Raw genomic sequence first — 283458 nt, 5'->3', positions numbered from 1 at the left:
GTAGCTTGTCGAGGGCCTTCGGTTCGGTCTGTGTAAGGCTGGGCTCGGCTTGACTTGTTTATTATAAAGGTCAAGCTTAAACTTTTTAAAAAATCTTTTTAGATAAAAAGGTCAAACTCAAACCATAAATAAAACTTGTTAAGCTTGACAAGCTTAATTAATAATAATAATAATAATAATAACTTTATTTTATCAAATCTTATCTTATCCAGATTTTATTCTATCTAGATTTTATTTTATTCAGATTTTATTCTATCTAGATTTTATTTCGTCCAGATTTTATTTCATCTTATCTTATTTTATCCAGATTTTATTTTATTTCATTTATGGGCTTTGACTTAAAATAGATTTGTAAGCTTTGGGGCTGAGGATCTATATAACAGCACCAAGGTTTTAGTTTAGAGAGTTTTTTTTTTTCGGAGAGAAGAATAATTCTAGGATTTTAGAATTTCAATTTTTATTACTGTTCATGCACACTATTCACGTAGAATAAAATTCATTTTCTGGAAATCATCTCTAATCCATACATTTTTTAATACTATGCTCTTTTTATTTTCTTTTGATATACTTTGTGCTTTAACGACTTGAATTCAATATGATTTTGTTTATCAATTATTTTTGGATTTGTACATTACTTATACAAAATTTTATAAGTTTTTTTTTAGTTTGTATTTCACTAGGTTTTAAAATAATTAATTAATCAAAGACGTTTTTAAGAAAGCTTTTAAATAGGCTCGTGGGCCAAGCCAGACTTTTATATAAGCCGAGTTAAGCCTAAAAACAGGTAATGAGTCAAGCTCAAACCTCTTACGTATTTAACTCATCCAACTGAGGTCAAACTCAAGTCTAATAAAACTTGACTTGACTTGGCTCATTTCCATCCTACGTAATTTATTTTGATGCAAGATGACTTCAAACATATTCTCCCATTCTTCACCGAAGGTAAAAAAACATAGGGTAAGCTTAAGGATACTACAAGTTCAACGATAAAAATAAATTGCAGTTTAAAACAGGTAATTATGATCCCGATACAAAAGAAATTAGAGAAAATTGGATATTTAGCATAGGAAATGGCTGGCGCTAATGATAGTGAAGCAATGACCAGACTTCTAAATGGCTTCCTGATCAAATACTCTATCGAATACACTTTATACTTTAACGGCTATTTTTCCCATCTCTTTTACCGGAGGCACATTTGACAGCTATTGGGAATTTGAGAAAAGAGAACAAGATAAATAATATAAAAAAAATCAATTGCAAAACAAATAATCACCATTCAGTTGTCTAGGTTAAAAAGATAGTAAGCACTTTCGTCACTTACAAAATAGAAAAAATAGAAAGATTAAGTTTTTTATTTATAGACAAACGCAACTGTTAACATTTATTTTAACATATTGATATAGATCTTTTTGTATTAAGGAGACTTTTGATTTTCTTTAATTGTCGGGTATGTCCCGTTTATTATTATATCATTTTGGGTTTAATATAATTTACATTTTTCAAAAAAAAAAATAGAAAAATACCCTACAAAAACTACATGTAATTGCTGTTAGCTCCTTTTCATTTTTAGGCTTCGTGCAGATTAACAGCATTAAGTCTGGTATGATTCGAATAACATGACTTCTTTTTTTTTTAATAAATGTGGCTATAGCCCAAAGAAGAAACTACAGAGGAATAAGGGGTATTACTTAACATACAACATTATTAATAGTGATCAGAAATAAGTCTAGAGAGTCTAGACTCCCAGGGCATCAAAATGCTTCAAAAGATCTGGAGGCTTCTGATAAAAAAACCACTTCGTCTTCCATATGACAAGCTCTGTTATTCACGAAAAATATGGATGAAGCTAACTTGGCAGCCAGTTGAAATGCATTTCCTGATTGCATTGATAATCAAATATCATGACTTAACTACCAACTACCATGAACTTTTACAGAGTAGCAACAATAGGCCTTGAATAAATCATGATTCCTACTAATCATGTTTATTTATTGAAAATCTTTAGATAAGTTGCATACGAATCAAAAGTTATATAATATTTTTACTCATAACTTTAATTATTTATAATTTAATAAAAATAACATGATATTTTTACTATAATAAATTTTTACTATGATAAATCAAAAATTAAACTTGGAAAAGTTAGATCTCACCTCCTCCACCACATTTATTGCAAACTAAGTTTCTAAAGTGAAAATTTCTCCCCAATCAAACACCCTCACTTATCTTCTAGCTATTTCCCCAATGCAGGCCATTAGCCTTTATTCAATCAGCATTTGAAATGCCTTCTTCGAGAGCCACATTTACATCTTCGCAAATAACTTGGTGCATACATCAACATTTGTTCAATCAACTTTGGACATCTTCTTTGAGTCCTCCTAAATTTTCCCCTAACAACTTTATAACAGCATAATTTTTTATATATTATCATTTGATAATTCAATATATATATCAAGTGATTAAGAAAAAAAGTAACTAAAAATTAAAAAGTTTAAAATTAATGAATGCATTAGATGAAAATTAAATTCTATTAACTTTTTTATGTATTGTATATTTAAAGTTTGTCCAGTAAAAAATAATAATTAAAGTTGGGCTCATTAAAGTAATTGCAATCAATTATAATGTACTATCATAAAAGTTTTTTTTTTTTATCTATTAGCATATGTAGTTTTTATAGGTGATGTCTTTTGAACGGAGAATATAAAGAGATCGAAATGCTATTCGATACTCTAGTATTTTTTTTTTCAACACTCGTTATGTAACCATTTTGTTTGGTAAGTCTCACCTATAGTTAATGATTCTATAACCAGGAGAGAACGTTAAAAAAAGTGTTGGTAACATTTTTTTTATAATATGATAAAACAAAATCTCTTATTAGGAGTTTTTTTTATGCACAAGTTCTAAACTTAAAACCTTAAGAAAATCAATGTCCGTTCATTATAAAAGTTTTGTTAGGGTATTCATTATAAAAGTTGAATCATTAATTCCTCTAAAAAAATTGAAACATAAGAAGACAGTCACTTTTCTTTTTTTATAATTTGCAATAATTCTATTTTTACTACAGTATTAATTTGTAATAATTCTTGATGATCCATCAAGACCTGTCATACGTACATTTCATAGTTTGCCATTATTAATATTAAAATACCACCATAGGTTAATCAATTCATAACAGAATCCCTCACACATGCATCAAATTGAAACAAACTCAAATCCCTAACGCGCATAATCCACCATAAACGGAACCCGCTTCCTTCTCTCTTTCCCTCGTTGTGTGCGTGTTAATTTGTTTTTCCCATTAACCACGTTTTAGGAGAACTTCTGAACAAATATTCTACCATTTGGATCAAAACTCCAATTTTGATGCCTTTTCACAGCTCATATTCATCAAAAAGAAGAAATTTGGAAAGTTAACCCATCTAATTAACCCTTCATAATCTCAATTTTCTCCCATAAAAAAAATTAAACCCATTATAGGTTAACAATGGACGATGATAAAGAAGAAACATTGATCTGGGTCTCAGCACATAACATTTGATCACATTCCACACACAGTTTTTGTGCTGAGAAGACAGAAATTAAATGCCTGTGGCGCCTGATCCGAGTTCCGGGCGCATCTTCATATGGATCACTGCGTGTTTCTTGTTCACCTGCGTCCTCGCTGGAGGAGGGTGCCTCGTGGAATACATGATTCTTCCCGCGTCAGAAGTTCCACCTTGGATTCCCCTTCTAGGGTTCACACTGGTTAGTCTACCCTGGGTTTTTTGGCTTCTCACTTTCTTGTACCGGATTCTCTCGCGGTGTTGTGGATGTAGATTTGGTTTTGGTGTTGCAAGAGAGGGATCAAGAGGCGGTAACAGTGATGGTGCAAGTGCACCCGGGGAAGCAAATAATAATAACAATAATAATGGTATGAATAGGACGTTATCTGCTGCTTCACATGAGAGTCAATTGCCATTGGCAAAGTCAATGGCCTAGCTAGCCCTTGATCAAATTGGTAATTGTCTTTACAATTCGGTCATACGATCTAGGGTTTGACCCCAATAAAAAAACATTCAAACAAGTTGGAATTTGACTCTACTTTTGGTGGGTTTGTTCTTTCAATTCAATTCATAATTTGCTCTTGCAATCACCACTTCTTTTCATATGATATGATTGGTATTGCACTGTGTGGTACATATACAGTTATACATCATCTACTAGAAGCAATATCCCAAGTCCTCACCAATCTTCATGGATACCCTCATTAGGTACAACAACAATGAATTTGAAGATAGATGTGTTATGTTATCATTGAATTGAAACTTCTCTCTAGTTTCTAGTTTTATTAGTTTTTTTCTTAAAAAAATATCTTTACAGATGAATTAAATTCGACTTTTCAAGTTTCATTGGCCTCGGATTTTTCTAGTTTTTTCATTCCCTTTTAAGATTTGCCAACAGGTTAAGCAGATGCGTATTTCCTTTAGTTGTACGATTCAACATCTTGCTGAATTTGTTTAATGTTTAATCATTAATGAGATTTACCATGGGCATGCGTGTGTGTATATATATATATATATATATCTGTGTGTGTACGTGAATGCAGGCAGACAACGTTTTACAAACCCGATTACATATGTGCGAAATAAATGGATTTGCGGTTACCTTCATGACTGTTTCTTGATGAGTTCATTACTATTCATAAATAGAGGCATGCATGTGTAATGTGTTTTTTTTTTGTGCACTTGATCTTGAATCAGCAGAGAAGAAAAAACGGCTTAAACGAAATACAGGAAATAAATATTGATTAGCTATAGTTGCAAGGCCACAAATTTTATATATATAAATTAATAATGTAACTTATAGCAGTAAAAAAAATAATGTAACTTATAAATTGAATGTAACACGTGCAAGATGATTTCCCTCTCCCAGCAAAATTGAAAATAACAGCTTGAGGTAAACAAGGAGAAAAGAAGTCGTTGGACAAATGAAGAATAAGAAAAATAAATAAACAAACACAAAGTTTAGTAATTCGTAAAGTTCAACCTAGCTACAATAGGTATTGTATGATTAAAGCTTAATTTCGGCAGACAAAAGGATGAGGAAAAGAAACAATCATAATTAATAAAGATTACAAGGATTAATTAGTTACATAACATTGCATGTTATAATCCTAATACGAAACCAATTGCTATTTGAATTTCGGTACACGGTAAAAGTTGTGGGTCACTAAAAAAGTATAATTTTGTTTTGTCAATATTATTTTCAGTTTTCTAAACACTCTCTAAGTGCATATGCTAACACTGGATGACTCATATATCAGTGTGGGACAAAGAATCCAAAAGAATGAATCTTGTAGAAGATGAGGAACCCTTCCTAGGAATCTTCACCTCCAGACCTTTCACCACAACATCCTACACTCAGCGCATGATGAGAAGAAACCTTCCAAGCAATCTCGCAGTCAACTCTCCTTTTTCTTCTGCTTAGATTTGTAACCTTTACCTCCTTCGGATCTATGATCACGTTTTGGCTTCTTTTTCTTCTTTCCTCCAAAACAAAGACACCCCATTTTAACGTCTTCATCACTTCTGCAGCCTGCTTCTCAATCGTAGTCCTAGCTCTCTAAATGGTATAATTTCTTTCTTTTTTTGGGTATCTTTTTTCAGAAATTTGTTATCAAGTAAAGACTTAATTTTAGAGACTTAGTTATTAAACTGGTTATCGTATATAATTAATATTATTTGATTAAGAAAAATTTATTCATACACTAAAATTCAAAATAACAATTGAAGTATTAAAGTTGATAACATAAATCTATAAATAATAATTAAATAATACAATTATATAAGTTTTGAATTTGTTTTGGAGTATTTTTTTATACGAAACTAATTTTAAAAATCAGCCTGGATCGTTGGGTTTACCCAGATCAATCGGGTTTGATCGGATTATCCTGAGTCAAATGCATGATTAGTCCAATAACTAAATCAACCTAATCATATCATTAGGTCTTGGTTGGTTAGTATGATCGGTCGGATCGAATTGAATTTTTAAACTATGTTTTATAGCGTTAAAAAAGATAATAAATTTAAATCTTTTTAAAATTAGAGATTTAATTTAAAAGAATTTTATATCTTTTTATTTAAATTTTTTTTTGAGAATAAGAATTTTTTTTATTAACAACATTTATTATTATAAGTGATAATGATTTATGTGTTTAATAAATAATTTAAAATTAAAATATGGAATTAATTATGCACTCACATTTGACATTGGAGGAAAACTTGAAATTACCTACAATTTCATACCAATAATATGCTAAAAAATAATGATGTATTGATTATTTGGATTGGGGGATTTCCATTCCAAAAATCCTAATCACGTGAGAGTCACGTGCCTCGCAAGCGGGAAAATCTCACCGCGTAACAACTCCCAACAAAAAGTGGCGGGAACTCATTACGCTGCCACTCCACACACTTTCCACTCTCACTCCGCCTTTCTCTCCCTCCCAATTCCAATGAGCAACAACGCCTCCCGGAAGCGCGCGGCGCCGCCGTCGCAACCTCCACCGGCGAAGCAAGCCGTAATGACTCAGGAAGAAGAGTTCATGGACGAAGACGTGTTCTTAAACGAAACCCTCGTTTCCGAGGACGAAGAATCCCTCATTCTCCGCGACATCGAGCAGCGCCAGGCCCTCGCCAACCGCCTCTCCAAGTGGACCCGTCCTCCTCTCTCCGCCGACTACGTCGCCGGAACTCGTAGCGTCCGTGAGTGTTTTCCGTTAATTATTTCCCTTTTTCTTTGGTTCTAGGGTTTTGTTTTTCCGTCTTATTAGTGGAGTTTGATTGATTTGTGTTCTGTTTTTGGCTTTTAGTTTATCAGCAGCTGGAGATTGATTACGTGATTGGAGAGAGTCACAGGGAGTTGCTGCCGAACTCATCTGGACCTGCCGCCATTATCAGAATATTTGGAGTTACTAAGGAAGGTTTGATCGTGTTTCTGTTTTCTTCCATACTGCAAAATTTGGCTGCATAGACAATTGCAGATAAGCATTGCTGGTTTGTCTGCTTATAATCTTGCATGGCGTTGTAGGGAAGGAAGTAAAAAAGAATGCTTGCTTGAGGATGTAACGATTGACCGATTTAGAAATTAGAAACAAAACACTAGTAGTTGATGATACATTTGAGCGTTTCTGTTGTTGGGTTTCTATCAGTAAACCAGTCAGTTTGCTTTTAATTGGAGGAATGGATTAAACCTTTTGTTTTTTTTACTTGATCCACTTATCAACAAATTTGCCCCAAAAGTCTTATTAAAAGCATAATCAATAGATATAAATAAAAAATAATGTATGAAGTTTCATATATTAGTAGAAAACTAATAATCTATAAATATGTGAATTGTAGGCAATATATGATGCACGACTAACTACACAATTTCAGTCTGGGTTTCATAATTGAAAACTGAACCAAACTATATTTACGTAAAGGAAACCAAACTTATTTGTGTTTGTTTGGCCTTTTGATTGCCAAATTAAGATTTATCAACCTACACATATAGTTTGTTTGAGTCCAGATATGAAGTGACCAATGCTTCAGAAAGGGGCAAATTGATGCTCTGACAAACTTGTGCTGAATATATCTGGTATAGCTGAAATCAAACCCAACATCATGCTTGGATTTTACTTTCTTGAATACTCAGTTGCCTTCTTACATAATTCATGTTATGATTTTCCAATTACATTACATGTATGAATTTAAGTGCTCAGAAATAATCTGTTTTAATAGAACCAATCAAGTGTTTATTTGAAAAAGGTGGTGTAAAAATTATATATGATTATCATTGTACTTATGATTATGGTTCTCAAGTCAACCATGCAGTGCCTTACAGGAATTATATAATAAACATATTTTGTTTGTTTGTCAGGACACAGTGTTTGTTGCAATGTTCATGGGTTTGAACCATATTTCTACATTTGTTGCCCTCCTGGAATGGGTCCAGATGATATCTCCCATTTTCATCAAACTCTTGAGGTATCTAGTTTAGTATCTGAAAATACTTTCCTTTTTCCAGTTTTTAGTTTAGAAAAGGGAACAGGCTTCATTTTTTTATAACTTATGAACTGCTTTAATTTAGTATCTTTTGTGTCCTGTGATGCTTCAGGGAAGGATGAGAGAAGCCAATAGAAACAGTAATGTGGGAAAATTCATTCGCCGTATTGAAATGGTGCAGAGAAGGAGTATTATGTACTATCAGCAATCCAATTCCCAACCCTTTCTCAAAGTTGTAGTTGCACTCCCAACAATGGTTGCCAGCTGCCGTGGTAAACTTAGATATTTTCAGTAGACATTCTATTTTCCAGTATATTAATCTTCTTATCAAAACTCAGAGAAGTCCAGAATTACTTGAGTGATGTTTAAGCTACGTTCTTGGTTCTCATTGGCTGTACTTTTGATATTGTCATAGTATGGCCATGGCATACACTTTAGGTTGGTTAAGTGTTAAATTTTAGTGTCATGCATCTTGACACTAGTATGTTTGCATTTTTTGTTTTTACAGTTGTCTTTCTCTACAGCAATTACCTCATGCATCAACATTTCTTGCTAATATTTCAAAACTTGGCAGGTATTCTGGATAGGGGTATTCAACTTGATGGTTTAGGAATGAAGAGCTTCTTGACTTATGAAAGCAATGTACTTTTTGCCCTTCGCTTCATGATTGATTGCAACATAGTTGGTGGAAATTGGATTGAAATTCCAGCTGGAAAATATAAGAAAACAGTGAAAAGCTTGTCTTACTGCCAGTTAGAGTTTGATTGCTTGTATCCTCTTTCATGTGATAATATCTGTATAAATGGGCTGTGGGAATACCAAAATCTTTAGATTTTTCTGTTCTCCCCTTAACAGTGTTATAGGTATTCCGAATTGGTTAGTCATGCTCCAGAAGGGGAATATTCAAAGATGGCTCCATTTCGCATATTGAGTTTTGACATTGAGTGTGCTGGTCGTAAAGGTCATTTTCCTGAGCCTACCCAAGATCCTGTAATCCAGGTCCGTTGTTCTCTCTTTTCACACCTGCAAATTCAAGCACAAGTTTGGTTTTTTTTAACTGAAAATTCTCATTTCTTACAGATTGCTAATTTGGTTACTTTACAAGGAGAAGACCAGCCATTTATTCGTAATGTGATGACCCTTAAATCATGTTCTCCTATCGTTGGTGTTGATGTGATGTCATTTGAAACAGAAAGAGAAGTCCTGCTAGCTTGGAGGGTATTTCAATTGTGTGTTTAACCATGTTTATACTTAATAAGCATAATAATTTCAAGAAAACCCCCAAATTTGATTCGCCAGTCCCCCTAAATAAACTATTTTTTTATATGCTTGTTAAGTATCTGACATCTTGTATGCTTTGTCACATAGTATGATGTTTTGTAGTTCTTACAACTTGGTTAATGTTATTATATCATTTGTTTCTTACACCTGAATATCATGAGTCAATTTGATAATGTAACTGTTGAATGAATTATAATCCTTTCTCTATTATGCTTATAGTTTGATGGACGTGATTTTTTTATTGCAGGATTTAATTCGTGAAGTGGACCCGGATATTATTATTGGATACAACATCTGCAAATTTGACTTGCCATATCTTATTGAGGTGTTGACTTGACTTTGAGATTAAAACACTTAGAGTTGATAGCTGTAAGGTTTTGTTATTAAAATAAGGTTGTGTGCAAGTTGTTGTGGTTACTGTTCTAATATAGTTTAATTTCTTGTTGTCTTGTTTTCAGAGAGCTGCGAACCTGAAGATAGCAGAATTTCCAATTCTGGGTCGTATCAGGAACAGTAGAGTTCGAGTAAAGGATACAACTTTCTCATCAAGGTAAAGAGATACAGTCTTCTGTTGTGTACATGTTTTCTCTCATTATTTTTTTAGTAGTTGTATTCTGGTCGGTAGGTAGGTTGTGTATAGTTTCATCAATTTTAATGAAAATAGAAACTTGGTTTCTAAAGTAAATCCTGCACTCTATATCCTTAGCATTTTCTGAGTTTCGGAATTACTTTGTGTATGCTTTTATTTTCTGACTTTTCAATCATTTGACTATCTACCTTATCGATACTTGATGGTTTGGTAGGCAGTACGGGACCAGGGAAAGTAAAGAAGTTACAGTAGAAGGGAGAGTTCAGTTTGATTTACTCCAGGTTCTGTCAATATTGTTTTGCTTTAACTACCTTGTGCTTGGGCACACCGAGTTTATTGCTTAATAGGTTTATTTGTTTTGTTCTCATTTACAGGTTATGCAAAGAGACTACAAATTAAGTTCTTATTCACTGAATTCTGTGTCATCACACTTCCTTTCTGAGCAGGTAAAGTCATTCTTTTGGCATCATTTCAAGCAATTTTTTCCCCCTTTATTTTGTGTGCCTTGGCACAATGTTAAGGATATTGCCTTGTGACTTGGAGGTGATGTGTTCAAATCCTGTAAAGCTTCTCTGCTTGGGGTATAAGATTGTGTACATCTACCCTCCTTAGATCCCATTATGTGGGAGCCTTGTACATTGGGTCACCCTTTTATCTTTTTTTTTATTCCTTTATTTTCTCTTTCAAATACATCTGGGAAGTGGGAACTGTTAATGGGACTTAAATCATGGTTGGAAAGTACAAGTAACATCTTTATATTTATATACAAATATAAGATATTTATCTATTTATAATCATAGCTGTAGTTGCAGATTTACATGAATAAACTCATGATTTGATGTAAGCATTGGTCATGTTAGTTGGATTGTACAAGAGTCTACTATATTGGGAAAAACTCAAGTTCCACATTGGCTAGAGATAGTGCCAAGACAAAGTATATAAATGGAGGACAACCTTGAGCCTTATGAGCTAACTTTTGGGGTTGAGTTTGACCCAAACCCACATTCTAAGATGATATCAGAGTTTATCCTAGATCCATTAACGAACCACCCACCATATTATCCACGCACCAAACCTAAAAGTGTTAGGCGTGAGGGGGTGTATTGGAAAAAATCCAAGTCCCACATAGGCTAAAGATAATGCCAAGATAGAGTATATAAGTGAGGGACAACCTTTCCCCTATAAGATAACTTTTGGGGTTGAGTTAGGCGCAAATCCAAATTCTAATAGATTGCAATGGAGTTGTAATTTGATAGATATACATTTCAATTGGTCATTTTATTTGCTGTCTGTATGTTCCTATGTGTGTCTATGCACTTCTCCATTTGTGACCTATTTATATGCCTACCATTTTCTAAACAGCTTCTTTTGCTGGAATCTCGTCTTTGTTCTTGAAAGTTTTAGTGCATGTCAATTTATTGGCTTAGTCACTGCATGTTTGTATGTTACAGAAAGAGGATGTTCATCATTCAATTATATCCGATCTTCAGAATGGAAACGCAGAAACTAGGAGGCGCCTTGCTGTGTATTGTTTGAAGGTTTGTATTCTGGTTCTTTTATCTAGGGATGCTCTTTGTTGCTACCTTTCATCTAAATGATTATTGTCCAGTCTTTTTATGAAGTTCTCATTGGCCGGTAAACTTTATGGAGATGAACTAGTGGTTATAACTAGTTTGGAAGTCTCGATTGATGATGAAAATCATGATGTGATTGATAAGCACAACATTTTTGGTATGCATTGTATTTTTATGAAATGGCTCTGTTTCATCTATTTTTATGAAATGGAAGCAAGATAATTTTTAACTTCATTTTATTGACCATTTCTGCTACCTTTTTATGAGGCCTTAGTTTTTCAAGATCACCTAACAATTTGACAAGATTTGCTCAAATATATTTTTCTCAATGCTAATACCCAATAGGTTCAATAATTTTTTAACCTAAAATACTTAATAATGCATTTAGATTGAAAAAGTTGTAATGCTTGTTCTTTTACCTATTAAAGTGCTGTGTGTCAGATATTGTGAATCCATTATGGGTATATTACATGTGAAAAAAAACTAAGTGAAATAAATTGACCATTCAAAATTCATACTTTGCTTGTGTTAATGCAGGATGCATATCTCCCTCAGCGGCTTTTGGATAAATTGATGTTCATTTACAATTATGTGGAGATGGCTCGAGTAACAGGTGTCCCAATTTCTTTTCTACTTTCCAGAGGCCAAAGCATTAAAGTAAGCATTGAAGTTCCTTTTTCTTATCAATCATTAGAAAATAGAAATGCATAAAATGATTGATCATTGAATTTGTAGCAGTAATTGCTTGTTTTCTTCCTTTCCAGGTACTTTCTCAACTTCTTAGGAAGGCAAGACAGAGGAATCTGGTCATTCCTAATGCCAAACAGGCTGGGTCTGAACAAGGAACATTTGAAGGTGCCACTGTAAGTTCATTCTTTTCTTTTTCATATTCATTATTTTAAATGATTAATTGGCATTGATTCATAGATTCTTTCCACTTTCAATGTATGTACATGCATGTTTGCATGTGTATGGATCTTCCAATATGAAATGAAATATATTGCATTAGCTACCCAGTCATACAACTATTCTATGCCTTGTATTTTTTGAGAGTTTTATTTATATTTCATCCTCAAATTAGATTACATATTGAATTGACTCATGATGAAGGGAATTAGAAATTGAAAGGTTCTTTACTCCAAGCTTGCTTTGCATTAATGTTCTTAAATTCAAGAGCCTATGTAAACTTGTGGAGGGTTGTAAACTCATAAGACTACCTAACATTGAAATAATATTAAGAATACCTAATCACATATCCAAACAAAATAGATTACCATAATATCAAATCTATGAAACTAGAAATAGACAAATCACTACAATCCAATTATCCAAGAGGATCAAATGAACAAGGGCTTGAATCTTGTCACAGAACAAATGGGAATGCAAAGGTCGAATGGGCTTATCACTCTTAGAAGAAGTGACAGAGTTGGATAAAGGTGGAAAAAGATCACTGTAAGGATATTTAAGCTCATTGAAGATAACATCTTTGGAAACATATAATTTGCCATTAGGAGAGAGACACTTGTAACCTTTGTGAGAAGTGGAATAACCAAGGAACAAGCACTCATGTGACCTGAAATCAACAAGGTGAATCATGCGTGTCTCATGCGTGAGCAGTAGTGCCTCTACTTCTCCAATCAGAAGTGGTTCAAACTTACTTTCAATCACTGAGATCACTGGACTGTACTCCTCTGGAAGGCCTTCAAGAATCGCGTCAAGGTGTTCATGCGGAAGAATAGGATCTCCACACGATCCAAGCTCGACTATACATTTGGTGCGCAAAAGAAACTCACATTGTTTTCTGCTCAAGCATTGTAGTTCTGAGTTTGTTCGAAGTATTCTAGCTTTCGCACGTGTTTGCTTTTGAAAATACTCATGGATCTGCTCCCAAAGCTGATATGAATGAACGCATTCAATAATTTGAGATAGGATTGAAACTGAAAGAGTCAATTGAAGCCACGAAAAGAGAATTTGATCTTGTTGTTCCCAATCAGTGTATGCTGGATTTTCATTTCCAGCTTCACAATCTGTCTCTATGAGAAAGCACATCGGGATCTGAGGACTTGCCACGAAATGCTGAAGTTTATGAGCCTTCATGACAGGTTCTACCTGTTGCCTTCATAGCAGGAAGTTAGAATCGTCTAACTTCTGAGAAATCTGATGAAAACAAGGAAGTAGCGGATGCGAAATTCAGATTTGTCGCCATGGATTGACCTCAAGCTCTGATACCATCATAGAGTTTGAGAGAGAGAAAAAGAAGAAGATGAAATATATTATTATTGATTCAAAATGAAAAGGTCAGTTACAAAACTGATTCTGTTTCCTTATTTATAGAGAAAACAAATATTGTTACACAAAACCTGACTAAGGCAGTTAACTAACCAAAGTTAGTTATTGCTCTAACAGAAATAATAGCTTCTAACAGAAAAATAGAAATAACAAAATCACAGCTGTCCTAACTGAATCATAACTGTTCTAACTGCTGCCCTAATTGAATCACAAAGTAAAACTTACTTAATACACTAATAGAGTTGAGTTGGCGTGATTTCTCAACCTGAAGTTGCAAACTTGTCAGACTTTACGAGTCAACTTCAAGTTTATCGACCATGCTTTGTATAATTTTCTCTTCTATATTCATGAAACAATATCTTTCGTATTTTTTGGTTAGATAGAAATGTGGATTCCGTATTTACACTTTACAGTTGGAACAAAGAACGACAATTGTGCCACCTAGTATTGCCTTTTTGATTTAGGGAAAGTAGGAAAAAAATAACTCTATCCTACTAATGACAAATATACAGTGAGATTTATTCTATTCACAAGAAAATGATTTTATTTCTTGATTGAAAAATAAAATGAACAAGGAGAAAGATCTCCTCCAAGGGTATCCCCTTAACAAGGGTTTCCCATTACTACTACATCAGAGATAAAGCTCAGTTCTCAATTGATACAAAACAGAATGTCACCATGATTGAGCTAAATCCCCTGTCCTTCCAGTCTCTCTAGCTAACTATTGAATTTTCTAACCATTGATACGTTTTTTACTCTGACTAGTAACTATTGATGTTTGGGAATCTCTAACAGCATGTTAGGCCTGAAATCAAGCTCAATCTTAAATGCCCTCTTGTTCTTCAGTTAATAAATGAAAAATTGAAAGAATTCTCAAATTTCAAGTATCTTTATGTATGGAGATCTACATAATATTATTGGAGTTAATGTTCTACACCTTTTCCTGTATTTGCCTTTTGGACGTTTCACTTGTCAAGCTGTGTTGCCTTTTGATGCATGCATTTTGAACTTTACAACTTGCAGGTATTGGAGGCAAGGGCTGGATTTTATGAAAAACCAATTGCTACTTTAGATTTTGCATCCTTGTATCCATCTATTATGATGGCCTATAATTTATGTTATTGCACTCTGGTAAATATTTCTTTTTTTTTTTAGTTTTTCCTTAAGCTTCTGAGTTTTGTTGTTTCTTTAAAAAAAATTATGAGTACTACTTTATTCATCAGTTTAGTTCAATTCGTATGGGGGTAACAATTGGTACTTTTTTTTTTTTTTGTTTTACTGTTCTTTAAGGTGACCCCTGAAGATGCTCGCAAGCTCAACATCCCTCCAGAGTCTGTGAACAGAACTCCATCGGGTGAAACATTTGTTAAATCAAATTTGCAGAAGGTATATTGCTTGCGCTTACTATTTCACTTTTTCCTTTAGGGCTCTATGCTAATTTCATTTTAGAGTTTAATGCTTATATGAAGTTGAGGCACTGATGTAACGAGAATAAATTTAGGGAATACTTCCTGAAATACTTGAAGAGCTATTAACAGCCCGTAAAAGGGCAAAAGCAGACTTAAAGGTATCCTTTCTGTACTTGTTGTGAAAATTGACTTTGGATTTGGATTATTGAACTGTCAGCTGTAGTGTTTGATTAATTAAAAATTCACTAACTGAGTTCTATATGTTATCTCTTCCTGTACATGATTTCTCTCCATATTTCTACTTCAGGAGGCAAAGGATCCCCTGGAGAAGGCAGTGCTAGATGGTAGACAGCTGGCCCTGAAGGTAAGCTGTGCATGCTATTGTTTTATGTCTTTTTTCCTTGTCCTTTCTCTTTTGATAGTTGTTCAGTTCTCTCCACTGCAAAGTGCGTACTGATAACTGCTAATTCTTGGTAACATTTTCGATTCCTATTTTCTTTTGGTCAGATTAGTGCAAATTCTGTTTATGGGTTTACAGGGGCCACCATTGGTCAGTTACCATGTTTAGAGATATCATCGAGTGTAACAAGCTATGGTATTGCTTTCATCTCTAAGTTTGTGTTGCCGTGTATTTCTAAAATTATCCCTTGTTGAATTGAAATAACATCTCCATTGAGTTCTTATTATTATGTGGATTGGATGCCTTGTTAAGGTCGACAAATGATTGAGCACACGAAAAAACTTGTGGAAGATAAATTTACGACACTTAATGGCTATGAACACAATGCCGAGGTATAATATTTAGAATTTTTCTTGTTTTGATGCTTGTCATGCTCTGAGGTTTCATTGGTTAGACAGTGAAGCTATCTTAGGTGTTTTTATTGGTCCTTATTACAGCATTTTGGCCTGGGGAATTTAACATTGAACCAACAATATAAAACTTTCTATCCTTGCCAATAAATTTTACACTTACTGTTATGCATCTGTTTTCCTAAATCTAATGTTGTCATATCTTATTTTCATGCTTTACTACCATAATCAATTAGCCAGATGACTTACAAAGTAATCTCATACTAGGTAATATATGGAGACACAGATTCAGTCATGGTACAATTTGGTGTTTCTGCTGTAGAAGAGGCTATGAACTTGGGGAGAGAAGCTGCTGAACATATTAGTGGAACTTTCACAAAAGTAACAATTCATTTTGTGTTTTATTTTTTTTCTTTAGTCTTTGTAAGTTTGAGACTTTTGTAAATAGCCTGTGTAAGTGATGAAATCCTGAACTTGAAACTGTTTTTATTTTCTCCAAACAATGAAGTAATGATTGATTCTTAAATCACTTTATTTTTTATTTAACACAAGAATTCAGTAAAGATGCCCCCTCCCCCGGGCTTGCAAAACAACATATTCTCAATTTGATTATTACAATCATTCCCCTATTTCTTCAAATATGGGACAACAATTTACATAGTTTTTCAAATAGTTCAGATTCAGCAATTATGCTATTATTTATGACATTCATTATTCATATACACATTAATTACAACTTTACAAAATTTGCTAGCTAGTTTAGTGGTAGTGTACAAAGAGATGAGGAGTAACACTGTAGTGGTCTTTGTACTTCAGGAACTTGCATCAATGTGTAACGTTATATGTTGATGCATTTATGGTCTTGGTCTGCATATTTTTCAAGTTTCTGCTTCAGCATCTCTAAACTTAATTCTATCAACCAATTAACAAAATATCAGAAAAGAAATCCTCAACTTAAATTTTCTAGAGACTTCATTCTTGTTTAAGTGTGTTTGAAGTCAACTAATTATTTTAATTTTTTACTTTGATTTGTCCTTACGTATTTGTTGTCATTTTGATTGTGAAGCCCATCAAACTAGAATTTGAGAAGGTTTACTATCCATATCTCCTGATTAGCAAGAAGAGATATGCTGGTTTGTTTTGGACAAAACCAGACAACTTTGACAAAATGGACACTAAAGGTAAACATTACTCTTTACCTTCTTGTTGCTTTGTTGAAGTGCCTCTTAAACTAAATATGCATTGAGCAGGTATTGAAACAGTTCGAAGAGACAATTGTTTATTGGTCAAAAACCTGGTGAACGATTGCCTTCACAAAATATTGATTGACAGGGACATTCCTGGGGCAGTCCAGTATGTCAAGAATGCAATTTCAGATCTTCTCATGAATCGTATGGACTTATCACTTCTGGTTATTACAAAGGTGGGAAGTCTATTGAATCTACAGACCACCTAATGGCCTTTATAGCTATTTGCTTTTTGTGGAGAATTCAGATATTTGATGCAAGTGCACTACCAAAATAATTCCTTTGAACTTGGCACTAACATGCTTGCTTTAGTAGGGTTTAACGAAGACAGGAGATGATTACGAAGTAAAGGCAGCTCATGTTGAACTTGCTGAAAGGATGCGCAAGGTTGGTTAGATAATCAAATGCATTGGTGGTTTTGTTTTCACCCATTTTAGTTTTTGGAAAAATGAGATTTTTTTGGCAAAGGAAAACAAGTCAGTTATAGTATATGATCTATATGTGCCAAAGCATGCAACCAAATATTAGAAAAAACCATGAATTATTTTTAATCTAGACGCTGGCATTCTATATTGTCTTTGCTCAGGTCCTGTAAGTTGATGTTTCTAATGTCTGGGAAGTTATTTATGGAACTATACAGTATTGTTACTGCTCTTAAGATTTATATTTATTGTTTTAGGCTTATTGAGCTTGTCATGTCTCAGTTCTTTGGGCCATAAATGTATTTTATTTGATTTTGTAATTGACAGCGAGATGCTGCCACTGCTCCAAATGTTGGAGACAGAGTACCATATGTTATTATTAAAGCTGCAAAAGGTGCAAAGGTAATACATGTCCCCCTCTTTTTTTGAAGTTTTTTAAACATTTGTTTAGATTTTCTCTAGACTAACGTGTAAGAAATCAGGCATATGAGAGATCAGAGGATCCTATCTATGTGCTAGAGAACAACATACCCATAGATCCTCATTACTATCTTGAGAATCAAATTAGCAAGGTTGGTTTATTAGTTTATTAGATGTTTTGAATTTCTCCAATGTTTTCTGCTATTTATTAGCTTCATTCATGTGCAGCCAATTCTGAGAATTTTTGAGCCAATTCTGAAGAATGCTAGCAAAGAGCTTCTCCATGGAAGTCATACAAGATCTATTTCTATTTCTACACCGTCAAACAGTGGCATATTGAGATTTGCTAAGAAACAGCTTACCTGCATTGGTTGTAAAGCTTTACTTGGGTATCATTTTTTTTTTCTCTTTTCATAGTGTTGTCTTGAGGCTCTAAGATTTTCCTGGTTGATTTTACTTTTATGTATTCCCTTTTTTGGTGTTTGCTTCATTATATTTTTGTAAATAAAAGATACACAGGAATTACAAAGCGCTAACAATTTATGCATTTGCTAACTTTTTCAATAGCTGGGTTTGCGTATTTGAGAGATTTTCTATTGACTTGAAATGTATAAGAAACATAGTGCAGCACTATATTATGGAATTATTATGAACCTTTCAAATTACCTACTTTAAGAATAAATGTGCTTTATGGAAGTGAACGTAAGACCCCAACAAAAAATAGCATGAATGTAATAGGGGTGAAACTCCTTCAGAGATTATGTTAATGAATATATGAGAACTTTTGGGCATCTCAGTGACATAGTTGGTTTAATTGAATTTCATATCCTCTGTAAATTTCTCTCCCTACTTTTCAATAATGTTTCTGTAGATACTACCTGTGAGATAGCATTTTGCACTGGAGGTGCCATTGATCTGTGTGCTATTATGAGACCTTGAAATCTTGGTGTGAGTTTCCTGGAGTATTTTATTATGGTTTTATCTTGAGCCTTAACAGGAAAACAAGATTCAACTTATATCTCCACTAGTAATGTACCTGATAATACTCAGGCCTTTTTTCTAAGACATTATTTGTATGTATTATGATACACAAGTATATCTCAGTTATACAAAGGCCTAATAATACTATTTTTGTTGCTTTTGGTTCAGCAAGGGTTATCACACTCTCTGTTCACATTGCAAAGGAAGGGAGGCTGAGCTGTACTGTAAAACAGTATCTCAAGGTAGGCATCTCTTGAGCTCTCTGTTCAATTTCCAATCGTTTTGTTGTACTGGATGGTTCCAGATGTTTTTTTATTGGATAAAACAAGTGGTGGTGTGACTGCAGTGTCTGAGCTGGAGATGCTTTTTGGGAGGTTGTGGACACAGTGTCAGGAGTGCCAAGGTTCACTTCATCAGGATGTTCTCTGCACCAGGTATGTTCATTCAGTTAAATATTATATCATTGAGGGATTGCTTGGGGGGCTAGAGTTCTCAGATTTTTGGTTTTAAGAGGCACAATATTTCAGTATTAAATTAATTAATCACATCCTGGAGTTACGGTGGTTTTACCCCCTTCTCCCTGGGTTTGTTTACTGTCCTGGCATAACATGCATCAACTTGGTTTCTTCTTACTCATGTCTTCCCATCTGCTTTTGTAGATTTCGTACAAGAACTTGTAATTTAGTTGTGGTTTCTCATTGTTAGTTCATTATCACTGATTTATCATGTACTATGGTGTTGCAGTCGGGATTGTCCAATTTTCTATCGACGAAAAAAGGCACAGAAAGATATGGGTGAAGCAAAGTTGCAATTGGACAGATGGAACTTCTAAGTTTTGCCAAGGTCTTTTTTTTCCCTCAATTTTCTTCCCCCTTTAGTCTTTTGCCTTCATAATTTTTTTTTCAGTCTTTTTTGTCTTCATAATGATTTAGTCAATGAATGACATGTAGGAATGTCACCCATTAATATATCCAATAATTGCAATACAAACAGCTGGAACATTTATCTTTTCGTCTCAGGAAGTTATAAAATATTTTATAAAATAAATAAAAAATTGAGGATTTATGAATTTTTAGTAAATCATAACTGGATATCTTGGTATCATTTTCTGTTAAGATTCTACACTTTTGGGTATTTACATCCACATGCACATGCATGTGCTCTACCTTGCATAATGTTCAGTTTTCAGAACTTTTATTTCAAATTTGCCCCAAATAAATCATATTTGAGTATTATGCCCTATCAATTTTCAACCATTACCATCAATCACCCCGATAGTTTCAAGTAATGCTTTTATAGAGAGTAAGAATGCTTCAGTAAAAATTGTTATTGTTGTTTTGTGTGAAAAAACGTTAGACATCAATCATTTTGGAAAGGAGGGAATATTATTTTTTTTAAAGAAAAGGAGGAAGTATTAGTGAACCCTGATATATATATACCATTCCTAGTTTGTTTATTGGGGTTGATATAAATAAATAAAAGTTACAATTGTAGGTATCATTAAATTTGCCAATTTTGGGAACTGAAGGAAAACCTCTGGTGATGATATCCTCCTACGACAAGCTCTTGTGACTATTTCTATTTCTGGAAGGAAATGCATGTAGCGAAGAGCCTAATTTCTTGCACGGTTTAGTTCAACATATGATTTTGCGAAATTTGGTTAATGTGCAGAATTTGACCTTGCGGATCTCTTCGAAACCAATGGACACAAATACAATCTGGTGTTTGCCACAATCCTGACATTTGTAATGTGAGTAAAAGCCCACAATTTGTTTACTGAAAGATTTGTGTGGAATCCTCAAATGATAGTTTTTAAGTTATCGGATGACATCAACCTGGTTCCAAGCAGTAACTGCTGAATTATTTTGATATTTAAAAAATTATCATTCGAGGATTTAGTCAGTTGATGCAAAGCAGTCTTTTGATATGGAAATGAGGGTATACTGTAACGTAAGGATATGTCAACGGGATGAGTTATAGATGTGAGGCGGTGTCTGTTACAAAAGGATATCCTAGTAATTGACGCGTGTTCTGATATTTTGGTGCATGATTAAATCAACAGTTTCACTCAGACAAGTCAGATTGCTAATAATTTAAAGATTTTAATTTTATAAATCATAAAAAAAATATTTCTAAACAAAGCTTGTTGATTGCTATAAACGTCCTTTTTGCTTCTACAAGCAAAATCAAACAGGCATTATTGGGTATTAAAAGAAAAAACAGGCATTATTGGTTTAGTTATCGGCAGTGTGAAAGGTATAGTGTATGAAAGGAATCTTTTTGACTCTTGGGTGATACAATGATCAACGAGGCTAGCAAGATTGAATTTCCACATGAAAAGGCTATAGCATACGGCATACCACTTTCATGAAATTGAATGAGGGTAAACTGGTTACATTTTTTTATCTTTCTTTTTTATTGTCAAAACAAATAAGCAAATATATAAAAAAGAAAATTCTCGTGTTGGTCATCTAAAATTACATATATCATTGTCCTCTATTAATCTAGTTTGTCAAATTAATTCTTCAAATGTTCTCTTCATCACCATTTTAGTTCTATTATCAAATTAGTCTCAATTTATTTTTGTCATCAAATCTGCCATCAAATTAATTTATTAATATATAGAGATATTATTCTATCGTATTGTTTTTTAATCCAGCTCTCCTTTTCTCTAAAAAAAGGAACCCAGCTCTCCTTTCAATATTTATCTCACCTAACAGGGTTACACACTTTCTTAAGTAAACTCACCTTTCGAAAAGCAAGAATTTTCAAAGTTTAGTTTGGATGAGTTTTCAAATAGGTATATTATGTTTTTGAAAAAAATAATGCGATTACTACTCCAAGAAGTTTTAGAAAGGCAATAGTGGCACATGTATTTGAACATGACCAACAAAAAATTCTCCATGACAAACGTAGCAAAGATTATACGTACGAGTCATTTGTCAAAAAAGAACACGACAGAGAAATAGATAAACCATGTAACCAGGTCACCCATCGAGTGGTTATAAGGTCACAACAAATGGAAGACAAGCTCAAACTTGATGTGAAAGGTACGATATAAAGAGGGGAGAAGGGATCTTGAATCTTACATTTCAGCGACTTTTAAACTCGGCTAAGTAACCATAACATATTGCAGTATTATAATGCTTTAATTATTCATTTAGTTTATATAAAAAAATTATTCATTTTAGTCTCAATCATACTATTTTTTAATCCCTTATTGTTTCTACACATCATTTTTTTTATCTCTTTTTTCTATGATCTAAACTCATACGAACTAAAAAAAATTATAAATAAAGACTAAAAGAGATTATTTTTAAATATAGGAACTAAAAAATGAATTTTATAGGAGACAAATATGTAATTAAACCAATTACAATTTATTGATCTGGTAAGTCTGTTTGTTTTTTTTTTTTTTTACACAAGCCTGTTTGGTTAAAACTAACATATTTTAGAAAATTTTAAAAAAATCTTATACTAAACCCTCTCTAAAAATGCTACTAGAATGTCAAAAAAATACTACTAGAAAATTGTTTGGTAATGTTAATTTATTACTATTGAAAGTTATCATATCACTTTAAAAAAAGAATTATATACTTATAAATATAATTTTTTTTACATATTTATCTAGTTATAACTCAGAATGTAAAATTATTTTACGATGTTAGTATATAAATATTAAATTCAAAGAATAATGTGACTTTTATAAACCTGAAATAATTTAATTATTTTTATTTAATTGATCATACATTTATCTTGGTAATCTAACTTTTTAAGATAATTACGATAAAAATTATTAAATCTAACATAGATAGGAATTTGTAACTGAATGATATTATAATTATTTTTAAGCTTTGAACAAATAGTGTATTTTCTCTTAATTTTAATCATTGATGATAAAATCTAATAGTAATTTTGTTATTTTCATTCTTACTAAATACGTCCTCTAACTCAAAATATATTTATAGTTTAAAAGTAGTTTTATTATTTAAATAAGATTAATTCATTTAGATACACTTCTAAAATTATATTGCAAAATCCATTTCACTCAACACAAGGCGTTCGGTGGTAGCTAACAACTCCAGCTAGTATTTGGTTGCAGTCTCAGTCATCATAAGATTCGCTCGTTCTTGTGTTTGTCTTGCCCTCTTTCCTTAACAAAGAAAAAACCAAACAAGATTAAAATTCATCCAAATCAGATCCCTTCCTTTGATTCTTGTGCTGTTCTCTGTCATTCGATTATGTTCTTTTCACCCTTCATTCCAATCTTGGGATTCTTAGCTCACTTCTTTTGCTTCATGTTTACAAATGCATGGCTTTCCTTAATCACCAAGTCACCACCATATTTATATTTCTTCGTGCTCGAAACGAGGATCTAAGTGTTCATCTCTCAACATGGCCATCACAGATTTTGTGTCCAAAAGGATGACATACACCTTGTTCTTGAACACTTGTTTCCTCCTTGTGATTTTTTCCTTCATGATTGTTCATTTCCACACCCCTGAAGTTGTGGTTGTGACCAAAATCTCTGCCTTTGATAACATCAAAGAGCAAGAGTGTGAGAGCTTAGACAGCTTAGGTGACTACAAAGCCAAGTGCTTGTACCTGAAATCCAATGACCCTTGTGCCTCTCAGGGCTATATTGATTATCTCTACCTTTTCTATTGCAAATTTGGGAAATTCCCTTCATTGGGTTACACCCTTTTGTTTCTTTGGCTCCTAGTTCTGTTTTATTTGTTGGCTAATACAACTTCTGAATACTTTTGTCCCTCCCTCGAAAGCCTTTCCAAGTTACTAAGGTTGTCTCCTACAATTGCTGGAGTCACCCTACTCTCTCTGGGCAATGGTGCCCCTGACGTTTTCTCTAGCCTTGTCTCCTTCCAAGAAACCGGGACACGCGACATCGGCTTCAACACGGTTCTCGGGGGTGTTTCCTTTGTGTCCTGTGTTGTGGTGGGGAGTGTGAGCATTGCAATACGTCAAAGTGGGGTTCAAGTTGCCAAGTCTGCGTTTATGAGAGATGCTTATTTTCTCCTTTTTGTTCTTCTGGCCTTGTTTGGTATTTTGATATATGGTAAGATCAATTTTCTTGGAGCAATTGGTTTTACTTTGATATATGTTGTGTATGTAGTTATTGTTTATGTCTCTTCTACCCGATGGAAGGAAGGTGATGGTGGTGATGATGAAAATGGTGATATTGGTATTTCACATTGTGAAGATGATTTGAATTTGAGTTTGAGTGTGCCTCTTCTTAATGATGTGAAGAAAGGACCAGTTGTATGTGTTGAAAATGGTGTTCAAGAATATGATTTTAATATCGAGAAAGATTACTGTTGTATGAGATATTCAATGTGTCGAGTGTCACTTCATGTTCTGGAAATGCCCCTTTACTTGCCAAGGAGATTGACAATTCCTGTTGTGTGCGAAGAGAGATGGTCAAAGGTGTATGCAGTTTCTTCAGTTACACTAGCTCCACTTCTCTTGTCTTTCCTGTGGTGGAGTCCTTACATTGTAAACAGTTTCTTCAGCAAGAACGTAATTGTTTATGGAATTGGAATCTTGTTTGGAACTATACTTGGTGTGATTGCATTTTTCACAACCAAAATGTCAGGGCCACCAAATAAGTGCTTATTTCCTTGGCTTGCAGGAGGGTTTGTAATGAGTGTGACATGGAGCTACATCATAGCTCAAGAGTTGGTAGGGTTGCTTGTTTCAATTGGCTACATATGCGGAATAAGTCCTTCAATGCTAGGGCTAACAGTTCTGGCTTGGGGGAACTCAATTGGGGATTTGATGACAAATTTAACAATGGCTTTAAATGGTGGACAAGATGGTGCTCAAGTAGCAATGTCAGGTTGCTATGCTGGTCCTATCTTCAATACCCTTATTGGTTTGGGCTTGTCTCTTGTAACTTGTACATGGTCAGAGTACCCTCAAGCTGTTGTGATCCCTAGAGACCCATATCTCTGGGAGACAATGGTGTTTTTGGTGGCTGGATTAGTTTGGGCACTTGTGGTGTTGATAAAAAGAGATATGAAGCTTGACGGACTCTTGGGAGGAGGACTTTTATCTGTTTACTTCCTTTCTCTGTTTATAAGGTTGATTCAGACAAAAGGGTCTCTCCAATAGTCCAATTTTTATGATTTGTTAGGCTGTGATTCTTAGTATTTTGAATATGACATGAGCCATGAAATTATGATCAGATTCATGTACCTATTAGCAAATGACATTATTTCTGTGGAACTAGATATGAAACTATTAGAGTACCCTCAAGCTGTTGTGATCCCTAGAGACCCATATCTCTGGGAGACAATGGTGTTTTTGGTGGCTGGATTAGTTTGGGCACTTGTGGTGTTGATAAAAAGAGATATGAAGCTTGACGGACTCTTGGGAGGAGGACTTTTATCTGTTTACTTCCTTTCTCTGTTTATAAGGTTGATTCAGACAAAAGGGTCTCTCCAATAGTCCAATTTTTATGATTTGTTAGGCTGTGATTCTTAGTATTTTGAATATGACATGAGCCATGAAATTATGATCAGATTCATGTACCTATTAGCAAATGACATTATTTCTGTGGAACTAGATATGAAACTATTATAGATAGGCAAAAATTTGCTACTTGTGTAATCCTCGTGTTCTTTTTGTACCTAGCTTTATTTGGATAATTGTCTTTCCTGTACTTACACTTCATTGAATGACAATTGAAATACAGTACTATCTTGAATTTGTTTAAATAGGTCTTCTGATCCATCCCATGCCTTGTATAATGTAGGATATAAGTTCAATGTTGTTTAGTTCAACTCATATGGATTGTATTTATAAAATCCCTCTACCAGAAGAGCATAATAGTGTTTTTTTGACTTCAAGACAATTGCATTTAAACTAGAGTAGTTTTGGATGAATTAATCAACCACTATACCACTGCCCATGTTTAATTAAGGATTAATACTTAGATACCTACCAAGCACCGTATGGAAGTTTCAAAGGGGTATCTAGCATCCACCGATACTACTGTGATATTTTTACAATCGTATTGTGATGCAATTGATATTGATAAATGATAAGATTTGTCTCCAAGTGTTTTGGTGAATTGAAGAGCGTGGCTGTTTTGTTGGGGAAGTCTTTGTTTTCTACTCAATCTTCTTTCTTTTCCCACAAAGTCACTGGTCTTAAAGATTACGTGATGAAATTGGCTAAGATAATAAATATCAATGGACAAAATCTGATGCCGACAACCGAAATAATGGAAGCAAAATGGCTCTGAAAAACTAAAGGCAGAAGTTGTAGATCAGAACCGTATGTGAAAGTTTATAGGATATAACATACTACCCCAATTTTGGGTAAAACCAGAATGTAGTCCTTTTTGTGTCAACTTCATTTGCTGATTTTTTTTTTAAAAAAAGTGTAAGTAAAACATTCTTTAAGAGGAGAAATTATTGTTGGGAGAAGGGAGAAGACAGTCCACTTTGGAGCACCAATGGATTGATCCGAGGTGATTAAAAATTTTATTGGCTAATAGGGATACTTTGTTGCAATCATATATATATATATATATATATATATATATATATATATAAAGCTTTCTTTAACACATCATTTAAATATTTTTTTTAATATTAGATGAAATTTATTAGAAATTATAAAATTATAAATGAAATTTATTAAATAAAAAGATCCAAAATTTTGTAAGTTATAATAAATTTTAATCAATAATCAAAATATATTTAAAAGAATACGTTAATGACGGTGTTGCTAGTATTTTTTATTTTTTTTATTATAATTAATATCTTCAAAATGATTAAAAATATTTTTAAAAATTAACAACTAAATCTATTAATATCAATCACACTATTTTAACATAAGGTAAATTTTAATTTTTACAATAAAGGGAACAATAAATATATTTAAAAATTATTAATTATGAACATACGAAAATCAAGTGCATCTTAACACAATATTCACAATAACAAAAAATGAACACTCGTTTAAATATTTTTAATCTTTTAAAATTTATATATTTTATATGAATATTTCATCATTATTATTAATTAGAGAAAGAACAAATCATAATAAATTTCAATAAATTTAATATTTTTGAAGACAACATATATTTAATTAAAAATATAATTTATTATCTTTCTCAATTTTAATATATAATTATATTTAATATACTACTAAATATTTTTAAAAATAAATTTTTATTTTGTACATATATTTAAAAAAAATATTAAATACAAATATAAAAAATTATAACGCATGAGTTTAAAATCTGGTATATTATCAGAAACTTTGTCGAAGGTCATGTGTAGCTTAGATTAATATTTTTTAGTAGACAAGCTAGAGTTTCTTTAATACACATGGATACCATTTTTGAATTATAATTTTAACCAATAAGATACGTTGTTAAATGTTATCTTTATTTAGCAAGAAGACAGATGGTTGGGCAGTGTAAAGTGTATGATTTCAATCTCGAGGTCAAAGTTTTGCCAAAAAAACAAACTCAAGGTAAAAGTAGTATTTCAAAATCTCTGAAATTTAACTTAAACCTTTTTTATTTCAAAAGAAAACATAAACCTTTTTTCCATACATTTAATGAGCATTGACAGCATGGTTAAAGAATTTTACACCCAAAATCTCTATACATTTCTGTCAAAAAAAAAAACTTAAAATGGTAAGAAATGGTATAACGGTTATCATGTTCAATCCACATAATCAATGGCGGCAATCCATCAGATAAGCTTCCTCACCCAAGTGTACAGTCTCGGGGGAGTTGTAATTTGCTGCCGGCACATAGAGCAGGAAGATAATGTCGAGCCACACTCCTTGCAAGTCTACATCATTATAATAAAGGCCAAATGAATATTCGACATTTCACATGCAGATTTTTTTTATCATCAAAAGTATATAGACGGATTTGCATTTGTTTCTCTTTGATTAGGAATTTTATTTCCACATAAAAATAGAATGTTTTTTTTAAACCATTTTTGGTTTATTTGTAATAACAAATTCATTAGATAGTTTTTTCAATACTCTAGTAACGGATCATGATCTAAATAGTTTTGAACATATTAGATTAAACAATCCATCCAACTAACATTTTTAAGAAAAAGTAAAAGGAGAAGGGAGGGAAGAGAGATTATGGTTTCCAATCCATTCAACTAACATTTTTAACAAAACTAACAAATTAACATTTACCTGATAAAAAAAATATCCAAATAGCTTTTCGAAAACTAGTCTTTTGACATAAAGCAATAACACGTTTGATTTATATAATCTTACCCCTATCTAGCAGATTTTTTTTCTTAGTTCTGTTCTTGACTATAAGAAACTGGGATGTGAAAACTGTAACCTAAATTCCCTTCAATGTCTGTTATTCACACAAACAGAGCTTATAAACTCTAGTCTAGACCACATTGACATTGGCGTTAAACAATAATAGGTTCATTTAGAAGACTTACTGTATGACCACATCCAGAAGCCATGTCCTTCGGGTTGGTTAGGCAAATGGGGCATACCTTGAAAAAGGACAAGACATTAATCTGATAAGCTTAGTGATCTCAACATGAATCTATGGCGATACAAAGCTAAGAGGAGGAGCAAGGAAACATACTGGTTCGACAGCAGCTGGAGCTGTCGGTTCCGCTGATTCCAAATTTGTCATGTGTGGAATTGCCATGCGTGCATTATCATGATCTATTGCTTCATTAGGTGGAGGGAAAGGCCTTTTATGTTGATGAAGAACTGATTCTCTACTGCATAAGACGGATTTGAGAGTCAGCGATTCATGAATATAATATAGAATTATCATACCTTTAGCTCATGGCTTACTCGTTAAGTTGTATATTTTGGGCTGCCCGGTACTGAAATGGAATTTCCATAAGGGCAGCAGCTGAAAAATTTCCAGTGTTGATACTCATTTTGAACACCCTATACTCATTTTTTAAGACCTTTAGAAATTTAAATAAAGTTTTAACATTCTTATTACTTTCAAACTTTTTAGAATAAGAATTATAATTCATACAACAATTTCACAGAATTACAGAATACTTGGCTCAAATATTTTTCAGTTCTTAGACCCTTCAATTTCACATTGAAGAATTAAAAAATGGTAGAATATTGCCTTAGGTTGTTCGGGTATGTTTGGAGAAGACTTGTAGAAATCCCAATTAGAAGAGTAAATTAAAATGGAAGATAGCCAAATTGCTAGGTGTAGAGGGAGATTGAAAAACAACTATACAAAACAATTAAAAATGATTTAAAAGTTAATGATTTGTCTATAAACACAGTTTACTATAATATTCTTACATTTTTTGGTCTATGTAACCAATTCCACCTAGTGGTAAAAGGTTTTGGTGGTTGCAATCCACATCTAGGAATTGAAATCTACACAACCTAAAAAATAAAAGATGTGTCTCTCCTACTATTTTATTTATGTGAATTGCACTTTAGAGAATGTTCGGACGGAATTTTTAAAATGTCATATAAGTGAAAAAGGTTTATCTCAATCGTAGCCCAATGTCCTCCTTACTCCATGTTAGACATTGGGTAAACCTTGTTGGCACTTTGGTAGTCATTTGACACTTAGGCCTTAATAATTTCAAGACATTATATCACAGATTGTTTGTCTCAACCAAGAGAACAGCTTCATAAAACATTTCTCTCTCTAATATGCAATTTATTACAGACCTCTGATATTGGTTTCAGAATTAGATGAAGTACTATCAAGTTTGTCAATATCACGCCAAACTCCAATCCTTCTTATCTCCAACTATCAAAGGTAAAAGTTACCTTAAAGCAGACAATATTGACTTTTCAAGTGCTATCAAGTACCTGAAAGTTGTCAAATAAGCGCTCAGAAATGTTATCATCAAAGTGCTTCATCTCATCCCATGGTCCATCTCCAACGCCAACCAAAATAATTGAGAGAGGATAGTGACTGATAATCATAATGGCTCCACATTTAAGACAGATACATAAACAACAAAAGGTTACAAGAATATCACCCAAAAAAGGGTTACAAGAGAAATTGCTCTACCTTGCAGCAGCGATAGAACTAATTGTTGCTTGTGCTTGTGGACTAAGTTTTCCACGTGGTACATCTGGATTTCTGGTTACCTAAAAAAACAAAAAGACAGTTTAGAAAAATAAGATTAGTTGAGAAATTGAACTACTCCCCTTGTATTTATAGATATTGTAACACAACTGAAGAGTTGGACTAAAAGCTAAAATAAGCCAACCCACACCAAGATGGGTAGGAAGAGATCTCCAGCTAAAGATTTTGTAATTTCTCTCCAGCCAAATGCACCACACTCAAACTGGAAAAGCACAACTCCAAACCACCTTATTGTCCTTAGAGTCCTTTTTTCACCCTAACCACAATACTGGACAGAAATGAAAACTAACAAATAAGGTGCAGAGTCAAGATTATCCAGACAGTACAAACTACTTACTTCATGACTCAAGTTACTTCACAATTCAAGATTTTTTTTTTCCTTTTTATAATATCTCGAGCATATAGCAGATATGTCGGGAGAAAGGGCACAACAAGGCCTATGCAAGGTAACGAGTCATTACTGTTATAATCTTATTATGTACCACCATCCAAGCAAAAATCATAACCTTAGAAGGAGCTTTGGCTAATCTGATAAAAAAAAAGTTCTCAAAGTTTACAGAGAAGACTTGAAATAAGAAATTGGAAAGTCTATACAGGAAATAAATCCTGAAGCATCTGCTATCAAAGAGCTCTTCAGTTTATGTTTTCCAAAAATGAATAATGGAATTAGCATGGCATCAAACAGGTCTAGAACTAGTAGCTTATCCTCAATCATTGTTCTTAACAAGGATTAGGTCCCAATTAATGAACCCTAGGTTCAAAGGAAAGTAAAATTTTAAACTTATGATATGCTTAGTCATATGCAATAAATCATAATGCAATTCCCCTCCCTCTCTCTCTCTTGTAAACTAAAATATATCACAGATACTTGTAATAAAAATGTAAAATCTTGCCAGCGAGGAACAAAATGTTGTAAAACAAACCTGACAGTTTTATGTATGGACCAATCTCTCTGTAGCGTGCAAGTACTTCCTCAAAACCATGACAAAATCTATTATCTCAATAAAAACTGAACACATTCTGGTCATGTATAGAAGCTACAAAAGTAAATTAACTGAAATCAGCAGAAGAGAAAACACAGAACATTTGTCTAAAGTCAGAAACAGATGCTCACCATCACCAAATCCAAAACATGGTATTAGATTGTCTTCATCAAAGGAAGACAGAGTATGGCCAATGATGGAGATTGCTTGCTCATATGGATTAGGAATGTTTCCAATATGATGAAGGCTTTTTCGATGGAATGAGTGCTTGCCTACAATTACCAAGGTGAGATTCAATATTCATTTATATATATCCATGTACAATATTAATTTCATATTCAAATGAAATAACCTGTCCACTCATTGCTTTTGGTGAAGTCGATACCAAGTATTCAATTTGAAGATTCCAGACCAGCTTCTCTCATAGAAGAAACAACCTGAAATATATCTTATATAAGCCTGATGCTTCTACAAATAGTTATGTCTAACATGAACATTAGGCAGAAACAGTCAATCCAGTTCGCAATAGTGATTACCCCTATACCACTAAGGTTACTATTGTCTATCCTCTCTAAACCACTAAGCAAAAGTAGCAGTGAAAACCTGATCCAATGAGCCGAAATTATCAGCTATATATGTTGATGGCGAGTGTTTGCTGAACTCCCAGGATGAGTAGAGGGTTGATAATAGCTAGTATTTGATGAAGTCCCAGCATAAGAAGATGGTTCATGATAGGTATTATTCTCTGAATTCTCAGCATAAGGAGACGGTTGATGATAGCTATTATTATAAGAAGGGGGATGTTGGTAAAAATTATCTTGAGACTCATACATTGACTCCGAATTTCCCATAATCACAGGCCTGCCTCCATCAAAAGCAAGATAAGTAAATAAATTAATAGACAATAGCGGTAAAAGGATAAAGTTAAAATGAATTAAAACGAAAACCACAGTACCAGAAGTGAAAACAGTTCATTGTCAATAATAAAATATCACAGAAAAACAAATATCGCTAGCTTGTACTCTGGTGGCATTTTCAGTAACTTATGCCAACAATTTAACATGTTCATTATGTTTTTTCAAAATCAAATTTATCAGAACTTCCTTCTAATGATTCCCAAAGCAGAGCCAAACTCTGGTTAAATCAAGAAACATTCGAGCAGACACAGCAGTCACATACAGAACAAATTGCCAGATAAATCATCAGTAATGAGACCAACACCGCTATAAACACTTTTGTGCATCCACTTGCAATACCAAAACATTCGATAACTGAAATCGAAACGCAAAGTTACACAGCTCTTCTCTCTAATCAAGCATACATAGCTAGTCCATCATTCACACGTCAACAAGTATAACACAAGCAATCGCTGTTTCGCGTCCTAAGATCGAAGCCAAAATCACGATGACTTTCAATGAAGAAAAGGAAAAACGATAGGATCGTGAACTATGGAATCAAATTGACAACATCAATGATCCCAAACTCAAAATGACACCGTAATGCCGGAAGAATCCGATTCACGTGTATTATTATTATTAGCAGAGAAAGAGAGAAGTGATAATCAGTGTTAATCAAAGTTCGCCTTGTGGATGTCGATTTGCTTTGTTGCAGAGTTTGCGTTCGACGTTTAGGTGTTTGAGATTGGGTGATGGCGGTGGCCATATTGATTGATTAGTATTATAAAATTTAAGTGAAAACTACTACTAGTTCCCTCCTTTCACATGTTCCCTTTTCTAAAATAGTTGTTCTCATTCACGTGGTGCATGGTCAGCATGAAACGTGCGTGTGATGTTTCGCACTAAACTAGTCATCTTTTTAATATAATGATTTTTCCTTGTTATTTATTTTGACATGGAATAAAAGCCTTTACTGTATAACTATCATTTTTTTTCAACCAATTCAATATGTTATCACATGCCTATTAATATGCTCTCTATACCTCTCTTGTGCATTTGATCTTCATGTCTATGATCCATGGATTTGTAACAAGAGTACGTTGGCATTTGACCTTTCCAGAAGCGTCAATCTTACGAGAAATTATCCAATTAGATCACAAACAAACCCTTTTTATTTCTGTCGGGAAAGTTCACTTCGATTGGCTCAAGGGGATAGATCATTCGGGTTTCTGGATGGGCGACTTACATATTCTTCCTTTAAAAATGTAATTAATTAGAGGCTTGACACTTTTAGCAGGCAATGTTAGCTTCCAGTATATTTTAAGCATTGTCTACTTAAGTGTTTGGTGTGGAATTTCATTCTCCTTAATAAAAAGTGTCTCAATGGATTGATAGAAGAATATACTTATAAATATTTTTTGTCGACTCTTAAATGATATGAAATTTTGTAGTTACCGAAATAAGTTTTCAATCAAGACTAAAGGATAAGAGTGATATAAGTTCTTTGTTCCGCCAATATTTTTACCTCAAATCATATTTCTAGGCACTTTATCACTTTTTACAATGTTATTACAAAACTTTCTTTAAAGAGAAATAAAATCTTTATGTATGCATTGCGTGGTCCGATGTATTTGATACATGACACAAGGGATTATTGAGAGAAGTGAAGTGTGTAACTAAGGATCAAAATTATTTTGGTAACATGTCATAAATAATTAAAAGAAATGAATTCTCTCGCGTATGCAAGGGATCAACGGGAAGCTAGCTAGTGTGGAGAAAATATAATTCAATTATTCACCAAGTACAATTATTTTGGTATTCTAAAAAGGTTGCTGTGATTAGTTTTGTTTTAGAGATAGGAATACCGGATTGTTTATTTCATGCTACAATTGTTATTAGGGGAAGCAAGATTAAAGCTTTATTCAGAGATGATGATGGTGGTCAACTATGGTGGTCTATCCCTTCCAAAATCTGTTGTTGACATTATTTAGAGCCCCCAACTGATTCTGAAATTGGTGCAGTTGTGCAAAGCATCGGGCCTATAATAAAGGCCAGCTCTTGGCCCATATGGTCTCTTACTAGTTTTCTTTTTTTCTTTTGGTTAAATTATTAATTTGATCTCTTTATTTAATTAATTAATTTAATTTAATCTTTTTACTATTAAAAAATTAATTTAGTCTCTTAATTTTTAATTTTTGTTTAATTGCGATAAACATTAACTACTTGTGCATGTGTCACAATAAAAAGTGACACGTAATTATTACATAGGATAACTCTATTAAAAATTTAAATGACGCTAAAAAAAAGACAATATTGCATTTTTTTATAAAATTAAAGAAATAAATTGATTTTTTTAATAAATAAAGGACCAACTTTTTCTTAACTTAAAACATTTAAAAGTATAATTTCACAAAATAATCATATTTGATATAAATATTAATTGTACAAACTAAGGAAAAATGGAACTTTCTAATTTATTTTGTTTGTACTAATTGCATTAAAATATTATTTTTTTTGTGGTTTTTAAGTTGATCAAAGTAATTTATAAGCTACTAAAGTGCTTTACACACTCTTAATCCCTCCCACCCCACCTTGTGCCCATTTTCATGGTGCATGGTCTGCTGACCATAAAACTAATTTCATTTTTTTAATTATTAGGTGGTAAAAATAACTTTAAAATGATTAATTATAAAAAAAAAATTGGAGTGGGTTTGGGCCAAACTAATTTTACCACACCCACCGATATACACTTCTTAGTCACGAGAAAAATTCAGACTTTTCTCATGTATTAATTATAGTAATTATTTTGCATAAAAATGCTAATTAACTAGCTAAGAAATCAAGTTTTGTTAAATAATTATAAATTTCTACATTATTGAATTCTTTACTCTTAAATAAAATGTTTCTAATTAAAATAGAATCATTATAAATTTTCAAAATATTTTAATCCATAAAACTGTCTTGCTTTCTATGGTGTCCTGAGGGGATTTACGTCTTTTCATAGAGACTGGTTCAATTAACTTCCAATACTATTATTAATTATTTTACTAAAAATGCTGATTAAATTAGCTAATAAATCAAGTTTTTTTTCTAAATAATTGAAAATTTTAATATTTTAAAATTTTCATCTCAAATAAAATATTTCTAATTAAAATAGGCTTACTAAAAAATTTAAAAATATTTTTAGCCTTAAATTTCTCTAATTGGCTCTATGTAGTGTCTCTGGGGCACTTTTGTCATTTCATATCTCAATGAATTCTCAATTTTTTTAAAAAAATTACTATCAGTTATTCTAAGTATATTAATTTATGACTTAAAAAGAATTTTTAAACCTCTATAGCTATTTTTATTATTTATCTTATTACCCGATTTTTAAAAAAATAAATAAGTCATTTTATCATTTCCCGAACCCCGATCTGGACAAATCATTAAAAATCAAAATAGGGTAGTACGTACTATGATACTAGTACGAACATAACCGTGGGGATAAAAAAAAATTGAAATTCCCATCTAATTCACTAAAATAAAATATAGAATAAATGAAAAAAATAATTCAAATAAGCAAAATAGAGATGCATGTTATAGAAACTTATCAGAGTCCAACAAAAAATATAGATAGTACAAACTTATTAAAGGAAATATCAGATGCATGTTATAGAAACTTATGAAAGGAAATATCATTATATAATGAAACGACAATGCAAATCAAACCTTAACCTGTAGCCTGTAGGAATTACAAACTGTCAACAGAAATAAAATAATATGTACAAGGCCAATAACAGGATGCCGAGTGAAATGATCAACATAATTTAATAAACAAAATAATACCTACCAACATGACATGATGGTTAGATATAACCTTATTTCTTAAATATGTATTGGAAGAGATGGATCAATCTCTTAAATAAATTTTAATATATAAAAAATTAATCATTAAAAAAATAAACTAAAATAAAAAATTAAAATAAAATATATAAATGTGAATCTTATATTACTTTACTGTTTATTTATCTCATTTTTAATTCTCTTTTTCTATAAACGAATACACCCTAAAAGAAAATCTATAACATCTTAAACTGACCGCCACTACTACCCAACTAATATCTTAGAGTCTAGCTCAATTGGTATACCCAAATAATATTCGAGAAGTCAATAATGAAGAATCCAATATGTATTCCGTGCTTCTCCAATTCATTTATCATTGAATTATTGAACTATTAAGCCAATTCGTTTATAGGTTTAATCATATTAATCTAATTTTAAAAACATTAGAAAAATATTATTTTAATTCATTCCACCCTCTCTTTCATTTCATTTTACTCTATCCGGATCCGAATCATCTGGAACTAATAACTTGGTAATTCAATTTTATTTTATTATTTGTCCAAGATGGTTCAAAGTTGACAAATATTTAACAAATGCAATGGTCGATTTATTATAGAAGAGATGGACATTAAACTTAAATCAAGCATACGAGATATTAAGGGTATGCTTAATTTATGCTTTTGAATTTTAAAAAGTATGTTTTAATTAGAGAATATATAAATGATGAAAGAAGATGGGATAACATAAGAACATGATTGATAAAAAAATAAAAGTAAAAAACTAAAATCACTAAAAAAAATTTTGATTATTTTATTTTAAAATTGAATAAAGATATTTTTTGAAAATAGTTTCAAGCATAAGTCTTATTAAATATTTTTAATTTTTTTTTCAAAAATAGGCAATACATAAACTCTACTACAATTGTGATTTCCTGTGTGGGACAGTATATATATTGTACAACTAACTAAATTAAAGTAGACCTGTCACTGATGCAGGACAAAGGAGAGGAGGAACAATACGTCATCATCACCATAATAATTCAAACAGTGAAGAATCACACGAAACACGCACGGCCGAGAAGATAACAACCCCAAAGGGATCAGAGCTAAATATCACGATTATCATTTTTGGCAAATGCTTAGACTTTGGTTAATCAACTAAAAATATTTTTTTTTGTTAAAATATGTAAAATTATGATATTTATAACTTTATTTTATGTTTTTTTTATGATTTTTATAATAAATATTTTTAATTTTAATTTTTAACTAATATTCTAAAAACACCAATTAACAAAATAGTATTCATCTTTTTTCATGGAAATCATTCACAATAAATGACATATTTTGTATACACGAACGCAAGCATTAATCACACAACCTCTAAGGGGTCAGGTTCACGTGATTAACACATGTTAAACCATTGGGCTTATGCTCCATTTGTAGGGGGTTGGAGGTTAGAAAACGACCTTCAAACCCAATCTTCAAATGCTATGCACAAATATGACATGCTGAAGGGATGTAAAGTTGTTCAAACCACGTGAACGTATGCTGCATTGGTTCAATTTTGACAAGTATAGTGTTTACTATTGCCACACAGGTCCACATGAGCACCCCCGCGTGGATTTTTTTTTGGGTGCATACTTCACAACAAGTGATTGATTTTATTAGTTTCACTTAAGCTTTAAATTATTGATTAAAAGATATTAGTATTATTCATTATAAGAAAGGACAGAACTTACCATGGTTCAACTACATGTGCTGGTAATTGTATTGCTCTTCAATCGGAATTAGAATTTAATTCACTTCGTCTATTTGCAAAATCTTTTAATGCAAATCTTCATTTTCAAGATTATTGAAATAAAATTCTAATTCTAATTGATGAACAATATATAAAACTGTAGTATCTAACTTTTTTTCCAATTTCCTTCAAAAAAAAATTCCAATAAGAAAAGTCTAACCTCGATCTACAGAGAGCAACATTATGAAACCCTAAACAGTGGACAAATGACTGTTTTAATTCTTATTAGCCTCATCTTATGATGTTGCTGTCCAATAGCTACAGGTAATCAGGTGCTGCGGCCAGGGTTGTCTCCGCAAAGAGCAACAGCAATTCATTACGCATATCTTGAATTGTGCACATAAAATATGATATGACACTTGTATATGATCAGTCAAGAAACTGTTTTTTTTTTTTCGGAATTATTAAGAAGGTTTGTGACTTTTGAAAAACAGTGCGCAGAAATGGTATCTGTCGCAAGAAGCTCCAAAGTATACAATGACATGGAGGATATATATGGAGACGGCTCGCACGAACTGAAAAGCAAATGACACGTATATATCCTTTCATGAATACGAACACCTTAGTCTTTAAATAAGTTCTTTTTAAAAATAAAAAATAATAATTTTTTTAGCAAGAATTACTATTGATATTTAGGACCGTTTTTAAGAGTTATTACCATTTTTATTGAGTTGTCTCATTTTCATTTAGAAATTACAATATCTTTCATACAATCTTATTTAAGTAGGATAAGTATTACTCTCATAACAAAATCCACCTTAGACTATTTAATGGAATTGGATATTTAAATCTTGATCTTGAGACCACCTAAAATAATTCTGTTTTAGTTGATTCAAATGTTTGGTGACAATCACACATCTTATAAGTATTTACTAATTTTAACTAATGATTAATCTTCGTTAACAAATCTAATTTTTCTTTCTTTTCAATTATATTTTTTCATTTATAAACCTCAAATCTTGTGGCCTTGCTTTAGGAGACATTGAGCTTAGTATCACTAGGTGACTCTGACCAACAAATTATTTATTCACATGTCTTTGATATTATATATTTTTAACATTGAAATTATTTTTTTATTTTTGAATATATTTCTTAATTTTAATTTCAAAATTAATCTTATTATATAACTAACCCATTTTTTCTCAACTATTGCAAACTACTCTTCATTTATCTTTATCTTTACCATTTTGTCTTTATTTCTAAATTAAAAAATAATAATTATATAAGAAAAATAATAATTAAAAAAATTTGTACCAAGATACAAATTGCTTATTGTAAATTCAAAATATAATTTTATATGTTTAATAATATTTATTTATTACCATTTTTAATTATAATATAATTTATATATTGAAAATTATTTATATATTATAAATTTTAGTTAAATAAAGATACATATTCTTACGTATAATATTAATGTAGCTCCATGTAGAACTTGTAGGCTTTGAATCTTCTTCATCAATGGAGTCCTTTACTTCTTGAAGATCAATGACAGCGGAATGGAGAAGGAGGAAAGGTGATTGGAGACATCACTCCAAGGAGAGGATGAGTCAAGAACAAACTCACCACCATAGGAAGTCATGAATAAGAGCTTGAAGGTAGAAGAAGATGAATAGAGGGAGAGAGGGGGACAAAATTTTGAGAGAGAAGAGGAAGAATGAGGTCTGAACTTTGAAGTCTAATTTCTCAAATGATCAAAGTTTCAAAATGTACACACAAGGTCTCTATTTATAACCTAAGTATCACACAAAATTGGAGAAAAATTTGAATTTCTATTCAAATTTCACTTGAATTTGAATTTGAATTTATGGAGTCAAATTTGGAGCCAAAATTTCAGTAATTATGGTAAGTGGATTTCAGTCATGAAATATGTAAAACATGAAGAACATGCACAAAATGTGACTATATGATGTGACAATGGAATGTAACAACCAAATGCTCACCTCCCCCTAAGGTTGGTTTGGAATTTAATTGGATTGGGCTTCTCCCAATTCAATTAAATTTCTCTCCCAACATACACATCAAATACTACACTTAATGCATGCAAAATTATAAAACTACCCCTAATATAAAAACTAGTCTAGGTGACCTAAAATACAAGAGCTGAAAAATTCTACATTATTAGGGTATCCTAAACTTGTGGGTACCCTTCCTACACTACAGGGTCCTAAATACAAGACCCAAAAAATAATGAAACTCTAATCTAATATGTACAAGGATAAGTGAGTTCATACTTAATCCATGACCCAAAATTTATCCTAAGACTCATGAGAACCCTATGACCTTCTCCTACATGCTTGACCCAATCTTCCTAGAGTCTTCTAGCCATGACTCTGGTGATGGGTTCCCTCCTTAGAAGGATTGCATCAACTACATATATTAAAACATTAGTTACTATAAAAGCATTTTTAAACCACTAGCTCAATTAATTATAAAAACATTGAATAACTTGTAACTAAGTGAGAAAATTTTGTGAAGTGTGAATTTCTTTTGTTTACACTTCTTGTAGGGGGATTTTTATTTATTCTAAAATAAATTAAGATCTTTAATATTTTTTTTAGGAATCAAATTGAGTTATTAGAAAGTTTACAACAACTTGCATACATTGTTGAATCAATTGAACTAAACCTTTGGTAGATCTTCAATATTATATTACTTATTAAAATTTAATTAAAATATTTTTAAGATTAATACGATATTTTTTTCAATTCATCTTCATAAAAAGTTTTAAATTTTTAAAATTCAAATAAAAGTGAAATATTAATTAAATTTAATTTTTTTTTTGAAGAATACCTTTTTTATTTTATGAAAAGAAACTTTAAAGTTTATAGTTATTTAGGATTTTGTTTTGGAGTGGGTCATTTGGGAATCTTTTTATCATTATTATTATTATTATGTAATTTTTTTCATGGATATTATTTTGTCATTTAGGAATCGCAAAACATGTTAATTTGTTAAGCATTTTAAAACAAAAACTATTCTGGATTAAAAACATGTGTTAAGTTTTTATAATTATGTATTTATAAATAATAAAAATATATTTGATATTTTTTACAAATTAAAAATAATATTTTTAAATATATCACATGCACTTATTTTAAAAAAAATTAAACAAACAACCTCCTCATTTAAAGAAGAATAATTGCTCACTTTAGAAAAATGCAAGACAATTAAGTGCATGTTGGAGGTGTTTGTTTGCAAAATCTTAATTCTAAATAAAATTAATTTTATAAAACTGATTTTGAAGTAAAGTTATTTATGTTTGAATATTTTTATTTTAAAAAAAGTAGTATAATTTTTTTTATCTAACGATGAAAAGTATCTAATATTATTAATGGATAATTAATTCTTAAACATGAGGTTAAGAATGTAAGATCATGTTTGTTTATCAGTTTAAATTGTTGTAGCACAAATTTCAAAATAATTTTAACGCATAAGTAAAAGTATCATTCTTTTTACAAAAGTAGGTTGGTGGGGCAAGAGAACAATAATCCAACATATAAGCTTATTTATGAACTTATACCTAAAACGTATTTTTAGATGATCCAATATAAATCCAAACACGTAATAAAATTACATCCAAATTCAAGCCTCGTTTGTTTCTATGTTACAACGACACATATTTGAAAGCAAGCAATTAATTTTCAATTCAGGTAAAACGGAAACAAAACGTGTTTCTTTTCTTTCGGAGAAGAGCATTAGAGATTACGTGTGAGAAGAATTTTAAATTAGTTTGTAATTTTTTGTTAGTTGAAGGAATTGTTTGATGATATTGATAGTATTTACTGTTTAGTAAATAAATTTAATTTAGCAATTAGTTTGAAGAGTTTTGTGAGAAGCTATTTTAAGTAGCTTTAAAATATTTTAAAATGAATTTTTTAATTTTATTTTATTCTCTTTTTACCTTTAAAATATTTTAATTTTTTTACATAAGGTAAGGTTTTAGTGTTCTTTTTTATTTCTCTACTTTCGGTACATAAAATATTTATTCCTCTCTTTGTTAAATTAATGTGAAATGCTAGATGAAAGATTTATTTTATCTTATTTTTGCTATTGTTTTTGGATAATTTTTCTATTATATTATTTATTTTATTGGTTTAGCATTATATACTTCAAGATTTTGATAATTGATAATGAATTAGTATGGCAATACTAATACTAATAGAATATATATATATATATATATATATATATATATATATATATATATATATATATATATATATATATATACTTGATAAACTTCTTTATAAGTACTTATAAGCGAAGAAAATAAGAAAAAAAAATATTTAGTTAAAATCTACTTATTCATAAACTAAAAATTATCTTTTTGGAGAAACTAATATAAAATATCTTCTACAAATTAACTCATTCATAAGTGTTATGCATACATTATCTGTGTATTGAAATTATATAGCAATTATCTTATTTTTTTTCTCTTTTATTGCTTATTTTGTGTTAAAACAATAGGAACTTAGTTTCTCCAAGGTTTTTATCTAGAAGATGCTAAAGTTAATGATTTTTGTTGTATTTTGTGTTGAGTTGTAGTAGAGATATGGAAGAAGAGTGATGAACTAAAGTGTCGAGTTCAACACGACCTCCTCGCTCAGTGAGTCAGAACCGCTCAGCTCAAGTAAACCGCTTAGCACAAGAAACCACATGAGAAAACAACTATCATGAGCAAGCACGCTAAGCATACATTTTGTGCTTAGTGCGTGGACACTTGATCCAATTGTACATGCACGCTCAGCGCAAGTGTCGCACCAAACACACACGAGTTCTGATTGACCAATCAATTGGTGAAGCATATAAAAAGAAAGGAAACATTTATTTCCTTAAGCATGAAGAAAACCACGAAGCAAGAAAATAATAGAGGAATAGAGGAAGCAAAAAGAAGCCATTGTTGAAGGAATTAGTTCCAGAGCTCTAGCCGATCCATTTCAATCCATTTCTCTTCCATTTTCTTCTCTTTCATCTCACTTTTATGTTTGTAACTCTCTCATGATAATTAGAGGCTAAAATCACTCGTTGTTTAAGCTCTGCAAACTAAACTCTCTTTGATGTAATGATTTTAAACTATCTTTTAATATAATGTTGTTATTATTATTCATCCATGTGCTTATTCATATACTTGTGGTTTGATCATCCATCTTTATGTACTGTTTTAGGATATAAATATTGGAAAATGTTTGTATGCTACGAATTTGGAAAGAATATCTAAAGCGAGTTATATCTAGGGATAAAGTGATCTTCTTTAGTGTGTTTCATCCATCTCTGCTCTTAATGCAAATCAATTAGTTATCAATCGTCAAGGGATTGTGAGCAATATTAAATGATTTAGATTCTTTCACTTAAGGAATTTTTGTTAGAATAAACTAGTAGATGCGGGTAATAATCATAAGATTACATTAAGAGCAGTTCTTGCAAGTAGAGCCTCCAATACGTTTCTTAACTCATCACAACACCATCTCACAACTTCAAGCATTTGTTTTCTTAACCTTTATGTTTCTTGCTTTGTAGTTAATTCCTTTTAGATTATACGTGTAGTTAATCAATAAACAAAATTTGATACTTGATCTTAACATTTTATATTACTTGTATAACTTTGATATGTTTACCAAGTAATCAACAATATATAAATTAATTTTAGTTTATAAGAAAGTTTTTTTTTGTATAAAAATAATTTAAATTTTCATTCAATAATATGCAGATTTTTAAAAAAGTATGCAATGATATTATCATGCTAACCAACACAATACAAGTATGACGCTTATTTAAGTGTATATGATGTTGTATATATTTTTAGTATAGTTCCAATTTGGTTGAAAATAATTTAAGATATAATTTAAAATTAATAGTAAAAACGTAAAATGCACAATGTGGAAAAATTAAATAATTAAAACAAAATATACTTATATAATTGATCTTTAAACAAAAAAAATCACAAGAGCTCAAAATTAATTAAAAGAACTAATATATATACCAAAAATATATTTTTATTCATAAAATAAAATTAAAATTTATATAAAAATATTAAATAGATCAATTTTGAGCGTTTTACATCTATCAACTATTTCAACTAATAATTTTATCCAATACTTATAGTTTAATAATTTAACAAGAGTACAGATTCAACTAATAACTTTCCATCAGCTACTAACTTTCAAAGATAATTTATTTACTGAGTTCCAAGCTGCTGATTTGGTAAGGGATGGATACCCTTGTATCCTTTGTCCTCTTTCTTAATGAAATATATTTCTTTTTTGCGGATAAAAAAATTTATATTAAGTGGTTTAAAATATTTTTTCACAATTTATTTATTTTCGGTTGAATAAAACATATGCATAACGAGTAGATGCTACTCATCACCATAAAATATGTCGAATAACAATTCATACTAAAGTGTAAAATTTATTTTATTTATCAATGAGATATACACTAGAGAAACCATTACTTTAAAAATAAATATTAAATGTCTTTTGTATTTTTATAAAAGGATTATGTTTTAAAATTAAAAATCATTTTAATTTTCTCAACCAATGTTGATCAACGCACTTTTATCAAAGGTAAAAAAAACTAATTAACTAATATAGAGTTTGTGACAACTTTAAACTGTGGTACAAATATGTACGTAATAACTAATATGTTGCTGAACAACATTGATGTTTTTTTTAGGAGAAACAACATTGATGTTAGAATAACTAAGGGTGTGTATGATTTTATTTTTTAAAATTGAAAATCATTCTAATTTTCTTAAACAATGTGGATCGACACACTTTATTAAAGGTAAAAAAAATACTAAACAACTACTATAAAGTTGAGACAGCTTTAAACTGAGGTATAAATATGTAATAACTAATAAGTTGCTGAACAACATTGATGTTATAGAATAACTAACTTTAAAAACTACACCTGACAAACAAGCTTTCTTGTTTTTAAAAACAAGAAATAAACATACCCTAAAAATAAGGTTTGTTTAAAAGTAGCAATATTGTAAAATTTTAATTTATAAATATAAATTTTACAAATTTATTCAGTTAAGAAGTTAGGATGTTTTTTAATTAACCCAATTTGAAAATATTTTAGCTTATCATTTTTTATTTTAAAAAAAGATGTTTTATTGTATAGCTAGGAGTAGCTTTTAGTTGTAAAAACTTGTCACACCTTTAGCTCCCAAATCATTTCATGGATCTCCTTTTTTCATCCTAAACCTAGTTGCTCCACCCATCTCTCTGAGACTAACCTTTTCGGCAAATTTGCCGACAAATTGTCGTATATTCTGCCAAATAACACCTAACATGTCATCATTTAAAGCTTCGAATCAATATTATTACTTGGACTGACAATGAAGTTGGAGTCATTGAAAGTGCACTACAGACAAGGAGCCTCATTCAGTTCTCACAATTTGGTCCAAAAATTACGAAAATTGCTTGTTAATTAGTATGAATTTCAGTGATGCGAAAACTTTCCATAAAGTTTGATTTTTGTCAAATTAATTTCCTATTCCTATATGTCTAATAGTATGTAAACGCGTGAATTAGTACGCAATGGTTTCGTTGCAAAACCATTTCGTACTCGTACGTATTTTTATTTTTTTTTGTTCAGCGCCTAACAAACATGACTGATTATATGCGTTCCATGTTCAGTAGTCCATGAGCACTATAAACAACGGTTAATCTATATATGATTTTATCGCTACTAAATATTTTGATTAATTACCTACGATGGAGAGCTTCTATTTTGGAAGAGCTGATGCATGTCCCTTTTCAATTCAGTTCTTCGAGTAGAATAATGACGATCCATGTGCAAGACCCTTTTCCAGATAGTATCTGAAAGTCATAAAGATGTAAATGTAACTTGTTGTAGGAACACCTCATCAACATTAATTGTTCACACGTACACTTTCCACTTTTTTCAATGAAGGTTCCTCTTACTACTTATAATACGCATACACCCCATATGATCCTTTTGCAAATCAAACCCTAGCTAGCCCTTTGATAATGAAACAACTAGCTAGCACCATAAGACCTTACGGACCAATAATGCACGGGGGAGACACCATGGGAGGTTGTCGGTGGATCAGTAATGAATCAAGGTTCAGTTGCATCAATTTTGGGGGAGAAAAAAAATTGTAAAATGAATAACTATATATGGTGCTTCGAATGAGAGAGAGAGAGAAATGGAGAAGCGTGTGCTTTCATTACAATTTTCATGTTATCATGTTTGGTCAGAGTTTAATATATACTTCTTCCTTCCGGACTGAAATATGAATTAACAAAAAAAAATCAATATATGTTAAACTAAAATATTATCAAATTTTAATTAATTCTCTTTTATTCAATAATAATATTTTTAAAATATCCTTCATTTAATTAGATTTTTATTTTCAATAATCTTTTCATTTTTTATCAGATGTAATTAATGTAGACGATACTTTAAGAAATGGGTTAACTTTTTTTTATTAAGATTATCAAACTTAAATGATGTTATCTAATTTTTTTGAGTGGTGTAATTCATTTTTTCCCTTATATTTCAGTGTAAGAAGTATATCCCTGAAAGTGTAAGATAATTATCTTTCAATCAAATTTAAGCAATGACTCGTGTATAGTATTTTGTTTGCAAATTCATTTTAAATTAATTAACTAAAAACCTAAAAAAAATTGTTACCTCCTCTTTCTTGTTTTTTTTTTTTTTGGAATACTTGTGTTTTTGTTTGTTATTTTTTAGAGGAAAAATAGGATGAAAGAAGGTTATTTAGAAGAAAAAAAAATAGAAGTTTGACGCGTTTTGAGAATCTTAAGAATCTTTTAAGTTTGGTAGGAGGATTTTCTTTTCAAGTTTTTCAGAAATCTTGGGTTTGAAATCTTAAATTCTTACGTTTGATATGTGTATTTTAAAAATCATTTTTAGAAATCAAACATTTTCATGAATCATTTTTCAATTGAGTTAATTTCCATTGAGTTTTCCACAAAACATTTTCATGGGAGAGAGTGGGAATCATCTAACTTTCTCAAGTTAAAAAAAAGAGTTTGTGGCTATAAATGTAATTAAAGTTTTCTGTTACGGTCCTAAGCTAAGAAGAAGAGGAGCAGAGATAAAGCTGGAGATAAGTCTTTTTCTGATATCCTTTATTTCCCTTTTCTTATTACATTTATAGTCTTTCAAGCTAACAGAATCCTAACGGAATCGTAACTAACTAGGTGCTAATACAGATTCGGGAATTCTAGAAAGTTCTTCAAGGCTATCGTGAGTCAGTAGCTGAATTCGTGAAGCTGCAAGTGCTGCAGGTGTCTATACAAAGTCCTGCAGGTATGCTGGTTTCTTGCGTTCTCTCTTGGGCCTGTGTTGGTCTGCTGTGATGCTAACAACACCGCCGTCGTTGAAAACAACCTTGTCCTCAAGTTTGGGAAGAGTACGCAGCTCGTCCCAAAGTTCCCAAGAGGCATCCTCCGGAGGAAGACCCTCCCATTGCACCAAGACGTGTTTGACTGGCGGTGTGACCGAGGAATCTAGCTTCCAATCCAGAATTGCGAAGGGAAGAACGACAGGGTGATTATCGTTGGAATTCACTGGCAGGGAAGCTGGTGAGGCTGGAAGAGGGTCGTGATGACTCTTTAAAAGGGATACGTGAAAGACAGGGTGGATGCGGGAAGATTCCGACAAGAGGAGTTTATAAGCCACGGGTCCAATACACTCCAGTATTTGGAATGGGCCGTAAAACCGTTTGGCGAGCTTCGAATACGTAGGAGCAATTGACGTTTGACGATAGGGACGAAGACGGACATACACCCAGTCGCCTATTGTGAAGGAAACGTCGCGGCGGTGCTTATCCGCGGTGAGCTTCATACGCTCCTGCGCGCGGTGCAGGCGACGCGTTAGCTGATCGTGAATTCGGATGCGGGTGGAAAGCAATGAGTCAACTGCGTCGTTCGAAGATTGACCGCGAAGGTAGTCAGCTATCTTTGGTGGAGGCTTGCCGTAGACCGCCTCAAATGGAGTCATGCCGATAGCCGAATGCAGGGATGTGTTATACGACCACTCGGCGAGAGAAAGGAAACGGTACCAGTTGGAGGGCTGTGTATGTACGTACGCGCGGAGGTACTGTTCAAGAGAGCGGTTGAGCACCTCCGTCTGCCCGTCGGTCTGCGGGTGGTAGGCGGTGCTCATTCGGAGCTTGGTGCCGCTTAAACGGAAGAGCTCACGCCAGAATTTGCTAACGAAAATGGGATCTCTGTCCGATACTAGACTGCGCGGAAATCCGTGATGCTTGCACACCATGTCTAAGAATAGAGTTGCCACCTTGTAAGCGGAGTGAGGGGTGGGCAGAGCTCCGAAGTGGGACGCCTTCGAAAATCGATCAACCACAACGAGAATTGTTGTGTACCCTTGAGAAGATGGGAGCCCTGTAACGAAGTCTAATGACAAATCTTCCCATACGTGGGTGGGGATAGGGAGAGGTTGGAGGAGGCCGGCGCTTTTCTTTGTTTCGTACTTCGTCTGCTGGCACGTGGCGCACTGGGCGACATAGCGGCGGACGTCGATCTTAATTCTAGGCCAGTCGAAGTTCTGACGGAGACGGTGGAGAGTCTTGGCGACGCCCGGGTGGCCGGCGAGAGGGGAAGAGTGAAATTCTTCCAATAAGGAATCTGTGAATGGTGTCTCAAAGGGGATCCAAATTCGACCCTGCCGGAGAAGAAGCTCCTGGTGAGTTGTAAGTTCGGGATGCTCCGTAGGGTGCTCGCGAACGTCCCGAAGGAGCTGCTCATACTGTGGGTCCTGCAACAGAGCATGGCGGAGCTTCTGGAGGAAGAGACAGTGGGGCATAGTCAGGGTAAGGTATGTGGCCTCCGTCGGAACGATACGGGAGAGTGCGTCGGCGACCACGTTTGCTGGGCCGGGTTTGTATTTGATAGAATAATCAAAGCCCAAAAGTTTTGACAAGTATGTTTGTTGCTCAGGCGTTTGTATCGTCTGGGACATAAGATCTTTCAAGCTTTTGTGGTCCGTAAGAATAATGAAGGAGTTACCCAATAAGTAGTGGCGCCATTTACGCACTGCGGAGGTGATGGCGTGCAATTCTCGCACATAAGCAGAGGCGCGCTGTAACCTGGGGCAGAGAACTTTGCTATAATACGCAATTGGGTGAGATTCCTGCAGAAGCACTGCACCCATCGCCGTGCCGGAGGCGTCGGTTTCGAGCGTAAAAGGGAGGAGGAAGTTGGGGTTGGCGAGCACTGGAGTCTGAGTCATGGCCTGTTGCAATTGATGAAAGGCATGCTGGGTTTCGGGGGACCAGATGAAGCTGTCCTTTCTTAAGAGGGAATTAAGGAGTGCTGCAATGGCGGCGTATCCCTTGACGAACTTACGATAGAACCCCGTCAAACCCAGAAATCCGCGGAGGGTTGTGGGACATGTTGGCTGAGGCCACTCGAGCATTGCAGCGACCTTATCGGGGTCTGGTGCCACACCCTGCGAGGAAATGATATGGCCCAGGTAACTGAGTTGGCGTTGGGCAAAGGAACATTTGGAATGTTTCAATAAGAACTCTCGATCAGCAAGAGTGGATAGAACGGATTCTAAGTGTGACACGTGGGACTGCAGGTCCGGACTGTAGACTAAGATATCGTCGAAGAAGACGACGACGAATCGGTGAAGAAATGGTTGAAGCGCGTCGTTCATGGCGGCCTGGAACGTTGAGGGTGCATTGCACAATCCAAAGGGCATTACGAGGAATTCGTAATGACCCTGGTGAGTTCGAAAGGCGGTTTTATGCGTATCTTCTTCAGCCATTCTTATCTGATGGAACCCTTGGCGTAAATCTAACTTTGAAAACCACGAAGCTTGGCCCAGATCATCTAGCAGTTCGTCTATGGTAGGCATAGGGAACCTGTCTTTCACTGTGACCGCGTTTAATGCCCGATAATCAACACAGCATCTCCATGACCCGTCTTTTTTCTTTACAAGCAAGATGGGGGAAGAAAATGGGCTATGGTTGGGTTGGATTACTCCGGTGGTGAGCATAGACGCGATTTGTTTCTCAATTTCAGATTTTTGGAAATGGGGATAACGGTAGGGGCGGACGTTAATGGGTGCGGTGTTAGGCAAGAGGTGGATGTGATGTTGGATATTGCGGGAAGGTGGTAGTGAGGAAGGTTCGGCGAAAATGGCTGAGTATCGGTGGAGAACGGCGGCAATTGGGGTTGGGGTGGAGTCGGTGGTGAGGCACGTAGAGGAAGGGGGTGTGTTTAACGGGGACGCTGTGATGTGGAAGAGAGCAGAAAGGCTCTAAGTCTGGGCAAGTCTCTTGAGTTGGTGGGCTGAGGCAGGAGATAGTGAAGGGGGTGCATCTGCCCGAAGGGTAATATTGCGGCCCAAATGGGAAAAAGTCATGGTGAGCTGTTGATAATCTGTGGTGATTGGGCCTAGCAATTTAAGCCACTGGACGCCCAATACTAAATCCGCACCGCATAAGGGTAAATGGAATAAATCGAGGGTGAAGGTATGGTCCTGGATCGATAGTGGTACCTGGAGAGACTGTGTATCACATTCAAGAGTATTCCCGTCTCCCACCATAACCCTAAGGGTAGGGGTTGGGGTAGCAGAAAGGGCTAGGAAACGTGCCAACCGGGATTGAATGAAATTATGAGTAGAGCCACCATCTACCAAGATGACTACTGGGTGGCGGCGCACCGTACCGAGGAGACGGAACGTTTGAGGGGCCGGGGTACCCTCCATCGCGTTCAAGCTGATGTGTGGAGTAATAGGGAGATCCGGTCCGGAAGGAGGTGGGTCGTTGTTAGGGTGAGTGTCTGCGGATGAGTCCGGTTCGTCGTCTGCAATGAAGAGGTGCAAACGGGGTTTGCAGCGGTGGCCGTGGGACCACTTTTCTTCACAGTGGTAGCAGAGTCCCTGTTCGCGGCGGACCGCGAGTTCCTCGGAGGTGAGGCGTTTTATGGGGACGCGAGTGGAAGGAGGAGGTTGATTGGTCGTGGGTTTAGGGGAGAAGGAAGTGGAAGAGGTGCGCTGGCCCCGGCGTCGGTCGAGCAGTTTATCTTCCTGGAGACGCGCGAGTTCCGTCGCGTGGGGAAGAGACATGGGTCGGAGGGCTTGGACCTCCCGGCGAAGCTCCGGGATGAGGCCTGAGACAAAACAACTCAACAGGCATGACGGAGGAAGGCCCAATGTGCGATTTGCCAAACGCTCGAAGTCCGTGAGGTACTCGCTGACGCTACCGGTTTGCTGAAGCTTGAACAAAGCTCCCTGCGGGTCGTCGTAAAAGGACGGGGCGAAACGGGATTCTAAGGCTTGTAACATAGCCGGCCAGGACGGGAAGAATCCGTTTCTGCACATCCATTGGTACCACGACAGCGCGGGTCCTTCCATATAGAAGGAGGCGACCGTGAGCCTTTCGTGATCAGGTATGCCCTGATAATAAAAAAAATTGCGATATTTTGAAGATCCACCCGAGGGGATCGTGGCCGTCAAAGCGTGGTACCTCCAATTTCATATGGTGGCGGTGGGGAGCAGGGGACGCATGGAGTGGTGTTGGCGGAGGAGGTGGCGGAGAGTTGACGGTAAAGGAGGCAAATCTGTCAAATAGAGCTTCGATTTTGGCGGTAAGAGAAGCATGGATTGTATCGATTTTGGTGTTCAAGGTGGAATTGTCCTGGGAGAGGGATTTGACTGCCTCTTCCAGCTTGTCGGTGGTGACCTGATGAGTGTGGTGCTCCGGCATGGCGGAGGGGAACGAGGCAGGTCGGACCAGTTGTTACGGTCCTAAGCTAAGAAGAAGAGGAGCAGAGATAAAGCTGGAGATAAGTCTTTTTCTGATATCCTTTATTTCCCTTTTCTTATTACATTTATAGTCTTTCAAGCTAACAGAATCCTAACGGAATCGTAACTAACTAGGTGCTAATACAGATTCGGGAATTCTAGAAAGTTCTTCAAGGCTATCGTGAGTCAGTAGCTGAATTCGTGAAGCTGCAAGTGCTGCAGGTGTCTATACAAAGTCCTGCAGGTATGCTGGTTTCTTGCGTTCTCTCTTGGGCCTGTGTTGGTCTGCTGTGATGCTAACATTTTCTATATTACTCTTATTAGATCATTTAATTCTGTAAACATTTAATTTTTTGGTAAAAATATCACATTAATATTTAATTCCTAAAAATTTTATGACTTAGGAGAAAAATGATTATAAATTTTTTTCTTGTATCAAACGTCCTAGAGTACACATTTTATGCATTGAGAATATATATGAAAAGATTTTATTATCCTATCATCTAATATTCTAATTAGATTGTATTTTGTATGATAAATTTATTAATTTTATAACTAACTCAACAGCTATATAAATGATAATTTCTAATTGCTTGATAATGTAAAAAAATTTACACTAATAATACATCCTTATTAAATTCACTTTTTAATGTTAACCAATGAAATTAAAACTTTCATTCTGATTTATTATTTGTTTTATTTTTCATGCCATACAAATATTTATTTTTACTCTTGTAATATAAATTAAAATACACAACTTGTAAGACTCTCACTTTCTCATTTAATCATTGTCAATATTTTTTTTCTTCTCTTATTTAAATATGCATTTGATACACTACTCTCACAATTAGTTTAAAAAAATCTCTTTAGACAACATAAAACTATACCTTTTTTAATATTTATTTATATATTTGTTCTTCTTAATTGCCTATCTCTTTTAATTTATCATATTTCATTTCTTTTTCTTTTAATGGTTTCTAGAAGCAATTTAACAGTTAAAAAATAATTTTATAGTACAATTTAAATTATTTATTGTAAATAAAAATATAATATATATTTAAAGAAACTTATTATTATAAATTTTAATTATAATATAGTTTGTATATTTCAAAATATTTATGTATTATAAATTTTAATTATAGAAATATAAACATATATTCTCTATAATGTGTATTTATATGAAAATTAAAATACTAGTTTTCTAAAAAAATTAAAATGAAAAGTTATCCCTCGTTCATGTTAAAAAGTAGTAATATAAGAAGAAGAAAAACGGAGATAATATATTTTATCCCATGACCAAACATAAACTATATTCCCTCACTCATGTCTCGAATAAAAAACATTGGGTTGATTTTAAATATAGACGAATCTCAATTTATTTTATTTTATTTAATTGACCTTATTTAATATAGACCATTTATAAAACACCTTTATTTAATATCAGTTTTATTTTTAATGATTCTTTTTTATTTTTATATTACGTTCCAATGAATAATAGTTTAGGAAAATAATTTACTACCCCATCCTTAAATATAAGACACTTTTAATTAATTTATACTCTTTCAAAAAGTTGATTAATTTGTTTATTAACATTAAATTTACTAGTAATTTATATTATTTTTTTAAAATTATCCTTAAAATTATTAGGACTCGTCATCTCTCTCTTTCTACTTAATTACTACCTTTTCCATAATTAATTAATTAATGTGTGTTAATGTTCTTCTCCAATCCTTATAAGAAAGTGGAAGCATTTATCTTTTTAATTTATATAATTTGTTGTAAAATAATTAAGGGTATTTTGGTCAAAAGATAATTTAAAAATAATCTTAAAAAAAGACAAACAAATTTGAAAAAAAAAATCTTATATTTAAAGATAGTTGTAATGTTTTTAATTGGAATTTATACAATTGAATGATGCCAACTAACTTTCTTATTTAGTTAGCTTGATTTTTTTTGGTGGGTCTCAGCACATAAATGTTTTTAATTTATTGAGTTAAAGACTAATTTTATTTGCGATACGTGACTATTGTTAACTTAAATAAATCTTTTGCATATGATAAAAATCAAACACGAATTTTCCTATTAAATAAATAATTTTTCTCATGTAAACTTAACATAACTTTACAATACTACGTCAATCTTATATCTAAGACCAAAGAAAACATATATTAATGATTTGAAAAATAATATTTACATTTTTATATCTATACTTTTTTTTTTGTATTGAAGAGAGCATTAAAGTCCCGAGAAAACCAGATCACACCGGAACAAATATGTAGGATGAAACTCCCACCATATCATGCAACAAAGTAAACTAATATTTAATTATTTATAAGATAAGCTAGTGTAGGTTGATAACATACTTTTCAATATTTACGGACATGCTCAATCAACTTTTCGTCATACTTTATTTATTTCTTTATTAAACTCCAGTAGTTAAGATCTTTTTTTTCTTATAGATCGAAAGGTTAACAAAAAAAATTACATACTTTACATTTTTTATGATTGAAATAGAATTTAAATATTTAAGTTTATATGTTACTTACTTTAGTTAGTGAGTGTAATAATTTGTCTTTTTTTAAAAAAAAAAATCCTTTATCCTAAATAAATAAAAAATTGAGTCAAAGCAACTCGTCCAAGTTTAATAAAATGAGCCGTGAGTTAGGTTTGACTCAAAAACCCATACTTACATAATAATTTGTCATAGGAGAAGAGTATAAAATATACATAAACTTTTATCTCATTATAAACTACCCTCATAATTTTAAATTCATAAATAATCATGCAAGCGTTCTTTTTCTCTCTTTATATATATATATAATATTTCATTTTAAAATATTTAGATTCATAACTGCATTCCAATAAATGTCAGTACCATCGATTCAATTTTGATTTCCATTTATATACATAGGAATGTTTAAAATAAAAAGAGTTATGACCTAGAGGATTAATTAACCTATTTTGAGTTATTTATCTTAATTGGTCTTTACAATAATACGATAACCAATTCATATATATTTTGTTTTAATAATATAATTTTAAGTAACTCTTAAATTATTTTTTTAAAATAATCTAAAAATAATAAGAAAATAGTTTTTTTTACTCATAACCAATCTAATATAACATGTAAATTGCTTCCAATAATAAAAAATAAAACAATGATATATAAAAATAAACAACTCATTAAACAATAAACATGAAAAATATTCTTATGAGTCTTGATTTATTAATTAAAAAAAGGCCCATGTGACAGGACAGACTCTAGTCTAGCATCAAAGTAGTTAGCAGTTCAATCCGGATAAATCGCTGCAACCACAATTAGTCATAAAGACCCAACTAGAAAAAAAACAATGAGAAACCAAAACAAAACAGAGTATGCTCCGCTGCACGGTGAAATTGGTACCTCTGTCTTGCAATTTCTGATGAGAAAGAAGACAGGACCGAAGCAATTAACGGGCGTCCACTCGTCTCAGTTGTTGGCTCATTTCTAAACATTCATAATGTCACCAAAAACAAAAATATTCTAAACATTCATTTGGAAAGTTTGAGTTAAGTTATGTGAGTTAATTAAGATCAAAGTATGTCTTAAAGTTCAACCAATGCTTATTAAAATACTTCGAGGTTGTTCACCAACAAAGTTTCCAAATTAATTACGAATTCCAACTTATGTCATGATAGAATATGAGTTCCATTCATATAAAATAGACCAACCTTTGTAGGCAATATAGTAAATCTTATGTATACACATGTAAAAATTAATTACACCATATATATCATTCACGGAAGACTATTATATTCAAGCTAGTAGGATTATTATAAACAGTAAAAATTTTCTCCACATATTTAATACAACTACATACTAAGACTTAAACATAAAATTATTGATTAAGTTTGAATAATTTGACGTCAATTAATCCACGCACTTGATGATACACATTTTGTTTTATGAATTAACAATACAAGTACGTGTAGTGAAAGTATTTTTTAACCTACTATTTAATCATAGATTATTATAGATAACAAATTTATTAACATTTATAATAAATATTTTAAAATTTATAAAAACAATTAATTGATTGTATAAAAGTATTTTAAAAAATTTAAATTATTGTTTAATTTAAAAAGAAAATAATGGTCACAATTTTAATAATTTTTTTTATCATTCTGTTGTCTTTAAAAATGTTAATTCAATGACCTCGTAATTAATTCATTTTTTCAAAAGAACATATTATTTTAAGAAATAAATTTATAATAAAGAGTTTGTTAAAAAAATAGGATTTACTATTTTTTGTCATAATTTTTTTGGATTTTTTTTTGCGCCTAATCTAAATTTTGACTTATTAAAGTCTTTTAACTTTTTATTAGATATCTCTTTTAATCCTTATTATCAGATAATAACAGATAATGAAATAACATGTTATCAACTTAGTGAATAGTGATTTATCACATCATTAAATAATATGATGAGATAGTTATGTATAATTTTGTACCTTTAACCTTTCTATCAACTAGTTTAATATCATTAATTATTTTGAATAAATAAGAAATAAATACATAGTTTATAACAATTATATGTGATTACCCATTAGACTTATTAATATTAATAACAGTGACAAATTATTAAACCAACATTATTATTATTTCATCAATTAATATTATTACTTAATATAAAAACTAAAAGTAGTACAAAAATTTAAAAGAAAACTTTGACCGTAAAAAATTTAGATCAGAAATTAAAAGCATAAATTCAAAAAGTTTAGAAAAAAAAAAATAGTACACTCTAAAAGTATATTTTTTAAGACTGCATTGACTTGGGAAAGAGAATCCCCACAAGTAAGGAAAAAGAACCCCTGCAGTTCAAAGTGTTGCTCAAATAAATGAGGTCTTATGCTTAAATTGTGACAAAATTATAGTAGTAATTTAATTTTCATGCTTGTTGGGAATCGGGATTGTGTGCAGTTGTTAACAACCCAAATTCATGACCTAGCATTCCTGTTTAGAAAGTATTCTTTCGGTACACTAAACTTTAGGGAAGGTAACCTCGGTTCAATGAATCATCATTAATCATGTTTAGGGGTGGAAACATTGTACCATGCTTTTAACTGACATAAATTAAGATTAGATATATATTTTTTATTGCTAGATTGAATATTTCTTTAATCTTTATAAGTATGATTTCTTTTGTTACACTTAATATATGTATGATTTAATTTAGTTTTAGTTGTTTAAATTTATTTTATTAGTTCTTATTTTTATAAAATTTTGAAATTCTTAAAATAGTCTCATCTCATAATTTATTAATGATGTCGTGTATTACGTCACATACTTTAAAAATTTTAAAATTTCTTATTTAGCTTATCTCATAATTTATATTAAATATATTTTTATTCTCTATAATTTAATTGTTTTTGCATTTTCGTCTTTGTAAATTTTATTGTTGTTTTAATCGTTGTAAAATATGTTTATTTTGTTTTTTCATTCTTAAAATACTTTAAATAACGCTTTAAACAATAAAAAATATTTTGAATAATGAAAAAAATTTATTCTAAAATACTTTAAAGATAAAAAAAAAATTTACAAAAAAAAAATTATAAAGAAAAAAAAGAAAACCCCTGAATGACAAGAAAAAAAGAGGATATTTGAACCTTTATAAAAATAGTCTTATCTCATATATTGTGACTAATATGTTACATCTATTAACACAATGTGGTATGACTGTAAGATAGCCAAGTCCTCATTTTTTAGGTTAGATAACCATGTAGTTAGGAATTGCCAAGATGTGTTTTTCTTTTTCAAGATATATGTTATTTTAGTACATCATTATTCGTAATAAAAGTTTTGATATATAAAAATAAATAATAATTTTATTAAAAGAATAAAATCAAATTAATTATATTTACGAGAATTAAGAAGTATTTAAAATTTAAAACTATAAATCATGCCGTCAAAAACAAAAACTATAAATCATAATAGTCCATTAATCTAAACCTATAATAATAATAATAATAATAATAATAATCCATTAAATTAATGAGATTATTGACATTGAAAATCAACCGTAAGACTTTCAAATAAATTGCTTTGATTTTTATTATTAGGAAATACTACTATTATATACTGTGTATTTTGATATATATTTTAATTGATTGTCACCATCTATATTTAGTTGTAGATCTTATAATTAGGTTGTTGTATTACTATAATTAGGCATTAGATTTATGTATATAATTTGCTAATTTATATTTTCTAGAATTAGGCTGACTTGATTTAATTAGTTTGTATAATTATCTTAATTTTTAAAGTATTTTTACTTCCTTAATTAAGTGGAATGAGATCTATATATGTAATTTTTTAAAAATAAAAATTAAGATACGATTTAAATATTCTTCTTCCTTCACATTTGATTATGTCATGGTATTAGAGTCATGACTACTGAAGCTAAAGTCGAAGAGCTGATTGGCTTTGTGGTCTAGGTTGGATTAAGGCTTCCAAGATCGAAAGGAAAATAATTGTGATTATTATTCTATGAAGTAGATAATTGTTTAAGTTTTACCTCACTTAATGGATTACGGGCATGAGTGCTTCTCATCAAATGACAAATAGATTGGAGCATTTGATTGATGTTCAATACATGGTGTCTTGTGAGAGATTTCCTAATAGGAAATAAGCCAAAGCCACAAAGGATGAAGAATCTTGCTTAGTGATTTTGTTTTGGGTGTGAAGTATTTTTTGATTTTATTAATGACTAATTTTTGTTTAGAAAATCAGAATAGTCACTGAATCATATCTTTTTATCTAAATGTTTGAATTCAAAATCATGTATAAAGGATTTGAGTTTAATACTATTCAAATCAATCACATGTTAGTACTTAATGAAAATTTGAAGTTGTTTAATTTTCTTTACCTGCCATGTTTAACTTTCAATTTGAAATGCTTGCATCAATGAGGAGATGGTGGTGTAAATGATATTTTGATATTGAGCCGGTTTGTTTAAATTTATTTGTTTTAAAAATTATTTTAATAAAATAAATATTTTTTAATGTGTTTATCTAAACTGTTTTTATTTAAAAAATTAATTTCCAGCTTATTTTAAGAAACAAATCCCATTTCTTCTTAAAAAACACATATATAAAAAATATTTATTTTAAAGTTATTTATATATAAATTTAAATAAACTCATCGAATTGTAAAAAAAAAAAACACAAAATTTAAAAAAGAACAAAGTTTCATGTACTTGAATCCATTTCAAGATAGGGAAATATAATTTACTCTTATTTTTATAAGTTCATTTGCATTTCTGAAAACTAGACTGATTTAATTTGTACAATATTTACTACTCCCTTTTTATTTCTTTAATTAGGTGAGATAAAATACATGTATGCTATCTTTCTAACAACAACAAAAAGTCAAAGTATATTCAAATATTCTTCTCTTCAAATTTGATTCTGTCAATATATCCTCAACTTTTTGTGTGTGTGACTATCAATAGTCAGTAAATTCTTGATGATTACCGATAAGCTGGTGAATATTTCATATCTAAAAAAAATTCCTGATCATTTATTACCTGTTTTTAAAATTTAATAAACTTATAAATTATTGTAAAATAATAAATAGCTAATAACTACTACTGTACAACTCACTTAAAACTTATAAATTTTATTATAAAATAATAAATAGATAGTATAGGAGTACCATAATATTTCCTATGAACTAAAAAAAACGTAATGAATAAAACACACACCATAATGTCTCCTATATATTGCTCTTGAACCCAAAAAGGGGGCGAGTATCCTTTAAATCTTTAACTATTGACCCAATGTTGTTTGTAACTTCCTTTATGATCAGACTTTGACATGCCTTGTGTTGAATATGATCTTATTATACTAATAAAATTAAGCTGTGCATTTAAACAAAAAACTTTAATTATTGACAATTGTATTATCACTCTTAAGTTATAAAGCTTTTTAATTATTTCTTAGTTTGATTTCCAGCACTATCCTTCCCTACTAGCTAGCTATATATAGAGAGCACCTTCTCCTTATGCCATATGCAAAAATGTCTCCTCCCCTAATGGAATTAAGTGCTTCCACTCTAGTACTTTACCCTGCATCACAGCCACCACAAGAGCCTAAAAATGAGAACAATGGGGGCATAGTTTTTGACTCAAAAAATTTGCAGCAAATGCAAGGGGAAATGCCCAAAGAGTTCCTTTGGCCTTCTAGGGACTTGGTTGACACCACCCAAGAGGAGCTAAAGGAACCCCTTGTGGACCTAGCAATCTTTAAGAATGGTGACGAGAAAGCTATTTCCAATGCAGCAGAGCTTGTGAGAAAAGCATGCTTGAAGCATGGGTTTTTCCAAGTGATAAACCATGGTGTGGACCCAGATCTCATTGATGCTGCATATCATGAAATTGACTCCATTTTTAAGCTCCCATTGAGCAAAAAGATGGGTGCTAAGAGAAAACCTGGTGGTGTCTCAGGGTACTCTGGTGCTCATGCAGATCGTTATTCGTCCAAGTTGCCATGGAAAGAGACGTTTTCTTTCCTCTATGATCACCAAAGCTTCTCCAACTCCCAGATTGTTGACTACTTCAAGTCTGTGTTAGGGGAGGATCTTCAACACACAGGGTAAGATCATCATCCACATTCAATTGATTTGGTGATTTCTTCATTATAGATTATTACTAGCATACACTTTCTAACACTTTTTTTTTTTTATATATATTTATGATTGATTAAGAATTTATTAAAACTTATAAAATTAAAAGAAAAAATCATTAAATAAATAATAAAGACACAAAAGAATTATAATTTTTAATAAATATCTAAGGATGGACGTATTATTATTAGAAAAACTAATAAATATTCTTTACCACTAACATATAACAAAAATTTAAATATCTTTTCAGTTTGTAATTTTTTTATTTTAATTCTTATAAATTATGTTTGTTTTGTTCTTATAATATTTTTAGATATTATTTTTTTTACTCTAAGTGTTATCTAAAATAAGAATTAAAAATAAAATAAATATAATTTGCAAAGAGTAAAAATAAAAAAAATAATTATTTTGCAAAGAGTAAAAGTCACTAGACTAAAAAAAGTATTTAAACCTCAAAAACAACTTATTAATAACACTTTTTTTCTACACGCTACATGACAAATTTCGTTTTTGTCACATTAACTTCTACTTGACCCACTGTGTTGTTAAACAAATTATTTTATTGAAAAACAAAAAAAAGAAAGAACTGTTACAACTGCTCGGTTGAGATTATCCTGGACAAGATTGCCAAGCCACCTGTGCTGCACGCATATCCATCTCAAAACGGACAATGTCTGCATATCAATTATCATCACATACCCATATTGAATGCCAATACTTCAAACCTATTTTTTTTTTAAAGTTTTTTTTTTTTGTGAAAAATGATAAGTCATATAACAAAATAAAAAAAAATTATTTATGATAGTTACGTTATTTAGTTATTGTTATGATATTTTTATATTTTAGAAAAAAACTTATTTATTTTTAGGATTTTATTATTTTTAAGAAACTTTTATTTGATTAAGATTACTGTAAAGTATTCAATAGTTTATATAAATATTATTATATTTTTTTAAGAGACGGGATCACTAGGCATCAAGTATCAAATTCCATAAAATCACATTTTAAATCATTTGTTTATATATAGATATTGAGTTTTATCAATCTAACTTCTAATCTATATTATCATATTCTTATTTCATTTTTCTAAAATTGTACTAAATATTTTTGTGTCGTATTTAATGTTTAGTTTTATATATAGCAATACAACCAAGCAAGCCACACCATCTTATCTTTCCTTACGGTCAGTAAAAACAAGAGTTTATTAGGACAATAGGACCCAACTGTACCCTTTGAGACATAGCCCAGACAAGAGCATATTTCAGCGAGGACAACTTGGTTGATGTACAACAATTATTAATGTTCCACAATGAACATAATCAGCCAATAGAGACAGTAATAATCAAAAGTTTCTTCCTTAATTGACATGGCTTTTCTTTTTCTGTTCTAATTGGAATTATCTATCTTCTTCTTTTTCTAATAGGAGGGTATATCAAAAGTACTGCGAGGCAATGAAGGATTTATCTTTAGTAATTATGGAGCTATTGGGTATTAGTTTGGGTGTGGATCGTGAGCATTATCGAAGATTTTTTCAAGATGGTGACTCAATAATGAGGTGCAACTATTATCCACCTTGCAACAGAGCGAACCTCACCTTAGGCACTGGCCCTCACACTGATCCAACCTCACTAACCATTCTTCATCAAGACCAAGTTGGAGGTTTAGAAGTTTTTGTAGATAACAAATGGCTCGCTGTTCGCCCTCGATCTGAAGCCTTAGTCATAAACATAGGTGATACTTTCATGGTATGCAAACTATACTATACTATATTATTTTCTTTTTTTGATATCTATATATAATGATGCCACATATCATCTAACTCCTTTGATCTTTTGTTCATCATAATTAAAGAGCCAATCTTACCCTAAGGTTATCATTACATTGACGCATGGAAACTTTTTCATAAATAGTACCTATAGCATGCAATAAAAGACATGATTTTTTTTATATAATTAATATTTGGCTTTACCTGTAACACCGTTTGGAGTTTCGACTTTTAAAAAATAAAACTGAATTTGATTTGAGTCAGAAGCAAATTGTCATATGAAATTTATTTTAAAAACCTAATTTAAAATGAGTTTACAAAATTCTGTTTTGAAAATATTATGTATAAATAAACTTTACTATATTAATTGATGGTTAAATTACTCATTTCACCCTATAGTTTTTCTTACCATTTTAGTTTTTATAGTTTGAAAGTGATTTTTTTTAGTCTCTATAATTTATATTTTAATTATCTTTTAATCTGTAAAATTTAAAAATGTTCTTTTTAGTCTTTATAGTTTGTATTTTAATTCTCTTTTAGTTCCTATAGTTTAAAAGTGACATTTTTTAGTTCATATAATTTGTATATTAATTATCTTTTAGTCTTTACTAAAAAATATATAAAAATAATTAGTTACAAATTAGTTATAAATTATCAACTATTTTTTTATTATAAATTATCTTGCGATAAATTAATTACAAATTACTTGCTAATATTTTTATAATTAATTGTAGTTGGTAATATTATTCATATTTTGATGGTAAGGACTAAAAGAGAATTAAAATATAAAATATAGAGACTAAAAAGATCACTTTCAAACCATAGGAACTAATAGGAAATTGAAATACAAATTATAAGGACTAAAAAAAACACTTTCAAACTGAGGAACTAAAAGAGAATTAAAATATAAACGATAGGGACTAAAAAAATCACTTTCAAGACTAAAAAAATAAAAATCATAAAATTATAGGGACTAAATGAATAATTTAACCTTAATTCATTTACAATAATATGATTGTTCTCTTTATAAGTAATAGATAAAATAAATAAAATGGTTAACTAATAATATAGATTCATCAAAATGATCAAAATTAAAATAAATTTGAATCTATTTAAATTTGACTAAATTTAAGTAAATATACATTTACAAAAGTAATATAATAAATGTTTCAAAATTAAGATAATCAACTTGTCTGTACGTGCATATCATAGTTTATTCTAACTAAAATAACATTAACTTGTACTAATAATGACTAGTGTCAATAAAAATGAATTATGATTTCATATTGTTAAAACAAAAAAAAAGGTGACATTTAGTTCTTTTGAAATTACTTAATTTTAGAAGTAATATCATTCAAACTCTTTGCAATAAATAAACTAATTTTATTTAAACTTCTTACTTTCAATGAAGTCGTATCATTATGCTGTGTTTATTAATTGTAGCTATAATCTTTTGTCACTTGACCGGAACAGTCCAACCATTAATGGCTTAAGGCTTCAAAATTCATTTGTTTATTTATTTTGTTTTTACTATCCGTAACATTGCTTGACCCATCATTTTTGTAAATCATGATCTGAGTTTATGTGATAGGAGGACTAAATCTCTACTTTGCAGTTAATAAGCTTAGATTAACTTGTTTCTGTAAAAAAAGAAACTTAGATTAACTTATAAAACTAATTAGCTCATCTTTATATATAATATCCTAATTAATATGTTTAGCAGGAGGTTTAGATTTTGTTTTTGCCTAAGGCCCCAAAAGTTATTTATAACAGCTCTCGTACACTACTTAATGAATTGAGTTAAATTTCTTTGTTGCCTGATTTAAATATATACTGTTTTTTTATACCGATTGTAATAAGAAAAAGAAAATACAGAACATTCACAGGCTTTATGTCTGAAAATTGAAAGTATTTTGATTTGGGGTAGATACATAGATGAATTGATTGGGGGTGTTGGTGTGTTAGGCATTGTCAAATGGGAGATACAAGAGTTGTCTACACAGGGCATTGGTGAACACATACAGGGAGAGAAGGTCCCTTGTTTATTTTGTGTGTCCAAGAGAAGACAAAATAGTGAGGCCCCCAGACAATTTGTTATGCAGAAATGAGGAAAGGAAGTACCCTGATTTCACATGGTCCAATTTGTTTGAATTCACACAGAAGCACTATAGGGCTGATGTTGCTACCCTCCAAAGCTTCATTGAGTGGCAGCAATGCTCTAATTCCAACCCTTCCAACTTCTAGTTTACTTTATTTACCCTTTGGCTGCTTATTATTATTGCTTTTGCCTGTGCCTGGCTGCCTAATGTCACCACTACTACTACTCCCTTTGGCTAATCATTATTCATTTTCCTTTTCTTTTGAAATACCCTGTACGGAGTTTGAGTACAGCTCATCCTGCACTTACAAACCACATAGTGATATCATGTACGGTCGTATTTGAATCAAGTTCCATTTTCTGTTATCTGTCAATATCAATATTATGTGTAATGTGTGTTTTGTTTTCACCCGGGGCCAGACCAGAAAAAAAATGGTTTAATATGATTGAATTACTTAAGTGTTATAAGGTGATGTAATTCCCATGAATGTAATATTATCAGGCATATTACCAGACATGGTATTCCAAGAAATGTAATTTTCATGAATGTAATATTAAACCTTGAAACAAACACCTCCTAAGTAACGTTGATTTACAAGTTACAAAATACTTTTTAAGAAAACAATTTAAGATTTTTGATGATCATAATTTATAATCTTCTACAGAAAGCAAACACTGATTTTTGAACAAGCTTTCAGAGCTTAGTGTTGATGACAAAGATTATGAATATGCTTTCTTAACCCCAATAGAATAAGTCAATAAAAATAATTTCTGAATATGTAGAAACAAATCAAAAATCAAACATAACAATTCAGTGTAAAATCATGATTCTTTATCAGCAGATATAAGTTATGCAGTAAGTGCAGAAAGCTACGAGTATGCAATGATCGAGTATACAAACTTTAGAAAAAGAAATCACCAAACTCTTCTACTAGTTCACCAAAAAAATCTTTGGGTTAAGTTTAGTCCTCACACACAGTAAGATTTTCACTAACCAATAAACCAACAAAAACAAATATTTTAGTGTCTCTTCAGGATACAACAGTACAGTTGCAACAATAGGACACCAACACTGTTAGGTATATCTAACTAATATAGTAAAGGCTAAAATTACTGAGATAATATTCCTGCTTCTTTTATTGATTCATCTGGTATATATAGGCTATTACAGTACTGATATTGGTGGAAATTGGCTACAAGGCCTAGAGTAACAAAGGCGACAAAAGCAGGTATTATCCTAACAGAATGGATATATTGCAATAACTGAATCCCACTAACAGAATTCAACTAACTTGATTCCACTAATTGTCTCATGATTGTCTGATAAAGTGCAGGGAATTTCTAATGGCCATCAAACATAGTCATCTAAATGAATGGGCCTCCTAATGACTCTCCTGGGCTTGTTGCCTTCTTGGTTTGTATTGCTAACAATACCCCCCCAAAAAAAATTTGACCTCGTCCTTGAGGTCGTATGTGCTGCGTAAATCATCCCAATCTTCCCACGACGTGTCCTCTGGTGCGAGGCCCTACCATTGGACCAAAACCCTGTGTGTTGGTGGTGTCGTGGAAGTATCCGATGTCTAGTCCAAGAATGATAGAGGTGCGACAACCGAGTGGTTGTTCATTTGGAATGGAGGAAGGGTATCAGGTTGAATGGGGGGAGGACCCTGATGTTTTTTCAGGAGTGAGACATGAAACACAAGGTGAATTTTGGACCCAAGTGGAAGTTGGAGGCGGTATGCTACCAGACCTACCTTGTCGGCGATTGGGAATGGACCGTAAAACCTTTTGGATAGCTTAGAGTAGTGAGGACGAACAAAAGTTGGCCTGTATGGATGGAGTTTGACATAGACAAGGTCCCTAACATTGAAAGTGATATGGCGGCGATGAAGGTCAGCATAATGTTTCATGGTAGACTGGGCTTTCTGTAGGCGTCACTGTAACTGAGTATGGAGCTCCAGTCTAGTAGCCACAAATGAAGCGGCGGCTTCCACCGGAGAAGAATCCTGTAAGTAAGATGGAAGAGAAGGGGGCAACTAGCCATAAATTACTTCAAATGGTGACACACTAGTACTGGAGTGGGTGGCGGTATTATAACTTCATTCCGCCAAAGTCTGAAAATTGGACCATAATGATTGGCGATTATGGACAAATGAGTAGAGGTATTGTTCCAGGGTCTGATTGAGGACTTTTGTTTGGCCATCTGTTTCTGGGTGATAAGCAGTGCTAAATCGGAGTTTGGTGCCACTCAGGTGAAATAACTCGCGCCAAAAAGAGCTAATGAAAATGGGATCCCTATCAGACACGATGCTTTGTGGGAATCCGTGGGAATCCGTGGAGCTTGCAGACGATGTCCATAAACAAAGTTGTGACCTTGTAAGCTAAATGGCATGGTGGCAGTGCGCCGAAGTGAGCCCCTTTGGAGAAATGGTCAACCACTACTAAAATAGAGGTGTACCATGTGAAGGTGGCAGACCGATAATGAAATCCAAGAAATGTCCTCCCAAATACCACTTGGAATGGGCAGGGATTGAAGGAGACCTGCTACTTTCTTGGTCTCGTATTTAGTTTGTTGATAGATAGAGTATTGAGAAATGAAGCGATGGACATCTTTGCGCATGCCTTCCCAGACGAAATTGGCATGTCAACGGCGAAAGGTTTTGGGAATGTCCATGTGTCCCCCCAAAAGGTGTGGAGTGGAACTCGTCCAATAACAGAGGTATGAAAGAACAATATGACGGAAGCCATAGCTTGTCGTGATAAAAGAGCAGCTCGCGACGAATGGAGTAGCCCAGATGGTCAGTGGGGCTAGTCCTTACCATGTTCCACATGTTCAAGAAGGTCGAAGATTGATGGAGTGAGGTTCGTAATTCCCCAAGGAATTTGAAAGTAGGAAGATAGAGTGTAAGGCATTGACCCTGTGGCGATATGCGTGACAGAGCGTCTACGACAGCATTACTGGAGCTAGATCGACATTCGATAGTGTAATCGTATCCTAATAGTTTGGATAGATAGGTCTGTTGCTTTGGAGTTTGGATAATCTGAGTCATTAGCTCCTTCAGGCCTTAATGATCAGTGAGGATTACAAAATGATGGTCAAGGAGGTAATGCCGTCATTTGCGCACCGCCACCGTAATGGCATGTAATTCCCTTACATATGTGGAGCTGCGTTGCAAGCGAGGGCAAAATAGCTTACTGAAAAAAGCTATTGGGTGGTGGTTCTGAGCTAGCACCGTGACCATTGCATAACCTGATGCGTCCATTTTGAGGGTGAATGGAATTGAGAAATCAGGGGGAAGTAAAATAGGGGCATGAGTCATTGCATGTTTGAGCTTATCGAAAGCTTCCTGGGATTCAGATGTCCATACGAATTGGTCCTTGCAAAACAATTTGGTTAATGGTGCCGCCATGAGGGCATAGTGATGAACAAAACATCTGTAGAAGCCGGCGAGGCCCAAAAAACCACGCAGATCAGTGGTAGAGGTTGGGGTAGGCTAGTCAACTATGGCGCTAATTTTCAAAGGATCAGGAGTGACCCCTTCTGCAGAAACTATGTGGCCCAAGTATTGCAATGTTTGTTTGGCAAACAAACATTTGGATTTGAGGAGGTGAAAGGATCCTCTAGAAAGAACAGAAAAGACCTCCTCGAGGTGAAGCAAGTGTTGATGGAAGGATGCACTGTATATGAGGATGTCGTCAAACAAAACGGCAAAAAATTTGTGTAAGAATGGTTTGAACAATTCGTTCATGGTGGCCTGAAAAGTTGCTAGCACGTTGCACATTTTGAAAGGCATTACACAATATTCGTAATGGCCTTGGTGTGTTCTAAACGCGGTTTTCGGGATATCCTCCTATGCCATTCGTATTTGGTGGAAGCCCTGTCGAAGGTCCAATTTCGAGAACCATGACGTTGCACCAAGTTCGTCAAGAAGCTCATTGATGGTTGGCATCGAAAACCTATCTTTGATAATGATGGTGTTGAGGGCTCTGTAGTACACACAACAACGCCAACTGTCGTCCTTCTTTTTGACCAATAAAACCGACGAAGAAAAAGGGTTGTGGCTAAGTTGAATAAACCTGGCGTCAAGCATGGCTTGGACCTGATTCTCCAGTTCAGTCTTTTGGCTATAGGGGTAACGGTAAGATTTGACATTAATGGGGTTGGAGTTGGGTGGTAGGTGAATATGGTGGGAGATTGAACGAGGGGGTGGTAGTTGTGTGGCTTCGGTGAAGAGATATGTGTATCGCGTGATGAGGTTAGTGATTTTAGGTGGTTCAGGTAATTGGTCAAGGTTGAGGGTAGGGGATGAAGTGTGGTTATTGTTTGTGGTTGTTGTTGGGGTCAATTGAAACAAGGCCGAGAGAGTTTGAGTCAATGATAACTATGAAATTTGAGTTAATTTGATAGTCAATTTTGGCTAAGAATGATTGCAATTTCTTTACTTTATTGTTTTTTTTAATGAAATAATAAAGAAATTAATATCTTTGCAGTTTTTGATTAGCAGAATTTAAAACAAGAAGATTTCAAGTGCTTTGAAGGAAAATTGATGCAAAAACTTGAAGAAAAAGTTGAAGATTAGGACAACTCGCTTAGCGCGTAAGACAGGTCTAGCGCATCTCTTCACTTAGCGTGAAGAAGGCCCACGAAGAAGCCCAAAGGCGCGCTTAATGCGAAAGCCCATGCTAAGCGCGAAGTCAATGTGAAAAGTAAGCTTTCTTAGTCCTATAAAAGGAGTAAGAAGTAAAAGGGAAAAACACAACTTACACACCGGGACAACACTATCCCGGAGACTTAGAGCTCTCTAATGAATACATCCTAAACCTGAGCATCTCTAATAGGGGAAACCATCTATCTATGTCCATTATCCCTTTTTCTTCCTCAATCCATGCCTCTTCTTCTATCCACATCAACCCCTAAAGTATAAAGTCTCTCATGGTAATGAGAGACTAAAACCCCTTAGTTAGGACCTGGCAGGCCTAAAAAGTCAAAAGATGTATTGTATATTTCATATCTATCAATACAAACAGGTGTTTTCTTTCCTATTATCCTTTCTTATTTTAATTTCATGTATCATTCATCTTTGCATCATCTTTAGGGGTTAGGCACTCAAAAGAGGGTAATCCTTAGTAAAAATACAAGGAAGGTCTTATATGCATAAGTTTTAGGGATTAGTCGCTTGAAAGAGAGTAATTTCTAATAGAACTCAAAGGAAGGGGTATCTTAATATCATTACTAGACATAAAGTGATTGCATTATGTCCATGCATCAAAGCAAACATCTAGAATTAGAACTTCATGCATTTTATCTGTCGAGTCTTTGCAAAAACATTTGGGAGATAGATAGGTAAGATAAGTTTGTCATCGTGAGACATCAGAGACAAGTATTCTAATAAATGTGGGTAGGAAAAGTTCACCAAATTAATAAGAAAAATCTAAAATAATACATCTTAAGCAAATAAGACATGATAGGTCCCAACATTGTCACATTTCACATTAATCTTTTTTTTTTCTCATTATCTTTTACTTTTACTTTTCTTATTTTATCTTATACATTTCTTATCTTTTTAATTTTTATCTTATCTCCTAATCTTTTATTTTAAATTTCTTATCCTTCCTCTCTCTTAGTTTCTTTAAATTTTACATTTAAATTTCTTATCTCTTGCTTGTAAATTGGATTTGCATCAATCTAAATACAAACAAAGTCCCTGTGGATTCGACACTTGGACTTTCGAGTACTTTACTACTTGTGACAAATTGGTGCACTTGCCAACGAGTTACCAGTTTGAAACATGCGCTTCAACTGATGGGCTGAAGCTGGGCCAGGACGCAAAGGAATATCAGCGACTAATTGGACAAGGTCGCCCAAATGGGTAAAAGTCATTGAAAGGGTTGTGTAGTCCGTGGTTACCGGACCCAATTGCTTGAGCTAGTGTACTCCAAGCACAATATTGGCGTCGCTTAACGGTAGGGCATACAGGTCCACAGTGAACGAATAGCTTTGGATAGTTATCGACACCTGTGCATAATATTGAGTGTATTCCATGATGCCCCCGTTGCCAACTATGAAGTGGAGAGGAGCTATGGGGGTGAGAGTCAAGGGAAGAAACTTCACGACCCTACTTTGGATGAAATTGTAGGTGCTGCCATAGTCCACGAGGATGGTTAGTCGGTGATGGTGGATGATGCCATAGGCATGGAAAGTCTCTGGGGCCGACATTCCAGACATGGCATGGAGGCTAAGTTGTGGGGTGTCTTCTAATTCAGGACATGAGACTGTTTTGAGAGGAGGCGAAGGGAAATCTGAAATGGGTTGTGGGAATTGATTACTATCATCATCTGCTATGAGTAAATGCATGCGAGGTTGACATCGATGTCCTGAAACCCACCTATCCGCACAATAATAGCACAAACCATTGTCGCATCGAACTGCCATCTCCTCTGGGAAAATTCTTTTGAAAGGAATTTTGGGCAAAGGCAGAGCAGAGGATGCTTACGATGGCGGAGTGAATGAGCTTCGATAAGGGTGGCAACGGTCTGATAACTTGTCCTCTTGTAGTTTGGCGAGGGCCACAGCGTGAGATAGGGACAGGGGCTGGAAAGCCTGTACCTCGCGACGTAAGTCCGGGTTGAGACCAGGGATGTAGTAGCTGAGGAGTGAAGACGGTGCTAGCCCGACGATATGGTTCGCAAGGCGTTAAAAACTGGTGAGATATTCGTTGATAGAGCCACGTTGCTGCAATTTGAATAAAGCTCCTTGTGGGTCGTCATAGTAGGAAGTTGCAAAACGCGATTCCAATGCCTAAAGCATTGCAGACCAGGAGGTGAGGAAACCATTCCGATACATCCACTGGTACCAAGATAAAGCAGGACCTTCCGTATAGAAGGTTGTCGCAGTGAGCCTCTCTGCTTCTGGAATAAATTGATAATCGAAAAATTGTTGGATTTTGAAAATCCAATCGAGAGGGTCCTGTCCATCAAATATGGGGACGTCCAATTTCATATGGGGTTTGGTTTGGACAGGGGGTGGTGTGGGTGGTGTTTTGGGCGATGGATGAGGGATGGTAGGTGTGGCAAGTCGATCCATAATGGATTTGAGCTTGCTCTTTAACTCGGCATGGCCATGGGTGAGGGTAGCTACGTCTTCGTCTAGGAGCTCAATGGAAGCCTGACATGTGTTGTGCTCTAGCATAGTAAAATCAGTGACAAGATGCAATAACAAGAGGCAGGTCGGACCACTTTGGTATATCTAACTAATATAGTAAAGGCTAAAATTACTGAGATAATATTCCCGCTTCTTTTATTGATTCATCTGGTATATATAGGCTATTACTGATATTGGTGGAAATTGGCTACAAGGCCTAGTAACAGAGGCGACAAAAGCAGGTAAGATCCTAACAAAATGGATATATTGCAATAACTGAATCCCACTAACAAAATTCCACTAACTTGATTCCACTAATTGTCTCATGATTGTCTGATAAAGTGCAGGGAATTTCTAATGACCATCAAACATAGTCATCTAAATGAACGGGCCTCCTGACGGCTCTCCTAGGCCTGCTGCCTTCTTGTTTGTATTGCTAACAAACAAATTATTCTTTTCCAAGTTACCTCTACAAGCTATTCTCCCAAAGACAATAAAACACTTCAAGAAGGAGATAAACACTTGATACAAAATAATATTGAATTAATATTGGAACCAAAAAATTAAGAGTGAGGGGTAGTTCAAAATAATTCGGAGTCTTATTCTTGATATATAATTTTTCAATTGGTCGTTGAATAAACAATATTTTAAAGACTATAAAAGGTAATTAGCCACTCAACCCAAATTACAGCCAACAAAATTAAGGTGTATTGTATCGATTGTGAGTTCTATTATTTTAATTTGTTGGATTGGGTCGTGGCAGTTCCATGAAGTGCTCCACATCAAGATCAAGAGCGACTCGAAGGGGGTTTCGGTTTCATTGGTGGAAAATCAACGGCATCAATTTTATTCTTTTTTTAACTTTCACTTGCACTCTCCCTTATTACAAGCCTACTTTTGTGCCCCTCTTTCATTTTTATCAATACAGTCTCTACTCTCCAAAAAGCCTCACACACACACACACGTACGTACGTTGTTCCTCCAAGAGAGGCATGGAAGACGAAAGCCATAGTAATTTGCCAAGTGGAGTCATCACGGGAAGCCCTGAAAGCCCTTGCTTAAAGACATGCAACAACAACCACCACAACAAAGAACAAGATCGCTTTCTCCCTATAGCCAACGTGGGAAGAATCACGAAAAAGGCAATCCCTGGCAATGGGAAAATCTGAAAGGATGCAAAGGAAACAGTTCAAGAATGTGTGTCGGAGTTCATCAAAGGAAGCCTCTGACAAATGCTGAAGGGAAAAGAGAAAGACCGTCAATGGGGATGACATCATTTGGGCCATCACTACCTTAGGATTTGAGGATTATGTTGACCCTTTAAAAACCTATCTCCTCAAATATAAAGAGAGAAGGATAAAAGCTTAATATTGCCAAGCAACAACGTTCTGAACAAAGTCTACATCAACATCAGCAACACCAACATCCCCACCAAGACCAAATTAACAATCTACCTTTAAGTATTGTATATTCCTCACAAAACCTCATTTCTCAGCTTCCTTATGTAGCCACGGATCAGCTATTTTCCCTTCCATTCTCCCCAAATTCAATTCAGAAACAGTTACAGCCACAACACCAGCAGATTGATTCGGTGGGGCTACGGTAAGAGATCGAATAATTAATTAAGACCAGGATTTTATATATATATATGCTGAGCCAATTTTTCATCTTTCACTGATGCCAATTTTATACGTACTTAAACAGTTATATGCGGGTATATGAAAATAACGCAAAGTTTGTTACACACACATACATCATAAGATTTGAGGTAATGTTTCAAGGCGAATGCTTAAGAGTTTTGGGTTTCTATTCGTTTAATAACATATATACGTATCTGGCTTCTGGTCATCTATCTTTGTTTTGTCTTTTTTATATAGGTGATCATTGATTCATTAGATGTATATGGGAACATTGTAATTATGGATACAAATAAAAAAAATCAACTTTTTTTTTACTAAAAAAAGAAAAATCAACTTGAGAAACAAAAACTATCAACAAGGTGAGACATCAGACATGATTGATCAAATAAGCTTATTTCTTCAGCATGTGATCAAGATTCAATCTGTGATCTTATTAAAAAAATATTTGTTAGAAGAAATCAATTTCTTAAATGAATATCAATATCTTGGCTCCCAATGAAAGAATATGAGTTCACTTAAAAATTTAATACAGTGACATCTCTTGCAAAAATGACCTAATCTTATGTACAAGTCTAAGACAAGTAAAAATTGGGCGGGAAACAAAATTTTTGGGTTTATTAATCTCTATATCAAATGATGCCACGTGTCCTAATTTAGGGCATTATTTTATATTATAATAAATAGAATAGAAGTCACTCTAGTGAGTCTAGTCATAAAAGTAATACACCAAAAATCTGTAGTAATACTAGCCATTACAAATTCAAAAAGTAGTGTGTCCATAACTTTCTAATAGCTATATTTACAAATTAAAACTTGACAATATATTTTTTTCACACTATCTCCTATTATAGAATTTCCTTAATAAATTTGATGTTCTCTCCAAAATTCCTGCTAACAAAATTGAAAACAATACAAACAATTAGAAATAATAACAATGTTAATGGAAGAATGTTTGAGTATAGATAAACTTTTTTTTTATCAATAACATAAACTTTGTTTAAATATAAAAACAAAATATGAAAGAAAAGAAAAACACTTGAAAAGTGAGGTATAAAAGCAATTGCAGGAGACTAAAAATAAAAAATATCAGACAATGATAGATAAACTGAAAATGGTATGAAAATTAGTATCAATTATTAACTAACATGTAATGAATAGTGATTTATATCTATCAAAGCAAAACAGAACTGTGAAGCTGTAGAGATAGGTTACTCACCGAGTTTCAAGCTGTCTTGCTATTGCTATCGAAGTCGTAAAGCTGAAATACACAGAGCACGTGAAAAAGTTGGAAGGTTATCTTACAATAATTAATGAAATTAAGTAAAATGAAGAAGTTAGTGATGAGAAAAGCATTCAAGAAATAAAAGCTAAAATATAAGCCTTCTTCTTTTGAATGGGAAGGCCTCTCATGACAGCTAACTGTTCTAGATCGTCACTTAACCATTTAACAGTTTTAGCCCATTGTTGTTGATCAAGGTTTGGTATCAATGCCACCTCATCTAGCACTTCTTGAATATCCTTTTCATCCAGCTTATTATTAAATATTTGTTGCAGTTGCTTCAAAGACTCAGCCACTTTTTTCATTGAAGCAACTATTTCATCTTTCTCTCTAATCTTTCTCCTTTGGGATAGTGTACCAGAGAAGTTGAGATCGTTCCTTTCTTTTTGTACCAGAACTTGATTCCTCTAAATCCAGTTTCCAATCATGGGCTGGTTCCTCAACAAAATACTCATTATAATACCATGCTGCTACACCCATAAGCATACACACAACACCAGCAGCAGCGACTATGATTTTCTTTTCTTTTATGTTTTCTCAAAGTATTTTTAGTGTCAACTATGCTAGCATCCATTTCTTCTCAATCACAGCCCGGTGAAACAATAGTTGTATTAATTATTCTTTTTTTTTAGCTGTGGCAGTGCAAATTCATTCTGAGGTAAGATGATGAGCCTTTTCTATGTTACTAAAAGAAAACTAGAGTGACCAAGATACTAAATTTAGATTACATAGATTACAGAATAAGAGAGATTAAAGTATGTGGTGCAAGAGCAATCAATCCCTCTTCTATAGTCACGGCTATAGTTACATTACAGGTTAATAGTATATAAATTTTCAAGGCAGTTAACTATGAGCCGTGGATAAATATAAGGTTCATGGTGAAAATATAAGGCAATTAACTATGAGACAGATATGCATAAGCAGAATGTACCCTTGTGTAAAAGAAAACTAAAATGACATTTTCTTGTCATGCTTCTGATCACATTTTCTAATATTTGCATATCCATTCCATCAATAATATTAGACCATAGGTATCAAAAGAAGAAAATGCCCATATGCAACGGTTTTAGACAAATTATATAAACGGGAAGGCCAGGGGTATGATTTGATTGATCCACACTGTTTATGTATGATAGAAGCAAGGAGCTGTTATTGTAATACAACACATTTTCTAATAGATAACATCTATCCAACAGCCAACAGCCACAAGAACATAATAAGGTCAATATACTTATACATAAGTGATGGAGATATAAGGTGGGTTGGATGGTTAAGGAAGAAGGAAAGAGGGGTCTGCTAATAAAACTAACATTTGCCAATAAAAGAAAACAAACAAATACAAAGTGATAGCCACATGTCAGGGTTGAACTATCCATACATGTCTACAGTCAAATGCCTTAGCATGTTACGAGATTCAACATTTGAACAGCATGAATAGAAGCTAATAACAGTTAACTACACTAATGTATATGAAGACAAAAGAATGTCTCGCCACTTGATCAATTTGAAGAATAAAAATGTGGCACTGGATGAACAAACCTAAACAACAAAAATTAATTACTTCGAAACTATATTTGAAGTTGGCTGAGCATGTGTGTCAATAGGAGCATGTTCACGGTAGTGCATTTCGCAATTGCTAAGCTTACCAAAGAAACAAAATAAACCCTAGTGTTGATCAGAGAAGAAATGCACTGAGATGAGATATAGAAAGGAACCTTGTAGGTCCAGGGGATAGAGAGCCAGGGAACAACCAGCGCGCACACGAGAGCTTTCAGTCTGTAGTTTCCAAATTCCAACTTTTGTAAATCGTCGCATAGATAAGATGATTTACATGAAAAGCTTTATAAGAAAAAAATATTTCACCTGTATTTTCTTTTTTTTTTTAATTATTTATCTTCTATTTTCATTTATTTTATTTTTCTTCGCTCTGCCAAACAAAGTATACACAAATTTAGTTCTCCATTGATTATTTACTACAAATATTTAAATTATTATTATTGCATCTTAATATTGGCAGTTTATAGTGGAATTGGGATATGGAATTATTTTAAAAGTTTAGAAATAAAAAATTTACTGAAAACTTGATAAATTTATTTAATGTCATCCAATTATAGATTAGTTTTGTTTAAATATTTAAGCATTAACTCTTGTAAAAAAAAACTTGTCGTTATTTTTATTCGATAGAAATGAGATATCGATAAGACGTTGAAAGGAATGATACGTAACTTTCAAATAAGGGTCCAATTTTTTAAGGGACTTTTCTATCCAATAACTATCAAAACTAGTCTAGCTAGCCTGTCAGTTACACTGTTTCCTGTCCATCTCACAAAAGACAGCAGGTTGTTTCTATCACCTATATACACAACAGCAGTCATTAATGAGTTGAGAATGTAAAAATCATTGCAATATTAATTTTCGATCACTCTTAAATTTTTTTTGTTAATTGACTCATCCGATTTATGTTTCAATAAGCTCACCATTATTTCACTAAAACATGCCCTGTAGTTTGCGCCAATTTAGACGCATATCTGATCCGATTCACCTGTAAAATCAGCCAGTATAAAGTCAGAGCTTTATAATATATAGATTAATATTACCATTTCTGGTGAAGTGAATATTCAAAATTCTCAACTATTACACGCTTATAAATATAACCCAATGGCCTCTACATTTGCAAGAATGTGATCAAATTTCCTTCACGCTATGGCACCATGTTACAACAGAGGTCACCAATTTAATAAATATAAATAAAGGATATCAAAATTAATACCCAACAGGAAAAAAGAATACATAGATATTCCTAACTAACATGATACATATGACTCAGTGGAAGTACAGTTAAACAGGAATTTCGAGTAGCCAAAAAACCAAGAATTTTGGCATCTCATCTCCATGCTTAAGCAATAGCATACTCGAGCTTTTCCTGCTCCTTAGGTCGCCACTTGGACTTCTCCACACATAACAAACCCTCCTTATCCTTGGAGTAAGTCATGCGAACCTTCCACTGCATAGACCTAGCCATGCTCTCAAGCTCTTCAATGATCTCAACAGTATCGCGAACAATAAGTTTTCCTTCAGGCCTAAGAATCCGATCAGCCTCAGCCACTACAGCAGCCAAATTGCACCTGTGTGACCAACAAGCATTAGCAAAACCAGAGTAACAGTTTTAAACTAATCAGATAACCAAAAGTTTGCTGGTGATGAATGAGAAATGAAATATAGTTTATTTGCACCTTTTCTTAAGCTTTGAAAACAAATGATCAGCATGGAGGAGATCATAGGTCCTAGGATAGGTGCTAAATGATTCACACCAATCATGATATATACCAAAAAGACCTCGTTCATAAATAATAGGAAGAGTATCTGGGGAGTCTATTGTAACCACATTCATGACCCAAACATTCAAATCTCTCAAAGCTGCAGCAAATCTGGAAACCACAAACGGTGAAAGATGCCAAACAAAGTGGGACATATTAGCAAGTGAAAATATAATTCAGAGTAACAATTGAAAATCAAAACAGTGACTTTAGCTCACCCTCCATAGATAGATCTCATATCCATGACATTGCGTACATTTGACCATTTAATTCCCATCCCGTCTAGATAAGACTTGGATACTACACGTTTCCAGTGTTCATAATCAGCAGTGAAATCTTGAGGGGCTGGCTTTCCATAAACTCCAACTTGGGAACTCGACAACCAATAAGGCACTTTGATCAGTCTGGCTGGCCACAGCTCAGGCAATTTTGAGCCTCGTTCCTTTGAACTAACTGGCGCTTTGTGCAAGCAAGCTTGCAATTGAATGTTCCTGTCACACCGAAGAGATTAGACTGCATGATGTATATGTTATTGAAACTTTAGCAGAAACATCCAAAAACCTTCTATACAAATATGTTACTTTCCTTCAACAAATAGGGAGAAGGCAGGGAGATAAAAAAAAAAAGAATATGCCACTTTATTTTAAGGCTCTCATAATGTCACAGTCAAAGATTACTCGATTAACTTGTCAAAAACTCTTTACTGTTTTGGTTGAAGAAGAAAAAAAGTCAGTTAATGATGAAATACCATGCTGCATTAGGATCATCAGAGTCTGGACACAGCGGTGGCTCATTCTTTGAGCGTTGCTCGTAACACTCATTAGAAGTTGGCTTCCTGTATACAGCTACACCTACTCCATTTACTGGATCCTTGCTGATCGACACAACTTCCCAGCACATGGCTTTTGTTAGTGCCTTCATGGCTGCAAATAAATTCATAAAACGTCAGGATTATAAACCTGCATTAAAATGCACAAGAGTGTCATATATAAGTCTAGCTATAATTTACCCTTCCATATTTCAACATCTTCAGGAAGCTTCTGATAAATTGGAGTAGCAGACCATACAAAAAAACCTCCAGGTCTCAATACTCTATTTAGCTCCAAAAGAAGTTTACCACCTGCAGTTGGACAATAATAATGTAAATAGACTAATCAAATCTTGTAATTACTAACTAGGAAATTGATGATTCTTGTAATTGTTAGTCTCCTTGTGTATTACAAACAAATGTTTTTCATCGAATATCTCTCGTTTTAATAAAACAATTCCTCCCCCACCCAAAAAACAGGGCTCATAAAATAAAAGCCAGTTGCACTCACATGTATTTTACATCAATACAGTTTATAGGTTCTCTTATAATCTAAATGGCTAAAATGAATTAATTTTATCACCAAAGTAAAAGTTATGCAGATGGAATACCTTCTATATGCCACGGAACTCTACATCGTGCACAATGGACTACATCAAATACTTTCCCAGGGAAGGGAAGCCTCTTTGTGCCCATCACAGCAGATATAGCAGGAATCCCCCTTTCAAGTGCAAATTGTACCTGAGCTTCATGTTCATCCTTTGGTGCTAACGACATTGCAAGTACATCTCTATCAAAGAGAAAACCTCCAAAGCTGGCAACACCACATCCAACATCTAGTATAACACGTGTGCGTTTTCCCCAAGCAATGTCAGGTACAGTCTGTATCACCAAAGCCCTATTAGATAAAATACTCAACAACATCAAGTAAACAAATTATAAAAACCCAGACCAATTCTAGGATGAAAGCATAAGACTTCTATTATTGAGAAAGACATCATTTGAAGAGCATCAAATGGTATAGCTATATCCGTGTCAAGTTTTGGTTATCTCCCAATGCACCACAGTTTAATTTCCTACATGCACGGACTTGTCCTGGTTAAAAGTGGTGGCCAGGTTTATCATCCTATGTAACTTAACTAACTCTGTTGACAGTTAGCACTGAGGGTCATTGTAGAAATTTTAAGTCCATCAAAATTAAAATACCATGGTCATACACTCGTACTGCCATTATTTTCTTTTTATCTTAATTACTATTTGTCTCTTTCCTGGTGAGGACTCAATGTGCAATTCCTACCAATTCAAATCTAAACTCCGTGCTAGACAATGAAAAATAATCAGAATTATGTTATTGTCAACTGTATCATATCAAATTGTAAGACTTGTACCAGTTCCCTATGAGATGCCTCCCATAATCTTTAGATCTACAGGATTTGTATAGAATTGCCATGACATTATTATAGGCCTATAGTTGTGAAATGTTTTAAACCCCTTTAAGGAACAGGTCAAATTAGAGATTAAATTGTCTATGTATTGGTCAAAATGTCTGAATGCATCATAAATACTAAAGCATATACAAGTCATATTCTGGCATATATAGCAACAGTATACTCATCCTCTCTTATCTTTTTGGTTTTATTTCTTCTAAAGCTGTATTTGAATGAGGTAATCAGAGAGACAAAGAAATAAGAAGATAGAAGATGCAAAATTAAATATTGGATGGGAAATTTGCTCAAAGGAAGATAAAATATAATTGGTGGATACTGCAATTGTGACAGAACACATGATTTCAATTTATGGAACACGCAGCATAAGTAATACATACAGATCTACATATTTATGGACACATTATTAAAATCAACAAAATAAAGTCAAATTTCACAACCACACACACACACATGTATGTGTATATATATTACCTCTTGTATAAAGTCAATGTAATGAAGTGCCCCATGTTTGAATTGGGTTCCACCACCAGGAAAAGTAAGGTACTCGCCCGTTACTTTCACCCAATTCTGGTGGCCCTTAACTTCAGCAAGCTTGGTGTGTGGAACATTGTAATACCATATCTGCAGGAGAAAAACTTACTACTTTATGAACGGGTAAACGGTCGGTCAGACAGAGAACAATAATTGACAAGATTTAAGTAGGTTTCTACCTTCTCTCTGCTCTTAGGCCACTCAATTGGGCGTTTATAACCTTCAGGAACAGGAACAAGGCAGGTAGGAGGTTCTTCAGGACAGTGCCTTTCTCGATGTTCATAGTGTTTAGTACTCTGGAGACTCCTAATAGCTTTCCAGTTATCAAGGCATGGTATAAAATCAGGACCAGCAGTGACATTACAAAGCTTCCACTTGTATCCAGTTGGCTGCTTGGAGGACTCTTGAGAATCCTTTTCATTCTTCGACTGTGCTGCCTGAGTTGACCAAGACCCAGTTTCTGCTGTACTTTCTTCTTGAAGCTCAGACTGAGCCCCAGAAGGGTATACCTCCTTTGAACTCTTCTGTTTGGTATCATCATTTATATTCTTCTCACTAGAGTTTTCATCAGATTCCTTGTTATCACTTTCTTCCACCTTCTCCTCTATCTTAGTATCTGTTGTTTCATCAGTGTCATTAGATTGCTTTTCACTTTCATCTGAATCAGACTTCTTCTCATTCTCATCAGAATCAGATTCTTTAGTGGAAGTCTCATCACTGTCTTTGCTATTTTCTGTAGAGTCTGAGTTTGATTCATTTTCTGTATTAGAACCTTCCTCCTCAGTTTTCTTATCCTCCACGTCTTCCGACTTTGTATCGTCAGAAGACCTCTCTACAGGATTTTCCTCCGACTTCTCTTCTTGTTTATCTGACAAGTTTGAGTTGTCTTCAGAGGCTACATTGCTGTCCCCTTTGGTTGCATCCTCAGGCAAATCACCTGGATTATCTTCAAACTGCCGCATATTGCTATTGCTGACCTCACTCACTGCTTCTTTCACCTCTGTAGGCTCTGTTTGTTCTTTCACTTGGTTCTTATTCTCCTGGGCCTCATCTCCATTACGCACAGGGACAACTGAAGATGATGTCATCATCCAAACCCCAACCAAGCATAGAGCCACAAACACGACAACAGTCACCGTCGAACACCAGCTCGACGATCTTCTACCATCTACCCTAGCATATTTCCCCAAAGCCATCTTGTCCAAGGGAATTGACAAATGACTTACACCTGGTCACAAACCAAACAAGAATTAAACACCACCCACAAAGAGCTACAAAAAACTGCTTGTGCAAGACTAGTTAACAAAATCAAAGGCATTCCAAATATCCTCCTACAAATCTTCCACCTATTTTATAAAGAAATCAAGAAAGTACGGTATCAAATGAAATAAATAAATGCATTTAATGTCTTGAAAATACAAAATGCATTCAATACTAAAGTCCAATCAGTAAAACCCAAAGGAGTGGGAAACTACATCCAATAAAAGCTAAGATTATAAAACCAGTGCATGAACTAAACGGATCATAACGTTTTCACACTTCAAAGTTGAAAGAAAACCACCCCGCATATTTTGCATGTGATGACACTAATCAGTAAAATCCAACACCGACACAGATTCTCAAAACGAAGTAAGATGCTGACTACCACAATATTCAACACATTGAATCACGATTTTGTAATCCTGAGCACAAGCAAGGAACACTGAATACATTGAACTACCGTTCAATCACTCAAAGAAAACAAGTACTAAAAGACTTTCGCGTATGCAATACAATAAACGCTTTATTTTGTAGTAAAGACTTCTTCTTGGAGCAAAGGCTAGAAAAATCGATTCAAACAAACAACAATCACACGGATCTAACGAAAAGCAGAACAGTTGCATGAAACTTACCCCAACGCCGAGCAAGATTCCGCGGGAAAGAATCAGCACCGTTGGCTCAAAAAAGAGCACTGATAAAAGAGAGCAAGAAGAAGATAAGGTCGCGTTTAATTCGGAGAAAAAAGAAAACGCGTTAAGTGTGAGCAGCAGAAGACACGCAACGAGAAAAAGAGAAAACAGGATCTCAAGAGTGAGTACCTGTGGTTCTTGGATCTGTCTGGGAAGGGGAAAATGCTATCTGTCCAATGGAGACAGAAGAGAAGAGAAGAGAAGAGAAGTGTGAAGTGAAAGCTTGTGGCGAGTTTAGTGATACTTAAATACCAGCTGGTCGCTGCTGCCAAATGACGATGCCTTATTTAATTTAATTATTTTTCTTCAAGAATTCGCCGACGAAATAAAATATTTGAGGAAGAAGAGATTTTATTTATGGATTAAAAAAAAACATTAGTATATGTTCAAAGGAATTTTAAAAAATGTTCATTAACTCCTATGGGTTATGGGGACTCGAATAGTGTACAACAACATATTGAATTGTAATTATTAAAATATGAATAATTTTTACTCATATTATATCGATTTCTTAATAATTTCATTACTTTTATTTATATAAATGACTCAATAATTTTTTAAAATAAAATAAACAAAAAAAAATCTGTTATCATACTTTTTCATGAGGTGACCATCTTACAAAATATGAAAAGCTCCTGCAAGCCGATGAAAACAGAAAGAGAATAATTAGTGTGTTATAAATCAATCTCTCGAGAACACAATTTAATGATCGTTTACTGCATTTTATTCAATGATTTTCCTATTGAAAGCTTGGGTCTAACTAACCAAGTATATATGTGGCCCCATTAGCTTTTTCCGGTGAAGTTATTTTTGTTTTTCATCATATGTCCAGTGAAAACTAAGGCATTCATACTCATGATTGTCTCTTAATTAATGAATGAATAAAAATATCTTCTTACCTTATTTCCTTTATAAAATTCTTTAACAAAATAATAACTACTCAAAACAACTTTCGGCAAATAATAATAAAGATAATCAATAATAAAATAACACAATGTGAAGGACATAATGGCTCCTCATGCTAAAAGTAAAAATATGGAGGGAAATAGTATGGGATATTTAATGCCCCGTGAAGTTTTCATATTTGCTGTAATTTGTAAACATAATTAGTTATTGATTTCTCGCACTAGTTACAAAATGCAAATAAAAAATTGTTTCACTGCTTTAATAATATTTTTATCAAAAACATAAAAATTTCGAGAGAAAAACAATGTTTCGAAAATTGGGGGTGGTACTGGTATTGCCTAGTTACCCACAACTTGGCCTAAATATTCAAACAAGATTGATTTTTCGTGCTTTGACCAAAGGCTTAGATTTACAAATCAACAAACGAACCGACAATGTAAGAAGCATATTAATTACTGGATCTGGATAACTTGTACATTTTCGCTTTAGCCCGAATTTGTACGTGTTTGGTTGTGTTAATTTTGAGGCAACGGATCTCGATGTGGCCAAAATTACTACATGTTATTTCTTCCTTTTTAGTTTCTATTCACTTTTGTAGTAAAAATTCGGATTTACACTTTATAACGCGTGTGGTAAATGTATGTGTTTTTTTTTTAACCACAGTGATTAGGGTCATTGGCTTCCCCCGTCCACACGCACACCTGGATAGTCAGATCTGGAACGTGACGACCTTTTTTAATAGGTTTTTTATCATATTAAAATTTTCAGAGAAAATGAAAAGTCATAAATGTGAATGGATACATAACCGAACGAAAAGGAGGTGCATTGCAATATATGATAAGTGGGTGGATACAAACGACGTGGACGAGGACCAACAAATAACAAGTTGAATTTTTTAGCATGTGATTTTTGAAGATTATCAATTTTATGTAATAGAAATTATTAACAAGATTAAGTTTTTTATGTGTAGACAAACGCATTTATTGCATTTGTTTTAACATCTTGATATAGATCTTTTTGTATTAGGAATACTTTTGATTTTCTTTCACTACGAGTTATGTCCCGTTTATTATTATATTATTTTGGGTTTAATATAGTTTACATTTTTCTGAAAAAATAAATTAAAAATAACATGAAGAGTTGATCGAGTGAAACAACACATTTTTTTAGATTTTGGTGAATTGGTAACAACCCTTTGAGTACTGCGTATGCACCGGATTCCATCATAAATGCACCGAATCCATCGCCTACGCACTGCACACAGAAGAAAAACTCACTCACAGTCTCACACCAGAGTTTGGCAGCATTTCCACTTCTAGTTTGACTTCATTCAATATCTAACCCATAACACAGGTCTCACATGGACATGGGAAATGATCGTTGAACAACAAAGTGGAGAATCAAATCTCATTCCTTTTTTACTTTGAGTAAACAGTGTGTGAGTATTAATAATGAATTTCTGATTAAGTAACAGTAAAAAAAAATTCAAACTTTTTATTTTGAGATGTATTTTTAAAGAGTGAGTACAAAAAATGATTAAAAAAGAGACAAGTGTTATTTATGCAATAAATCATATAAATATTTAATATAACTAAGAAAAAGAAACATTGAATATTACTCCATAAATGATACGGCTAAAAGAGATAAACATAAAAAAGTGTTATTATTTTTTTACACAAAAACTGTTTTTGTATTAAATGTTTAATTATGAGTTATTATATTAATAACACAACTCATAAAAAATATGTATTGTATCAATTTTTTTTTTATTTTTAAATAGTGACACTATCTGAATATTTGGTATCCAACTTTCGCCCTCCCGAGATGTTATAATGTGTTTTTCTTTTTTGTAAAATCTTCTGAACAATTAAAGGAAAGTGTCTCACTTTAAAATTAAAATATGTTAAAAAATTAACAATGACTTACATTAAATTGTAAGTGATTTACGTCAATGATTATAATTAAAGAACCTGCAATTAGTTAAACTAATAGGTGAGGTGTTATTTTTTAAAATTACGAACTGGTCCTTGCTGGCGAAGTTTCCCCTTCTTCATTGACACACCACCCATACTTTTGCGTTTGCAATTATAGTCAATTACACCACTCTTAAATGGCCAATTTAGGTCATATCTATAATTTTTTTTCCCTTAATTTTTTTGTTTTAAAAAGTTATTTTCTAGAGCAATTCCATATTATTCAGTAATTAAATTTTCATTCAAAATCTAATAAATAAAAAAATAAAAAGTAAAAATACTTTGAAGATGTTGTCCTCTTCTGATTTTCTTATTTTCATTTTCTGTTCAAACATATTTTAAGAACAAACATATTTTAGAAAACAAAAAAAATATTTGCGTTATTATTTTTTTTTCCTAGGCTTTGGAGATGAAATTCTTAAGCCCAATAGTGACAAGCTGCGCGACAGTGACACAGCTGTAGATTCGTTGATAGTGATCGCGGGACATTGGTATGGACCTGTCGGCAAATTTAGAATTGTCACTCACTCACTTTCTATCGTTCTTTCAAATATATTTCTAATTAGTACTTTGATTTGTAAATTATATTGTATATAATTATAATTAATAGTACTTTTCAACTTATATCCTTGTGTTAATTATTCGAAATTTTCTATCATTAGAATTACTCAGCTAGTTTTTTTGTGTTGAGATTATTTATTAGTATAAAATCAGTAAATATTTTATAGTTACCGTGTATCAATAAAAAAATATAATTAATAATAAAATAATATTTTTAATTTATAAATTATACTTTAGATTTATAATTAATAGTCTAAATTATGATTTAAATCATTTTTAGATTAAAATAACTAAGTGGTTAAGAAAATCTAGTATATAAGTAAAGATGAAATAAAATAAAAGTGGTGAAAATTTTTGGTTCAAATGATTTTTAAGATATATAGTTTCTATTAAGTCAGTAAAATCATCATGAATAACCATTTTTAATTGGCTAAAAAAATATTTTCTAGATTAACAATCTAAAATTTATTTTATTAGTGCATATACTATATACCCTTCTAAATTTGTATACAAATTATGCTCTTATATACAATTTTTTTATGTGAGTTGTGAATGTGTACATCGAAGTAGAGGGATTATTAGGGGCATTCAAAAGCAAATTATAAATAAATAAAAAACAAATATCGAATTCTTTTTTGTGATTTGATTATTTTTTCGGTTTTTGTTATAAAAATCAAACAAAACAACATATTATAATTGTATTGATTTTATTTATTAGACTTTAGTATTATTTTCAATTTTTAATGATTATAGTATGTGATATATAGTGTACTTATTTCTAAAACAAGTTTATAATATGTGATTTTTATTACATAATTAATTATGTATTAAATATGTTATGCCATTTTCTTGCTTTGTAATGCTACCTAATTAATGATAAGTATCAAGTGATGCATAATTTTTTATTATATTACGAAAAATATGATAATATTATTTTATAATAATGATAGATTGCAAAAGTAAACAATAATTTTTAACTAAAATGTGTTACACAAAATTTAATAAAAAAATAAAAAAATATTTTTAAAATAATATAGCATAATAATTATATAAATTTATTTGATAGATTTTATATTAAGATAATAAATTTAAAAAGTTGTCAAACCAAACAAAACCCAAAAAATAGCTTGATTTGGTTTGGATTTTATGTCAAATCACATTATTATTTTATATTTGATTCATATGTCTTTTTTTTTTCTAAAAATTGAATCAAATCACACCCACTGTTACAAAAATGATTTTCAACAATGTTGTTGATCCAATGATGGTTTTGAAAAAATCATTATTGTCCAAAACACTGATTTTAATGATGATTTTATAAATAATTGAAATTTTTTAATGATCATTTTTGAAAAATCATCTTGTCCTTCCTTTTCATTCTCTCACAAACACAGACCCTCACCATCTCATTCCCACCATAACCACAAGCAAAAAAAAAAAAAAAAACAGCACTGCTTACTATGCACACCCAACCTTGCCCAAAACCAACTCCACCACAACACTCACAGCCCTAAAGAAGCCACATACATGGCTGACTAATGTCTGTGTTGAGACTCTATCCTTGGTTGGAGTTTGGATGATGACATCATCTTCATTTGCCCCAAAGAAACCACAACTCCACCTCAAAACTATTATAAAAGAGAGACATTTTATGACCGATTAAAAATCGATGTAAAAAGTAAATTTTTTATGATAATTTGAAAAAAATCATCATAAAAATAGACATAAATAAAACTTTTATTATAAAAATGCAATGAATTTCACATCAATCTTTAAAAACTATTATCGAAAACCTTAAATAATCGTCATACAATTTCTTATTTATAATACCCTTATGGATTTTGTTGCTTAATTAAGGAACCAAACCAAAGACCTTAAGTATCTTTTTAATTAAATAGACTTTAATAAAAGTCTTAGCTTATTTTGTATTTTTTTTTATAAAAAAAAATCTGACATAAAAGATCTTATAGACTAAATTATAGGATTTTGTCGAGTGATCTCACCTATATTTTCATCCATACAAGTAAATACATTAATTATACTACGTGTATTTATAATTTATAAATGTAAATTATATGTAAAAATATAAATTTTAGAATTATTTTAAAAAAATATTTATTAATAAAGATAGAAGTGGTTGAGATTTTTAATTTAAAATTTAAATAAATTAGTTTTATTGATATCTCATTATATTTGATTTTAATTAAAGAAAATCAAGTATTTCAAATCCACTATCAATATTCTTGATACCCCTTTTGAGCAATTGTACGTTGAAAACATGAACCTGTCTATCTTATATATTTATCAGATTGCCACAAAAGAAAGAATCAGTTTCACTCCAAAGAAATCAACCTATCTGTTCAAAGATTCAATGCTCAAGAACTTCAACCCAGACTCCAATGGAAGGAACACGAAGCTCCCTTTTATTATGATATTGATCAACGTAACGGTTTCATAACCGCGAAAAACTTCACATATTCATCGACAACTAGTACAAGAAATTGATCGTCCGCGTTTGAACGAGGAGATCAAGATGTTGACGATGACGACGTTTGACGAGTATCAGGGGAAAATTAATCCGTGCAACACTGTTCTGTCATGTTACTCAAGGGAAAATTAATCAACGTTTGACAACTAGTACAAGATATGATTAATTAATCGACGTTTAGTACAAGATATGATTAATTAATCCGCGTTTGACGTTTGACAACTAGTACAAGATATTGATCGACGTTTGATCGTCCGTGCAGCACTGTTCTGTCATGTTACTCAAGGGAAAATTAATCAAGAAGAGTACGTAAGGCTTTCCAAACTTGATATGATTAATTCTTTTTCTCTGGTACATTAATAAAATATTTGTCATAGTTGTTCAAGATTTTGATATTAATTAATTATATATCTGAACTTGGGTGCAGGTCAAGACTCAAGATCTTGGTTTTAGATGAAGTTCTGGAATGAATTTGACGTACGTGGCCATCTTGTAAAGATGTTGTATGTGTTTCTTCAATTATGGAATTTTTGTACTATAATTGGAACATATATAACTTAATAATAAACTCTGTTAATTAATTGCGTAAGTACTGCACACTTCTCCTTGTTCCATTGACTGAATTATTTTTATTCTTACTTGTTATCACTTTTAATTGTAACATTTTATGGTTGATCATGTGTTGCCCCGACCTTTTCGGACCTTCTATTTATGGTTAGTTTTGTTTATGATTTTTTCTTTACACATTTTTGCTTAGGGTTTCTTGTAAAAGCCCCACTTGATTCCACGAAAACTACAAATATGACATAAAGCCAGGTAAAATCTTCAAGTCTCATCACAGAAACTGGAGAAAAAAGAGTAACATACTATGAAGTTAGATTGTCCTGAAATCCAATATATAATACAATCAGTCTCAGGTGGTCTGATTTACTCAAGAAGTGTAGCTAAATTTCTGTTTGTTTTTTATTTTCTTTATGAATTTGTTACAATTAACTTTCTCTTAGAATGCGGCTGGTTATTTACTACTTTAAGTCGAATTTTATGTTTTAAGAAAATAACGACATAAGATGGATGGTTTCTTTTCTTGTCAAGTCTTGACTTCTCTTCGATCTGTTTATTTCCTCCGTAAAAGAATGGTTGTTCGATCATCATGAATTATGATTCGAGTAAATATTTATAGGGTTAATTGATATTTTGTTGCATACTCTTACCGTAACATGCTTACAAATTTAACTAAAGGTGTTGATGTTAATATTGTTACAAAATTTTTCTAGTATACAATTTCTAATGGGTATAAAACTGTTTATGTTTTTTCCACACACACGAAAAAAATCAGAATCTGTCCAGACTTATCTTATTGTACTCTTTGTTGTCATCTTCATATATCACATTAGATGAGAGTGATGCATTTGAAACTAGTGACTTTAAAAGCTCTTCAAGTAGCCAAAGTAGCAACAGTGCTAATGAAAATGAAGAGATAACAAAATTTCATCAATGGGTTGAAATTTTCCAAGCAGCTCTCGTATATATGTAAGTTCTTCATGTCGATGGTCACATAAGATGTATTTGGATCAAGTAATAATTGTATTAATTCAATCATCAACCTATCTTAGAAGCCTTAAAAAAAAAATCAACCTGTCTCAATGTGAAGAGATCATTTAAATCATTAGATAACTCAATAATGCCAGAAAATTATCAGTCTCTTTGAGTGAGCCAATAAAAGTATCTACATATCAACACGTCAGAATGCAATAGGTCTGGGCATATTGTGGGCAGTTTAACACCTACAAGAAAATTTTGCAACGATTTAACAGTACCACTAGAAATTTTTTTGTAGTGGTGTTAATAGCAACCGCACTAGTGATTTAGTGTAATAGTGTCAACAACTGGGAGCAAAACTCAATTTATATGCATGTGCATAAAAACTAATACTTTGTTTCTTCTTTCCTTTTCTTCTTGTGCTGTTAATATCACGTCCTCTTTCATGTGCATCTTTACTAACATCTTTGCAAATGGCCACCGTGACTTTAGCCCAGCCTTTTTTGTTTTTTTGGCAGCCTATTTGTTGAAGTTCGCTTTATTTTATTATTTTAAAAAAAAGGAAAAATATTGAGAGTCTCTTTCTTTCTTACCTTTATGGTAACATGTTCGTTACTCCATTGACACTGACACTGACCACAATAATTCAATTTGAAAAATGAAAAATATATATACCTCCCTTTATTAATAAAATATACTTCCTTCCCTTTTTTTCTAATGAATTTTCCCAAATACGCTTCCTAATTTATTTCCCTTTTGAAATAATTCCTCTATCTTGTTGCCGCTCACCCCCTCCCCCCTTCCTTCCTCCAATCAAAGGCGTCGATGAATAGAGTTTACATTATTTTCTACTAGTGAAAAAAGGCATTCCGTGCATGAACTTGAAAGTTACCTATATATATAATTTGGTGTAGCTTGTTTTTTAAAGATGTACTATCCAAAGTTCACAAAACACGTGTGTCATGATATATAGCACTTCATTACTTACGTCAACCTTTCACGTCAGCTCTGACATAAGAGCACGAACATCTAACTCTTAGCAGTCAGGCTCCCCAACCGACATGTTATCTCTAACCTCTTATTATTTGAATATATTATCATTTCTTTATTTCTTGGCATATATTCAATTATCTACAAGACTATAAATTATTTGTAAGTAAGAATTATTTACTAGCTTTTATCTCTAAGCTATACATTATCTCTAACTTTATCCATAAGCTACCGACTATTATTTACAAGTCAGTAATTATCTGTAAGGGTTGTAACAGCCCCTATCAACAAGAACCCGCAATTTCCTCTTCACATTATAAGTACCATGTTCCCTCTACTCTCTCGACACACTTTTACGCTCTCAAGAGAAACTCACATTCATTCGTACTCATTTGAGACGAACACCTTCACACTTGTTCATATATTTACTCACTCTCTCATATTCTCCTAACTCACATACTTACTTCAGTGTTAGAGTCCTTTATTTTGCAGGTCTCCCCTCTTGTCCTCCTAACAAAGGCCACTCTCCAGTCGACATGTGAAGTCCAGGAGCCCACCTTAGCCATGTTCACCCTGGTGTGTGCCAGCTCCAAATTTTGGTCAGTACATTTGGTGCCTACCGTGAGGCCACAGTAAAACATACCTCGCAGTCTCTCCATATCTCTTTTTTTCATCCATGGTTAGCACTCGGTCTAGCCTCAGACGCGAACCCCCTTTCAAAAGCTCCAATCCTCCTCTAGTAGGCCTGCCATACATTGATACTCTCCAACAACTCCAAAATTGCATTGCAAAGATGGAGCGACGCCACGAGGAAGAGCTTAGAAAGCTAAAGGTTGACCAGAATCAGCTGGAGGCTCGCTTCAGACACCTCTACGGCGACGAGCACTCCACTCACACATTGCCTGAGCGTACTCAAGAGGAATCACACCCTCAACGCACAGTCAACGCCCAAGATTATTCAAGTCTCTCCCACATGCACCATCCTGTAGGGTGAACTACTCGTTGACACCCCTTCGTCGATCGAATCATGGAAGTTGACATACCCCTAGGTTGGAAACCACTCAACCTAGAGCGATATGATGGGACCACTGATCTAGATGAACATTTGGATGCTTTCCACAAATCTGTACACTAATGATGATGCAATCTTGTGTCGTGTCTTCCCAACGTCCCTTAAAAGAGAAACATTGACCTAGTATGGTGGACTTCCTCCAAGGTCCATCGACAGCTTTGACACTTTTGTCGAATGCTTCAATGCACAATATGCAACCAGTCGATCTCATTGTATGACATCTACTACCTGCGACAAGCAAATGATGAATCTCTCCCAAAATTCATGGACAAGTTTGGGCGCATTGTCATCCAAATCTGCAACCTCAACCCAAAGGTAGCATTACACTTTATGCTCCTCGCTTTAAGGCTTGACAAGTTTGCGGACAGTCTATGCAAAAGTCCACTAGTAGCATGAACGAGTTATGCAAACGAGCCAAAGGCTACATTCAGATAGAAGAGATGTTTAGGTTTAGGAACGAGGTCAAATAAGATGAACAAAAGTGTGACAAGTGGGAAGGAAGCACCAAGGCTAACTCACATAAGTCGAACAAGAGGCACAAGCCGTAAAAGTGCCAACCTCTTTCAAAAGGGTCCAGGTATGAGCAGTACACACTCCTAACGACCAATTGTACTACAATTCTCGAAGAAGCTTTCAACTTGAAGGTACCCATCAAGCTACCTCTGTCACGTCCTCCCAAGTCGGGGTAAGATGCGACCAAATACTGCAAATACCATCACGATATCGATCATAACTAGAAGACTGGTGGGCCCTAAAGGACAAAATAGAAGAGCTCTACGGGTTGGGTACCTAGCCTAGTTTGTTAAGAGACCGAACAATCACCAAGCAAGAGTGAGACCTAGAGGACACCAAGAGGGTCAACATAGGAATCACGATGCGGATAGAAGAAGAGACAAAGTAGAAGATCGAAGAAGACAGAGACACCACCAGCTGAGACGTGATCGACAACCTCCACAAGAATAGGAACCCATCCAGCAAATTAGGGGTGTAATCAACACCATTGTGGGTGGATTCTCTTATGGAGGACGGTCCAATCAGTCTCACAAGCGTCACCTTCACACCATCCGGGACATCGACATCAACTATGTCAATACACCATTACCATGAAGTCTACCACCTATCACTTTCACTAATAGAGACTTCAAGAGTATCAACCCCATCAACCAAGTCGACCCCATGGTTGTCTCCATCATAATTGTCAACTTCATGGTGTCCAAGGTCCTCATCGACTAGGGTAGCTCCACCGACATCTTATATGGGAAGACATTCCAGAGACTTGAAGTTTCACCTAACACCATCCAACTGATAACTATTGTGTATATGTATATTTTGGGATTAAATCATATATGAATTGTTAATTTTCCTTTCTTATTCCTTTCATTTTATGTGAATAATTGAAATTTAACATCATTTAAGTTTTTGTGCAGAAAGTGTTCAAGTTTGCATATTTACAAGTGCTTGTTGAATAATTGTCGTAGGAAAACAAAGTAAAGCCCGAGAAAGCATATTGAAGATCTGAAACTGCTTGCTCAACGCGACGCAGTTGCTCAACGAGCAGAACACGCTTAGCGGCAGGAAGTAAGGAGAAGTCTGATAAGTGAAGGTGTGCTTAGCACGAGTCACGCATTAAGAGCGAGATTACCGTCATACTCGCTAAGCGTGGCAATCACGCTTAGCGCGAAGGTTGTGTGAAATCTAAGCTGAAATGTACCTATAAAAAGAGGAAGAGAAAAAGGAGAAAAGATAGAAAACTACACACATAGTATTCAAGATAATACAATTTCTTACAGAAGGAAAAGATTAGAAGCAGGAGAAGCAATCATTAAGAGTCATTCCTTCCATCTATTCCCTTTCTCAATTGCCCCCTTTACGATTCATTACACTCTTGCAATTGTAAAGCATCTCATGAAAATGAGAGGCTAAAATCCTTTTTGTTGGGAGCTTAACAGTCAGTTGCTCTTGATGTAATTACTCTTCCTATTTATTTAATATTATTACTTTTTCATTATCCTTTTCTGTGCTTAATTTCGTTATTTATGGTTTGATCACCTATATGCATGGTAAGTTTTAGGGGTGACATTGGAAAGTGTTATTTTCTAATAGAACTGGAAAAAGGTATTTAAATAATTCATCTCTAGGAATAGAATGATTTTATTTAGTCTGTTAGACATCTCTATTCTTAATGCAATTTCACTGTTTTACTTCTTAAAGGGATTTGAGAGAAAAAATAGATAAATTAGTTTTTTTCACTTGAGAGATCATGGTTAGAGTATATGAGTAGATGCAGGTGATAATTGGAATAATCTTAAATAGAAAAAAATCATTAACATTACATCAAGAGTAGTTCTGGTAGGCTAAGCCCCTAACATTCTCATCTTCTGAATTAACTTTTGCATCTAATATTGCCTTGTCTGTTTAACTAATTAATTTAATTTTATGTTTGTTTTTATCTCTTATTTATTTTAATTTAATTTTCTGCCAATTTATTTTATTGTTTTTTCGCAACCTTTTAAACCAATTTAATTATTGCTTGACAATTATATATTAATCTACCTAAGTACAAACAAAGTCCATGTGGACTCGACACTTGGACTTCCATTTTAACTTTACTACTTGTACACATTGGTGCAGAAGCGAAGGAATAGAAGCGGAGGCAACAGCAGGAGCGGAAATAACAACAACAATGGCAGGAGCAAAAACTTCGATCGACAAGGGAGATGTCAACCCAATGGCTTGCCTCAAGGCATAAAGGCTCAAGGGTTCGAAAGAAGTAGAGGGCACTGGGGGTGACCTCAACAATATCAATAATTGGGTCAATCTCAGCAACAGATTAACCCCCTTTTCCAACAGTAGGGGCGCCAGTGGATGGTGGCGCAGTCCCACCAGCAAGTTCGACCTTCTCACAAAGGGACTCCAAACAAAGTCACCCATAATTCCTGTAAAACAAGCAATAATAGTACAACAAATGTCATAAACACAATTTAGACACCAAGAAGGAAGACAAGGAAAAAGAATATTTATCTTGCAAGGCAATGAGAGGATCGCTCCCCAAGTGAAGAGACAAAATGGCCTGCGCGTATAGCGAGACTGGTAGCTACTCTAAAATGGCCTTATCAACCCTCATCACAAGATTCAATAAATCCTCATCAAACGACTTGAACCTGGTGGGGTCGTAGAATAGGTAGCAGGGCTCCTCATCTCTGCTAAACATAAGTGGCAAACCATCAGCACGACATAAGTAGCCATGACCTTGAAGAAAAGGTCCTTGAAGCAGCGAAAGACGTTTGAGTCGAACTCAAACAACTTACTGGACATGCTATTCAAGGAGACTTAACCAATCTTGCAAGTCAGCTTCATTTGGAAGAAAAACAAAAAGATTGGTACACTAGGCTGGATGTTGAAGAAGGGGTATAAAATCTCAAAGGCCCTCACCATGGCCCAACTATTTGGGTGGAGTTGGGATATGTGTTCGTAGCAAAAACTTGTTCGCTAATATTCTACGATGATAATCAGCAAGTGTACTGAGTCGCACAAGTAATATAAAACGGTAAGAACCGAGTATCGTATCCACATGGAACTTGTTTCACTCAGAAGATATATGTTCAATGAGCAAATATTTGTGTAAAACAAGTAAATGTTGAGTTGGATGTATGTATAAAAATCTAGTTAAACACTAAAATAACTAGAGATTGAGAAGTAAAAACAGTCAAGTAAAAAGCACGTTGGGTCGTCCTACTGAATTTCCTTTGATGTTGTTAAATATTTTTCTATTTAATGTTATCCTAGTGTTCTTATGCTGAGAAATTACCCAAACCAAGATCCCTCGAGTGAATGGGCCTAACTCTATTTAAACCTCATCCTTGATCCCTCAACAAACTTAGTCTAAAAGAGTTGCATTACGATTACAACATAATAAGGACTTGATCGCTGCACTCCATTCCTAGACATAAAGTTTTCTAGCTTGCTCTATCAAGTTCTAAGGTTTTAAAACACTTCCCAGTACTAAAAATCCTAACTATACATACAAATGGGTGATCAAGCCATAAGCATGCAAAAATAAGCATAGATAGAAGCAATGAACACATAAAAACAACATTAAATAGATAGTAAGAGAGTTTTACATCAAAGGTTCGGCAGAACTCCCCAACAAGAGGTTTAACTTTCCATTACAAATAATAAACTTTCAGCACAAAGGATAGATTTTGAGGGAAGAAAATGGCTAGGAATGGTTGAGGATGTCTCCTCCAACCTCTAGAACCTTAATCTCACTCCTCTAACCTAAACTCTCTTGGAGGCTTGTTTCTGTCGCTCTAGCTTCTCCCTTGGCTCTATTTTTCGACTCCTCCCTTTAGTCTCCCAACTTCAGTGTTTTAAAGGCTCCTTGACGTTTCAGATTCTGAAAGCTTGCTTAGCGAGATTGGCTTGCTAAGCGCGAGTTAGTGAGATGGGCGCGCTGAGCGCGAGAAGAGACAAACGACTCATTGGGCAAGCACATCTCTAGCTAATCCTCTTCTAGGGTTTCCTTTCATGCTAAGCAAGCTGAGTGTCTCGCTTAGCGGATGTCACTCACTAAGCACATAAGCCTCGATTAGTGAGACACTAGTTGCTTGACCTTTTCTTCTTTTAGCTTGAAACTGAAGTAGTTTCAACATTAATTCACAAAATGGGAGTATCTACTATATAAAATCAAACTAAACATGAAAATATGTACAATTCCTACAAAAATAACCATAAATTGGGAGAAAGATGTTAATTTCATGCAACTATTCAATACAAAAGTTAGTCGTAAATAATGACTAACAATATGACCACATTCAAGTGCTCAAAAAGAGCACAATGAAAAGCAGTCAAGGGGAGAATGAGACCTAAGACCTCAAACAAACACCTGTACATGAAGAAGAAATGTGAACTACCCGATGTCGCCCTCAAGAAAGGGAAGTCATAATTCTCGCAAGCATAAACGACTATTTTACAAGAGTCTTCAGGGTTTTCCAGCTTCACCTAGTGTTGCAGAGCAGCGACACTCACCATAGAAGTGAATGAGGACTTTTACTTTAGAACATCGTCCTTCACCCACTCATAACTAGCAACGGAAGGTGGGGACAATGACGACCCAACACTATGGCTATGTCGCACGCGAGGAGATGCCCTAACATCTCCATCGCTTCTCTTTGCTCCCCCAGAAGCAGAAGGGAGGAGAATCAAGGTGACCTGGACAAGCTCCCTGGCCGGGGAAGCAGCGGAAGGCCACGCCCTCCCGCGAAGATGAGAGATGCCTCCACCAGTGTAGCGTGAAACCCTCAACTTCTCCGAGGAAGAGGTTTCGCTGTTTGAGGCATCATGGCAAGTATTCTTCGAGGAGGAACCGCGAATGGAAATGACCTCCTGATCCATCAAGGGTTGCCAAATCGAACCCCCGGAATCGATGTCACCCATGCCGATGGCGGAGTCAGAGAAAAATGAAGACATGATTAGAGAAAAAATGCCTTGAAGGATCAAATAAGATGAAGGAAGAAGAAAACAAATTGCAAATTTGCAAGTGCAAGAGCAAAAAAGATTCAGAAAGGGAAGACAAAAATTTCAAAGTGACAGTGGCTACAAATCAAACATCCACTCCATTTAAAGATGAGATTGACTATTCGGTAATTGGCGGGAGCTGAAATGATGCCCTAATTTTTCGCACCATGACACAACCTCACTCACCCACACATCATATCTCTAGTACGTGCCCACTCCATGAGAGACGCGTATGCACGAGTATTGCGCGTGCACCACACATGCCTACATCAACAAACTAACGTAACGTATGTCTTCAATGTGTTCTCCAAAGGTTAGAAAAGAGTAGAGTTGTCAAAATACAAAGACTTTCCTCACCTGACACGTCAGACCTCACCTGCAAAATCAAAAGCATGTTCACCCTGGACAACTTGACAAAAGCAACCTGGACAACACTTGTCCAGGATTAGGGGCTTGACAAGCTTGACAGACCTATAACTCTCACTCTTGTTGAGGCCACTACTCTTTACACCAGACGACACTTGTCCATGCTTGGGGCTCGATCAACTTGTTGCCCTCTTACTTGTCAAAACAACTACCCCGGACATCAGACAAACTCCCTCGACGCAAGACAATTTCCTTTGACACTAGACAATCGTTCTTGGAAGTTAAAATAAACATTGTGGTATTTTATAATAGTTGAAGGTAAAAATAACCAGAAGAAAGATGATATCAAATGAGATTATTCCCTTGATAATAGTTGTTTTTTAAATATATAATTGTCTTGGAAGTTAAAATAAATGTTGTAGTTTATAATAATAAAAATGACCAGAAAAAAGATGAAACCAAATGGGGCTATTCTGTTTATAGAGTTATAGATAAAGGGTATTTTGGTAATAAAAATATAAAATAAAGAAAGGGAGGTATACTAATTAATAATGGAAAGTATAAAAATCAAAAGTCTAATACCATTTGGAATTAATGGGTCTTTGACCCTTACGAAAGTAAGGCCTTTTTTTCCTTTTAGGTTAGGTTGGGTTCTTTAGATACTTGCTATTTACACCATACATTTACTAAGTACATTCACTTCTTTCTCTTTATATTTTTATTCTCAAGTATACCTTATTTTTATTAAATTACAGTTCAGAAAATTAGTTTCCAGAACAACATATATCCATTTTGGAAAGTAATTTCCAAAACTATGTTATAACAAAATACATATAAATGACTTTCTAGACCATCATATATGATATATCAATTCTGGAAGTCGAACAGAAAACAACATTTTTAGATATTATGTTAGAGCAATTTAAAATTTTGATATATAGTATGGTTTGTCTTTGATAAGCTAAAAATTCATTAGATAAAGAGTACTTAAGATAAGTACAAGATGTGCCTACCTCAAATACTCAAATAACCATGATGTTACACAAGTCATAGATGGATATCTATTTGAACCCAATTACTTGCCCATGCTACCAAGTACCAAAGGCTCTCAAATTAATTCAGTGATTAATTGGACATCAATACCCTTCGTGTGGTGTTTGAATGTTAATTTTTGTGTGTAAAGTTTATATTAAAGAGTATGTTGCTGATACTTATCTTAACTAGATGTATGTATCATTGTGGCTTTACATCTTTCTCAGTCACGTCAAACTTTCTCTATTTAAATCTTTAGGATCCCTCAAACTCAAATTTTGTTAGGAATTCTATAATTTTGCTAACCTGTCACTACGATGAATGTTTAAACTTCAATCCATTTGCTGCTGCCTGCTAGTGACAAGTTAGCAAATTTGAAAATCGTTCTTTCCCCACACGATTGCCAGCTTATCAATAAACACTTTGTTTTTTCATTTTTAATTATTTTTACAAGTCAAGAATATTAAAATCATAATATTCTTGACAGGTGAAAAATAATATTTTAAATAATATTAAAATCATAACCAACAGGATTTGGGTCATGATGAGAACAGAGCAAAAGTTTCAAAACACACCGACTCAGATAAAGTTGAAGTTTCCACGAACAGACTACAAAACTCTACATGTTTTAAGTGCTGTGGCATACCAAAAGTAAGTCCTGTGATCTTACGTTTCTCTATGATGAGACTTCAGAACAATGAGCGTACAAGGTACATGTCCATATTTGTATGCTACTCTATTATGCCTCCTTGACTCACTATAACGAGGTTATGGTTTTTTAACTAACAAATATTTAACTGATACAGTGAAAGAAGCAAAGGTTAATTCCTGTAGCTTACACTACATGCCCCGGACCGTTTCCCCAACATCTTTCCCATAACACCAGAAGAGAAATTTTGATGATCAAATATGCAAATGAATGCCATTACTACTAAGTACTAACTAAACCAAGGAATTGAAAAACAACCTATGGTGTCTCCTTCTATTTCACATTTTTTTTCCTGTTGTGAATTTCCATGGCACCTCAAGCTTCCAAAGGAACAGAACTATTCATATTATTAGTTTGTTATCCTCACAGATTCCTTGTTTTGCTTTTTGCATAAGGAAGGAATGGCCAGCAACCATGCGAGAGGGACAAGCTGTGATGATCATACCTGATAAAACAAAAAAGAATTAGTGGATAATATATGATATTTGTTTCATTTAGACTATGTTATTTTCTGTCATATTTGATGACTTCAATTACATCATAGTCATTACCATCATCATAATCTAATACAGATGCACTAAGGAAAAAAATCATTAACACGAGTTGAGTCTAGCAGAAGAGACTATTACCCTCGCAACGTGACAAATCAAAGTTTGAATCTCATTTTAGTGTTGACCATACTTCAAATAGGATTGCTTATGAAGGAAGATGCACGCGGGAAATCAAAAGAAAAGAAAAAGGAAAATTTCAGTATCTACCTGTTTATGTCACTATTGATGCGGCCACCATTTTTTTGACCTATGCCATCTTCTCTGTTGTCTCCTGAAAGGAAAAGTTTTTTAATTCTCCATTCTTTTCCCACTTGTTTTATAGATTCCTGCAATGATGATCTTGAAGAAACCTTGGAGCCATTCTTTGCTCTATCCTTCTTCATCCAATCAAGAGAAATAGGAAAGAACAACTTGAGGAGGAAGGTTTCACTGTCCATGCTTTCGACCCGCAATATCTGACCAGGTCTACTACTATTGCCTTTGTTTTTCTTCTTTTTGCTTACCCTTTTGAGTTGAGCTTTATTGCCACTACTACTTTGCATGAGAGTGTTCTCGAGTGAAGTTTCATTTTGGTGTGGTTGTTGCTCTGGTTCCAGCACCTGCTTCTCATGAACCACCATGTCTTGGAAAGAGAGTTCATAACCAGACTCAGGCATGTCTTGCATCATCTCCATAAGCTCCCTTTGTCCTTCTGAAATAGCTTTGCTCCTTGAAGGGTCTGAAACTGTTGAACAAAACCGTGAATACTCATATTTAAGGCTTTTTCTTTGGTGTGTTTCTCCAAAGTATGCTTCCTTTTTGAGCCTTGATTCATTACCTTGTGGTTGATCACAATCATTTTCAGAAGGTATGATGTTTGATGAGCCCCAGAAACTGAACTCTTTGTCTTCACCTTCGCGACGAGTGTGTGTTTGGTGGATTGTGCTCATGGTTTGTGAGATGAGTGAAGGGAGAAAGGTGAACGTGATTTTGAATATAAGAGAAGGGGAATGAATGAAGTTGTCTTTTTCTTGTTCCTTTTTTTCCAATTGAATTTGTAAGGAACAAGTCGTTGCCGTCTCCGATGGGAGTAAAAGTAAATGGTCAAAATGCTCATTTTCCACATCTATCTTTCTTCAAATGTTCTTTTCAGAAAAAAAAAAAAAACTCGGTCGAATTATATTTCACGTTGTTTTAAAGTCCATGTTCTAGTGTTCTGTTCTGAACATTTTCAATTATCAACCACAACAAATGAGAAGTAATAACAGATTGCAGTTGTATAAGTTAGCTAGATGCTGGCAATTTAAGAATAATTTGTATAATCATGAAATTTTAGATAACATGATTTATTTTAAATGTTTACATGTTTAATTTTCTATCTAGAAATTCAGTGCATGTTTGGATTTAAATTTATAATTTAATTTATAAAAATATCTTAAGTCTTACTTTTCCAAAATTAAGTTTAAAGACACAGTTTTACTCTAAATTTTTTTTAAGGGATACCAAATATGACTTTAAATTAATTTTACTATCAAATATACTTTTCAACGGTACCACCTAAAATCTAATTATACAATAACCCTGATTTTGTGCCCGAATTATATTATGTATTGAAACAATTTTAAAAAAACTTGTTTTTGATAAAAAAAAATTATAACAAGTTTTACTTTTTCTTTTTAAACTTATAGCAAGTTTTACTACTAACTTCAACATTTTAAACATAAATCACTTTACTTCAAACTCAATTTCAACAAAAATCAATTTTACAAACACTGACTGAAATACACACTCGGAAACTTTGGTCTAGTAACCGCAGGCTGGCTCTGAATAGGGGTGAATAGAGCGACGTTAGAGTGTTCATCAAAGCAAAATTTTGGGAGAGTCAGGCTTCTAGAATCACACTCTCACAGGAAGTTTCTAAGAAAATAAGTTGTTTTTGACTGGGGTCAGTTTCTAAGAAAATCACTTTCTCAAAGCATAATAAACGATGAGGTGGACAAACTTGGCTATGAGTTTCAAAGTACCGTGGTCCCCACTGACCATAAAATTGTCATCATATCGAAGAACCTTGACTATGGTCAGTTTAAAAAATTAAAATTAAAAGGAGGGTCTACTGTGTCCAACTGTACAAGAGTCAACTCAAGACCAAAACAAGGATAATTTTATTTTGATGACACATTTGCATACAACAATAGCCGGCAATAAATTGTGATAGGCTCATTAATTGCTTGCAGTGATCATTCATAATTCTGATCTATCCAAATCAATAGCTGCAGTTAATCAAATGATTGTACTTGGATGTAGCCATAGGGTGAAATTTCAATACAAATGTAATGCCAGTATTGCGTCTCAAGACATGAGGAGACAACGGCAACAGCAGTAGCCAAGTACAGTGAAGGCCACTAAACTAACCAATCCAAATATAATCACATTCAGTTATTACTTAGGATATGTTTGGATTAATTCTTGAAAGCTTCTAAACGTCCGCTTGGCGTCTGAGGAATCAAACATAGAAGTAACTCTCGTTGGATTGGAAAAAATACCAGTTGCATCCATTGTATTTGGCTCCCAAACACGCATTAGTGTGTGTTTGTGTTGCAGTTAATACACATTCCAATGCATGTTCACTCCAATACATGAGTCTTGTATCATTGAGTTGAAGGGACATTTGAATGTTCTCTACATGGAAACTACCACACTCTTATTAGATGGTCTCACAAAGCTTACTGAGTGGAGTATGATTGAAGAGTAGTATCCTTGGTAATCACCATGTCTCATCAATGCGAGTATACTGACCTAACTAAAGTAGAAATCATCATCATAATCAGGAAGAAAAGGGTAATCAGTATAAGGCTGATATCCAGCATCCTTCGAATGAAGAACTAATTTACTGTTCACTTCACATATCTCTTCAACCTGTGGATGGAACTTGTCCTTGGCCACAAACTCGTGTCTCGCATTCCTTAACTCTATCCGACTACAAGCTGGTTCTTTCTCCAAACACCTCTCCTTCATTACATTCCTGATTCTTTTGGCACCACCCCATTTGCCAGATGCAGCATAGATGTTTGCCAGCATAACATATCTACCCGTATTTTCTGGTTCCAACTCAAACAGTTTCTCTGCAGCCTTTCTAGCGAGGTCCAAGTTCCCATGAACCCTACAAGCCCCCAACACTGCCCCCCACACTGCAATGTGATTCTTAATACCATCAGGCACTTTTTCAATCAAACTCATGGCTTCCATGAGTCTGTTTCTCCTCCCCAGTAAATCAATCAACAAAGCATAGTGTTCAGCTTTAGGCTTCACTCCATATTGCCTTTCCATCAAATCCACCAATTGTAATCCTTCATTATCTAAACCTGCATGGTTACAACCAGATAGCACCCCAAGAAATGTCACATGATTGGGCTCTACTTTGGCTTCTATCATCCTTCTGAAAACAGCCAGTGACTCCTCCCCATGGCCATTTTGTGCAAACCCAGTAATCAATGTGTTCCAAGTTACCACATCCCTCATAGGAGCCATCTCAAACAAATTTTCAGCTGATTTCATATCTCCACACTTAGCATACATGTCAATCAAAGCATTACACACATACACATTAAACAAGTTACCACTTTTGTCACCTCTAATAATTTGACCATGCACCTGTTTACCTCTTCCTATAAGCGCCTCCTGTGCACAGGCATCTATAACACTCACAAAAGTTGGAGCACTAGGCCTTACACCCTCTTCCAACATTTGCTTGAAGACATCAAAAGCTTCATCACAACCCCCGTTTCTCACAAAACCCGTTAACAAAGCAGTCCAAGAAACCGTGTTCTTAACCGGCATGTCCTTAAATACCCTACAAGCCTCATCCAATCTACATGCTCTAGTGTAAGCCACAACCATTGATGTCCATGAAACAACATTTCTCTCTGGCATGTAACAAAACACAGAAAACGACAAATTGGGTTCCCCACATTTCCCATAAGCGTCAATTAACGCGTTGTTAAGAATCACATTCCACTCCATGCCAACTATAACTGCCACCCCATGAACCTGACGCAACCATTGAAGATTACCCAAACAAGCGCAGCTTCCAACTACGCTAACCAGCGTGAACTCGTCTAACACCAAACCCTTACCACTGTTTTGCATCACCCGAAAGAGCTTAACCGAATCTTCGTGAAGCCCGTGGCGCGTAAAGCCGGATATTAACGAGTTATAACTAACGACGTTCCGTTGAGGCATTTTGTCGAACAGGTTATGCGCCTCATCGAAAAAGCCCGTTTTTGAGTAAAATGATATTAGCGTGTTCCACGAACGAGTGGTCTTGTTGGGAAGATCGCCAAAGGTCTTGTGTGCACTTTCTTCGCAGCCGCACTTTGAATACGCGTCAATTAGACCGTTCGCGAGGAAAGCGTCGAAGAAAAGCGCGGTTTTGATAAGGTGACCGTGCACGGCGTTTGCGAGTTTCACCCTCCTCGCCGTGATGCACTTTGAAATCAAAAACGAGTATTTTTCAACGGAGGAAATGACATCGTTTGGGAGCATAATTATGTTGCTTTCTGTCGCTGAATCAAACTCAAAACAACATGGGTACGAGGTCTTGTTAATGGGACCCACTTCTTCAAATTAAGGGTCTTTTTGTAATGCTCATTTTGATTGCCAGGGAGATGAGCTTAAGAAGGTTAAGTGCCATATTTACAAACGATTTTGAGAGAAACTTTTTCCAGTAGAGAAATTTTGGATATAAGTCATAAGTGCGTGCTTTTGAGAGTTTGAAACTTTCAAAAGCTCTCAGTGGCAAGAGTGAGTAGATAGCAGAAGCTATTTCATTCCTCATTCCTGGGATATTCGTTAAGTTTGCCCATTAGGGGTCTTTCTCTACTTTGCATCCAAACAGGCTCTAAATTAGATAGTGGTGTGAATTAAGTAATCCTAGAAAACACAATCCAACATAATATCATTTATATATATATATATATATATATATATATATATATATATATATATATATATACACACATTTTTGGCTTGTTGATATAACTTTATATCTTCTTTGTTTGCTATCTGCAGAAAAATCCAAGACATGTGAACCCTCGAGATAGAGAGAATCATCATAGTATCATACTTTTAGGATAACTCCTTGCGAACATCTGTACCTAAGAATTACATAAGAAATGAACCTGTAAACCAAGATAAAGCACACCATCACCCCAACATTCTTCCATCTACTAGTCTCTCCTCCAAGCTTTGCTTCTTTAAGTACATCCGCTCCTCTCACCACACATGTCCCAAACAAGTACTCCAAGCACTTATTTGAGTTGGAGAACTCATTTATTAGGAACCCTTCAAAGGGATACTTAAATGGAGATATGTAATGCATGAAAATCCAGTAACTTGGAATTTCATGTTTTGATATGAAGTAGCCAGAGAACAAGAGAAACGAACCAATGACACCAGCGATCATCGAATTTCCAACAATGAAATTAGGCACCAGTGCACTGAAACATACCACAACCGAATTTGCAGTGTTAAGAATCAGCCAAATTTGCATCAAAAAGTACAAAAATGCTGTGAAATTTCTGTTGAGACCAATGAGCCAGTACAAAGGCATTGTGAACAAAATGGCTAGTATGAGTAGAAATGGCAAGTAAACTAGGCCATTGGCAATAGCATAGGATGAAACTCTGTAGCTTCCACTAGAGGTCTCCTTCATTAGAATCTCCCTTTCTTGCAGAAAAATCGGTAGAGCTTCGGTGGTGCTTGACAACAAAAACGTTAATATGAAAGCAAATAGACCCACTCTTTCTTCTGCTCCTACTAGACCATCCTTGAGATTACAAAAGACTGAGCCTAAAACAAGTCCAGAAACCAGCATTTGAATTGTCCTGCAAGCAAAGAGTTCCTTTGTGCGAAGGATGTTTTTGGAGAACCTATGAGTGAGAATCATAGTTTCTCTCAATCCAGAATTAGCAAAACCACAGGTGATATCCATTCCCGAACTAATGATTTCTATGTCAATTACCTTGGATTGTTGAAAGAGCTGTTGCAAAGTAAACTTACCACTTCTACTCTCACCATGCTGAAATTTTTGTTGTTGCTGAATGGTCTCAATAGAATCAATGGCAAACTCAACTACATTAACATGAAGAGGAAGCTCTAAACCCATTAGTCTTAGATTCACACCCATTAAATCCACAGTGCCATGGTGCAACACATTGCCATTGGCCAATAACAGTAATGAGTTGAACAACTTCACTATTCTGTACCTGGGTTGGTGGATACTGAGGATTATAGTTCTTCCCCTAGAGTCAGCCATGACTTTAAGCATTTCAATTATTTGCAAAGCTGAATTACTGTCAAGCCCTGAAGTTGGTTCATCCAAGATCAGCACTTTTGGATCATGTATGACTTCAACACCAATGGAAACACGGCGCCTCTCACCACCGGATATGCCGCGGACACTTTCATCTCCAATTCTAGTCCTAGCAACATGGCCAAGACCAAGCTCTAGAATCAGTGACTTGACCCTGGAGAATAATTGCTCCCGAGGAAGATTTAGCCTTAACTTTGCACTAAACATAATGGTTTCTTCAACTGTAAGTAAGGGAAACAAGGTATCCTTTTGTGTAACATACCCTGAAAATTTTTTGAACTCAGCTTTATCCACAGGTTCTTGATTCACCAAGATAGAACCACTTTGAGGACTAGCTTTACCAGCAAGGATCTCAAGAAGGGATGTTTTTCCAGCTCCACTTGGCCCAACAATTGCCAGAATTTCCCATGGCTTGGCCATGCAATTCACATCTTTGAGGACATGCCTCACTCCACGGCATGACCTTTGTTCATCTTCTGCTTCATGAACATCTTCTTCCCTATTCAATTGTGGAAGTTTGGTGAAGATTTTAAAAGGTTTCTCTGTTGTCTTTGTACGGATCTTGTAGTTGATGCCAATTGCCTCAACCTCACACCCTTGTTTCTTCATTGAATACGTTCTTTGCTCTTCTTTTTTTCTCTTTCACTATCTGTTTGCATTCTACTATCTTCTTAATTATTTACAAGCCCTTTTGGTTGTCTTGCTCTATATTTTCCATATTATTTTTTGAATCCACGGTTTTGGCCTCAGCCACTCACTGACTGTGAAACCATGAGTGGTTCGAAGGGATTTCACAGCAAAAGCATTGAGATCCTCAAACTTGTATACATAGTTCACGTGCTCTTGTTCTGGCTAGTGCATGGAGAATAAAATTATAAAATGGAACATATAGTTCACGTGAATATTCTTGGATTCTTGTCGTTTAGAGAAACGGCAATACATTGATTAGATTATATATATCCATCTTCAGTGGCCAACTTTAACAAAAAAACAATTGGAGGATGCTAATGGTTTTGGATCAGTGTTCATATACCGCTATGAGCTTAATTTGTTACATAAAAGTTAAGATATATCTATGTGTAATTAGTAACTCTGCAGGAAACTAATCTCTATGCGAGATTTTCTGTAAAAATAAGAAAGTATAAAAATTCACACCCCCTCCGCTATGAACTTTCAACACACTTCTCCTATTTAGAGGTTATCATAATTTAAGTAGTTTTCCCCCATAGTCATCATTTTTTTCTTTCTTTAAACGTCCAAGGAATATTTGAATACAATTATACTATTATGGAAAATTAATTACCTTGTCCCTCTTGTTACTGAAACTAGAAAATTATTTTTCCAGCTCGAAATGCTTCAAAACCAACAGGAACTTCCATCTCTTTGCTATTTTACCAAGTCATTAAATTTTAAGGTCTTGTAATTTCTCAAGAATAATGATATTTTCTTCGTTAGATAAATAATCTTTCTATTATCATTCAGGAATCCAATGAAAGTCTCTCATGAAAATATCATAATCAGTGGAGAATTTGGTGCTGCATTATCAGCTAGATTAGCTGAAAAAAAGAATCCAGAATGATTCTAGACAAAATACTGTGAAGCTTTGCCAATGAATTTTGTTGGAAGAAAAAGGACTTCATCAGAAAATGATGTTCATTAAAAATTTAAAATAGGTGCGTGGATTCTATGTAGCCGCTTTTGTGAATATTCTAACTATAAAAATAATCGTTATATCATAAATAATAATAAAAATGTAATTTTAAAAACTAAATAGTTTGATCTTGTTGCATCAACTGCAATTAATTTTGACATATAGAAAATCTTAGTCCCAGATCAATCCAAAAAAGCCGTGAACCCCTTTGTAGTGGCCAATTGTGGTCCATTGTGAGCTTCTCTCGATCACTACTACTTACACCTATAACTATAGGACTTAAGTGTGTGTTTGAAAAACATATGAATCTAACACAAAGAATGTTTAAGCCTAAGTTACAACATATTACTTTAATATTTTGCTTTAAAAATATGATTTTTTTGTTTATCGTACAAGGTGTATCTAAACACACTCTAAATACTTATGCTGATTAAAAAGGCACAAAATGGTTTTTTTTTTCTTTTATAAAAGAAAATCACTTAGAGTCGTAGACATCCCCGTGAACCTCTCCCTTTTCACCTTTCAATTATTCAAAAATCAAAAGAGAAGTGCCAGCATAATCTTTTTTAATAAACTCTCTTTTATTGCTTAAAATTATAAGTGAAGTCAATTAATAAAAAAATGAGACCTACTGTATTTATTAAAACTTGGATTTAAAACATGTTAGGATGATGGACGTGATCAAGGTGGACTTTCAGACTTCACACGTCAGTTTGAATATACACATTTTTTAAGAGAACAAGAGAGGGGATTTGAAAAATAAATGACTTTGATACTCAAATATGTATATGCGTTAGGAGATAAAATAAATATATGCTTAAATGAGGCTCAAGTGAGCGATGGAGAGAGACGTGCACAAACTTGATGTGCTGAAGTGTGTGGAATGTGTTGAGGGTTCGATAGAACCTAATATTTACAAGAGTAAAGCGTAGCTGCGGATCCTTATTTGTAGAGGTTGTTATAGCCTTTGCAAATAATTTCTGACTTAAAAATAATAGTCCGTAGCTTGTAGACAAAGTGACAATGTTAGATAGAGATAAATGGTAGCTTATAGATAAAAGCTAGAAGATAATAACACCTTATAGATAATGTGTGACTTTGTAGATAATTAACTGTCTACCAATAGATAAAGATATTCAAATATTAATAAGTTAGAGATAATTTGTCGGTTAGGGAGTCCGACGGCTAAGAATCGAGTGTCCATACTCCTGTGCAGGACTAACGTAAAGGATTGAAATTTGTCCCGAAATATCATGTAGGGTGTCACATGTATTTTATGGACCCTAAATAATACACCTACATAATTTTATTTACTATAGTTATTAAAAGAACATGTTGTTACCATCTTTTGAAATCCTATACTTACCATCATTCACCACCAAAATGTTTATTACTAAAAAAGTTTAAAGTCCAATCCATTCCTAACGAATTTAAAATATTGGAATTGAAAACTTTTTACTAAATTTATTTTGTAGCTGTGCTTTCCTTTTCCTTTAAAAATAACGAATTGAGTTCTAATCGTCTTAGTAAAAATTATTCTTGGATACTCAAAAACCTATTTAATACATAGTGAGAGGGGATAAAAGAGGGAAAATATAAGATATAATAAATAATCTAATGTGATAGGTTTTGAAAAATAACATATCTTAATTAGATATTTGCAAAGTGGATTGTCCAAAAATTATTCTCCTTGTCTTAAAATCTACGTGTGTGTTTGATATAACTGAAAATTTAAATGGTGAGGAAAGAAATGGAAGGGAAGGGAAGCTTGAGGCAGGGTTCGAGAAATTTGGAAAATGTTTCATGGACACCTATTATGCTATGAAACATATAGGGAGAGAGATCAAAGAAAAAAAAATATAATAAGATTTATGATGTAATATGAAGACAAAGATATAGAGGGAAATGAGAAAATGTTGATAAATTGTGTTTAAAATAAATGAGTATTTGTGTATTATTACTTGAAAAGAAATTATGTGTTTGAAATAATTGATTAATGGTTGTTTAAGTGGAGTGAAATGGAATAAAATATAAAAAAATACCTAATAAATTAACATAGTGTGATGGACATATAAGACTCTGCAATTTTTTTTTAAATTTTTCTTTCTTTCTCACTTATTTTTTCACAAACCAAGTTCACCCTAAGAGCATCTTCAACACTTGTTGCTTAATGAGTTGCTTATTTTTAGATATTGTTGCTTAAAGTTTTTTTTTTACCATTAGAGATGATGAACGTATCATATTGAATTGCTTGAAACTAAGCTCTGATTGTTTATATAAGCAACCAATGCTTATGAGTAAAAAATACTTTTTTTGTTATTTAAGAATCATTTAGGAGAGAAATAATTTAAGAGTGGCTGAAAATTATATATCATTATAACAATATATATATATATATATATATATATATATATATATATATATATATGAATTATTTAACTATGACATGACATTATAAAAATTAATTAACATAAAATAAACAACTCAAAATAAATTACTTAAATTACATCCATAAAAAAGATACTCTAAAAATAAAAATGTTAAAAAAATATGGAAAGCCTCACACACTAGAAATCCTTCTCCAAAGTGATAAGAAGAAAAGCAACGAAAGGATCAGTAAAATCCCTATTTCTTCACCTCTATTTCTTCCCTCTTTACCATTCAAAGTATAACAGCCAGAATTGAGAAGCCGTGACAGTTATTCCTTCTACCATCATCGCACGACGTGACACTACGCATTACCTTTTGATTAGCCACTGATGGAGGACTTGCATAATATTTGTCATAGTCGGCTTAAGATTCAAACAGTTAAAGGAAGGGTTTTAGGCCCCTAAAAAAACGTCTCAAATTTTTTTTAATTATTAATATACCTTAAAAAAATTATTGTAAAATTATATTTAAAAATAAATTTTAATTAAAATATTATAAATAACGGTTAATCTTTTTATTGGTATAATACGTAATAATTAATGAGTAACAATTCTTCACTAATATTATAATTTTGTTTAAAAAAAGATTTAATAATTAATAGCTAAAGAAATTCAAAAGTTTTTCTTTTATTTTTATTATCTTTATTTTCTTCCTATTCAATTTTAATTCTGTCTTCTTTTCTCCGTGTTATATCTCTGTCTTCTAATATGTTTTTTTAGTTTATTTGATTATTATTTTACTTTGATACATTAGCCAATAGCTCCTCAATACCTATTTATTTATTCTCAACTTTTATATGCATGTGTCTCTATTTGAAGGAATGATAGAGGGAATAGTTGGTATTTCTTTCCTTTGAGTGTGTCAATCAGGTAAAAGTCAAAAATAAAACTGATTGTACTCTTATTTACTCAAATATTCTTTTGTTGATAATTATTACATACTTACATGTTCCTTTATCAAATTGTAATTATACGAATTGACGTTATTGTCTATTGAAAAAAATATTAAATGAAATTAATTACGACAATTTAATCGATAATTTTGTATCACAAAAAGTTCAAAAAAATTAATTTTAAATAAACAATGATAATTTTAATAAATTATTTTATGAGTAAATAAAAAGTATCATTCTTAAATTTGCTTTAGGTCTCTCAAGTCTTTGAGTCATCTCTAATATTTGCAATAGAGTAACATACACGATAAATTAGGGCAACTCTTTCAAAAATAATATATGTTTCTTCATTTTCTTGCACCTAAAATATATTCCCTCACATTTATTAAGGTGATAGAAAATGAGATGAGATATGGATAATGTATTATTATTATGTATATATTATTGTTATTATTATTTTATCAGGAAAAAAAGAATTCTAATTTATGATTTTAATTTTTTTTTAATCACCAAGTCAACCTTTATAATTTTTAATATAATAGCAATGTGGTGTTGTTGTTGAGTGCTATAATATAAAAATCAGAAAGATTTAGAGTTTTGCAGGTTTGTTAACCTTAGTTTTTATTCAGATTATGATGCATGTAAAAAAGACAAATCAAAATACGAAAATACTATATTCCTTATAGTCCTCTTGTTTATTAAGTTGCGGGTTGTATAAATCGGGACATTAAGGGCATGAGGCTTCTGCCTTCTAGGGTACATCACCTTGGCATGTGGTATACCCGTAGGCTGTGCAGCACAAAAATGACTTGTTATTGCAGGTTTCAAAACCTTTTATATTATATTTTAATCCTTTGCAAGTTTTATATAGACTGTGTTTAAAATTAAGTTGAAATTTCAAAGAGATTTCTGGTGCGATATTTCATATTTGTTCTTTCACATGATCCCAATTTCCACAGGAAAGCTTTTTTGCAATTCCTAGACTTGGATTTCCCCCTAAAAAATTTCAAGAACATCAGTTACCAAACAATTAATATTTCTTCTTCAAGACTTTGCATTTGAAGTCAACCAAAAGTGTTTTTTAAATGTTTGTAAGAATATCATTCCTAGATATAATGTTTTTAAAATATAATTCTTAGAAATACAATACCATACATTAAAATAAGTTTCCCCTTATAAAGTATAAAATAAAAACAAAATAAATTATTTTCTCTCATTTAAGTTAAAATTTATTAATTCATGCACTGTAACTTTTATAGTTTTTATAGAAGCCTTCCCATCTAACATATCCAAAAATTTAAGTGATAAGTTAATTTTAAGTTATAAGAGAAACTCAATTTATTTTTGTTCTTAATTGTTCCCCTCTTAATAAATGCTTTTATAGAAAAATTGATCAATACACGATCATAATAATAAAAAAAAAATAGTGTGGGAGATGCCTATAGGACGACGATATAACGTGTCAAATAATGATATTATCCTTTAAGATTTTCCCCACTTTCACATTATTTTTTTATAACTCTTGGCTAATAAAATTAGTTGAAAAATTAGTTAGAAGTTGAGAAAGTTATCCTGAAAAGTACGAGTTGACTTGTTAAATTATAAGTGTTTAATAAAACTAATTATTAAGTAATTGAAAAGTGTCAAATAATGGAAAAATAATAAAATCATAATTTATTTAAAAATGATAAATATATTAAGAATAAAAAGGAAAAAATATAAAAAACTAGAAGCTAAAATTTTTAAAAAATATTACTTCAAATAACATTTCAAAAAATACTAAAAGCCATTAAAAAAATTATTTATCGAACAATCAAATGAGTTTTTCAACTAATAAAAAAAATAAAAACTACCTAAAACATCTTATCAAACATAGCTTTAGGTTTAAATATGTTTGAGATCCTGATATATACTAATTTTTGTTTTGAGCCCCTGATAAATTCTTTGATAAATATCTGATATATTAAAAGTTTTGTTTTGAGTCTCTAACGTTAATTAATTAATGATGACATAACATCATCTCAATGATTCTTTTAATATATATGGACCGTTAGGATAATATCATATCATTATTTAACTAACGATATAGGTCCAGAATAAAACTTTTAATACATAGTTGAGATTCTGAACAATGAAAAAAAATATTAGGAACTAAAAATAAAAATTATATATATATATATATATATATATATATATATATATATATATATATATATATATATATATATATATATATATATATATATATATGACCTAAAAGATATTTAATTCTTCATCTTATTTCATATTTTTTTTATTTCTATTTTTTTCGCATCTATCTCCTTGCTTCAGTTTTGATACTACTTTATCTTAAAAGAAAGTTTGAAGTGTACTGTGATGCTTATGTGAAAGGATAGAATGTGTTCTGATGCAAGATAAATTAAAGAGTAGTTGCTTATGCATTCATACAGTTGAGACATCATGAAGTGAATTATCACATTTATCATAGTTGGAAATTAGTTGTAGTAGTGATTAGGGTTTAAAGGAAGCTCTTAAAAGTAAGTTTGGTATTCATTTGGGCGCAACAAAGATGCATCAGGAGTTGAAAAGGGAGTTTTGGTGGCTAGAAATGAAGAAAGACATGACATGTATGCGGCAACTTGTTCGTCACATGCCTATATGCTTGCGTTTTTTTCCACGTTAATGCTTAAATTTTTTATGCTTTACTAATTTACTATATGTAATAAAAATTTCGATATTTATATTTATAATCATATTATATATATTTATGCACTAAATTTTTCCTGAGTTAAGACACTTTACATGCATACTAATTAAGTAGATGATTATAGATTTTATCTATTTTGATTTGTGAAAATTATGTAGATGATTTTTCTCTTTTTTATGCAGTTGATTTTTTTTTTTATCAACGCGTTGATAAAATACAACGTACGTTGTATTTTATTGCAATTTAACTTTTAGATATATAGTATGATATAACATAATAGAATTATACATTGAATTTTATTTTAATTAACTTCCTAATTTTTTAGTTGAAACTCAACCACACTGGACTATAGGCTCCTAATAGGCCATATATATGTTCTATTTCTACTCTTATAAAGGTATAGTCTAAAGAAACTCCAACTAAAAGCATTAAAGAAGTGAGGAGAGAAAACAACATAAATAAAAACCGCTTTTACAAGTAGTGTGTCAATCTCAATCTTGAAAGAACAGATCTCTTTTTGCTACAGTGTTGATTTTCTACCTGAAATTGCCAGAGACCTAACCCTAAGCCAATTCAACCCCTTTTATATCAAATAATAAACATGGACAAAATAGACATTAAATTATATATGCTTTTTTAAAAGGGCACACGATAGATAGAATTGGTCGTGACACTTGGTCATCTTTTCACAAGGGCCATGGCCGTGTATGCCTTCGAAAACTTTCTTTTCTTGTCAGTTTTTATCCAAACCCAGTTCATTCCTCTTTTTGCCATAAACATTGAAATCGAATGAAGATACGCTGAAAACGATCGATAAACTATATATAGTTTTCACAGAAATTCTCTCCAATAAACAGATATAAACTGATTTTATCATTTGATCAGTATATAGTCTTTACATATTTTTCCATTGTTTATGATACCATGAACTAAACTATAATAGTTTTGCAAAAATTTGAAGACTTTAATATATAGACTTCATGACATGAATGCAAGATTTTTTATCATGTCAATTAGAAATTATAATTGGCAAGATTCATAAGGTATTTATTATAAAAATTAATAACTTTATTATATATAATAATTTGTCAATAGATGATGATAATATTTGAGCTGAAAACATATATATGGTGGTACTAGCTAGTTAGCAGATTTTTTTTTCAAACATAAAACTTGAATCCAATATATAATTATTATATACCCATTTGAATCAAACATTTACCATCTAAATCAAATGTCCATTCATGCACGAATTTATAATTATTTATACCCATTTGAATTTTGCCTGATCTACGCAAGAGTTTATTTGACAAATTTGGTTTTTATATCTTATCAATTGATTTATGAATTTTTTTAGACAATAGCATTTTAATCCATTCAAATTTACAAGCTGAATGCTTTTTTATATACAATCATTTAATTATATAAATTAAAATAATTTTGTTATATTTTTTTTGTTGAATTCAATTAATATAAAATATTAAATAACATTTTATTTGAATTAAATTTGAAACATAATAGTATAAAAATATTTTAAAAATAATGTAACATGGTATAACTTATATTTTAATATGATTTAATTTGAATGAAAGGATAATAATAATAATGTAGTATCTAGGTTCCACAAAATACATGTGACACCATGGCACTTTGAGGACCTGTGTCAACCCTCCGTGTTAGTCTTGAAACAAGAACACAAACAACCTTTTATTATTTAAATACATTTGAATTTTCTTATCTCTCGGCATATATTCAATTATCTACAAGCTACACATTGTCTATGAGGTATAATTATCTATTAGATTTTATCTTTATGTTACGTATTATCTAAAAAATTATCTATCGGCTCTTATCCATAATCTGAAAATTATTTGCAAATGCTATAACAGTCCCTACAAATAAGGACCCGCAGCTCCACTCATCTTCTATAAATACCATGTTCCAGGGCACGAGCAAACATGTCTGCACAAACACTCTCTTCATCTCTTATTCTCCTAACTCATATACTTACTTAAGTGTCAGAGTCTTTGTTTTGCAAGTCTCCCTTCATGTCCTCTTAGCAAAGGCCACACTCAAAGTCGACGTGTGAAATCCAAGATCCCACATTGGCCATGCTCACCTGGATGTGTCCCAACTCCGAATTTTGGTAAGTATTATTATTATTATTTGTTCTTACCAAAATTCGGAACTGTGACACGTCAGGGTGGACGTGGTTGAGTGGGGTCCTGAACTTCACACGTCGGCTTGGAGAGGTACCTTTGATAGGAGGGGAGACTTACAAAACAAAAAACTTCAATGCTCAAGTACAAATATATGTAAGGAAAGAAAAGCAAGTATATGCTTAATAAGGCTCGTATGAGCGAAAGAGAGAGAGCATAGGCTTGTTGTCGTGTGTGCTGAGTGTGTGAGCAAGTCATGTAAATGAGTTCGATGGAACCTGCCTTTATAGTAGCTAAGAGAGCGGTGTTGGTCCTTATTTGTAGGGGTTGTTGTAGTGTTATACATAATTCTCAACTTATAGATAATAGCCGAGAGCTTAGAAATAATGTTAGAGATAAATATTTGAATTATAAATAAAGGTCGAAGATAATCATATAGACAATGTAGCGTTATAGATAATTTAATATCTGTCAATAGATAAAATATTCAAACACATTTAAATATTAGTTAAGTTATAAATAACCTGTTTGTTGGGAAGCCCGACTGCGAAGGATCATGCGTCTGGGCTCCTATAACAATAATTTTTTTTATAAAATCTTAAAAAAAACCAATCCTCGATACATAAGATGTGTATAGATAACTATGTAAAAAGGAAAGAGGTGATATATGTACATATATAAGAGAGTGAAGAGAACCCGGAACCCAAAAGCTTATTCTTCAAATTGAGCACTCAAATTTATATAGGAAAAGATAGAATAGATTATTAAAGTATTGTTTGCATTTATACATAACTATTTGTTACACTCAACACTATATAATAAAATTTCTCATTTATTCCTCTTTTATTATTATACTATTTACTCTAACTATTACATTATTTTATTTTGATTGTTTTGAAAATTAAAAAAAAACTATAGTAAAGCATAAAAATATAGATTTTAAGTTTAATGAAATGGTATAGTGTTAGCTCCACCATCAGATTTGTTGGATTTTGACAACTATGGTAAAGGATAAAAATATAGATTTTAACAACATTTTTTATAACTTATTTTTTTCACATTATTATTTTTAAATATCTAATATTCCCCTCCTTTCTTTAATCTTTTCCTTAAATTGTAATTTTTGTCGCACAAAAGTAAATGAATGAGGAACATCATCCACAGTAAAATGTTGCCTAGCCTCGACAGGGGAAGGGTTATATAAAGAGACTACTTGATTGCTGGGTTATTCATGTTGGTACTTAAGGTCCAGGGTGGTTTTCTGTTTTCAATTTTAAAATTATTTAAAAATAAATTCAGTTTCAGTTTTAAAATTTTAGAAGTTGTTGTAAGTTCCTTACTCTCATTACTTTGTGAAATTCATCTCCATCGTCCTCAATTTATCTTCCTTCAAGAAGCCCCAACAGCCTCCATTGCCGTAGCATCAAGTCTACTAACCCTTCTGCCTTCCCCCAACACCCTTCCTCATAATAAGTGTTGGGTTTTTTTGGCTCTCTTTCTATGTGGAGTAAAGATCCAAATAAGAAGACTCATTTTGTTTCACTTATTTAAGTGGAGAGGGTCAGATTAGGGAGACAAAGAGAGAGACTCATTTGTTAAGGAAAAAACAGTTACAAAACATTGAGAGTGAAGAAGAGGGAAAATCATTGTGATTTTCACACACTCACTAGAGAGTATTTTTCAGGTTGCAATTGCGGATTTGTTGACCGTTGGATCAAACTGATTTTTGGAAAGCAGGTTCTACACATCTGATACATCAATTTTTCCCGTTGGATCATTAAATAAATATCTGGAAATAGAAATAAGTGTTTCGCATTCTCTGTTCTATATTTTGGGGTTTCATCTTCTTGTTTGTGTCTCTGTCTTGATTTGACTATTTGTACCACGTTTTAGTATACTTGTTGGAGACTTTCTTGTATTTTTATTGATTATAGTATATTTATTTCTTTGCATTAAGGGATTTTCCATGTTAAACAAATTGTGTCTCTTGTGTGTAGTTTTTCTTAATTTCTATTTTGCACTTTATATTTTATCGGTATTCCTCACATCTTGCAAGTTTGGAAAATTTATTTACGTTGCCTATTGAGTTTGTTATTCTTCACAGGCCGAATCAACATCCTTGCCAACCGCCTCGACCTTTGGTACGAGTACGCGTCCTTAAGCAGTTCCCTAATCCGTGAAGGCTTCTCCCCTTCGACAATCGAAGAAACCACCGACATCTCCAGCATTGATCAGAATCGCCTCATCGTCGGCGCGCAGGTCAGCGACTCCCTCGTCCACTCCAAGGCTGACCTTAACCTGGCCCAAGCTCCTCTAAGAGATTCGCCTCCTTAGTGCCTCGCAGCGCATGACCACTGCGCACTTCCTCGTCGAGAATCGCTGTGACGGGAAGGCTCCACAGGAGCTCGCACCTTCAGTGAAGGATTTTCCTAGCCGGCGCGAGGATAAAGGATTGTGGAATGGTGAAAGAGGGGGATACGGTGGATGCAGGGGGTGCTGCATGTGTTCCGGTGGTGAGGCTAAGGATTGGGGAGGTGGCGGAAGCAAATTCGGTGGTGGTGTTGCCGGTCTCCGTGACGGATGAGAGACGAACAACAAAGTGAGGGAGATAACAGTTGAGCGAGAAGTGGAAGTTACGATAAACCACAACTAAAACTCACAAACCTATTTTTATTGTTTTTGAAATAAATTAAAATTTGTTTTCGAAAGAAAAAAAAAATCAACTCAGCCATTTTAGCTTAACACGTTTCAGTTTTGAAATTATATTTTAAAATCGAAAACTGCAAATTCACAACCAAAGGGGCCTAAATAAATAAATGTGTCTTGCGTGAAAGAAAAAACACGTATATATATATTATCTAGCATGACAAAATTAAAGCCGACACAGTGGTATAACTGTAGAAGTTACTGTAGACGTGTTTTTGCCCCCACGTAGAAAGGTTCTTTTACACAATCAAACAAAACTCCACTAATATTCTTCTCCACTTTCTATGGTTTTTAATTCCTGTCCATGCATGGTTTGAAGGGCCATGGAGATGGGGATAAGGTTAAGTGCCAATGCCGCAATGATATAATAAAAAGCTATAGGCACACACAGTAAAACAATTGTCTTTGGATCAAACTTAGTGCCGGCTAAAAGTGACATGCCAACCACTTCAAGATCGACGAGGGGAGCACATAGACTTTAACTTTATTGTGAAGCTATAGCGTTAATGATGGCTATGATACTAAGCCACCAAGTTAATTGTCTACTATTATTAGTTTGTTGTTTACGTAAATACAACCAAATTCCCACTAACGCTGGTTAATTGTTTTGTCTTTTTTAATATTTGTCTGATTGAGTACTAGAATAACTTTATTATATGGCTATTAAGACCCTTGAGATATGAAGTAGGTCGAAGTCTCGAAGACTTGGACCCTTGAGTACAACACTCGTTTAGCGCAAAACCATGAAATGCTTCTTTCTAGTCATAATTAAGTATAAGAAAACAAGAAAAATTGACATGTAATTATAAACGTTGTATTGATTGAACCCATAGCATTGGCGTAGAGCACACACATGACACATGGTTTCTGACTAAAAAAATGTTCCATTAATTGTCTTAATTAACTTTCTTGACCTATTAATTTGAAGATGAACTAAGTACGTCACGAATTCAAGAAATAATTACTTGATCTCAATGGGTCACTAAATAATCTATAATTAAGTGTTATTAAACTTTTTTTATGAGAATGGATGGAAACTAGTATAACATAAGGTGGTCGAAAACTATGTAACTTCTTCTAATTCTCTTTGGGTGCACATGAGCACATTGATATCCTCGAATAATGACATTTATAGAACCTCAATTATGTTTATCGTCCAACTCGATCTAACGCTGCAAATGATTAATATGACAAATGGATTATTTGCATGCCTATGGAATTGATGATTTTTAGAGTGTCAAGTTGTACGTCAGCTATCAGCAGCAGCCTTATAGTTTTAACTTTCATGTGAGGCTAACTATAATGAAAGGTACATGTGAACATATGGCGCAACGATGAGCAATTAACGCTTTCATTTTGACGCGTGTTACTCAAGAGAGCCTTTTTTTTCTCTTGCATGTCAAAGTGGCTCGTTGTCTCCACATCCACACACTTGTAAAATTATTTGGACCAGATCCGAGACAGATGTCACTGACAAAGATATCTTTCTATGATTACTTTTCTACGTGGGTTTTTCTTACAGATGGCAGTTTTTTTTATGTAAGATGACAATTGAATTTAGGTTTATACGAATAGATATTGATTAAAGAGAAAATGACAGAAAATTGATTATGAGGAAGACTGTTATAAGTTTTAGTTTTATTTCTATGAAAAGAGAAATATGCGAACCAATTGGAAGAAATTAATTACTTTAAGAGATTTTATATATGATGGATAAAAGATTCATATAAATTATTGGTTATTTTCTTTAAAGATTTAGTTTTTAACTGAACTTAAAATTGCTGTTTGATCCATATAAGTACAAATATTGGAATGTTTTAGTATTAATTACTCAGACCCCCCTCATTCTTAGTTTTTCAAACTATAAAATTATACAGAGAGAAATTAGGGAACACTTTTTATGTCTGTCTCTTCAGATATAATAATATAATTTGAGTAATCAAATCGCACTCTTATCTTTTACGTAACACTTTTATAATATGGAGAGAGTTAAAAAACATATAATAAAAAAATGTAGTACAATGATATAAAAAAATGAGTTTAAAATATTAATGCTGTAAATTAAATAAAAAGCAAGAATGACATTACTCATAAAAAAAAAAACTCTAATTAATAAGATGAACAAAATTCCTTATGTGATGTTGGGGCGAAATATCACATCTTATCGGCATATACCTTGTGTGAATCTGCATGCAACTGCAATAATTAAATGGTGGGAAACCCTATAGTGTCATCATTGTCATGGATTATGCCAGTAAGGTTAAGAGAAAAGAACCGATAATTAAATAAACGTGAAAAAATTTAATGAACCATGCACATAAAGGTGGGTCTCATCAGGTGCCTTAATCCTTATCCTTCCTAGTTATATAACTAACTATATGGGGTAATATAATAATTTAATGTTAACTTAAATTATCAATATTGTGGCTAGCTTATTTTGTTAGCTTCCTTGGCCGGCTTTTTCCATCAATTGGTCCTACTTTCTTATGATGGTATTACACGTACCGCCGCCTTTCTTACAGAAACTCACTCCTTTTTTTAATAATAATCAATCCACCAAAATCCCTCTCTCTAGACCTCTCTTTCTTTCTATTATATATAGTGACAAATTATAACTAAATTGTAGTGCCAAATTCCACTAAATAATTCAACAACATATAGAAGATGGAAGATGAAAGCATCAACCTTCCTCCTGGGTTTTTGTTCTCTCCAACTGATGAAGAACTTGTTGTTCACTTTCTTTATTGTAAGGCTTCTCTTATTCCTTATCATCCCAACATCATTCCCGATCTCGATCCGTCTCAGCTTGATGATCCTTGGGAACTAAATGGTATTCTTAATAAATTAATTAATTAAGTGTCCTCACTCAATTATTGTAATTACTGTTCTTTTTTTTTATTTTTAAATTATACATTGATCATATGTTATATGTTTATTTAGTGACATAACTATACAAGAGAGAGTAGATCCAACAACATAAAATAATTTTATATTTTATTTAATTATAAATTATCGTTTATGATAAATTAATTATTTTTTATAATGATTGTTTTAATAATATATCAAACTAAATTATAATTAATTGATAATATAAAATTATTTTACATGATTAATGCTTAATCATTAAACTTACTATATAGAATGTGTGGATATATGTGTAATATTTACAGGTAAGGCGTTGTTAAGTGGAAATCAGTACTATTTCTTTACCAAAGTGAATGAAAACAGAACCACTGAAAATGGGTATTGGAAGGACACAGGTGTCACGAAACCTATATTGTCAACCTTTGATAAGGAAGTGGGAATGAAGAAGTACTTGGTATTCCACATTGGTGAAGCTCCACAGGGCACTGAAACCAGTTGGGTAATGCAAGAATATCATATATGTTCCTCTGAGTTTGACACTGCCTCATATCGAAGTGTTAGGAGAAGAAGAAAACATGTAAGTGACTTTATTTAATTAATTTGTAAAGCCAGTTAATTATATATGGTTGGCAGAGAATATTGATGAGTGTATTCTATTTAATTAAATTTTGTCCCTAACAGGATCAAAGTTGGAGCAAGTGCGTTTTGTGCAGAGTCTATGAGAAGATCAGGTCTCAACAAAGTGTAGACTGCTATAGGGATGATGATGATGATGGCAGTGGATCAGAGCTTTCGTGGCTAGACGAAGTTTATCTGTCGTTGGATGATGATCTGAAAGAGATTGGCATGCCTATTTAGATTCAATGTATAATAAATAATATATATATATATATATATCTGTTTTCTTCTTCATTATGGGAGAGAGAGAATATTTATTAATTTGGATTTTTTGACCCATCATTAACACTTTATTCCGACAACTTGGATCCATGATCACATCTAGCCTTATAAAAATGTAGTCTAAAAAAATAATTACCTGACACATCTGAATTGACGAACTTCTGGGTTTGCCTTCTTCATCGGAGCTCTCCACTTGGCTCCAATCAAGTGGCAGAATCGCAATTCAATATTATTTCCGCTTCTCTGTTCGCGCCACTTTGCATCTCGCGCTTTTCGCTTTTCGCTTTTCGGTATCTTCAGCTATTCTGTGATATTGAATCTTCGGAGATTCAAAAGCAAGATCAACTGCTTCTTGAATCTTGATTGGACCTCGATGAAAGTAGAGTCCAGTCAATAATCTTGATATTAAATTTAGTATTGTTACTTGTTTGAATTTGATTTTTCGTGATCTTCAGGCCACATTTATATCTTTTCCTCTTCCTCTTGATTTTTTTATTTTTTTTTTGAAAATTTCTGTATTATTCATTTGACGTAACTGATGTCTCTCTTCAGCAAACACTAAAACCCTCTGTTTAATGTTTTGAGACAATGTCTTCGTTTGCTACAGTAATGGCATTACTTTAGACAGCGATTTTGGAATTTCTGTTCTTGCCTATTGGATTGGATGAAAAAACTGAATGGCATGCTCAATGAATTTGTCTTGGTAATGTAAAATTGGGATGGTATACCCCCAAAATAGAACTGCAATATGAATTCTTTATTTGCAGTGTAAATTCAGGATGGTGTATTTGAGCCTTATTTCTAGATGAATTTTTCGTTCAACGACTCCATGGCTCTAAATTGAAATTTTCTTTATTCATAATGTAAAATTAAGATGGTACGCACCCTCAATGGAACTGCAGTATGAACACTTTATTCATAGCGTAAACACGTGATGGTATGCTAGAGCCTTCATGATCCCAAAACGTAACTGCAATTTGAATTCAAGCCAAATACCCCCCCTCCGCTGAATTCAATAGCAGTAGGAATTCTCAATTCATAATGTAAATACAGCAGGGCCAAGTTTTTGTGCCTTGATGACCCTAAGTGCAACTGTAGTGTGACTTATGCTTTATTAATCTAAAAATGCGTTGATTGGTTTGATCCTTCATGATTTTAAATGCAATTGCACCATGAATTCTTTATTCATGATGTTATATCCTGACTCTGTATGAGTTTTAAGGAAGGAATATTTAAGAAAAATGAAGAGTTAGAATAGTTTTAATTTGGGTATTAAACAACGTGACTAAATTTATTAAGATATTTATGATCTATGCAAAGCACTCTTATATCATTAAGGTAATTTTAAATTTTCCTCCTATAATTAGAATGCAGTACATTCTTGAATATAGTGAACATCTAGCTATATGTATGAACATTTGCATCTGATTCAAAATAACAGGTCATTGATTTTCCTGGAGGAGCAGTAGAATTCATCCCTGAAATGAGGTTTATATCCGAATCACGTAAAGAGAGAATACCCTGCTACCGTGTCCATATGATAATGGGCAGCCAATTTTGGACCATAACTTTTTGCAGGTTTTCACATCCTTGACCTTCATTTCATTATTTTTAACATGTCCAGAGGGAAAGTACATTGAAATGAAACTAATGGATATCAATAATGTTAGGTCAGCAAGGAAGTTGCTGTTAAGATGTATACTGACATGGTCACTCTCCGATCTATGGACACTATCTTCTATTAAGCACAAAGGCAAGGTAGAATATCATTTTATGTGACCGCAATTGGAGAGGAGGCTATCAATGTTGCTTCAGCTGCAGCTCTTGCCATGGACGATGTTGTTTTCCCTCAGGTTTCAAACACATGACACAAAGAAAATAGTATTTTTATACTTTTAATTTTATACCTAAACCTATGAAAGAATTTCCCCTAGTATGAATTCTATTCATCAGAGATTTATCCTCAGTTTATCATATTTTTTTCTAATTAGATGGCTTGATTTGGGTAGGAAAATGATTTAACAGCAAATCTGGTTGCATGCACAGTATAGGGAAGCAGGAGTCTTGTTATGGCGTGGTTTCACTCTGCAAGAATTTGCAAACCAGTTATTTTCCAATAAATATGATAATGGGAAAGGAAGGCAGATACCAGCTCATTATGGGTCCAAAAAGCACAATTACTTTACAGTAGCATCAACTATTGCGTTAAGTATTGAAATCTTTTACATACAAGGCTTTGATGTTTCTCTCTATATATTATTCTATCTATTTATCTATGCTGCTTTGCCCCATGATTATGAAAGTTACAAAATGAAAATTTTAAGTTGGTCTATAGTACACAAATTTCCCATGTTGTTGGAGCTGGAGCTGCTTATTCCTTAAAGATGGATAAAAAGGATGCATGTGCTGTCACTTACTTTGGTGATGGTGGCTCAAGTGAGATAAACATAACAGAAGATTCATTTCTCCCTTTACTGAAAAAGAAATTTTTATTGGGATTTAGATAAAGCATGGATGTAGAACTTAGACTCTGTCCTTGAATTTTTTTAATGGATTTTAGGCAATATAGTATCACTTTAGGCTTAAAAAAATTCACTCTCAATACCTTTTTCCAGTTTTGGAATTTGGAGTGGTGCCTATTCCAGTGACCTCATCCTTTTAAATGGATGCAGTACAATGTTTTTTCTTTTCAAGGATCTTTGATAGCTTAAGAAAATTGTTTTTGCTTGTTATATTCTAATGCATTGTGTAATGACAGGGAGATTTCCACGCTGCCTTAAATTTTGCAGCAGTTTCGGAGGCCCCAGTTATTTTTATATGCCGGAACAATGGATGGGCTATCAGCACACCCATTTCAGATCAGTTTCGAAGTAATTTTCCTTTCCTTTTGTCCATTTCTTCCGTTTAGTCTAAAATCTTTAGCATTGTCTTGCAATATCTAAAGGCTTATTGTGTACTGGGTTACCTGTTTATGTATAGGTGATGGTGTTGTCATGAAAGGGCAAGCATATGGAGTCCGTAGCATTGGTGATGGAAATGATGCCCCGGCTATCTATAGTGCTATTCAAGCTGCTCGTCAAATGGCAATTACTGAAGAGAGACCAATTCTAATAGAAGTAAAATGATAAATGATAACTTTCTAAGGCAAATCTTTGGGCATGTTTAAAAGAAAAGTGGTAGAGTGTGGTGCAATATTAGGGCATTTTAATGGCAGACTAATTTTATTTTATCTGATTTTTTTCAGGCTCTTACATATAGAGTGGGACACCACACCACATCAGATGACTCTACCAAGTATCGTCCTGCGAACGAGATTGAATGGTGGAGACTGACACGTGATCCTGTGGCTAGATTTAGAAAGTGGATAGAAAAGAATGGCTGGTGGAATGATATGGCTGAGTCACAGCTTATAAACAATTTGAGACAGCAGGCGAGATATACATCTCTAAATCCCTTGATTGATGATAACTGGATTCCATTCTAATATATCATGAAGCCTAACAGATTCCTATGCCAAAGTTTAGCAACTTACTATTCTGACCGCTAGTGCTAGTTAGAAAACTTGGGAAAGGAAGAGAATATCCTCATGTAAAGTGAATGAAAAAGGATGGTGTGATGAGCTTAACCTCCTTTGCAACCATTATCAAGTTTACTGATTTGAAATTTAAGTATTGAGTTACTAGTAGATGGAATTCTTAAAACTTCTCATGATATTGTTACTTAATTGTCCTTAAGTTTAACACTAATCATTTCTCTATTATTCCACGGTTTATTATTAACCTCAATATGGAGTATGATCCTTGGCTTGGTTGGGTAGAGTTTTGTATATTTTTTGTATGCAAGAACTTGGTTGGTTATTTAAGACAGATTTACCTGATACCCCAGGTCTGTGGTATTTAAGAACTTTTTTTTTTTTTAAATTGTGGGTGCATGTTGCAGTTTTATGATCATAATCACGAATACTGAGTATATTCATTGGATTTGATATAATGGACTCTTAAAACAGATTTTCCTTGAATAATTACACATGCCAAAGGTCTGGGGCATAGTACATTGATAAACTTAGTTCTTTGGAACTTCAAAATAATTTGTACCTAGGATCTTGCACTTTTATTGTCAAAATCATGGATACGGGTTCCTGGAAATATATTCTTTGAATTTGATGTAGACAACTCTGAAAAAGTTCTTCCTTAATTGGTGGCATTTGCCAGAACTATGGGATATTTAATAACTTGGTTTATTGTGACTTAAAAATTTACTAAGGATCTTGGATTCTTGTAGTTTTATGATTATAATTGTAGTCGTATTACTGTTTTTGAATTTAATTTAGGCAGCTCTTAAAAACATTAGTTGTTCTAACTCGGAATTTTCCTACTACAGCTTCTACATACAATTCAAGTAGCAGAGAGTGTAGAAAAACCTCCACTTGCAGATAATTTTAGTGATGTTTATGATGCCCCTCCATCTAATCTCCGTGAACGGGAGCAATGGCTGAAGGAGATTGTTAGAAAACAACCACAAGAGTTCCCAACAAATATTTCTGTCTAGACTTCAACATGCTAATACACATTACATTGCTTCTAATAAAAAATTCTCTTCAAACTTGTATTTTTTGTATACGAATATTGCATGTGCGTGTTCTGTCCTGATTTTGCACTTCCGTAGGGTATTTGCAGTTTTGGGTGCTCTTGCAATTCCCTACCCACATAGTTTGTTAATCAATAGGGTTGAAAGGTAATTCACCGGGAGATTATCAAATTAGGCAATTCACCCGGAGATTATCAAATTTTTTTTACCTGTAAAATTTAAACTGCATGCATGCCGCTGAAGATTATGCTCCTAAAGAGGATTAAGCCCCCCTTTTGGGAGAATAGTACAGTTTAGGACAAGGTTATGATATCCCATTGCAACTTTGCTTGATATGAAGTTGTACAATTCTCTTGGCTAAGATAAGTATACTGGGCAAGGTCCACACCATACATTTGTCATGCTACGTCGCATTCCAATACATAATTATCTGTAAGGGTTGTTACGTCATCTCAACAACTTCTATCAACAAGGACTCCAACTCCCATTCTATACTATAAGTATCAGGTTCCCTTCTCTCATAGTCTTGACACATTTACATTTATATTTATTTGTACTCACACGAACACACACCTCCTCACATGTTTGGTTTGCGGTTGTAGTGTTATGTTTGAGGTCAAAATAATTTTGTCATTTAAGATTTTTATTTTTGCGTTCATTTTGTCTATATTCGTTGAATTTGCATTATAACACGTGTTATAATATTTTTAATTGCAAACCAAACGTGCATTAATAGTCATGGTCCGTTAATAAAATTATTTTTGCCTCAAATGTAATTTTAAAACGGATTCTCAAACATATTCTGAATTTATGGAGAATGGCACGTGATATTGTGGCCAGATTAGTAGATTTAGAAAGTGGATACAAAGTAACAGTTGAAGGAATAATATGACTTAGCCAGAGCTTATAAACAATTTGAAACAGAGTGAGACTCAGATATACATATCTAAAAATCCCTAGGTTAATATATACAAATGTTAAATTTTCAATTATATAAAATAATTATTTATTATAAATTTCAATTATATAAAAATAAACATTTATTTTGTACTAAGTTAAAATTCGAGTTATACCAATGTATATACTTTATCACAATTGTTAACTGTTAATTTTCTTTTCAATGATTACTTTTTTATTTATTAAAGTGGGAGGACATACATGAGAGGCAAAACCAATTATATCATAAATTCATTCCACAATACAGAATGAACAAATTCATCCATAAACTTTAATTTCTCAATTCTCCAATAATTGATCACTCACGTAATATCAAATCACGAGCTTTCTTAAAATAAAGACTTTTTCCCTTCTGCACAACATAGGCCGTAGAATTCAACTAGAGTTCCCATTGGAGTGGACAACCACCAAAACCAAAGGAACCTCACTTCTTTTCTCTCTACCTTGCTCTCATATCCTAATTTTCATCAAACAAAGCAACATAATTACCCTCCTTACATTATTTTCCCACTTGTTTAGTCTATCTTCATATCCCTTTCTCACTTCAAGTCAATTAATTCATCTGCCAATAACAAACTTACACCACGTTCTTTTCCATATTCAGCGTTATGCATGCAAGCCGCATTAACTATAACGACATTGGAACATAGTATATGCTTTTTGTTCCTTGGCAAAAGCCAGGTAATGGATATTTGACACATGAAAGAGCCCTCTATCAGGATTTGTATATAATAGGAAGTGAAAGTTGTTGTAACAACAAAGGAGGTACACAGGAAAAAATGGCAGATGTTCCAAGCAATAAAACGGATGACTATATAGTGTGCTATGCACCTACCATGATAACAACAAATGGGGTGTGGCAAGGAGACAACCCTTTGGAATATTCTCTCCCTCTCTTCATCTTGCAATTGACTTTGGTTGTGGTTGCCACCCGCATATTCGTCTTCATTCTCAAGCCTTTTCGCCAGCCACGAGTAATTGCTGAAATCTTGGTTAGTTTATTTTGTCACCATCATCACAAATTTCACTAGTTGTTAAAAAAAAAGAGAGAGAGATTAATAGCTTATGCTTCACCACATGCAACACCCAATACCACTTAAGATTATCCACATTCTTGAACTAATAACAGAAAAAAAGTATTTGGTTCGAAAACAACTTACAAAACTGAATAGATTTTCCATAAGAAATTGATCCGTGAATAGTATGAAATTATTTTAGAAAATAGTCCTTAAAAGAAAAGAAAAAGTGACAAGTAGAAGATTGAAATGTGATGATGTTGGGTGATGTTGGGTATTGTTATTTTGCACAAGTGCAAGGTGGAGTGATGTTGGGTCCTTCGGTGCTTGGGCAAAACCAAGCATTTGCCAATGCAGTGTTTCCTCTAAGAAGTGTGATGGTGATTGAAACAATGGCAAACATTGGTCTCCTTTATTTTCTGTTCTTGGTAGGGGTGGAGATGGACATGACAGTGATGCGCAGTGTTGGTAGAAAAGCTGTGGCTTCAGCAATAGCTGGCATGGTTCTACCATTCGTGGTTGGAATTGTCTTCTCCTACCTTTTGGCCGAAAGAACTGATTCTGACATAAACCAAGGCACTTTTATACTATTCCTCGGTGTTGCTCTCTCTGTGACTGCATTTCCTGTTCTTGCCAGGATCCTTGCAGAGCTTAAACTTATTAACACAGAGTTGGGGAGGCTTGCTCTTTCAGCTGCACTCATCAATGATGTGTGTGCTTGGATTATGTTAGCTTTGGCCATTGCATTAGCTGAGTCTGAAGCCACTACCTTGGCTTCTCTCTGGGTTCTAATTTCAAGTGCAGCATTTGTGGCCGTTTGTGTTTATGCTGTTAGGCCAGCAGCTGCATGGCTAGTTAAGAAAACCCCTGAAGGTGAACCCTTCAGTGAGTTTTATATATCTCTTATTCTAGCCGGGGTCATGGTCTCAGGCTTCATCACTGATGCTATTGGGACTCATGCTGTTTTTGGAGCTTTTATGTTTGGTTTGTCAATCCCAAATGGACAACTCAGTTTTACTCTTGTGGAAAAGCTTGAGGACTTCGTTTCAGGACTTCTACTCCCTCTCTTCTTTGCCATCAGTGGGCTAAAAACTAACCTAGGGCTCATCCATGGGTCACACACCTGGTTAATTCTTCTTCTAGTCATTTTTCTGGCCTGCATTGGTAAAGTTGCTGGAACGATTTTGGTTGCATTGTTTTATCAAATGCCAATACATGAAGGAGCTGCCCTTGGTTTGCTCATGAACACAAAAGGCCTTGTTGAAATGGTTGTGCTTAATGTTGGCAAGGACCAGAAGGTACTAATACTATAATGAATATTGTTACGTTAAATCTTGAATGCATAAAAGCATTGAATTATTTACAACTGTGTGCAGGTTTTTGACGAAGAATCATTTGCAATTATGGTGGTTATAACAGTGATAATGACTGGAATTATTGTACCTGCCATATCAATAATTTATAGGCCATCAAGAAATAGCATATATTACAAAAGAAGAAGCATTGAGATGTCAAAATTAGATACCGAGTTCAGAATACTAGTCTGTGTCCACACCCCTTGAAACGTTCCAACAATGATCAACCTCCTTGAAGTCTCTAATCCAACAAAGAACTCCCCAATATGTGTGTATGTGCTCCATTTGGTGGAGCTGAGTGGGCGTACATCAGCCATTCTCATTGTTCACAACACTGCAAAACAAGATGCCCCTGTCCTTAATAGAACCGAAGCACAATCTGACCACATAATCAAAGCCTTTGAAAACTATGAGCAGCATGCTTCATACATCTCAGTCCAACCCTTAACAGCAATCTCCCGTTACTCGACCATGCATGAAGACATATGCAATTTGGCAGCGGACAACCGCGTGTCCCTCGTAATTGTTCCATTCCACAAACAACAAACGGTTGATGGCGGCATGGAAGCTACAAACATGGCATACAGATCCATCAACCAGAATGTGCTAGCAAATGCTCCTTGCTCGGTAGGAATTCTAGTGGATAGAGGCTTAAGTGGCTCTAACAACTTGGCAGGAAATCAAGTATCTCACCATGTAGCAGTCTTGTTCTTTGGAGGACCAGATGATAGAGAGGCATTGTGCTATCGATGGAGAATGGTCGAACATCCCGGGATTAGCCTCACCGTAATGCGTTTTGTCCAAACTGATCAAGTACAACTTGAGCCTTTCAGCCAACAACAACAACATGGTAGTATTGATTTCCATCAACCAAGGGTCCTCACAGTGCAAACAGATAGGGATATACAGAAGCAGCTTGATGAAAAGCTAATACATGAGTTTAGGATCAGGTGTGAGGATGATAATTCGGTTGGTTATGTTGAGAAGCTCGTCTCCAATGGGGAGGACACGGTGGCAGCAATAAGAACAATGGATGACATTCATGATCTTTTCATTGTTGGGAGAGGTCAAGGGGTCATTTCACCTCTCACTGCAGGACTCACTGATTGGAGTGAGTGTCCTGAGATAGGGGCAATTGGGGATATGCTTGCTTCTTCAGATTTTGCAGCCACTGCTTCTGTCTTGGTGCTGCAACAATATGTTGGGGATGGTTCACCATGTGAAGGATTGGAAACACCAAATGCTGAAGAACATATTACTGGCATTAGCCATAGTTCCACACCACCTCCATCAGGACATAAAATGTTCAATTCAGATCGCTAGACAATTTTTAAACTTGCTTCCGGCTTCTTGTGTCATGGCAAAGTACAAAAACATTTCTTTTCTTTTCTTTTTCTCTATGTATTAATTATGTCTTGTGGAGTAGAAGCTTTTTTTTTTTTTGTGTTTCTACCCTTTTCAACTCTTAGAAGAAGAAATGTACATACAGCTGTTATGTTAGCACAATTTGTTTTCTTGATATTTTATAACTCCTTGATAGAATTGACTCAACTTGAGACTTTTTTCTTATACTTTGGAAGACAAATATGTTACTTTTATTTTTTCTGATGTGCAAGTGTAATCAATTCAATCAATCTATAATAGGTGAAATTGGGTGACTTTTGAGCTAGTGGTTACTCAAGCTTATTTTGTTTGCAACATTAATTGTAATTTCATTCAAAACTAGTCTTTATATGTATGCTGATAAATTATAGTGTGAATGTATACTTCATTCCACCTTATGCTTTGTTTTCCTCTCTTTTCATTCATCATTGTTAAATATTTTGATCATTTGAAATTCGATATACACAAGATTAGTTAAAGAATAAAATAGTCTAAAAGTATACAAATGAAAAGTAATTATCAGTTTATTTATCGCTATCACTATTATAATAATTATCTATTATGATTTATAATTAAATTAATAAAGTTACATTATTTATATAAAATTATTAATGATATAATAATTTATTTATTTTTGGTAATCACCATAATAGGGCTTTTGACCCCTCGGTGGATCCTCATATATCATTACAAACTTTCAATTATGCGACTAATTCTTAATCTCAAACTTAATCATACTTAAAAAAAATTATTTTTCTCCCAAAATATATATTATCTGGGGATGAAATCAATAATATAATAGTTGATACAATTTATTATTGAATTATAATTTAATTCATTCTGACTCTATTTTAACTTATTGAGTCTCTTTGGATAAATTTTTTTAAGATTTTTAGAAGAAAAAAATAAAATAACTTTATTTATAAGTTAAAATTAACTTATGTATAAAATAAAATATTTGTTAGAAAAGTTAATATGAGAGAATTTCAACCCATTAATTTATACGTAAATTTATGTTAAAAAAATCTTATATATTAAATTTTAGTTTATAGAAAAAGTTATTTTTATTTTTTCTCTTGCAAATATTTATATATAATATCATCTAATCAAATATGATAGATACTCAACATAGTCAAACTGGGGAGGACTTTTGCTCTCAAATGTTGCAAGGAAAAACCCATTCAGAAAAAAATTCGTCTTCATGGATGCAGCAGCATGATTTTTTGCCCATCCCTAAACACGTGGTTTATAATTACAGTTCAAAAACCACCACCAAAGTGGACTCTTCCTTCATGGGGGCTGGAATTGGCAAAATTAAAGCGTGAGAACCACATGGAAAATCTTGGAAACGTATAATCATTTTCTTGAAAACTGAAAGATATCATATCATATCGAAATGTTCATAATGTGATTGTTGAATTGTTTAAAATGACATTCTTTTTTATAAATAAATAAATAAATTCCCCATTTCGCATATAAAGTGGACACAATGTCAATTTTGGCTTATTGGACGGCTAGTGTGTATATATATCTCCTAATTTACATAGAAATTCCGTCGTTTTTCCTGTTGCATTGAAGAATTCAAGTTATTTACGAATGTTGTCATTATCGCGGTATATATTCAGTAGTTTAATTTGACCCTCCAAAGTATTAAACATGTGTTCTCTATCCAAGCCTTCTTTCTACATGCAATTCTAGAAGTCCTCAAGGCTACAACTCTTAAAAGATGAAAATTGATATTTAGGGTGTTTATTATACATGTTCTTGCTATTCTTTTTTTATCATTCAAGTCCCGTCATTTGATCGAACAAATACAAACCAACTCAGATTAAAAATCATATTATACTACGTTTCGTTTGTGGCCTTAGTGGATACAAAAATTAGTATAATGCAAAAAAAAAAAAAAAAAGTTGTGCTATAACTACTTGATATATGAAAAAAAATCTATAACAATATTTGTAAAATAATTATTGAGAGACTGTATTTTCTTGATCAATTAATGTAATGTACAAGAGTAAAAAAGTTAGGAAGGCATTTTTATCAAAAATCCAAAAGACTACAGTAATATATGTCATTTGGGTTAGTGATGCTCTTGCAAAGTATGGTTTGTATCCAAGATGATGTAAAGATTGTTCTGTCTTTTATTTTCGGTCTGATTATGACTATGTAGTTGAAATTATGCTTTTCCGTGATTTTTAATATATTTTCTTCTCTTGGGATGCCTTGATCATGACATTACATGATCTTGACCATTTGATATAAATGCATTCACAACAAAATGGAATGAAATAGGTTTAAAAGTGAAAAGGAATAAGAAGAAAAGAGAAAAAGGTAAAAAGAGAAATCAATATATGTGATGTGATAAAATATATGGGATAGAAATAAAATGGAAAAGAAAATAAATATATTTATAATTTTTCAAAATATAAGTTTAAGGCATGTATGAGTCTTCTTATTAGTCCTCGGTATGTCTCTCTTAAATCAATCTGAGATCTTTTAAATTTCTTACTCAAAATTTAAACAGTTTCTGTGTTTTTTTACTCTTCTAAAACCTAAACTAATTAATAAACTTATTTGGACGATATCCGCTACAACTTTACACTATTATATGTGCATCTAAATTGCAATTTAAAGACAACTAATTAAGTGCATCTAAAATCTAAGTAATTAATTAATATAAATGACATTTAGTTTAATTATTTAAGTAGGATGTATGAGTTATTGTAAATTATCTTATATACATGTATTTAATTCTTACAAATAAGAAAAAAAACTAATTTATACTTTATATATATATATATATATATATATATATATATATATATATATATTCATTGGAAAATAATTATTAATGAAATTTGAGTGTAAGGATCGAGTATTCAACCTCATTGATTAAATATTATACACATATATATATTGTATACATATGTTTTGATTAACCATCATTTTTTTTCTCTGATTAGAATGGGGCAAAGCCCCCAACCCACGACTAAAAATATAAACCATCGTCAATTTTGTTAGCTAGTTATGATTATTGCTGTGTTGGTAATGTTTATAATGTTATGTAACCAAGAGAGTTTGGGCGTACTTGTAAGCTAATTGAGGTCTCAAGAAAAGATGAAATTCGAATAAGTTATTTTAAAGTACCATTTTATGATCAACTGAATTAATCTCACCTACACCTACAAAATGTAAAGACATTCAAGAAATAAAAAAATAATAATTTCGTTATAAAAATTTCAGTTTGTTCTTATCTAGATATATAGGTGTGTATTTTCAAATTAGTTTAATGATTATGTACTTATATGATGATGTAAGACTTTTTTATAATATCAATGTATAATTTTTTTCTCTTTTAAAATATGAAGAAAATTATGACAAGTTAAGACCAAATTTTATTTATTGTTATTAAAAGAATAGTAATTTCAACTGTTTTATTGGGGTTAACTTTTAATACTGAATTTATTTACTTAAAAAATAATAATATAATTTATTATACGTTCAAAGACCAAGACAGACAAAATAGGGTTCAAAGGCTAAAATTTCTTTAAAGTATTCTTTACTCTAAAGTTTTATTGGTGGCAATCTTTTTCTCAATTTGTTGTTTGGTCTCTTTCTCTGTTCCCATTTCCCTCGTTGCCGAACTTACCTGTTTTCAGGGGAACATTTATTTTAACTTGGTTTTCTTGCCTACTCAATTGTCAGATATGCTGGGTACAAATTAAGGGTTAGAAAGAGAGGTTAAAAAACAAAAATAAACATAACCAGACCATCCCAAGTCTCCCATAAAAAGATAAATAAATAAACGTTAATTTAGATTATTTATTTGTAATAAGTTAAAATCAACTTATAATTACATCACATTAATTACATTTCTAGAAATTCTCTATTCTAATGATTTTATTATTTTAATTTATATAAAAAAAAGTTTAAATGGTAGTGAGGAAAAAACTAATTATAACTTAATTTAGTGAATTGTACCTTTATTAATTCTCAGGATCACTAACCATATTGATAGTGATTTTCTATAGTCACTAGCTTTCTTGGTTACTATAATTAGGATAATGCTTTAGGTTTTTCTAATTAATATAATTAGGTCAATGATTTAGGTTTTCCTAATTATTGTAATTAGGACAATAATTTAGAATTTTCTAATTATGACAACTAAGATAATGATTTAGGCTTTCTTAGTTATCTTACTCATAGGACCAATTAGGATTTATTACTTTCTTTTTAAGTTGGCTCTACTTGTATATAACTACATACATAAGCCATGTTTGATTTTTTTTTCATAAACACTTCTAAGAAAAGAAAATAAAATTTTCTCATAAGTTAAAATTAACTTATGAGAAAAATATAAAAAAAATCCTAATAGAACGCAATAGTAATGTGAAATATCATAACCAAACCATAGTGAATATCATTGTGGAAAACAATTATTTCTTCCCTCTGAAGATTTTGTGGTCATGGGTCAAGGCTTTCGTAAAAATTTAACCTAATAGCAGTAAATGTAGCAGTATTAATTTTAATAACTCTTTTATTTAATCTATGTATAATAGAAATGTGCATATGAAGTGTTGAAGATGAAGAATACAGGGGCTGCCATAACATTGACAAAATGGTAACGGTGATGGAGGAAAAGTTTGGCCAGTCAAAAAATCGAAACAAGCACACAAACTAGCTTAGGAAGATTCCTTCTGACGCATGTACACGCTTATTCTCCTGCAAGTGCATATATTCAAATCTATTAGATTAGGAACCTTCTGGTCTACAATGTTGAAAATTCAGATATTCCATTAAATTGTTTTAACATTCAGTGACGGATTGAGAAATCTTATAAAGGGATTGAAGTTTTTTTTCTTCTTTTATAATTGCTTAAATTTTTAACTTTTAATAGATAATAATTTAAATTTTTTATTATTTTTACACATAAAATTGAAACTAATTTTTATATTAAATGATGATAACTTTAATTCTTATTATAATAATAACAAATACATAATTAATTTTACACTAATTACTATTTTAATCATTACAATAAAATAAGAAAAAATATTAATTTTACACAATTTTATATTAATTAAAATTAACCATTATTATAATAACAACATAAAAAATTAATTTTATATGATTTTATACTAATTAATTTAATATATATATATATATATTATAAATTTGAGAGAAGGAGGGAGGATCGAGCCCCTACTTGTCCCCTCTAGATCCATAGTGCCTGCTAATAGTGCATTTGAATTGAGTTATACAAAGCGCCAAATATAGAACGTAATAATAATTTTATTTTATTTTATTTTATTAGCCAAAATTTAATTTTAATTTGTTATGAGGTTTTATACTATTTATATCTATTAATATAACGTTAAATAAATTTAACTTTTATTACTATATTCACCAGCATTATGTATATGCTATTTTTCTTTAATTTAATTAAAGATGATAAAAATGATCAATATTTGAATTGATTTTAATTATATAAGAAATAAAAATTAATGATATTACCATAATTATAAATAAAAATATATTATTATAATCATAAGACAAATTTAATAATTGATCATTGTATTATATAAAATCAGAATCCATATAAGATTTATTGATTCAATTAATTAATTTAATTAAAATGCATACTCATCACAATCACCTCAATTACCATGACTACTTAAATTATATTTTATGAATAAAAATTAATATCATTTTAAATAAAATAAAATAAATTTTTGAAACTCAACTCCGCTAAAAAAATTAATATAAAAATAAAATTAACGCTGTGTTATCACATGAGGTTGGCCTGCGTGATAAATTTTTTTCATTTATTATATATTTAAATAATTTTATAACAAATAGTTATTAAGTGGGTTGGAAATAAAAGTTATAAAATTATATCAGATTTTTTTATGAAGATGGACAAATATATAACTTTTTTGCAAAACTATAATTTAATTTTAACACAATCCTTTTGATTATTATTTTATTAAATGTGAAGACTTTTCAATCTCCACTGAGAAGAAAAATAAAAAGGAAAAGGAAAAGGAAATCATTCTCTGAGAAGCTACCTCTTTAACCTTTTTCATCTTTTTGAATTTTTCTAATAATGTATAATAGGTAAAGGAGGATAGCAACTAGAGATGAGTTGAAATGATTTCTTTTTATACTAGAAATCAAAAATAATATCGAAAGATTTATCATAATTTACATATTCTATACAAACAAATAAATTAGATCTTCTTTTTCCATTGAAATGATTTGAATTCATAATTTGACCACGTGCAATCACCCTCGTTGAAGTTGCGATCTATTTGTAAATTATGATTTATGAGGGTCCATCAACATGCCACTCACTATTTATCCCCAAATTGACGGTTGAACTGAAATCCAAGCAAGGGAGAGAACGCAAAGATAGAATATTCCTTTCATGCGATTCCAGTTATGAACTTATAATAAATATTAGGAGTCACTAAATGGGTTTCATTCTACCTGAATCTAACATAATCTAATTAAAAAATGAATTTGGATGGATTTGAATGGGATCAATGGATAAGTGGATTTTTAATTCGGTCTCAAATAGTTTTTGACAATCCAATTCTCAACCCCGTATAAGAGTTTAATTTTAATCTTTTAATCTTGTGATCATTTAATTTCAATTAAAGAATCCAGCACAAAATTCTATGGACATTAAACAATAAAGAAAAAGATTAAATGATAAAATTCGACTTGGCAATATGAACTCAACCCAAATAAATAAATTAAATGGGAATTTGAAAAAAAAATTAAATCCAAAGTGTTTTGACCCAATCCATTTGGATCAAATTGACCCACCCGTAAATCATCGAAGCTGAAGATAAAGAAATAATCAAAATTTAATATATTTTGTAACTTATTAGATTGACTCGAATTACAAGAGTTGGGGCCGAATCCACCCGAACCCAACCCATGCTCAGGCCTAATAAATATCTTACGTTGTCTAGTCATCCCGTGGTTTCCCATATTATTGCTCCTCTCATGAGCCTTATGACTAGCATTAAATACAGTTCCTTCCACTATTAGTACCAAGCAAATTAAAAAAAATAAATCTAAATGAATAAACTAAGTGGCAAGCACATAAGACTCTCTGTTATCCAACATTTTTTTCATATAACTATAAAAGAGTATTTTTTTATTATATATTGAGATTAATTTCATCCAAAAATTTAAAGACACATAAGATAGATCCTTTCAACCACGTTTTCATCATATAAAAATTAGGTTTAAAAGCAAAAAAACAAAAAAAAAAATAGTAAAAGAAGAGAGAGAATCAAATGAGAAGGAGAAGAAGAAATATATCTCATTCACTATCTAGTTGACATGTAAGAACGGTTAAACAATTTTTTATATTACTATAAATTAAAGTTTAAATTCGCGAGTCCTAACAGCTTGCTTAAGATTTCCTAATCCATCACGACTTGCATAACTTACATACTTATTTTTTAAAATTTCTCACGGTAAGTTCCTTAATTGTCTGAAATAGCATGACACTACTTGTTACTTTAAAAAAAACACCATACCAAAAATTCTTATAAAAAAGGTTCTAAAAGATTAAAAGAATAAAAATACCATGTACAATTTCAAAAAACTACAGGAAGTGTGACTGTAATAATATGCTAAAAAGAAAAAAGAAAACAAATGCCACAGATTTCTTGGTTCCTCAGGTAATAGGTGATTCAAACTTGAAAGACATAAACAAATAATTTTCCCTTTTGTTGGGTCAGTTTGACTGGATTGGTAGGGGCAAGGTGGGGACCATTCCCACAATTATTCTATATTATTAGTTGTGATAAGGTCCGTTTCTTGGACCTCTGTATGTGGGTGTTCTTTCCTGTTTCTTCCAACCAAGATTGCACTTTTGCTCTTTCTCTTTCTCCACTGTCCTGTCTGTCAGGCAGAAGCTGCAGGCTTAAATAAACTTCCTCACACACACTCCACTGTTCTCTTCTCTTCTGTGTCCATTTCCGAATTGTAAGTCCCCAACTTTTTATAATTTTTTTTCTTTTACCCCATCACTTGCAACTCATAATGGTCCATTTCTCAGTCCTCTACCACTCACACTCCCTCAGGCACCACACCACTTTCTAGTTTCCTTCCACCCTCTTGTCATTAACTTCTTCTGTCTCAAGGCTTTAGTAGCCAAAGAAGAAAAAAAAGGTATCCTACTTCTGACACCATCTTTATGGCATTACTGTTTTAGTTAGTGCCTCAAAAAAAAAATATGCTTGCCTTGTATTGGCCACTCCTAAAGCCTCAAACTTTAAGCTGCCCCCAACATCATATCTCCAGAAACATCCCCCCTACTTTTGATTTTTCTGCCATTTTGTTGAATTGAAAGTGTTCCATTTTAGCAATTAGTAACCACTGATTTTGCTTCTTTCTTTGGTCTTTGGAAATAATAATCTTCACTTCAGTTTTCAGTTTTCTTTCCATGAACGAAGCCCAAATTGAAATTACCATTCCTCACTTGTTCAGATGCCCCATCAGCTTGGACTTGTTCGAAGATCCAGTGACTTTGTGCACAGGCCAAACCTATGACAGATCAAGCATAGAGAAATGGTTTTCCGCCGGAAATCTCACATGCCCTGTCACAATGCAGAAGCTTCATGATCCATCCATTGTTCCCAACCACACTCTTCGCCACTTGATCAACCAGTGGCTCCAATTGGGTCCACAATTTGGTAACTCTGCCTCTATTGATTATTTAGCTGCATTAAAACACACCCTTGAGTCACCCCAATTAGAAAACAAGCTCCAAGCACTTGAGAAAATTAGAGTCCTCTCTGATGAGTATTGCTCCTTCAGAAAATCTTGCTTCCACCAACTAAACTTCTTGCCACTACTTTTGGAACTAGTTTTTGGTACTCAGCTATCAAAAAGTCACAACATGGAGTTCACCGAGCTAGCACTTTCTTGCATTCTAAAGTTGTTGCCTCTTGTGAGTTTGGAGCCTCTAAATATGATCAAAGATGAATCTAAGTTAGCAACTTTTTTGCTACTATTTGAAAAAGGAACTAGCTCGGTTAAGACTAGTCTTTGCCATCTCATAGATTCAACAGCATCTCCACAAACAGAAGAGGTATGTCACATGCTTGGACACTCTCACAAACTAGTGCATGAGATTGTTGTACTTGTTCGCCAAAACTGTGAGGTTTCCAAGGTTGTTGCAATTAAGGCCATGTTAGCATTATGTTCCTTGCAATCTAACAGAGAGAATTTGGTGAGGGAAGGAGCAATTGATGGGGCCATAACATACATTTCAGGTTGTGAAACAAGGCAGAAGAACGCGGCTCCATTGGCGATGGCGATAATAAAGAAGCTTTTGGTGCTGGATAGTGCTAAAGAGGCTTTGGTGAATCATCCTAATGGGGTTGAGACTCTGGTGAAGATGGTTTTCAGGGTGTGTAATCAAGAGTGTAGTGAGAGTGCTGTTGGGATACTTGCAATTGTTTGTTGTGACTTTGGGCGTGCAAGAGAGGAAGCAATTGGAGCTGGAGTTTTGACTCAGTTGCTGTTTCTTCTGCAGAGTCAGTGTGGCACCAAAACTAAAACAAAGGCAAGAATGCTGCTCAAGTTGCTAAGATCCAAGTGGATTGAGGAACCAAAACAGGTGTAGATTGAGAAATGTGAATAATAAATGTTGATATGCAGTATTTGTACCCATATACTTTGTAAGCTTTGAATATCATATCATATCTTAAGGAAATTTAAAACAAAGTTTTTGGCCTCATTATTACTCTCTCTCATGGGATTCTTTGTGTTAGAAAAATAATTAGAAAATCAAAATTAGTGAAATTATTTCACCTATCATCAATACAAATAATTTTTATAACAATATTTAATACAAAAAATAAATATAATAACAAAGAAGAGTTTAAAAAAAGTCTGAACTGAAAATATGATGATAACACGTTAATCTAATTGAGTGCAGCGAAAGAATTTTGAATAAAAAAATATCATGCTTCAAAACATATAGCTGTAATAATATAATTTTATAAAAAAGAGAAATAGTCAAATGATATCTTGGTGTGTGTCTTTGCGTTTTCTTTTTCTTTTTTGTAAGAAAAAGTTATATATATATATATATATATATATATATATATATATATATATATATATATATAAACTATCACATGTGTGACAACTAACAAACTAGTAACAAACATAACAACAAATCTTAAAGGCTTCCAATAGATAAAAAGACTAAAGACATAATCAAACATAATTTCTAAAAGATAGGAATAAATAGATAGGAAATAGTTTTTATCTTTAAAAAAACTGATTGAAAAAAAGAAAATATATATATATATATATATATATATATATATATATTAAATTTTAAATTATAGGAAAATATTTTTCAAAATGTACCTATGATAATGGTCATTAGGAATTGGATTCAAGTTCGATGTATATCTGTATGTTTGGGCATTCAAAAATTATTACTATCTCTTGTATTCACAAGTGAAAATATCCTGTTGGTATGTTTGATTGCAACCTACCAACCTTAAATTTAATGGAGATGATGAAAGAGTTCTACTACCTCTGAAGTGCTAATTAACAGCTTATTGGCCTTAAAAATTTTATCTTGTTAGCATGAACCTATAGAGATTTGAAGAAATTTTCTCATCATGGCCAATGTTAACTTTTACTTGATTGAGGAAATAAACCAAAGGAGATGTTCAAAAAGATGTTACATCTAACAACAAAATCTAGGATAAAGGAGCGAGAGTGAACATCAAGTACATGATTAGCATTTCAGTGCAAAGTCCTGAAGTGGATGCATTTGTGTACCATACGACTCCATTCTCAATGATGCGATGTTTGGCCAAGTTTGGTGGAATTGATTCTGGAAACTCCACCGTCGTGAAAGTAAATTTACTACCGTATTGGATATTTTTTCTTAACTTTCTTTATATACAAATACAACTGCAAGTGTTTTTTGTTAGGACAATTTTATTGGAATCAAGAATATTTATTATATGATAAGATTAGTTATAATGTAATTTTTTGTCGGGAGGTGTTTGTCCTTAATGTAGCCGAATGGACATGTCATACAACTTTGAGTTTCTTTGCTTTCTCAATTTCATAGTTAAAACTAATTTTACAAATACATATTATTCTTATGACAAAAACATTGCGGTAAATATTTGGAAGTATTATTATTTAGAATAATTATTTATTGAAAAACGACAAGTAATCCCTCAAAACAGGAAATCATCCAAGTCAGGATAAAATTGCAGATATCAGCCGTCAGTTCACTACTAATTTTAACTATTATTGCAAACTATATGACATATTAACATACAAGATACCAGAGCATAACATCTAAAGAATAATTTCTATTAACATAAATAACAAATACAGGCACCGCCCTGAGTTATTCAGATATCAAACATGATAGTGATAGTATTACACAAAATTAAAATAGGAAATAGTATGCGACTATATGGTTAAATACATGCGATAGATTCAAAGTAGTTGCAAGACAAACAAATTAGACTACATAATCAAGAAAATGTCTTGATAATCACGTAAAAAAATTGCATTTGATTTGACAAGAATAGAGTCACTTTCTTGACTATATAGGTGCAAAGAATGATTTTATATAAACTGAAAAAGAAAAGAGGGAGGAGTGTGAGGTGAGATTAATTTGATCAATAATGCATCGTCACAAGAGCCCACTTTCCCAATTCTTCGACAAATTGAATATAATTAAGGACCAACTTAATTAATTAACCACGCAACTTACATCGTCTGTGTCGGTAATAAAATGACGTTTTAACTTAATCATGTAAAATTATATATGTGAAAGGCAAAATGAGGCATTCAAATCAAGTGAAGTGAAAGTAGTGGGGTATAGTAAGATTATGTGGTAGCAATATCTCTATCACCCTGATGCATCTATTTCTATTTTCTACGGTCTCTTAACCCTATTGGAGACACTTTATCTGAGAAGCAAAATGGAGTCGCATCCCCATGATACGAGGCACGTAGAGGGTCTTGATGCACCTTTTGATTTTAGGTTGAACGAATTGGGGGCATCAACTCAAATGATTTCAAAGGACAAATTCCTTTAATTTCTACCTTTTATTTCGCCCTTTGCTTGTGATCTTTTTGGCTTTTTCACCCTTATAGTGATTTAACCCAACATAAGAACCACTCCTCCAAGCAGCAGGCAGGTAAGATATGTATATGCATATTGACCAAAAAAAAGGAAAAAAAGATATATGCATGACTGTGTGGGGGGTTAGTGGTGATTGCCCACCTTGTGAAGGGTCTAGTGCATCTTTTTGGACTACAAAGAATGAGAAGCACATGTCCTTGACCGAACCAAATTATAAAATTAAAATTAGTGTTGTTGCAATTGACAAACAAGTTTGTGAATTGTGATGGCTTCTCTTCACTTTATGTGAATATAATTGCAAGACAATGCATATGGGCAACATCATCAATGTTTGTATTTCTGCCAATTGATGGGACTTTGGTTCTATGGATCTCCCTATCTCCCCTTGTCCTGTCCTTATAAATGGTACAGAAAAAGCTAGGCCCAAAGAGTTAGGAGATATTGATTGTACTTACTCCCAACTTTATCAGATTTCTATACACGTCCTTGGGTATAAATTTGGGAATTGGATCTTCTACAGTTCAACACTGAACTGCATAAGATACTGCTTTCCATCCAATGGTAAGTAATTTTTTCAAGCAAATTTTATGCTTTATTTTAAGAGTTTAGTTTTTAACAGTGTAAAAAAATTATACTGAAAATCAATAATGATAATTATAATTTTTAAAATAATTATTATAAAAATTAATAAATTTACTATACATAACATTATATTGTCTTGTTTTAATATAAAATAAAATGTTTTAAAGGGTTCAGATTTGTACAGTTAAAAAATTGACTGTAGGAGCAAGATCCATTAACTTCTGTTTACTACACTGTGCTCTGATACACTGGATATCCTGTGAGCGAATCGGTTCGGGGAGAGAATTAGTGGTTGGAACAATTCAATTAAAATATTCAAAACGCAAATAAAAACTATTAAATAGGTAAATGGTGTGTTACACGAGTTATTTTGTATTTATTAACTTATCACAATGGTTTTTTTTATTTAGCATGCTATACTGTCTTTTTTAGTAATTTGAAAATATTATATTATATCCTACCAATACTATTTTAGTTTTTTTACCAACATGTGAATTTTAATACTGTTTTTTTAAAAAGAAAATCATTATTCTATTCGTTTCTTTTATGAACAAAGATAATTTTTTTTCCTTAGAAATGTTTAAGGATAACAATAAATGATTGAATTTTATTTTAAGTTTTGAATAATTTTTTTTTATTTTAACTCTTCAATAAACTTGTGTTTTGAGTTATTATCATCAATTAAGTCATTACGTATTATCATATAAACTAATCTTTTTTAATATTATCAATAATTGTAATTGTATCACGTGAATATGACAAAGATTCAAAATGAAATAATTAATATTTCAGAGACTCATAAAAAATTTATTAAGAATTTAAAATAAATTTTGATCATTTATTAAAGAACTTAAATATATTTAAACCATTTTTTTATTTAATAAATTTTGGCTACTCCATACACCCACTATATGCCATTGTTATTACTTTTTTATTATTATTTCATACTAACACCGCCATAATTTTTTAAAAATAAAATATTTTATATCTTAATTTCTTGCTAAATTTTTTTAATTTGTGGATACTTATATTTTTACCAAATTTATAATTAGATCCCTGGTTTTCTTTTTCTTTTAAATGGTCTCTAAACTTTTTTTTTCAAGTATGTCCTCCCATCTAATTGTTATCTAATTGTTATTATGAAAAAAAAAATCACAAACACCTAATTAAATGTTCAAATAGTAGAAAAAATAATTGTTATCTTAAATTATTTTACATAAATAATAATTATAATAAACAAATGGAAGAAAGTATTAATTTTACACAATTAACCTTATATCATCATTAATTCATTTATAAATTTTGTTGTTTATCATTGATATTATAAGTTATATAAGTGAGAAAAATAATAAATGTTACATTGAAAAACTAAAATAATAATTATTTTAAAATATTTTATTTCTTTTACACAACAATTGTAGTAGAACCAAAAAAATACTCCCCATACATATGTGTGTCGGCAAAGATAGGTTCAGATTACATCAAGTGCCAAATTAATGTTTAATTAATGTTTGACACCAAATGTGATATATTTATCCTAATCTAATTCAAATGGTATTATTAATCCGGTAAAAATGCCACATGACATCTTCCTCACCCCTCCTACCAATTTGTTGTGCACATCTTGGCATCAAAGTTGTTGGCTCTGTCACTCCACACAAGCAAGGACAACGCCAGCTCAATGATAAAATTAACTAAAGCCTGAATTTTATGTTTACCAATATTTGTTATTAGTTTCTTAAACTAAAAAAATCATACATGTTATTTATAAAATCTTACATATCACTTTTTTTAAGTAAAGAAAAAAAAACTCTCAATTTTGACTTTAGGTTTGACTTTTTGTTGGATCATCCCTGACCAAAGATTGCCGCTTTCCTGGATCGTCCCCATACAAAATCGTTGTTGTGTGAACACTTGGGTTCAACTTCCCAATTCTCCCTAGTAATCACGTTTCATGTACTTTTTCTAATTCTTCTTATGTGAAGGACTTTTAGTATCCAATAACATTATCTGAAGATGACCTCCACACAATTGTTCAGATGGGATTTGGCTAAATTGTAAATAGTAAAACACCAATGCAATCTTAGAGGTTTCAACGGTAATACCAACTGGCTCAACAAATTGATCTTTGTTAATCTTTTTGTCCAATGTAGGATCAAATCAAGTACCCCTATGAAATTTAAGCTATGGATCTCATTCATTACGCCTGAATTGAAGCTTTGAAGAATAGAAAGACTGATGTTGCACCCAGCACCCAACAACTCAACAAGAAGAGATTTAATTTGAAGTTTTGAATGACCCCTTGAATTATTAAGTTATTACTATCACTAGGTTTAATAGAAACCTCTAATGTGTCAAGTGTTACAGATTTTGCCAGTATACAGTGACAACATGCGCACACGTTTTTTGAATTTGAGAGATTAAACAGTACAAATGTTTATTTAGAAGACTAAAAACACATATTCTCTAATTTAGGAGACTAAAAAAATAGTTAAGAATAATTTTTAATAAAATAAATTATTTGATTAAATTCTCAACCAATAGTACTTTTATTTAGAATAAAAAGCAATATGGAGAAGTTATATTTGGAGTTGTCAATTTTCAAAATTGAGTAAATGCATTGTTATAGCTGGCATTGGGTTTTAAATTGGTGCAGTGCCTGGCCGCAACAGCTACAACACACAATAATGAATTAATGATTGTTAGCAATTGTAACGACATTATAAAATTCTGCGGTCCAAGGATAGTGTGTAATGAAGCTGCTGCAGTAAGGGACCCAAAGTCGGAGTTGTAAGGGTTCTTAGATATCATTGTAACTTAATCATTCATTACTAGATTAACTAATGGGAGGTTAGTTTTATTTAATCCTTGATTCAAGTTTGAATTTCGAATATATAATTATATTAAATATTTGAAGAATATTTTTAAGTCTAATATATATTTTTATTTAACTTGAGTAAAATTATTGTATTCTGTACCAAAAAGTATGTAAAATAGGGAGATCAAACGAGATTATGTTTCTGCTTCAATTCAACATATTATTTTTCAATAATGCAAGGATGTGAAGATATCTAGATGCTCTTATATTACAGATGTTGAAATTCCATTTTTGAATTAAAATGTAAAAATGTAAGTCCTGTCTTATTTATTTATTTTGCAAAGGAACGGAGGATCACACTCTGGGCGTCTGATGTCTTGAAACAGCTGAAGCTGTGACCAAATATCAATCAGAGAAAGAAGGGTAGCTTATGAGGTAGGTAAGCCAAAATTCGAGCAGTGGCTTTCAAAATAATTTTTGCAGCCCTCATGGGAAAAGGACAATTATTGCCTGTCTCTGGAATTGAACTCTTGTACCAACACTGCCATGCATTTTGCACGGTACTAGTATTTATTCCAGAATTCTTTCAGGAATATTAGTCATATACAGCTTATTTGGTTGGATAAAAATTGAGATGAAACAAAAAGAGGAGAAAAGTAATATATATATATATATATATATATATATATATATATATATATATATATATATATATATATATCCTTTTTTTCTTATATTGAAAAGTTTAAATGGATTAAATCTCGAAAATTCATTAGAAAAGACATATCTTAGAACTCATTCATCCCTTACAGAAATATTTATAAATCATCCCCAATAGAATTTTTACATTATTTAGTTATGTAGAGAAACATAAAAAAGGGAAAAACCAATGTAGAATTCATCTTTTTTTTTTCTTTGATGACAAGAAAATAGAGATAACATTTTGCACAGTTATAATTTTTATTGTGTTATTTGTTCTCTATTTACAAGATTTATATGTAGTAACGATAAATATATCTTTATAGGAAACTCATTCAAATAATTAAAGAGAAAACTTAATCTTTCTTTCTTTTCAACGTACTTTTACTTCATTCAATCCTAACATTCTAAAAATCTACCAATTTTTTTTAGTCATTTTCTCTTCTCTCCTACTACTTTACATTCTACTTCTTTCTTCTATATTGATCTCCTTTATCTAACCAAAGTGAGAAAAAAAAAGGAAGAGGAAGGAAAAAAGGAATACAAAACAATAGAACCCAACTCTTCCAAAATTAAATAGAACTGAACTATAAAAACCATACATTTTAAGAAAAATCAAACCACTTTATGAAAACAGTTCAATTTAAAATGAACCGTTTTATAAAATGATTTTGTTTGGTTTAGTTCTTTGAAAAAATTGAACTATGCATGAATGTGAGAAAGAAAATCAAACCTAACCAATCCACCAAAAACTAAACCATTTTAAGAAAAACAACTTAACCAAACCTCTATGAAAATAATTCAGTTCGGATCAAACTGTTTTTATAAAGTGATTTGGTTTGATAAAAAAAAAAAACCAAACCATATGCACAGTCCTAATTTGAATCCTATTAGTTGATTTTCTTCCGAGTAGTCTCATTGCCCAATAGACCGATCAAAAGTTAGAGCTACACTATTGTCTAGACGTTATATACAATTTTAGCCGGTTTCCATAACATAGTATTATCCATGATTCTTGTACATCTATATATGAAATTAAATGTGAATGATAAACAATAAATCCAAAGAAAAAAAAAACAGATAATCATCGTCATCATATTACACATAACATTCAAGGCAAATCAGGAACATTCATTTTTGTAGGCTTCAGCAGCTGCTATAAATAAACTAGAATTAGAACTCTGATTCTGAAAATGGATTCAACGCCCTTGGAGATCTATATATGAAGTTTGTTTCGAGTGAAATAGCTAGCCTCTTAATATCAGCAACAACTACTTGTGGCATCAGACTGGGATGGCTTGTCCTTAAAAATGTTCTTTTTATTGCCCTTGGAGCCCTCGGCTAAGAGGCTAGGTGTATCCAGAATCTGGGTGTGCACACAAACAAATAAAAAAATTATAGTCATTTTCTATGATATTAATATATTGATTATCACGATTCATAGAATGTAATCCGTTTCTAAGTGTCCTGTACCAATTTTTGTTTGAGCTTCAACTTGTGTTTCTTTAGAATCAGGAGATATAATTACTGTTTCCCTAGTGTCAAATTACTACTTTCACATTTATATGTAGGAGGCAAATCAAGTGAAATGGTTGGCTTATTATGAAAAGTAAAGGAGTAATTGCATGATCATTGAATCTTACTTGAATAGCTAGGACTTTTTATGTTTTAATATTGACCCCTTATGCATGATACAATAATCAATTAATCATGATTTGCTCCCTTTACTCTCATAGTAAGCCAATGCTCTTGCTTAAGAGTAGTATGGTTACCGCATAAGAATTGTATGCAGTATACCAATTATGGACCAAAGTTTTGTTAGAAAATGGGCATATATGTCACTCAACATACCTTCAGAACAAGCTCTTCAAAGCATTGTTGTACGTTAGCTCGAGTTTTAGCACTGCATTCGGTAAATAGGCATCCGCATTCCCTGGCAAAGTCTATTCCCTCTTTCTTTGTCACAACTCTATCACTCTCCTGAAAAGCAAATATTATCCACTTGCATGTCATGTGTCCTCTAATGGAGTGCGTGAAAAGAATATGGTGAATTAGTGATAGGCTAAGAAAGCAGGGAAGGAGGGAAAGATCGCAGGTTCGATTTCTTTTACTAACAAAAATTAACAATTAACCTTTGTTGATAAAAAATAAAAAAGTCAAGAAAAGATACCTTATCTACTTTGTTTCCAACCAGCATCTTGACGCATTCCGGATTTGTTGAATAAAGGTCTATTTCCTTTGCCCATATTTCAGAGAGATTCGTAAACGTTTCCCGCCGAGTTACATCATAAGCTGCATAAGTTTGAGAAACAAAATGCAGTTATTCAAATACAAAAATTTCAATAATACATCTTTGGGGTGGGGGGGACTCCATTTCCTAATTTCCAAATCAATGCATCATTTCCTCACCAATGTAATGCATCTGATACAGATATGCCAACCATTTCCTGGTGAATTCGATCAACAACTTAGAACAAAAAAATCATTTGGCTGTTGAATTGCCACAGCTAAATTCAATTAATAAGCCAAAGCATGATATATGTAGGAAAGTATTTTTCTTAAGCAGAGAGAAGTTTACACAAGAAGAATCAATTTTATCCTACAAAATCATTGTGATACCAGAAAAAAGTACAACAATTATTTATTACTTTACCTTCATCATGAAAAATTAATTGATTATTTCTCACAATAAAACTAATTGAAACATACTAAACCACACTTGAATATTTTCTCTTCACTTCAAATAACCTCAGGGGACAAGATTTCAATCTAATTTTTGCTAAAAAGTACACTAAAAAGTCTGAAACTGTTGCCAAAGAGGATTTACTTCAAGCCAAGCAAATAAGCCAGATAAATTTAGTTTGGATAGTGAAATTAAGATGACTGGGTACTGGGGTAGCAATGCACTAGCTGCAAGAGACTGCATAGGTCAACATTGAAGTTTAGACCCTTGGTGTGACTCTTGGAAAAGTTACTGTTTATTCGAGAATTGGGTATTTTCCCCCCACGCAAATATATAGCTTTATGACTCAAAACTCGTCAAAGTGCATAATTAAGCTCTTTGTAGCAACATCAATGGTTTTCAACTATCACAATGATTTGAAGTAGCATCCCAAGATTCAATATAGGTCCAGAAAATGACTTAAAAGGTGTATGAAGTGTATTAATCCGTAAGTAACCAAATAATTGACATGCTTGATACATGCTTGAGAGCATCAAGAAAAGATTATCTCAAGATTGCCGCTTCACTTGTCCTTAATTGTTAGAACATTAGTGTCCCTCGTTTCAACAATACTTGTTATAGCCACCATTAGATGGACCTATATGCCGATCATCAATACTTTGAAAATATCAGCTTTACGGAATCCATTTGGTGTGATTATGTGAGGCAACAAAAGGCCTTAACTATGGATTAAAAGACATAACTTAGCACAGAAGAAAATTTTGGCTTGAATTCCTCTCACCAAAGAGCTAACTCACTCAAAACATCATTATATAGCAAACCACATCCTGTACCAAATTGCCTAATAATATAAAGGCACGGGTTAACATTAAAAACAAAAAAAGGTAAACAACTTATCTCTGCTATCCTACAAAATATTATACTACATTGCATTCTAGGTTCTCATGCAAATTCAAAACATTTCACCCAAATAATAAATATGACTCGTAGGGTGGTGAATGAGGAAACAGAATTGAAACTCACCCATGATAATCCCTTGTGCACCTCGGTAGTAAGAACTCGTCAATGTTCTGAACCTCTCTTGACCAGCTGCATAATTAAATCACACCATATCCATACTTAGCACTACTACTACTAAGCAAGGATTTGAAGAAACATACATCGTATAAAGTAGAACATAAAAATCAATAAATAAATAAGCACAAGTGAACACCTGTATCCCAAATGGCAAGCTTCAGCTTTTTCCCTTCCATCGTCAAATACTTGACTTTAAAATCAACACCTACATTGAGGCGTCAAACAAGACATAAAAGCATGAAATTCCATATCACAATAAATTATCAGGTGGCGGGACCACCACGTGTCATGTCCCCGCTAATCTCTCCATGTCACATACTTAAGTTTTTTAATTTATGAGAAAAATTAATAATACTATTAGATTACATGTGATGTGAAAATTAGTAGAGACCATGATGGTCCTAGCACACCTTTTTACAAATAATCAAAGAACATTATTGCATAAACAAGAACAATAGTGAAATTCCACACTGAATAGCAAATTGTAACACTAACAATGCTATGGCCTATGACTATGACAATGACAATGAGATGCATAAACCTTGGTTCAATGACAAAGGCACACACGAGTTATGGAAATTTATAAAGAAAATAAATAAATAAATAAAAAACGAACCAATTGTGGGAGAAAGATCTTCAAAGGAATCGGAGGTGAAACAGAGGAGGAGACTACTCTTGCCAACACCTGAGTCCCCAATCATCAACAACTTAAACAAATATTCGAATTCCTGTGTTGGACTCGATTCCATCGCAATAAACTGATTCAATAATGAAATAACAATTTAAAACAATTAATCAAACGTCATTGTTCGTTTCAAATACTATGAGCATCGAGCAAGTATCAATTCTGAAACTCATCTCGTTGATTGATTAGAAAAATGTGCATTGGCATCAAAATAGTGTGATTAAAAAAAGAGAGAAATTTGCACTGCATACCTAAGAAATAAGAGAATCAAATCTTAGAGGAACTGGTGGTAGCAAAGGAAATTCAGGATGAAATATTAAAAAGGAAAATAAAACGGAACTGTGTCCGAATTACCAGGTCTCCGTTCCACCTTTTTTCTTTTATTTATTTCCCCCTTCAGGATCTGAATTTTTTCTAATGATTATTGTGAAATTTTATTTTTATCACCCGACCCTTCTTGCATCAACAAACATAACAAAAATTAAAATGGTAATGGATAAAAGAACAAACATTCAAATAAATTGGAAGATGTGACAACATAGGATGTCAAAAAAAAGAATTAGGTTGGGTTTAACCAGTTTTAGCATTGGGTTGAAAGCAAAATCCAATTTAAATTTATTTTTTTTATCGATAAATATTAATTATTTTTTTAGTAAGACATATATTTTTTATGAATAAATATTAATTATTTTTTTTTAGCAAATCAGATAGAATGGTAACTTTCCTCCCTTTCTTTTCTTCTTAACTATCAATCAATTCTATATCTCCTAAATTCAATCCATATTGTGGTTGATTACAAATTGAGTTGAATTGAACTACCAATCTTTTAAAGAAAAGAAAAAAGTTATAAAAAATACTCATAAATTGACTTGTGAAGTGAAATAAATAAGAGAGTAAAACAACAAAACATGCAATCTACAATATTTTATATAACATTATGTCTAATAAAATAAAATTTAACTAACACACATTATATCTAATAACATTAGACCTAGGCTTTTATAAAAATCTACTCCGAGAGTCAAACATATTTTTTTAAAAGGCAGAGTCAAACATATTTGTTTAAAAATTCAGACTTTAGGTCAGTTAATAAGTTTTTTAAGCTTAGCATGCTCACTTATTTAAGTAACTATAAATTATAATCCTTTATTTATTATTATTATTTTAAAAATATTTTAATGTATTAAAATCATATATTTGTTTAGTTTTTAAAAAAATTTTGAATGTATACCTAAGACAAGAGTCAAACACATATAAGTTTATTAAATAATAAATTTATGCTTTAATTGGAGAACTTATTATAAAATAAGATTGATTTAACTAAGTTATCTTGTAGGTGATGAACTTATATCATATTAACTTGTTAGATTTTACTCTTATGGAATTTAACTCTTTATTTTCACCTTTGTCCTATTGATTGAGCAACGATAATTGATTTTTATAAATTGTAGTTTGATTCACATAAATTTTTTATCAATGATTTATAATTTAATTGTCTAATATAAAGAAAAATTATTAGACTTATATAAAAGATATATTTAAGTTGACTATCATGTTAAGTTAAACTTTCAAATAGGTTAAACTAGGTCTAAAAATAACATATATGATAATAGTTAAAATCTTAAGTTTTTTAAACAAATTAAGCTTATGTATTAAATATTTGATTTGTAATAAAAATTATTGTGACGTATGTTCCAATATAACCCAACGAATAAAAACAAAATTCCTAATTTTTTTTTTTTGCAAGTATTTTTGCCTCAAATATATGTTTTCAGCTAATTTCCAATCATACACTTAATAAAGAAAGTCTTGTTCGACCGAGAGCATTCACCCTGTGAAGAAAAAGGTATGTAACCTAACATATTGGTACGTGTCACTGGCGAATTTAAATGCCCCAAAAGAACTTTACATGTCGCATGATCCCGTGATGAGCGCGCGCTTCCATCTGTGCTGTGTCAGCTTTTCAGCCACCTTGCCAACTCCACGGGAGGGAGACCTAATACCTTTAAAAATAAACAAATAAATGTGTCTTACTAGTTCTAATAAGTGCATATGGTTACAAATATTAATTACTTTTAATTACTTGTATATAAATATGTATCAAATAATTTTCTATTTTGTATCAATATATCTAATTTATTTCTTAATATTTGGTAATAAATATAAGATTAAATTTTAATTTTAATTTTTTTATAATTTTAAATTTATAATTTTAATCATTTTATTTCTAAATCAAAAAATTTAATCTTTTTATTTTTTCAAAAATAAATAATTTTAGTCCTTCCATCACTATCCAAAGTCAAGTACATAAACATTATTTTTTATCTATCATTAGTTTAGAATTTATTTTTTCAAATTATTAAAATATATAAATCTTTTTAATTTTATTTTTTATCATTTGATATGTTTTTATTTTGAATAATTTACATATCTTTATTTTTATTTTATCAATTTATAATTTAATTTCATAAATTAATAGTCAAATATGTACATAATTTTTTAAAATTAATTTTCATATACAATTTATTTTTACTCTAATTTTTATGTAAAATTTCTATTTATCATTACTCAACAATTTTTTTTTAAATTATCAAAATTTATAAACTAAAAATGTTTAATATATAAATCTTTTTAATTTTACTTAAATAATTAGAGTAAAAAGAAATTGTGCATTAGAATAAATTTACAAAAAAATTATGTAAATAATTTACATATTAATTTATGAAATTTAATAAAAGATTTATATATTAAATAATTTTAATTTATAAATTCTGATAATTTAAAAAAAAGATTAATAACTCTTGATTAATGATACATAAAAAATAATATTAATATAATTAACTTATTAAAACAAGTGTTTTAGTATTTTATTATCTTATATATAAACAAAAGATCATAAATTTAATTCTTGTTGTGACATTGATTTAAAATGATAGGAGAGCTAAAATTATAATTTAATTTAAATACAATATATTTTCTTTGTTTCAACTTTTAGCTTTTTTTCTTCTTCTTAATTTTCAAACTTTGTTATTGGTTACATGTGTAAAATTTTATAGGTTTAATTGTATTTTTATATTTCCAAAAATTACAACTATTATGTGATTTTAGTCTTTCCTATTTTAATTGTGCCAATTGAGTTTCTTTATATTATAATTATATGATTTTAATACTTTAAGTTCCTGTTAAATTAATTGAATCTCATGATTATTGTAATTATTCAATTTTAGTTCATTTTAATAGATTAACGTTATTTTGAATTATTTCATAAAATGATTTCAAAACAAAGTAATGTTAAACTTGTACCAATACGCTTAATTACTTTTTATTCCTCAAAAGACTTACGTAAATCCAATATTAATTGTTAATTTTTATTAGGAGAATAATTCAAATACATCAACTTCCCCTTGTCCCTTAGTCTCCCGCATATACAGTACATTATATAAAAATTATATTAATATAAAATTATTTACTATCTAATTAATATAAGCAAACTTAAAACTATTTACATCAATTACCAATCAATAAAAAATCATTTTAAGTATATTTTTAAGAGATAAATATTATAAAGTCAACAAATTTAATATATATGTGATGATCAATCTATCAATTTAATAAAATCAATTAACTTTTTAATAATTAATAAAGATAAATATTATTTTACAATTTTTTATAGGCTAAATGACTTATTTGATTATTTATTTATTTTTAATTTAATTTGATTATTTAATTTTTAAAAATTTCAATTTGATTATTTATTTATTGTTTTACTTAATTTAATATTTTATCTTTTTCAAAAATTTATTTGATCCTTTATCTTATTTTTTTTGGTAAGTTTGATATTTTTTTTTATTATTCAATTTAAGTCTTCAATTTATTTAAGATTAACGTCATTCATCATTTTAAAATAAACTTTTTTTATTCACTTTTCTCTCATTTCCTTCACTTTATTTTTTACAAAAAATAGTTCATTCCAAATAAAAATAAAATAAATAATTAAAATAAATTTTTTAAAAAATAAAAAGACTAAACTAAACGAAATTAATAAAATAAATAATCATTTTGAACTTTTTGCTTTTCTATTTTTTATAAATAAACAAACTACTAGTATTTCATATCTTAGATGATTTAGTTACAAAATAGCTTAAATACGTTATCCATGACATGACCACTAACTATAAAAAGTAAAAAAGAAGAGAGACATGAACACAGGATGGATACTTATGGATTGAATTATATTAATTTTAAAGAGAAAAAAAATTCAATCCAGTCATTTCAAACTTATTAATTTATCATCAAATTGGTAATTTAAAATAATTTAAATTGGATTGATTTTTTTTAATCATACTTTTATTTTTTAATATAAAATATTAAATAAAAGATAAGATATATAATAAAAAATAATTTGAAATATTAAATATTTGATTTATATGTCCTTGTAGATATTTACGCATCTTAACTCAAATAATTAATAATTTTTTTAAATTAAATATGTTTTTTTATAAATAGATATAAATTATATGTATGATAATTTTATAAATATAAAGAAATAAAAATAAAAATGAATGATATTATAAATTTATGTACAATATATACATATGTATAAGTTTAGTTCCTAAAATCAAATTCGAATCTAATAAAAAAATTTAATTTTCCAATTTTTTATTTTTGATTTATTCAAATTTTTTAAATAAATTTTTTTCGATTTATATTAGATTAGATGAGTTTATGAACAGTATTATTTGAGAGGCAGCAAGAAGAGCGTGCGTAACGGCCGGCGCATGATTTTGGTGAGAGATTTGACCCAGAGACCGGACAAAACCGTCAGAAGGAGATAGTAATAGTATCCTAAAATTTTCTTCGAATCTCCGAACTGGGCCCCACCCCCACCCTCCTTTAATTTTTAATTTATTTTAATTTTCCCCTTCCTTTGTGTGAAACGCGGTCACCGAAATGCAAATAGTAGTGCACCACGCACTTCCTTCCAGCTTCACAACACACCCTATGCGCCATCTCCACCACTCTCTATTCTTTTTCTCCTCCATCGCCGCCACCACCACCACCACCACCACCTTTTCCAACCATAACAAAATCAAATCATTCACCCCCTGTTCTGTTCCATTCCTATTATATATATGGAATCCGGCAAAACAACCTTTGGAGCCGTGGTCCTGGGAACCTGTACCCGACCCTCCTGGGCCCTCATCTTCCTCCTCTTCACCCTCGTCACCTTTCTCACCCTCCACCTTCCCGCCAGGCCCGTTTGGTTCCTCTCGGGCCTACAGCCCGGGCCCTATCCAACAACTACCCCAACCTGCGCCGGCTTCTTCCGCGATGTTCCGCCGAGGAAGGTCGTCTTGTCGATCGAGGATTTCGGCGGCGTCGGAGACGGGAAAACATCCAATACCGAATCGTTTCGGAGGGCGATTCGGTACATGCAGCGCTTCCAGAACCGCGGTGGGGCCCAGCTTAATATCCCCACCGGAACTTGGCTCACCGGCAGTTTCAATCTCACAAGCAATTTCACGCTTTTTCTTCACCACGGTGCCGTTATTCTCGCCTCTCAGGTTCCAACTTTTTTTATATTTTATATTTCTTTTGTTTTGTTTTTGAATTTACGAATTTATGCGTGTTTAAATTAATTTATTTTGTTTCAATAAAAAAAATGATAATAGCCGGCTGGGTTGACGGAGGAATACGTGGGTGCAGCTTCGGTTTCGCATGTGGTTCCGATTTGTTGTTTTTTCTTGATGAAAAAATATAATAAATTTACGTCCTTTCAAAAGTCATCTACATTTTTTTTATCGGAAAATTGTAGTTTTGCAGTTTTTCTTGGATTTTTCTTCAGAAAAAAGGTGAGAAATTGCTTTTTGACTCGTGCTGCGACAAATGGTACAATTAGCAACCACATGGTACCGACTACTGCCGACCAAATCATGCCTGTTTAATAACTTTTTTTTTTTGTTTATTCTGTAAATGCCTTAAATTTGATGTTAATTATGGTTCTGACAATTTGGTGAAAGTATGGTTTTGTTTATTAATTTAAATTTTGATCCACAGGACCCAAAAGAATGGCCAATAATTGAGCCATTGCCATCGTATGGAAGAGGCAGAGAGAGGCTAGGAGGAAGACATATTAGCCTTATACATGGAAATGGCATTAGCAATGTTGTCATTACAGGTAAAGCACAAGAGCTTATTCCGTGCAACAACAAATTAATCGTGGGAAGAGGAAGAGAACAAATAAAATTCCCTCCTGGGATGAACAATATGTTAATTGTTAGCAAAGTAGTTTATGAGGGCGAAATGTCAATTTGCATTAATTATATCAAGTCTGTGGGACTCCACAGACTATTCCAGACAAAAAAGTTAGTTACATATTTCACTGCTATTTCATTAATTTCAACTAAGTTAGTGATTCCATTAGAAAGGAAAAAGACGAGATTATTTAGTTGAAATAATTGAGTATGCGGTTCACATATTGTTGGCAGGCATTTTATTAGTTATGTGGTTTTGTAGGACAAAATGGGACAGTGGATGGTCAAGGAAGGATGTGGTGGGAACTTTGGTGGAACAGAACATTGGAGCACACGAGAGGGCACCTCCTTGAGCTAATCAGCTCGGATAATGTTCTTATATCGAACCTCACCTTTCGAAATTCCCCTTTTTGGACCATCCATCCTGTTTACTGCAGGTTTGATCTTTTTGGCTATACATTTTCACTTCAGTGACTTGTTTCACGGTTTAAATATTTATTTTTTGGAATGTGAACTTAGGAATGTACAATATTTTCATATTTGTTATAAGCTTTGAAAAATTATTCCTTACTATTGTTCAGTTCCAAGAAAGTAGTAATCTCATGTTTTACTACTTCAATTTTTACACAAATGATAAGGGGTGGAAATGCTGTATTTTTGCTTCATTTTTATTTTCCAATCCACCTATAAATTATACTTTTTATTCTAATCAGAAATAATATTTTAAAGTAAGATTCCTAGAAAAATCTAGCCAAATACATTTTTGAATTTACTCAGAAATAACATTCTCGATTACTGGAGATGTCATTCCTAGGAGTACAATATTATTATATTATATCTTAAAACAAAATGTCAGCTATAAGTCAAGACTCACAAATGGCATCACAAGACTTCAAATGCAGTTAGCAGTTTTGTTGGAGGACTAGTAATATTTTCCAAACCCCCAATTCAATTGCAACAATTTTACTCTGACTCAAGCGCTTGTGATATAAGTCTTAGGCTTTGTTTAGATAAATTTATCAATAAACACTTATAACAGTAGAAAATAAGTAGGTTAGAAACTTTTTCATCTAACTTATCCAAAAACTGAAGTGCATAAGTTGATTTTAGTTTATGTAAGAAGCTCAATTTATTTTCTTTTTTTTTTCTTATATAATTGCTTATAGAGAAGTTTATTCTAAAAGGATCTTAATGTGATAAGACTTGTTGAATAAGTACTTAATTAAACTATTTAACCAGAGACATCCTTTGTGATTTTTGGGAGGCTACTTGCCCACAATTCAGTTCAATTTATTGGGGGTAAAATAATATTGTGCACAATTATATCCTATCTAATTGTTGTTGTCTGATACTGTAAGAACTTGGTTCAGTTCGCACTAGTGTGTTTTTAGCCTTTGTAACCACAAACGCCTGATGAAATTGAATAAGCTGCCGTGTTTTGATTCAGCAATGTTGTGGTCAAAGGGATGACAATCTTGGCTCCTCTTAATGCCCCAAATACTGATGGCATAGACCCAGGTTTGCCTTTCTCCCTTGTTACTCTTTATCCTCTTTTCTTCCATTCTGTTATCCTGCTCTGCTGTGTTCAAATGATCGACGCAAATCACCTTATATAGTTCCTCACTAATGAATTTCCTTTTTAAACAATACAGACTCAAGTACCAATGTATGTATTGAAGATAACTACATAGAAAGTGGGGATGATCTTGTAGCCATTAAGAGTGGTTGGGATCACTATGGAATAACCATGGCCCATCCTAGCACAAATATTATAGTAAGAAGAATATCAGGCACTACCCCAACTTGTTCTGGAGTAGGCATAGGTAGTGAAATGTCTGGCGGAATTTCAAATATCACAATTGAGAATTTGCACGTGTGGGATTCTGCAGCTGGTGTTCGCATAAAATCTGACAAAGGCAGAGGAGGCTACATAACAAATGTTAGTATTAGTGATATAAGAATGGAGAGAGTGAAGATACCCATTAGGTTCAGTAGAGGTTCAAATGACCACCCTGATGATGGGTGGGATCCAAAAGCTGTTCCTAGATTCAAAGACATTTTAATCAGTAATGTGGTCAGTGTAAATTCAACAAAAGCCCCGGTTTTGGAAGGTGTAGAGGGTTCATCATTTGAAGGCTTGTGCTTCAAAAACATTACCCTACATGGTGTAGCCTTATCTGCGAGATGGCGTTGTGAATATGTCTCTGGTTTTGCCACCGAGGTTTTCCCTGTTCCATGTCCTGAGTTGCGGAACAATAGCTATTCATCCTGGTGTTCAGCTTCCTGATCTGCTATATGGATCCTGGATGGTTCAAAGTTCCAGCAAAGGAAAAAGCAGGCTTTTGCTCACATTATGATTTGATGAAGCAGTTTTCAGTGTTGCTTAAGTATATTATTTTTGTGAGGCACAACAAATTGAGCTGAATTGAACTGGGTTTTGAAGCCTGAATTAAGGTGACAATTTCCTATTTTGGGTGGCACGGGCATATAATCTGATGAGTAAGGTTTGTGATTGGAACGTGCAGAGTATTATTTGATTGATATTGTGCCCCCTCTCTCGCCACGGTTGGTGGCTATAGAACATGGAGTTTCAATGCACATTGGTTTGGTTAGCGGGGAAGCAAGTGATTCTTTTGTTTTACTCAACGAGATGGTTTTTTTAACATTTTTTTGTTACTGTTGTATAGGGCAGTTTATTCTTGGTTGGAGAGCCCAAAGTTGAATATAGAGTGAACCAATTCATTGAACAAAACAATTTTGAATCAGATCAGGTCTTTCAATTTTTTTTTCTAATACGGAAATTTGCGAAAGTCATTAATTCACTATTCCTAGGTTATATGATTCTGATGGGCATCGGTATAATGACGGACATGAATAAGGCCAGGAAATTATTTACATAGTACAAGGATATATTAAAGTGTTTCAACTTGTATTAAATAGAATAAGGGATTAGCATAAAGTCTGGAAATTATTTTATTATTATTCATCATTTTATATGTGCACGCATTTAATTGTATAGATAAACTAGGAAAAGAATTCTTTTATCGATGATGACGGTAACAATAATATTTTTACTTGTCGAGATCTTGACCCGTAAATTTATTTGAAAAGAAAAGAAAACTATGGCGTAGTTTCCTATAATATAATATTTATATTTTAAAATGTGAATACTGAGAAATTATAGTGTTAATATTTTTTGTACAGAGTAATGCAATAGAATAAAATAACCATACTAGTACTAGCTATAACAAAATAATCACAGTTTTCTTCTACGATCGATTATTTTCAATGGCGTAGGAACCGTGCACATAATAAAGGGTTTGCTCTCCTCCAACCATCACAATTCACAGCCTTATTCGGTTCGAGACATCAACTGCCAAAAGTAGAAACATGACCTAAAAATTGACATGTTGATTTATTTGAATTCTTCCATTTTTAAACCGAATAAATAAATTCATTAATTCATGCTCAAAACCCATCACATTCTGCTGCTGTCATATATACTAGTGATGAATACAACAAGTTCTACTGTTCTAAGCCGATCCATTAGATCGCATAATGTTTCTTGCAAGCAATGCATCACACTGGCTAATCAAGCAGTGAACTCCAAGAATGTTGTCATAACTTGTTTCATTGGCAAAGATTCGTCACATCATCGACACCTTAGCTTACACATGTTCATATATTATATAATGTTGAACCAGACTAAACAATATTGACTAAGTAAGCAAAAAACCAATTCAAGATGAAGATAAAGTCTCATTTTTCCTTCTCCCTAATGTTTCTTATAGGCATAGCCATTAGCCACACACATGTTTCTTTAGCAGAATGTGACAATGTGAAGGACTATTGCCCTACAATTCCTCCCCAAAAGCAAACCATATTCCTCAATGGCTTCCCCTGCGAGAACCCAAATAACACAATTGCACATGATTTCAAGAGCATGGAACTAAGCAAGCCAGGTTCAAGAGACAAGTTAGGTTCATTAGTTAAAATTGTTACAGCTTCCAAGTTTCCGGGGCTCAACGCACTCGGCCTCGCGATTGGTAGAAGTGACATTGAAGTGGATGGCCTTGTGAACCTCCACAATCATCCAAGAGCCACTGAGATGATCTATGTCAGCCAAGGTGATGTAGTCGCTGCGTTTCTTGACACTCGGAACCAGCTCTTCCAGAAGATTCTCAGGGCTGGTGATGTGTTTGTGATCCCCAAAGGGTTGTTTCACTTCTTGCTGAATCGTGGTGCACAAGTTGCAACTGTGTTCTCTGTGTTTAACAGCCAAAATCCTGGGTCAGGACCACTCACTTCCATACCTTCTGACACGTTGGAATCGGTTCAGAAGATCAAGAGGAAGGTTGTCTCACTTTCTGAGTCAGAACTTGATGGTGTTAGTGATTTGACTTCTGCAGTGTTGGATATCATTTACAGTTAACTATTAATTAAAGAGTATTATATCATGATTCATGACTTTCTGTAATTTGTTGCACGGTACTACTATTTATATCATGTGTTTGTGGTCTTGTGGCTAATGTAATATCACAATTGCATTTCACTTTATAGTTTCTAGTTTTATGACAATGTAAGGCACTTTATTGTGTAGGCCATTGCATCAATTACATTCTGGAGAGTCATACCATCTTGGAAGGACTTTAACCAATGGATCAGAGTCATAATCATTGTATCAGAGTTTTAGTAAAACCTAATTGCCAAAGGATTAAACTGTAAACTGTGTAACAGATTTTCACCGAAAATTAAGCTGCCAGTTATTAATCCAATCCAGAACCCAGGTTATAAATTGCAATTATGAGCCTGAAACTGTAACAGACATGAATCACATGATCACAACTTCTTTGGAAATATTTTCAATGTCATTGAATTGTTTCTTTCTGGCGGGTTGTTGCAACCTTCACATGTTTTCCTTAATGAATATTGATTTCCATCACGGTTGCTGATGGCTTTGATGATTACCTATATATAACGGACAAAAGAATTAGGCTCAAACTTCTCACCATTCAAAGATTACAACTTTATTTAAACTAATATGTCAAGCATTTGTCCATGCAATCTCTCCTATATATGAAAGTCCCGAACCATGGGACTAGGTTGAAAACCACACACATTCCCCATTTTATTAAAAGAAAGGAACTGGGGCAACGGAAAATTTTCTCTTAAGAATTGCGCTAATATGATGAAACGCTGGAGAATACCCTTCGATTTTCAAATTACGTATAAAATGAATTGATATTTATTTTGCATCAGTTTGCTGTCTAATGTTTAATTTTTAGCCCTTGTTATGATAAATAAATAAATCAATGGCATTTTCTGTGTGAGCTGCATCTTCACTCTATAACATTGCTGCTTAGAACAGAGTTTAGGTATGTCCAAAAATTTGTGACTATATGTTGATACCTAATAAATAATAAAAAAGTTGGAATACAAGCATCAAGTCGTGGTAGTATATGACGACCCACATTCGATCCTCGCCAACCGCGGTTTCTTTTCAAAGAGTGTTTTTGATTGATTTTAAACATTTCTATTTCGTTTTTTTTTTCTTTTTGTCAACAACCTTTGTGTTTACAAGACTGGGATGGGTACACATCAAGGCCCAAATAAAAGGGCCTGAATCTACGCGAAAGCAACTTGGAGGATTATATTATTTTATCCATTTTTTTTTATAGACAGAGCATTTTATTCATTTGTTATTATCATATACTTTTCCGTAAGGAGAATGAACGTATTGAAAAGGAAATTGTATTTTAAATACCAAAATGGGACAATAAAATGTTATCATGTGAAAAGGATAAAATAAAAAAATAAAAAAATTCAAATTACATATATATAAGCATATATAGTATCATTTTTTTGTGTTCAAATAATGACTGCATTAAAAACTCTGGTAAATTATTACAATCGAGTGTAAACTAACTTATCCAAACCAACTTGCAATATTGTAAGATTAATCTCTCTGAATGTGATTTTTCTTTACACAACACTTGAATTCAGACCTAATTTAAAAAATCAAACATGCATCACATGAAAACCATCTGTTAGTTATCGGTTTATATTTATTAAAATATAGTTATCGGTTTAATGGTTTATTAGGTAATACTAATACTTTAGTTGTAGATAGTTAATTTTCTTTTTCTCAATTTACACTAATACTTTATTCACTCTATTAACTATAATACATGTCCTAAAGTGTTCCACATAAAATTATTTAGTTATGCACTGTTTATCTAATTTGTAGTAACAAAAACTTAAATAATAAATATTTACAAATTAGTTTTAACCCACTTTACGCTAGGATGTGAATGCTTTGGTTCATTTCAGATAGTTTGGGATCATGAACTCACAAATTATGAATCGAGTTGTACTAAAAAATAGCCAAAACATTGAAACCAAACCAAACAATTATACAATCTAATTTGATTTTTTTAACAACCCCCAAAAAAAGTAGCATGGCGGTCGAACTAAAAGACAAAAGTGATAATAGAAAAGTTATGAGTTGCATTTATGATGATCTTATTATAAATTACATTTTACTGTATATGCATGTATATATGCATTTGATTAGATTAACATGAACGTATAATACGGGAAACAAATATCATAGGACACGTTGCAGTAACAAAAAACTTGTTCTTTAAAGGGAATTCGATGGAACAATTATTAGAACAAAGAAAAGGCAAAAGTAAAGACATAATTCTTCACAAAGGAAACATATTGAAAACAACAGCAAAATGAACTGTAAATTCTGAATAGGCCTTGTAATACGCATGTTGCAATTTTCTCCTCAAAACGGCACTAACTATAATAGTTAATTGTGTGTTAAAGTCTGTCATGGTCCACTAATTGTCATCATCATGGGTTGAAGAACTTCCCACTCCAAGAAAGTCTATATGAAGGAAACACCATTTTGCTTGAGATTAAGAGGTTCTGATTGTTCTGGCTCATTGGAACTCAACTTGCATAATGTGGTGGAGCTTTCACGTGACCTCTTGCAACTTTTGTTTGAGGCCATAGTTTTGTGGTCATAACTAAAGTTTGAAAAATTAGTTTTAAAAAACTAAAAACAAACACGGCTGCAGCATTCTATTCTATATTTCTATAAAAGTAAGATAAAACTCGGTTGGTTGATCATTAATTTGGATTTCCTTTTCATTTTGTTTAGTGATATTTGACAACCAACGTACAAATTCTGTTTGCTTAGTGAGGTATGAATTTTGTAGGACAAAGTGACAGCTAAGGGGGGAAGGGGTAAACTTCCAATCCCTGTATGATGTCTTCTCTTCCTCAACATACCAAAATGAGATGATGAATCTTGCATAAATAACATAATATAACACAAAAAATGCAGTAAAGACACCAAGATCTATATCATCTTCCAAAACATTGCTTGTTATCTATCAACTGTGACAGGAAGATAAAATTCACTACTAATTCAATGACAGAATATAGTCAAATGTATATAAGTAATGCAGATGAAATTCACGAAGCAGAGCAGGGAAGAAGGTAAGTCTGGTAATAAAGGATCAAAATATTTTGTATCAGAGGTGCCACACAACAAAACTAGCTCCAGCCTGTTAAGCCTAACCTATCAGCAAGATTGTACATAACCAATTGATCCCAAACAGGGCCGAAGAGACGTTCCCCTCCAATGGCAAATGTTAGAGCCCAAGAACTGAGAAGTGTCGCAAATACTGCAAACCCAATTGCAGATCCAACAACATCTGCAAAAAGGAAAAAAGGAACGTGTCTCTAAATAAATTTGTTATTTTGTAACCAACAACAACAAAGCCTTATTTAACTAGAAGAAGTTGGTCACATGGATCACACACATCATTCAACTCAGTCAAAGACCAAAGCTTCAGCAACATTATTTTATCCACCAAATCACTTAAAACCAGTAAGCACACTCAACAATTAATTCAACTATAACAACAACAATAACAAAGCCCTATTCCACTAGATGAGGTTGACTACATAAATTCCACAACATCATTCAACTCAACTCGGTTAAAGACCAAGCTTCAACAACGTTATTTTAACTACCAAATTACTTAAAAACCAGTTAGCACATTCAACAATCATTTCAACCATAAACAAACAAGAATGAGATGAAACCATGCAGCTGTATGGATGCAACATAAAATTGAAACTAACAGTTACGAAAAGCATCAAGTCACAAACAAACTCACAGTTAAAGCAGATAGTTACAGAACTTAGATATTAGAAAACAGAAACAGTTGAAGCAAATAATGCATAATAATAATTGAAAAGGAGTGCATAAATTTGCAAGTAATTGAGATTAGGTTAGGTTATGATACAGGGGCGAATGCGGGGGAAGGAGTGAGAGTGGCGAAGGGCGGGCCAGAAGTAGAAGCAATTGACGGCCCATAGGAGAGGGAGAAGGGCGAAGCCGAACTTGTAGAACCTGCGAGCGTAGCCCACTGATTCTTCCTCCGACAGGCCCAATGGGCCGTCGATGGTTGGCCACACCGGCACCGACGACGCAACGGAATTATTCCGGTTAGGGTTAGGGTTAGGGTTTGGATGGTTGCCCTGTGATGCCTCCATCTATGCGATCAGGTAAGAAACAAAAAGTTGAGATTCAATCTTCTTCTAGTGTTAGATAACTAATTCAGATTAATCTGTTTGCCTAAAACCGAAAAGGAAATAAAAATAAATGGTTAATTAACTTGTTAACATGAGTCACCTCAAGTGTTGGATTAAATATGTTTTTTGTTATTAACATATATTTGAATTTTACTTTTGCTTCCTAATTAAATTAAACTTTTTTATTTATTCTTTCATATTTGAAAAGTTTTATTTTTATATATTTAGTATTCATTTCGAAACTCAAATTGAAACATAGAACCAATCAAGAGCTTGTAAATTTGGTGATGGCCTTGGTGCCTTCGAAAACGACGAGCTTGGCCAACTCTACCTCAACCTCATCCCACCCCACTAACGTCTCTAATTTCTATATGTAAAAATGATTTTTATATGTAATAAAATATTCATATGTTTAGTTATATTTGAACATATTAACTTTTATCAGCTAATGTTATGGGTTTTTTCCCCCCATATTACTCTTTTATTTATGTTGTATTTGAACACTAAATATCAAGAATATAATTTTTTTATCGTCCAAAAATTTAAATAAAGCTAGAAATCCAGATTTTTGTGTGTACAACAACCATAACCTAAAACTTGGTGCAACTTACTCAAACTCCTCTTTCACTAAACCAGTCCTAATGGGTTAAACTAAATCAGATTAAGATAAAAAAAACAGTATTTTATATTTTTCCAATAAAAAAAAAATCTTTTGTATTGCGAGTCATTCAAAAAGAAAAAATATCAAATAACAAATTGAAATTTTCTTTTCAATGGAAAAAGATCAAATAACAACTAAGAAAGGTCAAAGAAAAAGGAGACAAAGCATTACCCTTGCCCCAGAATTCAAGATCAACTTTTTCTTTTTTGTTTTTCATTTCATTGAGAATTTTCATATAAAACAAATCACAATGTGATGATACATGGGAATAATGAAGTCACATGATACAAAATTAGTGACAATTTTTCCTCCCAGTGAGAGACAATGCAATAATCCAAACAGCCCTTTCCACAGAATATCCAAATGAACATGGACCAAAAACTGTCCCTTGGAGAAGGAATCATGAACCATCACCAAGTTGGATATATAAAGAATGGGAGAGTTAAGCTGATGCCATCTCTTGACAACACCTCACAGACTTGGACTGAATGTCCAACTGAACCCAGAAATCAAATTCTATAGATGGGAAGAATTCCTTCTAGTGTAAACTTTAATTATCACATAGGCATTTACTGCTCTTCAGGATTGAGATCTCTCCAGGATTTTCGCTCTAGCAAAAAACACTCCTGCCAATAGACCTACAAATTGCATTTATAGCTTCAGCGACAAAACAAAGTGTAATACAAACTTATCTCAATGCACTCTACAATGACGATGAAGATAGTAATACTTTCAGTTCAGTTAATTTAAAGAACTAACCAAACAAAATGCTAGCGGAGTTCTCCAAACTAGTAGGAACTTTGAAGAGAAGGATGCCAGCAATAGAAAGTGGTATCTTGTTCAGTGAACCTACAAGACTGAAGATGGCAAACTAGTTAGATATGTCTAAACAAATTAACATACTGGTATTTTTCTGATATAGCAATGCATTAAAGATTAGAATCTACAACTAATAAAAATATTTGCTCCAACAATAATTCATGAGTTATAAACTTATAACCAAGGTGAATGCATCGTTCAGTAGTCATCTCACAAAAACCAGGGAGGCAAAGACTTGTTTGCTTCAAATGAGATCCTGCCAACACTAAGCCATAGTACCGTCCTAGAACAATAAAGATGCTAGTCTAAACCAAAATACACACAGCTTCGGACACACATTGTCCATGACATCAGTCCTTCTATTCATGAAGTCCAATTTCAAAAGAAACTGCTAGGGCCTAGGGAATTTAATTTACTACATTTAGGTATTGGAGATAAAAGGTGGATATGGATTATTCTCTCTTCGTCTTTTGGGGGAGTGAGCAATTGGTACTTCTGATCTCACCTGTAAGTTGTAGCTCCTGTCTGATGAAGAAACCACATGGATGTGAAACTGATTGCTAGACCCAAAAATCCACTGAAGGTCATCACCAGCCAAAAGCTAGGCAATCTCAGAAGTGGCCTGTAAATTAAAATACATAATATTAGAAAAAGAATGACATAGTGAATAAGTTTTTATATCTGCCATGGACATAACCTAAGCAATTTATGACATAAAATCACATTTCTTGCGATTCCAGATACAGGTATGCATAAAGAAAAACAGAAGGCAAAAAGTAAAAATGGGATGTTCTCTTCATGATACATTTTAGGACAAAACTTAAATACAATGCCTTAGACAATGTTTACATTGTTATCCAATCAGAATTGGAGTTTTACCTCGGTAATCTGCATAATTCTTTAATGCAAACCTTTTTTACACAAATTCTCAAGGTGAAAGTCCAATTTTGATAGGAGAATAATACAAACAGCACCAATGGAATTGTATCTAAGTTCTGTCTTACATTATAACCTGAGATCACATAACCTAATAGAAAATGAAGCATGCCAGTCACATAATATTGATGTCAATCACAAAAAAGTAGGAAAAAAACTCACGTTGTTAAGAGATAATCCACTTCATTGAAAACAATTATCATGAAAATTCCCAAAGGCAAAGAAAGGGTGTTGTTCAACAAGACCATCGAAAACTCATTTAAATTTCCAGATTTTGTAACTAGCTTTGCTGTATCCATGACCCTTCGAAGCGTCAACTGCAGCAACAAAATAAAAACAATTGATTAATCAGCAAACTTGATTAAAAGCTAAATTCAGTGCCATCTACATATACACATTATACCATAGTATATTATCCTTTTAAATCAAAACCAAACTAAACCTTCTGCACAAAAGTGTAGAAGTAATTGAGTAATATGATTCTAGAAACCCCAAAAAGCAATTAACATAACAAACTGAAATGCGTTGAGTCTCTTCTCGCCAGGAATAGGTGATGAATAATTTGTCTTCATGTTGGAAAGTTTGATCAGATAAACTGATCAATTCGCTTCGCCTATGATGAACTATATCAATTCATAGAACATTTTTCATTTAATTTTACTTTGTCTTTCAACCAAGTCTAAGCCAGTCCTTAGCACAGAGGGATGGAGAGTCCTAGGGACCAGGGATACACTATGACCAGGATAACATGCACAAGAAGATAATGGAAAAGTTAAATTCAATGAGGATTTGGTTCATCCTACACATGCATGTCACACAAGCATCCTGCTTTTCTATGTTATATAGACTTGTATGTTACGATTGAAAGTGGTGATATTATACATAATGTGACTATTACACCAAAAGTTTTAGCGATGGCATATGTTCAGATCATTATTGAAGCAACCAGAAGTATTGAATTGGGCTGAAAGAGTAAAACATGAGAACATTACAATGTGATAGAAACCTGATATCTTATTACAAAGAATACGGAAAACCTCCCCTGATTACAACACTGCAGAACTTTGAGGGTTTGCACCTCTTAATGCCCAAAATTCCCAATTCTCTCACCCCTTTCCTCTCTTCTCTTCTTCTATACATGTGATACCTTTCACTGATTGTAAATTTGTAACTAACTGCTGATTGTAACCAACAAATAGGTTATCTAACACAGTGATCAAAGACAAACAATGATAGACTTTAGTAAGACAAAAACATGATTGAATTTATGCATATACAATCATATTGGATTAATATCCTAACTCCCAAGTCAAGGACTAAAAGTTATACGAGCAAAACAGCACCACAAACAGAATAAAACTTATTGTAAACTTACATCTTACAGTATTCTGCTGAAATTTTGTTTGAAAGACATTCAGGAAGTGATAGAAAGGGAGGGAAAGTGGAATTAAAAAAGAATGAAACTCATTATGACAATGAATCTTAAAATCACAAAACATCAATACTTACCGAATATGATGCAGTTAAGAAACAGTTTACTGTCTGCCAAGCATAGCCAACTGCATTAAAAGAGAGATCAGTAATCCCTCCAGTTATTGCTGAAATGATCTGCAAGGAAAAAGGGAAACTCTTTCAGGCTGCTTTATACAAAAACTTGTTTTGTAAGGCAAGAAGCCAACTGATGCATAGTTTCAAGACAGTCTTTACGGTAAACAGCCACAGGAGTCCAACAAAATAAAAGATGTTTACAGTAAGTACGAAATCGAAACAGACAAGCCACCCAATAATAAATGCATTGCTGGAAGCAGGATAGAACCCTGCATAATAATCCGCATATCAGTTGTGACAGTCCAGCAAGTAAATTTAACAGAATTCAACATACAAATTTCAAGTAAGCCTGGCTACCATCCTAAAACACCAACCCCAATCCAGGGTTATGATTAGACAAGTAGTAACATCTTTCCCATAGCAACAACATCCTTGGACAACTATAATAAAACAATTTGTCGGCAAGAGTAATGGTTGTAGGAGATGCAGACAAAATAAAGGGATTGCAAGATTTATTTGTCAAGGTATAATATGTGAATTCATTATTCTACATCACAGTCAGGGTCTCGAACAGCCAAAAATAAAGGGACTACAGGATTCATATGTCAAGCTCTTCAACATACCATTAGAAACAAAGCTGCCCAGACTTTGCCATCATGGTGCTTCTTGAACAAATACATTTCACCAAGGGCGGTTATGACATTAGTAACATTCTTCAGGACAGTCACCATGGCTACATTAATGTATTTCAAACTGCACATAAAACAAATGGATAAGTAAAGTATTGCAAGCAAGCAAGAGAGAGTAACAAACTGCTCTTTTGTAATTTCAGTCCATATATTGACACCGGCACAGATAATAAATGTCAAGATCACATGTTTGACGATAAAAAGTTAGTTTAACTTTAGAACTCCATGCTCCCAAAAAAGAATAATTCTCCTCTAAATATAATCAAAATGTTTCCATTTCATGATTACACACATTACTCACATAGATGGAATCTCTCTAAGCACATTCCGCAAAATATTATTTTTAAATCAATGTATTTTCATACCTAGCATTAGACAATTATTAAAAAAAGGCAAACATTACACATGAGAAAAGATTAGCATCTATAGAACTAGTAGCAGATGAAACATTGAATGGTAAAAAGCCAGTCACATGGCATCTGCCACAACCATCCCCCTTTGGTAAGACAATCAATATATTCCAACAAAAGAGAGAATGAAATTATTACAGAAGCCATAAAGTTGAAGACTGCATACCTAAACATGCTTGTAACGAGCATTCCAACAAATATAACATTCACAGGCAACCAGACCTTGATCAATCTCCATGTCAGCGGCTCAGTTGAAACTAAACCCAGAAGGCTCAACACGTAAACAATACCAACTGAAATTAAATTCTGCATCCACACAAAAAAAGTGTCAAAACCAATCCAGCTCAAGCAACTTCAACATCACTACACAATGCACAAAAGGGTAAAAGATTCAATGTACACCAAATAAAAAAAATACCTGGTACAACATCAAGGATATCCCAGCATTAAAATCATAGCTAGAAAGTACAAACTTGTTGACCAATATCATGCCACATGAGGAAAAGCAATATGCAAGTCCAGACAACAAGGCCTGATTGTGCAATTTAACTACCCTTCCATTCCTTGGAGTTCTAACTTTGACTTTGTCCAACTTGGCATTTTCCACGTCATGGTTTTCTTCATTGGAAGAAGAAGGCTTCATTTTCATGTGATCCAGTTATGGCCTAAGCTGAATTGACACACGGGGAAACAGAGAAAAGGAGCAACAAAGTACACAGTTCCACAGCGTTGCAAGCTATATGGAGCTCAGGATCGATGACAAGTGAAGCCACACGTGGAAAGGAGAAACCTTTTTCACAAACCCGGGTATGCTTATGATCGACGAGAAAAACCCATCAAGGGTCAACACTGTGATCGTTGAAAAAGCGAGAATTGGATGAAATAAGAGGCAAAAAAACGATGAAAATAACGAATGATGAAATTCGGGGATTTAAATGACCCAGAATCAGGGGTGATGATGTTGTACGGAGAGAACAAAGGGGCGGGTGGGAATTTTGAAAGTGGAAAGAAACTTCGTTGCGTTTGAAGAAGGAAGGAAGCTACCAACTTTTGTGGATTTTTCTTTTATGTTTTTGTCCTTTTGGAATTCGCAGGAACCGTGGATGGCAAAGATCCCCTGTTGCTGCTTGGGTTCGCGATAGCTTTGAATTAATTGCTCAAAATTATTAAGCTTGTTTTTGTTCTTTAAATGATGTCATTTCATTTGTTTCCCAATTTCCACGGGTGTTGATCATTATTGGCCATAAAGTAATATAAATATGGTAAGCTTAAAATTATAATCAACATGGGAAAAAAATTAATATTGCTAAATTAATTTTGAAGTATCTCTCTACTTAAATTAGATTTTTTTTCTCTAATTTTTTTAAGTTTAATTTGATCTTTTATTTTTTTTCAATTTATTTTTTAATTTTTAAAATCGATTCAACTTAATTTTTATTTATTTTTATTTAATTGGGTTCTTTAATTTTTAAAATCATTTTATATTTTTGGGAGATGTATATTTTATAGTGGTTTAAAATTACCTAGTGACACCCAGTAATACCCATAATTATTATGAATTTTTATAATTTAGATTAAATGATCAAATTGAATCAATTTAAAAAAATAAAGGATCAAATTAATCTAAAAAAAATTAAAAGATCAAATTAAATCTAAAAAATAAATTTGAAGAATTTTAAAAATTAATTTAACCTATATTTTTTCAATATAAAAATATATAAAATAAAGCTTTATTTTTATTTTGCTTTATTATTATCATTGTTTAAACTTTCTAAATTAGAAAGACCATTTTCAGGGGACAGCTGTGAAAAAAAATAATCAATGGGTGTAAATCATTTTGTTTTTTATTCATTAGCAATCACATCAGAAAACTATGCAACTTGTCATGTAGTTGACCTATAGCATGTATACAAAGGTTAGTTATGTACCAATAAAGAAAATGAGATGTGCCGGAAAAAAACAAATCGAAGGTTAGTTGCCACTTGAGAATTGTAGGATGTTTGACCCCAAAAACGAAATCCGAAACGAGTATATTCAAAAGCAGAAGTATCAGCAAGTACCCACTAACTTTTAGTGGCGCATGTAAATGCAAACCAAATTGTCAAAAGCTTTTATTAGTGGACTTTTCCTAATATTTTCTGTTACGCTTCAACTAAAAGTATTAAAAATCGTCAGCATAGTTTCAAAAACTATATGATATTAATATATGGCGACCTTTCAAAAGTAGCAGCCGGCAGATAACACGAGTCACGCCCCTTAAGATATTTCGTTTTAATAGTCCAAGCAAAAATGTTGGGCTAGATGCATCGGACCAGTTAGGATTGACAGAACATAATGATCATCAAATAATAAAATCTGAAATTTTGGTTAACTTAAATGTCTTATTCGTTATCTCCGTTAACTTAGTTAAAGTCAACATTATAGAACTAAATTGCATTGAACTCTCCTTAAGTTTGCTTAAAATCTCCCCTTGTTTCAACCTTTTAGAGGAAATAAAAACACTCCGATGGAAAAATTACAACGGATATCCATGAATTGACGGGAGGTAAATGACTTGAATGGGAATAAAAAAAACACGAATTCAGATATGCTGCAATTGAGACTCATCGTGTCCTGTTCAATTTTCGTCCACGGAGTATCGTGTCTTAAATTAAATCTAAATTCACCGACTGCAGATTGATATTTTAGCCATGAAGATCGAATGTGGGTTCCCAATTACAGCAAATCCAAATTCAGAAAACAACCTTTTATAATTAATTTACAAGATGAATATAGTTTGCTCAAAAGTTTACTACTCTTAAACAAAGAGTAGTATATATCCTCAGAAACAAAGACTTGTTTAAGAATTAATCTGGGTTATATAGGCAGATTGCCTGGCTTCAATGAAACTCCTAATGCTAGCGGCATCTCCATGCATGACTACTTTCCCATCCTCCATGTAGATGGCACCATCTGCATACTCCAGTTCTTCCAAGCGATGGGTGACCCATAATGCTGTAACTTCTGCAGAGGTATCCACTGAGTTCCTAACAGCTTTGATGACCCCAACCTTACATGAAAAGCGCAAACCATCTATCAGCAAGTGTTGGTTTTAAATCAAAACTTTCACATTTACTAACATGAGCAAATTCAACAATAAGCACAAAAAGTGAAGCCGTGTTTTAAGTTAACAGCATGTTTAGAATAAGAAGGTCCACATATTCAGATGTAAGAAAGCTTAAATAGAGACTGCCCAAGCAGCATTGTTGTCAGCATGAATGTGTCAAATGCAGATAAAAGAAAATATGAAGAAACAAAGAAAAATGACTGTCAGTGAATATTTTGTAGATGATGAAAGTCCCTAGTTTCCAGTTTCCGTGTTTTTCAGGTTCTCAATTTTCATAACTTTTCAACAAATATGACATGTATAGCATATAACATCACAATTCTTGGGGATTACCTGGTCAGCTTCATCTAAGAATGTTGTGAGCTCATCCAACAACAGAACTTTACAAGCTTCAGCAAGAGCACCAGCAATGGCAACCCTCTGCTTCTGACCACCACTCAGAGTTTGGACAGATCTCTGAATATTGTAACAGAAGGAAAGTTCATTTATTGTATAATTCACACATTTGTTTGAGTGCTCAAGGTTGTCATCCTTAATACCTTCATGTAGTCAGACAGGCCTACAGCATGCAAAGCTCTTGACACCCTAGATCTGACTTCATCGTGAGCCAAATTGATCTTACCAAGACCAAATGCAACATCAGAATCTACCGTAGGCATTACCACCTGCAACAAATATAAGGCTACACAGTTGACAGTCCGATTGTATACAATACATCATATGGGGTCAGGCTGTAAATTTTCAGTAGAAATTTTCTGGTGACTATAGATTGATAACAAACTCAGGTTTTTTACTTTCATATTTTGTGAATTTTTTTTATCACAATAGTTGTGTCTGAACTGCAAACATTGAGATAATGCCTCAAAACTTTAAGAAAGTGGCATTGGCAATAAGAACTATTGAAACAGTAACAGCCATTCCAACATTGGCAGTGTTGTCTTGCAAAACGTCAAGTAAGGCATATGGAAAGGTTGGAAAATTCCTCAAAATTTACTTGAACATTCGTCTAAGGGTGTTTATACCAAAAGAAAGGAAGAAAAATAGTCACATGACAGTTTAACTGCAGTTTGCGCTGTTAACTTATTATTCCATCAGAAAGAAGATATATTTTACCAAATACTAGACTTTAGCCACATATAACAAATGAAGTAAACAGACAGCATAGCAATAGTAGCAAGGTAAGTGAAGAAAAAAACATTGAAATTACTTGTCTCCTCCCTTAGTAACATCACTGTGACTCCCAATTTGATGAGGTTTCCATCTTTGAATTTTATATAATCCAAAAACAAATTTTAGCTTACATTTTCATTCTAACAGAAAACAAGTCTTATGATTTTCCTTTTCAAATATATACCACAAAGATTTAGCCTTTCTATTAATGCCTGTTTAAGGTCTACATCGTTGGGCCTAACCCTATAGAATCTAACCAAGGGCAGACCCTCACACTCAAATCATTGCTAGGCTGAAGAGCAATCTGAGGCACACTACTGTTAAGCCCTTTGGCGTACATCCCATGGTGCTCGCTAAGAATGAGGCAGAAGATTCCTGTCACCTGCTCACATATGCATGCCAGGAACTCCAGAGTATTCCATATTAGAGGCACCCGCACCTTATGAGATTACTTCGTAGTCATATTCAAGCGTCTTAACAGTTAACAGTGACTCTCACCCACATACATCCACAACCAGTCACTCTCATCCAGCCTCATAAAATAGATCAAATGCAGAGGCATCAAGTAAGTACATTGTTCCAAACACTGTTACTTTCCTGGTTAAAAAAGACTCAAGATTGGAACAGCAGACTCCTCTTCATGTTAGAGGAAGGCGGATTGATTGGGTCTATGCCTATGTCTATAAACCGTTTGGGCTTGAATAAATCAATACTCAAACACACTTCAAAGAAAGATAGCATTGAACCAATGAACCAAGTACGAGAAAAAAAAAGTTACTAATCATTGGAACAGAAAATAAAAACCTGATGATCTGGATTTTGGAAAACAAAACTTTTAGGCCCATTCACGTACACTGTTCCTGAAGTTGGAGTCAAGAGACCAGCCAAAATCTGCACACCATGCCAAGGGTTACATTACAAGATACACTAGACTACAAAACAATAACTCTTACTTCTGAATTCTGATAATACCTTCAAGAGGGTAGATTTTCCACACCCATTGGGTCCAAGAAGCATCCAAAACTGCCCGCAAGGAATGCGAATCGAACAATCCTTAAGAACCGGTACATCCTGTGTTTGCCTCGTCGTGAATGAGAATTTCAAATTACGCCCTTCAATCGCAAAATTCTCAGGCCTATTTCCACTGAAAAAATCAAAACAATAAAAATCCAAAGCTTGAACGAAAACTGTTCGAGAAAATGCCTAACTAAAAAGTGAAATGAATAAAGAAAATCACGAAAACTAATAGAACCTAGTAGTAGCTGTAGTGGGAAGTGTGGCATAAAGAGGAGCAACGAGACGCTCGGGGAAGCGAGTAAGATAAGAGAGATTCATAGCATTCCCTCTTCCCTCTCACTAGTTCTTTGAACGCGACCGTTTTAACGCTGTGATGAAATTCCCAAGCTGGTCGAAACTTTTCACGAATTGACACTCGAGTCCTTCCTTTATGACGTGGCACGTTCTTATTAGTTATGCTTTTTGCCACACATGAAGATTGAAGGTGCATTCCTTCATCTCTTATCTCTGGTATATGTAAGGAAAACGTTATGGGTTATGGGAGACACGTGGCATTGTGTTTCTCTTCATGGCGTTCTCTGCTACTCTATCCTACACCTCCTTCCCTTGCCTTCCTCGTTTCCCGCAAACTTTGAGAACAAAAAGTGTTCATTTCCCTCTGATTCGTGCAGTGCAAGGTGGTCAAGCAGAGACACCCGAGAGCAAGAAGAGTGAAGGGTCATCTAATGCTCAGTCTTCAAGTGCTGCTGCTCCTAAACCCAAGAAACCCGTCTATTCCTGTGAGTTAAGCAATCATTGAACTAACTAGTCTTTCTTTGGGTTTAAAGAGCCTCTCTTTTTTAACATGTTATTGATAAAAAGTATCTACCCACTATGCTCGTATGAAAACCTGAGTGACCATTCTTAATGAGATTCTCGTATTTCCATCCACTCGAACTTGAGACCTTGCCTAAGGGAACAAGACCAATATCACTTGGACCAACCGACCCCTTGTTGGTGTTTAAGAGCCTCTTTGATCATTGTTTGTTTGTTGTTGTTTTTGTTTTTGTTTTTTGGCAGTGAAGAAAGGTCAGATTGTGAGGGTGGACAAGGAGAAATATCTCAATAGCGTCAATGTAAGAAGGACAATGATTTCTCATATTATTGGTTTGGTTTCAATTGTGAACACTATTGACTTGTTTGAGTTTAATGTTTCAGTATCTTTCTGTTGGGCACCCACCTTATTACAAAGGATTAGATTACATTTATGAGGACCGTGGTGAGGTATGTGTCGAACTATTTTTGCATGCGGTGGCTCTGTTTTATTTTAATGTCATCACAGTTTATCTAACTCAAGGTGTGAAACTCTTTTAGGTCCTGGATATGCGTATATTTGAAACGGGAGAATATGCACTTGTAAGTAACTTTAATCTATCTCGTCATAGTTTCATAGAATAAGGAATATTTAAAATAATAATAATAAGTTTGTCCAATGTTCTGATAAATGGGAGAGACGAATGCAAGAATAAAAATTTATCCCTTTTTACAATGCCAATGATGTTCTGTAGATCAAGCATAGCTAAATCTAACTATAGAATTGAATGACTTATGCTGACCAAAAGTCGTGATTAATTGATAGATTGCGTGGGTAGGGGTCCCCACTGCTCCAGCATGGCTTCCTACGGACATGCTTATCAAGGTACAGTTTAACTTGTTCCAATTGTAGCTACTACTTATTACTAAGCTTCTTGCAGGATCAGCTTAAGCAAAAGCCTAATCAAGCTGAGCCAGTATTTGGACAAGAACAGCTTGTTTAACTGAGCTTTAACTTGTACCTGGCTTATTTTATATCCAATCAACTGAGCCAGTATTCTGAGCAGTAGCAATTGATTCCCTTCGATGGTCCTTTAATCTTACAGAAATTAGCCATACCTCACTCTATTTTTTTTCCCTTGCAGTCAGAGAAACTCAATTATGAGAGGTTATGACCTACAGTTTGGGCACAGAACTATGCTAAATAGATAAATGATACTTCGTTTTTCTGATGATGTAAGAGAGTATAATTCAAGAAGCACGGTTTGAAACATCATCTTGGACTCTACTCTGTCTTTAGTGCAGTGTACTTCAAAGCTTTTTGTGATGTGTATTTGTGCTACTCTATTCTTAACATTTAATACATATAAATGGTCTTTTGATTTGGGAAAACATAATTTGCTTTTATGTTTTGTTTTTACTTTTAATTACAAAAATATCACCTTATTTTTACTGTTTTTTTAATTTCAAGAGCTTGTATAAGAAACCATGAAAACAGAAAATGAAAACAAAGGTAAACATACTTTAAACTTGAAAATATGACACAAAATGAAAATAATGGAGCATTTTTACAGTTAAAAGTAAAAGCAGAACATGTTTTCTTAAAGTAAACAGCTCCTAAGATTAAACCTTTGGTACACAGCCAGAGCAATCATCTGAAAGTTGATGAGATATGAGAATCAATATGCAATTACACATCGTCATGAAAAATGAATCAGTGAAACAGAATGTTTTATTGGTTGCGGCAATAGAATGTATGTCCATGTCAGAAAAGTTGAATGAATCTCTTCACTATATACTGAGTTCTGCTGACTTCTGCTGCTCCTTGTCAGCTAAAACTTTAAAAATAATGTTTGAATTGCCATAATGACAGTGAAGCGTCTCTTATTCAAAGAGAATAACTATAACAGTATTGAAACAGATTTGACAACACTTGCACAATCCTGCAGATTATTCCCTTCCACCTTCCTGCTTCTTGTCAAGCACTCGTGACATAGATGGTGGTTCGGGAAAGAGCAAGGCAAAATTCTTGTAAAATCTTAAGAATCATATGTGCATGAACATCTCCAAGCATGATAAATGGAAGATAACTGAATAAAAGCAAGATTAATATTTAATTCCCCTCTTGACACGTTTTCTGGAATTTATAAGATCCCTTAAGGAGGGAAGAGGTTGAGGCACAGGAACATTCATTGACCCGTACAACTTTCTCACAGTTCCACTCAAGCCTGAAGATCCGATATTTAGATAAGAGGCACCCTTATGAACTCTTGTGTCCTCCTGAACCTCAGTTTGCTGATTCTTCTCCACTTGATGTAAATCATTCTTTTTTTCTGGTGACCTCTCCTTCACTTCAGCATCCTCAGCATCTTTCAAGAATTCTTGTCGTGCATCGTTTGAAACTGTTTGGGTAAGGACATTAACGGGCAATGTGTTACATCCTACTCGTGAAAAGCCACTATCTTGGAGAGTGAACCTTGCTCTTCCAAATAACGTGATAGGCAAGCTTTTGTCATGAAGAAGCAGTGCTTTTAGTGTTTTAGCCTCAGTGAACTGTTTGACAGGTGATTTAGTTAGCACATTAGATTGTGCACAAGGCTGAGGGGTTTCTTCAAGAACAAGATTACAGCTCACAGATTTTTCTGACGTATCAACATGATCAGAAGTTTCCGGAGTCATATCCAGAAGCTTCCACATAGAGTTGTTGAGAGCTCCTTTAGAGTTAAATAAGTGTTTCTTTACATAATCCAGTTTCATAGCCCTGCAGCTGGGGGTTGTTGAAACAACCCACCTAGGTGCAAGAAGTTGAAGTGTCCATTCCAATTCTTCCTTGGATGAGTGCATTGAGTAACAAACATGCCAGACACCAAACTGATCCTTAACTGCTTCGTCCATCCTCTTCTTTCTAGTGTTATCAATATCTGAGAACTTTTCTTCACAAGCATACCACTGTGCAGAAGGGCGCACAATGAGAGGCTCGGGTTGGAGAGTTTCTTTGGCCTCAACCTGCTTTGCTTTAGCTCTTTCATATAGATTTCGAGATCCATCAAACAAGTGGAAACGAGAAGCTGGATCTTCGCAGAGGATTTCAGGCACAGTAAGTGCTAGATTCTCAAAACATTCTGAATACTTGGCTTTATCAACGTATATCTTGGCCCCAAATGTTTCGGACACATTAACAAGGATCTCTTCCTGACCGAGCATGTTGCAGGTTAGATACACTGTCTGTGCATCAGGATGCTTCCATATACAATTAATAACCTGTTTTGTATTTCCATAAGCTGAACTTTGAGACCGAACTATTGTTATTCATAATGAAATTATGAAGCTAGGAACTAAATGATATTGTTATCAAACTGTTACATGCACAAAATGCCCATTCGCAGACAATGAACCCGTGAGTTGTTCCAGATACTCAACAACAAAATATCATATTCTTAAAATACAAATGCAATGTTGTTGAGTTCCCAAAAGAATAGTAATCAAACCGCATTTCTCAACAAGTTCTGCTACTTATAACTATTTCTTGATTGAGGATTGAGTTTGGTTTATGCTTTACAAATACAATTAACCAGTTTATCTCAACAGACAATACAATACAAGCAACTTACTACAATCAAGATGGTCATCTAAAACATACATTTCATTCTAGATAACAAAAAATGAAGGGTTTTAGCCTTTCAGGTAGAGTGAAAAGGTACCTGTTGAATAGCAGAATGTTTGCTAGGCATCCCCTGAGAGAAATTGCCAAAAGTGCAGTCTAAGAAAACACAATCAAGAGGGCAGCGAGGCTCTTTCCCTTTCCTCCCAACATACTTGTCAGGTAAGTTGAGCAAACACTCAGGAGTGAGCCTGCAATCTCCCGTGTGCAGAATATTACCAAATTTGCCTTCAAACAAGAACATCACCGCCCCTGGACAGTGCATTCCAAACATAAGAAACTAAATGAATCTCTGTCCTCATTAATAAATCCCATCAAACACATAAAAATGACAATGACTGCAATGATGATAATCATGATGCACCTTCTCCAGGACAGAATTCAAGCATAATGAAGGGTATGTTTGGATAAGCATTTGCAAAATTAATTTTGAGGACATGATGTGATTCATGCTTGGAAGTTTTTATTCTGAAAGCAAGTTAGCAGTAAAATTGCTATAAAAAAATTTAACCAATGCAAAAGTTATATAAAGTTACCTCAATTCAAAATCAATTTTGGACCTGGAATTAATTCTTCGTTGTGAAACCAAACATGTGAACATTCATCTAAAATTATATTAGCTGGAATCTCAGCATGATTATGAATGACTCAAGGTGAATCCAAACGCGCACATACATAGTTGAATCAAAATACAAATTAGGGAATGAATCGAAGTGAATAGTACCGGGGCAGTGATTGGCGTCAAAAGCGGAGACGGTGAATGGGGCGGCGGCGGGGTCATGGATGACCAAGGATTGACCAAGCTCTATGTTGAGAAACAAGGAAGCATCTAGCTGTGGATATTGTTGAAGGAGAATGGTTTTGGTGAGATTGGTAGAGTAAATTGGGTATGAAGAGTGGGAAGTGATGGAAGAGGAATGGTCTTTGTGAGCGTGCGTGAGGAAACAGTGCCTCTTGGACGACGAAGGAGTCCATGTGTCCACCGAGAAGGGCAATCCCTTGGGCATTTCGATCGGCATCTTCTCTTCTCTCACTCTTTACCTAAACGTGATTTCGGAGCAAGAAGAGGGCTTTGTTCCATATCGGGAGGCTTCCCGCGGAATCTTCACCCTGAATATTTAAAATGAATTTTGCCAAGTAACATAAATAAATCGTAAATTAATTCAAAATTGAATTTAATAGCTCGTCAATCAACCTGAAAAGCCTGTACCAAAAAAATATAAATATAATATAACAGTATTTTCTCTCTCCTCCAAAGTACAGAATGAATGTTAAATTTTACTAATTAAATTTATAACGAATATATATTTTTAATTTATAATAAATAGTTTATATTGTAATTAAAAGTTTATGCCAAAAAAATTACGCTTATTTCCTCTACAAATAGAAGGATCTAAACTGTTTTGAATGAGCTTCAAGAATCATTTTCCATTACTTCAACACCAATTGCATCACAGTATATGTAGTAGCAGTAAAATTGAATATAAATTATCAAAACTCATAGCAAGAAATAATCCGAGCATAATGCGTAATAATAAAATTGCTTCCAACTAATATTTTGGACATTCAAGACTCTGGCTCTTTAAACTTTGAAGCCCATCATTCTGGATATGGTTTGGAACCAAGTTCCACACCATACACGTATGACGTATCATTTCTCAAGTAAGGATACATAATTTAAAAAAAGAGAAAGAGTATATATGAAAAATTACTCTCTTTTTTTCTCCTGCCATGAACTAACAATATACAACATAAACGTTACTACAGACAGTAAACACCATGGATTTACAGTAATCAATAAATTGTTGTTACAAACAGCACGGTGTCCCCAGTCCAATGCCTGCATCGAGAGCTCCTACACCTCACTTGTACCTCACGTGGTCTAGTTTCTCATGCATAAAGAATCGACCAGAATCCTTTAGATAGAGTTTGTACTCGTAAGAGTGCAGATTGAAGTTCAACCACAGACCACAAGGCATGCCAGGGAAACCAAAAGGTTTTTGAGGTATATACAATCGGCAACTCAAATGAGTCTTCTTGGGGATCCACCGGGTGTGTGGGCTTTGTAGAAAGCAGTTTCATGAAAAGGGTCAAGAGTGAATGTGGCATTTGATCTCACTGGATATGAGGGGAGGGTATTTTGCCCCATCAAAGTGTAAGTTGGGTGAGGAGGAGAAAGGAAACAGCTCTTGTGTGCTGGCCCATACTGTCGCAAAGGACTTGAACAGGGAGATACTGGTAAAGATGTGATCATTCTTGTGTTATCTCTGAAAAAGCAAGTTACAATAGCAAGTCAGTCCAGGTAGCATAAAAATGATTCAGCGTATACATAGAGATACATAACCATGCCTTAATAAGAGAAGGTCAGATATTTTACCTTGGGCTCCTTACTGTACGTGAAGTTACGGGAATTGGCTTTGTTGCATAATCTCCATCGAATGAAGTTAAACTTGTTCTATTGGAATGATCTAAAACTGGCTGTAAAGTGATCCAAACAAAGAGAAAGTTAGCTCCAACCCAACACTTGCCATATAAATTGATTTCCAGATATTTTGCAACTTCAAAATGACAACATGCAGTGTATGGGGTTTGTGCATTAGAACCATGACTTCAAATGAACCAATACTTTCTGTTTAAGTTTTGTAATTTTGTTGTATTCTAGGATTCTTTGGCAGCATTATGTCCTCTACAAAATTATAAAATCCACTTTTATCCAAAAAAAGAAAAGCAATATATATAGTTCTGTTATCAGTTGTCACCCCAAACTATGCTATGATCACCCAGTTAATCTGTTCTCCAATTTCAATTTCTCTCGCATTTGTGACATATAAACTTCACCAGTACATTTGTATGCATTGCAACAATGATCTAGACAACCATATTCCAAACGAAATGCAAGTAGCCTAATAATAATATAGACAACCATAACCACCAAAACACACATGACAGACAATCATCTTTTTTTTCTTCCTTTCCTGATTGCAACACTGTATCAGTGTTTAACACCTAACTCTATAGACACAACCAAACAACAAAGCATACTTCACTGTCAATTGCACCCGGTGATTTGCAGAAACAATTCATCCATGAAGTTATTACATATTTACAATCTATTATTTTAAACTTGACAATACTAAACATATAAAGTTGAGCTACAAGATACATAGAGCACAAAAAAACCTAAACAAACCCTGAGATAAAATCCTGACATGGTATTATAGCACCTCTACATAGATGACAATCCCGTGTTGATCCAGTATTGGATAACCACAAATGATGAAATCAGACAAATATCAAGACAATTGCATCCTGTTATTCATATGAGAATGGAACCCTCTTTATACTGATTACATCAAAATATGTAGGAACTAGAATGTAAGAGGCGAAAGGAACATAATTTCAAAAAGAAAATAAATAAGCATTGAGGACTATACCGGAGGCGTCCGACTTCCATCAAACATGTAGGGGAAAGCATCCCTGGTTATTCTGACATTTGTAGCTTTTGTTGCTGACTGATCTCGAATAAAGGGATGCTCTATTAACTTCTGGGCTGTTGGGCGGGCTGATGGATCTCTTTGTAAGCATAGCTGAATGAAATTCTTTGCCTCACTTGAGAGGTGATCCGGAATTTCAGGCATATCTCTGCTGTTACCAATTTTAAATATTGCAGCTACCTGGTGAATACAGGCATTGAAAAAACAATGTTGGTCCTTCATACTCTTCAAATAGGCTCCTAGCAAATATGCAAATACATGCTAGTTCTAAATATCCAAAATCATACCCCTTCATACTGATTCCAAGGAGGCTTTGATGTTGCCATTTCAAGAATTGTGCATCCCAAACTCCATATATCAACAGGAAGACTATAGCCATTTGTATTCATTACAACCTAAGAAAGCAAACGTCGGGATACATTAAAACTTACAGTGGAAGAGATAAGGATGTTCTTGTTCAAAAGTAATTACAAGATGTGAAAAAGAAAGGAAAAAATACTTTACCTCGGGTGCCATCCAGTATGGACTCCCTTTGAAAGAAAGCATGGAGGAAGAAGAATTTATCTGTTTCAGAAAAATCATAATTCAGAGATGATCTCCATCACAAATCAGAAACCAACCAAAACCGAAAATTATACATTTTGAAACTTTGTTCCCCTACTATTTTTCCTACAAGTACAACTCTAGTCCATTTCACAAGGGTCCCTTTCATATATGCATATGCCATTTATAAAAGACAGAACAGAGATCAGAAAGTTCGGTGAAAGCCAGATCCGTTCTAGCTCTCATTCTCTATGTGGGTGTGCACAATTGTGAGAGAGAAATCATGTGCATTAAAGAGTGTAAAAGGGAATGTCTGCCACTAGGTGTTCAGATATGAATAGAACAGCAAATTTTAAGCTGGGACAAAAGAAACACTTTTAATATCCACTCTCCATAAATTTTACAACTTCTGTATTGGCTAATTTATTTTACCAGAAGCAACAACTTTTCAAGTGAGCAAAAGCAATTCATTCTCTAAAAGCATACATATAATAAACTTACATGTTTAGCCATTCCAAAGTCTGCCAGCTTGATTTCACCATTAGGATCAACTAGTATGTTAGCCCCTTTGATATCCCTGTGAAAATAAAAACTTATCAATACTATAATAAAGAGTCAAGATGCTTGCATTTAACATAAATAAATCTTGAGTAGCCATTTAAATTACCTATGTACTGTATTTCTCCCATGAAGATAGGAAAGTCCAGAGACAATCTGCCTGGTATAATTTTGAATAACAGGCTCCTTGAAGGCCCCATATTCCTGAAGTAATTTATGAATAGAACCACCAGAGACATATTCCAAATAAACGGAAAGTGTTTCTTCTCCCTGCAAACATGGCACATATATATTTATAAATGAAATAATGAATCTCATTCAACAATTTTTTTTTTTTTTGTATATAAATGGCATAATGGATTCAGAACTTGGAATATTTTAGCCATACCAAATCACTCCCATAGTATTGAACAATGTTTGGATGTGAAAGCTGACTGAGCAAATGGATCTCCTGCAAACAAATGAAGAACATGGTACAGATTAAATGATGATCAGAGAAATCCAATGCAACAGTATTGAAGGCTTAAGGCAACATGCATAAATCTTTAAAAATAATAGAATTACCTGATTAAGTTGTTTGAGGCACTCTTTTGATGATTGGTCATCACAGACAACCCTGACTTCTTTTATTGCGCACAATTGTCCACTATCACTGTCAAAGTTGCAATACAAGCGTTTTAGAGATGTAGAACAAACATAGGAAGAAGAATACATATAGTTTCAAACTTGTCCATAGCATTGGCATTTGGACAGAGTGCAGATTCTGAAAGAAGGCTGATGATACCATTCTGTAAACATAGCTGTACTTCAAAGCTAGTTTTTTTCTATTGCCAATAACAAGTAGCACTGTAATATTTCCTTTGTAACCTAAAGATTTGCTTATACATTACAACCACTACTGATAGCAAAAACCACAAGTTCTGTCTTTAATTCAGGGAGTAAAAATTATACATGATATAAAGTTGTTGCTGCCTAACCCAAAATAAAATTCAAAGTAAATTTCCTTCACTAGAAAATAAGAAAAGAACCCAAATACCTATTGAATCCCAGGTAAACATGCCCAAATGTTCCCCGACCAAGAAGCTTTCCTTTCTTCCACTTCGAAAGGTTACCGGTAGTGTGTTCCGTCATTCCATTTGCTCTTGTGCTGGGAAGAGAAGAAGAAGGACTGGTAGGAGAACCTGGCGGAAGAGGCAATGGATGACATTCACCTTCTTGCCTGCCTGTAGGGGAGTCAAGACTCAAAACATGCAACTTCGGATGAAGAGGTGATGTTGGGCTGGTGGGCCCTCTTGACCCAGGACCCGGGCTTTTAGACCTCGCATAGAACTTCGTGTCACCTTGCCCTCTAGCATAAACAAAACAGCATCAATTAGTTCAGCAGCAGATTGGAGAAACAAATTAAACAGTCCATGTAGTCTCTGTTCCTTATTCTATTTCTAGCACTACCCATGCTAAAATGAATGTAGATAATAACTTACGACCTCCCATATTTTATAATTACAACAGTTTATTTATAGAAAAACAATAAGATAAATATATTTTTGCTTAAATTTCATCTAAATAAATCGATATTTGGAAGGGGTGGATGGATAGCAGGTAGTCAAATTCCTACAGATAAGAAGGAAAATAACCTAGTCTTACCAAATTTGTCCATCTAGATTTAGATCTTTGTTTCCCCCAAATAAATCCATACCAGAAATCTAGAGCTGCAAGCAGAATGGATAATTCAAAATGGACCAAATCCCCAATTATACTAGAAGAAGAGTCCTCAAAAGGCACAAATTATAAATCAATATTCAATCAACAGAAACAATCACGTAACTGAAGAGAGTGAGGAAAAAATTCCAGAAGAAAATCGCATTTAGGCGTGAGCAGACAGAGGGCAAGAGAGAGAGATCGAGAAGAAAGGCCTTACTAATAAAGGAAAGGAAAAGGAAAGTTGAAGGCAAGAAAAGTTACAGCAGTGTACGAAAATAGTGTACAATTCAATCGTGTTGAAAAAAGCTAGTAACAAGAGGCAGTTAGAAATTCTGATTTGCAAGACTGAGCAAAACTTAAAGGGGAAACCCATAAATCAAGTAAAGTATGCAATGATGTTCCAATAGACATAGAGAGAGAGAGAGAGAGAGAGAGAGTCTCAGGAACCAGAGTAGAAGTCACTTTATCTGATCAATGATTAAGCTAATAACCGGAGAACCTAATTTAAATTTAAAAAATAGGGTAAATTAAACGAATCAAATCCAATTCAATCCAATCGAATTGAGTTGAATGTTATGTTAATCGATGTTTAAAGTAATAAATGAGAAACCTGGAGGCATTAATCTGAGAGTGACAGGTAGGGTGATCATCGTAGGAGCCGCTGGAGCTGACGCTGGAGCCGGAAACAGAGCCAGATCCGAAAACAAGGCCTTGCTCGATGCCGAAGCTTTGCGTGGAGGAGACAGAGGGGCGAGGCAAGGGGAGGCCTTGGTCGACGGCGGCGGCGGCGGAGGAACTGAAATCGCGGCTGCAGCGAGGGGAGTTTCTGACGACGTCGTCGAAGCTCTTGGAGGGCCTGTCGGGCCTGGGCTTGTTGAGCTTGTTGAAATTGAAGTTAAGGACACTGGTGGCGGCGCCTCCTCCTCCGCCATGAGGGGGGTGGTGGTGGTCTTCTTGCGGTTGTTGGTCCTTGCTCTTGCTGGACTTTTTACCCCACCAAGTGGGCATGTTCTGAGTTATTGGACAAAGCAGAAAGAAAGAGTGGTTCAATTCAAAGAAGAAGGTGAGAGTTGTTAGGTTTTGTTCAGTTGGAAGAGGGAAGATACGACGAAGGATACAAAAGAAAAAAGAAACAGCTAAGGATGAGAGAGGGGTTTGGAGGGGACGGCAGACGGTGGTTGGATGGATAATTGACGTGGCGATTTCTTAGAAAGAGAAAACTGGGGCCCACACTCCCTCCTACGTGTCACTCTTTCTTACGTCTTACGAGGTTAAATTCCCGCAAAACTAAAATAGAAACATAAAAGAATCCGCATTGGTGATTGTGCACTCGTGTTTTTTTTTTTTGTGGTTTACAGTTTCACACGTTCCAACTGGAACGCCCGCCAGCCAGAAACCATTTTACTTGTGTTGGTAAAATTAAATAATGGTCACTGGTCCGGAAAATAATAATAATATTACTAGTAAATAAAATACCAATAGATATTCTACTAGTACTCCCTTTGTATAGAGTTCTTTTTATTATTATTTAATTATAGATTATAATTTTGAGTAGTTGACCACATGAAACAACTAACAAGACACTCTCATATTAGTTAATGGTTCATAAACTCTAGCCCTCATTAATTCTTACTTCTAATGCAAGATAAATGTAAATATTAAACTCTCATAATTACTTTTTTATCGAGAGACTTTTCACTTATTTTGGATTCGACTGTTACTTTAGATATGGGAGACGATAATAAAAATTATTATATCCTTTTTTAAATTGTACCTATAACATAAAAAATATTGTCATTCCTATATTAATAATAAGAGAAGAGTCAAGTAAAAAACTATTAGGTTTTCATAATATGATAAATTAAAGCTTAAATTTTTAATACAAAAATGTGTTTACATTTAAAGTGTGATAGTATATTATCTCTCAGAATATAGCTGTAAGAAATTAAAAAAAAATACAATTTATTATATTTAATACTAGTAAGTTATTATAGTTTTTATTTAAGTTTTTTATATAGAACTAACTTTGTGGTTGATTGTTAGCATATAAGAAACTTTTAAACCAATTAAAAAAGAAATAAACGTGGTTACTTATCAAATTTTTAAGATACATTTTATAGATGTGATAATGCTTTGTATAAATACTTTAATTTAATTTAGTTTAAGTGTCTGCAAAATACTAATTCCAACATTAAGTAAGTGACTGAGATGATGATATAAAATGAAAAGAATGGATGATTTAAGGATATATAGCAACAACATTTGCCTTTTGAAGTTTGAGGTGCTAATAAGTTAATTTTTAAAAAATGAAAAAAAAATAGTGTGAAAAAAGTATGATAAATTTAATCTACTGATAACTTAAATGATAAATTTATACTTAATGTTAACTTGATTTTTGAAAAATATAATTTATTATTAAATTAATTTTTAAATATTATAATTTAATAATAAAATAATCTCACAAATTTAACACATAATTAATTTATCATGTAGGATAGTTTTGGGGAGAGAAATTGAGTTATTTATTCATAATTTGATTAATTGATTTTGTTGAGTTGGAAGGTGAGTGGAAAGCGTGTGGATAGGGAGGGGGATCTTTCTTCTGATTTAATTTTCCAAAGTGTCATTGGTGGTTTTTTACTACATGGGTATGTGCGTCATTCACCGCGTCATCACCTCAATAACGTGACACATATACCCGTTGCTGCACATAAATGCCCACTGCCACCGTTCCGTTTCTTTTTCTGTGAACCATAAATATTCCCCATATATCTGACACAAATTACTTAAATTTTTCACCCATTTTTATTTTATTTTACTGGAAAAATATCGCAATTTCATTCATTTTTATTTTAGAAAAATAGTATCTCCCATTTTTTTCTTTTATCATGTCGCGAGTCGAGACAGACTTTTGAAGTTGTATAGCTTGCTTGATCAACATTTTTTTATGAAAACGACATTACTCGTGATTTAAATTTTTTGTCAATATATTTTGTATCTATATTTTGATTGTTATGTTTACTTTTATGATTTTCACGTATTTAAAATATTGGTTTCAGAGAAAGAAATTAAAAAAAGAAAAATTTAAAAATTAATGTCTAAAAAGTAAATTTAAAGGTCTACATTCAAATGAGTGTAATTATAAAAACAAAGACCACATTTAAAATTTTGAATTTATATGGATCACGTTGACAAAATATATATATATATATATATATATATATATATATATATATATATATATTTTGATATTGTATAAAATAATTACTCCGAATGAAATTTTTTTTTCTTCCTGACAATTTATTCCATAAATTATATAACTTTCAAGACTTTCATTTCATTTAATTTTTTTAAAGTACTTTAATTTCATTTAATTTAAAACTTAACTTAAAAATTCACATTATAATTTTTTCAAAAACAAATCAGATGTTCGGTACATAACTTGTTAGTATTTGTTTAATCACATTAATTATACGTACAGTTTTTATTGAGCTACTAGACATGCATATATCCTCCTTCTATGATACTCATAATTGATGAGCATAGGAAAAAAAATCATTAATGATGTATTACCTAAAACCCTCTTATTTCATTTAGTTAAGATCATTTGGATTAATCATACACATATTATTAAACAACGAAATGGCTGGAAAAGTTAATTCCCCCTTAAATTTCTAAAATAATGATAACGATAGTTTTGAAATAAGATATATATAACGTTTTGAAATGGATAAATAGATTATAAACATTTAATATGTATGCTTTTAATACTTTCCTATCAGTCTGGTTCAATTTAGATAATTGAATCTAATTAATATGAAAATATTTTGAAAAAGTTATGGGAGAATTACATACGAATTCAAACAAATAACATTTATTTTATAATCTGTAATATTAGTTTTATAAAGATGTCTATGGAGATATATTGTTTTATCCATAGAAATCAAAGTTCCATATTAAGGAGATTTACAAATTATTATAACTCACTCATACATTTTATTCAATTTTTTTATCCATAAAAATTAAACATAATATCAAAAATTTATAATACTTATATATTTTATTGAACCAACTAAATTATATTATATTGGTCTCTATCACTCTTGAATATTCCCATATGTACATCCTCAGGTATCATGTATACACCAAATTATCTCATGTCATTCCGTATGCACGAACAATTATCACATAAACAAAAAAAATATCAAATAGACACATCATTAATTTAGCAAAAGTCTTTTAATGATAGAACATGACCAAAAAAAACTTACATTTTCAAAGATCTTTTGAAAATTTAATACTTTGAAGGAACTAAATGACAATAAATTACATTTTCAATAAATGAAATGATTTTTTTATAGTATTTAACACAAATAAAAATTGCTAATAAATTCTCAATTCACATGAAGAAAAGGAAAATTAAATGCACATTCTTTTATGATTTTGAAACACAAGATACAAATTACCACAAAATTTTGTCACATGTATCACTCATTCTATTTCAGGTCAGTTTAGAAAAAAAAGATAAAGATGTTTAGACTTCTTTGTACTAAATGACACCTTAAGAGAGAAAAAAAATATAAATATAATAGGTGATATGGTTTGATAAGAAAAAAAAATACAAAAAAATAAAAAAGGCTAAATAGGTGTTTATAAAAAAAATTGAAGGGAGGTATTTATAATTTTTAAATGTTGATATATACTTACTCAAAAAATAAAAAAGAATAAGCTCCCCTCCATTTTATTCACCCCCTTATTTTTACATGGTCGGTAAAATTTTAAGTGATTGATACTATTATATTCTATCTCAATTTAAAACTTTAACTTATTTCTACTTTGATCTATTTATTTTTGATTTCTTGAATTCTCCTCCGTTTCTTGAAGATGTCTACTCTGCTAAATATAGCAGTAGAGAATCCCAATTCCCAAATCATAGGTGTGGGACCTCTTATAGAAAGGAAAGTCCATGGTTTTCTGCATGACTCTGTTTGAGTAATTATTGCCTTGCGCCTCCCATAAGGACAGGTTGTAGAAGAAGTGCTTACTTAATTCTCTCACCATGTGTTTAATTGTATCTGCCCACTTTCTTTTACTCAACACTCATTATTGTTTTTTTGGAACCTTCACGCTCTCACCAAGTGGGGCGGAACCTTTTCTGTAATTTCTATTTCTCTGGTTCTCATTTTCCAATAGCGATTATGCAGTATGCAGTAAGGTAGTGTTTTTGCTTTCATGAATTGTAGTTTCACAAAAATTATATTTGAAAATCAGAATTTTGAAACTAAATAGTTCTTCATAGCATAGCAAACAAGTTGTTGATCAAAGTGATATTGAATTTGATTTTCTTATATAAGATTTTAAGTTTAAATTTTGTAGATGAAAAAAATGTAATTAGGAAAAAAATTCCTACTAAATCTACATATCTTGATGGATAAAAAAAACAGTTTTTGACAAATGAATCTCCTTATGTTTTGAAAGAATGATATTGTTTGTGTGTGTATGCTTCAATTCATTAGAATGACCTATTACTTTATTGGTTAGTAAGCTCATTTCACAATGATTATTTTACTTTACTAATAAGTCTTGAACGGGTCAATGTTTGGACCATCTTGAGATATATTTTAATCAGGTAACCGATTAGTAAAAATAAAAATAGTCTAGATTAAGTGAACCTTTTTTTTTAACACGTTCAGTTGACTACTATTGACCTATGTACCATAATATATCCAACCCAGGTATCTAGGGAGGGGACCCAATTCGTAGACTTGGGACACTTGCTAACAATTTTGTTTTTGAGATGGTAGGAAATGGTTATTCATGTCTTTCTATTATGTCTCAAACTTTGTGGATAGTACACTAAAAACTTTTTTTTAAGGGCCAATAAAATCTCATTATTGGTCCATTTGATAGAGAAGTAGAGTGGAATAAAATGAAATGGAAATTTAAAATTAAAGTAGAATATAAATGTTTGGATCTGATCTCATTTTATTATTCATTTTTACATATTTTTTATTCTCTTTTTACCGCAAACAAACTGACAATAAGATAGGTAAATGGTATCTTTTCCAATTACAAAATACAGAAAATGCAGAACACAATTAAACATGTATCCAGCTCCAAACCCTTGTGTTTGAACTTGTCCCTGCCCCTGGATATTCCATATGCACACCAAGCTAATACATTTTATACCGAGAATATATACAATCATATGAAATATCAGCTAACACATACCTTCTACAAGCAAAACGACATAGGAATTACAAACCAGCAGCAACATTAAATCGCAGAAAGGTTCCCCATCCAGAATGGTAGTACCATTTAACTTAATAAGTGAAACTAGTGTTTCTACGCATGAAGGGAACACACGTTAGGATGTACATAATAAAACATTGCAAGCATGTTTCGAACACAAAAACGAAATAAGTTTAAAACATGAAAAACGACTAAAATGAGTTTAAAATTAAATGTCTTGACAATTGCCTAAGGAATAACTTAATGAGTGAAGCTAGTGTTTGTACGCATGAAATGCACTGGATAAAAATATAATTTTTTAATTAAATATTTTAATCATAACCTATCTATAACTTCCCTATTAAAATTGTCACACGTGGCATTTTTTAATTTTAATTTTAATTTTTTAAAAGATATGTTCATTAACTATTATATTGGAAATGCTTTTTTTCAAAATTTTATTTATCTCTAATATATGTTAATTTCTAGACTTTTATGTAAGAAACTAAATTATAATATGTGTAAAATTTTAAGGATTCAACAAACAATGAAAACTATATTAAAAGGATCTTTGATACCATAACTCACTGACTTTATAATTTTTATAAGTGATATAGATCCATTCTTGAAGTACGTTGTTTGTGTGTGACCTTGAAATCTTTCTGTTGTTTCTCGCTTCTCTAATTAACTTTCCTTTAGTGTATCTATGATGATGAAGAAACATTTGCCGTAATGTGATTTTTCTTTTTACACAGAAACGTGTTATCCGTGGAGGTGGCTTTTTTAGATAATTTAAACCATCGTAATCCAACTTCTCTATAACTCGTCTTTTTTAATTAGCCTTTCTTTTAACGCCCTAAACCACCTTTTTGATAAAGTAAGAGCCGGATTGAGTTAGTTTTAATAACTTTAAAATAATCCTCATTATCTTTAATACATTTTAGGCCTAACAATCATGATTTAAAATCATTAATTTGAGCCTGCGAAATTCAATTTATCTAAATTTTTCTTTTAAAAAAATCATTTTATAAATTACACAAGTCACTCTAATTATTAAAATAATCTAACAATTAACCTTCCATTTGACTCATACTCAAATTAATATTCATCATTAAACTATAAATTAACGCACATCATACGTGAAATAATTGGATAGTAAACCTACCATGATGTTTAACTAATATTTATTTATTTTATTTTTTGACATATCCCACAAACTCATATATTTTTCTTCTAAAAGTAACAAATAACATCGTTAATAAGAAAAAATAGAATAGGATATTACAATCATTAACTTAGCACTAAACTAAAAGGTGTCGTGGGTAAAATGTATAGCTTTGTTACTAAGAAGCAATTAAGTTGGTAGTGTGAGTCCAACGCGAGTTGAGGAAGCGTAAAATTGAAATTCATTTTTTGGGCATCATAACTATGAACTATGACACCTTTTGGTTGGACTTGTTAAATTTAATTTGTCAGCTATCGTACGGCACCGATCAATGGAAGTAGAGGTGGGTCCCTCATTAGGCAACTTGCAATGTCTTCTTTTATTATTTTAAAAATGGTAGTAGCATTTTGTTTAGACTTTAGAGAGGATTTTAAACGTTTAAAAATTATAATTTATTAAAAAAGTGTTTATTTATTTTTTATATTTTTAATGCATTAAATTTTTTTTAATAAAAAAATATATTACCATTTTAAATGTTTAAAATTAACCTTAAAAACTTATGTTCATTTTTTAAGTAAATCCATGATATCTTTTTAATCAAAAGCTAAATATCAATATCAATTTATGAAATTAAAGCACTTAAATTCATTTAAAAAATTAATATCTTCTGATATACATAATGATTGATATCTTAGCCACGTGTATAAGCGTAAAAACCTATGTTCACATATAAATAAGTAAATAAAATTATAATTTTAATCTTTTTATAATTTTAAATATGTGACTTTAGAGGATCAATTTACAAAAAGATTAAAATTACTTGTTTTAAAAAATAGAAGATTAAAATTACAGATTTAAAATTATAAAATTATAGTAGAATTATAGTTTAGTCAAGTAAATATACTAACAGGATTTTGGATAGATCTTAATTAAAGAAATTAATTAATATACCCAGATTAATTTGTTACGTCCGTTGCATCGTAATATATTACTATTTACGACCAAGTCTCGAGAATTGATGACACTAAACTGATATATAATATATGAGCAAATGATTAATTATTTACTCACCTCACATCACATGCTCATTTTTTTTTTCTAAAGTTAATTAGGTCAACTTATTAAGACTAGCCAGCATGCAGTGGTATAATATACATAAGGAGTCTCACTTATATTTTTATATGTTAGACAGTGTTAGGATTTTCTTATGATGACTAACCATGGATTATAGCACCAACCAGCCAAGGACTACCGCTGATTAAGCCATCTCTATTGGTTTCTAGAACCTGCTCAGATCATTCTACAACAATCCTCTTTTTTTGACCATGCCCACGACTTTCGCTACACTATCATTAAAACTAAAAGATATTTTGTGCGACAAAATAAGAATTAAGAATGTCTATTTGTAAAAAAAACATCAAAAAAGAAAGTTCAAAGTACTTACATGTTCTTTTCTCTTAAAATTAAGATTTTTTTCCCCAAAATTTATATATAATTAGTATTAGTATTAGTACTTCGTAATATTAATAATCAAAATGACTATTCCTTAGTGTATAAATAATTTTTGTTAGCGCACACCAACCAAGTGACAAGGGTGAATTGAAGTTGCAAATATTTTAGGGTTTACTTTAACAAATGCACACGTACGCACATATGGTGGCGACCTTCTACCATATATACCATCCCCTGTTTTGGCTTCACACTACATATACACCAAGTTGACTTCTGAAAAGCAATATACTACGTACCATTATCATACAGATTGGAGGCCTTTATACGTTCCTGATCACTTTAACGTGTCTGTAATAATATGCAATACTATAACAACTACACAAGATAGCGAAAGGTTTCTAGAATATGTAGATCCCTCTTCATTGTGCATCTCACATCTCACAAGGAAATATGATGAAAAGTATACTCGTTCACAAAACATCTAATGTAAACAAAATATTTTCCCATTCAATATTTTTTTAGTTATCTTGTTATTATAGAAAGTGTCGTCTATCTATATTGATAACTAATTTTTATTGAAAATTCTCCATACCAATCATCTTTAATAAGATTCTTCACTTTTAATCATATTTTTTTTATTTACAAGACTCAAACTTAAGATCTTAGTTAAAGAAATTGAGTCTAAATTAATTGTTAATTTAACATTTAATATTTAATTAATTTATCTACTACTCATTACATATTTGTCCACCACAAACCTATATTCATTATTTTAATTTTAATTAAATAAAATGTTTTAAAGTGACACTTTTTAACAAATCACAAAATGACAATATCATTTTAATACTAAATAATTATGAAAAATGATAAAATAAAAAATAATTGAAAATGTAATGTGTAACTCAATTTAAAAATATCCAACCATCTTTTTAAATTTTAGTTATAAAATATAATAAATATATAAATTTAAAGTATATTTTTTTTTTGTAGTGTCTTGGGTCGTGTTAATGTAAATTTTACTTTCAAAAATATATGCGATAAATATTTACCAATGAAATTTATAATGTATACTTATAATTTTAATTTCCTTTTTGTTTCTGCATGTTATTACGTATAAATTTTACCTTTAACTTAAACACAACTCCAATATTGTTAGATCGTGATTAGTTGTTGAAAGACTACATATATTTTATTGCAAGTCTCAGCACTCGGAAACGAGTTTACCTAGTCTCATGAGTTTTGTAATAATGGGTTTGATTAGAACCAGTCATGTGGTTGTTCGGGTCAAATAAAGACCCAACCTAAACCATTAAACATGCATTGTTCCAATCCAACATTGCAAACGACAAACGTACACAGCACTTCGGAAATTTGTACTGTTTTGTCGTCTAATATGTGGGCCCCAACACATATGCAAAACCCAAAATAAAATAAAACTTCGACCTTATATAAGCGACATCGTTAATTAATAATCCACCAAGAAAAAATTATTGGTGATAATAAAAGCGAAAGGTTGGTCATATATGCAAAATGGTGACAAATAAAAGATAATGGGAAACAGATTAATTAGCACAAGATTGTATATGGGATATATAAACTGTAGAAGGAGAATTTGTTCAAAGGAGTGAAAGGACAAAACTTTTATATTTACCTGATTTTGGTGTTATTATCTAGTTAAATTGAAAAAACTAAATAGCTGTTAAGATCATGGACAATGTAAAGATTAATTTTGAAACAGTTACTATCCATAATTTTGTTTACTTAGAAAAACTCTCAATAAAAGTTCTCAGCCTCTCAGGGTCAGAGAAGCTGCATGCCAATAAAGAAGCTTACTTAATTTTGGCTATAAATCCATAACTTAAGAAATCTGTAGTCCAAAATATGGTGGGTCGTGCACGTATCATTCAGTGATCTTATTTATATTTATTTTATTAACAATTAACAAAACTAGCTTGATTAACGGATGAAAGAAGAATTTTTATTTATTTTTATTGTGGTGAGTGAATAATATATGGTTTTTGTAATTGGCGTGGGAGAACCCATTTCCGTATCTAAATTATGTGATTCGACCAACTCCTTTCTAACTACCCTTGTATACTTCTAACTACCCTTTTGTATAGTATATATAAAGGACCCATAGCAAATGTATGTATTAATTATTATTAAGTACAGAAGGAGATGAGCATGGGTATCCATGATTGCATATGTGCTTCGAAATCATATAGCTTCTAGGTTCCACTTTTGTCTTCAAAGTCATGGAATATAGTATTTTTAGAATAAATCCTAATTTTATCTTTAAAAAATTCAAGCATCATTACTCTTCTTTTTTGAAAAAAGAATTCTAACCATTTAGCTTATAAATAATGCAAAATGTCAATATTTTCGTCTTTCAAATTAATCTCATTTACATCAATAAAATCTCATAGCAATACACAATATAATTAAATTAATTAATTATTTAATCTTATAATATTGTTTGGTTAATTCTGAAATTTAATTAGTTACACTCGTTTTCTCTATCCGATAAGGACAGTTTACATGCTTAGGTGATTAAAAAATACAAGCATCATTACTCTTCTTTTTGAAAAAGGAATTGCGACCATTTAGCTTATAAATAATGTCCTTTAAAAAATATCTTATAAATAATGCAAAATGTCAACATTTTCGTCTTTCAAATTTTATTTACATCAATAAAATCTCATAGCAATACAAAATATCATTAAATTAATTAATTATTTAATCTTATAATATTGTTAGATCGATTCTGAAATTTAGTTACACTCGTTTTCTAAATCCGATAAGGACAGTTTACATGCTTAGGTGATTAAATTTATGATAAATGTCTGTATAAGACAAAGGATATGACGTTTGTATATTTTAAAGACAATAAATTGGGGTTAATTTTTCGATGATTTAAATGGGGGTTAATTTAACTTTTGGTTTGCCCCATCCCTATTATTATCATTATTATTATTCTTATTATTATTATTATTAGTTTTTAATATAGAAAATAATAAATAAACAATTTGCTAGATAATCCTGAAATAACAAAGGCATGCAATGCAAGCAGCCTTTAGCTTTGGTTTGGTTGTCAAGAAAATATCACTATTCAAGGAAAAAAAAAATCTTGAATTGTTGTATTAAGTTTGAAGGGTTTGTAAGGTTAATATGTTAGCAGTTGAAGATTTAATCCATTGTGAACAAAACATTCAATATATTCTAATTTGCTGATTAAAAAAATTATTCAAGGAATTTTTTTTTTAAAAATAATATAGATCTCACATTTTTATTACATATTTTAAAATTACTTTAATTTAAATATTTTTCTCAATTCTCTTTCATTCTTTTCTCTTCTACATAATCAAATCTCACCCTTAATAACTTATGAAAATGAATTTTTGTTATGTGGATGATGGGAAGAGGCTAGAATATGAATATGAATATTTTTTTGGTACAATATGAATATGATTATGATGATCCTTTATCTTTATTCTTCGCCTTCTTTTGTATAGAGATGAAGAGGGTTGGAATGGGTTGCTTCTTCCTTTTTTTCTTCTTCAAAAGGTAAGGTGGTCGTGATAGGTTGGTATCTCCTTATCGTGACAACTATAAATGATTGAAACAAGAAATAATTGAGACGGGGTTTTGTTAGATGTGTGCTTGAGCTTAGTTATTTATATATTATAATATCTACTGTAAAATTCGTTTCATGTGATGTAAGGCAAATTTGTGGCGTTATGTTAATGTGTGAGAGATCTTGGATGAGAAGGTGTAAGGGAGAACCAAATAAAAGATAATGGGGCAGAAAGCAGAAATGGAAAAAGATAGACAATCAAACGAAATTGGGCCAACCTATCATGATGATTAATGACTTTTGGTAATAATCCTTTATAATTTTAAACAACTAATATGTTTGTACTTTCTTCTCTTACATTCTTTTCATATCTATTATTCTTAATTTTAATCGATTTATTTTAAATTTTTTATTATATCTCTAATTTCTCTCCCTCCTTCTATTGCCTTTTCAATGAGTATATATGCACTACACTCCAAGGGAGGTGTTAAATAATCATTTTTCCTATTTCAAAATACATTGTACCTAGATAAAATTAAGTTAAACATTCTGCACTTTTTCGAAAACTACTTTAGTGTGGATCATATTTCTCACGTTCGATTCTCATCCCCATGAATGAACGACCAAAAGGAAATATGATTGAAATTGAATAGACTCCCAATGTTGGTCTCTTCAAATAAAGCGCATGCAGTGTCCTTTATCATGGACCCATGGCATTGAGGACCACCGATGGCATTTCTCTGACTGTGGTAGGGTTTTAACTTTTAATATTTACTTTTACACTAAATCTTTAATTTGATTATGCAAATATTGAAATGTCATTTAGTTAGTTTTTTTTAAAAAGTTATAGTTAAATTGAAATGTTAAATATCAATATATTTATTCTATTGATTTTATTTTTTAAATTAAATTAACATGTTGAAAATCAAAATATTGACATTGTCACGTTTTTTTGCTTCTTTTAGTTCAAAGAAACCACGCTATATTGGTGCCGGGCTGGTTGCAAAGTTAGAGAGAAGCCCACCAATGCATAAAATGAAGCATTTGCTATATCCACTTCCCTTGTTTTCTAAGTACACTCCCCTTACTATCACAAATACTCACTATACCCTAAATACCCCTATATCATCATTCCAAAACCTACTTTTCAAAATTAATGTTTAAACTTTTGTATTCCAAAAAGAACTTTCTGGAATACAAAATTTAAATATCATTCCAAAATGTACATTTTAGAACACATAATTATAGGTTTTGAAAAGTACTTTCTAGAATATAATTTTAATTTTGCATTTCTAGAATATAATTTTAATTTTGCATTGTAGAAAGTACTTTTCAAAAGCCAAATTTTCTGGAAAGTACTTTCCTAAATTTAATGAAAAAAACATGTTGCATTTGTTTCAAAATTCAAAAAGATGACCATTTTAGTAAAATGACTGACAAAGAAAGCATTCTAATGTGTTTACGCCCACCACCCGAACCTCTAACAAAATTACTAAACATGTGCAAATCATGTATGAATATTCTTGTAAGCACTTTTCCTAGTTTGTAGCAAGTTAATAAAGCTATCAGATAACTAAAACCAAATTATTATGATGTTCCTAGTTAACTTAAATATCAAATAAATCACTAAAACAAGTTTTGATTTGACTCTTTTTAGTTTAATCTATTGGGAATTTTCAATAAACCTTCCAAAATACCAAATGAGCACCAAAACACATTATGTCAAATTATCAAGAGGTTTTAAAGAATATTTGGATCATAGAGAGTTTGATCAACACGTAGCGGAATCTGACAATGGTCACGAACAATTGGTTTAATGACTTTTCTCAACCAAATCACCTTCTTCCTTATAGGATCTTCGTTTTCTCTTCAGATGGGAGAGGATAAATTATTTATTGATTTGGTGTCTTGGGGATCATAACCATGCCTTATGTTTTAAACCTATTAGGGTTTCCATTATCCCCTAATGGGTCAAACTGGTTTCCGCTCATTAAACCCATATCAATTTTCTAGCAATCTAATGAATTTACTTAAATAGATCACTTTATATTAAATCTATTTAAATGTGAATAACTAATATAAATGTTATAATATAATATGTAACCCATATTAATTAATTATGAATGATAAAATTCCTAACATAATATTTTTTCTCTCATTAACACTTAATTAACTAATCACGTTTCCATTATTGGGACCTTGTCGCAACCAAGTCCTTCTTCTACCTTTTTATAGAACACAAAAATAAGACAACGATGATCCAAAATTTTATTTAACATTTTGTGTCTTATGTAAAGGTCAAAAGACTTAATCTTTTTTAGTCCAAATTGCACAATAATAACATCAAATGACAGCCATTAATTTGTCACGATCCAAAATTCAATTATGTTCAGTGTACATATATACCAACAAAGTCATAATCACGAGTAACTCCAACTAAAATAGAAAGTCTGGTGCAAAATTTATAAATTTACATTTCAAAAACCTTAATATATATTTAGTGAAATAGTGATTCATGATTTAGTAAATCCAATCAATTCTAGCTAATTGGATATTAGCTTACTGACACAGCTTATATTTTTTCTCCTTTCACTACGCAATGGAATATGTGGCTTATTAGTTTAAGTAATGAAATATTGAGAGCTCAGAGGAGGAGCAATGAAAGTCCATTTGAAAAAACATTTATAATTTAGCTATGCTGATGAAAATTAACGAGTGAGACCTTGCAAACATAATAAGCTCTCAATATTTTCCTTTTCTCTTGGTTGGAAGAGGAGTGGTCTTTAATGCATTTCGTGTTCTAAGTAGATACAATCAATGAGAAAGATTGAAATCATTTACTATCAAGATTGATGCTTCTTTTTGGATATATACAACAAGATATCTCCCAAATATTCTCTGCCCATGCATGATTCATTTTGGGCCTTAATTAATTACCTTAAAGTGGTGCGGAGTAATCTTAAAGATGCAGATAAATTTTTAATCATATCCAAACTATATATTTACTGTGCGGAGTCAATTAATTAAGATATTTATTCACAAGTTAAGTTGGTTTAATAACACTTTCTGTTACAAGTACGTACTCATACTACTGCTTCTTCTAGCATTGTAGTTCTCACGTCAATTGCTGTGAGATAGCATCTGTGTTCTATCTATATATACGTAAAAATAAATGAATGTGACACGTAAGTGCAAGCACCAAATTTGTTCCTTAATTAGGAAGCAGCAGAAGTAATATTCTAAAAAAAAGTCGTGTTTTTCTTAAAGATGTTCCTTACAATTAAACATAACTGCGCGAACACAGTTTGATATCTCACTAAATAAATCAACTCTGAATTTACTGTTATCTTTCTATCTATATATTGCAAATTAACAAGCATGGTGTAATGATTTTTTTTACAAGGTTAAGGTTTGTAATGAAAATGTTAGCAACGATTTATTGAATGTTTATTTATTTATTTTTATGATGAAGTGATTTAATTACTTCTAGAATTGGCCAAAGTAACAACACATGCCAGTATAAGTAAATTGCATGAAATGGACACCCATTTTGATTTCGGTTAGACGCATTCACATGTTGTCTAGTTATCATTTCATGTAATATACAGACTTTGAATTAAACAAAATATCTTCATAATTTTGGTGTCAACAATTCGCTGCGTAAACATTGTTCTTCCAATCATCACCTTCTCTCTCTGACATCTAAACAACCCTCTCTCCCTCTGCCACGTGTCATCTCCTTCTTCCCCTCTCTTATTCTTCTACTCTTCCAACGGGATTTTGAAAACAAAAAGTTTATAACTTTAAAAAATAAGTAATTATACTTTTATGTTTTTTTTATAATTTAACATATATATAGTATTATAAATTTATAATTCCAATTATTATTATCTTTTATTAATCATTATAACTTCACAGCTTATATTTTAAAGCACGTGCCATATTTCGCATAAGTGCATAACCACCAAATTAAGGGGATTCTATATTTCTCTTCATCCAAAATGCTTTGTCTTTTTCTTATTATTTTTAAAGAAAAATATATTTGTACACTCAAAAGTCAAATTAAACACCTAATGAGTAAGGAAAAAATATAAATATAATTGGATTAAAAGAAAGAAATAAAAAGAAGTGAGAAATGTTGATATTTTTTTAAAAATAGATTGTTGAAATGTATCATTATCATATTTTTAATTGTTCCCTAATTCGTGTCATTACTCCTTGATAATATGCTTGAATATACTGTATGAATTACCTGACAGCCCATCCGAGTAAGCTTTTATTAAATATATTTTTTTCACTTATATTACATAAATCCAGAGATTCACTTTAAATAATAAAGTAAAGAAATTATAGAAACAAGAGGGTTTTATTTTTATACACTATTTGCACTATCAACTAGTGCAAAACATTTTAAGTATAACTCACTACTGTCAGTTTAGTAATGAGGTAGAAGTAAATGTTTGAGAATTTTGATTTGATCTTCATTCTCCTCATTGTAAAAATAAACATTTAAAGTATTTATTATTAATATATTTTAATCAAATTCATAATAAATTGCTAAAATTAGTGGGTAAAATCAGGATTAAATATATGTATGTGTGTAATTAATAGTTAATTAATGAATATTTTTTTTAAAGTGAATCCAATAATAATAATAACACCCTTTATGCTTTGTTGTGTGCTATGAAGCATCCACACGGACACTGATACCGGATACGGACACGAACACGAACACGTGAACATTTGTAATGTCCAAAATATAGAATGTTATCGATATTGACACGGACGCGTGTCGGACACTAGACACGACAAGGGACTTCAATAGGTTGTGTGCCATGTTGAGATCATAAGGTATGCATGCTTAACTAATTCCTTTATTTATTTAGCTCGGGAAAGCTTACCAGACAGCCGGGGTGCTTTTTGAAGTGCTTTGTGCCGTTAACAAGACTGAGAAGGTCGAAGAAGTAGCTCCCGAGGTTAGTCTTAATTTATATGTACACGGCCATTTCATTTTCATCTTGTGAAAAAAAGGTAGCTTGCCGCATAATTTTCTTTCAGCATTCATAGCTTGAATTAAGGGTGAGTGATTTTTGTGCATTCAGATAATTGCCGCTGCTAGAGATGTCCAGGAAAAGACGGAGATATATGCGCCTTTCCACATTCTTCCGTTGGACTCTGCCGGGGCTTCTCAGCCTATTATGCAGCTTGAAGAGGTATCTCATTTGCCGCGATTGATGTCATGAAGATATATGCAAATGTCATGCTTTGTATAATCAACTGCAGGAACATCTTCCTATTCTTGTGGACATTAAACTAATTCATATTAAATGTTGAAATCCTTCCAGAGTTCATAGATGCTGTGACCTTCAGGGTTATATAGTGTTTTGACTGTTTTCCTTAAATTGAGAGGACGAGTATTACTATCTTTCTCTGTATGTTTAAACTCTTAATTCATAAATACTACTCCCTCCAGTCCCAAAATAAGTGTTATCCTAAATTGTTTTACACCGTCCAAGAAAAGCTAATAAATAGATAAAAGAAAATAATAATTTAAAGAGAATAATATTAGTATTATATTGAAAAACTAAAGTGAAACTTATTATATTGAAAAAAAAATTAATATTATATTGAAAAGCCAACATGACACTTATTTTGGGACAATTTCTTACCAAATGCAACACTTATTTTAGGACAGAGGAGTACACACAAATGATAAATCTTTTGGTTTGTTCAATATTTTATTTCTAAAGCAATTTGTGATGCATTGATGTTGAATCTGATGTGTTATGAAGTTGTCTTGTGCTTATAAATAGCATTTTGCTTTTTGTAGTGTCCTAACTCCATACTACAGTGAAGAGACTGTCTATTCGAAGAATGACCTTGAGGTTGAAAATGAAGATGGTGTGTCAATCATATATTACCTGCAAAAGATCTACCCTGGTCTGTAATAACTAACACTACATATCTTGACTGTAATTTGCTAGTACAAAAAGGACTGGCTAAATTTGTAGTAATTTTACCAGATGAGTGGATAAACTTCATGGAACGGCTTGATTGTAAGAAAGATAGTGAGATATGGGAGAAAGATGAAAACATATTGCAGCTACGTCACTGGGCCTTGTTACGAGGGCAAACTCTTAGCCTGACAGGTAACAGTGATGACTTCCACCCTCTCCATCCCCACAGACAGGGTTTGGTGGATTAATATTTTCCCTCTTGTACTTATACATTAATGCAGTTAGGGGAATGATGTACTACCGGCGGGCTATTAAGCTTAAGGCTTTTCTTGATATGGAAAATGAACAGGGTAAATATGATTTCCTTTTATCATGAGCTATTTAGCTTAGTCTAGTTGCTACTGTGGCAATGGCAGGCATGTGATCTATAGCTATTTCAAATCCAGGGCCATGGTTTATACATAACTGTCACTTGTATGAAATTCATTACGTATTTATATTCTTCATGGTGACTGACAAAAGAATAGTTATCTACCAAGAATAGCTGATTTTATGGTTTTCTGCTATCTTATGGGCAGAGATAGTTGATGGCTATAAAGCTGTTACTGCCCCATCTGAGGAAGATAAAAAGAGCCAGAAATCCTTATATGCCAGTTTAGAGGCCGTTGCTGACATGAAGTTTACATACGTCGCTACCTGTCAGAACTATGGGAATCAGAAGTGTAGTGGAGACCGCCATGCAACAGAGATCCTGAATTTGATGGTTAAGTATGTTCTCCAATTGATGAATTGAACCTAGTTCAAATCCAATATATATTTTCCTTTTAGTTTCTGAAATTCATTTGATTTAAGAATATAATGTCTGGTTCTTCATTTGTAGCAATCCTTCACTTCGTGTGGCTTATATTGATGAAGTTGAAGAAAGAGAAGGAGGAAAAGTACAGAAAGTTTATTACTCTGTACTGATCAAAGCTGTGGGCAATCTTGATCAAGTAAATGCATATTGATGTCAGAAAGTAAGTTAATTTACTCGTGGTTAACATAGAACTTATAGTTTTTTTATTTTTCTCTGAAGGAAATATTTCGAATAAAACTGCCTGGTCCAGCAAAGATAGGAGAAGGGAAGCCTGAAAATCAAAATCATGCCATCATTTTTACTAGAGGCGAAGCTCTTCAGACTATTGACATGAACCAGGTAAAACATTATAGACATTAATAAGTGGAAAACACTATAAAGTTTGACCTATTGAAATGGTGTATTGCAGACATGAACCAGGTAAAACATTATAGACATTAATAAGTGGAAAACACTATAAAGTTTGACCTATTGAAATGGTGTATTGCAAATTTTTTCTAGGATAATTACTTGGAAGAAGCTTTTAAAATGCGCAATCTTTTGGAAGAGTTTAATGAAGATCATGGGGTGCGACGACCTACAATATTAGGGGTTCGTGAGCACATCTTTACTAGCAGGTCTGGTGAATTTTATCCACATACAGTAAGCACTTTGTCATGTTAAGTTACTATATTACTTAATTCTACCACTTGCTACAGTGTCTCTTCCCTGGCTTGGTTTATGTCAAATCAAGAAACAAGCTTTGTCACAATTGGTCAAAGAGTTCTTGCAAGACCACTGAAGTAAGTTTTCCTCTAGTGATTTCATGGCATGGTTGACTTGTAAGTACTTGTTTAACTTCTAGGATAAATCAGGCACCTCCAACTGAACAATTGATCTCATCCAAAGTTAAAGCAGTGATTTTATTTAAAAGAGAAATGCATGTAAAATATATAAAGCTACTTTCAAAGGTTAATGTATTATTCAAATGATACTTCTCTGGGTTTTGTATATTTCTTCTTTTCCCCCTCTTGTTCGCTGTTCTTGTTGAAGTGTCATCTCCCATGCTGTTTGAATTTTTGGAGATAATAGTTAGTGAACTCTGAAATTCCCCTCTGGTACCTTTTCTGCTACTGTTGCAAGAAATAAATTATTAGAATGGATATAATACTGATTGCGCATTTTCTGGCTTATGATGGATTGGTTCAATTCTAGGGTGCGATTCCACTATGGTCATCCAGATGTTTTTGATAGAATTTTTCACATAACTCGGGGAGGAATTAGCAAGGCTTCTTGTGGCATCAATCTGAGCTAGGATATTTTTGCTGGTACCATTTTTGAAACATCTTTCTTTGCACTGACATTTGATATTTCTTCTGCACCATATGCTTTTTTTGGCACATTGCGTCAAATGCTCTTTTTTTTGGTACGTTGCATCATATGCCTTTGCCTATGCAGGATTCAATTCAACACTAAGACGGGGAAATATTACTCATCATGAATATATCCAATGCGGAAAGGGTAGAGATGTTGGGCTCAATCAAATCTCACTTTTTGAAGCAAAAGTGTCTTGTGGTAACGGAGAGCAGACATTAAGCAGAGATATCTACAGGCTGGGACATCGTCTTGACTTTTTCCGCATGCTATCATGTTATTTCACGACCATTGGATTTTATATAAGCTCAGTGGTAATGGTTAATGCATTTAGGATATAGCAAAAACAGTACTTGTTTACTGATGCAATTATGTTTATTTTTATTATTATTTTGCTCAAAACTTTGTCATTAATATTAAACCAAGGGATCTAGATCATTGGTTGAGCAATGTGCATGGATTGTTGTAAAGCTCATGGTACCTGATCAATCCCTATGAATAAATAAAAAAACTAATACTAACTGTATTTAAAAACAAATCAATCCTAATATGATTAATGTATGTGGAAATTAATCTCTTATCACTTGAACACTAAACCATATGTCTCTTCCCCACAAAATGAGAACCTAACAGGGTATTCTTACATTGAGAAATGACAATTTCTTAAGGGAAGCTATATAATTTGTCTTAGCTATATATTTATTTACATGTCTTCTTTTTTCTTGATTTGTTTATTCTACATATGGAATTAATTCTTTCTTCTGCTGATTCACAGATTGTGGTCCTCACATGTTATGCATTCCTATATGGCAAACTGTACATGTCTTTGAGTGGATTTGAGGCTGCAATATTAAAGTTGGCTAGGAGAAAGGGAGATGATGCACTAAAGGCAGCATTAGCATCTCAATCCCTAGTTCAACTAGGACTTATAATGACTTTGCCCATGTTTATGGAAATTGGACTGGAGAGAGGGTTCAGAACTGCTATAGGTGAGCTCATAATAATGCAGTTGCAGCTAGCACCAGTTTCCTTCACTTTCTCTTTAGGGACAAAGCTGCACTATTTTGGGCGCACTGTTCTGCATGGAGGGGCAAAGTACAGAGCAACTGGGCGTGGTTTTGTTGTTCGCCATGAGAAGTTTGCTGAAAATTACAGGATGTACTCTAGGAGTCACTTTGTGAAAGGAATTGAGCTCACAATTTTGCTCATATGTTATAAGATTTATGGATCAGCAACACCCGATTCAGCGTCCTATGCTCTTCTCTCATGGTCAATGTGGTTTATGGTCTGTTCATTTCTGTTTTCTCCTTTCCTTTTCAACCCATCAGGGTTTGAATGGAAGAAGATAGTTGAGGACTGGGATGATTGGCAAAAGTGGATAAGTAATCGAGGTGGTATTGGTGTTCCTTCAAACAAGAGTTGGGAGTCATGGTGGAATGAGGAACAGGAGCATCTACAGCACACTGGGTTTCTGGGACGGATATGCGAGATTATACTTGACATGCGTTTCTTTGTCTATCAGTATGGTATTGTGTATCATCTAAATGTAGCCAGAGGTGACAAGAGCATATTGGTAATTACGCTTGCTATTTTAATTTCATTTAATGTTTTCATGTCAAACTCTGGAACCACACAACAGGATTCAAATTATTTAACGCCAATGTCCAGTAATTGAGAGTGAGTGAAGTGCTGTCAAACAAACAAGGATGAGACAAAGTAATCCCTTGGGTATAGGAGACTCTAGTCCTTTTCCAAATACCATGATCCCATTATAGATCATCGCCTCCTGTCCCCTCCCCCAAAAATATTTCAAGAAAAGAAATAAGAGAAATCGTATATATATAGATAATAGTTTTCTGATATACATTTTCTCTTCAGGTTTATGCTCTGTCCTGGATAGTGATAGTAGCTGTCATGGTTATCCTTAAGGTCGGTATTATACAGTGATAAAAAAAAGTTTGCTCTTTCTGCTTGTGCTTGATAATGATCTTATTAATTAGTGGCATCTGAAACTGCAGATTGTATCCATGGGTAGAAAGCAATTCAGCGCAGATTTCCAGTTGATGTTTCGTCTTCTCAAATTGTTTCTGTTCATTGGAGCCATTGTCGCTCTAAGCTTAATGTTTACTCTGCTGAGTCTCACAGTTGGAGACATTTTTGCTAGCCTCCTAGCCTTTTTGCCAACAGCATGGGCAGTTATTCAGGTATGTGTTGAATAGTCATTGCCTCTTGCTTTGGTGTTTTTGGTCTCATTTGATCATGATGAATATACACTAGACTTTAGTTTGTGTCCCATACAAATTCACTTCTTTATGATTGGTGTGGAGTTATATATGTGCAGATAGGACAAGCATGCAGGCCATTCTTGAAGGGCTTTGGCATGTGGGGTTCTGTCAAAGCTTTAGCAAGGGGCTACGAATACTTGAAGGGAGTGGTTATTTTTGCACCAGTGGCCATATTGGCTTGGTTCCCATTTGTTTCAGAATTCCAAACTAGGCTGCTGTTCAACCAAGCATTCAGCCGAGTACTTCAAATCCAGCGCATTCTGATTGGCGGCAAGAAGAATAAGTAGGACTGAACCAAACCCTCTGCAGCTATTTGTTACACTTGCAGACACAAGTTGAGATAAAGATAAAAATTCAGGCATACTAAGAGAGATTTCAAGGCAAAATTTTGTTATGGAGCACATAATGCATTTGGACTGTGTATGTATATCAGAATAGTATCATCAGTCCTTAACTCTGGCTCTGCATGTTTGTTAGTGGTTCTTCGAGTCAGTGTTGATAAAATCTTGTATACGGATGAGAGAACTATATCCAAACTCCATAGTTCTAAAATTGTATTTTATTGTCCTTTTTTTTTTTTTTTTCATTCTCCTCTTCCCTTGAAGAAATTGAACAATCTATTATATTGTAAAGTAAGAGTAGGCTAGTGAGTCTTACTCTAGCGACATTCAATTAAATATTCTTAATATCCTTCTCTTATAGCATACGGTACTAATGTATACTAAGCTAGCTGACAGTACTAACGACCGCCATCAGCTGACGCAACTTAGCATCAGTTTACAGTCGACGCTACTCTTCGCCACCCCAACTCAAATTGCCCTCACAACTTGAATCTCCCGATTGAGTTCAATCCTAAAATTAATGTAACAAATCTTTCAAATACCTCATCAATATCAATAATTGTTCTTTCCTTTATGAGATTGAAAGTCTGAGTGCTAAAATTGAAGTTGAACTGAAAGATCTTTAAAAAGGCCAAATATTTTAGGTCTTAAATATTATTCAAATTTGTAACATCTTTTTAATTTGGCTTAATTCCGATTTTGACTACAATTTGAGTAAAAAAAAATTAGAGACGCTTTATATTTTATTCAAATTGTACCCGATATTTCTCTTATTTCTACATTATTTTTATCTCCTCTTGTTAAGTGGTTAACGTTATATCAATTGAAATATGTGAACACACAAAATTATTTTAACATCTTTGTTACATTCACATTTCTTCTGTTTTTTCTCAAATTGCATCTGATATCTCTTTCCTTTTTTTACATTATTTTTAATCTCCTTTAGTTAATGTAGTTAACTAAGGTCAATTGAAACATATATGAGTACATGAAATTGTCCCAACATTTTTATTAAATAAGATCATTTAAGTATTTGTATCAAAATTGAATCGAACCCATCAAAACTGAATCGAACCGATCAAAATTTATAGATTCAATCATTCATGTATGGGTTGGATCACGAATTTAAATTTATAGATCCAATCAAAATCAAATCGAACCGATTAAAATTTTTGAAGTTGTTTGGTTTGACTTTAAATACTACTAATATTGGGACTTAAAGTGTTGAAACGGTAAGTGTTTGAATTACTAGTGTTGAAACTTTTTAAAATGTTACTTTCAGGTACATTAATTGTTATTTGTTTCACAATTTTTTTATAATTATTTTTTCTATCATATTTATAATATTAATGAATTATATCTGGTTACAACAAAGCTAATTAGAAATTAGTTTGTAAGAAATAGTTGTGATTCAAATTATTATAGTAAATCTTGTTAAAGAATATTTTTCTTTTAGGTTGTATTAGTCTATTTTAAAATATTATTTTGATGATATTAAATGAATCGATTTCTATTGTCAGACATTTGATAATATTATGTTTATTACATATTTGAATGAATCATAATATAAAAAAAGAATATCAAATTTAAATAATTATGCTGTTAACTCAAACCAAATCAAATCATTGATGAATGAATTGAATTGAGTTGGATTTTTAAAAAAATATATATATATAAATTGAATTGATCCAAATTGATCAAATTTAATTAAATTGAATCTTAGATTTGATAAAAATAACCCAAACCGATTGAGAAAGATCCCTGCTTGTGAGCCATATAGTATGCGTGTACGGTGGAGCAGCAACAGCAATGAATTATTTGAAGCGTAGGGAACTGTTGTAGTGTTAATGAGTTATGTGATGTCGCATCGTATCGGTGAAATTCTCTTCTCTTCTCTTGCTTGCTACATCGACATGCATGCTTATAGCTTATAGCCTCTAGCATCTTACAACTCACTAACCCACCTATGACCAATCATGCCTCATTGTCATTATCTTTTGCACAAAAATTGAGTCCCTCATGGTATAGATATGAAATACTGCATAAGTTTGTATTCAAATATTCTAATTTCTGACTCAAGAGAATTGTAGGATAGAATAAGATTTCTAACCTATCTTTCAGTTTCACTGTAATTGGAAACACGGAAATTTTAAGCTATAGGTCCTACAATTTGTAACTCTACTCTCTTCCAAATTCACGCGCCTCGTTTTTATCCTCCGTTCGTTTTCAAGGTCTGTTTGTGAGAGGAAATAAAGAATAAAATTAAAATAAAATGTAAAATTATAAATTTTACATTATTTTACCGTTGATTTCTCTATTTTTTACTATCTTTATCTGCAACCTAAACATTTTCAATTGCAAGCCTCTCTCGATTCTCTTAATTTCTCATTTCTCAGTCACCGTCTAAGATTCTAAGCCTACACCGGTAGCTACCGTAGGCTGCCAACAATGTACCTTCAAATTTTCCTCCTACATTGTGATTATGTGGATTGTGTTTTTTACTCTTGATTGAAGGTTAAAATCTATTTTTTTATTTTCTTAAATATGTGATTTTAGATTTCTTATTTTTTAATTGATATATTTTATTTTTTATTTTTAAAAAAATTATAATTTTAGTTTCTTATTTTTAATGGAAACATTTCATCTTTTACTTCTAAAAAATCATAGTTTTAATCCTTATACCTAATTTCAAACATTAGAGAATTATGCATTTTATGTAAACATTGACCGATATGTATTTAGTTATTATTTATAACCACAAATGTTTTTTATAAATGATTTAATCGCTAACAAGTTTAATTTATTGAAATTTTTTTGAAAAAAGAAATACATAGTCAAGTCTAAAATTGAAAAAGAAAATGACTAAAATTGTAATTTTTTTAAAAAAATATGAGATAAAATATCTTAATTAAAAAATAAAGTAGTTAAAATTGCAGATTTTAAAAAGTGAGGGACCAAATATCTCAATTAAAAAATAAAGGAACTAAAATCATGAATTTAGAAAAATAAGGGAATGAAATTGCATTTTAGCAATAATATCACTTTTACTTAAATATTTAGACTAAATGTAATTTTCATCCTCCTATTTTTTCAAATTTGCAATTTTAGTTTCTTTATTTTTTAATTGAGACATTTTATCCTCATTTTTTAAAAAATTGTGATTTTAATCCCTTATTTTCCAATTGTGATATTTCGTCTTCAACTTTTAAAAAATCATAAATTTAATTATTGTGATTAATTTTAAACGTTGATTTATGTATTTTGTAAACATTGACCGATATGTGTCTATTTATTTTTCACATGATAAATATTTGTTTTAATTATTTAATTGTTAATAAACTTAATTTATTAATAAAAAGATTAAAAAATACATAATCAAGTTTAAATTTGAAAAAGAAAAATTAAAACCACATATAAAAAAATAAGAAACAAAATGTTTCAATTAAAAAATAAAAAAATAAAAATTATAAATTTTGTAAAAGTAAAAATTAAAATATCTCAACGAAAAACTCACTGAACGTTTAATAGAGTATTTAATATTAAATTAAGCACTTGTTAGTAAGACTTTAATTTATATACATTCCTATATCCCTTTAATTATAAATTATTACAATTAATGGAATGGAGTCCGAAAGAAAGAGGAGACGAATGCCTTCCCTGATCGACAAGCAAAGTATTCATATTCTACTACCAGTAATAGTATTATAATGATGCTATTCCTCAGTAAATTACTTTTCGTTTTATTCCTGCACGATTACTTATATATATTTTCTCATTTCCATATACTCTATTTTTTATTCTCTTTACTTTATACAAAAAACTATATTTAGAATAATCATTCTTAATTAATGATATCATAAATTTAAATTTTATTTTAAAATAATTATAAAATTAAATAATTTAATTAATAGTTATATTTAATAATATTACTCATAATTTAAGGAATAGCTTTCTCATCAATAAATATCATTATTTTTAATTATATTTATATCAAAATTCATAAAAATATATTTTTTTGTCTTTCTTTCTCGTGCAGATTATTATTTGTTACATTTTATAACAAAGGAGAGAGATAGACAAAATAAATGATATATGGATTATTTCATGTGTATCACATCTTTAAATATATTTACTTATATAAAGAAGTAGTAATAAATTAAAGGTATAAAAAATAATTTATTTCTGTATTACATAAATGACGAGAGAATTTTTTTTTTCTAATTCATCATGTTTTACTTATTATATATTTGCATTTGATTCTGTTAGACATATTTATTTGAGGAGTATAAGTGTGCTAACTTAACGGATCGTACTTTCCTATTAATAAAAAAAGATAATTATATAGGATTAATTTGTCAATAAAAAATGATCTAATAATAAGGATTAAACTCATATTTTACAAAAATATAATAATAAATCTTGTTTTTATAAGTATTTTTTATCTTAATCCTAATAAGTTACTAAAATTTAATTCACCTAAACCTTTTTGTATAAAAAAAAATATTAGGTCACTTCACAGCTTAAATAAACTCAAATACAATAATTTTTTTATTCTAATAAAAATAATTGTGAAGTTTCATATTTCATTCCTTTCTCTTTTCACTCCACAATAAGTGCATGTATAAAATAATTAAAGATAAAAATATAATCGATTACAAAAATAACTTATTACTAATTTTTATAAACTATTTCACCTTGCTTCAATGAAGTTGTAGATAAATCTTATAAGATCATCTTTGTTGGCGCTAAAAGAACTTATTACACAAGTAGGGGTGACAAAGTGAGTTAGTCTAATTCATTTTGGTCCGCTCGACCACTAGCCCACCTAAAATAGGTCGGGGCAGCCTCACCTGCCTTTTAATGATGGGTTAAAAATTTTGGTCCGTCCCACTTAAGAATGGATTGGCGAGTTGGTTTGCCATAAATAAAAAAAAATATTTTATTTCATAAAATTAACCTAAACGAACAAATTTAGTTTTTTTTAAGAGGATCTAGTTAAAAAAACATAAAATATATCAATTGCTTATTTTAATATAAATTTTTCTATAAGTACTAGATAAATTGAATTTATAGAATAATATAAAAATGATAACAATATGTATTTTGATTTTTGAACAACACTATAAACTAAAAAAAATGCAAAGTGACAATCCAAACCTTAAATACCTATTAGTATATACATTTTTTAAAAAAAGATATGTATGACAGACTGATGAGTCAACTTGTCTCGTCTTTTCCTGCTGTTGGCCCGCTAGATCGACAAGTTAGACAGGACAGGCTACAACGGGTTGATGGGTCGAGTTCTCCATCCCACCTTGTCTAACCTGATTGATTTTGTCATCTTATACACAAAGCTTCTTGACAAAAGTATATGATTAAAGTTTGTCCTTATAAAGTATTTTTTAAGCACTCATATAGTTATGCCAATCAATGTTTGTGGCATTTAAGAAATTACAAAGTAAAAATAAGAAAAGAGTAATTTTATATAAAAAATAGTTGCTACTATTTGTAAGATTTTAAAAGTTGTTAACTTGTTATTATTGATTTAGAAAGAGTTTCTTAAATTAATAAAATAAAATAAGTGTAGTATAATGACAAGCCTATTTAAAAAGTGTAAAAGGTAAAAATAAGATAAAATAATTTAGAAATGTGCTAAATAAACTCTTATTTATAGATTTATTATCCAAATAGTTTATTGAATAGGTAATGGTAGAGGGTTGTAAACTTGTAATTATCTAAAAATTCCAGTAAAGTGTCATCATGTATCATGTATCATGTATCATGTATGAAGTATGAGTTGTTTACACATCAATGACGAAAGATGTTATGAATGATACAAAAGCAAATATTTGAGGATGATATGATGCGAGGACGAAATTCAACAGAAAAGAATGGACACGTAATAAACCTGCATTAATACAATACACATTTTATTAGGGGTTGTGCAGTGCAAGTATAGAAATGTTAAAAAAAGAGGTTCAAAATAGCTGTGGCTCTGAGTTGGACACATCTTTTTTGTAGGCGCAGTGATTGATGCCCCCTAAGCCAAAAGGGCCATCTGGCATATACAAAGTGTCTTATCTGAAGCGATTAATCACTCAGAAGCTTTTCCTCATTTTCTTCACCCAAACCATCCTCACGATTCCCAACAAAACAAAAACAAAATTGGCTCCACCCCATGACGCTGTGCCGTTAAATAAAACAACAAGCATCATCCCAGACACACACATCAATGTTCCTCTGATACTCACAACACAACACAAACATGGACCCTCACCGCCGGCACCGCCGCCGCACGTGGTGCTGCTCCTTCGCCTTCCCTCCCTCCAGCCCCGACAACCTTAATAGCAACTCCTCCAAACCTGCATTCTCCCTCCCAACCTCCCCCAAATCCCGCATCCCCGTTAAGATCGACCCTCGCCGGATCCTCTCCCCGGGAAGAGTCTCCCCCATCGACTCCGATTCCGTCGCCGGAGAACCTCTCCCCTTTCCCCCTCCCTCGCCGGAGTTGCCGCGGCCGCGATCTCCGGCGGCGACCTGCGAGAATAGGGACGTGAGGATGAGCCTTAGAGGGAATAACGGAGGGTGCATGGTTCTGGAAGTGAACTCGGAAGTTCTCTGCGCGAATTCGGAAGTGTTCGCGGGGTTGATAGAGGATTACAAGAAAGGGTCTTGGAGTGGGAGTGGGAGTGGGAGCAACAAAATGTGTAGAATAGAGGTTCCTGAAGTCGATAACTTGGGAGTGTTCAGAGAAACCATTGAGCTTATGTTCGAAAACGAGGATGGCGTCACAAAAAGGCTTCTTAACATTGGCGTTTTTCGATCCATTGACATTTTGGAGGTTCGTTGCTTTCCCACTTTACTTTACTTTCTTTTCATAAAACATATATTAAATTAAATTCTGGGTCGTCAACAAGTTGGTTGAGTAAAGTGAATGAGTTCTTGTAAACTTCTTGATATTATGCTGTCTTTGATTCCTACTGATGGTTATGCGTTTTTGTGCCTTTAAATGACATGACTTACTTCTTGTGCTTAGTTATTCGGGGCTTTGATTATTGGGTGTCAGTCACAATGTTGTTCTGATTGAGGGTTTTTATAATGCCAGAGATAAATTGTGTCAAGGACAAAGTTTAGATGCTGTATTTTAGATTTTTTTTTTGCTAGTTTTCTAATTAGAAATAGAATTATAGTTTCGTATCGATAATTAACATAATAAAGCTAAACTTCATATTTTACGGGAGAATAACACAAAATGTAACTAAATAATTGTTTTAAGTTTTATCTCTTTTTTTTCCTCTAAACATCCAAGACATTTGTTGGAGCGTGTTTGTATTACCCACATTCCACTTTCCAATGCATGTTCCTTCTCTCACAGTGGGTTGGCGTTGAACGTGACTAAATTGTGTTTCAAACACACCCTTAGATATGTATGTTTTTTTATTGGTTTCTTGCATAGCTTGTCAATGCGTTCATTTTATTTATATTTCCCTGAAATGTTTTTGGTTTGAGGGAATAGACTGTTTCCTTAGGAAAGGTTCCAAGGGTCGCATGAAATTAGAAGAAAATGCGCTAGAAAATGAATTTTGATACTTTCGGTATTGAAGCAACTTTTTTTGTGTTGAGCCTACACAATGGTGCCTCTTTAGTCTCTTACATGATTGTTTGATTGCATTACTAGGTTTCAGCAGGCATCATGTTCACCAAGGGTGTTTTGTCTTGTTTACAATACCTTGAAGCTGTGCCTTGGACTGAAGAAGAAGAAGAAAAACTGAGAAGTCTATTCACAAGATTCAAGTTTGATGAAGCAACAACAAGAGACATCCTAGGAAGGCTTTACTTGCACGATTCAGTAGATTCTTCTTCCCAGCCTAATGTGGCTCGACAACTTGTATGGTCTATCACCACCTGTGTGGATAACAATGCAAGAAATGAACTAAAGACACTAGTGAAGGGTCTTCTTTGCAAAAGCTCAGTGTATGAGAAGAATCACCTTGACCTCAGCAAGGAGGATCTGTATTCTGTGTGCCAATCATGTCTGGACACATTGATAAGCCTCTTTGAGGAGGCATCTGACACTGAAAGGTTGACAAAGAAAGATAAGAATAAGCCATTGATCGAACGCATCTCAAGACAGGTTGATAACATCAACTGGTTGTTGGAAATCATGCTTGATGGGCAAATAGCAGAGGACTTTGTGAACATATGGACGGATCAGCACCAACTTATCAAAATGCATGAAAATGCATCCCCTATGGTTAGATATGAACTAAGTCGCGTGTCAGCGATTCTCTTTGTTGCCATGGCTACCAGAAAATTGCAATGTCGGTTGGAAGCTCGATCGGGGCTTCTTCAGGCATGGTTCCGGCCTATGCTTTTGGACTTTGGTTGGCTTCAGAGATGTAGAAGAGGGCTTGATATAAAGGTCTTGCAAGAGGCTATGGGTCAAACACTTCTTACTCTACCTCTAAATCAACAATATATGCTCTTCATGGAATGGTTTAGGTATTTCTCAAGCCATGGTACTGAATGTCCGAATCTAAGCAAGGCATTCCAAATTTGGTGGCGCAGATCTTTCTTAAGAGGCTCTGAAACTGATGCCATTGAAACAAGGTAAAATGTGCCACTATTTGTCATTTTAAATGTTTGTGTAGTGTGTAAAGAGTTGCAACTAGGTGAAGGGATTCTGGACTATGTACATTGAATAACGTAGATAAACTCCACAGATTGTTGGAGATTATTTCATGCCTAAATAGTAGGAGAATTTTTCCTCTATTTGTTTGTTTCGTTTATTGCTCGTGGCACCATGCTGGCCAATTTAGTTTAGGTTAATGAATTGAATGCGTTATTGTAGTAATAAGTTGCCACTAAGTCATGACATAATGTATTATTGTTATGCTTCTTGGAACCAGGCAAATTTGAGTCACTTGAGTAGGAGTTGTTGAAAAAAGAAAGAAAATCAATTCACGACTCGGCTGGTTTTGACAAGAATTTGATTGCCCGTATTGCTAGATTGATATTAAACCTTTTAGGGGTCGGATTAAGCTGATTATTTAGATCGAATTAATAATAATATCCTGGAATTAATATAGAAAGATGGAAAAAGTGTGGAAATATTAAGATTAAACTAAATTTAATTTAAACGAGAACTTTAACATTGAAACGATAATTACTTCTACATGACATATTCATTTATACCCAAGGGTGATGTTTGGGTAAAGGAAGAAAAGAGAATGGAAGATTTGTTTGAGTAAAACAACTAAATATTAATTAATAATTATTCACTTTTAAGTTAAGAGCGAAAAAAATCACGTAAAACAACTAAATACATGGAGTAGTTTTGGACGAAATTAAGAAGTCTTTGCTTGTAATTTGTAAAGACGTCCTTAGTCCTCACTCCTCGTAATAAGGATTTCTCAAACTATGCTTTAGGTAGTATAACACCTACTCTGAAGTAGCCTATATAATTTGGTGCCTGACGTATATTGTTCGAAAAACTAATTAACAAGTTTCCTCAGCCAAGCAATTTATCATACATTTTTCTATTTTCTGCTGTCTTTATCCTTTGCTAACATCAATATATTCATTCCTAGACAAAAAATACAAAGGGAAATATAAAAAGTTCTTGCTAACCACTAATCCTACGCAATTAGTTAAGAAATAAAAAAAATATATTGTGAAAATTATAGGAACACAAAAATGATCATGGCATCATATTTTTTTTCCCAATAAAAACCTTTTTATGTTAATTTTTTAATCAGTGTTCTTACCCTAGGACATTAGTTAACATTTTTCATATACAAATATAAGAAATGTTTGCAGCCAATGTTTTAATTACAGCCAACTTTTTCAGAGGTTAAATACTATTAGTATCTAATAGTGAAATACTAATAGCTATTAACCAATGGTAGCAAAACTACCGGTAGTAGTCCCAATTACTCCCTCTATACTCACCCAATATTACAACTTAGAAACCCAACCACCCTTTTACCAAATACATTGACCCTCATTTATAACCCAGCATATATTTCACGTCACCTCTTCCTTCCAATTCAATTAATTTCTTATACACTCACCAGAACATACATACCATTAGTCATAAGAATAACCAAACGATGAGTCTAAATTCTTCAGCCATGTCCACATATGAAAGACAACTTGCATGATCTTGTCCTTATCGAAGAGACCTCCCCTGAAGATAGTGTTGTTTCTTGCCTTCCATAGAGACCACAAGACACCTACCCAAATGCAATTCGACTTTTCACAAACATTTTTCTTCTCTTTAATCAACACATGTTTCAGATAATGTTCCTTAGTGCAAGGAAACACGCTTTGCAACCCGCACCACTTGCAGCAGGCATGTCATTTCTAGTGTAGGTTTGCACCAAAATAAAGTGTGAAACAATGATTCTTCTTCCTCTCCGTAGAATGGGCACAACCATATTTCACCATTATTAAAGATATTTCTTTTTGTAAGGTTATCACCACTCAGTAATAGATCCCTAAAGAGCCTCCACACAAAGTATTTAATTTTAGGAGGAATCTTTAACGACCAAATATCTTCAAAAAAATGTATCATGTGAATCCAAATTATCAAGATCACTCATAAATGAATATGCCGACTTAGACCGTATATGCACCGGATTGATCATATAGCCACCTCCATGAAACCGAAATGGCTTTTGGTAAATATATCTCCCTCAACTCCCTATAAAATCTTTCAACATCTACATTCTTCCATTCAAACCACTCCCTCCTCCACACTAAGTTCCACTTCCACTCATCCCCTCACCACTCACCAACATTTCCTAGGTATTCCCCTTTTTGGCAAAAGTTTAGAAAAAGTCTAAGATATTTATGTGCTAAACTCTCCTCACTCACCCAAGGGTCACTCTAAAACAAGATTTTATCTCCCTTCCCCTCTTTCCACTCAACCGAAATATCAAACCACTTTGAAGATGATTGCCCTCCACAAACAATATACAGATTTCTCGACCAAATTGATGATTTTTTATTTACCCCATCAAGTTGTAAACCTCTCCACCCCTGACTCCACCACCTCACTCCATAAACCTCTATTACCATCATTAATTCCCATCTCCATTTTGCCAAAAGAGCTTGATTAAAAGTGAAAACATTTTTTATACCCAGACCACCATGTTTTTTTGTTGACAAATTTTATTCCAGCAAATTTTCTTTTTTCTCTCCTCACTACCCCACAAAAAATTCCTTTGTTTACTAATAAGTTTTTTCCCCACACAATTTGAAACTTTGAAAAAATAAAAAAGAAACAAAGCGATCAAGACTGAATTAATAAGACTTACCCTCTCCGCATAAGACAATGTTTTGTTTTGTTTTCACCCGACAATTTTTTCTCAAATTTATGAACATTAGGTTTCCAAGCATCAACTAACCTAAGATTTGCTGCTATGGGAATACCTAAATATGTAAAAGGAAAATGTAAAATTTTGCAATTAAGGAAATGTGCATACTTCTCCATCTCATCGGCATCAACTCTTATAGTGCCAAATTTGCTTTTAAATTTTTTTAAGAAATGAACAAGATAATCTTCTTGTCTTAATCCTTTAGATACTAAAAACTCCTTTATTGGACTTTCATTTACATACCAAAACTTCTTAACTCACCAAATATCCTTTAATCCACATTATCCATTTATCATCCAACCGGATTAACTCCCAACTCATTGAATCATAATCACTTTGAAAATTAAACACTTTTTCTTTAATCTTTTTGTCTCCTACCACCTTATTTGCTATCAAAGCATTATGTACCAAGTGTCAACCACCCAAAAACACACTTTGTCTTTGATTAATTAGTTTGTCCAACACCTTATTAATTCGGTTTGAGAGAATTCTTGCCCAAATTTTAAATGTACAACACACCAAAGATATTGATCCCACATTGATTTGACTACAAAATTTGTAACTAACATGTAAATACTTGTTCAATTTATGGAAACATTCTATTTATTTTTTTCATTTTTTTTACATCTATTTTTCTTACTAGTAACATTAAACCATCACGTTTTCACTTTATTATTTTTTATTTTAAAAGCTTCTAAGAAAATGTAGTATCAAAACCTTACTTAAAAACAAGTAATTTTAAAACACTAGCATTTCCATAATCTTAATCATAATATAATAGCAGTCAAAAAATCATAATATAATAGTTAAAAAAAATATTTACTGGCACCTGAAAATTTTTAAAATTACGCATGATTCCATGTTTTTTAACATTCACAAAAACCTCCCTTGTAAAAAGTATAAAATTTAATACTTTAAAAATAATTTACAAAATAAAATAAATAAAGAATATTGCGTTCAATATAATTCCATTTAATAAAAAATATTTTTTCTTCCAATCAAATAAAGAACAATCAATTTTCTTTTGATCAAAACATTTTTTCAAGGGCAATCAAAGACCCGAAGTTGAGGAGAAAAGAATGATAAAAAAGAGAACATTTAAATAAAGTAGAAAGATAAGATTGTGAAATCCACACATGATTTCATGATAAAAAAAAGAGAACATTTAAATAATAGTTTCTTCTTTTCTTCCTGTTACCAAACCAAGGATTTCATGATTTTCTCCAGCTTTTTCATCTTCCCATCACCACTATTGATATTTTATGAAATTCCTTTCCCTTACGCCCCCTCACCCATTCTCCACTCCACACTCACCCCACCTCCTCAAACATCTCTCTTCCATTACATCCCAAGACTTATTCCGTCAAAAATATTTTATTTAAAAAAACATAAAAGGTGGGGAGCAAACGGGACAAACCTCGAGCGTCATATCAATTTGCTTTCATTATGCTATTGGGAGCTCCGAAGTCCTTTTAGCACCCCCCCCCCCAACCCCCCCAAAAAAAAAACTTATAGGACAGTAAGAAAAAAATCAATTTGAATTTTCAATTCAGTCAATCCCCCTGCCCAAAAACAAACTGCATTAAAATCTCCCTAACGAATACCATTTTCAAATTGCACTATAGTTTTAATAAATCTTCACGGCAAAAAATGTCTGGAACAACTTCCAGCATAATTAGATTTTAATCAAACATAACACAACCAAAGAAAATAAATAACTAGATTTTAATCAACATTCTTGTCAGTTGATATCATTGTCAAGTAATTCCAGAAATTAATGTCAAATAGAAAACTGGTGCCATGATGGTTTTTAAATGAACAGGAAGAGAACCTTTTGTTTATTCTAATCCACGTTAGGTACTTGGGGCTATAGTTCAATCAATTTTCTGGGATACTTCCCTCAATTTTTTAACCTTACTTATCTTGGCTATCACTTCCATGTTTATTCTGCCAGAGCGGTGGCGGCGTCTCTAGGTCAATCAACTCCAAAAAGTCATGGTCACAAGACCTAAATATATCACCTGTATAAAGCATTGCGCTTGTAGTATATTCATTTTTCTGGCCACAGGAAAAACTGCCTTCTCCCAATCCAACCAAGCTGTTAAGGTCTCCTAAGTCCTCAAAAATAGCATGTGGATCTGAACATGGTCCACGTTCTGCATTGTTTGCCTGATCAGGATCATCAACGTTCTGTCATCCCATAATCACAAAATTAGAATAAATAAGAGAGAGAGAGAGAGAGAGAGAGAGAGAGCATGAAGCAGATTGCTTATATATTACAGAAAAAAATCTAACAAAAAGACCATGTAACAAGTTAAGGGTATACAAATAGATAAAATTTATACTCCAACATCATGATTAATAGCTTCAACTGTTCAACAACCCACAACTCCTTGGGGTTTTCCTGCACTTGGAAGAAGTAGAAAAAGGAAGAAATAGTGATAATTTGATGAGATATATACGAGAGAGAGTGGGTTATATTTTTAGTTGCCCAGTTCAACTCAAACACTGCCTAGAAGGAGTTGATTTGGTTGGGCAGCATGAATGTGATAATTGATTTACCCAAATGTGAAAGAAATGTGATAAAAAAAATAGTTTTGGATGTTATATCTATCTCCTTCATCTATTACATAAAAAACTGAAAAAAAATCAATTTTTGTAGTCTTCCAATCGATTTTGTAATCTTATATAATCAATTGTATAGTTTTATAAACAATTTTTGCATCATACTAGGAAATTGATTTTCATCGGTGATAATCAATTTTCTTAGTTGGAATTTTTATTATGTGTGTTTGTGTTGAGTGTTATTGTTAGGGATAAAATATGGTTTTAATTTTATTTCTCACTTCTCTTTCCATAGTAAACCAAACAAGTCTCACCTCAATGCTGTTGTTTTCATTCACAGCCAATGTGTCATCATCTTCTATGGAACAATCAAGAAAAGGTAGAATGCCAACGTCAGCTTGATTATTTGGAGCTGAAGGATGTGCCAAGCAAGAGGGCACCAATTCTGGTACACATGGTACAGAGCCAACTTGATTGTTTGATGCTGAAGAATGTGCCAAGAAAGAGGGTATCAATCCTGATACAGAGCCAACTTGACTGTTTGGTGCTGAAGGATGTGCTGAGCAAGAGGGCATGAATTCTGAAACACATGGAACAGAGTCAACTTGATTGTTTGATGCCAAAAGATGTGCCAAGCAAGAGGGCATCAATTCTGATACACATGATACAGAGTAAACTGGATTTTTTGGTGTTGAAGGCGGCGAGAAAGAGGGCATCAATTCTGATACACATGATAAAGAGCCAACTTGACTGTTTGGTGCTGAAGGGTGTGCCGAGCAAGAGGGAATCAATTCTGATACACATGATACAGAGTCAACCGGATTGTTTAGTGCAGAAGGATGTGTCGAGCATGAGGGCATCAATTCTGATACACATGATACAGAGGTCAATCCAGCACATCCACTTGTAGAGGGATGGGTGTAATTAGCAACAGAAATATGGCTTTCACTAGGTTGTATAGGAACAGGTGCACAAACAGCAGCAACAGGGGCAGATTGTACAGAATCAATTTCCTCATCTGTTTCCCACTCCTTCTCATCATATGGTTTACCATACTGTGCACCATTCCTAGGACCAGGACCTTCCTTTTGGTACACCCTACAAATCACATAGGCATCCTGCAATACATATAACAAACCAGTAGAACAATTAAATAAATTAACAAAAAGAATTCACTAGCAGAACAACCACTACTAGAGAGCATGCAAAAAAGTCAACAAACCAAACTTGGAAAGCAGGAAGGGATGCTATATTAGACAAATGCACAGGAAAATTGTAACAAGATAACAAAGCTTGTCATTCCATGCCATATAAGTTAAGCATATGCAAATTATATCTACAGCCATAAATCATCTTAAAGGGTAAAGTTTAACATGAAAAGACATAATTCTATTTATGCTATGCATTTATGCATATCCAACAATAATATCTCTGCATCTCTTCTACTGTAGTGTAATAGAGGGCAATAATAGCAACAACTACACTAAACATCCTCACAGTCCCAAAACTCATATACTTCCTCAAAGTTGCTTGCCTGCAAAATGCCTTTCAAGTGTAACAGAGGGCAACGAAGTAGCAACTATACTAGAAATCCTCAGTCAAACCCTACAAAACTCACATGCTTGTTCAGTCAAAGTTGTTTACCTGTGATACGGCTTCGTCAGCCAGCACCTTGTCATCAAGTCTAAATTCATGCATAACCCAATCAGTTCGATCTCCCCTAGGGGCTCTACCAGTGTGAAAAACCAGGGTTTTTATCATCCCCACAACTGTATTATTGTGTTCAATTGGTCTATCCTTCCCAGTAGTCTTCCAATACCCAGCCTCGGTGGCCCGATTCAACCTCCCTCCGGTCGAATACTTCTTTCCCCGAGGGCAAAAGAAGTACCAACTCAAATCCCCATTCTTGAGCAAAGACATAGCTGCAACACAAACAACAAAACCTCATTAAAAAACATAAAACAGTAAACTACTCAATGAAACAAGAGTGCAAATGCAAACCTGGGAGATCCCACGGAGCAAACTTGTACAAGTCAACTTCAGCAATTATTTCGGAAGGGAATTTCTTACCCCGAACCTTCCTCTTCAGAAAATACTCAATCAGCTCAACGTCAGTGGGTTGAAACCGATACCCTGGCATTTTTGGTTTGGCCATCCAAATAATATAAAAGAAAATGAAAAAGAAAAAGCGAAATATGAAGTGCTTCAGAATGTAGCAACCAGAACGAATCGAAGAGAAAGAAAACTCGTCCGCAGAGAGAGAAGAAGAACCACGTTTTTTTTTTTTTAGTAAGGAAAAAAATGGAAGAAAGTGAATAATAATAGATAACACTAATTGGGTCAAGTCCAGTGGCGGAAGAAGAAGTTCCAAGAACGCCAAAGCCTGCCCCGGTTCATGAAGGGAAAACGAAGGCACGCGATGGATGACGATCTCTTTCTCAGAAAAAAAGTCATCGGCACGGTGAAACCCTAACACATATCGAATTCAGTTCATCTCAGAAAACATACAGAAAAACACAGAAGGAAGGGGTTTAGGGTTTCTTACCGGGGAAGGTGGAAGAAGGAAGCGCGAGACGCCGTAATCAGATGTCAAGCTTTGGCGAATTTGGACTAGCGGAGTGTCCAAATGAGTGGAGGTTCTTATTTATATATAGACTTTTATTATATTTTAACTTTTAATTGGATAATTTTTTTAAAATTTTATTGTCGAATTAAAATTTCTTTTACATAAAATACATGCAAAATTTCATATTAATCTAAAATTATTTATTATCTTTTTCATATAAATCAAAATCAATATAATAAAAATATTTTAAAATATGAATCATTTGATTATTTTGTTATTATTATTATTTAATTTTAATAAAATTGAATACAAACGATTTTGATAATACATAAATATAATTTAATAAAAATTACATTTTATATATAATTTATATATATATATATATTTGGCAACTCAAGTATTATTTTTCATTTTTTCACCTACTAAAAAAATACAAATTCACATATTTTAAATATTTAACTCCCTCTCCATGATTTTAGAGTGGAAAACTGATTAAGTTGTGTGAGAATATTAAAATAATGCATGGAAAAAGAGTATTCAATCCCCTAAATTTTATCCATTTTTTACACAAACTTTAATTTCATTCTGATTAATCTTTAAATTTTATTCTGTTTGTAAATAGATAGTATGGTCTTTAATTTCGTTGCAATTGATCATTAAATTTTTCTGTTTTTGCATTAAACTTTAATTTCATTCTAATTAATCCTTAAATTTTACCGTCTTTACAAATAGTTCTGTGTATTAAATTACAATTGAATTATTTATCTTAAATGAGAACAATTCATTTTTCACATATTAAAATATATGGATTTAGAAAAAATAAAATAATAAAAATCAATAGATTGACTTTTTAATTCTAATAATTCATTACTTTTTCGTGTTTTGCTACAATTATTTTTTCACATTCAAATACATCGATTTAGAAAAAATAAAATAATAAAAAGTCTTTATTTTTTTAGGAAAAGCAAAACATTTTATTAATAGAGAAGTCTTTATATGACTTTTTATTATGTTTTAATGTTTAGGAAAGTAGTTTATAAAAATAAAACTACTAATCGAGTTAATATTATGAGACAGTTAAAATAAGAAAAAATAAAACTTGCATGATTTAAAGCTAATACACATATTATGTTTGATAAGATATTTGAGCTAGTTTCTAACTATTTTTACTAGTTAAAAAAGTCATTTGGTTGTTCTATAAATAAGTTTTTTTTAGTGACTTCTAACATTTTTTAAAATGTTTTTTAAAAGTTAATTTTTAGCTTTTTTTATTTTCTTTCACTTTTATCTTTAATCTATTTATTTTCCTTGTTACCTTTTTAAAAATAAATTATGATTTTATTATTTTTTGTCATTTTATTATTTTTAATTATTTCAACTGTTAATTTTATCAAATACTTCTAGTTTAATAAGTTAATTTTCTAACTTTTAGTTAGTTTTGTCAAACATAACTATAACTAAAGTACTAACAAAACACTCAAGTCAAGCCTTGAAAGCTAGCTTCACCCCATTTAGAACCTTATGAAGCTTGCAAAGTAGAGATTTGTCAAGTACTTCAAAACCATGGACTAGATCATGTTGACCTCTTTATCAGAAATTCATTAAGGAAGCCATTATTAATATTAAGCTGTTGAATAGATCAACAAAGGAAGGATGTTTTTTTCTTCTAGAAAATTTGAGTTGCTTTGCACCCATAAACACCTTTGTTAAGTCTGTTAGAAAACCTTCAACTAACATATCTATCTCTCCCTAAAGATTCTTATTATATTTATATTGATTAATTAATGGCTTACTTAACATTATTTGGCTAAAATGTTTCTGTTTAGTTTAGGTGGATTTCAACGGCCAACATATGTCATAACTAACAAAGAATTTGTTTTTTCAAGTTATAATAAAATTACAAATGTTGAACAAATATAATTCCTCCAAAATAGCATGCTTTGTAAAATCAAGAGTTGTAAAGACAGATTATTATGATTAAGGAAAAGTAAAAACTGGCTCGAGACACCCATGCCACCAAAACTTTATATGATAGATAGGAAGGTGAACAAATTTCACCGTGAAAGTAAACAGGATCAATTACACATGATACAATCAAACATCTTCAAAGAATTTTGATAACAATTTTCCAGCTTAAGCATTGAAGAATAAACTTTGGGAAGACAGATGCCATAGATCAGCTGATATCAGAAAAAGTAACAGAGCAGTTCGCCAATACTGGAGGTCTGACCATGATAACAGATATCCAAGAAGGTAACATGTCAGTATATGCTCAGCAGTGCATCGCAATCCCAAGACTTAGATGAATCAAACAGTTTATACAGCACTCATCCACATCCAATATGAATCTGGTCCGTACTCCCGCTAAAATCACTGTACAAACTCAGCATTTAGGAGGCTGATGCAATTTCTCCAGGTAGCAGAGCTTCATTCACAAGAAACAGGGATGGGAAAATCAAAAGGACTCGGCTCAAAATTTAGCCTCAGACTGTTGAAGTACTTTTGCGAGTCAGAATCTCTCACTACTACAGGAGAATAGACGCTGAACACTGCCACCTTTTAATTCTTACGTCTCACAAAGTACTCCAAAGCCATAACACAGTGAACCAACCATCCTCCAATGACTTGAAAATGCAAATACTAATTGATGAACAATCACCGTGCAAGCTTAGTCAAAAGGGAACAAGCAAACGATCACCATCGACAAACTATTTCACAATATCCCGTTCAAAACCCTCTGGTAATAATCATACTGCCGTGTCCGCCATGCATCCAGGCTACTGCTAATGAGGGAAAGCACCAAAGATACACATTGCTGCCAAGAGAGAAAAAAAATGTAGCAAACAGGCGAAAAAAAAATACAGTTAAGAGAGTAACTAATATTAGTATTGAAACCTCTTCAGTTAAATTGAGATGGAAACGCTTTCGTAGGTTCTGTATTGTCCGTGGACCACCTTTGAAACAGGGGAAACCAGAGTCCTGATACCAGCATTAGAAAACTATTAGCTCGGAATATCCAGCATTAATGGGAGAGTATTTCCTGATTTTCTCCTCCCATGCCCATCCACATGCATAATAACAATAAGAGGCCCACAAATGTACACGCACAATTGAGTCTCAAGAATACCAAAGGTCAGTTAAAATAAGTGAAACTCCATATCATGTTATAAGATGAGGCCACAATCAAGCATCTACAGAGGCAGGGAAATATGGAAACCTCAAACCTCTATTTCTCTAACCTCTAATCAAACAAATGTAGAGCCCGTTGTCTAAGCTGCAAAAAAAAGGTGATTCTATGATTCAACTTTTGGAGCCACTGTTTAGAATAAGCTATTTTTAGCTTTGCTATTTTTAACTTCCGAGAAAAATACTAAAACAAACTATATTTTAGGCTTTTGCCTTTTTTATTAAAAAAATACTTACATAATATTATAATGTTTTAAACATCTATTTTAATAAAGAATAACTTTACTTTAAAAAAAAGCACAATACAACGGGCCCATAGAGCAACCTTTTGCACAAAATGTTTAATTAAAAATAGGTTGCTTTATCCTTCCAGAGGACACAACATTTCCGAGGGCACAGCAAACTTTTTTCAGACATGCTCTAGAGAAAATCGCAACCTTGTCAAATTTTGCATACACTGTCTGTTATCTAAAACAACTATGGTTATTCAATGGGCTAACAGTCATGCTGGATATTACAGATCCACCATTTCCTTACCAGAAAAATTTAGACCAAACACCATTTAATGAGATTGCTTGTTTTGATTGTCATCCTCTATCACAAATTTCTACATCTTCTATAGATATTAATTTTTATTAATTGGTTCTTGGCATAATATATCATTAGAGATTGTCTTAACTATCTTTAAATGAAAACAAGCTCGTCAGTATCCCACCAATTTCAGAATAAGCAAACAAAATGCTTCACAAGATTTAAAAAGCTACAAGTTTAAAAGAAGGTATTAATTGTTATATTTTGCTTCTATTTTGGAGTTCAAAGATGTCCAATAAGCATGCAGAGATTCTTAAGCATTTCATTGTCCAAGTAGTCTTAAGACAGTCCACACTTTTCAGTTTTAACCTAATCAGATACCAATCAAACTTCACTACAGTAATTATGTCAGACAACTGCCATTTGCTATGTGAACATCCCACTGATTGGAAATATAATACACTATGCATATAAAGATTAAAGAAGGGAAATACATAAACTTTCATCACGAAATAGGTAAGTTGGACTGGTCACTGAACATTAAACAGCTTGCAATGGTGGCCAGTAACTAAATATGGAGGTGGCATAGGAAAGTTGGGAACAGCAACATCTAGGTTTGGACTAACAACCAAAAGTAGGCCATAACACAGCCTGATGTTCTCTTATGAGAAATTGGAACTAATCACAACCAAACAACGAACATGGGCAGGGTACATAATGGAAAACAGTGGGCCACAGTAGGGAGCTAACATTTACATTACCTGCAACATCTCAACAAGAAGAATAATACTCTCAGCATGCTTACGGCAAGTAAGGAAGCCTTGAATGCATAAAACCTGGATTACAGGAGACAGAGCACCAGACAAATTTAGAGCCACACAAGCAAAAGCCATAAATATATATACATATGTGTGTGTGTGACTTGTATCAGGTGAGAGATGAGAGCGTGAGGAGTAAATCTTGACCATACAATTAAAATGGATGGTTAAGATTAGATTTAAATAAAAAATCTTAACAATCCAAAGGCCAAACTTAACTCTTCTTAACTCTCTCTCTCTGTATACACACAGACATGTATATTACCTTGAAATAATCAAAGAACTCGCTCGGAATGCCCTCAGCATCAGAATCCATGACCTGGCACAATCACATTATTTCTGTTATTGTACAGAGAAAAGCTAGTAAATGTCTAAATGATCGAATGGACACTCAAAAATAGGTACCGATAAACTGTCTCAATTTTACCTCAAGAAGTTCTCGGGTTAATTTGAAAGGTGCACTTTCAAAATTAACACCACCGGGTGAATTAGAAAGCATGAAGCCAAAATCAATATGTATAATATGGCCTTCTTCATCCATTAAGAGGTTCCCATTATGCCTATCCTTCACCTGGATTAGATAAAAAACAGAAAATGAGAAGTGGATAGAAAATCTTCATTCCTTCAATAACAATAAACAGTAAAATATAATATGATTTGAATTGCAATTTAAGCAAGTAATGCAGCAGTTACAGAAAATGCATGCATGTGCACAGTAAGGTGTTTCACACCTGCAGGAGGTAGCAAACCAGGGAATATCCGGCCATACTTTCAACAAAGTTCCTCTGAAACAAAATCATGTAAACAAATCATCAAATTGTATCAAATGATATTATCTTCTCTATTTTTAACATAAAATAAAGGTGTTCACCATATAACAGGTTTATTAAATGATGAAAGGAACAACATTCAAAATAAAAAGGGGAGTGGGGGGATAAGCCTTTAAATTCAAAACCTGCACGAAGTCACACAAGAAAATTATGCCAGAAAAAAAGGGAGTGGAGGTGGGGCAGAAGTAGCAAATCACAGTACATTGCATTTTGCTAGTGAATGTACTGAAAGAAAACTTACAGTGGTACATCCCAGACAGGAGTACCTTGGAGAAGGGGCAAAAAATGAATACAATTGGTTAATAACATAAATGTGATTTTGTTTTCGGATGCTTGTCACATGCCATAAATATCTTTCAGAGATTATGTCGGATTGTCAATAGAAACCTTTTCAGAACAAAGATGTACCTATGTTAAACTACGTATTTATGCAATGTTAGTACTTTGGAATCTTTTTATGTGGCCAGGTTTTCTAGGTTGAATTAGAATTTGATATTTAGCCTATGCATTGGTAATGGATCATGAGGTGGATTGGGATCTTGTCACAAAGAAGGATAAGAAATCCTCCTCAGATAAACTAATAGGAAAATAAACAACCATTATAAACATATTTCTATTCAGCTATTTTCTTTATGTCAATGTTTTGCATTACCTGGGCAAGTTTAAAACTTGGAGAATTTTCTTGGTATTTGGCAATGAAAAATTCACGTAAACTTGAGATGTTGGGATATCGACTCTTGATAGAATGTAGAGAAGCCTACAAATCATATACATTTAATAATTAGTAAAGAAAAAAAATATAGATTTTTAATAAATTTGAAATATGTAACCATGGAATCACCGTATCAGGAATTGTTTCAATAAGAGCAGTGTAAGAAGAAGTACATAATACTTCATATGGGCGCAGCCAGAGAGGTAGGCCAGCTTCTTGGAAAATATCTGGTATCAAAATGTAATGATAGTAAGCAACATGACAAGAAACACAGAGAAGAGTCTGCTTCATCCTACTAGGGTAACCTGGTATCAGAATATAGTAAAACAAGATTTAATCATTAATCATCAACTCGTATCAGGGCTTAAAATTAATTTCGCAAAGAGCAGTTTTGGGGCAATCGGGAAGTCGGAACAATGGAAGAAGGTTGCTGCAAAATACTTGAACTGCAGATTGTTGTCTATACCTTTCATATACTTGGGTATCCCAATCGGGACAAACCCAAGTCGTTGTGAGTTGTGGGATCCTATCATCAAGAAGTGTGAGAGAAAGCTAGCAAAATGGAAACAAAGACACATTTCATTTGGGGGCAGAGTGACTCTTACAAAGTCAGTCCTAACATCCTTTCCTATTTATCTCTTTTCGTTTTTCAGGGTTCCCAACAGAGTCATGGATAAGCTGGTGAGTATACAACGCCAGTTCCTATGGGGAGGAGGACTTGAGCAAAAGAAGATTGCGTGGGTCAAGTGGGATACAATGTGCCTTCCAAAGGAAAAAGGGGGATTAGGGATCAGGGACATCAAGAGCTTCAATTTAGCTTTGCTTGGAAAATGGAGATGGAATCTATTTCATCACGAAGGGGAACTTTGGGCTCGGGTGTTGGATTCAAAATACGGCGGCTGGAGATTAATCAGTGATAGGCTGCCAACAAAATTAAACTTGCGAAGGAGGAACATAGAAATCAATTATCTACTTTGTCCATTCTGCAGAAACAATGAGGAGGATGCAGCCCATTTATTCTTCAACTGCAGTAAAACCCTCCCTATCTGGTGGGAATCTATGTCTTGGGTAAACATTTTGGGTGCTTTCCTGCAAAACCCGAGACATCATTTTCTCCAACATGCTTATGGGGGATATGCTGGTCTAAGGGCTCACAGATGGCAGTGTTGGTGGATAGCATTAACCTGGACTATTTGGCAGCATAGGAATCGGATAGTTTTCTCAAATGATAGCTTTAATGGTAGCAATCTGATGGATAATGCAATCTTCTTGTGTTTGTCATGGTTTAGGAATATGGAAAAGGGTTTTGTAATGCATTTTAATCAATGGTTAAGTAATCTAAGAGAGGGATTTTGTAATCAGGGGACGGAAGCATACATAGGACTTGGGTAGCCTATAGCTTACAATATGAGCAGCTTATGGTTAGCTAATTCGACTGTTCAAGCTTGTATTAGGAAACCATATGTCTGCTGAACTTCACAAATTTGTATTCTTAATACCCCTGGTACTTACATATATACACTAATTTATCTTTGCTGATCAAAAAAAAAAAATCATGCATCATCAACAAATCTTAGGTGCATCCTATCTGTTCACTAGATAATTCCATTCTTGCTTTTTATTAGAGTATATATATGTATAACTGTTAAAACAGTTTTGTAAGAGCTGTCAGCTTTTGCTAACAGCACCTCCCTCTTTGCTATTAACAGCTGTACTCTCTTAGTTCAGAGTTCTATAAATATCTCTCAGTAATTAACTTTGCGATATTCAATAATATCAGTTTCTCTCTCTCTGTTATGCAAAACTTCTCTCTCAATCTATCTGATACTTTTACATACTTTCACTTCAATTCACAACTACTGCATTGAAAACTATAATTAAGCAGATTTCACGTGTCATCTCAATGTTCACATTCAAGATGGAACTTAAACAGAGATAATAAAAACATACATTTGTTCTTAGAAGAATAGGATCTTTCATGACTTGTGTTGGCCTGATTTCCCGTTTACAAAACAGTGAAATGGAAAGAGAATGAAAATTCAGAAGTAAAACCTGCTCAGCTGCTTTACAAAAAGTAAAGGCTTGCTTTGGATACAGAAAGGCAAGTGAATAGAAAGGAAATGAAAGAATAGCTCAAAATGAGTTTATTGTTTAGATATTTTCACATTCCCCTTTATCTTCCCTACATCCCAAGGTCCATTCAGCACTCATGCCTGACATGCCATGCTCATAGCGAATGCAGAAAGCATAACCAATGAAATTCCAGGTTCAGTCAGAACTCAGAAGAACATACACATGTGAACCCATTCTTAACCTAAAATATCTCACTTCTGTCATCCAATTCGTATTCAATATATAAATGCATAAGCAAATTATAAACCAACATTTATTAAAACAGAAATTTAATCTAAAAAAGGCATCCTGGTGCTATAAAGCAATCACTATGCAGGGTCCAGGGAAATATAAGATGCATCTTCTATGACCATAATCATAAATAAATATTATTGTTATGGAAAACAAACCCCAAAAGACAAAAATAAATGCAAAAGGAAAAAGTATTTGCACCACAATGAACAACATTGGAACAGGAATTGTTAAGTTCTGAATATGAGGGAGCAAAGGAAAAGTCTGAAAGAGACCACCTACCGTAGAAGTGTGAAATAAGTTGAACTGCCAGATGCTCCTGCCTACAATCATCCCCACTCTTTACAATAACCTACATCAAAAGGGAAATTGTACTATCATGGTCAAAAGATTTGTGATCTTAAAGCATACATCCTCAAACAGAATAATAAATAACTCATCTAGAATAAAAACTGATCATAATTTACACTTTACAAAACCATATTGATACATAAAGACATGAATATGATAGTGCAGCTTTCAACAAATTGGAAAAAACAAGGTCTGGTTTGCTAAATATATACTCTCATTTCTGACTCTATTATGTGAATTCAGTCATAATGTGTAAAACAGATGTCACAATCTCTAACAAAACACAGACTGAAGGAAATATTTCATTGATGACAGTATATAGAAGACATTTTCATGGTTAGCCTATTGTCCTAACAAGAGTCTTCAGTGTCAAACTGAGTCCTTTGAAGTGAAACCATGCAGTATTTGGTGCAGTAGATCATTTATCAGTCCATATAAGTAAATAATCAATTAATCATGCACCTTATCACACCAAATTGGTAAAGTAAATTTAAAATCAAGGTTGGGTTTGGCGTGATAAAGTGCATAACTATTTGATTATTGAGGCTAATAAATAGTTTACTGCAGAGGAGCTGAACTCCAAACCCAAAACACAAGGTATCCAAAAAGTTGTGTTGCACTTTCTTACAGTAGCACAGCCATAGAATATTCTTTCAGATTATTCTTTCATTGATAATGCTAAATCAAATTTTACAAACCATTTATTTGGTCTAGGACCACAAGTATCTTGCACAAGAAGCTATCATGCTCAAGCTGAGAACGTTCACAGCATGGTGGGGGTTAGTTCTCCAAGCAGAGATTATTCCGTACACAAGACTTGAACCTAATACTATGCTTAAGGGAAATCAAGAATTTTAGAAAAAAGGTTTCAACATTTTAAAAATTACTTTGACTGCAATACTTTTCAGAAAAGGATTTATAAAAATATGATTACATCAGTACAAAATCCTCAACCAATGTTAGCAAATGCGAATCTCAAAACATGGCAAAAAGCCAATAATCCACTACATCGTATAGTGGATAGCGTCACAGACAAATTGCAGAAGTCACATAGCGGTTGAAATATATCATATATATCTATTATATATGTATAAAAAATTAAGTTGTATGCCAATAAAAATTGGCATAATGTTAACTCAAAAGCTCAATTAGCTGGAGACTTGCCAGAGATGACAAGAGGATGCAGGGCACATGCCACAGCCACAACACCCTTAGCAGCCACAATTGCAAAGGAGTTGCGATCGCGGATCTGAGCAATTCCGCAATGCAATAGCATTGCTATAGTGGCTTTTTAACAACACTGTCCTCAACCTTGCTAGAAATGATAATCCGTACATAGTTACAATTGCAAAACATTATTTTCTTACTTGGATATATAGTTCCAATAAAAGAATTAGTGTGTGTGTGTGTGTATAGCATGCATTCCATTTTTATTTTATTAAAAATAGGTCTTCATGACATTCCAAAATAATGACATATAAAGCAAATTCTTTGGATTGATAAATATACTTACAGATCGCAAGTCCCAACCAGGTAAATTCCCATGGATAGAAGCCTTACGTATCCTCTCTTTCTTTACCTCAAAAAGTTCACCAGACAAGGCATCACTAGCTTTGGGGATAATTCCATTAGCCTGTTTGGAGTAATCATGTCATGTATAACAACTTCATATTTCTAAGGCTAAACAAAACTAGTTGCAACAATATTGTCTTACCCTTGGTGGTGCATCTGATGAATCTTGACCAGCACCTTTCAATGGGAGTCCAAGGGGTGCTTCTCCCTTTGCTGCCGCAGCCTAGCATATCTAAAATGTCAGCAAAAAATAAATAGTAATATGAACCGGGAAATGCCAAATAAAGACAAGAACAATCAATTTGTCATAAGATATCTGTTTATAATCTTGTTCTCTCTTGTTTGGTAATATTGGTGAAAATTATATTATTTCTATCAAAGAATTTTTTTTTCAAATAAGCAAGATTTTGGAGATTAAGATTAAAAGCTAACAAATTATTTTCTAATTTCTAACTAACTTTTGCTTTCCCATTTTATCAACAATTGATTAATTTAAATACATGCAAATAATTACATATCCTTTTTTTGTAATTTTACAATAAAAAACATAATTTTAGACAATCCAAACAAAATAGATTTTTTAAAACTACTTCTCGCCAACATATTTAAACATAAAACTTATTTCATATAATTGGTCATAACAATAGTCAATTATATTTATAATTGATTATTGAAAAATCTCTAAACACACTACATGTCATGGTGATCTTTCAATGAACAGAATAACTATCCATAACCCATACAATTGGATAATACCAACAACTTGTGTCTTGCATGTGTGCATAGTTTAATGTTTCAAGTTCTTGATTATACTATCATGTAATAGGATAGTAGCATCAATATCCCTAAACGACACACAGGCTCACCTTTACTTCCTCTATTGCCACTGTACTTGGAACACGACGATGTTCCTTCCGCCGTCTTGGTGCTTGATCCTCGATATCTTCCATTCTAACCCCAGGATCAGCTTTCAACACTACCTGCACCCACTCCATATCACTGTCATGTCCTGACCTTGCCACTTCTTGTATACCATCTCTGTAAGTTGAAGCAGGATGCCGATATCCACCACATAGATCTGCTTCAGTCCTCTCTGGCCAATCATGTAATTGTGCTTCCACAGAAAGATTTACACTAACAAATTTGACTTTTGTGTCAGCCGCATGGGTCATTGCCTGGTCAATAGCCTCGGCAGTTGATCTGGACATTCTATCATTGCTATTGCGATATGCTTCTTGTGCTGTCCATAAGGGATATGCCCAGGGGGGTGGTTTTTGCAAGAAAGCATCTCCATTTGCCAAAGGAATTCCACCTTTTGAAAGTTTCTGAAAACTAGATGTCTCCTTGGAATGGCTATAACAAATGTTTTGCAGGAAGGGAAATATATAAGAAATATGGCTTGCATTTTACAAATTTTCCACAAGGCATGAGGATTATCATCCCAAGTAATACCTTGGCATTTCACATCTCAAAACTTCAACACAAATCAGGTAAGGCGCCTTCTCCCTAGAATTCAAGAGAACAGCTTCATCTTCAGGTATATGAAGCACACGGTACATGCCCTTTCCCAACGGAAAACAAACTCCTAGGAATATAGGAAAAACAACATTCATATACAAGCATGAGGATAAATGAAAGCTGCAAGCAAACTAGCAAAGGGAATGCAGTGAACATAATTGATACACCAAAAAGTGCATATTTTTAGGTAACATCTTGCATATGATTATTAGATTCAAAGATGTTTCAAGCTTAGTAATTACCTTTTTTGGCCAAGTTTTCAATAGTTATTGTATCAAAATGGACTGAATGCCTCTCTTCATGGAGAGAATCCAATTAAATAATAATCTTTAACGTTATACAAGGAAACTTTGCCTAATACATGACTAATCACCGCTATTAACATCTATCAATTAATGAAATAAAAACAGCAAGTAAATCAGAGAATATTGGGGAAACTAAATAAATCAGAATCAGAGATTTAGCTAATTGGGGAAACTAAATAAAACAGAGATTTAGATAATTGGGAAAACAAAATAAATCAGAGATTTAGCTAATCCTGTTGACATCCCCCCTCAAATTGAAGCTGGTGGATCCTGAAGCATCAATTTGCCAACTTGAAACTGATGGCAATGTCAAGACAAAGCCTTAGTCAATACATCAGCTATCTGAAGATCAGTGGAGACATGAGGAAGTCGAATGAGATGGGCATCATATGCTTCACGAATATAGAGACAATCGACCTCAATGTGCTTGCTAAGTTCATGAAACACGGGATTAGCAGCAAGTTGGATAGCACTAGTATTGTCAGCATGAAGAGGAGTAGCCTCATGTTGTGGAAAACCAAGTTCTCCCAATAATCCACAAAGCCAAACAATCTCAGAACAGGTATAGTAGGACATAGCCCGATATTGAGACTCAGTGGAGGATTTAGAAATTCTAAGTTGTTTCTTACTCTTCCAAGAAATAAGAGCATGACAAAGAAATATACACCAACCAGAAACTGAACGACGACCATTCACACAACTAGCACAATGAGCATCACTGTAAGCAAACAATTGAATACGGGATGCATGAGGGAAGTAAAGACCTCAACCAGAAGTACCTTGTAGGTACCGAATTATTCGCTGAACAGCAGCTAAATGTGGAAGACAAGGAGACTGCATAAGTTGACTAACTCACTGAACAGCAAAAGCAAGATCAGGGCGAGTAATAGTCAAATAATTGAGGCTGCTAACCAATTGACGATATAAAGAAGGATCAACCAAAAGTTCTCCTTCATCATTATGGTGCAGCACATTCACTTCCATAGGGGTTTGGACAGAATTTGCTTCTTGCAATCCAGCTAAAACAATTAACTCTTGAGTATATTTGTGTTGGTGTAAGAAAATACAAGCAGAAATAGTTTGAACTTCCAAACCCAAGAAATATTGTAAAGGACCTAAGTCCTTCATATGAAACGAAGTAGTGAGATGTTGTTGTAGCTGCTTAATGAGTTCAGTCTAAACCAGTAATAACAATGTCATCAACGTAGACAAAAAGCAAAACAACACCGTTAGACGTCTTCCGCAAAAATAAAGAAGAATCATATTGACTTTGAGTGAAGGAAAAGTCAAGTAGAGTGGAGCGGAACTTATCCAATCATGCCCAGGGAGCTTGCTTCAACCCATAAAGAGACTGTTTTAAACGACACACATCAGCAGAAGGCATGACAAAATAACCCTGCAGTGGAGTCATATAAATTTCTTCTTTTTGATCTAAAAAGCATTCTTGACATCCATCTATAAGAGGGGCCATCCTTGTGATGCACTGATAGCTAAGATAGTACGAACAGTAGTCATCTTAGTTAAAGGAGCAAATGTCTCCTCATAATCCACTCCATATTCCTGCCGATTACCAAGAACCACCAAACGAGCCTTATAGCGGTCTAAAGAACCATCAGATTTGAGTTTGATTGTTTTTTGCTCAGCAAAAATAGATAATATATTAATCGAGTACCAGAGGTACTAAATTTACAAATGGTGCATTATAAGACCACAGACCAATGATTCTGTTGTCAAACTAATGTAGTCTTGATGGAAACCAGAGCCTAGATTACATGTGACCAGTATTTTGCACCTATGCACTGTACTGTCGACAACTAATACACAAACCCTGATCTAAGATTGCTGGGCCAATGATTGTAGCTGATGCTGAAGTCCTTCTCTAAGTTTGATAGTGTAGACCCATTTACATCCAATGGGTTTAACACCTGATGGGCAAGGAACAATATCCCATGTATGATTCTCTTGTAAAGCTTACAACTCTCCTTCCATAGCTTTCACCGAACAAGCTTGGGTGGCTGCCTGAGAATAAGAGGTAGGCACCGTGATCTGAGCTAAAGTTGCACTGAGAGACGTGTGATCTCGTGGGGGAGAGAACCCACATCAATTTGGTGCATGACTAGATCGAGAGGACCGCCGAGGACCAGAAACATAAGGAACAAGAGCTGGTTCAGGATTAGAAGGAGGTTGTGATGCAAGTGGAGGTCTTCGTCTCTAATAAACAAAGGCTGGCTTGAAACGCTCAATGCGATGAGACACATTGAATTGAGGAATCACAACCCGATCATAATGAGGAGAAAGATGTTTTTGAAAGAAATATTGATCCTCAAAGAATATCACATTTTGGGAAATACAGATGTGATTAGCCACGACATCATAACATACATAACGATGAACTATATCCCAGACAAGCACATTGAACAGATTGTGCAGCAAGCTTATGACGTTCAGGAGATGGTAGATGGACAAAGCACACATAGCCAAATGGGTATAAAGCCTGATAACTTGGATGTGAACCAAATAGTCGATAATAGGGGGACACAAATTCTAGAACTTCAGATGGAAAACAATTAATAAGATACACAGCAGTGGATAAGGCTTCTACCCAAAACTTGGAAGGCACTGAGGACTCAAGAAGTAAAGTGTGTACAACACCCAAAAGATAATGGTTCTTTCGCTCAGCCATTCCATTCTGTTGGGGTGTATAAGGACATGAACGTTGAGAAACGAAGCCCTTTTGCTGCAAAAAGTCTTGGAATTTATGAGACACTGATCGTAAAACTTTCAGACATGTAGAAAACTGATTTTCAACATAGGCAACAAAAGTCTGAAAAATATGAAATATCTCCTCCTTAGAGCGAAGAAAATGCACCCATGTGAATCAACTATAGTCATCAATGAACGTCACAAAATTCTTATAATTGCCATGGGAAACAACAGGTGAAATACCCCAAATATTGCTATGAATTGTATCGAAACATTTGGTAGCATGATTACCATTTAAAGGGAAGGGTATAGTTTTGCTTTTGCCAAGTTTGCATGAAACACAATTAATAGACAATTTAGGATCATAAGTCTGATCTTTATTTCCAAGAAAACCATGCTGAAACAAATGTCTTAAAATTTGAGAGTTAGGGTGACCTAATCTCTTATGCCACACCTCACTCCGATTATTAACAGTACTACAAGCCAAAGACAAAGTTCTAGGAATTGAAAACTGTAGAGGAAACAGTCTTCCCACTTTAGGTCCCTTCGCTAATCATTGTTCTTCTCACAGCAACACACCAACACAAATATCCAGAGAAGGAACTGGATTTCGGTTTAAAAGTCCAGCCCGTGCAATCTTGAATTCTGGTCTTAATTTCATTAGGAATTGATCACTTTTGCTCTCCTCTTGAACGATTTGGATTGCTGACAGCACCTCCTTGGGTACTTTTGCATTGACGATATCAGAATATTCACTCCACAAATTCAGGAAACCTGAATAGTACTGCTCAATAGACAAATTTCCTTGGCTGAAATTTCCTATCATCAATTCTAATTGGAATCGATGTGCACTGTTGTCCTGATTATAAATCAGTTTCCCATATTTCTTTTGCTGTAGAGAACGATCTCAAATTTCCCACCATATGTGGTTCAACTGAACCTAATATCCAAGATACGATTCGTGCATCTTCAGCCTCCCATGTTCAAAGTTTCGGGTTGACTTTAGGAACTGGACTGGACCCATCAAGATGGCCCCACAATTCCTTCCCTTTCACGAACATTTTGAATTGAAACTCCCAACTAAAATAATTCTTCCCATTGAATCGAACAATGGAATTTTCTCCATACATGATTAACTGAGAGGAATGAATTCCTACCAAGCAAGAGTTCAAGAATCTGAACACATAACAAGAACCCAAAAAATTATGGGCAAGCGAATGCTAACAAGATGCAAAAGCTCCTAGAGCAGAACAACAGACACAAACTTTTAGGTTTTAGAGCTGAAGCTCTGGTACCATATCAAAATTGACTGAATGCCTCTCATCATGGAGAGAATCCCATTAAATAATAATCTTTAATGTTATACAAGGAAACTTTGCCTAATACATGACTAATTATCGCTATTTACATCTGTCAATTAATGAAATAAAAACAGAAAATAAATCAGAGAATATTGGGGAAACTAAATAAATCAGAGATTTAGTTAATTGGGGAAACTAAAAAAAGCAGAGATTTAGCTAATTGGGGAAACAAAATAAATCAGAGATTTAGCTAATCCTATTGACATATTGTATTGTTTTGCTTGCTTTAATTCTTACTTTCTAGTTATTTTGTAAGTATTTTCTTTATCATAAGTTAGATCTTTAATGCTATGAATTTAATACTTGCTATTAGGGTTCAAGAAAGCTAATTATCAAAGAAAAGGGAGGAAGCAAGATCCAATGCCATAGGCCTAGCAATGAAGACTTGATGTCATAGCATATTGAATTTGAATTTAAAGCCTATGTTACTCTTTAAATATTCAATGCCAATGTGTTGGAATTGCTATGCCATGGCACTGGAAACTGGGTACAAAATTTCTCTCCAGAGACACCTAGGGGGTGTTTGGTAGGAGAGAAATTTTTAGTTTCCTGGGAATCTTAGATTTGGGATCTTTGTTTCTCATGTTTGGTATCTATTTTAAAAAATAAGATTCTGTAAAAGAAAGTTTCCTGAGAATGTTTTCTGAGCGGTTTCCCACAAAACTTTCCTATGGTGGAAGGTGGAAATCTTAGTTTCCCAATTTAAAATTTTCTTTTACTACAAGTAAAAATATCATGTTACTCTGATTAGATTATTTAATGTGGTAAATAATTAAAGTAACTGATAAAAATATCATGAAACTTTTTTATTCCCAGGAATCTTTCCCAAAAATATTTATGGTCAACCAAACAGATTTTTTCATTCTCAGGTATCATGATTCCTAGACATGAAAAAACGTCTCCCTTACCTAACGCCCCCCTAGTGCCATTCCATGGGAATGCAGTGCAACAGCACTAAGGTTCTGCAGTTACTCTTATTAAAGGGAAAAGTTAGAAAAAGGGTCTTTACAGCCTCCAAGGCTGAGGAATAAAATGGAACTTACTATTCCATTGTTAGGATATTTTCATGGTGAAACAGAAAATGCTTTCACTCTATATCCCATTATCCCCCAAATTGAAGGGAAAGAAAAAAAGAATGAATTCCATCATGTTGTGCTCCAGTCCATCCTATTATAAGAAATTCTAACAATGGAACCTAGTACCGTTCCATTCCATTTCACTCCTTTCCACCAATCCAAAGTCCAAACATAGCAAGTAAAAAACTATAAGAGACAACTACTTCCAGTACATAACAGAAAAATGTTTATCACTGGTTCCTCTCAGAAATGGGCTCCTAATAAACACCAAAATAGTCCTCCATGAGAGATGATAGATGTATGGAAATTTTCACCATTTTCTCCACCACATAAAAAGAAAAACACTGTCTATCTGCTTGATTTATCATAGTCATATTCGAAGCAAGGAAGAAAATTAAACATGTAACTCTTTGATCCTTCACCTTGAAAGGAGGCATTACTGACACAAAAATTTCAGACAACTCTGGCAATAACATGTAATATGTTTAGATGAAACACATGACAAAATAGTGGAATCCATTGAATCCAATTAACATCACTAAGATACTACCATTAAGAGTTAAGAAGTACCTCCAGTACTCTGAGACTCTGTTAAATGTAAATTGATCTCTGCAAGCGACTTGAAACACAGGAATAACAAAGAATATGTTTGTGTCAGAAGCATTAGAATGAAACAGATTATAAACTATACATTATAAATACATGCATATTTCCATATCTAACCATGCCAATTAGATAAAGAAAACAACAAAGAAAAATGTAAGGAAATAACCTCATGCAGGGCATGTTTGCGATCTTCAACTGGAAATACATCCACTAACCCAAATGATGTATCGCATAATGTCAGCACAAAATCCAATGACTCATGGTAAGCTCCTTTCCGGAACTGTGATGGATTAATTGGAAGTGGGGGCTTTGTACCTGATTTCTCATTTCGTTGCTTTGGTGATATATGGGAAATTGCCATGTATATAATTAATATTAAAACCAGCAAAAATACGAAAAATATGAAAATAGAGTTCAGGGTGCATTAATACTAATATCACTCTTCTAAGTTCTAACTCTAACCCACAACTACAATCATCTCTCAAGCATCCATCATGTGTGCAATATGTCATGTACTTATGCCCATAATATGACTGTTATTAATAAGAGTGCAGGTAGCCAATAATGTGGTTGTTAAAAATGTAACCAATGTTGAAATCTAGATGGATAGTTGGATACTTTAAAAAGGATTTGTATCATGATGTCGTAGTGGCATTAATCCATTTATATAGTTGAAAAAAACATATTTGGTGTGCCTTAACATGTATTCTAATCACAAATTTCAGGTTTACAATCAACCAATACACAAATAAACTAAATGCTAATTGTTAATAAACGCTCATCATACCTCTTTCTGCTTTTGTGACCCCAATAGCTCTGAATCTTCAATTGATCGGTCACGGTCTCTAAACAATTTGCGGAAAAAATTCTCTGTACCTGGACTACTTTCAAACAACCCACCGTTGTTTTCATTGGCTGAACTACTTTTACCATCTTCAGGGTGAACACGAAAAATTCTTTTGAACAAAGAAAAATCAGAAGGCTCTTCTTCCTCAACATTGGTTGTACCATCATCAATTTTATCATTTGCTTCTTTCTTGTCAAATTTATCCTTAAAGAATTTCCGGAAAAACCCTTCTTTTTCATCCTCTTCAGCAGGCTTTGCACATTTCTCTTCTGAATTTACTATATCTCCTTCATCATTCCCATCCTTCTTATCCTCCAACTTCTCTCTGAAAAACTTTCGGAAAAAACCCTCTTTTTCTTCATCCTCCATTGTCTTACTGTTTGTTTTATCATCAGAATCATTCTTTCTATCACGAAACAATCTCTTAAAGAATCCCTCTGAACTTGAGGCCAAATCCTCATCCTCAGCTTTACAGTCTCTCAAGAACCTTCTAAAGAAACCATCCTTTTCAGATTCTTCACCATCCCTCAAGAGCCTTTTTAAGAAATTGTCCTTTTCAGAATCTTCATCATATTTCTCAGATGACTTACGGAAGAGAAAAGGATCACGAATCTTCTGACCCAACTCATCATCACCTTTGCTATCTCTTAAAAGCCTCTTGAAAAAACCATCCTTTTCAGAATCATCATCATCATCTTTCTCCACTGACTTCCTAAAAAGCAAAGCATCTCTAACCTTTGGACCCGGCATAAATTTCTTAAATAACTTGTTTTCCTCAGGAGATTGTGGACTACCATCCTCCTGAAAATTGTTTCCTGAAGAAGGTGAGAATGACAAAGACCTCTGAGCAGGCGGTGAAGATGTTAGAGACAACAATCGTTGTTTCGACGACAATATCCTATTCAAAACTAGGTTCTTGCCCCCGGGGCATGCAGGTGCACTTTGAGGCCGTATCAAGGGATGCCACTCACCCATCAAGGTGGCAGCAATCTGGCACTTCTCCTGAACCCTACTAATCCCTTCATTATCATCAGAGTCCTCAAGCTCTGCCAACAAGAACCAATTCACCTTCAAAGCAATCTTAAGCGACTTGGAGCAAATGTCTATGACAAACTTATCCAAAGACGGGCTCGGCTTGTGTATCATCAAGTAACACACTTGGAACAAATAACTCTCAATCCCCTGCAAGGGAAGTGTGTACATTCTATTACAGAGATAATCACGCACCCCAGCGTGATCATGCTTGTACAAGTAGCTAACAGCAATCCACTCACAGAAGAATGATGAGTCAAAGAATCTGATGAGCCAACCATTTTCACTGGACTCACTTGTCAAATTGGACCTGGAAGCAATTTCCCTGGGTTCATCAACCTCTCCACGAGTCAATCCTAAAAGCCTCACCATTCTCAACCTATCATAACCATTCCCCCCCAAGGGGGAAACACCCTGATTAATTAGATCACCAGCTACAGCATACTTAAACCCTACAAATCTCTAAAACCTTCCTCGGAAACCATAATCCTCAGACAAATCGAAATCTCCACCCTCATCAGTTAACCGATTCGGGCGTCTGCTGCAAATTCCGAGAAACCCTCGCATTAATCATGAAAACGACACAGCAACACAATCCAAGCTTTTTCGTGATAAAAGTTAATCAATGCACCGAAAATTGAAGCTGTGGCAGGTACAATCGGGGAATTTTCCCCCTTAAATGGCAAAGAAACTTCAATTGGAGGAAATGAAGGTACCTAAGTTGCGTGAAATGTGAATCTGGCGCTAACTGCACGAGTACGAGGAATTGAACTGAATGCCGCAATGAATCTCCACGCGTTGTTCTAAACAACAGCGTTTTGATCGTGTTGATTACGGTGGCAATGGTGCGGTGGTGGTGGTTGTCGTCGTTTCTTTGTTATGAAGAGAACGACAAAGGAGAGGTACGAATTAATTAAAAAAGAATAAAAATAGAAAACTTAAAAAAAAAATGCTAAGTTGCGCTTAACTGTAAATGCACACTCCTAGTCAGAACAAAGTGTGAACGTATTTATTCACTCCATTCCCATTTAAAGTGAAGTTTTACGGGAGCGGGGCTGTGTTCATGTATATATGTTAAGTGTGAACGTATTTATTCACTAATCAGAACAAAGTGGGAACGTATTCAGTGCTACTTAAGTTTAAAGTGTTAAAAATAGTATATTTTAAATTACTTTAAAAATAAATCTAATAATATAATACAATAAATAATTTAAAAAGAAATATCTTATGTATTTATTCACTAATCAGAACAAAGTAGGAACGTATTCAGAGGTACTTAAGTTTAAAGTGTTAAAAATAGTATATTTTATTGTATTTTAAATTACTTTAAAAATAAATTTAAATCTAATAATTGTATGTTTTAATACAATAAACAATTTAAAAAGAAATATCTTATTTTTATTACATATTATGTTGGTGTTGATCATTATTTAACACGTGGGTACTCATCTGATCTCATCCCGAGTTCGACAAGGAAAGAGATCGAAATAGAAGCAAGGACGAGAACATGTATGTCACTCTCCGTCCTTGTGTCTGTCTTATTACCTATGTTTTTATCATTATTAATAATGTTGTTATGTATTTATATATAATTATATCAATATATTATATGTAATTGGTAATTATATAATTATTACATATTTTTTTATAATTATTAAAATATAGAATAATAATTTTAATAGTCAAATAAATAATATTATAATTATAATACTTATTGTAACAAAATTAAAATTTATACTTTTAATTAAAAATATAATTCAATTCTTAAATATGTTTGTGTTATTTATTCTTTATTAAAGTATAGATATTGGTTGAATTAAAATATAATTGATAACTGAATCTATTATTTATTTAAAGTATATAAAAAATATTTTTAAACATGAGATAGGTTCCCTCCGAGTCTATCCAAACTCGGTAAAATTTCATGAGGGACGGGATTGGATTCCATTTTTTTCACCCAGTCTTTTATAAATTCAAACCCAAAGTCACTTTGCCTTTTGTAGGAACAAGGATATGGATAGGCAAACCTGCCCATGGTCCTTTTTGTTGTCATCCTTATTTCACATGTGATCCATTTTGTATCATTATTGATAGCCCTCGGATTAATCTAAGGTTACATTCTTATTATGTACCATCTTCATCAAAACTTTTCTTTCTTTACTCTCCTTCCTTCTCTGCCACCTCTGACGAGCCTATACGCTGCCTTTGACAACCCGTCCACTGCCTCCAACGACCCGTCATTGTCACCCCTCCACCACCAGAGACCACTTTGAAGATCCAATTCACAACTTTTCATGATCAAAGCAACAACTAACCAAATAAGGTTTAACCTAGATCTTGGACAAGAAGGCCCCTTGATTTCGATATCTTGATTCAATAGTTTTATCAAATCACAAACCGATAAGGCTTTGACGAAGTTGACAACATCATGTGCACCCTTGAAGTAACAAATTTTTTTCTTCAACAATGTGATGATGACTCTATATGTATCCACACCGACATTAAAATTGACCCTTTGCTATTTCAATTCCAATCCCCATTAAAGTTGTTTGAAAACCCATTTGATTCACACATTGAATGAAAGTTTTACTCTTTTCAATACATAAAGTAGAAGAAAGATGAGTCTTGGATCAGTGTTGAAGATGAGTGTTCCCACGGAGAAACTGAACTAAAAACGATGAAATCCTCTTCATTGTAACATTAACATCCTCAACCAAGCCTTAAAAAACTTCCAAAACCCCATTTCTTAAAGCCTCGACAACAACTTCTTTAGTGTGACAACAAAGAGAATAAAGAACCATAAGAGCATATCAAACTCCCTAGGAGCTTTCATTCCTCAACACACGTGCCAGAATCTGCACACAACCACGAAATAGTTCCATCTTCTCCCTCCCCTCTGCTATCAATTATTTGATGAGTGGAACTCTAAAAAACAAACACTCTTTTTACTTTTTCAGGTTTAAAATCTAGGTTTGAACTTTTTTAATTTGTGTCTAATTTCCAGTAGAATGCTTTTATTTGTAATGTTAAAGAGATGTGGATTTGGACCTTTTTCAAAAAAAGAAATTTTATTTAAAATAATTTCATATCTCTCTATTCTTATATTTGAAAATAAAAACCATCTCATATTTTTTATCTTAAGAAGCTTCTTGATAATAAGGTAAAGATAATTCCTAAATAATCATATGATTAATTATGATAAGTAATCGCATGATTTAATCTTACATATAACAACATAATCTTATTCTTATTTTATGGACAATTTTCACATTTATAAAATAATACTCTTTGTTTATATTAATTATATCCTCAGTGCTAGCAAAAAATATAATAATATTTCACTAAAATGGTTATTTGATTAAATTAAATTATCAAATATTTTTTTTTCAAAGATTAAAACTATCATTTTTGTGTGATCCTGTTTAATACTAAAAGGGTAGTAATTAATCATAATTAATTTATTAATCAAGACATACATATAACAATATTCCTTAAGATAACATGCATTCTTTACCTTCATGAACAAATAGAATAATAATGTAGTATTTTCTTCCACCATTAACAGCTAAGCTTAAGACTAGAGGATAATATTACTTTCAAACTCTATTAAGTTAACATATTATATTTAATCAATGAATGATTTAAGATTTTTTTCTTTCATTCAATTGGCATGACCAAGGTCATAATTCTATCATATAACTCAAATTCATTATCTAAGATTGATGAATTCGTTCTTGATTAATCATTAATTCTATAAGTATGTAATCATATTCAATATTCATTTAATTAATATCATAAAACATTAGGTATTCAAAATTAAAATATAATAAATAACTTATTGGATTTTGTGCATAAACATCTATCCAAGAGAGAAAAACACCTCTTTTATAATTTACTCCTTCACATGCTATATATATATATATATATATATATATATATTACTCCACTTATCAAATTTATAATTATGTCTCTACTTTACATTTCACCACCTGCCAAATTCTCATTTCTATTTTTTTTCTATAATATTTCTCTATTTTTATCAAATTTCTGGTATGGCCCCCAAACAGGATGTCCGGTACATTTTTTTTTTCCCTTCTATAAATATGTGTGGTCTCTTTTCTTCTATATCAGTGACGAGTACAAAATAACCGTTGATTGAGTTAAGAGAGAATCAGCAAATAAGAATGGTGAGGTGCATGAAATAGTGGAGATGAAGAAGGACATTGCCAATACCATTGCAAGGTCTGAAAACAAAGCCAGACTTATCATTCTAGAACTAGCCCACATGATCAGTGTGCCTATGTCCCTCATGGCTAGTTGTTATTAATCTTAAAGTTCCCGAGGCCATGTGACAAGATGGTTCCAACACTTCCCTATCCGCCGCCCAAATTCTCGACCGCATCCGTCCCCATGGCGGTGGTGACGCCGAGAACCTGCAGCGCCTCCTCCGCTTGCTGACCAGGTATGACATTTTTCTGGAGCACTTGAGCGCAGCAGTGACTAAAGGAAATACTCCCTCACTGATGTTGGAAAAAACTCTTGTTGATGATGAACAAGGTCTATCCTACGCATATTATATGCTCCAGCGCCATCAGGTTAATTCATTTTACTTTTAATCTTGCCTTTTCACATCTTTCTTAAATAAAAAAATAACAACAAATCTTTATAAAGCATATTTTTGTTAGGATAAAATTTAGGCTCATGTTCTTTTATATATATATATACATTGGTTTATAATAAGACTTGGTGTTAATTTTACATAGTTATATAACGTCAACCTTCAAGGTTTTTTAACGTGACTATTAATTGGGTTAGGATTTTGTCGGAAAAATGTAGCTGTGATCGCGATCATGTTATAGTCGCGGAGACTTCATTAAATCCTTTATGTTAATTATGACTTTTTTTTAACCTTTGTTAATCTTAAATACCTAATAAAAAATATAAAATATGATTAATTCATATTTTTATATTTTAAAATTAAATTAATTATCATGAAACTATAAATAATATATAATCATTTATTATTATAAATAAATTATTTTGTTAAATATTATAATTAAATTATTAAGAAAAAAATTTATTTTTCAAAATTAAATATAAAAGTTATTGGACGACCATTAATCAAGTTTAGTAAAGATTTATAAAATAAATATTTAATTATATAGTCATCAATATAATAATAATTAGTTATTATTATATATTGTTATGAAGATAAAAAAATATTTCTTTAAAAAAGATAAAAAAAATAATATTATAGGATCATGTTATTTGATAATTTGTTATTAATTAAGAGGTCTAATTTAATTAGTTGAATAATGGTATATAAATTATTGTAAATTTTCATATTCGATTCTCATAAATAAAAAAATAATTATTAACAATTTAAAATGATATTAAAACTGTAAAATTTATTATCATTATTTTTTAAAATATGTCAACCGAGTCAAACTATGCCAACTTAATTTGAGACTCTGGGTATGACCAAATTGTCTGGGTCAAACTGGCCAACTTACATTTTTTATCATATATCTTAATTAGACCATCCAGGTCTTGTCGAATTAGGTCTAACCGTTTTTTACAATTATGATTTCTAAATACTCCAAATATATGATACGGTAGAAAAAATAATTTTTTTTTATGAAGAATTTTAAATAATTGAGTATCTAAATATTATTGTTCATTAAAAAATGGGCAACAAATGGGGCCATTAAATCAAAGAGTTTGAAGTTACCCCAACCACAATATAACTGCAGCTGTGACCCACGTACGTAAGGCACATTTTGTCTACAATTTTCCTTAACATAAAGAATTGTGACAAAATTATGACATCATTTTAAAATTTGATTGTATATCGATAAATTTATTAGTTTAAGTGGTATTAGATTTGATTTTTTTAGGTTTGAATTCTCTGGAAAAAATTAAAATAATTGAGAAAAAATAACTCAGGCCTATTAAAGATGACTGTCATATTCTTTAATGAATATTAATTGTCAGAACTTGGTGAATGTTAGATACCAATATTATACTAAGTACCAATATTTATTTTGGCTCACTCTATTTTGAAACGCAGCTGTATTATTTGATTATAAAAAAAAAATCTATCATACTCATATCACATCCAATTATTTTTATCTTTTATATTTTTATATTTTTTATACACCTGTAAAAAATATACCTTAAATGTAAAAGACACAACTTTTTAATTTTAGTAATAAAATATTTTCCTCTTTGAAACGTGGCTTTTGATTTACTGTCCCTAGCTTAATATTTACTTATTCATTATCGTCAGGTATCTTTCTCAATTCATTTCTCTCAAATAATTTTAAGATGATAAATGTTAACAGGACGTTAAGCGTAGTAAAAATTCGTACCCTAATCTTAACCACCAGTCAATATGACATTAAAAACAAACAATAATAATAATATAGTTGGTAACAATATAATATTAAGTAATGTTTTTTTCAGAGAAATAATATTAAGTAATGTTATTTAACATATATTTCAGAAGAAAATATATATTTATTCAAGCTGATAACCTTACTCAACTTAAAAAACTAATAAAGTAAATAATATATATGCATTTATAATCAAACCTAACTATATTTTTTTTTAGCAAAAGCAAAATCTGAATTTTATTAAATTAAAATATTCCCAACAGGTACAAGGTTCTATTAAATTTATAGTGCACCAAAAATATCTGAAAAGCTCCCTTAAAAACTGGTTCATAAGGATTTATCTACTCAATTATATAAACACTTATTAAGTTTGATAAACATTCGATGTGGAATTATTCTCAACAGCTTCTATAAAATAGACTTTGCTATGCGTTGTTGATGTATTATTGGTAAATAGTTATCTAGATAATTACTTAATATTGTAAATGTTTTGGTACTTTGTTTGGATGACATTTTCGAACAAGAGCATTGCTTGGTGGTTACATTTTCATAATGACAATGTATTGAACTAAGGGCAAGTACAGGACTGAACAACAATTCAAACAGCTTGGCATTTCTGCTGGTTTCCCTCGTTTCAGTGCCTTCTATGTTGACCCTTATATGGCTGTCCTTGAGTTTCACAAATGAGAAGAGGTACTGTTATAGCCTTTTGGAGTGTACTGAAATTATGAATATGACGGGGAAAAATAATTAGGAGCAACTGTACTGAGACACTTATTCAGATTGTTCCTTGTATGAATAAATCTTCCTCCCAAATTTGGAATTGGCTTTAATTTATCTTCTGCTTTTCAACTGTGCAATACAGTATTAGTGTTCCCTTGTTCTTTCTTTCTTGCTATATATGATAGTCGTAAATTTGGAATTTGATTTTATCTTCTGCTTTCAGAAATTATGTCCCAAATTACTAAGTTCATGCTTTTATTTAAGAGAAAAAAAAGCATTAAAAAGACCAAAGTAGCCCCAACCTTACCCTACCCCTCATAAACCTCTCATCCGCTTCACCCCATCTCGACGGTTGAACCTAGGGCACCATGAAACGCGCGAGAGGGAGAGAGAGAGAGAGAGATAGGAACAATGTAAAATAAAAATTAATGGCGGAAACAACTAGCTAAGAGGTCGTGCATGCATGTTTTGTGGTTTATTTGAATGGAATGAAAGCTGCGCATGGAATATGCATGGCTTAATTTCTTTGGTTTTCAGTGGGTTAATTTGTGAAGAGATATGGTTCTGATGGGGTGTTGAAATAAAAATGTGAGAATGTCTGAAACTCTGAACGTGAGAGTGTTGTTGAGTGGATGAGTCTTCAGTATAGTTTCTATCAGTGGAGAAAAAATGAAGTATTGACGGACCAGATCCATTTTTTTTTAATTAGCTGAAAAACCTTTTAGTCCAAATGATAATATCTTACGATCTGTTGAAAATATAAGTCCCTTTTAAGAAAACATTAAATGATTTAATTTAATATACAAAGTGATAAAATGAATTTTTAATGATTAATAATAATTACAAAAAAAAGATATCATGCATAGTGTTAATACTTTATAATATATAAATGTGATTAATTTAATTGTACATGCATTTAGCTCTACAGTTCAAAATGATAATACGTATGATTCATTGATCGATCTCTATTATAAGAAAAATAGGTTATTTTAAAAATATATATAATTATGTAATAGATAAGGTGAAGAATAAAATGAATTTTTAAAAATTACTATAAAGAAAAATCATGTATAGTTTAATTATTTTTTAAAATATTTAAATTTGTTTAATTCAACTACACGCATTTAGCTCTGTACGTTGTCCAAATGCATTACCATGTTATTCATTTTACCTACCCCTAACATTAATTATACGTATCGACATATGGAATATATTGTTTTTTTTTTTTATATAGTAAATCGTATATAGAGATTATTTTTAACACATTCATGAACATACATATGTTCATCAACATTCACATGTGTATATAAATATTACAAGCCCTTCTTGCTCTAAAAATACAAAACAATAGAAAGTCATTGTTAATCAACAAAATGGAGGAAGTATCAGTTATAATTGCAGGTGCAGGTCCTTCTGGCCTTGCAATTTCTGCATGTCTATCACAAAACTCTATCTCTCACATAATACTAGAGAAAGATGATTGTAGTGCCTCTCTTTGGAGGAAAAATGCTTATGATAGATTAAAGCTTCATCTTGCTAGCGAGTTTTGTGCTTTGCCTCTCATGCCTCACTCACCCTCATCCCCAACCTTCCTATCCAAAGATGAGTTTGTTCAATACATTGACTCATACATTGCCCGTTTCAACATAAACCCTCTCTATTGTCGTTTCATTGAATTTGCTGCGTATGATGAAGTTGAAAACAAGTGGAGGGTCGAAGCAAAGAACACTCTTGAAGGCACAAGGGAAATTTACGTAGCTAAGTTTCTTGTGATTGCCACGGGTGAAAATAGTGAAGGGTATATTCCTGATGTGCATGGACTAGAAAGCTTTGAAGGAGAGATAATGCACTCCAAATACTACAAATCGGGTTCAAAATATGAATCCAAAGAGGTTTTGGTAGTTGGGTGCGGTAACTCTGGAATGGAGATTGCTTACGATCTCAATGACTGGGGTGCAAACACTTCTATTCTCATCAGAAATCCGGTATTTCTTTTACCCACTATATATATCCATGTTGGGATATTATTTATATATGTGTGTGCGGGCATAATTAAGTTTCTAGTTTGTAGACCATGTTTTAGTTTTTTTGGATATTGTTTTGTATACCATAAATAGTTTTTCCCTTTTTCTTTTAGTTAAAAGGATTGGTTTATTTTAATTTCAAAAGAAAAAAACAATTTATGTGATTTAATAAAAAGTGTTTTTATAGAAAATTGATTTTATTCTAATTATATAAAATACTTTTATTAAAAATATATAATTACAGTTTTTTTATTAAAAATTTAATAATTATATATTTTAGTATATATTTAATTTGAGTTTTTTAAAGAATGTTTTAATGATATTAAATTAAATAGGGTAAATTATATATTTCAATATAAGAGGAGGAAGCAATGTAATGCTTGCATCTTTTGGGGGGAAATTTATAATTTATTTTGTATTTTATATAAGAAAGAATTAAAGACACCGTTAATACTCATATATTTGATGAGAGATAATGTATTTTAACATAAGAGAAGTGAAAATAACATGATACACTCATACATCTCATGAGAAAAAATGTAATTTAATTTTTTATGGTTGATGCCCTCTCATCCCACAGGATCCGTTCCTGATTTTCATGATTATATTATATTTGTATGACGAGTTCTAGCTATCCCAGTGATAATGATACTTATGATGTATTTAATATCCTTGACTCAAGTAGTGTTTTGCAAAAAGCATGAGAGAGACATCATTATTTTTTAGATTGAACATATTTTTCATCGGGTTGATCATTTAATTAACCACTAGCCCATAAAATATTGATTGAGTTTATTTTAGTACAATTTTATCTCGCTAATTATATTTGGATGCCAAATCTCTTTTTTTATTTTTAATCTGGTGAGGATACACATACATAAGTTGTATGCAACAACTTTTATTTACACTAATTGTTTATGAAAATAAAAATGTTTCTGATTTGTAGGTTCATGTCTTCACCAAAGAATTGATCAATGAAGGCATGCGTATGATGAAGCATTTGCCCATTCATGTTGTGGACACTATCATTACCTCTTTGGCAAACATGGAATATGGTGATCTATCTAAGTATGGAATTTATCAGCCCAAAAAAGGACCCTTTCAGCTTAAGTTTATTACTGGAAGGGCTCCCGTTATCGATGTTGGAACCATTCGAAGGATTAAGGAGGGAGCAATTAAGGTACTTAGAACTTACAACCATGTTATACATAACATAAGCCCAAAATAAATTATTTGTCCCGTTAATGCAATCAAAATGATAAGAAAAAGGACATGAGAAAGAATACAAGTTGTGGCTTCATTTCAAAGATTTTTTTTTTCATATTTAGTAAAAGAATAAATATATTTTTAAACACAATATTCTCGAGATTTTTTTTTGGTTACAAAAGATTCTTGAGAATGTTACTTTATGAACTAGTGAAAAAGTTTTTTTTCATGATAATTAAGTATTAATTTATGAAACTTTCTAATAATAATTGACAGTAAGTATATTATTTTAAGAAAATATTTTATTTTTATTTTTTCATAACCTTAATTTTGAAAATATTATTTCGAGAATCATTTGACAATGAAAAATTTTCAATACTAAACATCACTTTAATATGGGTATTTCTGGATTTTTCTTCATATTAATTTGTGCTCCCTACAGGTAATTCCTTCTCATATAGTGAGAATTGAAAACAAGAAGGTCATCTTTGGAAATGATGTGGAAAAGAAGTTTGATGTAATCGTTTTTGCTACTGGTTACATAAGCGTGGCTAATAAGTGGCTTAAGGTACGAATAGTACTTTTAGCACTTTTCATTTAAATTGTATTTATTAATACGTTTTTGTTCATTTTCTTTTCTTTTTCCACATCTCTCAAATGGGCTTTAATTTTTTTACTCCTTGTCTATGTTGCCAAAACAAAGAATATATGTCCATTTCTTCAAACAAAAAGTTAAGTACAATTTGAACTCACTAAATTGATTGATGTTTATTGCAGGACTACAAATACATTCTAAATGATGAGGGGATGCCAAAAAATGATTTTCCAAACCATTGGAAGGGTGATCGTGGATTATATTGTGCAGGACTGTCAAACAGAGGCTTATTTGGAGTCAAAATGGATGCTGAGGCTATTGCTGATGACATCAATCAAACTCTTAAGTTACATTAAGAATTATCTTTTGTAAGAACATGTGTCCTTCAATTTCAATAAATGGGATTATAGTTTAATTGAGAATTTAGTTTTAGACAAAATTTAGATGCAGTTCTTTAGTGAATTTCAAGCTTATCTTTAGAAAAAAAATATATGTGTGGAAGAACACTAATACAACTGCATGAAATATATCCCATAATAGTGGAGTGGGGTAAGTGATAATGTGATTTCCTCTCATGGTAAGATATATAAGTTTCTGGATGTTAAGAAGATCTTGATTCCATTGAAGTTCCAAATATCCTTGAATTCCTCTTGCATTCACTTCATAGCTAGAAAATAATTTATTCTTATCAAACTGGATGGTTAAAATCATTATGTGTGTTTGTTTTATAACAATTTGTATAGAAAGCAAATTCTTCTTATAACAATTTCGTTTTTCCGAGACATATTCAAGTGAATTGTACTCTCACATGACATTGTCAATGAATAAAAGTAAACACAAATTTAAACATAACCTAGTTATAACTTCTTGTGTGTTTGAATAATCCTTCAAATCACGTTGAACAAGAGTTTTTCATTTTGCAATGTAGAAATGAAGTAGCAATTATCAAGGGGAGGCTTGCTTTGAGTTGAACACCGTTATGTTTGATATAACTCCTACGCAAACACACTCAATTTTTTACCATAACTACTAAGATTCCATGTAGGGCTTGACAATTGTTACATCTTTGACAATTATATCAAATTGTACAAGTAATATAAAATGGAAAGTCAAAGTATTGTTTTCCAAGGAACTTGTTCAATCTTTGACAATTCATACACTTTTTACTTACTAGATAAAATATAAAATGAACTTGTAGTATAAATGTTTAAGAACCAAAATAAATATGTAAACTTGGAAATAAAACTATTAAAAGGGTGTTTGATTTTCAAAGATTTGGATTGTGGACAAATGTTGTGAAAAACAATGATAAAAAATGTTGGGATTCGACTTTACTAAATCTTTTTCTCATGCATACACAAGTTATTAATCAATGTTTATAATTCTTTTGTTATTACCAACTCACAAAAATGCTGGATCTCTAATTCCTTACAAGAAGAACTTAAATTCCTTGACTAAATTACTAATTCCTTGCTTAGTTTAGCCAAGTTATTTGCTTTAAGAAAACAAGTCAAGGTGGGCAGTATATATTGCTCTACTCCTAGCAACAATAATCCATTAGGTGCTCTTCTCTGATTCATAGTTCAAATACATCTTTCAATCGCACTTAAACCATAGAATCAAGCATATGAGTGATCAAGTCAAAACAAAGATTAAGCAAAGAAGGAAGCACATAACGATGAATAATAAATATTTATTAACAACTCAAAAGATATACATGAGTTTGAGTTTAGTTACATTAAACCCCAACAAAGGGGAGCTTAGCCACTCATGGTTGAAATGAGCATCCAAAATGGTAAAGGGAGTAAGATGATGAAGATGGGGGAATGAGAATCTCTCGAGTAGTTTCCTTTGTATCCAAACCTATGTTAGAGAAGAATGTTTTGTTCTCTTGCAAAAAGCTCATTTCAATGCTTTACTTTTGTGTCCAAAAAGTGTCCACTCGATCGTTTTGGTCCAGGCAAAATTATGTTTCGGCTGGGTTAAAGTTTCAATAATGTTTACTAGAAGGGCTTTGGTTAGGCGCATCATCTGGCTAGCTGGACTAGCCTTTCATATTTTTTTTCAATAAAGTCTTATTTTTGACTTGTGTCTGGTTAACCTTAACTCTTTGTCTGGCTAGGTCAATGATAACATTATGTTTTGACCTTGATCTTTAAGATTCTCTAAAGTCCAATTCCAATCTGAATATCAAAAAATTTAAAACATGAGACTAAATGCCAAGTTTACATAACAAAGTAAATGCTTAAAACTAAATCTTTTTAAACTAAAAGAGGTAGAAACAAGGATTTAAATAAGGGATATACAAAATAATTACACTTATATATACCTAAAAAGTAAGTATTAAGTGTGACTATCAACATTGCGACCATTTGGGTAACATAGATTTCAAGATGGGAAAATTTTGTAAATTTCAATCCCTTATAACTCATTAAGACTTAGGATATGTTTGGATTTTCAGTAAGAGAATTTAAAAGTATATTTTGAAGTAAAATTAGTTTGTGGTCATGTTTGACTATTATAAACAATATGTTTGAGAATAAAATTTTATTTGCAAACTTAATTTTGAAAAAGCAAAAAATAAGACTTGAAATATTTTTATAACCTGTTTACAAAACTAAAGTTTGAATTGAACTTAAATTTTAAAACTTTTATCAAAACATTAGTTTAAAAGTTCAAACCAATTAATATGAGACTTAAAATTTGCAAATATATAATATAATACGACATAAGAGTATGCATTTGATAGCCAAAAGCCAAAAATGAAATGGAAATCAATCCTTTTTGAATTGGAAAATAATCAAATGTCTATGAGGGCGCTCATTTCTTCTTCGCATTCCATCACCTTTCAATCTGAAAAATTAAATAAGGATAAAAATGAAAAATTAACAACTACATATAAACATATTGCTAATTAAAATTAGAATAATTCTTAAATATAGAAGAACAATAAACTTATAACCGTTCATGAGTGATATTTGACTTAATCCTCTTTTAAAAGAAAAAAATATAATTAAAAGAAAATAATATTACTAAACATCACCAATCACATTTTCTAATGATGGTTAATCATTGATAAAATTAATTAATAATTTGTCTATATATTTATTAAATATACTATTATTATATGAATGTATATACATTTAAAATACATTATTAAATAAAAATATTTAGTATATATGTGTATATTATAACATGTATTTAAATTTACAAATATTTTTTTAAAGAACTAAAATAAAAACCAAAAGTTATTTGAGATTTTTTCATGTCCTGCTAAAATTATCGGGTGCAAGCAGGTCTCCGATTTAACCGCGAACCATCTGAAGATTCTGAAGTCTGAACCGAACAGCTACACAAAGTTCGCGTCGGTTGGAGTAACGGGTTGGTTAAGCCGCGTAACAATGAACAAACACTGAAACACCGATTACCATTACTTACAAGCGTTTTTGTCTTTCTTTCTTTCTTTCTCCATTTCCTCATCGATCAGATCTGAATCAATCTCACATTCTTCAATTTAATTTCACTCGTAATTCACTTATCGTGATTTCCGAATCTGGCCGCCAAACCCTATTACCTTTGTATAGATCATCTCAACTTTGCTGCTCAGGTGATTTCTTCGTCTTCTTTAGTCGGTGTCATGGCTCATTGTTAATGGTAGTGATCAGTGTTTTTCTCTGTGTGCTGGTTAGTGATTAAGGGTTTTCTCTGTGTTTCAGGAGAAATAACAAACGAAATTAGCGGAGGAATATCTCCGCCATTGACGACAATTGACAACCGGTGAGTATATGCGTCTCTATTTGTGCTTGTTACGGAGATTAAAATATTTTTGTTGCTAATAATTAAAATATGCTGTGTTGTAGTTCCTTTTGTTATTTGAATTTTGAAGTATTGGATTTGAGGTGATATTGTATTATTTGATGTTACAGGATGTATTTGTATTTTGTTTGTCTGTAGTTACTCTTTAGTTTATGACATGTTCAAATGCTGTTAATGTGTTTGAGTTCAGATTTGGACAACAGAGCAAGTTCCATGCATGCTTTGAGTTTTTTTGCTACTTGTGACTTGTTAGTTACTGATTTAGCTTACTGAGTATTAAAAGTTGTTGAGGTTTCGCTGTTTTGGGACTGTATGTTTGATAGGATGATTACTGATTCAGTTGTGGAAGTGATAATCACTTTTACTCCTATGCTGTTGTTTTATTCCTTGTGATATGGATTGATGAGTATTGTAAGTAATTGAGTGAGTATTGGCAATAGTAAATTGCTTCTAAGTATTATCTTCCTGCTTTTTTTTTTAATTTTTTTTCTTGCTTTTGGTTCTCAACTTGTAGGCTTCATAGTGGAAATAATCTTACTAATAATTAACCAAGTATCATGTAGCTTTTGAATATTGAATTTTTGGTGGGTTAATTTTCTCAGTTTAATGTCCTTCAAGATGTGAGTGCTTGTCTTAATAGACAATTCATATTTTATTTTGTAATTTTTCCTATACATACCTTTAAGTTAATTTTCTATGAAATATGCAAAAAAAAAGAAGAAAGAAAGAAAAGCCAAGCCAAAGAACAAATTCAAATGAACCTGATTTTGATCCAATCAGCAATGGGGATGGGGTGACTTTGTGCTTAAAGAAAAAATAAAACGACTCAAGGAAAGGTTGAAGGTTTGGAATAAGGAACACTTTGGAGATACTTCTAAGAAGTTAAAGAAAATTAAGGCTGACTTAAACAAGCTGGAAGTGGATACAATTGATAGACAACTATCTCCCCAAGAATTGCTAACCCGGAAGAAACTACAGGAAGCACTATGGTTAGCTGCCCAATCACACGAGTCTCTACTGAGGCAGAAGGCGAGATCAAGATGGATTAAAGAAGGCGATTGCAACTCACGCTACTTCCATTTGGTGATGAATGCGAATCGCAGAAATAACTCTTTGAAAGGAGTGATGAACTGAGAAGAGTGAAAGAGGCAGTCTGATTGTTCTGCTTGCAAAGATTTCAAGAATCTGAGCAAGGTAGACCATAGCTGGATGGAATCCACTTTCAGACCATTGGACAGCAACACAATGATATGCTGATGGGGCATTTCTAGGAGGATGAAATAAAACAGGCTATATGGGATTGTGGGAGTGAGAAAAGTCCAGGTCTAGATGGACTAAACTTTAAGTTTATTAAGGAGTTTTGGTAAGTAATCAAACCTGATGTTCTCCGGTTTCTGGATGAATTCTACGTTAATGGACTTTTTCCAAAAGGCTGCAATGCATCTTTTATAGCCCTAATCCCTAAGGTGGTTGATCCACAACACCTTAATGAATACAGACCTATTTCGCTAATAGGATGTATGTACAAGATTGTGGCCAAGTTGTTAGCTAAAAGACTGAAGAAGGTGCTGCCAGTCACAATAGATGAAAGACAATCCGCATTCATAGGGGGCAAACATTTGCTGCATAGTGTGATCATAGCAAATGAGGTGGTTGAGGAAGCTAAAAGGAGCCAAAAATCATGCATGGTGTTCAAAGTAGACTACGAAAAGGCATATGATTTAGTCTCATGGGAATTCTTGATATACATGTTGAGGAGGATGGACTTTTGTTTCAAATGGATCTAATGGATTGAGGGGTGCCTAAGATCTGCTTCTATTTCAATATTGGTGAATGGAAGCCCCTCAGCTGAATTCATCCCACAAAGAAGACTTAGACAGGAGGATCCACTAGCTCCTCTTTTGTTTAATATTGTTGCTGAAGCTCTAAACGGATTGATGAGAGAAGCAATGGAGAAGAATCTATTCAGAGGATTCTCAGTGGGCACAAACAATGTGGAAATCAGCATACTACAATATGCTGACTACACAATATTTTTCGGTGAGGCATCAATGGAGAATGTCAAGACAATCAAAGCCGTTTTGAGGACCTTTGAACTTGTATCAGACCTCAAAATTAATTTTTCAAAAAGCTGTTTTGGAGCAATTGGGATGCCGGATCAGTGGAAGCATGATGCTGCAAAATACATAAACTGTAGCTTGTTGTTCATACCGTTCATATACTTGGACATACCAATTGGGGCAAACCCAAGACGATGTCAGTTGTGGGATCTTATCATTAATAAGTGTGAGAAAAAATTAGCAAAGTGGAAGCAAAGACACGTCTCTTTTGGGGGAAGAGTGACCCTTATACAGTCGATTTTAACATCTGTCCCTATCTATTTCTTTTCATTTTTTTCAGGGTTCCTAATAGAGTGGTGGACAAGCTGGTGAGTATACAACGCCGATTCTTATGGGGTGGCGGAATTGAGCAAAAAAAGATTGCGTGGATTAGGTGGGATTCAGTGTGCCTTCCAAAGGAAAAAGAGGGATTAGGCCTTAAGGACATTAAGACATTCAATCCTGCACTGCTTGGCAAATGGAAATTGAGTCTATGTCAGCACCAAGTAGAATTATGGGCTAGGGTATTGGATTTGAAATATGGTGGGTGGAGGAGCATGGATGAAGTAACAAGAGGCACCAATGAATCTATATGGTGGCAAGACCTAAAAATGGTTCTCATTAATCGCAACAGGCAATGATTTTCAAAATGGAATAGTGTGGAGGGGTGGGTGTGGAGATAGGATCAGGTTTTGGGAGAATAGCTGGACTGCTGAGGAGGCTTCACTAATAACAAAATATCACAGGCTATATCTCATTTCCTGTCACCAAAATCAGCTCATTCAGCGGATGGGAGCTCACACGGATACAGGATGGGAGTGAGATTTTATATGGAGGAGACCACTGTTTGACAAGGAGATCGACATGGCTGATAGTTTCTTAAGAGATATTGAAGGCAATCAAATCCAGCCACATAGAAGAGATGATTGGGTCTGGAAAGCAGACCCAAGTGGCCAATACTCGGCACAAAGTGCTTACAATTTGTTGATGGGAAACAATGGAGGAGAATTAGGATGGAGCTTTTGAGGAATTATGGAAATTAAAGATCCCAAGCAAAACATCAGTCTTTGCGTGGAGGTTAATTAGTGATCGACTGCCAACAAAATTAAATTTGCGAAGGAGACATGTAGAGATTAATGATATGTTATGCCCATTCTGCAGGAAAGGATGCAACTCATTTATTTTTTCATTGCAGTAAAATCCTTCCTATATGGTGGGAATCTTTGTCTTGGGTGAACATCTTAGGTGCTTTCCCACAAAATCCGAGGCAACACTTCCTTCAACATTTACATGGGTTGGATGATGGAATAAGGGTTAACAGGTGGAAGTGTTGGTGGATGGCTCTGACATGGACTATATGGCAGCAGAGGAACAAGATAGTTTTCTCCAACGACACTTTCAATGGCAGCAAACGGTTGGATGATGCAATATTCTTACTTTGGACATGGCTCAGAAATACGGAGAAAGATTTTGTAATCCATTTTAATCAATGGTCAAGTAATCTTAGAGAAGGTTTTTGCTATCAGCGGAGGGTAGCAGTTATAGGATATCAGTATAGATTACTATGTATTTAGCTTTTGGTTCCTCTCGAGACTGTATTAAGTCTGATTTTGGAACCAAATGACTGGACAATCCCAAATATGCAACTTTTGTATCTCTGGTACTCTGATATATATATATATATATATATATAAAAAAAATTTATTTTTGCTGATAAAAAAAAATTTCAAAACCAAACCAAACAGAATTGGGTGATTTGAATTGTTTGGACATTGTTTTCCCTCAACCTTGTGCCCACCCATAGATAACTCCATGACAACCATAAAAAGTCACACCAATGTTTAACTTGTCATATTGGCTGGGTCACCAACTTAAATTGATGAGCTAATGGCTGAATCAATGTAGCTGATTGGCTGACCACTGATAAGTTCAAGAATAATGTGCAACTAGCAATATTAATTGGGAGCAAAATGCTCATATACTCATGCATATTACTAGGAACACTTATCATTGAGGATTAGTGATCCTAGTACACTTTTAAGCATGATATAGTTTTTATTTGTTCTTTTTCCTGAACAGTAATAATCCTGTCAGACTTGATTCATATAGATGTAGGTTATCACTTTGGGTAAAGAAGATAAAGGTGAGGGAAGAGATGGTAAGCAGAGGCTCGTACAGCTCTAGCAGCCTCTTGACTGGTAGATTTCATGCTAGAAAGCTATCTCCTAGCATTATCACTTTCTACACCATGTTCATATTTGCTTTCTCCATCTTCATGTTCTTTTTCTACGTGAGACACATCAGTGTTGATGAAGATCCACCACTCCCTCTGCTTTCTCAACAATCTAAATCTCATCAGGTATTCTGCTATTCCCTTGTTTATTCTTTCCATGGTTTTCAATTGAATTAAATTGAATCAGATTTAGGGATCTGGAAGGAATTCGTGGGTTTCCTGAATCCTTGTTGATCTTCTGATCTGATTCACTTTACTGTTAGAGATCCAAAATCAGATACTGATTTGTGTAAAATGAACTGGCTTTGTTAAATTGTCTTGGCGAATTTCTACATCCAAGAAATGAGGAAAACAAAACCAAGAATTTTTCTGTGTAGAGAAGAGAATTTTTGCAGTTGTGGAATTTAACAATTTTGATAATTGATAGGCTGTATGTGTGCTAGTCATTTTTTTTTTTTCTATACAAGTCTTCTGATATTTCTTTCTCTTACAAAAACATTGCATGCAGTTACGAAAATGAATGCCAAGTGGTTGTTTGCTTACATATTTAAGAGTATCGGTTTTTATTCATGGAATGGTATCAGCGAGTTTTGTTGGTTCTAGCTATATTAACTAGAACTGTCAGTTCAGGCTTCACTTTTCTTTTTTTTTCTCTCTTGTTCACACTCAATAACTGCTCCATTTTGTTGCATATTGCTACAGGTGCCAGAGTTACCTGTACACTATAAACAACTTTGGGATACCCCGTTCAATCATGGCTTACACCAATGTGTCAAGCCGACTACTAAATATAAAGGTGTCAGATGCTTACACCTTTTGTTGAGTTTTCTTCTCGTACTTGGTTCCACTCCTTTTGTTTAAGCTTTTTTTTCAGCCACTTCTATAATTGGTTGTCTGTCAACCGCAGCAGTGTCATTGTCATTGTCTTGTGCATTTTTGTCTCTTTCTCTTAAACATGCTTCACACTTTTACTTCGTCAGCTGCCCAAGGATTTGATCGCTATCTAACCGTGAGAAGTAATGGTGGACTAAATCAAATGCGAACTGGTGTAAGTCACTTCTCCCTCTCTTGCACTGTCTTGTAACTCCTATATAATAGCTAAATCCGTGCTCTTATGCTTGTAACTGCATGCATAGTCAAATATTTAATATCCAATTACAGTTTCAAACTTCAGTACACGAGAGTTACTTGTATCTGTCTAGGTTTATGAGTTACTTCTTTTGACATCAAAGGCAGGGAATTTAATGTTTTTTTCATTATTCTTTTCCTTTTGGCTGTTGTGAACATTTTGATTTTGACTTTTTTTCCCATTCCTGCAATACTTCATCAGTTCATTGTTTTTGTTACATATGATGCATTGTATATGGTGAAATGCTGTTCAAGTTTTGTTTTGTCTTGTGTATAAGCATTTGAGTTTGCATTGATGGCACCTTCTCTAAGATTGGTAGTCACTTTGTGTGAAGCCAATTGTTGTATTACTTGAATTTTTTCATAATTTATTTGCATTGTAAGTAATCATTCCTTTTTTCTTATAGATATCAGACATGGTGGCTGTGGCACATATAATGAATGCAACTTTAGTCATACCTCAATTGGATAAGCGTTCATTCTGGAACGACTCTAGGTATCCCTGGACATACTCTATTTTTAAATATGTATTGTATCCTTTTTCCAACTTTATCTTGTTATTTGGTGTGTGCACAGTGTGTTTTCAGATGTATTTGATGAGCTTCATTTCATCGAATCCCTGAAAGGAGATATCAGGATTGTTAGTGAGCTTCCCAAAAACTTGGAAGGTGTCCCCCGGGCCAGGAAACACTTTACTTCCTGGTCTGGAGTTGGTTACTATGAAGAGATGACAAGATTATGGAGTGACTATCAGGTACTCAAGCTTTTCCTATATGATCTTCAACTTCTTGTGGTTCTCATTTGCTGGAGAAGGCTTCATTGTAAAACTCTCTAATTGGCTAACATAGTTTTACCCGGTTGAATCTTAATCTCAAATCAGCAACCTGTGAAAATTAGTTGTAACAGGAAAATGGTATAATCCTCAGGGATTGTTAATCTGAAAGTTTTTAATGCTGTTAACCAGAGAAATAGAAAATGGAGAAGTTACTTCCGAATTCCGATGATCACCATGCAAGATGCAGGCTTATGATTATAGAGAAATGAGTGAATTTTGTGCTCTGGTAATGTGAATAAATCCCCCTTTTGTATAGGGATGTAGCTGAAATTGCAATGAAAAAATAAAATGAGAAAAGTATCAACCATATCCATGACTAATTTTGATGCCTTGGAGATTGTGACCGACAGAATACCTCTAACTAGTTTTCCTACAACATATCCTTCCCCTGAAGAGGATCCTTGTCCTCGAGGGCGAAAACTCTGACTCAATTGGTTCTTAGTCAATTGAGCAAGACTTTCTTTGCAGATTCCATCTAACAACTTCCCTTGCTTTCTTTATTCATGCACATTGTCCCATTGCTTTAGGCCATGCTCTTATGTTTGGAGGCAAAATATACACAAGTGGATGCTGCCTGCAATACAGGTCTGCAATGCACCAACAACATAACACAGTTTACCAAAATCCTTGTACTTTGAAATATAAAAACATGACTTTGCACTCAAATGGGGATCAGCAACACTCATGAAGTAGGATGGCAGATCACTGTAAATATGGCATGGGTATGAATATGGGTGTTGCAGTGTTATTACAAGAATTCATAGTTATACTTATACCCAAGCAGTTAGTAGAAAATCTTGGTGAGATATAGTATTATATATCAAAAAAATTTAGTCAGAGAATGCTGCGCTACATATTTTATGGGGGAGTTCAGTCATATTTGAAGGATATAGAATGATCATCCTTTACTATTTTTTGAACGATGTCTTGTTTTAGGCATTGAGAACCATATGCTGACAATTTGTTGATTTCTTACCTGTGGGGTGTGTACAAACTTAATACCTCTTCTCAGTGAAAGGGATTTCTAAATTCTAATTTATGTTCATGCTATGCAAGTGTTTTTCATATTTATCATTGTGTTTCTATGATCATTAAAATCCACTTTTTGGCTTCATACATTTTCCCGTAGTCAAAATGTATTGAACAAATAATGATTTGATCTTCCAGGTGATACATGTTGCAAAATCAGATTCTCGACTTGCAAACAATGATCTTCCTCTGGACATACAGAGGTTGAGATGTCGTGCAATGTATCATGCACTTCGATTTTCTCCTCCTATAGAGAATTTGGGAAAGGTTTGGCTCTTTTTTGTGGTTCTAAATATCTCGTAAAAATATTATGTGTACATCATGTTGCAATTTAGTAACTGATAAAATGATGATGGACTGGAAATTAAAGAGGCAATAACAATGATATTTTTTTTCTTGTTTTTATGAAGCAATTTAGAGAGAATGAAAAAAAATGTATGCGAAAGGATAAAAATTGTTGGGACAGAGGCATGACAAATTAAAAAATGTTAGTTTAAGATCTTGTGGGAAATTTTGGTATATGGGACCGGCTGACACATAGTTGTCTCATCAGTCATCACTAGATACTTTTAGTGATATAGTATTAGAAGTATTAGAGTATAGACTTGAAGGTTGAAAAGTTGTTAGGTTCAAAACCTTGAGAGTTTCAAGTCCAATATTTTGTACGTCATGCTAGAAAGTGATGCATATGATCCCAGGTTTGAGCTGTCCATTTCACTTTTGATGCATTTAAGATATGGGGCTTCCTGTTAAATTAGGTTCTGAGCATACATGACGGTTACAAAACAGAGGTTGGTGGATCGGCTGAGATCACATGGAGGAAGATATATAGCTCTCCATCTGAGATATGAGAAAGATATGCTGTCTTTTACTGGTTGTGCATATGGTCTGACAGATGCAGAATCTGAAGAGCTTAGAATTTTGAGGTGAGCGAGAATAGATATTATGTATCTGCTACCATGTGTTTGATACACACACACACATACACACACATATAGTAACAATAGAAGTACTGAATCAGTCTACTAATATTCTTTTAAAAAAATGTTGCAATTCTTCTAGGGAGAATACAAATTATTGGAAAGTAAAAAAGATAAATTCAACAGAACAGAGAATTGGAGGATTTTGTCCATTGACTCCAAAGGAGGTGGGCATTTTTCTTCATGCTCTTGGTTATCCCCCATCTACACCAATATACATTGCAGCAGGAGTGATCTATGGTGGTAATACTCATCTTTCAGAGCTCTCATCCCGCTTCCCTAGTATAATCTTTAAGGTTTGTAAATCGTTTTGTTTGTCTAACTGTATTAACAAGTAGTCCAATAGCACATTATCTGTGAGTGAGGTGCAATGATGGTCTGATTAATTGATTGGTAAATGGAAACAGGAATCCCTTGCAACTCCTGAAGAGCTGAAAGATTTTGCCAATCATGCCTCCCAAACTGCTGCACTTGATTACATAATCTGTGTAGAGAGTGATGTATTTGTTCCGTCATATTCAGGAAATATGGCGAGAGCAGTTGAGGGACACCGCAGATTCTTAGGTCACCGCAAGACAATCAACCCAGACAGGTACTGATTTCAAGAAATTGTAATTATAGTTTTTTCTGTGGACTGTTGAGTGTTGATACATTTCAACCAACTCTAGGTATCTAGTTTTGTTTTTCTTTCTTCTATTTCTGTACTTGCCAAAATGATGTGTAATTTTTCTTCCAATGTGTTGTATTTAAGTATCACTCATCCATAACTTTTTCTCAAGTTTTTGTTATCTACTTTGTGATAAAAGTTGATAGGGGTCCCTGTTCCTTTCCCCTTCCAATTATGTTGATTCAATGCTTGATCTAAATATTATTTGTTCTACATGTAGAGATGAAGTACAGAAGAGAACATTGCATTGGATGAGTGAACATACTATATAGACAAAATGAGATTAGGAATGAATGCATTGGAGAGAAAGTTGGGTAGTATTTATTGTTAAAAAATGATATAATCTCCTTTGGACATTTGTAAAGAATAACTGTAGAAGCTCAACTAAATACAGTAGATTAGATAGAGGGTATCCCTATTGCCAAGGAGGGACAGAAAAATTACAAGGAAAATCATTAAGGATTTAGATGTTAATGATTAGTCTATAGGCATGATTCACAATAAAACATTATCATTTGATTCGTGTTGCTAATCCCACTTAGTGAGGCTTGGTCATTGTTGTTATATCTGTTTCTTCCAGTGTCATTTTCATATGTATCAGGCTGGTGCACCATGCTTATGAAGAATGTTTGTTATGCCATGAAAGTTTAAATGATCCAATGTCTCATTCTGGATTTCACTTGGCTCTGTACAGACATACTTGAATTTCTGATAACTTACACACTGGATGACCAAGAGAAAATTCCTTTTTAAGCTTTTGATTCCTCATTTTTATCCTTTTTTTTTAAAAAAAATTTCTTATTCATTTGATCTTCAGGAAAGGACTTGTTGGAATTTTTGATATGCTGGAAACTGGAGAGCTAGTAGAAGGAAGGGAACTGTCAAATATGGTGCAGCGCATGCACAAGAACAGGTTACTTTCTTGCACAACATTAACTCATTTATGCAAGTAGACCATTCATTAGATTCCTCTCCCTTTTTTCCTTTTAATATGTAATTATTATTCTTTCCATTTAATCTGCAATTACTTGTTCTTTACCCTTGCACCTTAGTTGACTTTATTTTCCCAGTTATCAAAATCAAAGAATTTACTTATTTTTCATGATTATACATAGGCAAGGAGCTCCAAGGAAAAGGCACGGTTCTCTACCGGGGATTAAAGGCCGAGCACGATTTAGGACTGAAGAGCCCTTTTATGAAAATCCATATCCTGAGTGTATATGTGGTTCTAAAAGCAAACTAGAAATAACATAACGACAAACCAAACTGCTGTTCTAATCTAGAATTTTTGGAAGGACCGGTTAATCTGTAAATTTGGTTTTGATCAACTGCGTAATTATAATTAGCCATTTCTGGTGTACTTGGTTTGTCTGTGACCAATAGCTATACCCTTGATCACCAACTCATAATGTTGGCTGCTTATTTTACAATATTTGTTTTGTATTTCTTATTCTTCATAGAACTCAAAAAACGAATTACTTTATTGTTAGATTGTGCATATTTGTACGACATTATATTTTTATTCATTGATAGAATATATATTATTTTTCCTAGTATCTAATGTCAACTAAATATAGATGTCTTGCAACCACATTCAAAACTTCTATTAAGCTTATTCGTAGACAAACTAGTCAAGTGACTCACTCTTTGACTAGGATGGCTAAATTCAGTAAATAGTATGCTAGTCGACATGTCTTTGATTTTATCCCAACATATATCCAGTGTTTTATTATAAATGAAATATGACTTGCTGTAAAATAATAATAATATAGATGTTTTAATATAGAAGTCTTGTACGGTGTCTCATTTATTTGATTATTATTCGTCCAAAGCTATCTTATTGTATTCACATCTTATTTAATTGGAAAATGATGATTGAACATCTATATACTACTTAACACCTGGAGAGATAGAAGAGAAATGTAGATCCAATATGTATTATTTATGATGATATAGGAAGAGATAGAAATAAGGGTGTTTATAATAGGGAAGTATCCACATATCACTACTCTATTTAATTAGATTAGGAAATGAGTATTTATAATTAAATTCAAAATAATTATCCTATATTTTAATAAGTTATTTTAATAGTAAAAAAATATATCATGACATTTATTTTTATCTACCTAGAGAGATACTTATTTTTATATGAAAGAATTTATAATAACTCATTCATTATGATAAATCAAATGAGTTAGATCACTGTCTAATTATCGTTTCTATGAACGATAAAAAAATGTAAGTACAAAAAAAAAATTAGAAGAAAAAGTTAAAAAACTTACTCTTTAAATTTAGTTTTTTTTTTTAAAATTCAATTAAATATATTTTTAAAAATTATTTATTTTTCCTTTTCCTTCTTTTTTCTTATCTTATTTTTTTGGTTTACATTTTCTTAGCTTATTTATTAAACAAATTGAATTTATTTTTACAAAACACCAAAGAAAAAGCGATAACCCTCTCTTCCCAAAACCCCCAACATGAACTTGAAAACGCAGAAAGCTGATAATAATAAGTTGATAACCACACTACTGCTATTGGGACATTCTTCTCAGTTCACTGAACTAAAGTGAAGAAGTGCGATAAAATAACAATAGATGAGCATAGTGAAAACCTGAAACTCTTTCTGTATTCCTTATCATTGTCAAAACATGAATTCTCAATTCGCAAACACTATCGATATTAAGCTCCAACTCCCAAAACCCTTCTTCCCTCGCAAAACCCCTTTCCCCCAATTTCCCCACTCTTCACCTCGCTTTCTCACCACCAGATTCTTCCCTCGCAACTTCACGAATCGATGCAAACTCAGAATCACCGCATCCAATTCTCCTTCCGACACAGCCTCTCCCAAGCAAGAGCAAGAACAAGAACAAGACGCCGAATCCGCTCAACTATTCGAGGTTCGTCAAAAAAAGAAAAAAACGAATAAAGAAAAAGAGAACAATTTAACGAAGTTCTGGAAATTGAGAATTCAGCGTTTTATATATTGTATGCACTTTTTTTTTTGTAACTTATTTCATTGGTGCAATGCAATGCAATGGTTTTGCTTTTTCACGCACGTGCGAATATTTGGTTTGGAAGTTGTGAGTTGATGAGAAGAGTGAACTGTGTGCAGAAACTGAAGGAGACGGAGAGGAAGCGGATGAATGAGTTGGAGGAATTTGACAAGAAGGCGAATGTGCAGTTAGAGAGGCAGCTTGTGATGGCTTCTTCATGGAGCAGAGCTTTGTTGACTTTGCGTGGAAAACTGAAGGGAACTGAGTGGGATCCTCAGAATTCACACAGGATAGACTACAGCGATTTTTTAAGACTTCTTGACTCTAACAATGTCCAGTTTATGGAGTACTCTAATTACGGTCAAACAATATCAGGTGGGGATTTTTTGTTCCTTTTCCGGGACTATAAAGATTAAATAAGAAAAAGAGATTCTATAGAAGTTAAGTGCATAAGTTTATTTTAACGTATGTGAGAAGCTCAGTTCGTTTTAACTTCTTATTTTTTTCTCCTATAAGTGCTTATGGAAAAGTTTATCCAAACAGGGCTTATATGCTATGCTTGACAGGAAAGTAGTTGGCTAGTTGTTAGGAAGATGTTTAGAGGGCATTAGTTTGACTTTTGGCTTTCTGATGTGTATATGTTGTAGGCGGATCTTATGATAGTTAATGCGGATTGTGTGGGTGAATGTAGAAGTTAAGTTGAAAGAGAACACAGAAGAGTCTGGTTTATTTTATTTTTTCATTTTTGTCAGTTCTGAGTTTGATTTTTTTGCGTTACGTGAAGTTATTAATGTTGGGCTGCACATGCTAGTTGGTTGATGAAATTAATTCGTGTTTGTTGCCATTTTTGTGCATAATGCATTGCTGTCTGTTTGAGAAAATCTAGTCTGATTGAAATGTGGTTTTGCTCAATATTTGCTTCCATGTTTCTGCAGTTATTCTACCATATTACAAAAATGGGAAACCAATAGGAACTGAAGGGAATCCTAAGGATATTATTTTTCAGCGCCATCCAGTCAATAGAATGCCAATTGATAGTTGGAATGATGTTTGGAGAAAGCTACATCAGCAAATTGTAAATGTTGATGTCATTAATGTGGATGCCGTGCCTGCTGAAATATACTCCACTATTGCAGTTGCAGTCATATGGTCTATGCGTCTTGCTCTGGCTGTTGGATTTTATGTGTGGATTGATAATTTGATGAGACCAATATATGCGAAGTTGATACCTTGTGATTTGGGAACTCCTGGCCAAAAAACTACGCAGCCATTAAGAAGTCGTGCACTTGGATCTCTAGGCCAGAGTCGGTAAGTGGAGAAATTTTCTGTATGTTTCCTGTTCTATTTCCTGTTGGTTGTCAGGAATTTCAGTTGTGTCATTTATTATGAGTTTTTTGCTGCTTGATTGTTAGGACTATGGTAAAGGGGGAGTTAGTTACTTAAGACAGTTAGCCTATTTATTAATTAGGGGGCTAACCGGTTAAATTAAATAGGACGATGTAAGGGGAAAGGATTTCATTCTATGGGGTATCATTTGTAAATTATGCATTACCTCTTTGTAAAGGGGAAACCTTTGGAGGAGAGATTGATCTCCTATTCCTTGTTCTTTTCATTCTATTCAATAAATCTTTATTTTCTTTCCGATTCCTAATTCTTTGTTGTCATTCAACTTATAATTAGGATTTGCAAGAGAAGATTTCTCCTCCTTGACCTTACTCAAACAGCTAATGCCTTTGGGTTAGGCGGTTTGTTATTAGAGATTTAGAATCAATTTGTGGGGAAGGGAAATATGATTTTCCTACTTTTTCCTTCTTTTTTTCAATAAATTGAAATTCTACTAGAATCTGTCAGCAATGCCCTTTACCTTTTAAGATTTCAAAGCTAAAGAGGGGATAGGCTACTTAGTTACTACTACTGTCAGAAAATTATCTACAATTTTTTTTTGTTTCATAAATCATGTCCAAGTTTGGATTAGTCGGTAGAATATAACTACTTACCGTTTAAATCCTTAACACTTTGCAACTGCTTCACTGTAAACATGTGGGTTTGCATTAACTTTACTATTGCATAAATTATTTAGAACTTAGAAGAGATGTACTTTTCAATTAAACTTTTGAGGGTTGAATTTGTCCTTGTCAAATTTCTTTTGGATATTTGTATGGGGAAACGTAAGGCAAAAACACTGCCTTCCCGGCTTGGATTTGCCAAACCATTTTTGTTTTTTTTTTTTTTTCACTAGATATATGGAAAGTTGTTGTTGCTGATATAGTCGTGTCTTGGGTCTTTGCTTTGCTTTATCTTTATGATATTTAGGGCGTGTTGAGTTGAGGGATATATATAGTATTGCAAACCTTATACATTATAAAAAATGTGGTTTTGTGTGACTGGTCCTTGACAATGGGTTATGCGTTAAATATTGTTGAAAAGTTTTAATTTGCAAATTCTTCAAATAAAAAGAAAACAATAAGATTTTGACAACCAATCTCTTTACACTCAGAATCTAATTATTATGCTTTTCCCTCAGGGCTAAATTTATATCTGCAGAAGAAAGAACTGGTGTTACATTTGATGATTTTGCTGGCCAGGAATATATAAAGAATGAACTACAAGAGATTGTCCGAATTTTAAAGAATGATGAAGAGTTTCAAGACAAAGGAATTTATTGTCCAAAAGGTGTACTTCTTCATGGGCCTCCTGGAACTGGTAAAACTCTACTGGCTAAAGCTATCGCAGGTGAAGCAGGGTTGCCATTTTTTGCAGCTAATGGCACGGATTTTGTAGAGGTGTCGCCTCATCTCTACATGTTCATATTTATCGAATAGAAATTTGCAAGAAGTAGAACTTTGGAATTTTCTTTTGTTCAATATCTAAATCCAAAGCCATTATATTTTTTGAAGGATGAGATTGTAGATAAAATTTAGATAAACACTAATTTTGGTCCTACAAAACTACCAATGTCATCATTTAGTTCTTTAATAATAGGTTAAAATGGCCATCCAGTGTCTATTTTTACTTCATATTGGTCCTTCAAATTGACATTAAAGGACCATTTTGATATTTTATTATTAAAGGACCAAATTGATGACACTTGTATCTTTAGAGGACCCAAATGTGTTTGTTCTAAAAATTAACAAGGTTAACTGGGGACCTTATCTTATTAATCAATAGTTAATGATATGGGATTTATTGTTCCTCTTTCAATCAATAAACAGTTAAACACAGACAATGAGATAAATATGACACTAATTAGAGTGTGCTAAGTACTAACTATTTGTATCTACACCATGTGCTTCAGAATATTCTTTTTGTCTAAATGAGTGGAATGTATCATGACTTGTACCCATGAAATGTGAAATGTTGCATTTATAAGGCTTGTCCTAATTTTGTTTTACTTTATTAATTTGGAACTTCAAAATTAAATGAAATTGGCTCATCTAATCTGTCCTTTATCCCCAGATGTTTGTAGGGGTTGCTGCATCCCGTGTTAAAGACCTTTTTGCAAATGCAAGATCATTTTCACCTTCTATAATCTTTATTGATGAGATAGATGCTATTGGTAGCAAGCGTGGAGGCCCTGACATTGGCGGAGTAAGATATGAACTACTTTTACATTGGTTTTTGTAATGCTTGTACAATATTATACTGTAAAAAATATTAATCATCAAATACAAGAGAAACCATCTCCACAGGTAATATTAATCATCTTGAAGGACGAATTATCTTAGAGGGGGGTTTCACCTATCTTGTTAGCTTATCTGTACTTGTCTTTTCTAGTTGGGTTTGGCTCATCAATGCCTTTGTAATTTCTTGTTATGTATTTCAGTACACCTAGTACTGAATCTTATTATTAATACAATATATATTTTTGCTGTGCAAAAAAAAAAAGTTACATCTAATAAGTATTAAGTACTAATCACCTGAGTCAGTTACAATTAATACAGTAACACTAGTTGTTAAACATGTGCTTAATTTTAACAATTTATTCTAGCAGTATAAAGAATCACGACTTCTTGGGATCATCAGCGTGATAAGTAACAAAGAAAAGAAAACTACATATTTTCACGTGTTCTGATTTGTGACATTTATTCGCTGTAGTGCAATGGATTTTTAATATAGACATGTTTTAGAAGGTACTGAAAAGTTTTGGTTAGCTAGAAATTTTATGAAGTATAGTGATATTGGAATTTCATCCAATGTAATTTAAAGACCTTGGTACTTTTGGGGCTATCCTGATGATTTTTTGTGTCATGCATGATTGTTGATAAACGTTCCATTCAGAACCTGTGCATTTTTTCTAGGTTAGGGCATGTTGTATTTATTTTCTCGCTTCCCAGTTCTCTATTGTCCTTTCTAAGGAAACCTCTGTAATTACATTATATAGGGAGGTGCTGAAAGGGAACAAGGTTTACTTCAGATACTGACTGAGATGGATGGATTCAAAGTTTCCACAGCACAGGTAAGTTTTTAATTGGTTGCTGGGATCATATAGATATTATTTGATATACTGAACTTGAATTTCAGGTTCTCGTGATAGGTGCCACAAATAGATTGGATATTCTTGATCCTGCTCTATTGAGGAAGGGTCGTTTTGACAAGATCATTAGAGTTGGTTTGCCATCAGAGGATGGAAGATTTGCCATTTTGAAGGTATTTTACCCCTGCAACTATTATTTGCTGAGATCCTGTTTTCCTCCAGTATTTCATCATCTTTAATTTACTTTTTCTCATTTCTTTATGATGCACACTAGGTGCATGCGAGGAATAAATTTTTTCGCTCTGAGGAGGAAAAGGAGACTCTACTTAAGGAAATTGCTGAACTGACAGAAGATTTTACTGGGGCAGAGCTACAAAATATACTGTAAATAATTTTTGGGGGACATTGCTTTACCAATCAGTCTCGAGAATATAGGCTGATATTATCATGAATTAAATGACAGGAATGAAGCTGGAATTTTGACAGCCAGGAAGGATTTGGACTACATTGGACGAGATGAGCTGCTTGAGGCATTAAAGAGGGTTGGTGGTTTCTTAGCTTCTTTCTGGCTGCGCCATAATATTCTCTCATATGACATTTTCATTTTTCAATCTTCTTTGGTGCAATTCTACACTGTCTGATAAATCTTATGGATTTGCAGCAAAAGGGAACATTTGAAACAGGGCAAGAGGATAGTACCGAAATTCCTGAAGAATTAAAACTGAGATTGGCATACAGAGAAGCAGCTGTTGCTGTTCTAGCATGTTATTTTCCCGAGCCCCACCGTCCTTTTCTTGAGGTCACTATTTCTATGTTGTTTAGCAAGTTTCATGTGTGTGTGGATACATGATTATTTCAACTGTATCACTGTGTGTTTATCTTTTGCAGACTGATATAAATTCTATCCGCAGCCAGCCAAATATGCGTTATGCTGAAATTTCTGGCCAGGTTTTTGCAAGGAAATTAGATTACATAAACTCTATAGTGCGTGCTTGTGCTCGTAAGTTGTTTTGATTTTCAGGTCATATTGAAAAGTCTTATTCGAAATCTATAGTAATTTGATTTATGAGATTTTCATCATTTAGATATTGTTCTTTAAAACATTTCATGTTCTGTTTCTTGAATAATAATTATCTTAGATTAAATGACTTATCAGTAGTAATAGTACGAGGACTGCATTGTGATATTATGTCATTGTTATACAAAAGTTTTTTATTTTGGTTTGTAATGTCCTTTCAGTTTTATTGCGGCACCAAATTTATATCATAATTTTAATCCCCTGCATAAATGATTGGTTTTGATGATATTTGTTAAGGATCCTAGCAGTGGGTTCAACATGAGAACATCCAAAGTAATATAAATTATTTTGTTCACGAAAACCAACAGAGACAAGGTTCTTTAATGTAAACTTAAATTTGTATTTTGTATGCTCTTTAACAGAAGAATACACAGAACTTTCTGTAGCTAGCTACAGAGAGGATTATCTAAGATTGGTACTTTGGTTATTGAACTTTTTTGCTTATTGAAATTTGTTTGTAGCAAGAGTAATTGAGGAGGAGATGTTTGGGATTGACAATTTGTGTTGGATCTCTGCAAAGGCAACATTAGAAGCTTCAAAGCGTGCAGAGTTTTTAATTCTGCAGACAGGCATGACTGCTTTTGGGAAAGCATATTACAAAAACTATAGTGACCTTGTGCCCAGTGTATGTTTGTGGGATCTTACAGCTTGTGCTTCAATACACACATTCTTTCCCTTAACAAAATTGTTTTATGAGCATAGTTGTATCACAACTTATGTTGAAGAGTTTTTGTACAGCTTGCAATGAAGCTTGAAGCACTTCGAGATGAGTATATGCGTTATGCTACAGAGAAGTGCTCATCTGTGCTAAAAGAGTACCATTTGGCTGTTGAGACAATCACAGGTCTGGTCGTCTTGTGAATTTTTTGTTAACAAATGAACTATCCCTTCTGGGAGTTATTTGGATTAGTTCATGATAATTAATACCTGCTTTTAGGATTTAAGTTTTGCTTGTTTTGCAGATATTTTGCTTGAAAAGGGGCAAATCAAAGCTGAGGAGATTTGGGACATTTATAGGGGTGCTCCTCGTGTAGCTCAGGTTATATCTTAAACTAAAGTGGAGCATGTTGTTCCTATTTTATCAGTAGCCTGCCATTAACATTCTTATATGTGTGCTTGTGTGTGGAATTTTGATATTTTCTAATGACACACATATTTGGTATATAATGCATGATTTGAAAGTATTCTCACATTTCAAGATAGTGATTTGACAGATGTTTATTACTTGTAACTCGTAAGTCAGTCATATGTAGGATTTTTTAAGCGATATGAACTTAAAAAAGTTTTTGTATGGCAGGCTCTACACACAATTTTTTATTCTTTCTTTTTCTAATATCATTCTCCTTGGTTTGAATAAATGATAATCTTTTGAGATTCTATTTTTTTCTTGGGTCTTGTTTAGCCTGCTGTCAGTCCAGTTGATGAATTTGGGGCACTGATTTATGCTGGACGATGGGGAATCCATGGGATCAGTCTTCCCGGAAGGGTTACATTTGCGCCAGGCAATGTTGGATTTGCGACCTTTGGTGCTCCTCGCCCTACAGAGGTATATGTCAAAACCTTGTTTTATGTAGGCTGCCATAATTTGTCATACAACTGATTGGTGCTCTTTCATTTTTCCTTGTTTTACTGCAGACACAAATTGTTAGTGATGAAACTTGGAAATTAGTAGATGATATCTGGGATAAAAAGGTTCAAAACATTAAAGATGAAGCTTCAAAGGTGATTGAAGAAGAGAAGGAAAAGCCACAACTTTTGATGGCAAGCCATTTTCTTTGAGAGGAACTTAAATTTGACCTACAGGTTTGTTGGCCTTTTATTGTATTCCAATTTCAATTCTCTCTAGTGTTCCTAATTTTGGTTTTGGTTGTAGTGAGTAATGGAATAAGGTGACGATTGGAGCATATTTATTTAACTTCAATTGCTATTGACAGATGCATCTATTAGGAAAAAAATACAAACATCAATTATGTTGCAGAAATAGCAACAATGGGTCAAAATAATTATGCTTGTTTTTGCTCCTCTGATCTAATTTGCACTGTAAAATTTCATGCTGTCCTTCTCTTTGAGAAGCTGCACCATCAGGATGCTATCCTTCGCTTTGCCCAGAGCTCTTTTTCAGCATGAATATCAACTTGGAATGCATATTATCAAAATGAAGATTGATACATTCTCGAACTAGCTGAAGGGTACCTAAAAGACTCATTCAAATCATTCAATTTTGTGAACGAGAGACCTTTTTTTTGCCACAGATGAAGCACCGAGGGTTTTGAACTGAGCTGTTAAGTTAAATGCATTACTACCCACATTGTAATTTATCAGAGTAAATGTATCAATTATCTCAAATGTTTCTATATAGTTGTTACTTTGTGATCGTAGTTAATGATAAATTAAAGGGTGAAAATTGTTGCACCACTTTTCCTTTACATGCTTTTTTCATCACCAACCCTGCACAGTAGACAGCGGTTAGCCATATCTAATGATGTAAATGATAGTGATGCACACCAAAAGTGATGTGCCTAAATTATTACTCTGATATTGATTGAGTTATACATCTTACTTTGTCGAATTTGAGTTGAGGATTGTTAGAATTGACTTGGCTAAATGCTTGATTCGTTGCAAGGGTCTTTCGGCTACTGCAGCCCTGCACTGAGCTGAGCCCACTGTATTGTACTCACTCTTTGTAGTCTAGAATTTATTAATAATAAATAATAATAACTATTACTATTGTCGTTTAACTACTTATAATTAATTATGTTTTCGAACAATCACGAATATATGATGGTTTCTTTTTAAAGAGTTTAATTGTTATTACATTTCTAGTTTATTTTGTCAACTAATTAAAAATTATTCTTGATGATTTTCAAAATAATTATACAAAAATGAACATTATCAGATATTATAATTTACGATTGTGTAAAATACCTTTACACTATAAATGCATTTTAATTATTTGTTTTAAATTCATGTTTTTAATTAGCTATTGCCTCAGCAACTGTATTGCAAGTTACACGTGGTTAAAAATCAATTTCATAATTGCTTTTTTATTTATTATGATATTAGTACGACATAGTTACTGTCAGAAGAAGTGGTAACTAATCTTTGGTTTACAAAGGATGTTTATAATGTGTGATAAATATTTGTGTGGGGCTTTTTCACTAATTGGATTACAAAGATGTTTATATTGTGATACATATTTCTCTAAGGCTTTTTTACTTTTTGAGTGTTACTA

At 32.9% G+C, this 283458-nt stretch overlaps 26 protein-coding genes, 1 long non-coding RNA gene and 5 pseudogenes across 41 annotated transcripts; 18 read left to right on the top strand and 14 right to left on the bottom strand.

Annotated features, from left to right (window-relative positions):
- The first annotated feature begins 3119 nt into the window (after window positions 1–3119).
- Window positions 3120–4128, top strand: LOC100818446 (uncharacterized). The gene has a single exon (XM_014777130.2). It carries the CDS (start codon window positions 3583–3585, stop codon window positions 3976–3978), a length of 396 nt encoding a protein of 131 aa, XP_014632616.1. The 5' UTR covers window positions 3120–3582; the 3' UTR covers window positions 3979–4128.
- A 2298-nt stretch (window positions 4129–6426) lies between these two features.
- Window positions 6427–20944, top strand: LOC100817379 (DNA polymerase delta catalytic subunit). 3 transcript variants are annotated; one of them, XM_014776479.3, is made up of 31 exons: window positions 6427–6743; window positions 6851–6961; window positions 7900–8006; window positions 8137–8296; window positions 8599–8794; window positions 8888–9023; window positions 9105–9242; window positions 9553–9630; window positions 9764–9855; window positions 10109–10175; window positions 10269–10340; window positions 11346–11432; window positions 12006–12125; window positions 12233–12331; window positions 14781–14888; window positions 15048–15143; window positions 15259–15324; window positions 15474–15530; window positions 15674–15761; window positions 15879–15958; window positions 16244–16357; window positions 17043–17157; window positions 17227–17399; window positions 17539–17610; window positions 17973–18047; window positions 18128–18217; window positions 18294–18454; window positions 19215–19288; window positions 19393–19480; window positions 19791–19889; window positions 20718–20944. In XM_014776479.3, the coding sequence occupies exons 1-30, from the start codon at window positions 6494–6496 to the stop codon at window positions 19876–19878; spliced, it is 3258 nt and encodes a 1085-aa protein (XP_014631965.1). In that variant the 5' UTR covers window positions 6427–6493; the 3' UTR covers window positions 19879–19889; window positions 20718–20944. The 3 variants fall into 3 exon arrangements, 2 of the variants coding, with proteins under 2 accessions (XP_014631965.1, XP_014631964.1); XM_014776478.3 differs by having other exon boundaries at window positions 20541–20944; XR_001388641.3 differs by lacking the exons at window positions 18128–18217; window positions 18294–18454; window positions 19215–19288; ... (1 more) ...; window positions 19791–19889; window positions 20718–20944 and having other exon boundaries at window positions 17536–17610; window positions 17973–18039.
- Window positions 20945–23088: 2144 nt separating this feature from the next.
- LOC100813848 (cation/calcium exchanger 2) lies at window positions 23089–25780 on the top strand. 2 transcript variants are annotated; one of them, XM_041016518.1, is made up of 2 exons: window positions 23089–25025; window positions 25362–25780. In XM_041016518.1, exons 1-2 carry the CDS (start codon window positions 23442–23444, stop codon window positions 25509–25511), a joined length of 1734 nt encoding a protein of 577 aa, XP_040872452.1. In that variant the 5' UTR covers window positions 23089–23441; the 3' UTR covers window positions 25512–25780. The 2 variants fall into 2 exon arrangements, with proteins under 2 accessions (XP_040872452.1, XP_040872451.1); XM_041016517.1 differs by lacking the exon at window positions 25362–25780 and having other exon boundaries at window positions 23090–25301.
- Window positions 25781–27600: 1820 nt separating this feature from the next.
- Window positions 27601–32846, bottom strand: LOC100813310 (E3 ubiquitin-protein ligase RGLG3). The gene is given in 15 exon segments (XM_041016097.1): window positions 27601–27877; window positions 28505–28561; window positions 28657–28798; window positions 28875–28935; window positions 29733–29814; window positions 29877–29982; window positions 30082–30161; window positions 30290–30415; window positions 30642–30682; window positions 31083–31196; window positions 31274–31414; window positions 31495–31579; window positions 31746–31783; window positions 31786–32003; window positions 32098–32846. Coding segments are annotated over 15 exon segments (1413 nt in total). The 5' UTR covers window positions 32118–32846; the 3' UTR covers window positions 27601–27775.
- Window positions 32847–59442: 26596 nt separating this feature from the next.
- LOC100816834 (gibberellin 20 oxidase 2) lies at window positions 59443–64528 on the top strand. 2 transcript variants are annotated; one of them, XM_041016516.1, is made up of 3 exons: window positions 59443–60063; window positions 61518–61825; window positions 63825–64116. In XM_041016516.1, the coding sequence occupies exons 1-3, from the start codon at window positions 59474–59476 to the stop codon at window positions 63965–63967; spliced, it is 1041 nt and encodes a 346-aa protein (XP_040872450.1). In that variant the 5' UTR covers window positions 59443–59473; the 3' UTR covers window positions 63968–64116. The 2 variants fall into 2 exon arrangements, with proteins under 2 accessions (XP_040872450.1, XP_040872449.1); XM_041016515.1 differs by having other exon boundaries at window positions 59456–60063; window positions 61518–61839; window positions 63825–64528.
- Window positions 64529–71862: 7334 nt separating this feature from the next.
- On the top strand, window positions 71863–72825 carry LOC121175056 (nuclear transcription factor Y subunit B-7-like; annotated as a pseudogene).
- Window positions 72826–76687: 3862 nt separating this feature from the next.
- LOC100816312 (probable methyltransferase PMT26) lies at window positions 76688–82371 on the bottom strand. 2 transcript variants are annotated; one of them, XM_003526821.4, is made up of 10 exons: window positions 82200–82371; window positions 82014–82072; window positions 80301–81349; window positions 80062–80211; window positions 78754–79024; window positions 78344–78454; window positions 78083–78257; window positions 77553–77825; window positions 77251–77445; window positions 76688–77142 (listed from the first exon to the last, which is right to left on the bottom strand). In XM_003526821.4, exons 3-10 carry the CDS (start codon window positions 81315–81317, stop codon window positions 76914–76916), a joined length of 2421 nt encoding a protein of 806 aa, XP_003526869.1. In that variant the 5' UTR covers window positions 81318–81349; window positions 82014–82072; window positions 82200–82371; the 3' UTR covers window positions 76688–76913. The 2 variants fall into 2 exon arrangements, with proteins under 2 accessions (XP_003526869.1, XP_006581774.1); XM_006581711.4 differs by having other exon boundaries at window positions 82014–82326.
- A 16705-nt stretch (window positions 82372–99076) lies between these two features.
- On the bottom strand, window positions 99077–100835 carry LOC100811694 (uncharacterized). 2 transcript variants are annotated; one of them, XM_006581710.4, is made up of 3 exons: window positions 100592–100835; window positions 99982–100498; window positions 99077–99668 (listed from the first exon to the last, which is right to left on the bottom strand). In XM_006581710.4, the coding sequence occupies exons 1-3, from the start codon at window positions 100701–100703 to the stop codon at window positions 99587–99589; spliced, it is 711 nt and encodes a 236-aa protein (XP_006581773.1). In that variant the 5' UTR covers window positions 100704–100835; the 3' UTR covers window positions 99077–99586. The 2 variants fall into 2 exon arrangements, with proteins under 2 accessions (XP_006581773.1, XP_014631961.1); XM_014776475.3 differs by having other exon boundaries at window positions 99982–100832.
- Window positions 100836–101637: 802 nt separating this feature from the next.
- LOC102666224 (pentatricopeptide repeat-containing protein At2g21090) lies at window positions 101638–104672 on the bottom strand. The gene has a single exon (XM_006581709.4). The coding sequence runs from the start codon at window positions 104293–104295 to the stop codon at window positions 102550–102552; it is 1746 nt and encodes a 581-aa protein (XP_006581772.1). The 5' UTR covers window positions 104296–104672; the 3' UTR covers window positions 101638–102549.
- Window positions 104673–104777: 105 nt separating this feature from the next.
- On the bottom strand, window positions 104778–106956 carry LOC100811164 (ABC transporter G family member 5). Its single transcript, XM_006581708.4, has one exon. It carries the CDS (start codon window positions 106730–106732, stop codon window positions 104870–104872), a length of 1863 nt encoding a protein of 620 aa, XP_006581771.1. The 5' UTR covers window positions 106733–106956; the 3' UTR covers window positions 104778–104869.
- Window positions 106957–121230: 14274 nt separating this feature from the next.
- LOC100815777 (NAC domain-containing protein 104) lies at window positions 121231–122472 on the top strand. 2 transcript variants are annotated; one of them, XM_014776473.2, is made up of 3 exons: window positions 121231–121414; window positions 121839–122110; window positions 122215–122472. In XM_014776473.2, the coding sequence occupies exons 1-3, from the start codon at window positions 121333–121335 to the stop codon at window positions 122389–122391; spliced, it is 531 nt and encodes a 176-aa protein (XP_014631959.1). In that variant the 5' UTR covers window positions 121231–121332; the 3' UTR covers window positions 122392–122472. The 2 variants fall into 2 exon arrangements, with proteins under 2 accessions (XP_014631959.1, XP_003526868.1); XM_003526820.4 differs by having other exon boundaries at window positions 121245–121498.
- A 1405-nt stretch (window positions 122473–123877) lies between these two features.
- Window positions 123878–126125, top strand: LOC100810622 (2-oxoisovalerate dehydrogenase subunit alpha 2, mitochondrial-like; annotated as a pseudogene).
- Window positions 126126–128756: 2631 nt separating this feature from the next.
- On the top strand, window positions 128757–132113 carry LOC100810096 (cation/H(+) antiporter 15-like; annotated as a pseudogene).
- Window positions 132114–139578: 7465 nt separating this feature from the next.
- On the top strand, window positions 139579–141497 carry LOC100815247 (U-box domain-containing protein 25). 3 transcript variants are annotated; one of them, XM_006581707.4, is made up of 2 exons: window positions 139579–139738; window positions 140182–141497. In XM_006581707.4, the coding sequence occupies exon 2, from the start codon at window positions 140199–140201 to the stop codon at window positions 141381–141383; it is 1185 nt and encodes a 394-aa protein (XP_006581770.1). In that variant the 5' UTR covers window positions 139579–139738; window positions 140182–140198; the 3' UTR covers window positions 141384–141497. The 3 variants fall into 3 exon arrangements, with proteins under 3 accessions (XP_006581770.1, XP_014631957.1, XP_003526867.1); XM_014776471.3 differs by having other exon boundaries at window positions 139579–139924; window positions 140243–141497; XM_003526819.5 differs by having other exon boundaries at window positions 139579–139924.
- A 7251-nt stretch (window positions 141498–148748) lies between these two features.
- LOC100814725 (ras-related protein RABC1) lies at window positions 148749–152846 on the bottom strand. Its single transcript, XM_003526818.5, has 7 exons — window positions 152690–152846; window positions 152370–152511; window positions 151890–151958; window positions 151700–151765; window positions 150164–150285; window positions 149845–149973; window positions 148749–149359 (listed from the first exon to the last, which is right to left on the bottom strand). The coding sequence occupies exons 2-7, from the start codon at window positions 152500–152502 to the stop codon at window positions 149255–149257; spliced, it is 624 nt and encodes a 207-aa protein (XP_003526866.1). The 5' UTR covers window positions 152503–152511; window positions 152690–152846; the 3' UTR covers window positions 148749–149254.
- Window positions 152847–157356: 4510 nt separating this feature from the next.
- LOC100814190 (probable polygalacturonase) lies at window positions 157357–161444 on the top strand. 2 transcript variants are annotated; one of them, XM_003526817.5, is made up of 5 exons: window positions 157357–158002; window positions 158496–158616; window positions 158955–159129; window positions 160140–160210; window positions 160345–161444. In XM_003526817.5, exons 1-5 carry the CDS (start codon window positions 157571–157573, stop codon window positions 160977–160979), a joined length of 1434 nt encoding a protein of 477 aa, XP_003526865.1. In that variant the 5' UTR covers window positions 157357–157570; the 3' UTR covers window positions 160980–161444. The 2 variants fall into 2 exon arrangements, with proteins under 2 accessions (XP_003526865.1, XP_006581769.1); XM_006581706.4 differs by lacking the exon at window positions 157357–158002 and adding an exon at window positions 158055–158347.
- Window positions 161445–162413: 969 nt separating this feature from the next.
- On the top strand, window positions 162414–163243 carry LOC100809017 (germin-like protein). Its single transcript, NM_001358001.1, is given in 1 exon segment — window positions 162414–163243. A coding segment is annotated over 1 exon segment (687 nt). The 5' UTR covers window positions 162414–162437; the 3' UTR covers window positions 163125–163243.
- A 2826-nt stretch (window positions 163244–166069) lies between these two features.
- Window positions 166070–167414, bottom strand: LOC106798930 (probable gamma-secretase subunit PEN-2). Its single transcript, XM_014776470.3, has 2 exons — window positions 167020–167414; window positions 166070–166422 (listed from the first exon to the last, which is right to left on the bottom strand). Exons 1-2 carry the CDS (start codon window positions 167267–167269, stop codon window positions 166262–166264), a joined length of 411 nt encoding a protein of 136 aa, XP_014631956.1. The 5' UTR covers window positions 167270–167414; the 3' UTR covers window positions 166070–166261.
- Window positions 167415–168153: 739 nt separating this feature from the next.
- Window positions 168154–173525, bottom strand: LOC100808480 (GDP-mannose transporter GONST1). The gene is made up of 8 exons (XM_014776469.2): window positions 172790–173525; window positions 172538–172677; window positions 171896–172025; window positions 171234–171332; window positions 169887–170041; window positions 169294–169410; window positions 168729–168826; window positions 168154–168607 (listed from the first exon to the last, which is right to left on the bottom strand). Exons 1-8 carry the CDS (start codon window positions 173018–173020, stop codon window positions 168549–168551), a joined length of 1029 nt encoding a protein of 342 aa, XP_014631955.1. The 5' UTR covers window positions 173021–173525; the 3' UTR covers window positions 168154–168548.
- A 1411-nt stretch (window positions 173526–174936) lies between these two features.
- LOC100813654 (ABC transporter I family member 10) lies at window positions 174937–178295 on the bottom strand. Its single transcript, XM_003526816.5, has 6 exons — window positions 177900–178295; window positions 177620–177791; window positions 177452–177538; window positions 176017–176142; window positions 175811–175933; window positions 174937–175420 (listed from the first exon to the last, which is right to left on the bottom strand). The coding sequence occupies exons 1-6, from the start codon at window positions 177980–177982 to the stop codon at window positions 175211–175213; spliced, it is 801 nt and encodes a 266-aa protein (XP_003526864.1). The 5' UTR covers window positions 177983–178295; the 3' UTR covers window positions 174937–175210.
- Window positions 178211–179842, top strand: LOC100500669 (uncharacterized). Its single transcript, NM_001250746.2, is given in 6 exon segments — window positions 178211–178443; window positions 178724–178779; window positions 178862–178927; window positions 179018–179059; window positions 179283–179342; window positions 179602–179842. Coding segments are annotated over 6 exon segments (465 nt in total). The 5' UTR covers window positions 178211–178232; the 3' UTR covers window positions 179632–179842.
- A 165-nt stretch (window positions 179843–180007) lies between these two features.
- Window positions 180008–183245, bottom strand: LOC100807948 (5' exonuclease Apollo). The gene is made up of 3 exons (XM_003528000.5): window positions 182842–183245; window positions 182158–182369; window positions 180008–181717 (listed from the first exon to the last, which is right to left on the bottom strand). Exons 1-3 carry the CDS (start codon window positions 183134–183136, stop codon window positions 180563–180565), a joined length of 1662 nt encoding a protein of 553 aa, XP_003528048.1. The 5' UTR covers window positions 183137–183245; the 3' UTR covers window positions 180008–180562.
- Window positions 183246–183698: 453 nt separating this feature from the next.
- On the bottom strand, window positions 183699–189588 carry LOC100813122 (mitogen-activated protein kinase kinase kinase 3). The gene is made up of 11 exons (XM_003526815.4): window positions 189024–189588; window positions 187749–188060; window positions 187277–187364; window positions 187101–187163; window positions 186822–186982; window positions 186656–186731; window positions 186116–186175; window positions 185899–186006; window positions 185552–185791; window positions 184495–184595; window positions 183699–184384 (listed from the first exon to the last, which is right to left on the bottom strand). The coding sequence occupies exons 1-11, from the start codon at window positions 189419–189421 to the stop codon at window positions 184141–184143; spliced, it is 1851 nt and encodes a 616-aa protein (XP_003526863.1). The 5' UTR covers window positions 189422–189588; the 3' UTR covers window positions 183699–184140.
- Window positions 189589–201545: 11957 nt separating this feature from the next.
- On the top strand, window positions 201546–211942 carry LOC100807413 (callose synthase 5-like; annotated as a pseudogene).
- A 5715-nt stretch (window positions 211943–217657) lies between these two features.
- Window positions 217658–220535, top strand: LOC100806876 (BTB/POZ domain-containing protein At2g13690). The gene is made up of 2 exons (XM_003527999.5): window positions 217658–218468; window positions 219306–220535. Exons 1-2 carry the CDS (start codon window positions 217893–217895, stop codon window positions 220239–220241), a joined length of 1512 nt encoding a protein of 503 aa, XP_003528047.1. The 5' UTR covers window positions 217658–217892; the 3' UTR covers window positions 220242–220535.
- Window positions 220536–221439: 904 nt separating this feature from the next.
- LOC121175055 (uncharacterized) lies at window positions 221440–223224 on the bottom strand. The gene is made up of 2 exons (XR_005892008.1): window positions 222698–223224; window positions 221440–222660 (listed from the first exon to the last, which is right to left on the bottom strand). It is a non-coding gene; the product is annotated as an uncharacterized lncRNA (long non-coding RNA).
- A 1490-nt stretch (window positions 223225–224714) lies between these two features.
- Window positions 224715–228199, bottom strand: LOC100170707 (NAC domain-containing protein 82). Its single transcript, XM_003526813.4, has 5 exons — window positions 228119–228199; window positions 227575–228042; window positions 227218–227495; window positions 225888–226691; window positions 224715–225198 (listed from the first exon to the last, which is right to left on the bottom strand). The coding sequence occupies exons 2-5, from the start codon at window positions 227726–227728 to the stop codon at window positions 224923–224925; spliced, it is 1512 nt and encodes a 503-aa protein (XP_003526861.1). The 5' UTR covers window positions 227729–228042; window positions 228119–228199; the 3' UTR covers window positions 224715–224922.
- A 1951-nt stretch (window positions 228200–230150) lies between these two features.
- Window positions 230151–248979, bottom strand: LOC100811499 (phosphatidylinositol 4-kinase beta 1). 4 transcript variants are annotated; one of them, XM_041016512.1, is made up of 17 exons: window positions 248668–248977; window positions 246860–248492; window positions 246239–246406; window positions 246037–246085; window positions 239956–240088; window positions 239370–239856; window positions 238646–238726; window positions 238445–238564; window positions 236863–236932; window positions 234346–234443; window positions 234157–234261; window positions 233406–233459; window positions 233102–233245; window positions 232940–232993; window positions 232618–232692; window positions 231035–231118; window positions 230151–230954 (listed from the first exon to the last, which is right to left on the bottom strand). In XM_041016512.1, exons 2-17 carry the CDS (start codon window positions 248321–248323, stop codon window positions 230853–230855), a joined length of 3288 nt encoding a protein of 1095 aa, XP_040872446.1. In that variant the 5' UTR covers window positions 248324–248492; window positions 248668–248977; the 3' UTR covers window positions 230151–230852. The 4 variants fall into 4 exon arrangements, 2 of the variants coding, with proteins under 2 accessions (XP_040872446.1, XP_006581765.1); XR_005892006.1 differs by adding an exon at window positions 231379–231413 and having other exon boundaries at window positions 230915–230954; window positions 246860–248978; XM_006581702.4 differs by having other exon boundaries at window positions 246860–248977.
- A 3182-nt stretch (window positions 248980–252161) lies between these two features.
- LOC106799006 (nicotinate N-methyltransferase 1-like) lies at window positions 252162–255033 on the top strand (annotated as a pseudogene).
- A 1409-nt stretch (window positions 255034–256442) lies between these two features.
- Window positions 256443–259250, top strand: LOC100805817 (probable indole-3-pyruvate monooxygenase YUCCA10). The gene is made up of 4 exons (XM_003527998.3): window positions 256443–257054; window positions 258040–258273; window positions 258742–258867; window positions 259077–259250. The coding sequence occupies exons 1-4, from the start codon at window positions 256443–256445 to the stop codon at window positions 259248–259250; spliced, it is 1146 nt and encodes a 381-aa protein (XP_003528046.1).
- A 3050-nt stretch (window positions 259251–262300) lies between these two features.
- LOC100810961 (O-fucosyltransferase 38) lies at window positions 262301–273041 on the top strand. The gene is made up of 13 exons (XM_003526811.5): window positions 262301–262501; window positions 262611–262671; window positions 266919–267168; window positions 267745–267838; window positions 268023–268090; window positions 268578–268666; window positions 268747–268924; window positions 270173–270301; window positions 270824–270960; window positions 271097–271310; window positions 271422–271606; window positions 272499–272594; window positions 272797–273041. Exons 3-13 carry the CDS (start codon window positions 266965–266967, stop codon window positions 272933–272935), a joined length of 1533 nt encoding a protein of 510 aa, XP_003526859.1. The 5' UTR covers window positions 262301–262501; window positions 262611–262671; window positions 266919–266964; the 3' UTR covers window positions 272936–273041.
- A 1108-nt stretch (window positions 273042–274149) lies between these two features.
- Window positions 274150–282630, top strand: LOC100804743 (probable inactive ATP-dependent zinc metalloprotease FTSHI 4, chloroplastic). 2 transcript variants are annotated; one of them, XM_003527996.5, is made up of 17 exons: window positions 274150–274578; window positions 274794–275049; window positions 275610–275982; window positions 277199–277457; window positions 278131–278262; window positions 279056–279130; window positions 279196–279321; window positions 279423–279532; window positions 279612–279690; window positions 279810–279947; window positions 280037–280148; window positions 280688–280851; window positions 280965–281070; window positions 281189–281265; window positions 281629–281772; window positions 281862–282029; window positions 282300–282630. In XM_003527996.5, exons 1-16 carry the CDS (start codon window positions 274330–274332, stop codon window positions 282003–282005), a joined length of 2544 nt encoding a protein of 847 aa, XP_003528044.1. In that variant the 5' UTR covers window positions 274150–274329; the 3' UTR covers window positions 282006–282029; window positions 282300–282630. The 2 variants fall into 2 exon arrangements, with proteins under 2 accessions (XP_003528044.1, XP_006581763.1); XM_006581700.4 differs by lacking the exon at window positions 282300–282630 and adding an exon at window positions 282161–282178.
- Window positions 282631–283458: the final 828 nt, after the last annotated feature.

This window comes from Glycine max, chromosome 6, assembly GCF_000004515.6.
Source record: "Glycine max cultivar Williams 82 chromosome 6, Glycine_max_v4.0, whole genome shotgun sequence".
Classification (NCBI taxonomy): Eukaryota; Viridiplantae; Streptophyta; class Magnoliopsida; order Fabales; family Fabaceae; genus Glycine; species Glycine max.
This window is presented reverse-complemented; position numbering and strand designations above follow the sequence as displayed.

Bases quoted from the DNA above. Each gene is read 5' to 3' on its own strand.
- LOC100818446 (XM_014777130.2), top strand. From the start codon at position 3,583: ATGCCTGTGGCGCCTGATCCGAGTTCCGGGCGCATCTTCATATGGATC.
- LOC100817379 (XM_014776479.3), top strand. From the start codon at position 6,494: ATGAGCAACAACGCCTCCCGGAAGCGCGCGGCGCCGCCGTCGCAACCT. The intron at 8,007-8,136 runs GTATCTAGTTTA...GTGATGCTTCAG, and splicing joins ATTTTCATCAAACTCTTGAG to GGAAGGATGAGAGAAGCCAA. The intron at 9,631-9,763 runs GTGTTGACTTGA...TCTTGTTTTCAG, and splicing joins ACTTGCCATATCTTATTGAG to AGAGCTGCGAACCTGAAGAT.
- LOC100813848 (XM_041016518.1), top strand. From the start codon at position 23,442: ATGGCCATCACAGATTTTGTGTCCAAAAGGATGACATACACCTTGTTC. The intron at 25,026-25,361 runs GTGTTTTTGGTG...TGGGAGACAATG, and splicing joins CATATCTCTGGGAGACAATG to GTGTTTTTGGTGGCTGGATT.
- LOC100816834 (XM_041016515.1), top strand. From the start codon at position 59,474: ATGCCATATGCAAAAATGTCTCCTCCCCTAATGGAATTAAGTGCTTCC. The intron at 60,064-61,517 runs GTAAGATCATCA...TTTTTCTAATAG, and splicing joins GAGGATCTTCAACACACAGG to GAGGGTATATCAAAAGTACT. The intron at 61,840-63,824 runs GTATGCAAACTA...TTGGTGTGTTAG, and splicing joins ACATAGGTGATACTTTCATG to GCATTGTCAAATGGGAGATA.
- LOC100816312 (XM_003526821.4), bottom strand. From the start codon at position 81,317: ATGGCTTTGGGGAAATATGCTAGGGTAGATGGTAGAAGATCGTCGAGC. The intron at 78,455-78,753 runs GTATTCCATCTG...GTCCAACTGCAG, and splicing joins AGTTCCGTGGCATATAGAAG to GTGGTAAACTTCTTTTGGAG. The intron at 78,258-78,343 runs GTAAATTATAGC...ATTTATTTGCAG, and splicing joins AGATGTTGAAATATGGAAGG to CCATGAAGGCACTAACAAAA.
- LOC100811694 (XM_014776475.3), bottom strand. From the start codon at position 100,703: ATGAGCACAATCCACCAAACACACACTCGTCGCGAAGGTGAAGACAAA. The intron at 99,669-99,981 runs GTAGATACTGAA...TTGTTTTATCAG, and splicing joins ATCAATAGTGACATAAACAG to GTATGATCATCACAGCTTGT.
- LOC102666224 (XM_006581709.4), bottom strand. From the start codon at position 104,295: ATGCTCCCAAACGATGTCATTTCCTCCGTTGAAAAATACTCGTTTTTG.
- LOC100811164 (XM_006581708.4), bottom strand. From the start codon at position 106,732: ATGAAGAAACAAGGGTGTGAGGTTGAGGCAATTGGCATCAACTACAAG.
- LOC100815777 (XM_003526820.4), top strand. From the start codon at position 121,333: ATGGAAGATGAAAGCATCAACCTTCCTCCTGGGTTTTTGTTCTCTCCA. The intron at 121,499-121,838 runs GTATTCTTAATA...TAATATTTACAG, and splicing joins TGATCCTTGGGAACTAAATG to GTAAGGCGTTGTTAAGTGGA. The intron at 122,111-122,214 runs GTAAGTGACTTT...TGTCCCTAACAG, and splicing joins TTAGGAGAAGAAGAAAACAT to GATCAAAGTTGGAGCAAGTG.
- LOC100815247 (XM_006581707.4), top strand. From the start codon at position 140,199: ATGAACGAAGCCCAAATTGAAATTACCATTCCTCACTTGTTCAGATGC.
- LOC100814725 (XM_003526818.5), bottom strand. From the start codon at position 152,502: ATGGAATCGAGTCCAACACAGGAATTCGAATATTTGTTTAAGTTGTTG. The intron at 149,974-150,163 runs GTATCTTTTCTT...TTTGCTTTTCAG, and splicing joins TTGGAAACAAAGTAGATAAG to GAGAGTGATAGAGTTGTGAC. The intron at 149,360-149,844 runs GTATGTTGAGTG...GTGCACACCCAG, and splicing joins TTGAAGAGCTTGTTCTGAAG to ATTCTGGATACACCTAGCCT.
- LOC100814190 (XM_003526817.5), top strand. From the start codon at position 157,571: ATGGAATCCGGCAAAACAACCTTTGGAGCCGTGGTCCTGGGAACCTGT. The intron at 158,003-158,495 runs GTTCCAACTTTT...TTTGATCCACAG, and splicing joins CCGTTATTCTCGCCTCTCAG to GACCCAAAAGAATGGCCAAT. The intron at 159,130-160,139 runs GTTTGATCTTTT...GTTTTGATTCAG, and splicing joins ATCCATCCTGTTTACTGCAG to CAATGTTGTGGTCAAAGGGA.
- LOC106798930 (XM_014776470.3), bottom strand. From the start codon at position 167,269: ATGGAGGCATCACAGGGCAACCATCCAAACCCTAACCCTAACCCTAAC. The intron at 166,423-167,019 runs GTATCATAACCT...TCCTTTTTGCAG, and splicing joins CTTCCCCCGCATTCGCCCCT to ATGTTGTTGGATCTGCAATT.
- LOC100808480 (XM_014776469.2), bottom strand. From the start codon at position 173,020: ATGAAAATGAAGCCTTCTTCTTCCAATGAAGAAAACCATGACGTGGAA. The intron at 172,026-172,537 runs GTATGCAGTCTT...TTTTATGTGCAG, and splicing joins CTCGTTACAAGCATGTTTAG to TTTGAAATACATTAATGTAG. The intron at 171,333-171,895 runs GTATGTTGAAGA...TTTTCCTTGCAG, and splicing joins GGGCAGCTTTGTTTCTAATG to ATCATTTCAGCAATAACTGG.
- LOC100813654 (XM_003526816.5), bottom strand. From the start codon at position 177,982: ATGAATCTCTCTTATCTTACTCGCTTCCCCGAGCGTCTCGTTGCTCCT. The intron at 177,539-177,619 runs GTATTATCAGAA...CATGGTGTGCAG, and splicing joins GAAAATCTACCCTCTTGAAG to ATTTTGGCTGGTCTCTTGAC. The intron at 175,421-175,810 runs GTAATCCCCAAG...TTTTCATGTAAG, and splicing joins TCTTAGATGAAGCTGACCAG to GTTGGGGTCATCAAAGCTGT.
- LOC100807948 (XM_003528000.5), bottom strand. From the start codon at position 183,136: ATGCCGATCGAAATGCCCAAGGGATTGCCCTTCTCGGTGGACACATGG. The intron at 182,370-182,841 runs GTACTATTCACT...TGCACTGTCCAG, and splicing joins TGACGCCAATCACTGCCCCG to GGGCGGTGATGTTCTTGTTT. The intron at 181,718-182,157 runs GTACCTTTTCAC...AATACAAAACAG, and splicing joins AACATTCTGCTATTCAACAG to GTTATTAATTGTATATGGAA.
- LOC100813122 (XM_003526815.4), bottom strand. From the start codon at position 189,421: ATGCCCACTTGGTGGGGTAAAAAGTCCAGCAAGAGCAAGGACCAACAA. The intron at 186,007-186,115 runs GTAAAGTATTTT...TTGCTTTCTTAG, and splicing joins CATACTGGATGGCACCCGAG to GTTGTAATGAATACAAATGG. The intron at 185,792-185,898 runs GTATGATTTTGG...TGTATTCACCAG, and splicing joins CTTGGAATCAGTATGAAGGG to GTAGCTGCAATATTTAAAAT.
- LOC100806876 (XM_003527999.5), top strand. From the start codon at position 217,893: ATGGACCCTCACCGCCGGCACCGCCGCCGCACGTGGTGCTGCTCCTTC. The intron at 218,469-219,305 runs GTTCGTTGCTTT...TTGCATTACTAG, and splicing joins GATCCATTGACATTTTGGAG to GTTTCAGCAGGCATCATGTT.
- LOC100170707 (XM_003526813.4), bottom strand. From the start codon at position 227,728: ATGGCCAAACCAAAAATGCCAGGGTATCGGTTTCAACCCACTGACGTT. The intron at 226,692-227,217 runs GTAAACAACTTT...TATGTATTGCAG, and splicing joins CTGACGAAGCCGTATCACAG to GATGCCTATGTGATTTGTAG. The intron at 225,199-225,887 runs GTGAGACTTGTT...ATGGGATGACAG, and splicing joins ATGAAAACAACAGCATTGAG to AACGTTGATGATCCTGATCA.
- LOC100811499 (XM_006581702.4), bottom strand. From the start codon at position 248,323: ATGGTGAGGCTTTTAGGATTGACTCGTGGAGAGGTTGATGAACCCAGG. The intron at 234,444-236,862 runs GTAGGTGGTCTC...TTTTGATACCAG, and splicing joins ACTTATTTCACACTTCTACG to ATATTTTCCAAGAAGCTGGC. The intron at 234,262-234,345 runs GTGATTCCATGG...TATGATTTGTAG, and splicing joins TTGAAACAATTCCTGATACG to GCTTCTCTACATTCTATCAA.
- LOC100805817 (XM_003527998.3), top strand. From the start codon at position 256,443: ATGGAGGAAGTATCAGTTATAATTGCAGGTGCAGGTCCTTCTGGCCTT. The intron at 258,274-258,741 runs GTACTTAGAACT...TGCTCCCTACAG, and splicing joins TTAAGGAGGGAGCAATTAAG to GTAATTCCTTCTCATATAGT. The intron at 258,868-259,076 runs GTACGAATAGTA...TGTTTATTGCAG, and splicing joins TGGCTAATAAGTGGCTTAAG to GACTACAAATACATTCTAAA.
- LOC100810961 (XM_003526811.5), top strand. From the start codon at position 266,965: ATGGTAAGCAGAGGCTCGTACAGCTCTAGCAGCCTCTTGACTGGTAGA. The intron at 267,839-268,022 runs GTGTCAGATGCT...TTACTTCGTCAG, and splicing joins GCCGACTACTAAATATAAAG to CTGCCCAAGGATTTGATCGC. The intron at 272,595-272,796 runs GTTACTTTCTTG...GATTATACATAG, and splicing joins CAGCGCATGCACAAGAACAG to GCAAGGAGCTCCAAGGAAAA.
- LOC100804743 (XM_003527996.5), top strand. From the start codon at position 274,330: ATGAATTCTCAATTCGCAAACACTATCGATATTAAGCTCCAACTCCCA. The intron at 277,458-278,130 runs GTGTCGCCTCAT...CTTTATCCCCAG, and splicing joins ATGGCACGGATTTTGTAGAG to ATGTTTGTAGGGGTTGCTGC. The intron at 279,691-279,809 runs GTTGGTGGTTTC...ATGGATTTGCAG, and splicing joins TGCTTGAGGCATTAAAGAGG to CAAAAGGGAACATTTGAAAC.